A 288,358-nucleotide genomic window follows, 5' to 3' on the forward strand; every position below is an offset into this window, starting at 1 on the left:
CTACGGAGGGCATCTCGAACTTTAGGATTGTGGTGAGCTCTGGGGAGCAAATGGAATGGAAGGTAAGGTTCATTTGTCAGATTTTCATCCTTAAAAGGAGAGATTCAAGGCGTGGGGGGAAATGAGTGTCTCCCATCCAAGTGCTAGCTTCCCAGATCAGGTAGGATCAGGCGCATTCATGGCATGGTACAGACTAAGACTGAGTCTCGTAAAACAAATGAAAAGGTTTTACTTTATTGATACTAATATATATATATATATATGTTTTTTTTCACCAAATCTGTTTATCTTGGAATTTTAGAATCATTATTCTAAAGATCTCAGCTGCTTCAAATTCCTCAAGTCCTCAGTTAAGAAACAGGCCTTGGTAGGTGAATTGCCCAGGGTCGTGCTGAATTCTTGTTTAACAGGCCCTCTGTGGGGAGTATGGTCATGCTGGTAGGGTCAGTTATTTTGAACTGTGGAAACTTGAAAACTGATTCTCATAAAGATATGAGGGCTGTGGTATACATTCCAGAGACATACCAAGTTCTCTTTCAATTTTGTCAGTCTATAAATTAAAGAACATTGAGAGATTAGATGAGTAAGGAGAGAGAGGCGCATACATTCTGAGAATTCATAAAACCAGCTTTTTTACAAATAGTAAGCCATGTCCTTCTCGGGTTAATTTCCTTTATGCTGGGAGCAGGATTCTGAACCCATTTAGGTTTACAGTTGAAGCAATGTACATAATTTGTGTTTTCTTTTAAAAAATTTTTGCTCTTTGAAGCAGTTATAGAGATCATGCCAAGTTTATTGTCTGCTGATACCTAGATGATTTTAAAGGTATTAAAAGTTAAATACTAGTAGGATCTTAAGTACTCATCAAATAAGCAAAGGGTTTTTAAAATGCTTTGTAAACTGTAAATTAGGGTGAAGTGGTACTAATGTGAACCATACTGAATTCAGACTTACAGTGTATAAAATTTAATGATACCTTCCCTACCTACCTTAAGGGCTCCCCTAGTGGCTCAGATGGTAAAGCGTCTGTCTGCAATGCAGGAGACCCGGATTAGATCCCTGGGTTGGGAAGATCCCCTGGAGGAGGAAATGGCAGCCCACTCCAGTATTCTTGCCTGGAAAATCCCATGGACCGTGGAGCCTGGTAGGCTACCGTCCATGGGGTCGCAAAGAGTCGGACACGACTGAGTGACTTCACTTTCACTTCCCTACCTACATTCAGGGAGTTACTGGGAGAATCAAATGAGATAATAAACATTTTAAAAGGAAAAAAAAGAAGAAATCTTTTATAAATGTTAAAATACTATGTAAATGAGTTATAATAAAGTATTACCATCATTACTGTGATGACACTCATGGGGGCTAATTTTAATTGTGAAGGGAAAAGAAAGGAAAACATGCTTTCTTGGTTCCTGAGACCAGAGGTGAGCTGTGAGCTATGAATAAGGAAAAGTAATAAACACTCATTTAGCTTTTCCTTCGTCCACACGAGGTCACACGAGAGATGAAAGAAGAGCACAACACAGCTCATGCCATTTTCTCAACATTTACTGAACACCCACTGCGTGTTAGGTGTGGGGGTCAGACGGCTGAGAACTTACTGTATTAATCGTCCTCAGATTTGTCTAATGAGGTATTCTCCTTGTTTCTCACATGGAAACTGAAGCCCAGGGAAGTGAAGTAGCTTAAAATCAGATGGATCCAGAGCTAGCCTTCAAACCCGTTGTTTCTGGCTTCAAAACACATGCTTCCAAAAATCACCTACAATACAAGAAAGCTAGGATCCAAACAAGCAGTCTGGTGAAGGGAAGCAACAATAGAGGAGGTAAGTGAAAGAAGACACTGGTGTAGGGGGCGGGGGAGCAGTTCAGGGAGGCTTCTGGAACCAGGCAGGACGTTTAGGAGGCCCTGCAGGATAGCTGGAATTAAGAAGATGCAGAAGAATGAACGTTATCAGCAAGGGAAGGTGGTAACTATGGTTACCATTTACCAGGCTCCCTACCAGGTGGAGCCCAGCAGTGTGTCCTGGGGATGGGAACATGCACCAGGTGTGCTGCCTCTCTGGTCAGTTGATCCCAGGACAAGAAACGGGCATGGGTAGATGGGGAAGATGCTGAGGAAGCAGGAAGCAAAGGATTTTTCTCGTTTCCCTAAGGCCTGTACGGTAACACTCATTTGGTCAACATACCACATTGGAGAACCATGGGGATGGCAACCAACTTGTGTGTTTGCTTAAGTCTGTCATTTTGTTTTTATTTAATATTTTCTTCCAGTTTTATTGAGATATAATTGACATTTGTTGCTGTTCAGTCGCCAAGTCGTGTCCAATTCTTACGACTCCATGGACTATAGTTCACCAGGCTCCTCTGTTCGTGGGATTCTCCAGGCAAGAATACTGGACTGGGTTGCCATTTCCTGTTCCGGGGGATCTTCCCAACCCAGGGGTCAACCTGTGATTCTTGCGTCCCCTGCATTGGAGGCAGATTCTTTACTTCTGAGCCACTAGGGAAGCCCAGTGTACGGCATAGTGACTAACACATACTGTGAAATGATAACCACAATCAGTTTGTTTAATATCCATTGTATCATATAGATGCAACAAATATTGTTTCCTTGTGATGAGAACTTTTAGCATCTACGGTCTTAGCAACTTTCAAATATACCATACAGCAGTGTTAGCTATAGTCTGCACGCTGTACATTACGTCCTCAATATTTGTTCACCTTATAACAGGAAGCTTGTACCTTTTGAAAAATCCTTTATAAAGTAGCTGTTGATGTAAGGTGGAGAGGGGTTGGGGTTTTGAAACACGGAGGTAGAATTCAATAGACCTGGGTGCAGTGTAGAATTCAGTAAACCTCTTCCCTTAACACAATGCACTGTATATGCACTTACGCATTTTTATTATTTTTTAAATTTTCTTATTGTTGGCTGTGCTGAGTCTTTGTTGTTGCTCTCTAGTTGCAGCAGGCGGGAGCTACTCTTTGTTGGGGTGCACGGGCTTCTCACTGCGGTGGCTTCTCTTGTTGCAGAGCACAGGCTCTAGGCATACAGGCTTCATTAGCTGCAATACACAGGCTCAGTATTTGTGGCACACAGGCTTAGTTGCCCTGCAGCACGTGGGACTTCCTGGACCAGGGATCGAACCCATGTCCCCTGATTCTTAACCACCGGACCGCCAGAGAAGTGCACTTATGCATTCTTAAATTGTATGAGTGTATTGAACCTCAGTTACATCTGTCCTACCTTTGGGGTTATGAGTATAAAATAACCAATGTGAAAATACTTTGAAAAATGTGGACTGATGCAGATGATGGGTTTTATGTTTCAGCAGCACCAACATCATTCCTATTGTAAAGCTGAAATAAAGTTGAAAACAGGAAGTTTATCACAACATGTGCTCTAATATGGTTTTAAAGGCTTCCTGTCCCCCCGCCAAAGTTTATAAGACTTGTAAAATAGATGTCTGTATATTTCTCATTTCTTTCAGCAATGGTTTTTAAAGAGAACTAAATCATGTTCTGGTAGCCCAACTTTCCAAATAAAAGTGGTACTCTGAGCCAAGGGAAACCTCATTCTGGACATAAGGCACTGTGAGTGTTGTAACTGCTCAGTTTTCATGTTTTTCCTAAGACTAATGAAAGTGCAGATGGTAAGTTTCCCTGTGCTGTGCATCCTCTGCTGGTCGCCAGGGTCAGGAGGGTACGTGGGCTTCCAAGCAGGCAGATTCCTGCGCCCACCTCGTGCTGCGCTGCACCCCCCCGTCCAGCAGTGCTTTGGAACATGTGTGCCGCTGCACCCCGTCCCAGCAGTGCTTTGGAACATGCGCCCGCCTGCACCCCCCAGCAGTGCTTTGGAACATGCAGTGCTGCGCTGCCCCGGCCCAGCAGTGCTGTGGAACATGCGCCCGCCTGCGTGCTGCGCTGCACCCCCGCAGTGCTGTGGAACATGCGCCCGCGCTGCACCCCCGTCCAGCAGTGCTGTGGAACATGCGCCCGCCTCGTGCTGCGCTGCACCCCCCGTCCAGCAGTGCTGTGGAACATGCGCCCGCCTCGTGCTGCGCTGCACCCCCCGTCCAGCAGTGCTGTGGAACATGCGCCCGCCTCGTGCTGCGCTGCACCCCCCGTCCAGCAGTGCTGTGGAACATGCGCCGCCTGCACCCCGGCCCAGCAGTGCTTTGGAACATGCGCCCGCCTCGTGCTGCGCTGCACCCCCAGTCCAGCAGTGCTGTGGAACATGCGCCCGCCTCGTGCTGCGCTGCACCCCCCGTCCAGCAGTGCTGTGGAACATGCGCCGGCCTCGTGCTGCACTGCACCCCCCGTCCAGCAGTGCTGTGCAACACTGTAACTTGTATTCTGCCAGCCAGTTTTCTTTGCGTGTTTGATCTGTTGTTTTTGTTGTTTGTTTGCTTTTTCTACCAGCCAGTTTTGTCAGATTTCAATTCTTGTAGTGTGTATTGTTAGGAGAAGGCGGTGGCACCCCGCTCCAGTACTCTTGCCTGGAAAATCCCATGGATGGAGGAGCCTGGTGGGCTGCAGTCCATGGGGTCGCTGGGAGTTGGACAGGACTGAGCGACTTCACTTTCACTTTTCACTTTCATGCATTGGAGAAGGAAATGGCAACCCACTCCAGTGTTCTTGCCTGGAGAATCCCAGGGACGGGGGAGCCTGGTGGGCTGCCGTCTATGGGGTCGCACAGAGTCAGACACGACTGAAGCAACTTAGCAGCAGCAGCAGTGTGTATTGTTAAAACAGCCCATAGGTTTTTCCCGATCTAAACATCTGTTGAGATCCACTCCTCCTGTTAAGAGTCACTGTCCTGTAGAAAATAAGGCAGAAATGAGACAGTCTTCATCACTCAACCTTCTGAACACTGGCATGCCCCTCGACTTAGCACAAGATGCTTCGTTACCTAGGCCGGTGGTTTCACACATTTCTTATAAGGGAACATATCCTTTAAAAAAGAAATCTTGTAATATTGAAACATATACATTACCATATGTAAAAGAGATAGCCAGTGGGAATTTGCTGTATGCACTTGGAGCTCAAACCCAGTGCCCAGTCTCAGCCTAGAGAGGTGGGATGGTGAGGGAGGCGGGAGGGAGGTTTAAGAGGGAGGGACATAAAGTATGCTTGTGGCTGATTCATGTTGATGTATGGCAGAAACCAACACAATATTATAAAGCAATTATCCTTCAATTAAAAATAAAACAGACAAAGAAAGGAAACTTTCGGGGACTTCCCTGGTGGCCCAGCCGTTCGTTTCCACACTCCCACTGCCCCGGTATGTGTTCTACCCTTGGTCGGGGAGTTAAGATCCTGCATGCCACATGGCCAAAAACTAAATAAAATAGAAATCTTTCATCAAAACCCAACATAAGTCACACGCCTGTGAGCCTAATTGCTAGGCTGCTCCCGGAATCTAATCCCTGGAAGCATGGGAGGAGCCTGACTTGACTGCCACTAACATAAGGCCGCCTTCCTTACCCTCCTCATCTTTGGCCACTGGCCTCAATGAACTCTCCAGTCTAGCCATTCCTACCTAACCTTGTGTGCGTCTGCAGAGTCCTTCTGTGTCGCAGTTCTGTGCCTCTGCATACGTTATTCTACTGGGAATCTCCCCCACATTACGGAGTTTTTATTTTGATGACATTTAATTATCCTTGATCTGAACTTTTCCTAGAACCCTTCCCTGACATCCTTGTCTGGGCCTCCGGGCCATTCATTTGGCTCCTCCAGAGAAGTGACTTCACAATAATGGTTCACCTATTTGTCCGACTCACCCACGTGGCAGGTATGTTCTTTTCAAGGGCAGAAACATTGTTATTTAATATTCTGCTTCCTGTGTTAGGCAGGTGGTTGGTAAAGTGATGAATAATGTCTACTGGATGGGTGGATGTGCAGGAAGATGGACAGATAAAAGAAGGAATTTACCAACAGACCCGGTGAATGAAGTGTCCCAAGACCTCGAACCCAGCAGGGGAGCAGACAGAACAAAGAAGAGAATCCTCTTCAGAGGGCTGGCTGCCTTGGAATGTGCCTGTAAGTTAGGAGTGGACCTGCCGCCACTTCCCAGAATACAGTCATCACCCGGGTGGCCCTGGGGAACAGTCCAGCATGAGTCATATGCCCTCTCTCCCATATCTGGTGCCGTGTATTTATAGCTAATGCTGGTGGTTTGTCACTTGTTAAACAGCACAAGAAAAATGATTGCATGAAGGCCAAGCAAAAGACTAATGGAAATGGTTTTAATAATTAATTTTTAAAAGGCTTACGAATGACAATTCAGCTGGGAAGCTATCAAAACATTTAAGCTGAAATTTCAGCTGAAGGATGCTGCTCTTTGGATTGTTCTTCTGGGGTTAAATGGGGGTAATTTGAAGCTGGCAGAAAGAAGGCCAGTGACACATCATTTTGCTTGCCTTTTTTTTTTTTTTTTCCTCTTAAACAGCAAACCATATCCATGAAAGGAAGAATGTTTTACATTCGAGTGCTCAAGGATGAAGAGAGACTGTGAAACAAACTGGAAGCTGTGTTCAAAACAGTTTTCAAAATTACTCAGATGATATTTAAGCTTCACTGTCCTCTTAGCCTAATTGGCACATTACTTCCCCCAGCTAATTATCACAGAGCAAAAAGTCCTGGAGAGATTTTCTCCTTAAGTTTTCCCTTTCCGTATGGAATTCCATTAATGAACCCTTGATAAAAGGTTAACAAAATTAAATTCATAAATGCAGCAATTCCCTTCTTGGAAAGAAAGAATGGAACTTGCATTTATTGAGCATCTACAATATCCAAAATGCTCTTAACTTTTTCATGAGGTGTCTCAGGAAATCTTCACTATCACCCCAAAAAGAAGTACCGCTTAGGCAGTTTTCTCTCCCTGTGCCTGTGGCACCGATAGAACTGGACCAGGCCCGTGCATGCATGCTAAGTCACTCAGTCGTGTCTGATTCTTTGCGACCCCATGACTGTAGCCCCTCAGGCTCTTCTGTCCATGGGATTCTCCAGGCAAGAATCCTGGAGTGCCCTCCTCCAGGGGATCTTCCCAACCCAGGGATGGAACCCAAGTCTCTTGTGTCTCCTGCACTGGCAGGCAGAGTCTTTACCACTGCACCACCTGGGAAACCTATTATAGGGAGCGAAAGGAGTGCCCTAAACTGTTAATTGCCTCTCTCTACCTCTTCTTTCCTTCCTTTGGAGATGAGCAAAGCTGCACCCCTGATTACGCTCCCCCCCGCCCCCCATCACTAATCTATTCAGTGTCTAGATTGATGTTATAAAAAGCTGATAATTTACATTTGAATAGTATTCCAGGAATTTACAAAGAATCTGCAACATCTCATTTCATCCTCATTGTGCAACAGAGAAAATTAAATTTCAAATAAGTTTGCGACTTTGCTAAAGTCACATAGCTAATTAATAGCAGAGGACTTTAACTCAATCCAGAATTCCTGATGCCAGATACTCTTTCCACCACCTCCTTGAATGAGAACGTGTGTGAGTTTTTTTTCTAAGGATGAAGAAGATTGCACTCTCCAGAGCGCCACTTGTTTCTTCTTATCTTAAGAAAAACTTATCTTTCTAAGACATGAAATGTATTAGCCACATAACAAACCTCACTGACAAACCACTCCATATCCTGCTGTCATTATCTGGATGTGCAGACACTAACTCTCTGTCAAAAAATGTCAAAACATTCCAAAAATGGGCGTAGCAGAGAACATGCAAATGGTTAAACCATCATTATTTATTCCAAACAATATGAGGGCGGCCTCAGCAGAGAAGGCTCAGATTAGAAATCCGCCCACTGAAAGAGAGTCCAGCCCACTCCTCTGCCTGTGCCTTCTTACGTAACTGCTACAAAATCCACCAGCTAAACAAGCCCAGAAGATGTCAGAATAAAAGGGGGACGGTAGTGGTGGTATGGTCTCACCTTCACATTTTCCTTTAAAGATTTCTTCTTTTTTTCTTTTTTTTTTTTGCCATGGACCATTTTTAAGGTCTTTATTAAAGTTGTTACAATGTTGCTTCCATTTTTTGTTTTATTTTTTGTCCTCGAGGCATGTGGGAGGCATGTGGGACCTTAGTGCCCTGGCCAGGGTCAAACTCAGCCCTCTGCACTGGAAGCTTTTGATTTTGACCTAACTATAGCAAAGAAGGGGGGTACTGTTAATAAAGCCTAGGGGGTGATTTAGGGATTGCCATTTTTATTGGAAAGTATTTGTTAGTTATTTGCAATATTGGACTTGGAAGTAAACATGAGAAAATATTTGTTAACCATAATGCTTTATTCACATCATAGCTTTTGCAATTTTATTATGATGATAAAGACAAATGAGGGGAATCTAAAATCTCCCTTTCACTTCTCTTTGTTACTCTCAACATTGAAGATGCATGTTTTGATGTATTACTAGAATAGAGAAAAACAGTTCTTTATCCTGTCAAAGAGCTTTAACCATCATGGGCTCTGGGAGGAAGTAATGATAACAGAGGGATTTTCTTCTTCTGGTAATAGAATATTCAATGCTGCTGCTGCTGCTAAGTCGTTTCAGTTGTGTCTGACTCTGTGCGACCCCATAGACGGCAGCCCACCAGGCTCCCCCGTCCCTGGGATTCTCCAGGCAAGAACACTGGAGTGGGTTGCCATTTCCTTCTCCAATGATGAAAGTGAAAAGTGAAAGTGAAGTCGCTCAATCGTGTCTGACTCCTAGCGACCCCATGGACTGCAGCCTACCAGGCTCTTCCGTCCATGGGATTTTCCAGGCAAGAGCACTGGAGTAGGGTGCCATTGCCCTCTCCAAGAATATTCAATAATTTATACCAATCCTCCCACAGAAGACAACCAAAAATCCTGGACCAAATAATCTTTTAAGTCAAAGAAGAACTACTAATATAGTGAAGAATTGCCAGCAGCATCCATAAACAATTTTTTGGTTTTTTGGCCACACCTTGCCACATGGCATGCAGGATCTTAGGGAACCTGTACCCCCTGCAGTGCAGGCGCAGTGTCCTGACCACTAGACTGCCCAGGAATTCCCCACCAACATTTCTGTCTCAAGAGAATTTGCCAAACTAGGGAGGAAGCCAAGAGTCACAGCTTCACATTCTTGGCAGCTCAAGGAAGGTCAGAGTTGGAGTTCAGTGCTTAGGCTTCCACTGCCAGGGCCCAGGTTCTGTCCGTGGTCGGGGAACTAAGATCCTGAATGTTGTGCAGTGTAGCCAAATAAAGACATTTTCAGATGATAAAATCATACTTTATCACCAGTAAACCTGCACAAAAGAAATTCTAATGGTAATCCTTGAGCTGATCAAAGTTCAATGAGGCAGGAATGATTAAAGAGTAAAGAAAGTGATAAACGTGGAGTTAGAAATATTTAGAGAGAATTAAAATACACTCTAACACTAGCATACAGATGACAAAGCAGGTAAATTCAGTTCAGGTGCACTAAAGTGCTCGCATTGCCTGAGAAGAGAGTAAAGGTATCAACTCACATTAGACTCTGGTAAGTCAGCCGTGGATGTTTTGCTTTTGTTGTTTAGTCGTTAAGTCATAGCCAACTCTTTCAACCCCATGGACTGTAGCTCTCTAGGCTCCTTTGTCCATGGGATTGTCCAGGCAAGAATACTGGAATGGTTTGCCATTTCCTTCTCCAGGGGATCTTCCCAACCCAGGGATCAAACCCATGTCTCTGGCTTGGCAGGCAGGTTCTTTACTACCGAGCCACCAGGGAAGCCCATGTTTTGCTTTGTGAGACCGCTAAAAGAATCAAAATCTATTACTTTCACTAATAGTGAATCTGAAATAGAATGCCTGAAAAAGACAGAGCTCTAGAGGGTGGTGGGACAGAGGCAGGATAGGCAGTAAACACAGTAAGAGTGGATTAAATCTAAATATGTCATTAAGATTAAACGTAAATAAAGTAAATGCTCCAATTAAAATACAAGAATTGTGAAACTAAAAAGTCCAACTGCATGCTGTTTACAAGAGACACATGTACAACATATGAATACTAATAGATTGAAATAATGGAATTAAGTTACACCATGGTATCTATTATTACATAAAATAGAATTTAAGGCAAAAAGCATCACTAAGAAGGTCATTTATAATGGCAAAAGTTCACATCACCAGCAAAATACACTAATTCTAGCTTCTATTTAATATGACTTCAAAACACATGAAGCAAAAAATCAATACATCTACAAGGAGGAATATATAAATCCACAATCATCATGAGAGATTTTAACACAGTAAGCTCGAAGAGGGCAACCTTACCTACCAGGGGATGAGAAACGGTGGAAAAACACTCATCAAGTCACCCTCAGGTGACTGATTCTACATGAATCCTCAGTCCCCAGAAAAAGCGCCAGTTCCTCTCAGCAGTGATAGACTCAATAAAGCACCCTTTGAATCGGATTGTCCTCCTTCCTTGTCTTATTCTCCCCAGATCCCATTCTTTTTCCTTGAAATCATATTCCAAAATAAACTCTTGATTGCAAGTACTTTTCTCAACCTCGTTTCTTTGGTAACCCAGTTTAAAATACTTGGTACCACAAGCAGCTCTATAAACAGACATTCCAGGTGGATTCTAGAATTGGATCAATTGAACAGTGATAAGGATCCCATCTTTGTTGATAAGTGGGGTGATCTTAACCCCTGGTATGCCGCAGCATCACAGTTACTGAGATTTTCACCAGCAGTGAACTGGAATCATGAAGATGGAAGATGAAGCATCTTTTATGAGTCAAAACTCATTAAAAATAAATACATGGTCAGTGTTCATGACCAGGAATGTAGAACTGGCTGACTTTGGTTGCTGGTCTTTAGAAGACTTGTAAAAGGAAAGGAAACTGGCAGGCAACTATCAACCTCAAGGAATGCTGTGAAACTGGGAATGCTTCCCCGGCAGCTCAGAGATGGTCCCCTTCCTGCCCACAGCCGCAGGAAGATGGCTGAAATTCAGTCCCAGGGGTTAATTGTGAGCACAACACAGTTACCATGGAGAACAAACACAGCCTTAGCAATCTCTGGTGTCAGTGTCAGGACCCAGATAAGGAAACAGTAGACCTTCAGACACGGTATGGGGGTATTTGAATGGACAAACCTGAGAACCTTTAACCCCAGAAGCAGTGCTGTCCCTCTTCATAGAGGACAGTGGTCTTTCTTGCCTGCAGACCTTGCAATGACACCACCAAACGCAGGAGCCACACGAGATGGTGTTTGTCCTTAGATCTGCTTCTGTCTCCCTTATTTCCTCCAGATCAGCAGAATCGGGTCATGCACAGCTCGAGAAAGGCGACCCAACTCCTTCTCTAGGAAGAAATACAGTATAGACCCAAGGAACTGCAAGCTTTGGTTAATATACACTCATGTGAGCTGGGAGACCTCATGAATCGAGAAACTTCATGTTAGAATTGGTCTTAATGAAATGCTGAGAAATAGGACCTCTTTATATTTCAGTTTCTTCATCTGTCACATCTGCTTAATAGTGCCTGTCCAACCTACTTCATATGATTATTATAGTAAATGAAGATATTAATATCTGTAGTGAACTCTGCCAGGCACTGTATTAGACACATTACATACAGCATTTCATTAGGATATAATTGGATAAGTGTAAACACTTTGGGGGCTTCTCAAGTGGTGTTCGTGGTAAAGAACCCGCCTGCCAGTGTAGGAGACATAAGAAACATGAGTTCGATCTCTGGGTTGGGAAGATCCTTTGGAGGAAGGCATGGCAACCCACTCTAGTATTCATGACTGGAGAATCCCATGGACAGAGGAGCCTGGTGGGCAATAGTCCACCTGGTCACAAAGAGGCAGATACAACGTAAGTGACTCAGCACTCATGCAAAACACTTTTTAAATTCATAATCTTGTTTAGAAAACTTTTAAAGTTTTATTTGAGTTGCATGCCCTAGGAGAAACTCAATTCTAAGATTCATGAAACCTTAATGGGTAATAGTTAAAAGGAAAGAAGAAGAAAAGGAAGCTGATATTTCAAAAGTACAAATATATTAGAACATGGCTTTGGTAAGTTATTTTGTTTGGGGGAAGTTGGACCACCCAAAGAGTCTTTTTTTTTTTCCCTAACTTTTTGGCCATCCCCCAAGGCATATAGGATCTCAGTGCTCAGACCAGGGATTGAACACATGCCCCTGCATTAGAAACATGGAGTCTTACAACTGGACCTCCAGAGAAGTCCCCTGAAAGTCTTTTGAGGACGGCTTTATTCATTGATCTTGGGAAAAGCGGGGCGGGAACAGTTTTAATGCAGAAGCTCTGGATAAGCAGTTCAGTGTCCAGTGGCGCAATCAAAAGTCCTGTGTGATACTCGGTGGTATCTGGGTAAAGGCATGGCCTCCAAAACCAGACTGCCCGCATTTGAAACCCAGCTCTTGTGCTTAACCCACTGGGGAATGTATTTTAGTTCTTTCATCTGCAAAATGGTAGTATCTGTTGCATAGGATTGTTAGAAGATTAAATGGCTTAACTTACGACATGAATGGTGGCAATACTACAGGAGAACTGGAAAGCCTGCTTGCTTTGATGGAATTATGTATTAGTACACAGTATCTGGAATAGAGGAGATGCTTAAGATAAGGCACATATAAACTGGATAAATGAAATGCCCAGGTATCATGGCGGGAGGTACAATGCATGAAACACGATTGGCTGTGAGTTGAAAATGGTTAAGGCTTAGCAGTAGGTACACGGGGATTTGTTACACTGTTTTCTGTACTTTGGCATACCTTCAAAATTTTCTTTACGAAAAATGCTTTTAAAAAATAGCCTACGTTTTTTGTTTTCTGTCATCGTTGTATTTAACCATTTAGTGGTCTGGGAGGTTGAGAACTCCCAGATGTAATGGTAAAAATGTAATGTGATGTAATGGTGAAAAAAAAAAGTACTGTTCATCTCATATTCACATTTTAGAGAACATGTGATGATTAAAAATGTTGAGCTGAGTCACGTTAGAAATAGTTTGCTCGCCTTTCTGTTCTCAAGTTCTGGCTGAGTGCTAGCGCCTCTCAAAGTCCTTTCTTTCCTTCTTCTTGGGCCTGGAGCACCCAGAGTCTCCCGTGCAGCCAGGTATGCCATGTAACCGATGGAATGGAGGCAGAAAGGGTGTGTGCACTTCTCCGTATAGCCTGAGCACGGACACGCCTGCAACTCTTCTTCAAACACACAAACGAGGCAACACTCTCAGGAACATCAGAACAGCATATGGAGACACCTACGTCTCTGAGTGACCTCACAGAGCAGTTACCCTGCTAACTGACTGGCCAGACTGTTACTGGATAGAGAAATAAATCTCCCTTTTTTTGTAGCTACTGGATCTTTGTTATAACAACCTAGCCCTCACTCTAACTAATTCGCAAGAGTTTGAGGCTCAGGTATTAATAGGAGGAATTTCTTCCCGTTCAGGGTCACAGAAAGGAAGAAACCGAGTCAGAACTTGAGCCACTCTCCTAGGATATCCTCTGCACTGTACGCCTTCCGTCGCTTAGTTGATAAATGCACAGTATAACCCCTGCCAGAGTAATCTCACTCAAGTGGAATGTGTCTACACTTGTTTCTTTGGTGCGGGGCCCAGTTACTATTTCTTTGGCCACAGAGACCCAGTACTATCTTGAGGTTCCGTTTATACTATAAAATTAGTAATTCCAGGGTCTGAATGTTTGTGCTGTACTCCCCAAAATCTTATGTTGAAATCCTAACTGCCAAGCTGATGGTAACTGGAAGTGGGGCTTTGGAGAGTTGATTAGGATGCGAGAGCAGAGCCCTCACAAATGGAATCGATGCCCTTATAAAAGAGGCCAGGTGGTCAAGTGGATAAGACTCCACGCTTCTAATACAGGTGGCATGGGTTCAATCCCTGGTCAGGGAACTAAGATCCCACATGCCACGTGGCATGGCAAAGAACACCAACCAAAAAATTGCCAAAGAGGCACTTTCTGGCAGTCCAGTGGTTAGGACTCTGCACTTTTATTGCTGAGGGCCCAGGTTCAATCCCTGGTCAAGGAAGTAAGATACCGCAAGCCGCACAGTGCAGACAAAAAATTAAAAAATAAACAAGAAACATAAATGCACTGGTGGTGGTAAGGTAAGAATTGTTAAGTCTAAATGATGTAATTCACTTCTAATTTTTATCAAAGTACAAGATCTGAGACAGACCTAGATCTGAATCTAACTTCTCCTACTTAAAAGTTGTGTGACTGAGAGCAAGTTTCACAACCTGTCTGAGCCTCATTTTCCTCATTTGGGAAGGAGAGATAACTCCAGTCTCCAGTGAACTGGTGAATGGTTAACAACTGGTTCTCGGGGCAGAAAACAAAAAAATCCTGAGCTTAACGTTTGCTAATTTTCATGGCATAATTATTCCCACGATGGCTTATTTCAAGCTGCCAGTGTGATGCCCCTGAACACAGAGAGAGAAATAGATGGCCTGTGGAGTACAGTATTACACAGTATTCCCACCACACGGTAGATGTCATCACCTCTAGGCCTAGACGATGAACAGATTTCTCCCTGGTATCTGTAGCAGGATGTATGACTGGCCTGTGACCCAGCATTCTGGCAGGCTGTTCTCCAGAAGGGCCATCGCAACTTACCCACCTTCCCCTCGGTAGCCTGAGGGCTTCCAAGTTCCCCTCACAAGGTAGGTCAGTGCGGGATGAGTAAACTCAGGGCGGACCCTGCAACACCACACAGCAATCGAAACATCTGTCCTGGAACATGGAACCGTTGTATAAGCAGAGTGCTTAGTGATAAAAGGTAAAAGCAGGAGATCCGTAAAACAATACTGTTTATTTGAAAGTGAAAGTGTTTGTAGCTCAGTTGTGTCCAGCTCTTTGTAACCCCATGGACTGTAGCCCGCCAGGCTCCTCTGTCCATGGGATTTTCTTTGCAAGAATACTGGAGCAGGTTGCCATTTCCTACTCCACAGATCTTCCCGACCTGAGCTCAGTCTTCCTGATTGAGCCCTGGTCTCCTGCATTGCTCACAGATTCTTTACCATCTGAGCCACCAAGGAAGCCCAATGCATACAAAACAACAGACTTTCAAGAACATACAAATAAAGTGCATATAAAGGACTCCCCTGATGATCCAGTGGCTAAGACTCCATGATCCCAATGCAGGGGGGCTCTGGTTCAATCCCTGATCGGGGAGCTAGATCCTGCATGCCCCAGCGAAGATCTAGCACAGTCAAATAAACAGCTTTGGTTTTTTTTAGGGCATTACATGGGATCACATATCTACAGGCGTCTGGCATGGTACTTGCCACTTCATCTCTTCCCTCACCCTGGTCATAGCGAAAGCCATGCCGACTTTATGAGCCACGTTCAAGGCTATATTCTTATTGCCTTTAATGAGCTGTGTAAAGTTGTACCTTGAAATGATTCTTTGCCAGAAAAATACATGGATCCTGTGTTTACTACATCTCCACAGTACACCAATATTTTCTTAAAAAAAAAAATTTGTTTTATTTGTTTGGCCGCACGGGGGCTTATTTGTGGCTCCCAGGATCTTCGATCTTCATCGTGGCAGGTGGGATCCAGTTCCATGATCAGGGGTCTAACGGAAGCCGCGCTTGCTGCTCGATAGCCTGGAATCTTAGCCACTGCACCACCAGGGAAGCTCCGGCAACAGTTTCGGTCTAGGAACGACACACGGCGGTCGTCAAAGCATACAGCATCATGACCCGTTTGTCTGTCTGTGGCCGGTTTTCATTGTAACCGTTGCTGAGCCACAATCAATTTCAACCGTCTTATGTATATTACCCCACTTAACCTTCCCGGAAAGATTTGAAGCTTAGAGAAGGCACATGTTTTGCCCAAGAAGCGAGAACTAGCAAGAGCAGGGGCCACAGCTGTCTGGCAAACCCAGGAGTGACTGGGTCCCCTGCCAGGCAGAGCAAGAGAGGCCCAGGTGGTCTTTGGAGGTGAAGGTGGGACTGCTAACGGCACACCCACATTTGAAGACTGTCCCCTGCATCCTCTGTTCCAAGGCAGGAAGCAAAGATGGCAACAATGATCAACTGGTAAGTGTGAATTATTTGATAAATGAAGATAAATCTGGTAAAGACTTTGGAGGTTAAAAACAAAAACAAAACAACAAAAATCTTGCGTTTAGAATAACAGGGTTTAGAAAATTCAGCTTTTCTAATTTGCCCAAGATCACACAAAACTGTCCATAGAGCCAGGACAGGAAGCCTGATTTCGTAACTCTTAGACTGGGTGTGGTTTGACAGAATCAGATAGACGGGAACTCCAGGAAATCTGCCGGGTGATTGATTAGCTAGCTATAAAGCATAGACAAGCTGCTGGACATTCCCAAGGCGCTGTTCCGTCCGTCATAAAAGGGGCAGTACCTCATACACGCACATGATTTATACGGCTGTTGAAAGATCATTCATCCATCTTTGTATTCCTTCCGCAAGAGGCACCTTCTCTGCGCCAGGCACAAAGATGCACCTGTGAGTAAATCAAAACTCATGCATTTGTGGGGCTTACGTCCTAGTAAATGTATATTTGAGTAGCTAAATAAACGGGTATATCAATCAATGAGCACCATAAAAAAATACAAGAGCAAGGAGAATGGTGAAGAAGGCTAAGGAGGTCAGATATAAGATATAAGCAGAGAACTATGTGAAATGAAGGAGCAAGCCATTCCAGTGTCTGGAGGAAGAACATTCTTAGGACAAAGATCAGCAAGAAAAAAGCTCCAAGACAGCAATAAACTTGGCTTGTTCCCAGCCTCCTGTACGACCAAGGGTGACCTTGTAACCCGATCCTGACCAATGAGACCTGAAAACACATTCACTGAAGGATACCTGGAGCAAAGCTGCCTCTAGATTAAATAAGGGCCCTCTTTTCCACTCCATCTCTTTCGTCTTCCTGTCTTGAACATGGTTATGTGAGGACTCAACGGACAGAGCTGTGAAAAGCCATCTTGCAAACATGAGGCAGCAAGCAGCTTCTCTACTCTCCACTGAACAGAACCAAAAATTGGCTCCAGGAGCCTGAGGTGCTTAGAGCTCACTCCTAAACCAAGCACAGAGAGGGCAAGTAACTTCCCCAACATCACACAGCTAGTATGATGTAGAGCAGGGACTTGAATCCAATCCCAATTGGCTGCTTTTATTTTTTCCGCTGCCTCCTTTTCCTTACCTAGAGTCCTCCTCTCAACTCTCTACTCTTCCTACACTCTTCCTAGGCAGTCATATCCAGGACCATGCTGTCAACCATCTCTTCCAGGAGGGAATTCAAAATCTACATTGTTAGTCCCAGGCCCTCCAATAAGAGCCAGTCCTTCATCTGCAGATTTCTGGTCGATGGTCCCGTGGATGGGACCATGGATGCTCCTGTCTTACTCCTCCAGCTGACCACATTTCCTCCTCCAGCTCCCTCCAACTACGTGTCCTTCCCCTGACACAGTTCATTTTAGGTCCTGAAAGCTCAGTCTTCCCAGTCACCACGTGGGTGTTGAGACAGAACATGGGTTTTGAAATCAGACAGACTTGGGTTGGACTTGACCAGCGTTTGGCTGAAGAATCCTTGGGAGGGCTGGAGACATAGCTCTGGCTTGAGCTTCCAGGAGCAATAACCAAAGTCACAACTTTGCTGACCTGTCCTGCCCAGGGGACTGCCGGCTCCAGAGCCCCCCATGCCGCTTTCCTGAGGAAGGGGGAAGCAGCACAACCAGGAAGCAGCCACGGCAGCTCCAGCCCCACAGCCTGTCCGCTGAAATTCACTCTGCACAGCAGGGGCCTTCCCCTTCTCTCATCCTGAGCCCGTCTTCTCTTTCCATCAGATCAGTGGTACTCTGCAATAGCCATTGATTCCACTCTTTCTAGCTACCATTTTCCTCACGCTTCTCTAGCGCCAGGAGTATTACACCAAGAGGCTGTTCCCCGTCACTGGTACCCCATCCCAATTCACAACCAGCGACAGTTTTCCCAGCTTCTCCCTCCCTCCTTTCCTTACACATGTGTCTCCTGAAAACACTTTCCAACTTTCAGCGCTTAACTCCCCATCTCAGAGTCAGTCTAAGGCAGTTGGTACTAGAAGTGACCCTGGGAAGTCAAGTCTGAAATGGATTTTAATTACTCAGCCATAGGAAAGAATTAAATAATGCCATTTACAGCAACGGAGGTGGACACAGGGATGATCAGACTAAGTGGAGTGAGTCAGAGAAAGACAAATATCATACGCTATCACTCATGTGAGGACTCTAAAACAGTGATACCAAAGAACCTATTACAGATCAGAAATAGAGTCTATGGCCATACCACCCTTACGCGCCTGATCTCTGATCTCAGAAGAAATAGACTCACAAACATGGAAGACAAAGGGGTTATGGTTACCAAAGGGGAAACGAGGGAGTGGAAGGGAGGGATAAGTTAGGAGTTTGGGATTAGCAGATATAAACCTCTATGTGTAAAACAGGGCTTCCCAGGTGGCTCAGTGGTAAAGGTTCTGCCTGCCAGTACAGGAGACTCAGGAAATGATGGTTCAATCCCTGGGTCAGGAAGATGCCCTGGAGGAGAAAATGGCAACCTACTCCAGTCTCCTTGCTGGAAAGTCCCATGGAAAGGGATGTTTGGCAGGCTACAGCCCATGGGGTCACAAAGAGTTGAACACGACTGAGTGGATGAGCATGCACATATGTAGAATAGATAAACAACAAGGACTACTGTATAGCACAGGAAACTTTTCAATATCTTGTAGTAAACTATAACGGGAAAGGATCTGAAAAAATGTGTACATAACTGAATCACTTGGCTGTACAACAGAAATGAACACAACATTGTTCATTCGAAGTACAGTAAATCAACTGTACTTCAATTAAAAATAGAAACAAATTTTAAACATGGACCACTCGCTGGCCAGCTGGCAGTGAAGACCCTTCACTGGTGGTCGGGGAGGATGACAGCCCTGGGCATATCGCAGTGGAGTCGTGGTTTGAGGGAACCCATGACTGAGACATAGCTAGAAAGTGAAGCTTCCAGGGTTTGCAACTTGGTCCCTGTGACTCTGAAGTGAAGTGAAGTGAAGTCAAAGTCGCTCAGTCATATCCGACTCTTTGTGAGCCCATGGACTATACAGTCCATGGAATTCTCCAGGCCAGAATACTAGAGTGGGTAGCCGTTCCCTTCTCCAGGGGATCTTCCCAACCCTGGATCGAACCCAGGTCTCCCGCATTGCAGGTGGTTTCCTCTGAAGGCTGCTTCTGTTCCAGTGCCGTATACCAACTGTGTGACCCCGGCTTAATCACCCAACCCCTTTCCTCGCTCTGAGATTCTACAACTCTACTTCTGTTGTTTCTTAGTTGTTAAGTCATGGCCGACTCTTTGCGACCCCATGGACTGTAGCCTCCCAGGCTCCTCTGTCCATGGGGTTCTCCAGGCAAGAATACTGAAGTGGCTTGCTATTTCCTTCTCCAGGGGATGTTCTCAACCCGGGGATCGAACCTGCCTCTCATATCTCCTGCATTGCCAGGCAGGTTCTTTACCACTAACACCACCTGGGAAGCCGATGACCATAAAATTGAATCTATTTTCCCTTGATCCCAGTCATTCAGGAGATAAAGTCTGAACTGACTTTTGCCTGTCTCTCTCTCATTTCTCACACTCCTCAATTTTCCATTTCTCTCACTTTCACCCAAACAAAATATAGGTAGATTTTTAGGTGCAGAATACCTTATTTTGCCTCTTTTTTTCTGTACCATGCGGCATGTGAGATCTTAGTTCCCCATCCAGAGAGGGAACCCGTGCCCACTGCAGTGGGAGCACAGTCTTAACCACTGGGCTGCCAGATAGTATCCTTATAAGGAGAGAAACAAGAACTCTCCCCACTATCCCTGTGTCATGTGAGGACACAGGAGGAACATGGCCATGAGTAGATTATAGAGGGGACTCTTGGAGTGCAGACATGGCTGCTTCTTCGTCCAAAAGTAACTGCATGGGTGTTCACTTTACAATAGTTTATTCAACTCTACATGGACATTTCATGCTTTGTCTACACAATATGCTTTAAAGTTTAAACTGCTTTTTTAAAAAACTAGCCCCAAACCCCAGATATTTCTAAGATTAAGTGAAATACGATACTATAGTAAATATGGACAAACTTAACTAACCCAAACACACTAGGTACATTCATTATCAGAAATAAGCTTTGACCATTGTTATCCATCTTTCATTAATTCTTCATCAAGATGGTAGCCCAAGCAGCTTTCAACCAGCATCAGAGACCAGGGATGCTTCAGGCTAATTCATGTCTCCTTTGGTCTACTAAAAGCCCCTGGTGGCTCAGAGGTTAAAGCACCTGCCTGCAATGCAGCAGGCCTAAGTTCGATCCCTGGGTCTGGAAGATCCACTGGAGAAGGAAATGGCAACCCACTCCAGTATTCTTACCTGGAGAATCCCATGGACGGAGGAGCCTGGTGGGCTACAGTCCATGGGGTCGCAAAGAGTCAGACACTACTCAGTGACTTCACTTTCACTTTGGTCTACTAAGAACTTAATATAATGATGATGCCTTCATTATGATTAAAAAACAGAATTAGAAACAGAAAATTCGAGGTCCCCAGAGTCAGGAAAAGATTAAACTCAAAATAAGAAGAAATACAAGTGGCCTAGATTCCATCCCTGCCAACTGGAGACTGAATTACCTGTTTGGTTCTTCACAGTTACAAGTTCCATAAATTTATTTTAAAAGCATGGTGTGTGTGTGTGTGTGTGTGTGTATAAGAGCACACATATATATAAAAGCATGATATATTTAGCTGTCTTTTGGAGGTATGTGAGTTATAAATAATAGCAGTTGGAAAACTTTATAAAGACTTTGCCAATTTGGTGTTTTGGAGAGAAGTGTTGAATTTTTTAGAAAGTCTATTAGGAAAAAATATTCATATATACCAATCATTTAAACAAATGAAATTTCAGAAAATGAGCTTAAACAAGTTTCCAATCAGTCTAATGATGTTTAGAAAAGTGAAGAAGGTATACTCCAGGGCCAAATTATAATAGCATGGATTTCCCAAAAGCAGTCGACTATGAATGTTAGCAAATGGGCTGTGATCATTAGTAATGTTTATGAATCAGCACAGTTTTTCTAGGGACAGTTTTTCTCATTAATCTTACTTTATTTTTAAGAGCGTTACTAGATTCATGGATAAAGAGAATGTCACTGACATACCTCATCTCAATGTTCACAAGGCATCGATGATGGTTCAGTTAAGAAGTTAAAGTTTTTTTAAGGCTGTCAGATTAATAAAATCATCATGTCAACCTCTAAGAACTCAGTTCTTCAGCCTGTCCCTTATAAAACTTGATTAGCATCTGGATTGAGAGGAATAAATGTACTTATCAACTGTACAGGTGACCTAGAACAGGAAGAAGAGTTTACACCTTGCATTGCAGACTCACACGTAGAAGGGTTTAAACATGTTTCAAAAGAGGGCTCAAACTACTGAAAAACAGTAGAAAAAGTTCAGCCACACAAGGTCAGGTTTGAGATGATCTGACTTGACGTCAGTGTAGTTGGGAAAGACCCAGGGTTTTAGCCAAGTGTACTCTACAGTTGGAGGAGGGCATGGCAACCCACTCCAGAATTCTTGCCTGGAGAATCCCTATGGATAGAGGAGCCTGGTGGGTTACAGTCCATGGGGTCACAGAGAGTTGGACATGACTGAGTGACCAAGCACAGCACAGCACTTTATACATTTGAGCCAACAATATGATGAGGCCACTTGAAAAGCTAATATGATTTTAGGATGTATTGGGTTGGCTGAAAAGTTCATACAGGTTTTTCCCATGATGTTATCGAAAAACCCAGCTGCACATTTTGGCCAGCCCAATATCAACACAAGCATAGTGTCCACATCCAAGTGGGCAATGATCTCACAGTGTTCTAGACTCACTAGATAGAGCAGAGATGCTCTTCGTTTTGGAGCACCTCATTTTGAGAGGGAAATGATGAACCAAGCAGTGACCAGAGGACAGGTGGGATTAGGGACATTATAGAAATCAAGCCATGTGAGAAGACCTGGGGAGATTTCATCTTAGAAAGAACATGGAAGCGGTGACCAAGGTGAGAAAGAGACAACACCTCACAACTGGTAACCAGCAAGGGCTTTGGAGCCAGACAGACTTGCTATCAGTCATATCTTTCCATGCTTAATAGCTCTGCAACTTTGAGCAAGTTACTTAATCTCTCTGAGCTTTGGCTTTCTTATTTATAAAATGGGAAGAATAATGGAAATATAACCATCTCACTGAACGTTTTTGACAATTAAATAAAACAATGCTCTTATTGATAACCCTTGAGGAATTTCCTTCAGTGGAATGTTAGATCTCAAACCTGCAAGACAGAAAAATTTTTATCCCCTGATGAAATCTCCTTTGCCTAGGAAACACGTTTGCCTATGATAAATTTTTCTACAAAAATTGGGAGTACATGGCGCACTCATTATCCACATTAGGCAAAAGAAAGTTGTGATTTCAAGATATCATCAGCCCCCATTTTTGCCATTTCTGTCATGGAGACAGTAGTAAGGTTCACAGCCTTCTTTCACACTTATCTCAACCCTCTCCCTGCTGGAATATTTGTTCAGCTGTAGACTCGAGGCAGAATCTTTCTGCATCCATCTTCATGGCCAGGCAAGCTTGAGACTGCACAAACCCCTGCAGCAGAGTACAAGAGCAATGCGCATGACACCGGGTATGGCTTGGCATTGCATGGCGTGAGGAATTTAAACAGGGAGATGTGCTGGGCAGAATTTCAAGGTGGCTCTAGACTCTTGACCCCTGCTGTATATTCTTGCACAATCCACTTCCCCGGAGTGTGGGGTGGACCATGAATATGATAGATTTCATTCTGGTAGTTGAGTAAACTGAGGAAGAGGTTTTGTAGATACAGTGAAGGTCCCAAATCAGTTGACTCTGAGTTACTCCAAAGGATGTTTATCCTGAATGAGTCTGACCACATCAGGTGAACCCTTTAAAGACACCTGGGTCTTTCATAAAGAAGAGATTTAAAGCACTAAAGATTCTCCTGCTGGCTTTAAAATAATTTTTTGTCTTTGGCTGTGCTGGGTCTTAGCTGTGATATGCAGGGCCATCAGCTGTGGCATGCAAACTCTTAGTTACAGCCTGTGGGATCTAGTTCCCTGACAAGGGATGGAACCTGGCCCCCCTGCATTGGGAGTGCAGAGTCTTAGACACTGGACCACCAGGTCCCTCTCCTGCAGGTTTTGAAGAAGTAACCTGCCATATGGGCCAGCCTAGAGAGGGAGCAATGTAGCAAGGAACTGTAGGCCTTGAGAATGAAGTGAAATGAAAGTCGCTCAGTCGTGTCCAACTCTTTGCAACCCCATGGACTGTAGCCCACCAGGCTCCTCTGTTCATGGGATTCTCCAGGCAAAAATTCTGGAGTGGGTTACCATTTCCTTCTCCAGGGGATCTTCCCAACCTAGGGATCGAACCCAGGTCTTCTGCACTGGAGGCAGAGTCTACTGTCTGAGCCACCAGGGCCTCGGCCAATAGCCAGCAAGAAAAAGGGAATCTCAGCCAAACAGTCATGAGTAAAGAATTCTGCCAACACCAGTGAGCTTAGCATAAGACCCCCAAGTCTCAGATGGGACCCTAACCCAGATGACACCTTGATTGTAGCCTGGTGAAACCCTGACCTGAGAACCCACGGAACCCATGTCCAGACTTCTGACCCATGGAAGGTATGAAATAACATGTGTACAGCTTTAATTTTGTCTAAACTTGTGGTAATATGTTTTGCAAGAACTACATGCAATAGAAAATGTGTGCAAGAGTGAGAAACCCATTTGGCCCATCCCTGTCATTTTCTCTTTAGAGCCTGCATTCTCTGTGGCAACACAATAAAAAACCAATGCCCTTCTTTTTTAAATTATTTTGGGCTGCGCTGGGTCTTCACTGCTGCTCAGGCTTTCTCGAGTTGCAGTGTGCTGGCTTCTCATTGCAGTGGCTCCTCCTGTAGCAGAGCACGGGTTCTAGGCTCATGGGTTTCAGGAGTTGTGGCACGCAGACTCGGTAGTGGCAGCTTGTGAGCTCCAGAGCTCAGCCTCAGTAGCTGTGGTGCACAGGCCCATTTGCTCTATGGCATGTGGGATCTTCCTAAACCAGGGATTGAATCCATGGCTCAGGTGGATTCGTCACTACTGAGCTGCCAGGGAAGCACCCCCGCCACCACCCCCCCAACCCCGAAACCAATGTCCTTCTCAGCTCAGAAGAGAAAGTCTGAATTCTGGCAGGCCCAGGTGGAGATGTATCTCCCCAGGTGCCTGATGAGTAGAAAAAAGCTGGTTGTAAGTTCTACTGTCTTCACCATCCTGGGGAGGCCAAGAGAGAGAAGCAGGCTCTGAGGTCCAGTCCCACATCCCTGCCTATGAGTCTAGATATGAAATCTTCTGGGCCTTATGCTAAGAAGAGCAATCCAGGCTGGATATGGCTTTAGAAAGCATCTGCCTAGGGATGGTAACCAGATTCCAGTAAATGTTTCCATCACCAGGAAGAGTGTGAATGGTGAGAACAGAAGATGTGGGCAAGAATCTTGGAAAACACCTCCATTTAAGAAGCAGACAGAAAACAGCAGACTGGCAAAGTTGACTGGGGTGGAGCCGTACGCCTGAGATGGGGAAGGTGTGATGTCACAAAGCCAAGGAACAGAGGAGAGGAAAGAGCAGAGTCACCAACCACAGCGGAGAGGCAAGGTCGATGCAGATCTGGGAAGGGCTTATTCACTTTCAGGTCGATGAGGTTGCTGGAGCTCTTGACCAGAGCAGTTGCAGAGGAGCCCTGGGGCAGGGGCCAGAAGGAAGTGATTTGAGGGGTTCACTGGTGGTAGAGTGGATGGGAGTCCACCCGCCAGTGTAGGGGACATGAGTTCAATCCCTGGTCCGGGAAGATCCCACATGCCTCAGAGTCACTAAGCCAGTAAGCCCAGGCATCACGATGATTGAAGCCTGTGCTCCTAGAGCCCCCGCTCTGCAACAAGAGAAGCCAGCACGGCGAGAAGCCAGCGCACGGCTGGAGGAGAGCAGTCCCTGCTCTCCGCGACGAGAGAACGCCTGTTCACAACTACGAAGACCCAGCACAACCAAACAAAAAAATTTTTCCAATTAAAAAAGTTTAAAAATAGGTAAAAATAAATAAAGCTTAAATTAGGGACTTCCCTGGCAGTCCAGTGGTTAAGAATCCACCTTCCAATGCCGAGGACAGAGGTTTGATACCCGGTCAGGGAACTAAGATCCCACATGCAATTAAGCCCAGTGAGACTGCAAGCAGCTGAGAGAAGCCTGAGAGTGTCACAACTGATACTAGATGCAACTATATCATAGCTAAAATGTAAAAATATGAAAAAAGCTGAAATTACATTTAAAGAAAATGCAATTTGGGGGACTTCCCTGGTGGTGCAGTGGCTCAGACTCTATGTTCCCGAGGCAGGGGGCCCATGTTCCATCCCTGGGCAGGGAACTAGATCCCACAGGCCACAGCTAAGACCTGGGGTAGCCAAATTAATTAATTAAAAAAAAAAGAAATTAAAAAATACAATTCGGAGTAAAGATAGAGGATCGTTCTTTCAAGAACTTTGTGTGGCATGGGAAGAGACAGGAGTAGGAGGCTGGTGAGAGATTATGTGTCGAGGGGAAAGAACTTGGTTTGAATTCTTTGGGGAAGGAGTTGATATGGATGGGGGAGACCTTCCACCATGAAGGACTTTTGTTCCCTAAGCCCAGGTCTTCTACAATATCTGCAAGCTTTTTGAGATGATAGGGGAGAATTTGGGATTGGTAAAGAAATAGGTAGGCTTTCCATTGTTTCTAGAGAGCCACATTTCTGTTCTTGTAAAGACTTGATTTGTAAGACAGTAGAGTTGCTTTTAATTCCTCAGGAAAAAAAAAAAAAAAAAACCTGGGTGGCAACCTGAATGAAATCAAGGTGCTTACCCACTCATCCAACTACATTATGTGAAATTTGCTTCTTCGTATCAGAGAGGTCTTCAACTAAGAGGGAAATCAAAGGGAAAAAATCGAACGTATTTTTCTCTTATGTTTTTAGAAACTTCCTCGAGCACCTACCGTACGTACAGCCCTGACTCTGTTGGTGGCTGTGGTGAGGGAGCGGCAGAGAAAGGCTGTGCATCCAGTTTAATAATTTTCCAGCCTGTTCTCAGAAACATTTTCAAAGCTGTGCTCACCGGTTGGCTCTGGGAGATTAGGTGCTATCAGCCCTTGCCTCTGATGTCTGGTACTCAGTCTTCTAGACATTATGGGCTTCCCACATGGCTCAGTGGTAAAGAATCGCCTGTCAATGCAGGAGACACAGATTCAACCCCTGGGTCAGGAAGATCCCCTGGAGGAGGAAATGGCAACCCACTCCAGTATTTTGCCTGGAAAATCCCATGGACAGGGGAATCTGGCGGGCTACAGTCCACGGGGTTGCAGTCGGACGTGACCGAGCATGCACGCACACACACTTCTAGACATTGCTCCACTAATTGGCTCCTCCTGGAGCTGCTTGCTTGGCTGTGCCAAGGGTGATTACCAGGCTCGGCTGATGTGGCTCCCAGCCCTCCTGAGGGGCAGCATGTGAGCTGGAGCCCTTGGAAACCTGGGGGCCAGAGGGGGTCCTGCCAAAGGCCAGAGCACCCCATGGTTCCGGAAGCCTGAGGCTAAATTCCGTGTGAGGGGCCTTTGTGCTTTATTTCTTCTCTGGGTTGACCTATCCTGGGAAAGACTTGGGACAAAGCACCGTTGTTAGCTTGTAGACACAAGAAACAGAAACACCATGGTTAAGAAAGGAACCGGGCATTCTAAACTTGGGCTTCTCGATGAGCTGTAATAAAGGTTCATTTTGTCCAATTTCTTGATGCAGACTAAGGCTTACTCTCACTTCCTGTCATTGGACCCGTAACACATTGTTTGTGGACCTGCCCTGGATCAAAGACCAGGCTTTGGTCAATTTTTTCTTTTAATAAAGATGCTGAATCGGATGCCTTACTTGTGTCTCGAAATTAGGGGTGGTCAACTAGGCTTCCCTTCAGAGACCCAAGAACTCAGGTCAGAGGTTTCATTCCAGAGACTCTGTCTCCCCCTTCTTCCAGGTGGGTTTCCCAAGAAACAGGTTCCCAGACAAGGATTTGAGTGCTGGGGAACTATTGGTAAGTGACCGTAGAAAGTATTGTTAGGTTATTGGACAGTGAGGGGCTTCCCTGGTGGTCCAGTGGTTAAGACTCTGCCTACTAATGTAGGGGACACAGGTTTGATCCCTGGTCCGGGAGGCTCCCACATGCCATGAGGCAGCTAGGCCGGAGCATCAGAACTACTAATCCTGTGTTTTAGAGACTGTGCTCCTTAGCAAGAAACGCCACTGCAATGAGAAGCCATGCACAGCAAGGAAGAGCAGCCCTCATAGTTCCTCGCAATTAGAGAAAACCCTCGAGCAGCAACAAAGACCCATATATTTATTGTTATTATACACTTGTTAATGATAATAAATCAATAATTTATTAATTTATAAATAAACTATAAAATAAATAAATAAAAGAAAAATATTTTAAAAAAGGATATGTTGAAAAAGAGAGAGATTGGGAAAGTGAAATGATGCAAGGAAGGAGTCACTAACAGGCGACGTGATAAACAAGTCATCAAGGAGGCTTGTTCTGGGGAAAGTTCTGAAATCAGGGGACACGCACCTCAAAGTTGGCCTGCTCAGGGCACAAGGTTTGGTGCTGATGCAACACTGCCTTGCATAGGTTGAGAGCTGCTGGGGAAGGTGATTATCCCTCCTCACTTCCTGCCTGCAGGCTCCAGTGGGCAGAGAGAGCCTCCAGGCATGGATATGCGGGAGCTGTGGCTGGAACAGCGGGACAAGAGCAGGGAGTCAGCAGCCTCTGCTACACGTGCAGCCTCTATCCTCAGTCCCATCACACCTGCATCTTTCTTTTGCTCAGTGCCCATCACATTGTATGTAGTTACCTATTTCCTTGTTTCTTTCTTAACATCTAGGACAAAGAGTCGGACACCACTGAGCGACTGAACTGAACTGACTGAGGACCTACACTATGAGCTCCCTTAAGGCAGAGGCTGTTGCCTGATCTCTGAACCTCATTGTAGGGTGTGGTCTCTAGTACCCAGAGGATGAAGAATGCATGACTCTGACCCTCAAGAACTCCAGGGTGGGAATGCTCTTATCCCCGTTTTACAACTGAAGAAGCCCAGGCTCTGAGGGCTGTCTCCTGCACTTGATTATGTAGGTAACCAGTAGTGGACTCAGACCTCCCAGTTCCAAAATCAGATTCTTCTCCTCTAATTACAGCTATCTAGAAATTTTCATCTCCATTCCTTACCCCATCTGCACACACTGTTGACTTCCATCTGTACATACTTGATACCTTTTTTTGAAACTAGGCACGGCTTTCTTAACAGAAGAGAAGCTATTTTTGACCTAAGCCGTTTTGTGATGTAAGCCTGGCCACAAGGCTTGTGCTGGAATGGGTCTCAGTAATTAATGATCTGAAGGGAACAACAGAATGCAGGAACTAACCATTGTCACCGGGCCAGAGAAGTAACAATAGCAAAGATAAAGTATCAGTTGTGAAGACTCTCAGTCTGTCTCAGTAGTAAAGATCAGCCAGAATCGCTCAACCACCAGATCAACTGGAACCTAAGAGATGCTGATGTTGACTTTTTCTGACCCTCAAGAGTCCGGTCAACTAAAGCTCTGACTGTCAACCGCCCAAGCCCCTTTGCGAACATGCAGATACCCTTAGCTTAAAACTCCCCCGATGATTCAACTGTTTGGAGCTGCTGAATTGGGGGAGTTTTAAAGTCCCCTGTATTTTAAGTTCCCCTGTATTGTCCTTACTCGCTGCAAGTAGTAAACCATTCCTTATGCTATGCTTGGGCTCGGCTGTGTCTTTTAGCTCGACACCCAACAAGAAGTGAACCCAGTTTTGGGGTAACAAGAATATTCTTTCAAAAAATTTTTAAAGTATTTATTTATTGCTGGCTGCTCTGGGTCTTTGTTGCTGCACACGGGGTTTCTCTAGTTGGAGAGAGTGGAGGCTGCTCTCTGGTTGCAGAGCTCGAGCTCTAGGCACACGGGCTTAGTTGCCCCGTGGCATGTGGCATCTGGAGCAGGAGTCTAAGCCGTGTCCCCTGCACTGCAGGGAGGACTCTTAACCACTGGATCACCAGGGAAGCCCAATGAGAGTATTCTTTGTTTTTCTTTTCTTTCTTGTTTTTTTTTCTGGAAATTTTATTATGTGTTGTAAAACAATGACAATAAATATTTTATAAGATAATCAACATATTAATAAATCATCTTGTGACTCCTAAATTTTCCTATGTGAACCCATGTATCTTTTTTTCAGGGGGGGAGGCCTGAGGTTTTATACTTTTTTGAACTTTTTCTTCTGTATTGGGGTATAGATCAGATCAGATCAGTCGCTCAGTCGTGTCTGATTCTTTGCGACCCCATGAATCGCAGCACGCCAGGCCTCCCTGTCCATCACCAACTCCCGGAGTTCACTCAGACTCACGTCCTTCGAGTCAGTATTGTGATAGTTTCAGGTAAGCAGTGAAGGGACTAAGCCATATATGTATATGTATGGCCATCAAGAATATTCTGATAGATATTTACAAGTTGCAAACTTGGCTGGGATCTATGGAGTTGTCCATCCTGAGGCTGTGCAGAATGGCCCTTGATGGACTTCACAATCTACAGGAAAGGGTGGTGCCTTCAGTTGTGGCTCCCTCAAGCCCACCGAGAACTATCACCAGAGTCATACCCACCCTGTGTCTCCTGAAGGGGTTACTGGTTTCATCGACTCTTAGCAGGCTCAGCTGTGCCTGTCCCCTTGGCTGTTTTCCTCGAAGGGCTTCTGAGGCTTGCTTCTGAGCTTAGGCCCTGTGCCTGGTCCTACCACTGTGTCCATCCCTCTGCTGTCCTGCTGTTGCCAAGTTCAAGACTGCTCTGCTCACTGCACGACAGGCCAGGTAAGTCAGGAGACAAGGTGTTGAGGCGAAGAATGATGACTTTATCTGGAAAGTCGGCAGACTGAAAAGATGGCAGACTAATGTCTCAAAATAACCATCTTATCAGGGTCTGGATGCCAGTTTCTTTTATAGAACGAAAGTGGTGAGGAAGTCTATTAGTCTTTCAAGTTTCTCCTTGCAAGACTTAACTCCATAACTCTGCCCTGGCTTGGGGGTGGGAGTGTTTCTTCTTTCTTGAAGCCATTCCCAGGTGGACAGGGTCTGGATGTTTCCCTGAACAGAGGCACTTTGGTTTAACATTCAGGCAGAGGGTCAGGGTTCCCCCAGGCAGGCCATTCTGTATAGACAGTATCCTTTTAGTGAATACAAGCAACAGGAAGCAAGCATTAAAGTAAAAGGAACAGATCCAACATGGGGTCAGCTTTTGTTCTTCCCTGGAACCCTGCCACACTGGGCTTCTGCGAATTCCTCAACCAGTGTCTCAATGTCCCCACCCAGGGCCTTTGCACAGGCTGTTCCCTCTGTCTGGAATGCAATCCTCTTAAAAGTGAAAGTGTTCGCTGCTCAGTGGAGTCTGACTCTTTGCGACCCCATGGACTGTAGCCTGCCAGGTGCCTCTGTCCATGAAATTCTCCAGGCAAGATTACCAGAGTGGATTGTATTTCATTTCCTTCTCCAGGGGATCTTCCTGACCCAGGGATCAAACCCTGGTCTCCCAGCATTGCAGGCAGTTTCTGTCCTGTTGCTTCTGCCTAATTCCTTCCCCTCTTCCTTGTCTTCCTCTCCCTCCTCCCCCTCACTCATCAGCTCAGGTGTCTTCCTGAGGGAAGAACTCTTGCTCAGCCTCCCTGTCTCCCCCACCCCAAACACCCAAATGAGCTCCCGTACCCCTACCTGGAAATATTAATATATTACTTGCCTCTTAGCCATTATTCCAGGGTAAAAGCAGACACTCTTGGGCTTCCTTAGTGGTTTAGCGGTAAAGAGTCCGCTTTACACAGATTCCGTCTCTGGTCTGGGATGATCTCATGGGCTGTGGAGCAACTAAGCCCAGGCACCACAAATACTGAAGCCTGCGTGCCTAGAGCCCAGGCTCTGCAAGAGAAGCCACAGCAATGAGAGGCCTGAGCACCACAACTAGAGAGCAGTCCCCGCTCACTGAGACTAGAGAAAAACCCCGCGCAGCAACAAAGACCCTGCACAGCCATAAATAATTCTTTTTCTAAAATGGACCCGATTTATTGGCATCATTTGTGGGCAGGACAACTTCCTCTTTTAGGGTCTAAATTCCCTGAGAAGAAGGAACAGTGTCTGGGTTTCGCTCAGCACTTCATCTCCAGCAGAGCTGGTGCTCAGATATTTGAAATGCATGAATGGATTAATGATCAAATTAAAAGCTAATCCTCACCAGATCCTCCCAAGAGAACTATTATTAATCTCATTTTATAGATAAAGAGACAGAAACTCAGAAGGCTTGGGTTTGTCCAAGTCCAAATAGCTTTTCAGCATGACTGCTCAGCATTTGGATTGACAGCTGCCTGGTTTCAACACCTTGGGGACCTTGGGGAAGGAGGCTCGGTGGAGTCATCTGGGGAAATATGAGTTCTACCTGTTTATTTTCTTTGTCGATGCTCCTGAAATGATCCTATCTCTGTGTTGATGGGAAACTGAGATACAAGCAGCACTAGACAGGAGAAATGGAGACCGTGACAAACTGATGCTCAGCCTTGGACTGTCATGGGAATGAATGAAGTAGGGTGCCAGGCGTTTATGCTAACAGTTCTCCCAAGAGACCTGAAGAGCAACTCAATGCAGAGTGATTTCCTTGCACAAAAATTGGTGAAAGTTTGGAGACTTCCCTGGAGGTCCAGTGGTTAAGCTTTTGCCTTCAAGTACAGGAGGTGCTGGTCCCTGCATCCACCACCCATCACCTCTGGTGGATCAGCTGCCGCCTTCCCAGGCCCATTCTGACTGGAAACTAAAATGAACTAAACAGCCCCAGCCCTTCACTATTCCGCTCAGGTTTATCTCCACCTCCACTCCTGCCCGAGCTGCGCAGTCCCAACTTGCATACACAAAAACATGCCTGAAGGTAAGGGCTAAAAACCACCTGCCAGAAATGAGACTGTTTCCTTAACGATTCGTTACTTTGTAGACAAGATCTTTGACACTGCTTTGCCCCCAGAGTTTGTATCTGTTTAACTTTGTTTATTCCCAAGGACAGAACACAAAGAGCCCCAGCTTGAGTCTGAAGACTTGTCCCTATTTGTCTGCCTTTTTTTTTTTTAAGTACTTATTTAATTGATTTATTTGACTGCACCAGGTCTTATCTGCAGGACGTGGGACCTAGTTCCCTGATCAGGGATCGAACCTGGGCTCTCTGCATCAGGAGCATGGAGTCTTAGCCACTCAACCACCGGATAAGTCCCAACAAAATGCCGCTTTTGACCCGCTTACTATGGGTGTCTCTGCTTTCAGTGCCTCATTCCACTGATCTTCATGGAATAAAAATTACAGAAAGATCAATAGAACTATTGATCAAATAGTTCTAAAGATCAATAGAACTATTTTTAAATTTAAAAAGTTCTAACAGCAAAACTTTTTTTTGTCTTTTAAGTGATAACTTTTATTTAGTTGAGCTTCCCTCATAGCTCAGTTGGTAAAGAATCCGTCTACAATGCAGGAGACCACGGTTAGATTCCCGGGCCAGGAAGATCCACTGGAGAAAGGATAGGCTGGCTACCCACTGTAGTATTCTTGGGCTTCCCTTGTGGCTCAGCTGGTAAAGAATCTGCCTGCAATGTGGGAGACCTGGGTTCTATCGCTGGGTTGGGAAGAGCCCTTGGAGAAGGGAAAGGCTACCCACTCCAGTATTCTGGCCTGGAGAATTCCATGGACTGTAAAGTTCATGGGGTCGCAAAGAGTCGGACATGACTGAGTGACTTTCACTGATAGTTAATTATTTTTTATTTTGTGGCCTTACTCCCCAGCATATGGGATCTTAGTTCCTTGACCAAGGGTCAAACCCAAGAGCCCTGCATTAGAAGAACAGAGCCTTAACCTCTGGGCCATCAGGGAAGTCCCACAAGCATTGTCTTACAGGGGTACTCTTTGTGGGTACAACAGCTTGTGTTGGACGTTTCAAGGGACCTGGAGGCCAGCGAGGGCCAATCCAGCTCTCGGAGCGGTGGCAACGCCATCACTCTTAAATAATCACTTGAGTCCACCTGCAGCAAATTTAGTAGAACAAAGACGTCTACTCTGTTGAAATCGAGTTCAGATGGCAGACAGGGCAGCCTTGTCCTGCCCTGAAATGTTCATACGCAGTCCTTAAAACTTCTGATGTGTGAACGTGTCTGCTTTTGCACAAGAACAGCGGTCATGAGGATCATATATAACTCGTGAGAAAGGACCCATTAGTGCTGGAAAAAACATATAAGCAAAGGCACCTGCAGTAGGTGGCCAGGGTGTGGTCATTTTAAATTCTCAACCCACACCCCTCTTCTCTCCCTACCTGACCGGTTCCCATTTATTATGATTACTTTAAATTTGCTTGGCTATGCCACATGGCATGTGGATCCTGGTTCCCCCACCAGGGATTGAAACCACGCCCCTTGCATTGCAAGTGGAGTCTTTACCACTGGATTGCTAGGGAAGTCCTCTGTTCCCACTTTAATAACTGGGGCTCTGTGGGCATGGTCTTCTCTCAGCCCCATGACCCTGTTAATGAGCTTCAGTTCTAACATCTGGGGTCAACAGAGCCCTGGTCCTGGCTCCTCGGTCTGTGTCTCAACTGCCTGAGACTCCAACTTCCAACTAAAACTGGAGGCTGGACCTTATCCATCTCTGCCCACCGCCTTGGAGCCAGTGCCCCACCTCCTGAATGGTTATAAAGTGCATGAATCAGGGACAGACTTAGAGTTGGCACTCAATATCATTTGCCATTTTTTTACTTTTTAAAAATTCTGACTCATGTTCTATTTTGCATGACCCTGAAACCATGAAAAACATGTTTCACCCTCTTGGGATCATGAGGTCAGCTTTAACGGTAATGGCATGACATGTCATAGTCATTCATATGCATTTAATCTCTATTTCAGGCCTCATGAGGGGTTTATTGATCTTATTTTAGAGCAAATGAACAAAGCCCCACACTCTCAGGTTGCTGTGATCCCTCAGTATTTCATGTGCAGATTAGGGCACCAGAAGAAACCCCTTAATAAGTAAAAAGATAATAAAATATGAAAAACACACAAACACAAAAAAGTCAATGAGAACTCCTGTGATAATGGTTACACTAAATAGTCAAGCGTTGTTAAAGATCACAACTTTGGGACTTGCCTGGTGGCCGAGTGGTTAAGATTTTCCCTTCCAATGCAGCGGGGTACAAGTTTGATCGCTGGCTGGGGAGCTAAGATTCCACATGCCTTGGGCCCAGAAAATCAAAAACACAAAGCAGAAGCAATATTGTAAAAATTCAAAAAGACTTTAAAAATGGTCCATATCAGGGCTTCCCTGCTGGCTCAGGGGTAAAGAATCTGCCTGCCAATGCAGGAGATGTGGGTTTGATCCCTGGGTCAGGAAGATCCCACATACTGCAGAGCAACAAAGCCTCTGTGACCCAACTATTGAGCTGGTGTTCTAGAGCCTGGGAGCCGCAATTGCTGAAGCCCACCTGTGCCCTAAAGCCCTTGCTCTGCCGGAGAAGCCCGAGGACCACGACTAGAGAGGAGCCCCCAGTCGCCTCAGCTGGAGAAAAGCCTGTGCTCACAGTGAAGACCCTGCACAGCCAAAAACAAACAAATAAATAAAAACGTGATATATTAAATAAATGGCCCACATAAAAAAAATTCTTTTAAAAAATGAAAAAAGATCACAATATTTGCTTTATTTTGAATTTTAGTAACTTAAGTATTTTAGTAAATTAAGTGTTTTAGTCTTCCCTGTAGTCCGAACAGTAAAGAATCTACCTGCAATGCAGGAGACCAGTGTTCGATCCCTGGGTTGGGACAATACTCTGGAGAAGGAAATGGAAACCAACCCCAGTATTCTTGCCTGGAGAATCCGAGGGACAGAGGAGCCTGGGGGCTACAGGCCATCGGGTCGCAAAGAGTCAGACAGGACTGAGCGACTAACACTACTATTACCTATTTACTGGATTGGACATAGGATCAGCTACACCCTCTGTCCATTCAGTGCTCATCTCAAAGCTGCTTCTCCCTCTGCTTATGCTCTTGGGAGAAAGCATAGGTTTTTTTGGTTGTCCCTCCGGCAAGGGGTCTCAGAAACACTTTAAGGCTCGGATAAAAGCCGGGGAGCCTTTCCCTAGGAAAAGGAATGCCCCTACTGATGGAATCTTGTGTATAATTTCAGGATGTTCATGTCCCTGAAGCATGGACAAAGACTGCTCTGAAATCTTTCTAGCACCAACATTGGAAGATGACAAAGGAGTTGATATATGGAGAAGCACAAATTGGAGAGCCAACCCTCATAAATCATAGAAGAGGAACAGGTGACAAGCACGCATGTACCACGTGGCTTCACTTCTACCAGCCCGTGCCAGCACGGGACAAGCGGCCGGTGTGGCTCACCCGCCCCCTGGCGAGCTGCTGACACAGTGGGAAGGACAAGGCTACAGCCAGGGAGGCAGGAGCAGGCTGAGCTGATCTGATAAGAGGATTAAGTTTCGGCACCCCTCCCACCAGCCCTAATGCCCTCAGACTAAGCAGCTGCCCCAGCTCGGCTCTTTCTTGGATGGAAAATGTCTCTCTGCTGGGGCAGTTGCTGCGTGCCCACTTCCAGAGCCACCAGCCATTCCCGAACACACAGTGTTCTGTACACTTTTGCCCAGGCTGTGCTCTCTGTGGGCGATGCCCCGCCCTCCCGTCAAGTACAGGCTTGCTCTTCGAGGCCGGCTCAGGTTTCACCTCTGAGCAGTTGCCCTGGTTCCAGCTATGGGCTCAGCAGCTCTGTCCTGAACTCTCCTGGCCCCACGCCCACCCCGCTCTCCCTGCGCTCACTACCCCGTCCATGTGCAACTCCTCCTGCAGTTATTCTTTCATATGATTATCTTCCTGATCAATAGGATGAGTATCCTGAGGACCAGGACCAGCTTCCTACACAGCCACTGGCACTGAACAGTTACTTATAAACATGTCTGGCTAGGACTTCCCTGGTGATCCAGGGGTTAGGACTCTGAGCTTCCAGTCCCGAGTGCCGGGGTTCGATCCCTCATTGAGGAGCTGAGATCCTGCAAGCCTGGCTGTGTGGCCAAAAAAAATTCTTATAAGTTTCTGGGATACTACCACTGATAAATAAATGGCCAACTTATGAAAAGAAAGTGACCAGGGGCTTCCCTGGTGACTCAGTAGTAAAGAATTCGCCTGCAAATGCAGGAGACCTGCATTTGACCCCTGATCTGGGAAGATCCCACATGGCACGGAGCAACTAAACCTGTGTGCCACAATAAGAGAAGCCCCTGCAATGAGAAGCTTGCACACCACAGCTAGAGGGTAGCCCCTCTTCTCTGCAACCAGAGAAAAAGCCTGGGCAGCAACAAAGACCCAGAACAGCCAAAAATAAAACTATGTATACAAAAAGAAAACAACCAACATGATACAGGATACATGCAGGAGACAGACACCCTGGAGAAGCATCAAGTTCATGAAAGTTTCTTTCCTAAAAGTAAAGACTACTAATCACAAAGGTGTATAAGAGCAGCCTGAAGCAGAAGGAGCCGAGTGATACATGAGCAGCTCAAAGCGGACACAGGCAGTGCAGCTGACAGGCCAGAGGCTCAGAGCCTGGAGCCTGGACCCTTCCAGCATCTTTTCAGAAACCCTAAAGGGCCTCCTGGAGTAAGAAGGCCTTCTCCACGCTCTGCACCCTGTGAAAATTTTTGTGCAGGGATCTCGTTTTCCTAGTGCCTCTCACAGACCTTCTGTGTATCAGGCCTACAAGCTTTAGTTTTCTTTTAATTAAATCCCTGGGCCTTAACACTGAACTGAAAGGGTCTGGGAGGAGCGGTGTGGTAGGAGGACGAAGCTGGTCCAGCACATGAGCAGACCTGAACAGACGGGAAGGGACGCTCCATCAGCAGGAAACGGTCCTCAGAACAAGTCACATCAGAAACGGGTGATGCAAAGATGAACCGCCAGTGATGAGACACACACGGAAACAGAGGGGTCTGATGGGGGAGCTTCAGAGGGACAATCAAGAGCCGGAGCGCCAGGCTTCCCTGGTGGTCCAGTGGATGAGAATCTGTCTACCAATGCAGGAGACGTGGGTTCTATCCCTGGTCCTGGAAGATTCCACATGCCTCAGAGCAACTAAGCCCATGCACCTCAACCACTGAGCCTGGGAGTCTCAACTGCTGAAGCCGCTGCAGTAAGAAGCCTGCGCACCACAACTAGAGCGTCATCGCTGCTCACCGCAACTGGAGAAAATCCCTTGCAGCAACGAAGACCCAGTGCAGCCACAAACAAATAAGAGAGACGTAGCCCCACCTCCGCCTCTGAGCAATCCCCTCCAGCACTTCCGACACTGCCCTCTGCATCCTCAGTTCCCCTGGTCACTGGGCTAGTCCAGAGTCTGCACATATATTTACCTACAGAGCACTCTCTTAGAGTGCATCGTATACAGTTAAGCCCAACAGGTCCAGCAGATAAAGGAGAAGCGGCAGTGAGGGGCGCAGAGCCCTATCCCCCGCCCCAACTTTGTCTCCTCCCCAGACCTGATAGTGACAGCCCACCAGGCGCCCCGTCCCTGGGATTCTCCAGGCAAGACTACTGGAGTGGGTTGCCATTGCCTTCTCCTGTCCTAGTAGAGGGAGCCCCAAAGGAGAAGCTGTGCCTCTTCCATGGGATTGATTGTTGCTGGAGTCTGGCAGACCTAGGAATGCAGCAGGCTCTGTGTTCACAGACCAGGTTTTCCCAGGGAAGCCAGAAATCCAGATTTTTCCATGAATTCACCAAAGTTTTTTTTTTTTTTTAATTAGTAGACTATTTTCTAGAGCAGCTTTAGATTACAAAAAAAAAAAGCATGGAAAGTACAGGGAGTTCACATATACTCTCTACCTGACACTCACTCCAGTTTCTCGACTTATTAACATCCTGCATTGGTGTGGTACATTGGTTGCAACTGATGAATCAATATTGATGCATTAAGTGTTATACATTCTATGAATCTAAAAACTTTTGTATTTATTTATTTTTGGATGCACTGAGTCTTCATTGATTTTTTTTTTTTGGCGTGGACTTTCTCAGGTTTTCTTTAGTTTCAGCAAGCAGGGACTACTCTAGTTGTGGTGTCTGGACTTCTCATTGTGGTGGCTTCTCTTGCTGCAGAGCGTGGACTCAGTAGTTGTGGGACACGGCCCCAGTTGCCCCGTGGTATGTGGGATCTTCCCGGACCAGGGATAGAAGCCGACTCCCCTGCTTTGGCAGGCAGATTCTTATCCACTGCACCACAAGGGAAGTCCCAATTCTATGGGTTTTGACAAACGTACAGTGACATGTATCTGCCCACGCAGCATCAGACAGAATTTCTTCACCGCCCTCAAGCAGTGTTGGAGGCAGGGGATCGGGGAGACGGGGCGAGTCATCTCAGAAGTGGAAGCCATGAGATAGAAATGGCTCCTGAAGGAAGGACGGCTTCCAGTTGCCAGTTTGGTTTCTGGTTTCAGGTTCAAGCTCGCTCAGCTTGGGAGGAGCCCCTCCAAGGTCAGCGTGCCTGCCTCCTCCAGTATCCACCTTGTTCTCATGCCTTCCTCTTTCTCCCTCACTCCCACGCACTCTGCTTGCTTCGAGAGAGAAAGCACGGTGAAAATGCCAGGGGAGATCTGGTCTATGTACTCCCTCCCGGCTGTGACTGTGGCCAGGGTTTGCCCAGAAGCAGCCAGCATAGCCATCCCCTAATAGGCCTGGCTGCCCACAGTCAAAACCAGTGATAACGGGATAATATTTCTTAACATAGGGCTTACAGTTTACTTTTATGCTCATACAATGCTCGTATAAGGAGAACCATGTTTGCATTTAAACCCGAGGAGCAGTTGAAGAACAGGGGGTCAGAAATCAGACAGTCCAGGGCTCAGATGACATTTCTGGTGCCTCTAACTAGCTAAATAAAAACCCTCTCTGGGCCCCAGTGTTCTCCACTTCAAAAATGAGCCCAATAATTCCTTCTCTGAGAGTTATTAGGAAGATTGAATATTATAGGTGGCTTGCACACAGAAGTGTTCAATCCTTGTCTGCTCTTTACTGGGAGCTGGAGACCTGGATTTCAGTTCCAGCTTTGTTATCATCCAACTTTGTGACCAGGGATTAGTCATAAATCAGACATACAAGCCAACAGTTGCCCTGCTCCTATTTATTTTTAAACTTTTTATTGAAAACCTTTTTTTTTAAAATTAAAAATTGAAGTACAGTTGCTGTATATTATGAATCACAGGTATACAATATAGTGAGTCACTGTAAGTCACTATAAGCTTTTTAAAGCTTATACTCAATTTATAGTTAATTGTGAAATATTGGCTATATTCCCTGTGTTGTACAATATATCCTTGTGTGTGCTCAGTTGGTCAGTTGTGTCCAATTCTTTGCGATCCCACGGACAGAAGCCCACGATGCTCCTCTGTCCATGGAATTTTCCAAGCAAGAATTCTAGAGTGGGTTGCCATTTCCTCCTCCGGGATATCTTCCCGACCGAAGGATTGAACCTGTGTCTCTAGTGTCTCCTGCATTCACAGGCACTTTCTTTACCACTGTGCCACATGGGAATCCTTGTAGCTCAGTTTATACCTAATAGTTTGTATCTCTTACTTCCCTACTTCTATTTTGCCCTTCTCTCTCCCCAGTGGTAACCACTAGTTTCTTCTCTATTTCTATGAGTTTGCTTATTTGTTGTATTCACTAGTTTGTTGCATTTTTTAGATTCCACATGTAAGTGATATCATAAAGTATTTGTCTTTCTCTGACATATTTCACTTAGCATAATGCCCTCCAACTCAATCTACGTTGCTGCAAATGGCAAAACTTCCCTTCTTTTTATGACTGAGTAGTATTCCATTGTGTGTATTTGTGTGTGTGTATACATACGTACATATATATGTGTGTGTGTGTATTTATATACACACACAGATATATAAGTTCAGTTCAGTCACTCAATCATGTCTGACTCTTTGCAATCCCATGGACTGCAGCACTCCAGGCTTCCCTATCCATCACCAACTCCCAGAGCTTGCTCAAACTCATGTCCATTGAGTTGGTGATGCCATCCAACTATCTCATCCTCTGTCATCCCCCTTTCCTCCTGTCTTCAATCTTTTCAAGCATCAGGGTCTTTTCTAATGAGTCAGTTCTTCACATCAGGTGGCTAAAGTATTGGAGTTTCAGCTTCAGTATCAGTCCTTCCAATGAAAATATATATGTATGTATGTATGTGTGTATATATATATATATATATGCTCTTACCATCTGAGCCATCAGGGATAGTTAAATACACATATACCACATCTTTATCCGTTCATCTGTTGGTGGACACTTAGGTTGCTTCCATATCTTGGGTATTGTAAATAATGCTGCTGTAACAATTGTGATGCATGCATCTTTTCTAGTCAGGGAGAAATCTTTTTTTTTTTTAATTGAAAATATTTTTATGTACACGCAGAGAGTACATATCAGGGAGTTCCCTGGTGGTCTAGTGGTTGGGATTCAGCACTTTCACTGCCATGGGCCAGGTTTAATCCCTGGTTGGGGAACTGACATCCCACGAGCCTCCCCAGCATAGCCAAAAATAAAGAAAGTACATGAACATTGCACATAACTCTGCACATTGATGAATTTTGAAAAGCTGAAGACTCTACGTACTCAGAGCCCAGATGGGAAAAAGCATCCTGAGAGCCTCCTCATCCCCCCGTCCATAGGCTCTACCTGTAAGGGCACAGCTACCATCCTGACCTCCAACACCCTCCACAGTAGCTCTGCCTGTGCTTGGACCTCATAAAACTGGCATCACAAAGAACATGCTCTTGGGTCTGACCTATCTTGCCCAATACGATGTTTGTGAGATTCATCCATATTGTTGGATATGGCTGTGAATTGTCCATTTTTACTACTGTTTTGTAACATTGGCATTCTAGGGCTGGCGGCCCAAATTCAGCCTTCCATCTGGTTTCATAAAGTTTTTTTTTTTAAAGCACAGCCATGCCTGTACATGTCTAGGGCTGCCTTCTACACTGTACTACAGCGACAAGAGCTGAGAAGACCATATGGTCCACAAAGCTGGAGATGCTATCTGCCTCTTTACAAAAAGGTTTTTGACTTCTATATAGTATTCCATCATGTGAATATACTGAAATTCATTTGCTCATTTTACTGTTAATGGGCAGTTTTGTAGTTTCAAGTTGGGGCTCTTAAGAGTGATGTGCAAAGAACTTGTATGTCTTTTGGTGAAACAAGCAGGTGCATTTCTATTGTGTCTGTTCCTGGGGGTGAATGTGTTAGATTACAGGGCAGATGTAAGTTTATCCTTGTCAAAAGCCATCAACCAGTTTTCCAAAGTGGTTGTGCCATGACTTGTCCCACGAGCAGTATTTGAGAGCTCCAGCTGCTGCTCCATGTCCTGTCCCACTGGTATTCTCTGTCTTTAGCATTTTCCCCGCCCCTGTTTTGATTCTTCTCTTTATAAGTTATTTCTCAGTTTCATGGCTGGGCATTTACAGGGTTAAGAGCATTCACCACGTCTAGTGGCGACTGTTTCATCTTTGGACACTTTATTCTCTTTCTCCTTACTTTCTTGTTTTTGGCCATGCCATGCTGCATGCAGGATCTTAGTTCCCCGACCAGAAATTGAACCCATACAACCACTGAATCACCAGGGAAGTCCCTACACTTTGTTTTCTTAAGAAGCTCTTCTTCATAGAGTCTCCTTTTGGATATTAAAAATCAACACTCATGTCCCCACTGAATGTAGTCTTCTCCAGAGAGGAACACTAAACATCTCCAGCTTCTTAAAAGTGGCATGTAACACATGGTTTGCATGCTTTCACAATCCTGGTTGCCTGGTGAACAATAGGCTTAGCATCTCTGGGCCTCAGTTTACCCATCTGAAAATAAGGAGGTTTGATGTAAAGATCTTTAAAGTCATTTTAACCCCAACATTCTGTGTTAAGTTGGGAGCCCTCACAGAGATGCCTACATGCATGTCTGAACACGGAACTCCCGTCCCCAGATATTCCTGTTAATGTTTATCTGCTGACAGTAGAAAGTGGAGACATTTATTCATTCCATTTCTCTTCCTTCCGACAAATAGACGATAGTTTCTGAGAGCCAAGGATGTCCCAGGTGAGGCAGAAGGTGCTCAGGAAGGTAAGACTGATCTAGGTTTCTCCTGGTAGACACACAGCTTCAGCAGGAGGGCGAGGTGGACTGCGGACCTGGGGGACCCAGTATGGTCCACGGAATGCATTTTAAGACAGTAAGATGGTGGATTCATTTTGATATATGGCAAAACCAATACAATATTGTAAAGTTAAAAAAAAAAAAAGACAGTAAGAGTCCTGGGAAATGTCGGCTCTGATGAACGTCACTCGAGGCTGGAAGGTGACTGGGGGGAGGGAGGTGCTGATGGTTATCTGAGTCTGCTCCCTGGAGGAGGTGGCCTGAGGCACTGCTCCCTCTAGAGACCAGGGAATGCTGGTTTCACCCTCACTCTTCTCAGGATTCATTTTGTTTGCAGCAAATGACTCCCAGGCCAGACTGCTCTTGGCTTCCTCCCTAACATCAGCGTCAGTGGTGTGTAAGGACCAAAGAACCAGTCAGCAAGCCTGGATGGCAGGCCCCTCTGATATTCAAATTTTGCAGAGACCAGCATAATTTAACTGACCCAAACAGTGCCAAAATGTGAAGGCAGGGTGGAGAAAATGAAAATACGAATTAGGCTTTTAAGATATCAAATTCCATAGAGTCTCACAGGATCACTGCTTTGAATTTTTAAAAGAAAACCTAGCTGGTGTGTGTAAATTCATTTAAGGCCCACAATTTAAGCCCATGCAGTGGAGATAATCAGCCTTGTTTTCTGAACGGGGAAACTGAGACACTGTTTTAGAACTGGCCCAGGGCACCAGATTGTAAGGGTGAAGCCTAGTTGTCTTGCTTTACAGGCATTGCTCTTTATCACGATCCTTTAACAAGCACAGCGGCAGGGCTTCATGCTTGCAAGGAAACCTTCACTAGCATGTCAGGACTAGAGGCTTGACAGCTTGGCTAACTGGTGTTGGAGTGGTGAGTTGATGAAATCCCACTTAATCTAACTCTCCCCAGTTTTACTGATGGGCCCATGAACGGGGGTCTCAGGGTCACAGAGCTCAGTAGTGTCAATTATACCATCAATAATAGCGACATAAAAAAAAAAAAAAATCACTCCACCAGGCCAAGGAAGTTCCTGGAGGGAAGCTGGGTGCTGTCACTGGGAGAAGGCAGACCAGGAGAATGAACATTCACCGCAGACTGGGGGTAATTCGCCCAAGGCCACACAGGCAACAAATGGCAGAATCAACCCCGAAATCAAATCCATCTTATGTCGAAACTCAAGGTTAAAAATACATCCCTTGTTTATACCAAATCCTGAATGACCAAATCTTCTCTTCTATTCAGCCAAGCACATGGTCGGCTGGTTCTTTAGAAAATAAATTACTGGGTACCCTTCTTTAAAAAGTAATTAATTTGCTTTTCTGGTCTTAGCATGTGGCTTGTGGGATCTTATTTCCCCAACCAGGTATGAAACCCTGGACCCCTGGCATTGGAAACACAGAGTTCTAACCACTAGACTTCCAGGGAATTCCCCTGAGTACACGTTTATGACTTTTTCCCTGTGGGTTCATGATGGAATGAGCGGTCGTTGTTATTGTTGAGTCCCTTAGTCCTGTCGGAGGACTCTGTGACCCCATGGTCAGAGGAGCCCGACAGGGAAAATCCATGGGATTTTCCACAAAAGAATATTGGAGTGGGTTGTCATTTCCTTCTCCAGGAAGGAGTGGTAGATTATATTAATGGTTCCGTCTCTTCACTCTACCCTAAGGAGACACTCTTTGTCCTGGGAATTTCTCTTCTTTTACCAAAAAGGTGAGTACATTTTTCTTCTTGTTGATTCTGAGTTTGGTCATGTAACTTGCACTGGTCAGTGCGCTGGTAGAAGAGACTTGAAAAAGCACTTGACATTTCTACTTGCCCTTTTTGGTTCCTGCCATCCCATGAGCAGGGCATCCCTAGGCTACCTTGCTGTCCCAGAAGGAAGCTGGAAGCCACAGAAAGCAGAGACGCTGCAGTCCTTAGGTCAGCAGACTTCCCAGCCAACTTGCACACAAAGGTTCTCCCCAGTGTTCATCCCTTGATCCATCCTCCATCCCTCCAACCCTCTCCCTTCCTTCAATAACTGTTTACTGGGCCTCCGGGTTGGGTCTGGCACTCTTGTAGTGTCTGGCTGCTGCTGCTGCTGCTAAGTCTCGTCAGTCATGTCCGACTCTGTGCAACCCCACAGATGGCAGCCCACCACGCTCCTCTGTCCCTGGGATTCTCCAGGCAAGAACACTGGAGTGGGTTGCCATCGCCTTCTCTAGTCTCTGGCAGCCCTCCTGTTTTACCCTCCTTGCTGCTGGGATCCAAGGCCACTCCTCCCTTTTTAAAATTTAATTTTTTTTACATTGCCCAGTTACTACCCCTTGTGGTTGCTTTATAGAATATTTATTGCAGTTATAAATCTATTAACTTCTCCTCGGTAAACTATTTAAACACAGCTGATAAATTTAAAATTTTTTGAATCAAATTTCCTTAAACATTTATCCACTGAGTCAAATTGCCCTGTTTCACTATGAGTCTAACATAACTTCTGAATGTTTCAACCACCTTAACAACACAAAAGTTTTTACTGTACCAATACTTAAACTTATTTGTAAAAATCAGAACTATTGATTGGACCAATGTGTTAGCTTACAGAAGATACATTTTGTAGTTCTCCAGGACTGCAAGATCAGATACAAGATAGAAAGATTATCTCCTTCCCAGGAACATGGAAATCACAGCCTCTGGGTCAATGATTGATGGATTCTTAGTGGGAACATTGAATCCTTCCAGGTGACTCACATAGCAGCAGGTATTTGCTGGTTGGGATGCCCTCCGACCAGGTTTAACGGCTAAGTCAACAGGACTCACAAGTAAGTTCTTGCAATCTCCATGTCCATTGAATTTTGAGTACATGATGTTTTGCCTCAGTTTACAATTAACTTGATTATGCCTCATTAGCATTCATTATAATCAGCAGGACCATAGCGCAGCTTAATCCATCAACCATTCTGCAAGGACATCTGGCTAATTCATTAACTCACAGCACCAATTATGAACACTCCTTCTACCCGGTTATTTTGGAGGCTGCTGGTCTTGACCTGCCCTTCCTGGTTTTGGTATAGTTCTTACTCTTTCTGGAAATCTTTGACTTATAGTAAAGTTATCTGTTCTTTTCAACTTACATAGATACACTGTTTCCCAAACAGATATACCGAACTTCAAGTAAGAAACAAGAGTCCCATATATGCCAAACCTACCTACTTACTAAAATGCTGTTTCTATACTTTCTTTGAGTTATAACTAGCTTTGCCATTACATATAATATTAACTTTTCCTTTTTGATCGCTAAGGACTCATGGCTTTTCACAGACTCAACTTGTTCTTGTAAATCAGCAACTGTAGACCTAGTTACTCTTTGTTGTATCTAAGTTGTTACAACCTGCCCTGAGGACCTTCTTTCCTTTTCACCTGATTCCTTTGTCCTTTCAGCAATAGCTCAGCACTTTTGGCAGCAGCCCGGTTTTCTGGCAATAGTAAGATGTCTCAGGCCATGGCAATTTCTTTTTGCTCCCAGATGTGAACTTGGGTTCTCTGAAGGAGCCCTGGCTACTGCTAACGAAAAATGCTATTAAGATCACTACGTGTGTGCTGAGGGTACATGATGTGTGTGCTGGTGATGAGACGGCACCCTATGGCCGCTGAAAAGAATGAACGAGAAAAGACGTTGCTTCCTAAGGTCATAATTATGTTCTCAAATTGCTCAAATCATTTGAATATTACAACATCTTTTTATATACAATTTTAAATGGATTCTTCCCTACAACGTGTCTATTCAGATTTTTAACACTTCACTCAGACTGTGATTACCTCAATCTCTGATTTTTAGCACTGTGCCTCCAGGTCCATTATTTTGTGGCCCCTCTTACGTATCCTTTATCAAAATTTGCATTCAAGAAAACATAAAATTATGTATACAAATTATTCTGGCTTCATGTAAATGCATGTTTGCCATATAGCTATTAGATATAATTATAAAACTATTGACACAAATGTATTCAATTATGTTAATTTATTATTGCATAATGAAATGTCATTTCATGTAATACATTTCTGGCACAAATTCACTCCTGTGCCTGTCTTGAGAGGCTGAAGAGGCCACCAGACGGCAAGCTGGGAGGCTCACGCCCTCTAGGAACTGTCGCTGAAGCAGGATGCTATTATTTAGACAATTTAGAGCAATTTATATTTACTTCTATTAATGTGCCTTCACTAATTGAAGGCATTCTGGGACAGTACGCAAATGGAGAGTATAAAGATGTTTGCTGACTGAATACGTGCCAATCACTCAGCAGGGCCATGGGTGGACTCATCTCTCCATTTGCAAATCTGGTCCTGTAGAAAGGGACTGTCTCTTGGTCATTTCTGAATGACTGTGGCCAGTAATGATAGGGGCTTAGTGATTCTTCTTTGAACAGAGAAGAAGGAAAATACCATGAGAATAACAGAGAAAATCATAGCTGCCCAAATCATTAATTCAGGAATATCATTCACAATCCACTATTTTTTTAAAATTTGACTTTATTAATATTCTGAGGCAACTGGGTTTGAGACAAATTTTAAATTGCTTCACTTCCAAAATTCATTTTGGTCACAACATCCAGGAGTAACCCGTCGGTTAATCAATAACATTTAAATACTGTTGTTAGAAAGGCAACCCAGCACAAAACCAATACTGTCAGCAATCAGAACAACTCTAATTTCCTGACGGAAATCAATTCACAGCAAAATAGTGGTTATTGCAAATATTTATCCGTCTGAAAGGGAACACTCATCCGTGCAGCTTTTTGAGCAGTTCATTTGCAAATCAAAGACTGTGATGAGTTCCACTCAGCCATCTATCTTGAGACTTGGAAGCACTGTGGGAGGCGGTGGGTGTGTAGCAATAACCCTAGGATTGCCTTGAAGTGGCCCTTTTGGGGATGGGTGGGTAGTGTGGACATATCCCACATGCGATGTGGGGAAAGTACTGGGCATGGAGACCAGGTCTACACCTGGGTTGTCACTGACCTGCTGTATGAGGTCAGAAAGCCACCTAACCTCTCTGCACACTTTTCTCTTCTTGAAAAGAAGGATATTCTTATTTGTCCAATTTAGCCCTCCTATTGTTGTGAAAAGGAAGAGGTGGGGGGAGGGATACCTCTTAAGTTATATTTAATGGACTGGGTAAATTTGGGGTCTTATAATCTTGAGTCTCTATTTCCCAAGAACAGGGTTAAGGAGCAAGACAAGGTTTCCAATAAATCCAAGCATCATCCTCCAGCTCAATGATCTGTGCTGCTGTTCAGTCGCCGTGTCACAGCCAATTCTTCGAGACCCCATGGACTGCGGCACGCCAGGGAACTGTCCCTCACCATCTCCCAGAGTTGTGGGATGTTCGTGGGAGTTTTACTAACTATAAAACAAGTGCCAATGAGAACAAATGTGTTCACTGAGTAACAGTGCAGTAGGAGCTGGAAACAAAGATAAAAAAATCTGCGTGGCTTCTGTGCTCAAGAAGTTCATAGTCTAGATGCGTTGGGAGGGGGCTGTGTAAACAGATAAATGCAGTGGGCTTGGGATGGTGCAGGCCCGAAGTGTGAGCAGGAATGTGGGAACAGTCATGAGCTGAAAGAGAATTCCTTAAACTGAGCCGCAAAAGAGGGGAAGTTATTTCGGGCAAAGGCTTACAACAGGCAAAGATTAGTATTTCAGAAGAACCAGAAAAACAAATCAGTATTTCCCAAATTTTTCACTTCAAGTTCACTTTCACATTTATCTCTGTTACCACATAAAACCATTTTAAGTCGACTAATTTTAGAAAATGTAAACAAGTTGGATTTAAAAAGAAAACTTTACACGATTACTACCAAAAATTACATTATTTGCTATAAACAGAAGCAAACCTTTAAAATAAAAGCAACAGGAACTCATTAATTTAATAAATCACTGTCAGGCTGTTCCTAGTTTTGGTGGCCAAAGGGGTGACCAGGATGAAATCAGGATAAATTAATGTCAGACAGTTAATAAATCCTATGGAGAAAACAGAGTGACTTAGGAAGGTTCCTTTGGATGGGGTGGCCCGGCAGGGCCCGCTACAGTATGTCATTTGAGCAGATATCTGAAGAAAGTGGTAGACCGAAAAGGAAAAGGAGGTCATTACAACTCAAGCAGATGCTGTGGCTTGCAGAAACAAGGCTGCGAGCCAGATTCACGGAGAGGGGTAAGTGATGGGGTGGCGGGCTCACAGCCAGCCGACACTTTCTGCAAGATAGTCTAGAGCGTGGAGAGGCAGGCGCTCGGTCGAGGGGGTTCCAGCTGCTGAATTCTATCTGTAAGACTAAATCTAAGCTGAAGCTCCAATCCTTTGGCCACCTGATGCGAAGAACTGACTCACTGGAAAAGACCCTGATGCTGGGAAAGACTGAAGGCAGGAGAAGAAGGGGACAAGAGAGGATGAGATGGTTTGGATGGCATCGCCGACTCGATGGACAGGAGTTTCCGTAAACTCCGGGAGTTGGGGATGGACAGGGAGGTCTGACGCGCTGCAGTGCAGAGTCGGACACGACTGAGCGACTGAACTGAACTGATTCCTAGCGGAAAGCATCTGCAAACAGTGCAACCTTGGAAAGAGAGTGAGCGAGGCCGGCTGTGACCGCCCCGACTGACAATTTAGTAAATAAATGAAAGCCAAGAAAAGTCACGTCGCTGAGAACTGGGACAAGAAAGCGGAAACTCTCCTTCTTCGTCCAGCCCGGTGCGGTCCAAGGATGGGGCTGGCAGGCAGACGCCGGGTCCGGGCAGAGCAGGGTAGACTCGCGCTTCTGCAGTCCTCACTCCCGGCCTCCCGTGAGCCCCTTTCCGGGAGAGGCTCAAAACGCGGAGCCGGCAAATCCGCGGAACCGGATGGCTAAGCCGGGATATGGAGTCGGCGCACGCGCAGTGGCCCGACCGAGCCCGGCCGCTCTCGCCGCTGGGGGGGAGGGTCATCCGAGCCTGACGTCCGCGACGCCGACGTCAGCGCCCCGGGAAGAGGAGGGCGAAGACTCCATCCGCCATGTTGGATGCCGCAGATTCGCCATAACCGCGCCGGCTCTTTTCTTAAAAAAATAAAAATAAAAAGCGAAGCATCAGTGGGGCGCCCCGCCTTCTCGGTCGGCGCGGGAGGGGGCCCGGAAGAGCCCGACACTTTTTTTTCCCTCCGCGGCAGGGGCGTTGCCATGGAGACGCGGGCGGCAGGTGAGCCGGGCTGGGGGTTGGGGTGGGGATGGGTGGGGGTGGGGCGCAGCGCGGCGCGCGGGAAGCCGTTGCGAGCTCGGAGTCGGGAAGGAGCGCGCGGGCCGCTGGGCGGCGGAGGGATCTACGGCCCTGGGCGGAGAGCGGACGTAGCGGCGTCCTTCGACGGCACGTTCGGTCGCTAGCAGTATCCCGCCGCCTCGGGTTTTTATTGAGAAAAAAAGTAACGAGGATGCTAGCGGAAGAACGAGCGAGGGAAGGCAGTGCGCGCGCGCGTGCGCGGAGCCGTTTCAGGGCAACGGGTGGGGCTGGGGCGCGCGCCAGCGACCGAGCGCAGGCGTGCCGGCGGGCGGGATGTTCGAATCCCCGCGCCGCCCACTCTTTGGCCGCTCTGCCTCCTTCTTGCCTGCCCTCAGTTTCCTCCTCCGTGAATTGGGTAGCTCCTTCAGACCCACGTTCCTTAGGCAGGGTGTGTTGAAGGGACAAGGTTCCACCGAGCTGCTGAAGGAAAGTTTCTTTGTGTCCTGAAGAGGGAACCATAAACGCCAGAGATTATTAGCATTCTGGCTGCCGGTAACCCTGTAACATCCTGTGATAAACTAATTTATCCTCTACCTGCCGCCTAGCCCTGCGGGCCCCTTGGTCCTCACCCGTTAAAGTTAAGCTGAAATGCCACCTCCTCCAGGCAGCCGTCCGTCTCTGGCTTCCGGGCGGGGGGAGGCAGCCTTTCTGCCCTTGGACGCAAGAGCAGGATGGATCTTCTGAACACCTGGCCCGAGCCCCTTGACGCTGAGCTTGGGGCTCCTTCCTGCGTGATTAACAAGAAGCGTCTGCACTGGGGCACTGACCTCGCGCTTCCTGCCTCTCTGTTTCTACCAACAGTTCTAATTTGTATGTCTTTTACTGACGAGGAACAAAAGTTCAGAGAGGTCAACTTCATACAGTTTGGAAATGGCAGAACTGAGGCTTTAAAAATCAACTTCCTCCAGCTTGGGATGAAATCCAGACTTCGGGGTGCCTGCCCGGCTTGTACTTCTGGCTCCTGGAAGCTCAAGTGCCTGGCCTCCAGTGGGTGCTGTAGGGTACCTTTATCGAAGGGAAGAGTGAATATCTGGCTGCACTGACCACCTCCTGCCCCTTCCAGACTGGTTCCCTAGCAGAGCCCAGTGACTTAAGGAATAATTGATATAAGTTTGGTGTCATATGGTGACTCGGACTGGAAAGAATCTGCCTACAGTGCGGGAGACCCGGGTTCGATCCCTGAGTCGGGAAGATCCCCTGGAGAAGGGAATGGCAACCCACTCCAGTATTCTTGCCTGGAAAATCCCATGGATGGAGGAGCCTGGTGGGCTACAGTCCATGGGGTCCCTAATAGTTGGACATGACTAAGCAATTAACACCGAGTGTCATAGGGCATACCATCAACAATGGCCCCTCCAACATCAACTGCTGAGTCTATAACCATGTTGAAGCAGTTATACTGAGTGTCCCCCATACTGAGGGTTGCAGAAGGCATTTGAGCTTATGTATGGTATTTGGTGCCCAGACGCCAGGGGCACGTTTCATGGATTCTTCAGTTGAAGCATCTCTATATGCCAGGCAGGGATGAGTAAAGAGCCCTTGGACCCTTGGTTCTGCCCTCATACTATTGTGTCAGATTCCGACAAGGAGAGCCAGTACAGTAAAGTGTGTGTGTGTGTGTGTGTGTGTGTGATGATGAAGCAGACCCAGATCCCCAGGAGCTGTGAACTATGCCTGGCATGCTTTCTGACAATAATGATGTTACCGAATCCAAAACCCGTACTGCTTGCCACACGATGGGTCAATAAATCGAGAGATGAATCACTGGGGCAAGGAACAGTGAGTTTATTTGGAAAGCCAGCAGCTGGAGAAGATGATGGACCAGTGTCCCAAAGCACAGTTGTACCTGAGTTAGAATTCAGGCTTCTTTTATAATAAAAGGGGAGAGGGGGAGTGGTTGGTTGGTACAAACTTCTTGGTGTCTGAATCCTTAGTTCTTGTACCTGTGCTCCTAGGTCTGGTTACAATGTTCCTATAAACCTCCAAGACAAACATTATTCTCTGTTCTGCAAGTTTTTATCTGTATGAATGGAAAAGTGTTGTACTTTAAAGGTCAGAGCCTTGAGAAGGGGCCATTCTGTGTATTTCAGGCTGTAGGCAAGGGTTTCTTGACTGGTAGCAAAAACAATAGAATACAAAGGTTAAAGTAGAAGAAACAGATCAGATGTGGAGTCAGACTTGATCTTCCCTACTGAACTGTCTTTGGTGCTTCCCTTCTCCCAAGTATAGATACATGGCATGCACTGCCCACTTCTCTTCTGGAGTTTACCTAACAGTTTCTAAAAACAATCCTGGACATTGTTGTAGTTGCCTTGACTTTTCAGCTATAAGTGACACAGATCATGTTTTAGAATATATTGCTGTTAACTTGCCATCTCTAATTCCTGAAGAGAGTCTCCTGTTTCGCTTGGTTGTTGGATTACGGCAGGAGAGTCAGTACAATAAGTGATAAGGTGGAGTCGTGTTTGGCCTCTAAGGTGCAGCTTCTAGGTGGTGAGCCTGCCGTGATGGTCACCACCTTGAACTGGAGATCTGCCTGCTGCCACACTGCTCCCTTCTCAGTCCATTTACCTTGTAGAACAATGATTCCTGTGTTACCTTACAATTTACCCAACAACTTGTCAAAGACAGCTATCCTTCAGTAGAATTAAGTGTCTGCCTAAGGCAAGGGCAGTCAGGAATTAGATATATTAAAAAGACTCTCCCGTAATTGCATTTCCTTTTATAGACAGTTTCATGCAGGCTGCTTCTGCAAACCTCCCCTGCGAGAGGAGCCGGTTTAATTATGTAGAAGGGATTTAGCCTGGAGTTAAGTTTTCTTTTTGTTCTCAACTGTTTATCCTGTTAAACTTTCACTGTCTTTGCAGTTTCTCAAGGGCAGGTGTCAACTTTAAGGGCAGGAACAGCCTGGAGGGTGGAATGAACACGTGCTCTGGGGCCTGGGATCTGCTCTCACCAGATTCCTGCAGGAGATGCCCTGGGCCGGTGCCCTGGAGGCTGGTGGTCCTGCTCCTCATCCCTTTCACCCAGACCCAGTCTGTCTGCCCTGCAGCCTAATGCTTTGTCACCTGCTTGCTTCTTGAAAACATTTGTGATTGGAAAAGTGTGACAGATGTTGACTGATTTTTTTTTAAAGAAAAAAAAATCTGAGAGTGAAGCAAATAGTCATATTAAAAACTTATTACAGGTTTGAAGTTACAGTCTTTTTTTTTTTTTAAGTAGAGTCAACTTAAAAAAATTTATTTTCCTTTGTTTGACTGTGTTGGGTCTTAGTTGTGGCATGCGCGATTTTCAACCTTCCCTGTGGCACGTGGGCTCTTAGTTGTGACATGTGAGATCTAGTTCCCTGACCAGAGCTCCGACCTGGGCCTCTGCTGGGAGCACAGCTTATAAGCAGATTATAGCGGCTTCCCCAATAGCTCAGTTGGTAAAGAATCCACCTGCAATGCAGGAGACCCCGGTTTGATTCCTGGGTTGGCAAGATCTGCTGGAGAAGGGATAGGCTACTCACTCCAGTATTCTTGGGCTTCCATTGTGGCTCAGCTGGTAAAGAATCCACCTGTAGTGCGTGAGACCTGGGTTCGAGCCCTGGGATGGGAAGATCCCCTGGAGAAGGGGAAGGCTACCCACTCCAGTATCCTGACCTGGAGAATTCCGTGGACTGGGTCACAAAGAGTTGGACACGACTGAGCGACTTTCACAAGCAGATCATGCTTGGCATATTAATAGAAAAAAAAATGGGGTTACAGACTTTTCTGCTTCTAAATCATGTAACAAATGGAGCTGCGAATTGCTTAACTCTGGAATCCAGCACCTTTGTGCCCCCGCTGGGTCAGGACCAAGGCAGGATGGAACGGTGGGCACCAGCTTCAGAGGCAGCTGCTGGCCTTGTTGGAGTGTAGGGGTTGAGGGGACCAGATCAGTTATGGCATCTGGAGCCAAGGAACAGGGGGTTTTGGGAGTAGCATTCTGGAAAATGGGGGTCTTGGATGTCCTGGCAACTTGGAAGGGTTGGTAAGTCAGCCCCAGGACTCCCTGTAGGGCCCTGGCTGGCTTCCTTATTTCTGTTGAATGTTTTCTTCCCATCTCTGCCAGCAGGACTCTTCTTCAGGGGCCACCACCACTGCCTTGCCCTGTAGGGTCCACCCTCCCTCCCTCTCTCCTTCCCTCCCTTCTTTCTTCTAAGCGGCTTCCCTGGTTCACCCAGATGTTTGTGTGAAACTTTGTGCCGGGAAGCGAGAATGCAGAGTCAGATGTGACTCACTGACTCCTCTTGAGGGTCTCATGCAGTCCCAGGAGTGGAAAACGGATCCTTTGGGAGATGGTGCCAGACGTCATGATGGAACTAAGCCCCGAGAATTGAGGGTTTGAGGGGTGGGGTGCAGCTCCCCCTATCCCAGCCAGTCAACCTTGGTCCTTTTGTTGAAAAAATATGTGGGTACATTTCTGAGCCCTTAGGTCTATTCCATTGATCTGTTTATCCTCCATCCGCATGGCACTGTCTGAATTACTGTAGTTTTCTAGTCATTTTTGAGCTTATAAAGAATAAACAGGAGGGCGTTCTTTGGAGGGGCAGAAATGCAGGCAGGAGCGAGACCCGGTAACAGGCACTGTCGTGGTGCAGCGGTGGCCGTGGGAATGGGGGTTGGGGCAGGTTTAGAGACGTGAGGCAGAGGAAAGCCCCGTGGGACTAGGCTGATCGGGCTTTAACTTAGAGACCAGCTAGTCTTCGTCTGTGTTTGTTTTTAGGGGAAAGAGCAGTGATGAACCGAACTGGCACAGGGACACGAAACTTCGCAGGCTCCGTACACACGGCCAGGGTCCATCATTTCCAGGAGGGCCACACGGCCACACTTCCCCTCACTGGGCAGGAGTCAGGCTTGCACACACGGCCAGGGTCCATCATTTCCAGGAGGGCCACACGGCCACACTTCCCCTCACTGGGCAGGAGTCAGGCTTGCACACACGGCCAGGGTCCATCATTTCCAGGAGGGCCACACGGCCACACTTCCCGTCACCGGGCAGGAGTCAGAGGACCAGCGAAGTTGCGGGTTTGGGGGTCTGGGTTGGCCTGCGGCGGGCCCACCCTGAGCCGCCCCTTCTCCCCCAGCCCTGGATCTTGGGTGTTTCTCTAGGAAGCAGGAGCTGAGCCTTGGTTAACGATCTTCTCAGGGATTCTAAGGTGAACATTCTGGAAATGTTCTAGTCCTTCTGACAAAGGAAATGCAGCATTTCTGTTTACAAATAAATATGTTTGTTAGCCTCATTGATCTCTTTAGGCTTTTTTTTTTTTCTCTTTAAGCTTTTAACTGATTGTGAATTAAGTGATATTGATGGTTTTGGAGTTTATAATCTTTTAGAGGAGACAGAGGTTAAACAAACACACCACCAAATACATGATTACAAATTGGGGAAATTGCTTCAAAGTGGAGGGTGGTGGGGGAGTGGGCAAGAGAAAGTAACGGAGACCTAATTTGTATTGAAGGGGGTTTCAGAAAAGTCTCTCTGAGAAACTGAAGTTAAAGCTAAACCTAGGTTCTGGATTTTTTTTTTTTTTAAAGTTTGGTGATCAGAAAGCAGCCCTCTCCACTTTGCAGAATTTCTTTTATGATTAAAAAATTTTTTTATATTGGACTGTTGTTGATTTACAATATTGTGTTAGTTTTAGGTATACAGCAAAGTGATTTAGTTGTACATGTCTATTCTCTTTTAACTTCTTTTTCCACTTAGGTTATTACAGAATACTGAGCAGAGTTCCCTGTGCTATACAGTAGGTCCTTGTTTGATTATCTGTTTTAAACATAGGGTGTGTACATGTCAATCCCAAACTCCCAATTTATTCCCTTTTCCCTTTAGTAACCATAAGGCGGTTCTCTAGGTGTGTAAGTCTGTTTTGTAAATAAGTTCATGTGTATTCCTCACCCCCCCCCCCCGCCTGCATCGCTATCATATGATATTTGTCTTTTTCTGTCTGACTTACCTCACTTAGGTAAGTGATCATCTTCAGAATTTCAGGCAGCTCAGAACTAGCTCACGGCCGGAGTTCTCCTTTGCCCTCTGTTGCCGCCTAGGGGTCATGTGTGGGAAAGGCCCTGCTGCAGGAGCTCAGGAGACACCTTTGTCTACCCAGGTGGCAGCTGCCAATGCAGATGTCAGGCACGACTGAGGGACTGGGGTGCTGGGCCTACAGGGGAGGAGACCCAGGGGCCACTGGGTAGCCTGATCAGATGCAGTGGGAGGGACTGGTCTTGCCAGGGTCACCCGAGGCTGCACTAGCTGGAGCTGGATCAGGGAGAAGGACGGGCTGCCTGAACTTCAAAAGTTCCCTGCCTCGTAAACAGAGTGGTTGTAGTTGTTCAGTCGCTCAGTCGTGTCCGACTCTTTGCGACCCCATGGACTGTAGCACGCCAGGCTTCCCGATCCTTCATCAACTCCTGGAGTTTACTCAAACTCATGTCTATTGAGTTGGTGATGCCATCCAACCATCTCATCCTCTGTCGTCCCCTTCTCCTCCTGCCCTCAATCTTTCCCAGCATCAGGGTCTTTTCCAATGAGTCAGTTCTTCCCATCAGGTGGCCACAGTATTGGAGCTTCAGCTTCGGCATCAGTCCTTCCAATGAACATTCAGGGTTGATTTCCTTTAGGATAGACTGGTTGGATCTTCTTGCTGTCCAAGGGACTCTTAAGAGTCTTCTCCATCACCACAGTTTGAAGGCATCAGTTCTTTGGTGCTCAGCTTTCTTTATTGTCCAGCTCTCACATCCGTACATGACTACTGGAAAAACCATGGCTTTGACTAGATGGACTTTTGTTTGCAAAGTAATGTCTCTGCTTTTTAATATGCTTTTTGGTCATTGCTTTTCTTCTGAGGAGCAAGTGTCTTTTAATTTCATGGCTGCAGTCACCATATGCAGTGATTTTGGAGCCCAAGAAAATAAAGCCTGTCGCTGTTTCCATTGTGTCCCCATCTTTTTGCCGTGAAGTGATGGGACAGGAGACATTGAGGTAGCTGCTCAACTAATAAGGGGAGTGTAGGGCACTGGCGGGAAGACTGGACTCTATCTCTTCTAAAGCAGGAGTCTATGAATTTGGGCCACAAACAAAACCACAGTCACTTTAAATTGTTTTCATGAACAAAATAGAATTATTTACTTATGATTCTGGAGTTTGTATCTTACTCATTTTAAAATGTGCTTAGCATACATAGTATGTGGTACATCTTAGGCATTCATTAAATGTTGAATTGTATGACTAAGTTGAAAATTTCTTTTTTCCCCAGTATAAAACTGAATGACCCAGGGATGTGGAGAGTACACCTGATGCTTACTTCCTGTGTTAGTTACCAGGAAGAAGGAACCAGATGATTCTGGTGGCCTGGAGCTGGGTGGCTGGTGGGGTTTGGAAAATTCGTTTCCTTGTGGCGCTTGCTTAAATTTAAAGGTCTGCTCTGGAATTTGAACAGACTTTAGACACATCTGAGTATTAGAGGGCAGTTCTTTCTTCTGGAATTAATTGTTGAGTTCAAAATGCTTTTTAACTGAGATCAATCACAGGCTTTCATGATAAGTAGAGCAGGTATTTCAGATTCGCCATTGAATTTGTGTGTTTCCCACAGTTCCTGTCGGGCTGTTATTTTATCTCCTTTGATTATGACCTCAGGAGCCCAGAGCAGACAGCCAGCTTCTAGATGATAATAAATGAAGTGTCCCCGTCCTCAGCCTCTTTGTTTTTTTTTCACTGGAGGCTGGTTGCTTTACAGTGTTGCTGGTTTCTGCTGTGCAGCAGCGTGACTCAGGCGTAAGCGTACACGCCCATGCCGCCGCTCCAGGCCACCCCAGAGCGCCGGTCCCGCTCCCTGTGCTCTGCAGCAGCTCCTGCCCGCCGGCGGTTCCACTCCTGCTGGGGTCTGTGTCAGGGCTCCTTGGTCAGTTCATCCCGCCTCTCCTTCCCCTGCCACGTCCGTAACTGCCTGTTTCTCAACAGCGTGGACAGGAGTTCTGGTCGACATGGTCTAAGCTTCCTAATTCCTTGTCTCCATTTTCCTAAGTCTGTGGGTCCCCAAAGATTTTGGGGTGCTGGAGGCCCTCTCCCGTCCCACTGGCTGCCAGGGAGTGGGCGCTGCAAACCACATTTGTCTAATCTGCAGTGAAAAAACTGCCGGTGTCCTGGAGAGAACGTGAGACTAGATTTGTGTTCTAGTCCAGACTGTCACGTGCTTGTAAGTGGAAAATACACACCAGATTGTGAATATTTAGTACAGCAACCACAATAAAAAAAGAATGTTGAACTCTCTCATCCGTTTCTAATCTCATGGATTACAAGGGAAAGAGTAATATTTGGATATACTGGGGTAACAAAGCGTAGTATTAGAATTAATTTTCCTTGTTTCATTTTAATGCGGCTGCTTGAAAAATTTGAAATCACACCAGTGGTCCTGTTTCTGTGGACGGCGCCGGCCTGGCCGGGGGCGTTGGGCCTCTTGAGCCCTGGTGGTCTAAATGGCAGCCCTCGCAGAGCCGCACGTGAGTGTGTTTCTGCACGAGAGGCAGTGTCCGTGGGCAAGCGCTCACACTGGCCATCTGCACGTTGGGGAACGGTGTGCGTGCTGAGCCACGCCCCCTAGCGGGTGGCTGTGTGTGCAAGCCCGTCTCCCCTGCCTGTCCCTGTCCTGGGCACCTGTGTCGCGTGGAGCAGCCCTGTGCCCGGTATTGCCTCCGCGCGATTGACCCCTGCCCCCACCGTCCTCGTGAGGTCAGCAGGGCGGCTGCAGTGGTCTCCGTGGGTTTCCAGCCACGGACGTGTGGGTTCGTCAGGGGAGAGGCCCCTCCAGACGCGTAGAAGTAGCCACGGTGGGGTCTGAGCCCGAAGCCTCCATCCCGAGGCCCAGTGCTGAAGCCAGCGCCAGGCGGCCCATCACCTTCCAAAGTTAAGACTGATGGTGCCCCTCCCACCACACACAAAGGAACCCAAATAAACTAAAACAACGAAACCCCTAGACCAGAAACTCAGAGGCCTGGTGGCGGCGGCCATGGGCATTGCTAAAACAGGAGAGCACTTTGCACATCTTGTTTATCCCGTGGAAATGACCCCGGCGATGTGGTGGTCAGCCTGGGAGTTCTGGGGCCACCTTGGTGACTTGCGTAAGGGAAGTGGTGATGTCAGGGGTCCCCGTGGGGGCTCCCACCTCCTTGGAGCCTCCCCCACATCTGCTGGGGCGGGCATAGCGCTGCCACTTAGAGAACTGGGTGATGGGGATGTGGTTCCTGTTTACATCAAATTATTTATGGTGCTTTCCCACGGAAAGGGCCCCAGGGCTGCTCTTCAGCTCTGATTATGGTAAATATGAGTAGACTCTATTGCCCAGGGCTCTCACTTTGAGAGTGCTTAAAAATAACTTAAAAAAAAATTATGCCAAGTTTCAACGTGGAAGAAATGCGTATGCATAAAATTATAATGCCACTGTTTGGCCCAGGCTTAATTATAGCTGATACTGAGCATTTCTCATTTTATTTCGTTAATCCAGTTTCAACAAAGGAACACCCAGGGGCTTTCTCCTTTGCATCTAATAGAAATGTTAACTTTGTGGGGCTATGGAAGTTGGCGTGCTCATCAGCATTTCATGAGCTGAATGGTAATAATACCACAAATGAGGGCATGCATTTATTGGAACTTCCGCCCACTGAGTCTCAGAGCTGGGGGCCGGGTATCTTGGAGGTGGAGGTGGCAAGCGGGAGGGCAGGTGCCTTTTGGGCCCCTCCGGGCGTGGGAGCAGCGGGCGCTGGCTGGGGCTGCTGGCACACCCTGGGTTCCGTCCAGGCGGCTCTGTCCGTCTGTCTGTAAATTAGCCTCTGGGTGAGGCTCAGAGAGCAGGTTCCGTTCTAAGCCATTCGAAGGCCACTTCTCACTGGGGCCTCGAGAGGCTCACAGACTTAGGCAGACTCCTCCGCCACCATGGAGGCGGGGCGCAGGGGACCCAGGTCCTGACTCAGGTGGGCGCCCTTCCTGCTGCTTTGTTTGCAGCGGTGCCTCCAGAGGGGTCGGTCAGCGAGCTGGGAGCGCCCTGCCGATCCAGCAGACGCCCAGCAGGTGTGGGCGTGGAGGCCCAGGAGGCCGGGTCCGCGTGCCTGGGCGCAGGGCTGCGGGGCGGGTTCACGGCCGGATCTGGGCTTCTCAGCCCACTGTGTGCTCACCGCTGTTGGTGACCTCGGAGTCCCCTCGAAGTGGGGAGAGCCGCCCCTCCCTCACTGGATTAATGTGAAAATGAAGTGGGTGGCGGACCAAGGATGGCATCTGGTGGAGTTAAGACTCAGGGAATGTTCACTGTATTTTCATGAGGGTCTGCCTGCCCCGTCTTGGGAGTGGCTTCATCCCAGGAATGGGGGTGTAGTGCTCAGACTGGTCACCAGAGGGTGCTGCTGGCGCGTGTATGATGTGCACTCTGGCCTGAAGGCCCGGGTTTACTCTGTGTGCTGGTAACCTTTTTTTTGCCAAGGAAAGCTGGTCCGCTGTATGTGGTGGTTCTCTGTTCCCTGCTTCAGACCTGCTGCCAAGCTGTGTGGAGGCATGTTTATTAAATGTGTGTTCTGGTGGGTTGGTGGCCCTGCATCTGGCATTCTCATTTCCTGAAGGGAGTTGCTGTTGTAAATTGCATAAAATAAACACACAGAGAGTAAAGTTCCCTTTTTGGTGTAGCTCCTCTTAGTTGTGATTAATTGTTAGAAATATCTCTGTAGCCACAAAGCTGGGTATAGGGTGGGGCCCAAGGCTTCTTGTGTTCTTCACATGGTCCTACTGGTTCCGACCTGTGTTTCTACCTGATTTTTTTAAGTTCCTTATACGTGGACCGAGTAGTTTTGAAAACATATAGGCCTGAACTTGATCTGCCGGGGCAGGTTACAGCTGCTTCATCTGTAACATGGGAGAGTAATACCTTTGTGGCCAGCTCCTTAGGGCCGCTGTGTACAGCTGTGCAGGTTGCACACTGCACAAGAGCAGCATGTCTAAGGGCATCATCTCACGCCATGGATTTGTGTATTCATTATGACAGTTTTCTGCAAGTGGTAGAAAAGTATCTTGTTCTCACAAAATCAATATGTTATGACCACTTTCTGATAGGGGGAGCTAATGTCTTTAGGAAATGGCACCCTTTTTCCTTTCTCACAGAGGTGCCTTGCAGGCTGGCAGCCACCCTGCTCGTCAGGGTGAGAGGTGACAGGGAATGTGGCCCTCAGGGAAGGTTTGCCGCTTCCCTTGAAAGCAGAGTTTGAAGTGCTGTCATGGAGGTGAGCCCAGAGGCAGGGCCCCTAGGCAAGTGTGTGTGTTGGGGGTGCCAAGTAGGGACACGGGGCCTTCCAGGGGAAGAGCAGGGGTTGTTGGGAGTCCAGCCTCCCAGGCTCTTAGCCCATGCTGCGTCTCCATCAGAACCTGGGAATGTCTCTGTGTTTCACTATTGAAAGACTCACATTTTAACATCTCTAACATCTGGAGGTGTCTTACAGTTGATGTGATAAGACTCCTGCATGCCTTAATTTATTTGGTAGCATTTTAATCTTCTTTTAGTCATATTGTAAAGTATCCATGCATCTGAAGATAGATGCTGTCTAAGATTTGAGGAAATAGGATAATGAAACCCATTTCATGGGAGTGTCGTGCAGATTAGACACGCCTGGCCTGAGCCTTGCGTGCTGCCAGCTCATGGTGGGGGTGTGATTGATTTAAACTTCCGACTCTTCTCCTGCTTCCTCTTTGAATTCCTTTATTTTGGTTACAGCGAGTTCTCAGAAAGTGCGATGGTGATGATGATGTTATATTAAGCATATCCACAGCTCGTTAAAAGTTGTGCGAAACAGACTAAATGGAAGGAAAGTATTTTGATCAAGCCCGGGCCCCCTTTCCTGAAGATAAAGGGAAAGAGTATTTTCGATTGCAGTAAGCTGCACAGTGTGAGGGTTTACTCCCGCCTTGGGTGTAACAGCAGTCTGGCTGCGTGTTACTAAAGTGTTTCCACTCCTGTTGGGATGCTGCCAGCCTGTAAGAGTTTAATAACTTAAGGGCAAGTGAACAACAGGAAGACAAAACCTAACTCCAAAGGAATCTGCCATCCGACTTTTTTCATGAGGTCGGCAGTTTAATAGGATCTTAGCTTAGTCTGTTGAACTCTATTTAAAGTTGATCAATCCAAGTAAAAGACGGTTAAAAAGCAGAGGATGGCATACTAATCGAGGAGAGGAAGGAAGAGAGCTTTGTTTTTACACTATAGTTTTTAAATAGAGAAATCTCATGGTCTGGTAATGAGCATTCTGTCTCCTTATGGTCATCAATAAATATTTGGGCTGTTTGTAGTCATCAGCTCACCTGACATTTATCGAGCACCTACTGTGTTCCTAGCGGCAGCCAGGCTGAGAGGAGGATGGCTAATGTTGGGTCTGGCGGGGCTCCGGCGGCAGGTGGTGTGGGGGGTGGTGTGGGGGGTCCTGGGGCCGATCCCCTTCTCCTCCCGGAGGTGGGCAGGGGCCTGGACTGAGCCCTGCTGCCCCCCGGGAGCTGCCTCACTCCAGCCCTGTGGGACGCAGAGACCTCTCAGATGTGGGGCCGCTGCTAATGCCGCTTCTGTTAGACAACATCCTTTGAGTTTATGCTCAGGGTCCCTGTCTGTGACACGCGATGTCCCCTCTCACTTCTCTGTGGGGAGCCCAGCACTGGGGGGTGGAGGGAGGGAAGAGGCCTCAGGGTGCTGGGAGCCCTGGGGGGACTTTGGGGACGTGTAAGTGGGGTGCCCCTGCCTCTTTCCCTCCCAGACTCACAGCAGAAGCTCCGTGCTCCGGCATGCCATCCTTCCCAGGGGCTGGTCAGCTGTTGTCTCTACCCCGCACGCTTCTGTGTTATCCGACTGTTCGACAGCTTCGCCCTGTGGCTCCTGTAATAATTAATAACAGTGATTTTAAACGGGGGTGCCGAGGGCCGGGAGACCTGGAACACCTGCATCCTGCTCTGCTCTTCCCATCCCAACAGGAGATGCCCTTACATAGGACAACAGCAAAATTCTCCTTGACCGTGGGCTGGGCTGGATGTGCTGGGAGCTGGCCAGAGCCCGAAACTTCAGCTCAAGGCTGGACTAACCTTCGCTGGTTTCCTCGGGGGCCCGAGATGTGGGGAGGGGTTCCTCAGGAGCAAGCCAGCTCCAGCCGCCTGATTCCAAAGGGGCTGCCTGATTGTAAAGGCGGGGGCGGGGGGCCCAGCCAGCCCACACCTGTGACCCATCAGCGCCCAGGGGCGCTCCCCAGGGTCCCAGCCACCCTCCCTGGACTGCAGGCCCGTCCAGGTCGTGGCCTTCCTCTGGGAGGAGTGGACAGAGGCACTCGCTCACTTGTCTCTGGTCCCCCAGGCAGGGTGAGCAAGTGGGGGTCAGAGGTCACAGGCAGGACCCAGCTCTTCCTGGCTGGGAGTGTTTGCAAATCAGGGTTCAGAAATGAGGACTTGTTGATGTGGTTATTTTAAGATTTTCCATTTTAACAGTACAGAGTAGCTGGTTACAAACTGGCAAAAAAAAAATCACAGAAATTGAGTGCTCAAGCTCCAGACTTCTGTGACTTTGCTTGTGCTGAACATGCCGTTTCCCTCCCGAGTCCTTTTGATAAGGATGAGTGCACAGTAATTGAACCTAAAAATGCAGCCAAATTATAGCATCTTCATCAGAATTAGATGACAACATAATTATGCTTGTATTTCAGGGTATAAGACCTTTTTTTTTTCCCTCTATGCGTCTACTATGAAAAAATGAGAAGAGCAGCTTTGTTGTTATTTGGGTAGATGAACAGTTCTTCACGTCTGGGGGCCGCAGCCCGACGTGCCCGTTCCCCGTGTTTCCGCGTCTTGTCTGCGCTGTGGTTTGAGCATGTCCTTGCAGGGTGCACGGCCTCCTTCCGAGTCAGAGGCCTGGGGCATGTTACAGACGCCATTCTAGCGGGGACACTGCGGATGGGGCGGCACTCATGACAGCAGAGACGAGCTCATCCACCTGCACGGCTCTGGGGGCCATGTGGTCCAGCCGGCTGTTGTGTAGCCGTGCTCCCATCAGTGCTGACCCAGGAGACCGAGTGGTCCCATCAGTGCTGACCCGGGAGGCCGTGTGGTTCCACCGACTGTTGTGTAGCTGTGCTCCCATCAGTGCTGACCCTGTTGTGTAGCCGTGTTCTCATCAGTGTTGACCCTGTTGTGTCGCTGTCTTCCCATCAGTGCTGACCCCGGGAGGCCATGTGGTACATTGTAGAGCTTGGGGCTGCTGCTGCTGCTGCTGCTGCTAAGTTGCTTCAGTCGTGTCCGACTCTGTACGACCCCATAGATGGCAGCTCACCAGGCTCCTCCGTCCCTGGGATTCTCTAGGCAAGAACACTGGAGTGGGTTGCCATTTCCTTCTCCAATGCATGAAAGTGAAAAGTGAAAGTGGAGTCTCTCAGTCGTGTCTGACTCTTTGCGACCCCATGGACTGAAGCCTACCAGGCTCCTCCGTCCATGGATTTTCCAGGCAAGAGTGCTGGAGTGGGGTGCCATCGCCTTCTCTAGGTCAGGCTGGGTGCCCCCTGAGGCCAGCCTTTCTGAGCCCCAGGCCTGTACCTGTAGCTGAGAGCTCAGGGAGCACGCGAGGTCATGTTGTGGGCAGGTCCTGGAGCCAGTCTGGTGCCCTTGGGCGCCCCAGGGCCCTTCCCAGGTCCGCTTTCAAGATCCTTTCAGTGCCTCCTCCGGGAAGCCTTCCTAGCACTTTAGCCCAGGATCTCTGCCTTCCCTCTGCCCAGCGTGTCTGCTGTTTACAGCAGCGTCTTGGCTCAGATGTCCCTTGAACAGCTACCCCGGGCAGGCTGGAGGAGGCAGCCTTGGACAGGAGGCTGCCCTGCCTGAGCCACTCAGCGCTCATCACTTGTTGCCACAACCTGAATGCTGTGTGTACCCGTCACCTCGCTTCTCAACCTTCCTGATTTTTAAACTCATGTAAACAGGAGATTCAAGAGACTCGGGTTCTGTCCCTGGGTCGGGAAGATCCCCTGGAGGAGGAAATGGCAACCCACTCCAGTATTCTTGCCTGGAGAATCCCACGGACAGAGGAGCCTGGTGGGCTGTAGTCCATGGGGATCGCAAACAGCTGGACATGACTGAGAATGCACACATAGACTCATTGTAGGAAATCCAGAAGTGACTATAAGAAAAGAGTCCAGCAGGCAGGATCCTTTCTGCCTGGCCATCTGTTCTTCCGTCCATCACCCGTAAATCTGTCTCTCCCTTAGGAACAAAGTCATGCACCTGTCGAGCTGTGGTGCGTCCCACTCTGTAGAAGTGAATGTTCATCCTGAGCATTTTCTGTGTCGTCCAGGATTCTTCCCCCTTTGGTTCTCAGCGGCTTGTGGGACTGCTCTGGGGGACGTGTCCTGGCATGCCCGCTGTGGAGCACGCAGATGGTTTCTGGGACTTGTCATCCTGAATGACCTCTGTGTTGAGCATCTCTGCGCAGAGTCCTTGTTTGCATTTTGGACGATTATGAAGCCAGATATCAAGAAGTAGGACCACTGCTCAGAAGTCATGAGCGAGCGTCTTCGGGGCTCTTGGCCCCTTGGTTGGTGGCAGGCGTGTCTCTGTCAGCATTCAGGGCCCGGGTCCTGCAGGGGGGTGCCAGGCCGGCCTCCCGACGCCGCGGCTTCCCTGGCCTCAGCGCAGGTGTGGGCTGCCTCCCCACCTCTGTCTCCATTCCATGCTGCAGCCTCTCCTCTGTGACAGTCGTCCTGGGTCGGGTATCCTTGTCTTTGCCAGCATCCTGGGGACTCCAGACCCAGCACTGGACCCATGGTGGGCATTTGGGAAGTGTGCCGAATGACACAGATGGCCATGGCCAGGAGGCATCCCGGGCCGCCCAGGCCTTCGGGCTGTGGGGGATCCTGGGCAGTGGGTTAGTTAACAGGCGGTGCCATCGCTTGGTCACGCGCAGATGCACAAGGAGTCTTATCTGTGTGGTCTCCAGACAGTGCTTGGTGTGCCTGGGGACTAAGGGGCCCTCACAGGAGCCCTGTGGTCCCCCAAAGTGCTGCTGTTACCTGTCTTAGAATTCCCTTTTCTCCTGAAAGCATAGCAGGAATCAAGAGTAAGTCCAGGCTACTTGGGTAATAGTTGCAGTGAAAACTCTATGATGCGGTTGTTCTGGGCGGGTCTGTCTCCCCAGTGGGCTGGTGGCTCGTCTGTGGAGGACCCCACGCCCAGTTCATCTGAGTTCCGGACGCCTGACGTGGGGGCCACCCTGTGGCCACTGCTCCACAGACGCTGAAATGACCAAGAAAGCACTTGGTATGTGGTTTGGGGATTATGTTCCTCTCTGGAGTGATTTTCACTTCAGACTTGGTTGACTACAGGGAAAAGTGTTTTAGCTTTAACTTGGAGGCAGCTCAGCTCACGGTCTGCAGCCAGAGTTCATGTCAGCAGGCGGCAGAGTCCAGGCTTTGACCTGGGCAGGTTGCTTCTTCTCACAGCCTCAGTGTCCTCAGCTGTGGAATAGGGATGACAACCCCCTTTGCCTAAATCGTAGGGGTCATTGTGGGGTCAGCAAGACACTCAGTGAAAATGACATGGCCTCTTATGATGAAAGGCATCTATCACTGAAATCTCTTCTTGTTTTGGAAGCATTTCGGGTTCCTTAGGAACGAAGCATTTCTTGGAAAAAATAAAATATCGATTGGTGGTGTTCACGAGAGACTTTCATTGATGAAGCAATGTTCTGCTTTGTTAAATTTCCATTTCGTGTGTTATTTGGTGAAGAATTCTTGTAGGTCATTACCCTGCCTGCTTATTGGTGGAAAAGCCCTTTCTTTGAAGGCAAGAGAGGGACTTGGTTTCTGGGACCCAGGCGCCTCCTGGGCACCACCCTCACTGTGGCAGCGCCGTGCCAGCCCACTGCCTCGTGAAATTCAAAGAAAGAATTTTCTGGCAGCCGGGGCTACATAAAGCAAGCAGTGAGCTGCCTGGCCAGACGCAGCCTGTGGGAGGCTGGCCATCGCTCAGATGAGCAGCCTTCAGTATTTTTTCTTTGGCAGTTGGACGCAACCACTGTTTTTTGTGAAGATGAAATGACATATTTTGCTTTTGTTTCTTTTCCTTACAGAAAACCCAGCCATCTTCATGTGTAAATGTTGTAACCTTTTCTCACCAAGTCAGTCGGAACTCCTCTCCCACGTTTCTGAGAAGCACGCAGAGGAAGGGGTTAATGCGGATGAAATCATCATTCCCCTCAGGCCTCTGAGTACCCCTGAGCCCACCAACCCAGGCAAACCCGGAGATGGTAAGGGGGCTGGGGTGCTGGGCGAGGGTGCCTGTAGGTGGCAGTGCTGCTCATTTGCTTTCAAATACTTTGCTTCTAGGGCTTCCCTGGTGGACTAGTGATAAAGAACCCGCCTGCCAATGCAGGAGACGAGGGTTTGATCCCTGGGTTGGGAAGATCCCCTGGAGAAGGAAATGGCAACCCACTCGAGTAGTCTTGCCTGGACAGTGCCATGGACAGAGGAGCCTGGCGGGCTGCCGTCCATGGGGTCGCAAAAGAGTTGTGCACACTGGAGTGACAACAGGAACAAGAACAACAGCTTTGATGCTGTTTCTGTCTGGCAGGTGTAGGGCCTCAGAGGAATCCAAGTTTCCAACCAGAAGCCACAATAATTTCCATTTGTAGATCTTCTCAAATAGGATTGTGTCTCTGAATTCCCTGTACCCAGTCTTTATAGGTGCTGCTCCAGTGTCTGGTCGGTATATGGAGGGATGAATGAATGACTGAATGAAAGGAGTCAACACCATCCCAACAGGGCAAAAAGCACAAGCTTGTTGTCAGAGAAGTGTGGGTTTAACCCAGTTCCAGCACCGGCTCCTGTATTACCTGAAGCAGGTGATGTTTTCTCTGAGCCTCACCCTGCTCACCTGAAAAATTAAAACAGACCAGCCTGTTTCAAGGGGGGGCTGTGAGGATGAGGTCAGAGATAGGGCATAGCACCACGGGTGATGCCTGGTACAGGGAGGACAAAAGGGAACCATTACGATAACATACGTCATGAGTGAATAAGTATAGATAATCTTAGAAACACGTGGATGGCCCATGTGTACCTGGAGCAAGGATTCCCGTCGCAGAATCCTTCAGGTTCACAGTCCGTGTCGGACGTGAAATACACTGGTTTCCAGTGTCCAGACACCTCCCACTGAATGGCATCAGAGGCAGCAGGTGGCTGGATTGGAAGAACCATCCAGGCACTGTAATTAGGTCCCTGCAGACAAAGAAAATGTATAGTCTGGGAGGAACAGCTGCAGGCCAGAGTCAGAAAAAGCCCCCACAAAACTCTTTTTCCGTGATGAGAGAGGATGGCCAGTCCCCTGTGCCTAAGCTCAGTCTGTGGCAGTAGACTTCTCATCGCAGGATTCATTAGTTACAGTAATAATCCAATTGCTCTTTCCTGGGAATATTCAGGCTGGCATCTCGGAACGGGCTGGCTTATTGATCATCCGTCTGACACCGTTAACAAGGAGAGACTCTAGACACAAAGTGTTTTGGTTAATGAGTCCCTCTGGCCATTCCCAGGGTGCTCAGAGAAGCTTGCCTGACAGAGGATTGAGTTGTCGGGAAGTTAGGAGAAGTTCTATTTAACTCTTAGTGGCATGAGGAGAAACTGAGAGAAGCCAGCGTCTGAAACTCCTAATGGCAAGTGAGGAGGGCCAGGAGGTGTCTGCATCGCCGTCACTGATCTGGGTGGTGTGTCTGGGGCGTTCCTCCTCCCCTCCCGCCAGCTCTGGAGACAGGGCTGACCTCTACCCGCCAGAGGAAGCTGGAGTGAGGGGGCGGGTTACACATGATTGCTTTGGGGAGGAAGAGCATGGGGGTGGGGGAAGGTCTGTGTCAGACACTGAGCATCTGCCCCTTGACCTGATGAAAGGATGGGCAGACAATCCGAGTAGACCTAATGGCCATCAGGTATGTAAAAAAGTGTTCAACATCACTAATCACTGGGGAAATGCAAGTCAACACCACTGTGAGCTGTCACCCACCTCCCGGTTGTGAGAATGGCTGTCATGAAAATGAAAAGAGGTAACAAGTGTCGATGAGGGTGTGGAGAACAGGGACCCCTCCTGCCCTATTGGTGGGAATGTGAATAGGCGCAGTCATTGTGGAAGGCAGTAGGGCAGGTCCTTAAACAATTAAAAATTGCACCACCACGTGATCCGGAGATCCCACTGCTGGGCCTGTGTTCAAAGGAAACAAAGTCAGGATCTTAAAGAGATAGCCCCGTCCCATGCCCACTGCAGTGTTAAATCTCCGCTTATCTTTGGTTTCACTTCCCATGCTTTCTCTTACTCTTGGTCAACTGTAGTCTAGAAATCGTAAATGGGAAAATTCCAGAAATAAAAATCACACATCAGTTTTAAATTGCACGCTCTTCTGAGTAGTGTGATGGGTGCTTTCCTTCCTGAGGCCCCAACCTGCTGACATGACATCATCCTGAGGTCCCCACCCACTGACATGACATCATCTTGAGGTCCCCACCCACTGACATGACATCATCCTGAGGTCCCCACCCACTGACATGACGTCATCCTGAGGTCCCCACCCACTGACGTGACATCATCCTGAGGCCCCACCCACTGACATGACATCATCACGAGGTCCCCACCCACTGACATGACACCATTTGAGGGTCCCACCCACCAATGTGACATCATCCTGAGGTCCCCACCCACTGACAATGGCATCATCATGAGGCCCCACCTACCGACATGACATCATCTGATCCTGACATCCACCCAGGATCACCTGGAGCAGGTGACCCTCCCTCTGACACATGGTCAGAAGGTTATAGCAGCCTCACACTCCATCACAGTGCCTACACCATTCACTTAGGCATTTCTCATCTCACATCATAAGAAGAAGGGTGAAGTGGGACTCCTAAGGCAGTCCAGTGATTAAGACACCATGCTTCCACTGTTGGGGGCGCAGGTTCAATCCCTGGCTGGGGAACTAAGATCGTGTATCCTGCAAGCCAGGCGGTGTAGCCAAAAAGAAAAAAAAAGGAAGGGTGAATATAGTAAGATGATGGCAAGAGTGAATGTTGACATTCTAGGAATCAGCGAGCTCAAATGGACTGGAATGGGTGAATTTAACTCAGATGACCATTATATCTACTACTGTAGGCAGGAATCCCTCAGAAGAAATGAAGTAGCCATCATGGTCAACAAAAGAGCCCTTAATGCAGTACTTGGATGCAATCTCAAAAACGACAGAATGATCTCTGTTTGTTTCCAAGGCAAACCATTCAATATCACAGTAATCCAAGTCTATGCCCCAACCAGTAACACTGAAGAAGCTGAAGGTGAATGGTTCTATGAAGACCTATAAGACCTTTTAGAACTAATACCCAAAAAAGATGTCCTTTTCATTATAGGGGACTGGCATGCAAAAGTAGGAAGTCAAGAAACACCTGGGATAACAGGCAAATTTGGCCTTGGAATACGGAATGAAGCAGGGCAAAGACTAATAGAGTTTTGCCAAGAAAATGCATTGATCTTAGCAAACACCCTCTTCCAACAACACAAGAGAATACTCTACACATGGACATCACCAGATGGTCAACACCAAAATCAGATTGATTAAGTTCTTTGCAGCCAAAGATGGAGAAGCTCTATACAGTCAACAAAAACAAGACCGGGAGCTGACTGTGGCTCAGATCATGAACTCCTTATTACCAAATTCAGACTTAAATTGAAGAAAGTAGGGAAAACCACTAGACCATTCAGGTATGACCTAAATAAAATCCCTTGTGATTAAACAGTGGAAGTGAGAAATAGATTTAAGGGCCTAGATCTGATAGATAGAGTGCCTGATGAACTATGGAATGAGGTTTGTGACATTGTACAGGAGACAGGGATCAAGACCATCCCTATGGAAAAGAAATGCAAAAAAGCAAAATGGCTGTCTGGGGAGGCCTTACAAATAGCTGTGAAAAGAAGAGAAGTGAAAAGCAAAGGAGAAAAGGAAAGATATAAGCATCTGAATGCAGAGTTCCAAAGAATAGCAAGAAGAGATAAGAAAGCCTTCTTCAGCGATCAGTGCAAAGAAATAGAGGAAAACAACAGAATGGGAAAGACTAGAGATCTCTTCAAGAAAGTTAGAGATACTAAGGGAACATTTCATGCAAAGATGGGCTCGATAAAGGACAGAAATGGTATGGACCTAACAGAAGCAGAAGATATTAAGAAGAGATGGCAAGAATACACAGAAGAACTGTACAAAAAAGATCTTCATGACCCAGATAATCACGATGGTATGATCACTGACCTAGAGCCAGACATCCTGGAATGTGAAGTCAAGTGGGCCTTAGAAAGCATCACTATGAACAAAGCTAGTGGAGGTGATGGAATTCCAGTTGGGCTATTTCAAATCCTGAAAGATGAAGCTGTGAAAGTGCTACACTCAATATGCCAGCAAATTTGGAAAACTCAGCAGTGGCCACAGGACTGGAAAAGGTCGGTTTTCATTCCAATCCCAAAGAAAGGCAATGCCAAAGAATGCTCAAACTACCGCACAATTGCACTCATCTTACATGCTAGTAAAGTAATGCTCAAAATTCTCCAAGCCAGGCTTCAGCAATACGTGAACCGTGAACTTCCAGATGTTCAAGCTGGTTTTAGAAAAGGCAGAGGAACCAGAGATCAAATTGCCAACATCCGCTGGATCATGGAAAAAGCAAGAGAGTTCCAGAAAAACATCTATTTCTGCTTTATTGACTATGCCAAAACCTTTGACTGTGTGGATCACAATAATCTGTGGAACATTCTGAAAGAGATGGGAATACCAGACCACCTGACCTGCCTCTTGAGAAATCTGTATGCAGGTCAGGAAGCAACAGTTAGAACTGGACACGGAACAACAGACTGGTTCCAAATAGGAAAAGGAGTACGCCAAGGCTGTATATTGTCACCCTGCTTATTTAACTTATATGCAGAGTACATCATGAGAAATGCTGGACTGGAAGAAGCACAAGCTGGAATCAAGATTCCCGGGAGGAATATCAATAAGCTCAGATATGCAGATGACACCACCCTTATGGCAGAAAGTGAAGAGGAACTCAAAAGCCTCTTGATGAAAGTGAAAGTGGAGAGTGAAAAAGTTGGCTTAAAGCTCAGCATTCAGAAAATGAAGATCATGGCATCCAGTCCCATCACTTCATGGGAAATAGATGGGGAAACAGTGGAAACAGTGGCAGACTTTATTTTTTTGCGTTCCAAAATCACTACAGATGGTGACTGCAGCCATGAAATTAGAAGACGCTTACTCCTTGGAAGGAAAGTTATGACCAACCTAGATAGCATATTGAAAAGCTGAGACATTACTTTGCCAACAAAGGTCCGTCTAGTCAAGGCTATGGTTTTTCCTGTGGTCATGTATGGATGTGAGAGTTGGACTGTGAAGAAGGCTGAGCACCTAAGAATTGATGCTTTTAAACTGTGGTGTTGGAGAAGACTCTTGAGAGTCCCTTGGACTGCAAGGAGATCCAACCAGTCCATTCTGAAGGAGATCAGCCCTGGGATTTCTTTGGAAGGACTGATGCTAAAGCTGAAACTCCAGTACTTTGGCCACCTCATGTGAAGAGTTGACTCATTGGAGAAGAGTCTGATGCTGGGAGGGATTGGGGGCAGGAGGAAAAGGGGACAACAGAGGATGAGATGGCTGGATGGCATCACTGACTCGATGGACCTGAGTCTCCGTGAACTCCGGGAGTTGGTGATGGACAGGGAGGCATGGTGTGCTGCGATTCATGGGATCGCAAGGAGTCGGACACGACTGAGCGACTGAACTGAACTGAACTGAACTGAAGATGTTTTGAGAGAGACTACATTTACATTTATTATATTATTATAATTGCTCATCACCCTCAAGATGATGTCATGTCAGTGGGTGGGGACCTCAGGATGATGTCATGTCGGTGGGTGGGGGCCTCAGGAAGGAATTTTATTATTAGTTATTATTAGTGTCTCACTGTCTGATAAATTTAACTGTTTCTTTGATATGTATGTATAGGCAGAAACATAGTACTTACAGGGTTCACTACATTATAGGGTACTTACAGGGTTCAAACCACAGTTTGTGGTTTCCGGCTCCCACTGGGGCTCTTGGAAAGTGTCCCCTGTGGATAAGGAGAGACCTCTGTGTTCATAGTAGGCGAGGTACGAAAACAGCCTCAGTGTTCATCGGCAGATGACCGGATGCAGAAAATAAGATGCACACGTGCCCGTGCACACGCAGTCGGGACGATTATGCAGCTGTGGGAAAGGACGCCTTGCCATTTGCTGTGTGGATGAAAGTGGGGGATGGTGTCCCAAGTGAAACAAGCCAGGCACGGACAGATCCTGTACGACCTCACTTATCCGTGGAGTCGACAGCAGCCTCATCCATGGACCAGGCGGTAGCGCAGTGGTTGCCTGGGGGTGGGGGAGATGGGGGGCTGCTGGTCAAAGTGCACGAGCTTTCCTGTTGGATCTAGGGATCTGACAGCCAGCGCGGCGGGTCTAGCTGACAGCACTGAATTGTGCACTTGAGGTTTGCTGAGAGAGCAGATCTTAACTGTTCTCGCCCGCATGCACAGAACGGTCTCTGGAAGGTGGTAGTTGTGTGCATGGGCTTGATGTGGTGAGCACATCACAGTGTATACGAATATTAAACCATCTCATACACCTTAAAAACCCACACTGTACAACCTAAATATGTACAGTTTTTGTTTGACAGTGATGCCTCAATAAATCTGGGGGGGGGGAGAAATCTGCCTGATGTCAGGGCTCAAAGCTCAGCCCCCCGCCCTGTGCCCCCAGGTCTGGGAGTGAGCAAGGCTCCCTCATCCTGACCCGTCAGGAGCCCTGCCTTCACCATGGCCACCTCCCTGCTGAGCGGTTGAGGGGCCTCAGCTTCCCAAAGAGTGTAGCTTCACGGGCAGATGGAACCATGGCTTTAGTCAAGGACTTAAAATGTGTGTGTCCCTGCCTCAACGTCTATAAACTCAGAAAAACAGATAATCTCTTTTTGTAAAATTCCTGTGGCAGATGGTTGTCATACAGATTAACATGCAAAGAACTCAGAAAGGCTGTTAAGAAAGCTCTTCATTCTATTTTTATTCAACTTTGCTTATTAAGAGTTCTCCTCCTCCTAGGGACTTCCCTGGCCATCCAGTGGTTAAGATTGCTTGTTCCCAACATGGGGGACCCGGGTTCAATCTTTGGTCGGGGAACTAAGATCCCACATGCTGTGCAGCCACATTAAAAGGTTTTTCCTCCTCCTGAAATGAAATGTGAGAAAGAGATATATTAATTTGAATTTTTCATTTCATTTCTAAACAATAAAGGAATAAGTCATAATAAAGCAGGTGGGCTGAAGTCCATAGGGTCCCTAAGAGTCGGAGACGACTGAGCGACTTCACTTTCACTTTTCACTTTCATGCATTGGAGAAGAAGGCAACCCACTCCAGTGTTCTTGCCTGGAGAATCCCAGGGACGGGGGAGCCTGGTGGGCTGCCGTCTATGGGGTCGCACAGAGTCGGACACGACTGAAGCAACTTAGCAGCAGCAGCAGCAGCAGAATCCACATGGATATATGCATGTCAGTGTTGGAAGGTACACGTGTTCTGACTTTTACACCTTCCCTCCTCACCAATGTTTGTGAGAGGTGTCCCTATGGGCCGTCCTGAATGCCTCCCTCCTCCTGGGAATGCGTGCCCTGGCCTAGGTGGGGTGGGAGGCCCTCCTCGGGGCTCCTACAGCCCCCGGGCCCCCCCACGCCTCAGTCTGTCTTTCCTGTCCTGTGCTTGCAGGGCGCATCGGAGAGGGGCCTTGGGCTGCCCCAGGTCCTGCGCGGGCCCTGACACGGCACTGATGGGAGGAAGCAGTCGCCTGTGTTGTGGGTTATTTTCCTCCCAATCCCAGGCCCTGCGTGGGCCCCGACACGGCACTGATGGGAAGACGCAGTCGCCTGTGTTGTGGGTTATTTTCCTCCCAATCCCAGGCCCTGCGCGGGCCCCGACACGGCACTGATGGGAGGAAGCAGCCGCCTGTGTTGTGGGTTATTTTCCTCCCAATCCCAGGCCCTGCGCGGGCCCCGACACGGCACTGATGGGAGGAAACAGTCGCCTGTGTTGTGGGTTATTTTCCTCCCAGCAGCCTTGCTGCTCGTCTGTCTCACGGAGCGTGCGTTCCGTTGCGCCTGTCACCCCTCATTCAGGAAGCTCTAGTGGCTAGCCTTCATCCAAACCTCTCCGACCTGGAAACCCTTCTGACCGGCACGAGCCCCCTTACATTCTCTGTGGCGTCGCGGGTGGCGTGAGGGCTGCGTTGGGGCCCGTTCCTCCTCCTCCTCTGGTACTTCAGGCCCCCAAGAGCCGTGAAGATTCTCTAGACCCCAGACCTTTCTCCTTAGAGCCGCACAGGAACCCATTCCCGTAAAGCTCCCCTGCACTCCTGCAAGCACACCCCGGGGCTTTTCCTGGGCCCTGAACCCACCATGTGGGTAAAGCTGTCAAAGCAATCACGCCGTTATACTTTTATTTTCAATTAAAGAAGTAATAACACTTTGCTGGAAAAATGTTAAAACAATATACAGTGAGGAAGGTACATCTCCTTAACCATCCCTCCGAGATCCTAGAAATACTAAAACTGAATCCAGCCTCTGAACCCCGACATGGAACTAAATCTCAGGGACAGAGTTTTGGGTGGAGTAAGAAAGAGCAGCTTTATTGCATTGCCAGGCAAAGGGGACACAGCAGGCTAGTACACTGAGCATTCAGTGTCTTGACCTTAAAGGCGTGTTGAGTTCTGTAGCAGTGGTTCAAAAAGGACGTGAGCAGCTCGTGGACATTCTTTTGACTGGTTGGTGGATGGCATCCATTGCCGAGGTCCAGCCCCGGCTGATCCAGGGTATTCGAAGGGGAGATGTCGGCGACTATTTACATATTCATCAAAGATATAAAGAGTAATAGAATGAGGATAGCTCAGTAGGAAAATTCAGTGGAGAAAAGAGGCTGAGTAGCTTGGTTTACGTGGGAAATCAATATAACCTGTGATACCAGGTTAGCTCTGACCACGGAGGCCGCAGGCGCCCTCTCGAATAGCGGAAGGTACCCCACCTTAGACCATAGCCGTTGTATAACCAAAAACTACCCTTCTCGAGTGGGTTTTAGAAGCCCAGGCAAATAAATGGTCGCAGAGGACCTCTGTGCTCCAGATGGAGACTCAGCTGGAAATTGAGGAGAAAAATGATGTGGAGAGACCAAACTTTGGCAAGCAAGGCCCGTAGCTTTATTTTCAACAGGGGCTTTTATACCCTAAGTTACACATAGAAGATAATAGGGGATGCAGAGTCAGCAGTCTTTGATCCTTATCAAAAACCAGGGTTTCTTTCCTGCAAATTTATTGTATACAAATGGTTTAGGTGATTTACATCATCTTCTGGCCAGAAGGCCTATTAACATTTTATGATTCTTGACAAAGACTTATTTTCTCTAAGAGTAATTATTTTAAGGTTTGGCGCCATCTTCCGAAGATGTTAGATAAAATTGTATTCCTATAGGGCGGATGTGTAATGGGTTTACAACAAAGGAAAGAATTTATTACCTTAAGGGTCTAAAGTTGCTAACACCAAGGCCACTACTTATTTTTTCTACATACCAACTATATTAATTAATACACATTCAAGGATACAATACAGGGGATGTGAAAACTTGGCAACAAGCATTGGCTCATCAATGAAATCCTTTACTAGTTTTATTCTGACAGTTTCTAACTCTCTGAGAGGCTCCAAGCTATTTGAATATCTTAAGCTTCCCGTGCCTCTCGAGACTGGGAGACTGTAAACAATCATATGCATAGCTGTAGGAGTCCGGGTAAACTTGTCAGGCGAGTTAGAGAGCTATCTGGGGTTTGGATTTAAACACTCCTAATTGCCCAGGAAATTTATTAATTGGAGCTGTAAGTTAACTCTTTGACAGAGAGAGCGAGATGGTGGTGGGGGACAGCCCCCAGTAAAGTCAGAGGTGAGAGCACAAAGCAATAAAGTAGGCAGACTCTGGTTTTGAGGGTAGATGCTCGAGAATATCCAGGGGGACTCCTGAGGCTCGATCCTGCCTTTGCGTATGCCGAGCCTCCTTCCTCATGACCTTTGTCATGCGTGGAATGCCTCACCGGCTCCCGGCAGTCCATGTCATCACGCTTATGACTCCAGCCCGCCTGGGGTCCGCAGTGCTTGTGGGCAGCGTACCATTCATTCTTCTCACCTGGTAGGAATGTTAGTGTCTGCAAAACAGCTCAGAGACGCTGCTGTGGCGCTGTGCACCCCTTGAATGGGAGCCAGGAGCCTGCAGGAAGGCGGCACTGTCGCTTCTTTTGACTGTTCCTCCCTAGTCTGTGCACCTCCTTCCTTCCCTGATTAGCAGATAGCTGTCTGAACCTGCCTGATGGAACTCAGGGAAGGTCATGGAACGAAGCCCATTTCCTATAATGAAGAAGAGAGGAAGACAGAAAGACGTTTGTGCCCAGAAGCCCCACAGGTCCTGCTCAGTTTCAGTATCACTGCTAACAATTAAGTGTGTTCCTAGACATTTCTATATGCATATGTAAGCAGATAAACTCTCTGTTGTCTTGTTATTTAGCAACACAACTGTCAGCACTGTATGAATAGCCTGCCACTTCACTACCAACACGTCTCCAAATTCTTTTTATTGTCTGTATTTCATTCTATGGGTAATTCTTAATTTATATAACCTTTTTTTTTTCCTGATGATATATATCTTCTCCCCAGCTTTGTGTCATTATAAACAAGGTCACAGATAAGGTTTACATAAAATCCATCATTTTAAAGTATATAATTCAGTGGTTATTAGTATATTTACACTGTAATGCAACCATCACAGCCACCCAAGAAACCCTGTACCCATTAAGAAGTTGCTCCCATGGTTTGCCGTTTCCTTCTCCAGGGGATCTTCCTGACCCAGAGATCAGACCCATATCTCCTGCTTTGATGGGTATATGCTCTACCACTGAGTCACCTAGGAAGCCCCACCAGGGGCTGGGGTAGGGGCCAATGGAGAATGACCATTAGTAAATACGGGTTTTCTTTGGTGGATGATGAAAATATTCTAAAACCAGACAGTGGTGGTAGTTGGACAACTCTGCAAATGTATAAAAATCACTGAATTGGACACTTTTAAATTTAAGGATGAATTTTATGGTAGGTGGTACCTACCAAATTTTATGGTATGAATTTTACATCTCTGTAAAGGTACTATTACCAAAAAAAAAGTCACTCTCAGTTTTCCTTTCTTCTATACCTTGGCAACCATTAATGAACTTTTTTTCTCTTTGGTTTTGCTTTTTTTATAATTTTATATGAATGGAGTCATATCATATGTAGTCGTTTGTGCCTGGCTTCTTTCATTGAGCATGTTTCCAGGTGGTAGTCTGTATCAGTACTTCATTTTTTTTTTTTTTTAAATGGCTGAATAACCTTTCATTGTATGGATTGGCCACATTTTTTCAGCTCATTGATTTGTTGACAAACACTTGGGTTATTTCTTCTTTCTGACGATCATGAGTCATGCTTCTGTAAACACTTTGTAGGAGCATTTGTGTAGACGGAGAAGTATTTGTGTAGAAGCATTTGTATAGATACAGATTTTTCTTAAGTCTGTACCTCAGAGTGAAATTGTTGGATCATAGGCTAGTTCTGTGTTTCACTTTTTGAGAAGAGGACTGCAAAACTGTTTTCCAACCAGATGAAGCCCTGGACCCATTCCTGTTGTCTGTTCCTGTTAATATATGAGGGGTTCGATTTCTCCGCAGCGTCCCCAGCACTTGTTAGTTTTCCTGTGTTTGATGCTAGCCATCCTTGTGGGTCTGGGCTACTATCACATGGTGGTTCTGATTTGCATTTTCTTGATAATTAATGATAGTGAGCACTTAGGTCTTTGGGGTATATGTTTCATTTCTGTATTCTATTTCATTGTTTCACTCCCGTCTTTGTAATTTCTGTTCTCCGCTTGCGTTGCATCTAGTTTGCTTCTAGTTTTTCAGTTGGCAGAGTAGGCTACTGATCTCCTTTCTTCTTTATTTAACATTTACAGCTTTAAATTGGCCTCTAAGCACTGCTTTTGCTGCATCTCATTAGTTTTGGTCTGTTGCGTTTTTCTGCTTTTCCATCTCAATGAATTTTCTAATTTCCCTTATGATTTCTTTTTTGACTCATTATTTATTTAGGAGTGCCATTTAATTTCCATTTACTTCTGAATTCCCCAAATTTCGTTCTGCTCTTTATTTCTTTTTCTAAAAATTATTTATTTATTTATTTATTTAGGGCTGCCCTGGGTCTTCACTGCTGCACGCAGGGGCTGCTCTCTAGCTGCGGTACTCGGGCTTCTCAGTGTGGTGGCTTCTCTTATTGCAGAGCACAGGCTCTAGGGTGCACGGCCTTCCGTAGTTCCGGTGCATGGGCTTAGTTGCCCTGCGACATGTAGAATCTTCCCGGACCAGGGATCAAACCTGTGTCCCCTGCACTGGCAGGCAGACTCCCAACCACTGGACCACCAGGGAATCTTTTTCTGTATTTCTAATTTCAGTCCTTATAAACTTATGAGAATTGACTTATGGCCAATCCTTGTGGTCTAACCTGGAGAATGTTCCTTGTGCACTTGAGAAGAACTTGTATCCTGTTCTTGATGGGTAGGCATGTCGTATATGTATGTGTTAGGTTTTGTTGGTTTATAGTATCGTCATGTCTTCTATTTCCTTGCTGGTGCCCAGATTTTATAATTGAGGAACATGTGTTTCAGAGAGTAGAGGAGTTAAAACAGCATATTCAAGGTCATCTGGTTCAAGGGTCCCCAACCTCAGAGTCTGATGCCTGATGATCTGAGGTGAGGCTGATGTAATAGCAATAGAAATAAAGTGCATGATAAATGTAATGAGCTTGAATCATCCCCAGACCATTCCCCTTCTCCCCTATGGACCCTAGTTTGTGGAAAAATTGTTTTCTGCAAAACCACTCCCTTGTGCCAAAAAGGTTGGGAACTGCTGCTCTAGTAAGTTGGAGAGTGAGATCTGGGTACGCACGCTTGCATGTTTGTTGGGCTGCACCGCACAGACCTGCAAGCCCTGTACTCACCCAGCTTCCAGATCCAAGAAAGAGCCTAGAGTCAGCAATAGAGGCGTTGGTGGTTTAATGGATGGGGGTTTACACGTCTGAAGCAGGGCCCTGGAGCGACACGTCCCTGTGTGTGGCGGACAGCGGGCAGGACTTGGGGGCAGTCTTCACTTCTGAGGGGAAGGGAGATGTCCAGTAGTAGGGCAGTTGACGTCGGTGGACTCATTAGTTGCTGCGGAAACTGGTAGAGGGGCACGCCCCTCACCGCTCCACTAAAAAGCTCTCATTAGCTGGGGTGGGTATAGATGAGGGTCACTCACATCAGGAGGGCGTAGATGAAGCCGCCCTCTTGGGCAGGGGATGGACAGAGAGCAAGGGAGCAGCCACCTGGAGAGGCCTGGCCATGCACTGCCCCACTCCGCACCCCGAGCGACCCTCACAGTCCTGGCAGTCCGTCTTCTGCCATATTCCTGGGGTCAGGTATGCTGGGGGCACTGCACCCAGACACCACAAACCCAGTGCAGACAGCTGCAGCCAGGGCGTCGAGAGGAAGGCGTCTAGTATGCTAAGGACAGCCCTTTGTCATGGTGTGGGCAGATTCTGGAGCCGGGTGCTTACAAGGTCAATGGCTGCCACGCCCTGGCCGTTATAGGGAAAGTCCAGCCACCCCTGGTTGTCTCACACCCCCAGAGCCACCCCCTCGGGGAGGGGAGGCCCAGTTTTAATGGAAGCATTCTGGTGGCCTCGCCAGGAGTCAGCAGTCAGAGGACAGGCTGCCAGCCCGTGTTGTGTTGGGTGCCATTAGAGGTGACCCCTTAGGTCTTTCCAAACAGAAAACAATTAATCCCATTTCACTCCAGACAGCCCAGCCCGGGGAACTCACAGGCGGTCAGCCATATGGTGACCCTTACCAACGGGGTCCTTCTGACGTACTGGCCCGTGGGACAGGAAGGTGGAGGGTCTTTCCGCACCATGGCCATAGTCTCCACTTTGGCACAGTAGCTGGTTGACTTTTCATGGGAGCCCAAAGGAGGCGGATGGTTGTGTCTCACTGGAGACGCAGCAGTTAGACTCATTTCACAGGGAGGCGGGATGCTGCTCTGTCCTTAGACTTCCTCCCTCAGACTAGGGACGAAATGTAAGATACCCGATAAGTACAGCACAGGGGAGAGTGTGACCATTAAGCCAACACAAGCAGTGACCCCAGCTGAGGCAATACCACCTGTAACTTTTGAACCCACCTGCCTACACAGGAGACCTAAGAGACGCAGGTTTGATCCCTGGGTTGGGAAGATCCCTTGGAGGGGGAAGTGGTTACCCACTCTAGTATTCTTGACTGGAGAACCCCATGGACAGAGGAGCCTGGTGGGTTATGGTCCATAGTGTTGCAAAGAGTTGAATATGACTGAAGCGACTTAGCACACAGTTTGCAGTATAGTTCAGAAAACCCTGAAGTAATATAAGAACACGTCTAAAACCCTGTATACAACGGCCACCAATTTTTACCTTGGATATCTGAACTATGCTGCTTCATTTTGGCTTTCAAATGCATTTCCCTTCCTCAGTGGCCAAAGTGAGTGTGCAGTATGTGTCTGAAAGGCCACAAAGCAGGCTGCTCTGGTCCGTGAAGACGAAGTTAAACCGTATATACGCCAGAATGACTTCCTCATGCCTCAGTACATGCAAATTTTCCATTGTTTCCCCTTTTGATCGTAGATCTTCCAGTAGAAAGCACTGATGATCAAAAATATTTGTCCTGTGATGCTGGGGTGCTAGCTCCCACCCCTGGTTCAGATCAGGTCTCCTGGGTCTAGGCCTCCTTTATATTCACCTGGTCATTCATGCTGGGGAAAAGCTAACTAGGTGTCGCGAGCAGGCTCAGAGGCATGTTATTGGGGAGACACTTCTTTATAGGCTCTACGTCGTATCCTTATACCCAACTGTCACTGTGCATGTGCCTTTAGCAGCAGACTTGAAGCAGCAGTGTTACACGTCGTGAGCAGTCATACCCTGTGACAATTTCACTAGATAATTTTCTCTCCATCCCCAGGTGGCTCAGCGGTAAAGAATCCGCCTGCCAATGCAGGAGACGTGGCTTCGATCCCTGGGTCGGGAAGATCCCCTGGAGTAGGAAATGTCAGCCCACTCCAGCACTTCTGCCTGGGGAGTCCCATGGACAGAGAAGCCTGGGGGACTACAGTCCAGGGGGTCACAAAGAGTCGGACACGACTGAGCGACTAAACAAAACAGCATCATGGCAAAAGCACGGCTAACACAGTAACTTTCACAAATACAGACCTCAGCTAGCAAAATTAGAATTCAGTGTCCACTGAAATATAACACTGTTCTGTCGAAAATGATCCTCGTCTCCACCAAGCACAGCCAATTAAAACCAATCCATTTGCAAAATAAATCTGGTCAGTTGCCCACATAGGCTCCTCCAAACTGATTGAGGGGGGAACGAAATCCTCAAGAGTTCTTATTCCCAAGACATGGTTATTGCTAGAGTTTATCTAAAAGCTCTTTTTTTCTCTTTTACTTTTAGAGATCACAAAAGGCTAACATTCCAGAGAGTCCAGGTAGATAATTTTCATTTCGAAGGCACAATACCAGTCCCTCCTAGAAAGCTGCCTTGGGTGCTGTGTGCTCAGTCCATTTCCTCCTAGAAAGCTGCCTTGGGTGCTGTGTGCTCAGTCACATCAGCCCCTTTGCGACCAGGGATCAGGAAGTGAACCCACATCTCCTGCATTGGCAGGCAGATTCTTTACCACTGGGCCACCTGGGAAGCCCAGAATGCTGTTGATAGCTTAACCAACGACAAAAGGCTCACTGTGATACAAGAGCAGAACTGTGAAGAGGCCACTGTTCTCCAGAGCACTTGGCAGCCCCCATTCAGCAAGATCAACCTCCCTGGGATTTCCCTGTAACTTCGGAGTGCCGCACCCCCGCTCCCTGCCCCCCACCATGTTAACGGACAGGCCCCCAGACTTTCCATATCCCATCCTATATTTCCTGACATCTTGACATCTCAGTGCTCACAGGAGTCTCCTCAGTCTCCTGGCCACTCCGCTGATGGTTGGGCTGCACCTGCTTGACCCAAGCACAAGCGCAAGACCCAAGGAAGAGCCTGGTGTCAGCAACAGAGACATCGGTGGCTTAACGGATGGGGGGCTCACACACAGAAGCCGAGTCCTGGAGCAACACCCCACCACGTGCAGCGGACGGTGGGCCGGGCATGGGGGCGGCCTGTGCTCCCCAGGGGCAGGGGGTGTTGTCAGTAGCAGGGGAATCAGCGTCAGGTGGGCTCATTAGTTACCAGGGAAACCAGTTAGAGGCACGCCCCTCACCACCCCTTGGATGAGCTATCATTAGCTGAGGCCTGGGGCAAGTACTGGGCTGGCCCAGAAGTTCACTGTTACGGAAAAGCCTGGATGAACTTTTTGGCCAGCCCAATACAAACAAGGGTCACTCCTGTTGGGAGGGTGTAGACGCAGCAGCCTGGTTGGGCAGGGGATGGACAGGGAGCAGGGGAACAGCCATCCTGAGAGGCCTGACCGCGGTGTTCCTGTGGCGCTCGGGGCATAATCAGGTTCTTACCACTAAACTTCTTTTAGAAGTTATTTTCCTTCATTTACTAATTTACTTTTGACTTAAATTCTTCTTGCATACATTTTCTGTGTGTGTGTGTGTGTATGAGAGAGAGAGAGTATATACTGAAAAGTTAGTTGCCTGTGTAATTTAAAAAAGTATTTCTTAAGATTCTAATTAGATTTAGACTATTAACATGAGAACATTTCTTCAAAAGTCTTTAATTAAGAGCCCCGAGTCCTTCCTTCTCTCTTTGTCCAAGCCCATAAAATTTGAGACTTCCAGAATCTCAGTTTCCTCTCTAATGATTTTCATTCAGGTTTAACCTTCACAATTCATTTTAAGTTGAAAGATGCTGGAAACGGTTTAATTAAACCTCTAACTGTGTAGTAATTGATTTATGATTTTGGCCTCCCTTTATAACATGAAGCTTCCTAAGTCCTCTGGTTTATTTTATAGCCTTTTAATCTCTTTTGCTCATGTTGGAAGTGGTCTGCAAAAGAACTTTTCATTTTTTTCTCCCTTCTTCCTAATCAAATCTCTGGCTCTGCTCCAAGAAAAAAATTCCCTAATGGACCAAGTTTATTCTTCCTCTTCTGTGTTTGTATGAGTATATAAAAGAATGTGTGCGTGTGAATGTGTGGTTGTATCTGTGAGTGTGTGTGGCGGTGAGTGTGTGTGTGATGGGTGAGTGTGTGTGTGCGTGATGGGTGAGTGTGTGTATGATGGGTTGAGTGTGTATGTGTGATGGTTGACTATGTGTGTGATGGGTTGCATGTGTATGTGATGAGTATGTGTGTATGTGATGGATGAGTGTGGGTCTGATGGGAGTGTGTGTGTGTCATGGGTGAGTGTGTGTGATGAGATGTATGTATATGATGGATGGGTGTGTGTGATAGGTGAGTGTGGGTCTGATTGAAGTGTGTGAATGTGGGTCTGATGAGAGTGTATGTGTGATGGGTAGGTGTGTGTGAATTTGTGTGTGTGTGTGTGATGGGTGTGTGTGATGGGTGAGTGTGTGTGATGGGTGCCAGGTCTAATGGGAGTGCTGTGAGATGGGTGAGTGTGTGTGATGGGTGAGTGTGTATGTGATGGGTGGGTGCAGGTCTGAAGGGAGTGTGTGTGTAATGGGTGAGTGTGTGAGATGGGGAATGTGTGTGATGGGTGAGTGTGTATGTGATGGGTAGGTGCAGGTCTGATGGGAGTGTGTGTGTGATGAGAGTGTGTGTGTGTGATGGGTGAGTACAGATCTAATGGGAGTGTTGTGAGATGAATGAGTGTGTGTGATGGGTGAGTGTGTATGTGATGGGTGGGTGCAGATCTGATGGGAGTGTGTGTAATGGGTGAGTGTATGTGATGAGTGTGTGTGTGTGAGATGGGTGAATGTGTATGTGATGGGTAGGTACAAGTCTGATGGGAGTGTGTGTAATGAGTGTGTGTGTGTGTGAGAGGTGGGTGAGTGTGTGTGATGGGTCAGTGTGTGTGTGATGGGTGGGAGCAGGTCTGATGGGAGTGTGTGTATGATGGGAGTGTGTGTGTGTGATGGGTGAGTACGGGTCTGATGGGAGTGTGTGTATGACGGGTGAGTGTGTGTGATGGGTGAGTACAGGTCTGATGCGAGTGTTGTGAGATGGGTGAGTATGTGTGATGGGTGAGTGTGTATGATGGGTGGCAGCAGGTCTGATGGGAGTGTGTGTGTAATGGGTGAGTGTGTGTGTGTGAGATGGGTGAGTGTGTGTGATGGGTCAGTGTGTATGTGATGGATGGGAGCAGGTCTGATGGGAGTGTGTGTGTGATGGGTGAGTACAGGTCTGATGGGAGTGTGTGTGTGATGAGTGACTGTGTGTGTGATGGGTGAGTACAGGTCTGATGCGAGTGTTGTGAGATGGGTGAGTGTGTGAGATGGGTGAGTGTGTGTGATGGGTGAGTGTGTATGTGATGGGTGGGAGCAGGTCTGATGGGAGTGTGTGTGTGACGGGTGAGTGTGTGTGATGGGTGAGTACAGGTCTGATGCGAGTGTTGTGAGTTGGGTGAGTGTGTGTGTGCACGCTTGTTCATCCTGGTGGAGGTGGGGACGCTGGGCTTACCCTGGGAGGGATTTGCGTGGGTCTCCTGAGAGCTGGGTTCCGGTTCTCCCGTCACTCCCCCTTTCGGATGTTTAACAGGACCTCATCTCGCTTTCCTCTCTTCCTCCCCCCACCCCCATTTCTTGATCTGTCCCATAACTGCCTCTGCTGTATCCCTGGGCGCTGGCACCGTTCACTGTCTCTTTGCTGCTGCCTGGGCTCCTGGGGACTGCGCGTCAGAGAGGCTGACTGTCAGGCCTGGCAGAGTTAATGCTCCACAATTTTCCTAAATTCTTGAACTGGTGTGACTATAGATGGAGCTACAGAGCAGGAGCTGGAGGCCTGGCTTTATCCTTGTTTTTAGGCAGAGCGGAATTTGTACTCCCTAGTTCTGTACTGGCCTTTTCGGTGTGTGAGATGTTTTAAAATGAAGAAATCGAGGAGAAAGTGCCTTAATGAACAAGAATGTGTGTACGTTGAGAAATCGCACGATCTCACAGTGGACAGGCTGGGAGGGTAATAGTGTCTTCAGAGACGGCCCAAGTCAGCATATTCATGATTGGAACCAGAGTAAGGAACCCTTGCCGTTTATCCTTCACTTCTTAAGTGCTCTGCTTGGCATTTTAATGGGCTGCTTTTTATTTAATAGTGACTTTTTATAAAATAGCGGTTTCGTGTTTATTTTTTGTGTTAGGCACTGAGTCTGGGGGGTCAGTTTCTTCCCTGGTGGTCTGGTGGCTAAGACTCCACACTCCCAATGCAGGGGGCCTTGGGTTCAATCCCTGGTCAGGGAACTAGATTCCGCATGCCGCAACTAAAGATTCCACGTGCTTCAGCTAAGACCTGGCACAGCCAAATAAATAAAATAAAGTCAAGTATTAAAATAAAAGGTATACAGTCTTTATTAAAAAGAGAGAGGAGCTGAGGCTGGTGGATTTGAACCAGGTTGGCTTAACTCCCGGCCACTGTTCTCAGCAGTGCGGGTCTTGGTTTCATTCCCGCGTCCAGAATGGACCCAAGGGCCATGTGGCTCAGCAGAAAAACCCGGGCTGGGAAGAAGGAACCCGTGTCCCAGCCTTGCCCAGTTCAGTGGCAAGTTCTGGAAAACGTGCCAAGTCCCTCGAAACTTTGGGTCCTTGATTTCTTCTCCCATTGAGAAGTTACATTTGCTGCATCTATCTCAAGGTTTTTATGAAGATAAAATGAGATAATAGCTGGGAAAGTGCCTCACAGACTTGAGTGATGTACAAATAAAGGGCTTATGTTATTAGATTTTTGATAATGTCGAGATTTTTTTTTCATAGTGCTCACGTTGTCTTTTGATTAAATTTAAACAATGCCAGCTGGTTCTCTCTGTCCCTTGCTAGTTCGGGCCTTGGACCTGCAAGGGTGATTTTCTGACCGTGAGGAAGTTATCCCCAGACTGGATCTGAGATGGACTCGAGGTGCACCATGGCTCACCTCTTCCTTTCTGCTGGAAACTTGGGACATAGGAAATGACTTGTTTTCTAACTGCTTCCTTTCCTGTTAGGAAATGACTTTGTTCAGTAGCTCAGTTGTATCCAACTCTTTTCAACCCCACGGACTGCAGCACACCAGGCTTCCCTGTCTGTTGCGGTCCTTTAATGGACTGGAACCTGGTGGTCCGGAGTCGACGATAAGAAAGTGAGAGAGAGAGAGAGGGAGAGAGAGGGAGGCAGAGAGAGAGCTTTGTCCGCGCGCCGCCGTCCGGCCCGGGACTCTGCCACTTAAATTTAAAAAAAAAAAAAAAGTGAGAGAGAGAGAGAAAGAAAGACATGGGGACCCAAGCTCTGATAGAGCAAGGGTACTTTATTAGCAGAAGTGTAGACTTATATATCTTTAGTAAGATGATTACTCAGCTATTACACAGGATGAAATTTTATTGATAGCCACAATATGGATAGTCTAATACATACAAGGTCGCTGACACTGAAAAGAGTCACTGCATGTCTCATCTTATGACCTCAGTCCTGAGAACTGCATGCAGCTCTACTTGTTCTTGGAATAGGAACTGATAAGGAACAGAGAATCCTTGAGAGATAGAAAACAGCACGCAGGAATCCTCCTGTTAAATGCTCCCTGACACCCGTCTCACTATCTCCTAGAGTTTGCTGAAACTCACATCCATTGAGTTGATTGTGGTCCCTAACCATCTCATACTCTGCCTTCCCCTTCTCCTCCTGCCTTCAGTCTTTCCCAGCATCAGGGTCTTTTCCAGTGAGTCAGTTCTTCGCATCAGGTGGGCAAAGTATTGGAGCTTCAACTTCAGCATCAGTCCTTCCAGTGAATATTCAGGGTTGATTTCCTTTAGAATGGGACTCTCATCCAAGGGACTCTCAAGAGTCTTCTCTAACACCACAGTTCAAAAGCATCAATTCTTCGGTGCTCAGCCTTCTTTATGGTCCAACGCTCACATCCGTACATGACTACTGGAAAAACCATAGTTTTGACAATGTGCATTTCTTGTATGGAGTGTGCACTGTGCCTCCAGCACTGCCCCAGATCCTGTGGGACTTGAAGCTGAAAAGGCAGCTCACACCTCAGGGTGTGTGATCGATGGGGGGGGAAGGGAAGCACAGTCAGGAAACGGTGTGGGAGAGTTTGTACATGCGTGTGCCTCACGCGGCAACTGGGGGATGAACCATCTCACAGAGGACGTACTGGGATTTGAACGGGGCCTGAAGTGTTAGGGTTTGCAACAGGATTTGGATTCTGATCAGGATGCAAGAGGGGGAGCAGTACAGGGAAGTAAAAAGAAACAGGCGCCATCTCCACATATTTAGGGAGGCCTTGGACGTGGCCCCGAGTGAGTGGGTGGTGGGGGGAGAGAGGGAGCAAGCGCAGTGCTGTGTGTGTGTTTGCACACGCACTTGTGTGCATGTGCAGGGTTGAACTATGTGCTGAGGGGCCTGAAAAGCCACGTCTGAGAGTCATGGGGCAAACTGCTCAAGGACCATGGAAAGTTCTATCGCAAGGGGGCAGCAGTGAGACAAGGGATGGCGGGCGGCTGAGATGGTGGGCGGGGGTCTGGGTGCACCGCGAGGGGGTTTACCAGGCAGACATCTTTAGGACAAAGTCCACAGAGTTCGGTGGCACCTGAGTGCAGGGCTTCAGGGAGGAGGACGAGGAACCGACGCTTCCTCCTTTGAGATGCCATCACAGTGTGTGCTGGTAGAGGTGCCAGGGTCTTCCTTGCCCAGTTCCAGGATTCTCCACTGGAGAATTTGTACTACGTGGGTAGCTGATGGCAGCAGCTCGTTTTCGGTGCTTAAATTTTCCAAGTTCATTTATGAAAATTTCATTTTTAGCTGGCTAATTGGTCTTGAGGATCTGAATTATGGATGTGGTCAGATGTGAGATTCGCTTTGTCACCATCATGTTAGAGGTTTCCCAAAGCTTTCGGGGTCGATTTTATGTTTACTCCTTGACAGCAGATTGCACCCTGCTAGTTGAGTTCATTCACCAAGATTTGCGGGGTGCCTGCTGGGTGGGACACCGGATCAGTGCTGGGGGATGCAGACCACTCTCGGGTCTGGTTGGCCGGGCTGCGGTACCACTGCACTGGGAGGGGGTGGCACCCATGGGTGGTGTGGCTGCAAGTGCTCTGCACAGCTCCATGGAGCAGACTCTGGGTACCCTGCAGCGATGAGTGCTGAACCTGAAGCTGAGACAGAGAAGCTCCCGCAAGTCTTCTACATCTGCTCAAGATTGCTGATGCCGGTGGTACAGTGGATAGGAATCTGCCTGCCATTGCAGGGGACACAGGTTCGATCCCTGATCTGGGAAGATCCCACATGGCATGGAACAAGTAAAGCCCATGAGCCATGAGCCCTGAGCCCGAGCTCCAGAGATGTGAGCTGCAGCTCCTGAAGCCAGCGTGCCTAGAGCCTGTGCTCTGCAACGAGAGAAGCCACCACCACGAGAGGCCTGTGCAGCCCAACACTGGCCTCAACCGGAGAAAACTGCAGCAATGAGGACCCAGCACAACCAGGAAACAGGGTTGCGGGCACCTTGCAAATCTGGGGTTCCCAGGGCCTCCCACACTTTTTCAGTTAGGTGCAAATTTGGGGGACCCAAAGGACTCCCTCAGGTTCACTAGTCTTCTAGAATGACTCACAGAACTCAGGAAAGCTCTGTACTTGGAAGGCAGTTCTAAACAAAAAGGGTGCAGGTCAGAGCAGGCCAAAGGCGGTGATGCCAGCATGCGGTTGGGGGCCCGGGGGTTCCAGACACGGGGCCTTCGGTCCTCCTCCACCCCCCATGGTGTCCTGGATGCCGCTGTCTTCTTGCAGCTACGTTACACAACAGGACTTAGGAGTGTTTCCAGCCAGGGACACTCACGCAAGTCCTTGGTGTCCAGAGTTTTTATGGAGTTTGACGATGCCCACCTGTGTGACTGGCCCCCCGTCTCCAGCTCCCCCAGGAGGTCAAACTGTGTTCAGAGGTCAGATCTGACCTCACCTGTCACAGAGCCCCAAAAACAAACCCCCGTGTAGACAGTCCCGCAGCCATGCCCCCAGGTACACGGGCACTGTGGTCAGCCTGGGCCTTCCTGGGGCCTGGGGCCACCCATGTGGCCAAGGCCAGAGGCCGGACCTCTGCACGGATGAAGCCCCCTCTCCACTGCACAGCTGCATCCTCAGGACACGTCAGAGGAGGACCTCTGTCTGCAGGGCAGGGCGTGGGGCAGTAAGCTGTCCTGTAACACATTTCCCGAGCTCGGCGGATGTGACATGCAGTGGGCGGTTTACAGCCTCTCCACTCATTCTGCTCCTCCAGCTATTAACTGCTGCTTCAGTGAGCTGCTGTTGTAAAGAATAATCAGGAGGAGAGTTTTAATGGCTCTGAGGTGAGCGGTTTGTCCTTACTTTGCACGTTTCTCTCTTCACCTCCCTCCCCAGCCTCCCATACACAGTGGCTGGGCCTCCTGTCCCTACAGCTGTCATTCTCCTGCTAAGATCTCGGGGCCGACAGGGGAGCCTGTTCCCCAACAAGCCCAGCGAGATGGAGGCAAGCAGTGACGGTGTATCAGTTGGCTGCCCCGGCCATGGAAGGCTCTGGCTTGGAGCTCTAGGTCAAGGAGGACCTGCCTTGGCCCTGCAGCTCAGTGGAAACCCTGCTCCTGCAAGAGCTCCCCTGTCTCAGTCCCCGTCTCTTGAGTTCCTGGGGACCCCACGTCTGAGCAGGCGCCTCCATCAGAGCCCACATTGTCTCTCTGCACTTCCCCTGCAGAGCCTTCCTGCCCTCCTCTCCTGCCCCTGTGGCTTTTCTGTCTGATTTGGGAGCCCAGGTGACCCCCTTAAAGGGTCCTCACAGTGACAGCAGGGGGCACTGTGGGTGATGCTTTCCTGGGCACAGCCACAGGGAGAGCAGGAGGGACCCTGAACACATCATAATTGCATAGATGACCATTCCCCCAAGATGGTGCTAGAACCTAGGACCCTTCCTCTGCCCTGATGTTCAGATGCAAAGACGGCTGGCTGCTGATATGCCATGCCTTAGCCAGACAGATGGCTCTCCAGCGATGGCAGGGCAGCCAGGCTGTGCCGGTCAGGGCACCCCTCAAATTGCATCACCTAAGACAGCACTCCACCTGCCTACAACGGCAGGAGGCCCCCTCAGCCCGTTCACCCGTCTTAATTCCCACCTTCCTTTGGAGATGAATGCCTTAAAAATGAATGCTAATTAAGAAGAGATAAGAGGTGAAAAATGATTTGAAACTTGCTCCAAAGCAGCTCTGATGATGACATTTAAATCCTCTGGCCTCCAGGAAACTTGAAAAATATTGTCTCTAGCCCTATAATCTTTGGCTTTAGATTGCAATTATTTTTGTCTCTTTTCCATCAGAACAATTTGGATCTAATAATCATGATGGCTTAAGTAGTCGGAATAGTTGTATAACTCATTAAGAGCGTGAAAAGCTAAGCAGCCTTTGAGAACCCTTTGCAGAGACAGTCCTTAGCAAGTTTCTGAGAACTAGTTTTCAGTGGAAATGGTGGTTTCTAAGGAGCCTGGTTTGTGAACTGGAGCTAACAGTCACAGCTTAAAACCCTCCCCACTTTATGGAAGAGGCACAGTGCACAGGTTCTGATAAATTAATATTCGTAAATCACATGATTACAGAATTGACTGTGTAATAGCGCAGAGATGTTAGCACTAAGTGATTGTCTGCAGCTGCTCATTTCTGGAACTCCTTCAAGCTTTCCTTTTTTTAATAAAATGTGGGAAGCAAAAGTGTTATTTTCTCAGTCCTGTTCGACTCTTGGCGACCCCATGGACTGTAGCCGGGCCAGGCATCCCCGTCCATGGAATTCTCCAGGCAAGAATGCTGGGGTGGTGGGTAGCCATCCCCTTCTCCAGGGGATTTTCCCACTTTGGGGGTGGAACCTAGGCCTCCTGCACTGCAGGTGGATTCTGTACCATGTGAGCTCCCCGTGGAAACAGACATATTTCCACGCTTGGAAACCGAGCTCATGGCCCACCCTGTCGCCTTCTGTGACCCCACGGTGCCCTCTGGTTTCCTCCGCAGAGTTTTCAGTCATGAAGAGGAAGAGAGGCAGGCCCAAGGGGTCCACGAAGAAGCCCAGCCCCGAAGAGGAGCTGGCGGAGCGCAGCGCCCTGCCAGGCGCGGATGGCGTGCGGGCCCCCGAGGAAGGGAGCAGCCTGGAGTGCAGCAAGTGCTGCCGCAAGTTCTCCAACCCGCGCCAGCTCCGCAAGCACATCTGCATCATCGTGCTGAACCTGGGCGAGGCGGAGGGGGACGCAGGTAAGAGCGCACCCCGGCAGGGGGCGCCCACGGCTCGCACCCCCTCTTTTTAAACCAGCTGTCTCATTTGAACTGGTTTTTTTTAAGATTTTAAAAATAATTTTATTTACTCCTTTATTTATGGCCGTGCTGGGTCTGCATTGCTGCGCAGGCTTTTCTCTAGCTGTGGAGAGCAGGGGCCACTCTCTAGTTGGGGTACAGGGGGTGCTTCTCATTGCGGTGGGGGGCTTCTCTTGTTCCGGAGCCGTGTTGTCGGGCCCAGTGAGCAGAAAGGCTGAGGTTAGAATGCTTGAGCCCGTTTGAGTGACCTTGACGGCCTCCACTGTGGCTGGCGCTCTTGAAGAACATACAGGATACCAGGTGCTGCCTTCAGGTAAGAGCTTGGCAAGGCTTCGGCTCTAAAGCAGCTTCTAAGAGAGGCTGATGAGAGTGTGCGCGTGAGCGGGAAAGTCTTCCAGACACCTGTCTAGGAGGAGTGAAACAGCAAGGGCCTCTGCTGTGGGCTCTGTTGTCCTTGTTTGATTCTTGCAACCAGTTTCGAAGTTTTCAAAATATGTCTAAGAATGTAGAAAGTTCTTACTATTTTGTGCCAGGCTAAGTACTTTACCCCTAGAGTAGGAAATGGCAACCCACTCCAGTATTCTTGCCTGGAGAATCTCATGGACAGAGGAGCCTGGCAGGCTGCTGTCCATGGAGTCGCAAAGAGTAGGACACTCCTGAGCGACTGAGCACATGCGCACATCACATGGGCTCTGGTTCAGGATGTGGGCTTTGGACTTTGGCTGCCTGGATTTGAATCGCAGCTCCAGTACTTAGTAACTTTATTCTCCTTTAGTTTCCTCCTCTGTAAAATGGGAATAAAAACAACACTAGCTAATTTGGTTGCTTGGAGGATTCAGTGAGACAGGACTTTCTGCAGTGCTTAGAAGAGCACCTGCCGTTTCAAAGCTCCCCGTATGTGTTAGCAGTCACTGTCCTTCATAGCCCTGTGGACACAGTGCTGCTGCTGTCCTTCCTGTGTCACAGGCAAGAGCATTTAGACACTAAGAAGTGAAGCGGTTTATCCAGGGTCTTTTAGTTAGAAAGGGATCCTCCTGGCCTTTGAACCCAGACTGTCTGACTCTGAACCCCAGTTCTTCAGTCCCAGAAACACCTCCCAACAGTGAAGCAAGGCCCTTGGTTTATAAAATCCTAGCACGTTAATGCTGGGAAAGATTGAAGGCGTGAGGAGAAGGGGACAACAGAGGATGAGATATTTGGATGACATCACCAACTCGATGGACATGAGTTTGAGCAAGCTCCGGGAGTTGGTGATGGACAGGGAGGCCTGGTGTGCTGCAGTCCATGGGGTTGCAAAGAGTGAGCGACTGAACTGAACTAAACTGAGCACATTATTGAGGGAATGCACTACCTAATGGGTCCCCCAGGTGGCGCTAGGGGTAAAGAAGTCTGCCAAGGCAGGAGAATTGGGTTTGATCCCTGGATCAGGAGGATCTCCTGGAGGAAGGCATGGCAACCCACTCTAGTATTCTTGCCTGGAGAATCCCGTGGATAGAGGAGCCTGGCGGGCTACAGTCCATGGGGTCGCAGAGAGTCGGAAACGACTGAAGCGACTTAGCATGCTCACACTCACCATCTAAGATTCATCAGACATTGAGTTGGTGGCCAAGGCTCATTGCCAACACCTGTGCCAGTTGTAGAACCCATAAAGTGCTCTTGCCTTTAAAGAACTGCTCTCAGGGTGACCACATGAACTCTTACTAGGCTGCAGGGGCTGTTGCAAATAACAGACAAGGATTCAGGCGAGATGAGGCAGTGGGGTGGCAGCCGTCCTAAGACAGAGTATGAGTGCCCGCCGTGTGGGAAGTGGAGGCGGGGAGCCCTGTGGTTTTCGGGGAAGCAGTGTCTTGCTTCAGAGCCTCAGGTGCTTTGGCAGACACACAGAAATTCAGCAGTGAGATGGCCCGGGGAGGGAGGGGCAGGAGCTCACGGCACTGTACCTGAGGCGCCGGTCCCCAGCGCGCTTGTTCCTGCTGGACGTGGTTGTGGAGGGGCTCCCCGTCCTGTCACCTCACCAAGCTGTCCCCCGTGGCCCTCTGAGTGTGTCTCACGCTCACACACATGCACCCCGCCCCCGCGTTTCCTGCACTGACCCTTGGTGGTCGTCACGGCATAGTCAGAGGGGCCAGCTCTAGCCCCTGTTGAGAATCTGTTCTGATTTGGAGCCTCCCCATGGCTGGCTTATCCTGTCAGCCCCCTCTGGGAGACCCCTGGGCTTTCTGCACGGCCGTGGTTAGAGATCGGGGAATTTCCCTCTTTGGTTACGCCGGACATTCCGGCTCCCTCCTCCCAGGCCTAGGATTAACTGAGAGGCTCAGTCCTGTCCATGGGGGTCCCCTCCTCCCTGCCCCCCAGGCTATGCTGCCCTGGGGTTTCTTCCTGAGACCCACTCTGGTGTCTCCCCTACACAGCAGAGTGCAGGCTCTTCACCTGGGTGTTCACAGGTTTTGCAGAAAGTGTCTTTCCTGCAGCTCTGTGGCATCATTTTTCCATGCAATATGATAAGTTTCCTGTTGTTCGTGCCAACCGTGGTGCGTCTAATGAAAGTTAGGTTGTTTCCTTGTTTTTTTTTTTTTGCTGTTATAAATATTACTTGAATAAATATTCCCTTATGTACATGTGTGCATTTGTATATGTGTATATGTGTGTATGTTATTTTTATAGGGTAAATTCCTGAAAGTGTATTACATTTCTGGGCCAGAAAGTGTATTACATTTTGCCAGTTTCCCTCCTAGAAAGCACAGGCCAGTTGAGGTTCCAAGTGTCCAAAAGTACCAATTGGGTGTTGTCATTTGTTTCCTTTTTTAATACCTGTAATGATATAAAAAATACTAAGAAGAAAGTAAAAATAGTGCACAATTTTACTGCCTAGGTATAATTTCTATTACACTGTATATAAGAGTGAAGAGAGACCTACATTCTATGTATATTCACATACATTTTTCAGTAATTGAGGTCATACATAATGTTCTGTGTTCTTTTTTCATGCAGTTAATGGAGCGGATAAATTTTTCATGTCAGGTATTTTTTCTTCAACACGCTGTTTGTAGCACTTTCTGTGTTACAGACATTGTTCTCAGTACTTGCACACTCTTCTCTCATTTCCTTCTCACAGCGGCACTGAGGACACTATTATCATGCCCACTTTATAGACAGGAAACTGAGGCAGAGCCGTCGGGAGTCTGCCAACATCGCACAGCCCATAAAGGCCGGAGCTGTACTCTGAACTCACACGGTCTGGCTGTAGGGTCTGTGCTTTTGATTGCGATGCTCTGCTTTCTGATGAAAGAGTCAGTAAATGGAGATTTTCGTTATTTTTAAAGGCCGCACAGCATTTCACTGTGTGTGTGAGCCTTAAGTTTTCCTTCATCGGTCTCCAGTTGATCGACATTGAATACTGTTTAAAATTTTTCTCCCTGATTAAAAAACAGAAAACAAAAAAAACTACTCAGGTGTATAATCTTGAGCCTACCATTTTATTCTATTATTATTATATTTTGTACTTGTGCCTTTGTTACCTTAGGTAAATATCTAGTAATGTAATTCCCAGACTAATAGAGCATCTTTTAGGTCACATATCATATGATTCCATGTATATTCAGAACAGATAAATCCATAGAGACAGAGGACAGTTGGTAATTACCAGGGGTCGGAGGAGAGGGGAGGATGGGGAGAAACTGTTTAATGAGTTTTATTTTGAATGATAGGAAAGGTTTTGTATCTAGATAAAGGTGGTGGTTTCATAGCATTATGGATTCTGTAAATGCCACTGGGCTGTTCGTTCTGAAATGGTTAATCTTATGTGCTGTGAATTTTATCTGCCTGGTCACTAGTGGACGATGTTGTTGCAGATATTCAGGTTTTTGTCTTATGTGTAATTTGGGGCATTCCTTGCTCATGCTCTTTACTGACTACACTTTTGGATTGCCAGATACTCTGAAGATATTTTCCAGCTTTATCATTTGTCTTTTCATGTGCAGAATTGCTTTTTCTTTCCTTTTGCATTTTACTGAAGTTTTAAATATCAGCATTTGTCACTACTGTGAAATTTCATGCCCTTCTTATCGTAGCTTAGGACACTTATCTATATACCCCAAATAATAAAAAGCAACCTTCTATATATTCCTCTGTTATTTGTATGGTTTCATTCTTTATCTGTATTTTTGATCCCTCTGGAAATTGTATTTTTGTGAAAGTTGTGAAGTAAGGCAGTCAATACATATTTGATCAGTAAATACGGGCAAAGGAATGTTCTTCATTAAATGCAGTTTGCAGATAAACTGTTTCAAATCATAGGGTCCACAGAGAATAAGGGTCTGATTCCAAGTCAACCCTTGAAAAAGTAAAAACCTTCATATTTTGAAAACAATTAGTGGGATAACAGGGAGTTGCAAAGATGGTACAGAGAGGTCTCAGACCCTTTACCCTGCTCTCCCCCGTGGTGATGTTTTGCGGAGCCGTTGCACGGTGTCAGGGTCAGGAACCCTGACAGTGAGATACTGTGTGCGTAGTTCATCACTCATCACCGTTCATCACGCGTGTAGGGTTGTGTAGCCACCACAGCAGTCAGGAAGCAGGACTGCCCGTCACCATGAGGGCTCCCCGTGATCCACTTCACAGTCACCCTCCCCACAGCCACTGATCTCCGACCCAGTGATTTTGTCATGTCGAGAATGTTACATCAGCCAAGTCACACTATGTGTGATCTTTTAAGATTGGTTTAGAAACCCCCTTTTCAAACCTGTTTCATAACTTTATACTTGGGGAAGTTGACGTGCAGGGAGACGGTTCTCTGAGAGTCGCACAGCTCCCTGGAGGTGGGCTGGGCACCAGCCGTGACTCCCTGCTGCTGCCCTGCAGACGGCTCAGCTCTACCGTGTTCGCGCCTTAAAACCAGTCTTCTTTCTTCTTTGTGGATGTTGATTTTGTTCATTTCAATGTACCACTCTCAGCTTTTTCTCTAACCTCATGCGAAAGGCAAGTTCCACCCTGTGCAGTCCCCACCTTTATTTTCTATTCTGTAATTAATTAGGCAGTCTCTTCAGCAGCGGCAGACAGGCATCTTCCTTCCTAATGTGATTATCAGCTTCCTCCAGTGCTAAGCTGCGTAGAAAGTGGCCTCCTAGTCCATTGATTTGAATGACCTAAGTGGACTCTAACAAATACCAAATGGAAAGGTGGAAGCTCCCGGTGTTTCTCCCTTTCTGGCCACTGCTGAAGCCTCTAAAATATGCAGAAATGACCTAACGCCCGGCCGCCTAGTGGCTGACATACCCATGGTGATTGCTCCACGTTCCTCAGTTTGCCAAACACAATATTACAATTTAGAAAATTCTTGCATAATTGTTTTAATACATGCTCGGTAAAGAGCAGTTTAGTGACATTTCAAACAGTTGACCTTGACTCTTTGGCTTGTTAAAGCAATTAGAAGAAAACAAAATAAGCTTTTTCCCTACACTGAACCATAGCAAGTTAAAATAACAATTTTGTTATGTATTCAACATTTATTTACTTCATTCTGCATCTGAATAGTAAAAGAAACCAGGCAAAGAAATTTTTTTTTTTTTTTTTTTGCCTAATGCCATTATGTGGAACAGCTGGTGTTTTTGAAAAACGTTTTACAGCCTACAGAAATCAATGTGTCAAGTTTATAAAAGTGACTTCTGAACCTTTCTAAGCTTGTTATTTCTGGGGTCATTTTATGCAAGGAGAGCTGCAAAAATTTGCTTTATGCTTGTTAAATCCTCCCTAAAGAAGACAAGGCATTTATTCTAAGATCTTACCTAAGATGCACCTGCAATCTTTGTGAGGATTTCACACAACAGTATTTCAGGTGTCTTCTACTATCTTTGTGTTAGCAAAAGTGCTGACTTGATCAGTAGCTGCGTAGGCTGAAAACTGCTTTTCAAGAGTCAGGTTTGGAAGTCTGCAGGTGGAAAGGCAGAGTGGTGTCAGTCCTCTGAGTGTGCCCTTTTCTCCATGGAAAGATGTGGAATGGAATGATCTGTTTCCTCTCGCTGCTTTGCGAACCCTCGCTTCACCTCTGCTCATCAGGGAAACGCAGAGTGCAGCGGCCTCCGGCTGTACGTGGTCCGAGGCGTGCTTGGGAATGTGGGACTTGGGGACAGTTAGCGTCACCTTTCTGTGGCAGCCCCGCCCCCCCCCCCCACCTCCGCTTGCCCCACTTTGCTCCCGTCTCTCCAGCTGCCCTGTGAGGTCGAGTTCTGCTGTTAAGCCCTTCAGTATGGCGGGTGCTGCTGGTGTGTTCCAGGTTACATCCTTCAACCAGCCTCCCCCATTGCAGTGGGCTCACAGATCTGGCTTTCCTTCTCATTCTGCTGCAGACCCCCAGGAGGCTCTGCTCACCCAGGGATCAGGCGGGAGAACGGCCACTGCCCTGAGCTTGTCTGGTCACTGGGCGGCGGGGAGGAGGGCCCGAGGCTTACAGTCGGCCCAGAAGTGGCCTCTGTCATTCCTACCCACGCAGTTCATTGGCCAGAACTGGCCTCACGGTCCCACCGAACTTCAAGGGGTCGTGGAGTGCGACCCTCTCTGTGCCTGGGGTGGGCCAGGACTGGACATGTTGGGTGGCTGCACTAGTGGCAACTGCATGACTCCTGCCATTTCTGTGGATTCGCCCACAGCTGTGGTCTGGGGACCGGCATGTGTCCTCCTTGCCCCAACCCTGTCCTGAGCTCAAAGCCTGCGTCTCGGTCTGGGGTCCCAGAGGCTCCGTATAAATGTCCTCCCCCATCCCCGCACACAGCCTCTGTCCTGGTGACTGGCCACCCCATCCAGGTGTCTCATCCAGAAGTTTCTCCCTCACCTGTCATGTCCAGCCACTTGCTGGACTTTGCCCGCTAAATGTTACTTTGATTCTGCTCTGCATCTCCACTGCCATTCTTGTGGGTCAGGTAACTGTCACAGGCAGACCTCAGATACAGGCGAAAAGAATGGCAGCAGGAACCTGAGATGTGAGGACCAGGGTAGAAAGAAGAAAGAAGTGCCCACAGAGTCAGAAGCTGAGCGGGAGCCCGTGTGACGGCTGGACAGTCAGCAGCAACGAGCCTGGGGCCTCCACCATGTCACCTGACCTGCTCTGTGCACTTCCCTCCTTCGCTGGCGCTGAATCTGAGTCCTTGGAGCTAGAATCTGAGTCCTCCTGGAGTCCTCCTCCTGCTCACCCCCAGCCTGCTGGCTGCCTCGGCCCGGTGCCCTGCTTCCCACGACTCTGGTGCCCGCGGTCTCCTCTCTGGCCATCCTCCCTGCCCCTGGTCTGGCCTTCTCATCTCTCCTGTGGAATCTCTGCACGGTGGACTGGCCACTCCACTTCTGGACTTGCTTCCCATAAGCCCACCTTTCACAGAATGACGTCACACGCAATGGTGACATGCACATGCCTGCTGAGCCTTCTCTCCCCCTTGTGGAGAGATCACCCCCTTATCATGGGACACTGTCTGCTTTCTAACCCCTACTTGTCCCATGGAGCCATCTCTTCTCAAAAAAACTACCCTCCACCCTCTAAGGCAGCCCCCCCAGCTCCGTCTCATCCTTGAGACTGGCACGGTGCCCCAGTGCAGGCAGCCTTGGTAAGCTTTCCCTGAAGAAAATCAACTGCACGTGACCATTATCTCTGTAATAGCTTCTGAGACTTGGAATAAAATTCAGATACGTGATACCGGGCTCTGTCGTCAGAGTTGCCTAGGGAAGGAATGGAGTGTGAGATCCATAGCCTTGAGCCCCGGGAGCCCTGACAGGCCCTGCGTGAGCTGACTGGGTGTGGAGCAGGCTGCGAAGTCTGGCAGGCATTTGTTTACCCGCTTCCAGGATTCTAGAGGCAAGCGGGTCCAGAGCTTCCCGTAGGTCCGTGGAATCCCAGGCCCAGGTCCGCGGGGCCCCGGTGGTGATGCCGCCTCGTCTTCCCCTGAGCACACCAGTGTCAGCTATCATCAGGGCGCTGAGTGTCCACTCTCACCCCCATGCTGGGAGCCGGGGTGGGGCTGTCCCCTCCTCGTTAGATGAAGAAACAGGTTCTGCCAGATGGAGGAAGCTGCCTGAGGGCCAGCTCGTAATTACACGAACCCTGGTCCCTTTGATTTCCGAGCTCCAGTTTCTGTCACTGGCATCCAGCCATCTTCCAATCGAGAGTCACCTGAATTAAACCCCAGGCCCTTTGGTCACTGAGTGTCCCGACGTGAGACCTGGGACACGGAGCTGGCCCTGTGCGCCTGTGCTGTCTGCCGCAGACTTGCGTGACTCTTGGGGAACCAGAGGGCACTGATGACCCTTTTTCATGGAGGGGAGTGGGGACCAGGAGAGAAGAAAAACTACCTAAATTCCCAAGCAGGACTTTCAGTTGGGACTTTTATTTTTAAATATTTTTGGCCATGCCATGTGGGATCTCAGTTCCCCAACCAGGGGTCGAACCCACGCCCCCTGCATTGGAAGCTTGGAATCTGAACCACTGGATCGCCAGGGAAGTCCTACACTGGGACTCTGAGAGGAGGCCCTTCCTGTCCAGCGTCTTGGAGGCCGGCTGGGGGCTGGGCGGGAGGCAGCCCCATTGCATAGTGCTGTCAGCGGTTCTGGGGCTGCCTGCATCCCGCCTGGAGGGACATGATGGGGTGGGGGGGGTGGAGGGCTGGAGCCGGTGACACAGCAGGCCTTTGCTCCAAGTGACGGCTCTTCAGACGAGTGGCAGAGATGCGTTATGACCCCCGTCTTGAAAAGGAGTCTCTTTGACCATCACAGCCTGACTGCTGAGAAGTGCTGCAGGGAAGGGCCTGCGGCCCAGGGCCCAGCAGCCTTTAAAGCTGGACTCGCTGCCGCGACTGGTGCTTCCCAGCTGCCGAGGAGCCGGCTGGAGCTGAGGGCTCAGGAGGTCCCCGTGGAGGCCAGCTCTCTCCTCTGTTTCCCCCTTACGGGCCTGTGCTGTGGCGGCTGGGCCCTAAGCCAGACTTTGGGGATCAAAGCGAGTAAGATGAGTCTGTTCCCTGGAGCAGCTGAGCCTGGGGGGACGAGGACCAAATAGATACAGGATGATGTGGGGGTCAGCCCGGTGCAGGGGGTGCACGGCGGGACCACACTGTGATGGGAACATCCTGGAGGGCTCCCTGGATACAGGGCCGTGAATGCCGCGTCCAGGGCTGCCGTGGGGTCAGGGGCGGGACAGCATTTCCCTCGTGATGGTTCCTGTGAAAGCCTGCAGGTGCTGAGGGATTGGGTGAGGAAGGCGGGCTGGTTCACTGCGGTGGGTGTGTGGCGAGAACAGGGTCAGGAGGAGGCGGGCTGCCAGGTGCTCTGCATGTGCTCACACGTCGTGGACCCCTCTGTGGGGACACAGTGCTCAGAGCCGGTGCTCACCTGGCCTCCCCTTGGATCCAGAGAGACAGGAAGACACAAGAAAGCCCGAGGGCAAGACGGAAGGCAAGAGGGATGCATATTCAGCAGATTTGATAGAATAATCATGGGCTAATAAGTTCCTTAAACTGCTGCATTAGCAGCCTGGAATGAATCGGTGGCAGAGTCCCAGAGTATAATCCCTTATCAGTCTGCTGTTCTGACAACTGTTCTGGGCTTTTTTTTTTTTATTAATGTGGCTGATAACACTTGACTCTTTGGGGAGTTCTGAGATTTAATTAGTTCTGGGGCAATTTGGAACAGGTACTTTAGAATATTAGCGCTGTTGTTAATTATAAATGAGTGCGCATGAACTAATTTCTACAAATGTATGACTGCCCGTACCGTTAACTCTTCATCGGCCCACTACCAGGTCAGCTTGCCTTGCCTGGATGCTATTACGTGTCGGGGACCCTGAGAGGTTCCCAGAGGGAGTTAGAGGGTGAACACAGACACAGATCACCCCCCACCTGCTGAGAGTGTGGGGTTTGGCAAGTGGAGTAACATCCCTCCGAGAGAAGCTCCTCTAGGACAGGAGGGGGTGCTGAGTGAGGAGCAGGGGCATTCTGAGATCAAAGGAGCTTAGTTGAGAGCTTTGTATCAGATAAGCTTCATTTTCTTAGTAAAGTCAGACAGGCTCATCCAAGTTAAGGGAGGGTGTGTGTGTGTGTGTGTGTGTGTGTGTGTGTGTGTGTGCACGCTTCTGTTCCACCCCAGCCCCTCGTGATCACCCACTTGTGCCCTCACCCACAAAAGGCCCACCTGCAGACCCTCACCCAGGTGGATAACACCTCCTTGGAACCCTACATCCTACCAAACTCACTGTGTGACCAGAACTAACTCATTCACTCTCCCCCAAACCTCCCTCCCTCCCAGCTGCTGGTGACTCCACTGGCCAAACCCTGTGGGAAGCCAGGAGCAGTGGAGCCCCCGTGGGACCCATTACAGGTTAGCCTCCAGGAGCTGGTGGAGGAAGATGAGGGTCGGCCTGGAGGGACAAGCGGGAACTTTGTGGAACATGGGGACCGTGGATTTTTTGCTCATTACCCTTCAGATGGGGCCCATGCCCGGTCTCTGCTCCTGAAGCTGCGCCGCCTCCGTCTGAAATCTGGACACCTCCCTGCATGCGAGGACCCTGGGCACTGTCATAAGAGTGGGGTCTCTGCAGCATCCTGGGAACTGCTGGGAACTCCTGCTTCCATGCTGCGGCGTCAGCAGTTTTTAAACGCCATCTTCTCAAAAGGAGATGAAATATAAAGAATTAGGTCAATGTGCTGGGGTTGAAGAGCAATGATGCACAAATGTCAAGAAATTGAACGTTGTCTTTCCCGAACGTCAGCGACTCCATGGAACATGCTGGCTAGGAGTGCAGCCCTCCCTGCGCCTCTCCTGTTCACACAGACCCAACAGAACCTCCCGGAAGCTGTGGTCCCAGCCCAGCCCCGAGCCACACAAGTGTGTCTTCAGGCATGACGTCACCACCCGAGACGTGCCACCGGGGGAGCGACAGCATGACTCCCCACGTGACAGAGGGCTCTGCGACCTTCCCAGGCCTGAGCCTCACAACCACTCACTTTGTGGATTCGGATCCTGGGTTCAGAGAGTTCCGAGCTGGTCCAGCTGGAAGGCAGAGGCTGGAGTGTAGCTCATACACCCCACAACTCTACGCCGTGGCTCAGAGTGGTGACTGCGCTGCAGGTGGTATCAGACACTGTCCCTCCTACGTCCTCATCCACTCCTTTTAAAGCTGTTTCCAGGGCTCTTGGAGGCACCTGTGGCTGAGGATTGGAGGGCTGGGAGTACCGGTGGTGGTTGGCGGGGTGGCTGGTCTGGACCCCACCCACTGTAACCAGAGAAAGGGGAAAGAAGGAAAGAAAGAAAGAAAGAAACAGAAGTCGCTCAGTCGTGTCCGACTCTTTGTGACCCCATGGACTGTAGCCCACCAGGCTCCTCTGTCCATGGGATTTTCCAGGCAAGAGTACTGGAGTGGGGTGCCATTTCCTTCTCCAGGGGATCTTCCCTACCCAGGGATGGAACCCGGGTCTCCTGCATCGTAGACAGACGCTTTACCATCTGAGCCACCAGGGAAGACCCAATCTACTTTAACCAGAGAAGCCACGCCTTTTTATTAGGTATATTGAAATTGCTTAAAGAACTCACTCAGAATGTCCTGCTGCTAAAAAAAAAAAAAAAAAATGTTGAAAAGCACATCCTGGTGCAGCGAGGGTCATGACTGGATTCGTCGGTGACGCGGCGCGGTGTGAAGTTTGACAGAAGAGGGCGCTTCACCCAAGCACCTTGTGTTCTGAAAAGCACCCTCGTTAGAGCCTTTTGACTGTGCTGGGTCTTCATTGCTGCAAGGGCTTTTCTCTAGTTGCAGCAAGTGGAGGCCACTCTCTGGTTGCAGTGCATGGACTTTTCATCACCGGGGCTTCTCTAGTGGCAGAGCACAGGCTCCAGAGCACAGGCTCAGGAGTTGTGGCGCACGAGTTTAGCTGCTGTGAGGCACGTGGGATCTTCGGGGATCAGGGATTGAACCCGTGTCTCCTGCCCTGGCAGGCGGATTCTTTACCACTGAGCCACCAGGGAGGCCCAAGCAGTTCTCTTTTAAAAAAAAAGAAATCAGACTTGTTTATCTTCCAAATGCTTGTGCTCTTTCACTGGGCACAGGTACAATGAGAAATGTTTAAATTACCTTCTGATACATTATGTAATCGACTTACTATGTTTTAGCTGTATTGTCTGTCTTTTCCCACCAGCACATAAACTCCAGGAGGCAGGGGTCTCTTGTCTTGTGCCCTGCACTGTCCCAAATGCTTAGAACAGGGCCTGGCATTCTGCACGTATCTTTTTAATGACCTGTGGCCAGTAAAGAACAAATACATTCTGCAGTGCTGGGGTAATTTCCAAGTAAATATTTCTTTCTTTGTTGTGGAAATGATGTTTTGTTTGAAGATGGACCTTGAGAAAAATTGGAAATAGGAGAACAAAGGGAAAAAAAAAGCTTGCAAAGAGAATGTTTTATTAAGTACGAGAGGATCATTGTTGAACTTGGTGATAGAGAAATTCTGTTTCAGAAGAGCCGTACTTGACATGAGTACTTCATCAGATGGAGGAAAGGGTCATCACGAGCAAACAGGCAGAGGAACTGGAGAGGTGGGTGTGGAGTCAGGCCCAAGGTGGACCTGGCGTTTCTGCGCCACACGCAGGAGGCGTCCTACAGATACAAGTGAGCGTGGCCACAGAGCCTGCGGGTTAACTTGTCTCGGGTTCCAGCAGGGTCGGGTCTCCCTGACCCTCCACCCTCTTTCTCCTGCAGCTCCACTACCCTGTCGGAAGGGTCTCAGAATTGAGAGATGCAGGGCTTGTCTGATTGGACGCCCCACCCCGCCCGCTGCCGTGTGGTTCACTTTTTCCCAGGGCATCATGATTGCTGTGTGAAGCCCCTCGAAACCCTCCTGAGAAATGCGTCTCTGAAGCCACCCTTCCCTCGTTGGGATGGCTTGGCTTGTGTGCGTGCTCAGTCACTTCAGTTGTGTCCCACCCTTTGTGACCCCATGGACTGTAGCCCGCCAGGCTCCTCTGTCCGTGGGGATTCTCCAGGCAAGAATACTGGAGTGTGTTGCCATGCCCTCCTCCGGGGGATCTTCCCGACCCAGGGATCGAACCCGGGTCTCCTGCGTCTGCTGCACCGTGGGTGGATTCTTTATCTACTGAGCCACCTGGGAGGCCTGGGTGGCTCCAACTGCTAGACGTTTCTTCCTCTGGCAAAGTCTGTTGCTGATCTCTACCCATCGGTCTATTGCTTCATGAACAGAGCAGGTCTGTGTTGTAAAGTTAGGTCCTCAGGCTCAGTAAAAAGAAGACACAGCCCCAAGCTCCCAGAGGTCACAGCGTGGATGAGGCCTCGCGACAGATGACAGCAGAGCAGTGTGGGGAGTCCCCCTGTTGATACGTTGACACCGTGGCGTGTGTGTGTCCTGTGATCCGGCCCTGACTGGGGCTGGGGCTGTGCTGTGTCCCCACCGTCCCCCCAGCCAGCCTCACTCACTCACGCTCCTGTGTGGTCTCCACCGGCATTGGAGTTCACCCCCCACCCCGCTCATCAAAGGACGGCTCCCCGCGTCCTGTGGGCATTCGAGGCCCTGGATTTCACTCCCTCCCCTGGTTCTGTTCCTCCCTGCCGGCTTCTTCAAGTTTGCCCCACAGGGTACCCAGCTAAGCGTTCTTCCTCGTCTTCACGCCCCTTCCTTAGCACCGAGCCCACCACTGCTACCCACACCACCGTCTCCTGTGCCCTCCGCCCCCCACACCTCCTCTGCCCCTGTTCCTGCAGCCCCGACCACAGCTTCACAAATGCTTGCTGTTTACACTGGCTGAAGGGCTGCCCGCCCAGAGTGGCTTGTCTGACCCCTCGGGTAGAATCTTCTGTCCCTCCCCTCGGTCATCCGAGACCCCTTCTTGCTTCAGTGGGCGCACAGCAGACTGCCCTGTCCGTCTCTCCCACCAGACGGCAGGGCTTTCGAGGGTGGGCTCTGGGTCTGTGCCCCGTCAGCCTTGGCGTCCACCACGCCTGGCACACGGAAGGCACCTAGAAACTGGATGCTGAGCATGTGAATGCCTTCTTCTTAGGCTGTCTAAAGAAGACCACCGTGTCTTCCCCGCAGTGTTGTTGGCTGATGACTCTGAGGTCCAGTGGGCTTCCTGAGAGCAAGGTGAGGGCCTGTGCCTGCTGTGTCCACAGCGGGCCCTCAGTGCCCACGTGGGGGCCTGTGCCGGGGGAATGGTGTTTACTGAGTCAAAGGCGAGACCGAGGAAGCGGAGTGACCCCGAAGTGACACAGTGTCCACTTCTCTGGGGACCAGCGTTCTTTTATAACTGGATTTCTTGGTTGCGCTGGGCCTTCGTTGCTTGTGCCCTTTCTCTAGTTGTGGAGAACGGGGCTACTCTTCAGCTGCAGTGCGCGGCTTCTCACAGGTTCCAGGTGTGCAGGCTCAGGTATGGTGCACGGGCTTAGTTGCCCCGAGGCCTGTGGAATCTTCCCCGGCCAGGGATGGAACCTGTGCCTCCTGCACTGGGCAGGCAGATTCCTATCCACTGAGCCCCCGGGAAGTCCAGGGACCAGTGTTTCTACCACACAGGTGTATCCCCTTTACTGTCAGCCCATAAAAAGGGTTCCGCGCGCTCCCCGACTCCATCACTGGTATAAAAAGGGTATTTTATACATCCTGGTATTTGCTCCTTAGGTAACGAATCTGACCTTGAACTGGAGAAGAAGTATAAGGAAGACGATCGAGAAAAGGCCCCAAAGAGGCCGCGGGCGCAGAGAGCGGAGAAAATCCAGAAGGTCTGCTCGGGAAAGGAGGCCCCGAAGATGTCTGGGGCCAAGAAGCCCATTATCAGCGTGGTGTTAACGGCACACGAGGCGATTCCAGGTGCGCATGGCGGTGGGAGGGGGTGGCAGGAACGTCTGGTGGGGGTTGTGATCACTGCGGGGCTCTCCGTGGAGTTACCTGGTGACCTGGGGCTGTGGCTGATCATCCGTGGCCCTGGGCCATGGTGGATCACTGTGTCCAGAGGTCAGGGTGCGAGGGCTGCTCCCACTGCCGCTGCCCACAGCCTGTGCGGCCGTGACCTGTGTTCGCATGTGAGCGGCTGCTAAAAGGAGCAGTGGGCCTGGAGAGCGGTTCTTTCCTTGGGGCCCCCCAGGTCCCCCAAGACCCTCTCCGGGATGTCTTTGCTCCTTCTTCCTGCCCGGGCTGGAGTATAAGACTACTCACAGCAGAGGGTGCCAAAACCCTCCCCATAACTTCTTTGAAATTCTTTTTTTTTTTGCATTTTTTTAGTAGGTTCATTATTTATTTTATAATACTAGAGATTTCTATCTCCTTTTCTTTTCACATAAAATAGCCAGTGGATATATTACCCCCTTTTAAAAAGGCCTCTTCCAGGAAAAGATACCTTAGACAAAGAACAGTTTAGGATAGTAGATGCTAAAGTATAATAATGTTTCCGCCCCCGCCGTGTGTTTGGGGTGACAGCTGTCAGATAAAATTTTAAAAAATCAAGTTTAGGATTTTGAGGTCAGCTAGAGCCTGGCATCGGAGAAGGCAATGGCACCCCACTCCAGTACTCTTGCCTGGAAAATCCCATGGATGGAGGAGCCTGGTAGGCTGCAGTCCATGGGGTCGCTGAGGATCGGACACGACTGAGCGACTTCACTTTCACTTTTCACTTTCATGCATTGGAGAGGGAAATGGCAACCCACTCCAGTCTTCTTGCCTGGAGAATTCCAGGGATGGCAGTGAGCTGCCGTCTGTGGCGTCACACAGAGTTGGACACGACTGAAACAACTTAGCAGCAGCAGCAGAGCAGCAGCAGAGCCTGCAGTGCTGCAGTCCCTGGGGTCGCAAAGAGTAGGCCACAACTGAGCAACTGAACTGAACTGAGAGCCTTTTAAAGCATCTGTTCTCAATGCTAATGGTAACTGACTATGCAAAATGAAAACGCTAAATAAATACCTCTTTATATTATATACATAAAATATTTATATTTTATATCCCGTAACGTGTCACAGAAAACCCCGAACGAGCTTTTTGGCCAACCCAGTACTTCACTGTAGGGTGAGGTGCTTAGTAGAGAAAAAAGCCACATAAGATTATGCGACATGAAGTGGTTTCACCGTCCTTTAGACAAGTGTTATTCGGGGAAATGAAAACCCCAGGAGAGAGGTTCCTGTGTTAGCCATCTTGAGAGAAAGTTTCTATAATGATTTCTTAAAAAAGGATGGTAGTGTTTGAGATTTCTGTAAGTGGAGGGTGAAAAATATAATGAATTTGCTTTACTATTCATGTGCACACACACTTCTATGAACCGTCTTTGATGGTTTCACATCGTAGACTTGAACAAGTAAAGGTGACCTCTGAGTTTTCCGCTTCAGACCGTTCACTTCACAGGGTGGACGCAGGGGCCCGGAGGGTGGGAGGCTGACGTCCTGTTTGGGACCTGACCCCGGACAGTGGAGATTACTGCCCACCGTTGAGTCCACTGCTGCTTTCTGTCTTGAAGCTGTTTGATGTTTACTCAGAGTTTAACACATGAGGAGCTGTATGAAATCTTGCAGGGAGGCATATATGTATATGTGTATCTGTCTTGTGTTTTGGTTTTTCAATAAAGAAAATAGAAAGTTGCACAGTCTCGTCCGACTCTTTGTGATCCCATGGACTGTAGCCTGCCTGGTTCCTGTGTCCATGGGATTCTGTAGACAAGAATACTGGAGTGGGTTGCCATTTCCTTCACCAGGAGATCTTCCCGACTCAGGGAGCGAACCCAGGTCTCCTGCACTGCAGGCAGATTCTTTACCAACTAAGCCACTAGGGAAGCCCTTTTAATAAAGAGATCAAGTGAACATGTATCTCACAAGAAGGTTTTGATAGATTATTGGATAACTCCCAAACACACACACACACACACACACACACACACCCCAACACACACACAAGTTAGATGTGTGAGCTGAAGGAGCACTAGCCCCTGCACGGGTGCCACGCAGTGAAGAAACACGCTTCCCAGGCTGTGCTCCCTGCACTGGGGCGGGGGTGGGAATCAGGGACCTCGAGGTGCCTCTTTCTTTCTCACCGAGTTGTGCCTCTCTCTCAGGCGCTACCAAGATTGTTCCAGTGGAGGCCGGGCCCCCGGAAACAGGAGCCACAGACCCCGAGGCCACAGCAGCTGACCTGGCACCCCGGAGAGGGTACCAGGAGTACGCCATCCAGCAGACAGCCTACGAGCAGCCCATGAAGTCCAGCAGGTAAAGCACCTTCTGTTGTGTGTGACCCCAGCCCCCACCTCAGAGGGTGGGAGAGTAGAATGTGCACTTACCAGGACTCTGCTGGCTAAGCTATAGGTAAGGCGTTCTGGTTTCTTGACTTGAACCTAAGAACCAGCCCCTCCATGATGGCCTCGTGGTGTGCTGGCTGAGCCCAAGCAGCCTCTGTGGGATGCGAGGCAGACCAGCCGGCTTGGGAAACTCAGCGCCAGTTGGCTTAATGAAGGTGGAGCATTTTACTCAAGGCAAACGTATGCTTCACCTGAATAAAAAGTGGTGTGAACAAGGCCTTACTTAGTAAGCCTACTGGTTTTCATAGCTGCACAATTTATAATGGAAAAGGAGATCTTTATTTCCCCCTTAGTTTCGTAAGTAACACAAGCGTCCTGTAGAAACTTCCAGAGTCTTTATAACGCACAGCTGCTGTAACCATCTCGCCTCTTCTGGTTGAGGTTACCTCTACAGACAGCTTGGTTCACAGGCCACCATAATTTTTTCACAATGCTTCCCTGGTGGCTCAGAGGGTAAAGCATCTGCCTACAATGTGGGAGACCCGGTTTGATCCCTGGGTTGGAAAGATCCCCTGGAGAAGGAAATGGCAACCCACTCCAGTACTCTTGCCTGGAAAATTCCATGGACCGAGAAACCTGGTGGGCTACAGTCCATGGGGTCGCAAAGAGTCAGACGTGACTGAACGACTTCACTTCACTTACTTTTTGTTACTTTTTTCCTAACACAAAACACCAAAGGCACTGTTATCAACCTATTTTTTTTTAAACTTACCATGTTTAACTTTTCCTTTTCAGAAAATAATGTTTTTAAAGTGCGTTTGCTGTTGTGTGGATTCTCTAGTTTACCAGAGTCAGTTTTTGCTTGGCAGGCAATGCTGTGCTCAAGGCTTTGGTCCCTCCTCCTTTCAGGACTTCTTCAGGACTTCTTCTGGGATGAATTGCTAGAATTGACATTGCTGTCTTTTTTTGAAAAAGATATTTATTTGACTGCAGCTGGTCTTAGTTGCTACATGTGGGATCTAGTTACCTGACCAGGGATCAAACCCCGGCCCCCTGCATTCTAAGATAACCACCTGAAGTCTTAGCCACTGGATCACTGGGAAGGTCCCTGAAATTGCTGTCTTAAAGGATATGAGTGTTAAGACTTTAACCTATGTTGAAAACTGCCCTCCAGACACACTGGGTGAACTGATGCCTGACCCCTACACCTTCCCTGTGGTCACAGTCTTGGCCATGGTACGTACCTGCTGACGTGGATCAGCAAACTCCCATTGCCCGAGCTCTGCACACATTTTCCAGGTTGAGAGGAAAGACAAAGAAGATGCCAGACAGGGGGTTCCCTGTTTCCTGAAAAGGGGAAAGAAGGCATTCTGGATGAGAGTGTGAGACTTAGTGCCAGTCCTGGGTTGGTTCTAGAACCTTCTGCGTGTGCTCAGTCGCTTCAGTTGTGTTTGACTCTCTGTGACCCCATGGCCTGTAGCACTCCTCTGTCTATGGGATTCTTCAGGCAAGAATACTGGTGAGGGTTGCCATGCGCTTCTCCAGGGGATTGTCCCAACCCAGGGATCAAACTGGCGTCTCCTGCATGGGCAGGCGGATTCGTGACCACTGAGCCTCCTGGGAAGCCCCTAGATCCTTCTACTGGACTTCAGTTCAACAGCTCAGACACCTGCTATGTTCCAGGCACTGTGGGGGTGGGGCAGGGAGGAAGATTAGGACAGACTGGAGGCTTCTGCTCTGCTGGGACTGGACACAAGTGATTTTGCCTCTGAGCCTCTCAGCACCATACATGAGACTGTCTAATAGAACCTGACTCAGTTTAGTGGTGGGATTAAATGATCACATCTTTGCAAAGTGGTCTTGTTAAATTATAACGTTGTGTTATCTGGGGTGTCTTATTAATTTCTAGCCTCAGTCCTCTCTTCTTGCAAATGTGAGCAACTGAATGTATCAGTGAAGTTGTAAAAATATGGACTCCTGTGGCAAAACTGAGATACAATTAATTTTGAAGACCACCCTTGTCTCAACACAGCTTGATTTGTAGACTCTTCATAATATTTCAAAAGTCTGTTGGGGAGAGTTTCAAAACTCCATGCTTATCTGGTTACAGGTAAATGTACTCAATATTTAATCAGTAGATGGAGGCTGTATTCCTGTTGTCAAGCATTCTATTAATATTTTATAATCTAAATTATAAAATAGTTATGAAAGAGGCTTTTTATATGACGAAAGTCAGGAAAACTGTAAGGAAAAAAAATCATTCGTAACCTCACTCCCCTAAGATAACCACCGTTAATATTTTTAATGTATTTCCTTTCAGTCTTTTTTCAGCCCATATATTTTATAAAACTGAGTTTATAATATTTTATATGCAATTTTGTATCCTGCTTTTAATACTTACCCACATTATACTTACTTTCCTTTGTTACTCAAATTATTCGCAAACTGTGCCTTGTAGTGACATGCGGTAATATCATGAGGCTATCCTGTGACCCCTACTCAGCTCTCCACACTGTAGCCAGTGCACTTTTTATAAAAATGCCCATTTGGTTGTAGCTTTTAAGGCTTCACATTGTTGTTAGGAGAACTAAGCCTATAAGGCCACGTCTCCCTCTGGTTCTCTGTGCTCCAGCATCTGCTCCAGCCATCTGGGTCCTTTTAAAAATTTTTTTATTTATTTTTAATCGAAGGATAATTGCTTTAGAATATTGCTTTGGTTTCTGCCATACACCCACATAGGACTTCCCTGTAGCTCAAACGGTAAAGAAACTGCCTGCAATGTAGGAAACCTGGGTTCAATCCCTGGGTCAGGAAGATCCTCTGGAGAAGGGAATGGCAACCCACTCCAGTATTCTTGCTTGGAGAATCACACAGACAGAGAAGACTGGAGGGCTACAGTTCGTGGGGTGGCAGAGTTGGACACGACTGAGCGACTAACACTTACTTATACATCAACGTGAATTAGTCATAGGTATACATATGTCCCCTCCCTCTTGCACACCCCTCCCACCTCCCACACTTTCCCACCCCTCTAGGTTGTTACAGGGCCCTGGTTTGAGCTCCCTGAGTCATACAGCAAATTCCACTGACCATCTGTTTTACATATAATAGTGGATACGCGTCCATGCCACTCTCTCTATTCCTCTCACCCTCTCCTTCCTCCCCACCACTTGTGTCTGAAAGTCTGTTCCTGGGTCTTTTTTTTTTTGAAGCTGCATCATGTGGCATTTGAGATCTTAGTTTCCCAGCCTGTGATGGAACCCTTGCCTCCTGCAGTGGACGCCCGGAGTCTTAACCACTGTACCTCCAGGATGCTTTGTTTCCCTGACCTCTCCCGACCTCTTCCTCTTTCTGGATGCCACCCTTCCGCCTCCCATACCCGGACTTGGTTAATTCCTGTTTATACTTCAGCTGCCTGCTCAAATGTCCCATCTCAGGGCGGCCTGCCCTGTCCCCTGGACAGCTCGGTCCTCCTTGGCCTGGGCTCCCAGAGCATCCAGTCTTTCTCCACCACAGCAGGGAGCTGGTCCTGTTTGCTCATTTGTATGGTTATCAGACTGGCCAGTGCTTCCTCTAGAAGGTGGGCTCCGAGAGAGCGTGGCGCATGTTTGTTTTTGTCCCCATTGTGTCCCCAGTGCCTGTGACACTTTTTCAAATGAATGAAAGAATGAGTGAAAAAAATGTGCAAATTAGTTCCCTATGTTGGAGCCTTCAAGCAGCTTTCCAGTCCTAACTATTGTGAAAAATGGCACAGTGAGCACCTTCACTCGCATTTTGTATTCTTTCTGTTGATAGATTCCTAGCAGATAGAGTCCAGTGGATAATTGGATCAAGGGGTCTGATCTTTTAAAACTCTGCTTGAATGCTTGCAAGCAGTGTGTGAGAGTGCCTCTTGAACTGAATAAGGGGACATTTGGGGTGAGATAATGTGATAGGAATCACACGACATCACAGCTCAGCGAGTCAACCCACAGACGCAGGCTCACACTTGGGAGCCCAGCACGGGTGGCCTGGCCACTTCTTCTGACTCATCCCCCTTGGTGAGGGCCAGCACTGAGGGCCTGACCAGGCATCCGTGTAATAATCGAAAGAAATCAGAGCCAGAGATTCTCCTAAGACGATTTAGACCTTGCATTTAGAGAAGGAAATGCCCGTGATTTGTTTATTTAATTAACACTATGAACCCAGAGTTTCTTCCACTAAGTAAAATGATCACCTTCTGGATATCTCTGTCATTTGAGAAATATCCAGATTTGCTTCCTTAAATTTGCCTTGGGTTTAGCATGCAGGCATAGTACCTACTTTCAGATCTGAATGTCTCAATTACAGCAGGAGACTGGTACCCTCTGGTGTTTACAGGCTGCAGTCTGTTTAAATATTTTCTGTTTAAAACATAGAGGAACCTGTGTTGGTCAAACATAGTCGTATGGTTAGTTCCATAAATAGACTTGACAGTTACAATGCCAGTTTTCTAAGTTGCTGCAGTCCTGTCCTACTCTTTGCGACCCTATATGTAGCCCCCCAGGCTCCTCTGTCCATGGGATTCTCCAGGCAAGAACACTGGAGGGGGTTGCCAGTGCCCTCCTCCAGGGGATTTTCCCAACCCAAGGATCCAACCTGTGTCACCTGCACTGGCAGACGGGTTCTTTACCACTGAGCCACCAGGGAAGCCATACAGTTAACCGTGGGTACAGCTTAATGGTGTCTGATTAACAGGACTAAATGATCGTTGGTGTTTCTGAGGATCTGCCTGGAGAACCTGGGCAGAGTCCTGAGGCAGCAGTTTGGAGGAGACAAAGCCTCACCCACCCCCTGGGCTCACCAGTCAACTCCTGTCCCTGGTACAAGGCGCAGCCCTTTGGTGACCATCATTTGTGGATTGCAGACCGTCCAGCCTTGCTTGTTGATGAATGAATGCCTCCCCCATCCTCAGCCACAGTGTCCGCTAGCTCACCTTTAAGCCTTGGGTGTTTTGGCACCTAGAAGGAAGGTGGGTGGGAGGCATGGGGAAGGTGCAGGGTCTCCACCCATAACCGTGCTGCCCTCTGTTCCCAGGCTCGGGCCCACCCAGCTCAAGATCTTCACCTGTGAGTACTGCAACAAGGTCTTCAAGTTCAAGCACTCACTGCAGGCCCACCTGCGGATCCACACCAAGGAGAAGCCCTACAAGTGCTCCCAGTGCAGCTACGCCAGCGCCATCAAGGCCAACCTCAACGTGCACCTGCGCAAGCACACGGGCGAGAAGTTCGCGTGCGACTGCTGCTCCTTCACCTGCCTGAGCAAGGGCCACCTCAAGGTGCACGTGGAGCGCGTGCACAAGAAGATCAAGCAGCACTGCCGCTTCTGCAAGAAGAAGTACTCGGACGTCAAGAACCTCATCAAGCATATCCGCGACGCGCACGACCCGCAGGATAAGCCGGTGCAGGAGGCCCTGGATGAGCTGTGCCTGATGACGAGGGAGGGCAAACGGCAGCTGCTCTACGACTGCCACATCTGTGAGCGCAAGTTCAAGAACGAGCTGGACCGCGACCGCCACATGCTGGTCCACGGTGATAAGTGGCCCTTCGCCTGCGAGCTCTGTGGCCATGGCGCCACCAAGTACCAGGCGCTGGAGCTGCACGTCCGGAAGCACCCGTTCGTGTACGTGTGCGCCCTGTGCCCCAAGAAGTTCGTCAGCTCCATCCGCCTGCGTGCGCACATCAAGGAGGCTCACGGGGCCGCCCAGGAGACTCTCGTCTTCACCAGCTCCATCAACCAAAGCTTCTGCCTCCTGGAGCCCGGCGGGGACATCCAGCAGGAGGCCCTGGGTGGGCAGCTGCAACTGGCAGAAGAGGAGTTCGTGTTCCAGGGGGTAAACGTGCCCAAGGAGGCAGCCAGCCCCGGACAGGCACGGCCCGCAGTGGAGCCCAGGGCCCCTGCGGAGGTGCCCGCCTCGCTGGTGCGCTTGGCCGCTGCCCAGCCCAATGGCACCGCCCCGGCCCCTCCACCCCGTGAGCTGGCAGCCTCCGCCATGTCCCCGGACCTCCGTCCGCACGCGGGGCTTTCCAGTGAGTTCTTGATGAAGAGCGATCCCCCCACAGCTGAGGCTCCCGCTGCTACTCCCGAGAAGACCGGTGACACCCAGCAGGGAGGCGCTGCCCCGATTCAGGGCCAGGACGTGGCACCTCTGCTGTCCAAGGCCAAAGGCATGGAAGCAAACTCCGAGGCTCCGGGCGCCAAGAGCCCTCCAGCCGAGGGGCAGAAAGTGGCAGCCTTCTCATGCGATGGCCCAGATCCCAGCAGAGGCCTCAGGTCCAACCCAGCTCAGGCCTCAGACCCTCCCCCGGGAGCTGGTGGGAGGGAGGCGGCCCTGTGCCAGCCTGCCTCTTGCACACCCGCCCCCGAGCACCGGGCCGGTCTCACTGCCTTCATGAAGATCCTGGACAGTTTGCAGAAGAGGCGGATGAACACCGGCCTGTGTGAGAGGATCCGGAAGGTGTACGGGGACCTGGAGTGTGAATACTGTGGTAAGGGGTGGGGCCGGGCACGAGGCTGGGGGGCTGTCTTCCCCGCAGCCCATCCGGCCACCTGGCTGCGGGTCCACCTCCTGTTTGAGTTGAGCTCGTGTCTCTTTGCAAAGAACACCTTCTAAGTGAGCTCGCCGTCCTGGGTAGATAGCAATGGCACCACCATGGTGCAGTAGCCTGTGAAGTCTGTGAAGGCAGCTAGGATGCTGGGACAGCCAAACCCGCTGGCTTGGCCAGGCCTGCGAGGCGGAGGTTTATCCTATGGCCCCCGCCTGAGCTTTAGCCAAGAGGTAACTTTCTTCTGTCGCATGAGAAGTTTAAAAGTCTAGCTTTAGTAAGTTGTGGCCGTTGCCTAGGTGGGCAGAGAGATGTTAACGGGAGTGACTGCAGCTCTTTGTAGGGAGACGCTGAGTGCATCCCTCGCAGCTCGCGGTGGAAGCCTGGCCTTGGGGTCTCCTGAGAGCGGGCAGGACCCATGGGAGATGGCCCAGGTGCCCGCGGAGCTTAGAGCCTGGTGATGTCACCCATGTGCGTAAACATACGTGGTACCATAACTGGTCCTCGGTAAGCGCTCCTTTACTCCTCCCAGCACTGATGTCATGCAGAAGGAGTAGCAGCACCCTTAATTTTTGCCACCTGCCACCTTTGAAAAGTCATTTCCAGACAGAGATGTGGTGCAAAGTGTGAAGGGTGACCCGGACAAGCACGAGAGGGAAAGGAAGATAGTTCTTAAAAAAATAAAATAATACTAATACTAATTAAAAAAAAGATCAAATTCAGGATAAAAGAAACTTCCTTGTTCTCATGTGAAAATATTTTTTTAGGCAAACTTTTTTGGTACCAAGTGCATTTTGACATGCATGTCCGCACCCACACCCGGGAACATCTGTATTATTGCTCCCAGTGTCACTATTCTTCCATCACCAAAAACTGCCTTAAACGCCATGTAATTCAGAAACACAGTAACATCTTGCTGAAGTGTCCCACTGACGGCTGTGACTACTCGACTCCAGATAAATATAAGCTGCAGGCACATCTTAAAGTCCACACTGAGCTGGTAAGTAGCCCGCCCTAGTGGCAGCCCCATCTCCCCTGGGTGCTCCCCGCTTGCTCTCGGCGATGTGCACGGAGGTGCCCCTGCTCCTTCGGGAGCCCGGTGTGTGAGCATCCACCCCAGAGAACGGAGAGGCCCTTCTCACGACACAGGCCCTTCATGCTAACAGAGGCCTTCCTTCACCCCAGGGCTCTTCTCACAGGGAGAGCCTCGCGTCTGTTGGGAAGATGATCCCATTGAAAACATTGGCTTCCTCTGCAGATTTTTCAGCATCAGAGAAAGCCTATAGAAGAAAGATCTACAGAACAGAAATAAAGCAAAGGTTTCTTAAATCAGGGGTCCCCCTCCCCCCACGCCCCCAGGCCATGGACCTGTAGCAGTCCATGGCCTGTTAGGAACTGGGCTGTACAGCAGGAGGCGAGAGGCGGGCCAGGGAGCCAAGCTTCATCTGTGCTTCCAGCCACTCCCCCTCGCTCACATGACCGCCTGAGCTCCACCTCCTGTCAGAGTAGCGGTGGCATAGTAAACATGATATGCTTGGATCATCCCGAGACCATCCCCTCCTCAGCTCCTGTCCGTGGAAACTTTGTTTTCCATGAAACCCATCCCTGGTCCCCAAATGGTTGGGGAACCGCTCTCTTAAATGACGGTTTAAAGGACCGTTAATAACAGGGCCAATAATACTAATAGCCACCACTAAAAACTGTTGAGAGGTTAAGTTAGATGATGCCTGCCGAGCGCTAGACACACTGTTTGAGTCATAGTAAGAGCGCAGTCAACATTGAAGATCACTGATGATATTATCGCGTTATTCCTTGGAGACCCTGCGAAAGAATGTCTGTAAAGCATTTTTTTAAAAGTGATATGTTAATTCAAGGTGCTGTTAAATAGTCTCATGGTGGTAAAAGTTGTCTGATTCTCCGGTGGGTGATCCTGTGACACAGTGAGTGAGTGTTTATTTTGCCATATGCTCCTCTACCCTGAGAGCGTGATTCGAGACTCTTCAAGTGGTAAAGGAAGCGCACCTGTCCCAGGCGTGCTTCTGCTCTGACCGCGTTCCTTTCTCTGTGCAGAACAAGGCTTCAGAAGCTTGATCTGACACCTCCGTTTCCTGGCCTGAAATCACTAACACTCGGGAAGTGCATTACCAAGGGAAAGTCAGGGTATTTTGGGTTTAGTGGGTATAAAGAGCACATGCTTTGAGGTTGGATAACTGGATTCAGATATTGTCTCCAGTAATCACACAGGCTGTATGACACTGGACAAATTGCTTGTCCTCTCTGAGACTCAGTAGCCTTCTGTGAAATATGTATTAAAAAGCATATTGACTCTTTATACACACAGTATATGCACAGACATACCCACACATGCATTGTGCACACCCACTCACGTGTGCACACGTGTATCACACACACCTCTATATGCAAAATATACATGTACACATACGTATGTCTTTGTATCCGTACGTAGGTCTCTTGGATTATCGGGCCGTTAAATGGATCGCTCTGAATAAAGAACTTGGCTCAGTGCTTGTACAGGCACTTCCCTGTAGCTGCTTCCCTCCATCTCCTCCCTCCCATCAGTGATCAGGCAGCATGACTCAGAGTCAAGGATGTATTGCCATCAAGGAAACATGGGGGCCTGGTCAAGGAAGTTAGTCAATGACATTTCTGAACCCATTGTTTTTTTAACAGCACTGGGCAAATGCTGTGAAAGGGAAACTTGAGAAAACCAAGTTTGGTTCTAGCATGTTAATGTTCAGACCCCATAGCCACCTCTGTGATCTTGGGCAAATTGCTTAGCATCACTGACCCTCAGTATTCTCCTCTGTAAAATGGAGGTATGGTACTTTCTTTGACTTCTCAGGATAGTGAAGATTAAGCTAGAAAATAAATGTGGAACACCCAGGTCAGTGTTTTTTCAGCCCCCAGGTCATGATCCATTAGAGGATTGTGAAGTTAGTTCAGTGGATTACAACTCAGTTCAGATCAATCATGTCCATCTCTTTGTGACCCCACGGACTACAGCATGCCAGGCTTCTCTGTCCATCACCAACTCCGGAGCTTGTTCAAACTCATGTCCATTGTGTCGGTGATACCATCCAACCATCTCATCCTTTGTTGTCCCCTTCTCGGCCCGCCTTCAATCTTTCCCAGCATCAGGTCTTTTCAAATGAGTCAGTTCTTCGCACCAGGTGGCCAAAGTATTGGAGCTTCAGCTTCAGCATCAGTCCTTCCAATGAACATTCAGGATTCATTTCCTTTAGGATGGACTGGTTTGATCTTGCAGTCCAAGGGACTCTCAAGAGTCTTCTCCAACACCACAGTTCAAAAACATCAATTCTTTGGCGCTCAGCTTTCTTTATAGTCTAACTTTTATACCCATACATGATCACTGGAAAAACCATAGCTTTGACTAGACAGATCATTGTTGGCAAAGTAACATCTCTGCTTTTTAATATGCTGTCTAGGTTGGTCATAGCTTTTCTTCCAAGGAGTAAGCGTCTTTTAATTTCATGGCTGCAGTCACCATCTGCAGTGATTTTGGAGCCCCCCAAAATGTCACTGTTTCCATCATTTCCCCATCTATTTGCCATGAAGTGATGGGACTGGATGCCACAATCTTAGTTTTTTGAATGTAGTGTATCTTAAAAATGAAATAGAATGAAGTAGAATTTAATCAGCACTCTTTACCCATAACAAGGTAATAGGTATTGTTTTCTGAGACCTTTAGTTCCATGTTTCAGTGTGTTTATATGCCATTGTGTGTGCACGTATGTTCTTGGTGGTAATGTCAAAAGGGTGACCTCCTTTGTAGGTCCCATTAGATGAGTTTGCAAGTCATTAACCCCATGATGTAATTTATGACATTCTGAATCAGCAATACTCAGGGGTAATTGTTATGAATGATATTCCTGGCTCATACCTCCACCATAATTTGTGAGGGGGACCTGGGAACCTATTTTTAAATCAGGTTCATCCCGACACAGACATGTGAAGTAGCAGGAAGTCAAGCTTCCAGTGGATAGTCAGGATATATCAGTCTCTTCCCCTTTGTTCTTCCTGGCTTGTGTGCCTTCACAGGAGCCCTTGCAGGCACCCGATGTTCAGGGCACCATGACTGTTACAAGCCTTCACCTGGGAGGAGCGGACTCATTCTGGTCTTGCATCCTGACTCCTTCACTTGTAAGTGGTGTGGTCTCACTATCTAACGTCTCTGACCCCTTGTCTGTAAAAGTGGAGTGACAGTCCCGGCCTCCAGGGTTTCCATGGGGACATTTGTGAGGGACCCAGCACAAGTCCAGGCATGGGGGGCAGTCTACACTAGCTCTTCCTTCTTGTTACTGGTGGTAGCAGGAGAAGCCATAGTAACAGTGGTGGTGCTACTGCTTCCATCCAGGGCATAGTGGCTTTTCAGCAAACATTGAAAATCAGTGCCTGTCTTGGAGAAGTGCCTAGTCTGTACTTGTCCTTATTTATTATTATTTTTTAATATACATTTATTTATTTTAATTGGAGGATAATTACTTTACAACATTGTATTGGTTTTGCCATACATTGACATGAATCTGCCATGGGTATACATGTGTTCCCCATCCTGAACCCCCCTCCCACCTCCCTCCCCATCCCATCCCTCTGGGTCATCCCAGTGCACCAGCCCCGAGCATCCTGTATCATGAATCGAACCTGGACTGGCGATTCATTCCACATATGATAACGTACATGTTTCAATGCTCTTCTCCCAAATCATCCCACCCTTGCCCTTTCCCACAGAGTCCAAAAGACCGTCCTATACATCTATGTCTCTTTTGCTGTCTTGCATACAGGGTTATCATTACCACCTTTCTAAATTCCATATATATGCGTTATTATACTGTATTGTTATTTTTATTTCTGACTTACTTCACTCTGTATAATAGGCTCCAGTTTCATTCACCTCATTAGAACTGATTCAAATGTATTGTTTTTAATGGCTGGGTAATACTCCATTGTGTATATGTACCACAGCTTTCTTATCCATTTGTCTGGTGATGGACATCTAGGTTGCTTCCGTGTCCTGGCTACTATAAACAGTGCTGTAATGAACATTGGGGTACACGTGTCTTTCAGTTCTGGTTTCCTTGGTGTGTATGCCCAGCAGGGGGATTGCTGGGTCATATGGCAGTTCTATTTCCAGTTTTTTAAGGAATCTCCACACTGTTTTCCATAGTGGCTGTACTAGTTTGCATTCCCACCAATAGTGTAAGAGGGTTCCTTTTCTCCCTCTCCAGCATTTATTGCTTGCAGACTTTTGGATAGCAGCCATTCTAACTGGCGTGAAATGGTACCTCACTGTGGTTTTGATTTGCATTTCTCTGGTAATGAGTGATGTTGAGCATCTTTTCATGTGTTTGTTAGCTATCTATATGTCTTCTTTGGAGAAATGTCTGTTTAGTTCTTTGGCCCATTTTTGGATTGGGTTGTTTATTTTTCTGGAATTGAGCTGCAGGAGTTGCTTGTATATTTTTGAGATTAATTCTTTGTCAGTTGCTTCATTTGCTATTTTCTCCCATTCTGAAGGCTGTCTTTTCACCTTGCTTATAGTTTCCTTTGTTGCGCAGAAGCTTTTAATTTTAATTAGGTCCCATTTGTTTATTTTTGCTTTTATTTCCGATGTTCTGGGAGGTGGGTCATGAGGATCCTGCTGTGATTTATGTCGGAGAGTGTTTTGCCTATGTTTTCCTCTAGTAGTTTTATAGTTTCTGGTCTTACGTTTAGATTATTAATCCATTTTGAGTTTATTTTTGTGTATGGTGTTAGAAAGTGTTCTAGTTTCATTGTTTTACAAGTGGTTGGCCAGTTTTCGCAGCACCACTTGTTAAAGAGATTGTCTTTTCTCCATTGTATATTCTTGCCTCGTTTGTCAAAGAAAAGGTGTCCATAGGTGCATGGGTTTATCTCTGGGCTTTCTATTTTGTTCCATTGATCTATATTTCTGTCTTTGTGCCAGTACCATACTGTCTTGATGACTGTGGCTTTGTAGTAGAGCCTGAAGTCAGGCAGGTTGATTCCTCCAGTTCCATTCTTCTTTCTCAAGATTGCTTTGGCTATTCGAGTTTTTTTGTATTTCCATACAAATTGTGAAATTATTTGTTCTAGGTCTGTGAAAAATACTGTTGATAGCTTGATAGGGATTGCATTGAATCTATAGATTGCTTTGGGTAGTATACTCATTTTCACTATGTTGATTCTTCGGATCCATGAACATGGTATATTTCTCCATCTATTAGTGTCCTCTGATTTCTTTCACCAGTGTTTTATAGTTTTCTATATATAGGTCTTTTGTTTCTTTAGGTGGATATATTCCAAGTATTTTATTCTCTTTGTTGCAATGGTGAATGGAATTGTTTCCTTATTTTCTCATTATTAGTGTATAGGAATGCAAGGGATTTCTGTGTGTTGATTTTATATCCTGAAACTTTACTATATTCATTGATTAGCTCTGGTAATTTTCTGGTGGAGTCTTTAGGGTTTTCTATGTAGAGGATCATGTCATCTGCAAATAGTGAGAATTTTACTTCTTTTCCAATTTGGATTCCTTTTACTTCTTTTTCTGCTCTAATTGCTGTGGCCAAAATTTCCAAAACTATGTTGAATAGTAGTGGTGAGAGTGGGCACCCTTGTCTTGCTCCTGACTTTAGGGGACATGCTTTCAGTTTTTCACCATTGAGGATAATGTTTGCTGTGGGTTTGTCATATATAGCTTTTATTATGTTGAGGTATGTTTCTTCTGTTCCTGCCTTCTGGAGGGTTTTTATCATAAATGGATGTTGAATTTTGTCAAAGGCTTTCTCTGCATCTATTGAGATAATCATATGGCTTTTATTTTTCAATTTGTTTATGTGCTGCATTACATTGATTGATTTGTGGATATTGAAGAATCCTTGCATCCCTGGGATAAAGTCCATATGGTCATGATGTATGATCTTTTTAATGTGTTGTTGGATTCTGATTGCTAGAATTTTGTTAAGGATTTTTGCATCTATGTTCATCAGTGATATTGGCCTGTAGTTTTCTTTTTTTGTGGCATATTTGTCAGGTTTTGGTAGTAGGGTGATGGTGGCCTCATAGAATGAGTTTGGAAATTTACCTTCCTCTGCAATTTTCTGGAAGAGTTTGAGTAGGGTAGGTGTTAGCTCTTCTCTGAATTTTTGGTAGAATTCAGCTGTGAAGCCATCTGATCCTGGGCTTTTGTTTGCTGGAAGATTTCTGATCACAGTTTCAATTTCTGTGCTTGTGATGGGTCTGTTAAGATTTTCTATTTCTTTCTGATTCAGTTTTGGAAAGTTGTACTTTTCTAAGAATTTGTCCATTTCTTCCAAGTTGTCCATTTTATTGGCATATAATTGCTGATAGTAGTCTCTTATGATCCTTTGTATTTCTTTGTTGTCTGTTGTGATCTCTCCATTTTCATTTCTAATTTTATTGATTTAATTTTTCTCCCTTTATTTCTTGATGAGTCTGGCTAATGGTTTGTCAATTTTATTTATCTTCTCAAAGAACCAGCTTTTGGCTTTGTTGATTTTTGCTATGGTCTCTTTTGTTTCTTTTGCATTTATTTCTGCCCTAATTTTTAAGATTTCTTTCCTTCTACTAACCCTGGGGTTCTTCATATCTTCCTTTTCTAATTGCTTTAGGTGTAGAGTTAGGTTATTTATTTGACTTTTTTCTTGTTTCTTGAGGTATGCCTGTATTGCTATGAACTTTCCCCTTAGCACTGCTTTTACAGTATCCCACAGGTTTTGGGTTGTTGTGTTTTCATTTTCACTCGTTTCTATGCATATTTTGATTTCTTTTTTGATTTCTTCTGTGATTTGTTGGTTATTCGGCAGCGTGTTTTTCAGCCTCCGTATGTTGGAATTTTTAATAGTTTTTCTTCTGTAATTGAGAAAATCTTACTGCATTGTGGTCAGAGAAGATGCCTGGAATGATTTGAAGTTTTTTGAATTTACCAAAGCTAGATTTATGGCCCAGGATGTGATCTATCCTGGAGGAGGTTCCGTGTGCGCTTGAGAAAAATGTGAAATGCATTGTTTTGGGGTGAAATGTCCTATAGATATCAGTTAGGTCTAACTGGTCTATTGTATCGTTTAAAGTTTATGTTTCCTTGTTAATTTTCTGTTTAGTTGATCTATCCATAGGTATGAGTGGGGTATTAAAGTCTCCCACTATTATTGTGTTATTGTTAATTTCCCCTTTCATACTTGTTAGCATTTGTCTTCCATATTGCGGTGCTCCTATGTTGGGTGCATATATATTTATAATTGTTATATCTTCTTCTTAGATTGATCCTTTGATCATTATGTAGTGTCCTTCTTTGTCTCTTTTCACAGCCTTTGTTTTAAAGTCTATTTTATCTTATATGAGTATTGCTACTCCTGCTTTCTTTTGGTCTCTATTTGCATGGAATATCTTTTTCCAGCCCTTCACTTTCAGTCTGTATGTGTCTCTTGTTTCAGGGTGGGTCTCTTATAGACAACATATGTAGGGGTCTTGTTTTTGTGTCCATTCAGCCAGTCTTTGTCTTTTGGTTGGGGCATTCAACCCATTTACATTTAAGGTAATTATTAATAAGTATGGTCCGTTGCCATTTACTTTATTGTTTTGGGTTCAAGTTTATACACTCTTACTGTGTTTCCTGTCTAGAGAATATCCTTTAGCATTTGTTGGAGAGCTGGTTTGGTGGTGCTGAATTCTCTCAGCTTTTGCTTGTCTATAAAGCTTTTGATTTCTCCTTCATATTTGAATGAGATCCTTGCTAGGTACAGTAATCTGGGCTGTAGGTTATTTTCTTTGATCACTTTAAGTATGTCTTGCCATTCCCTTCTGGCCTGAAGAGTTTCTATTGAAAGATCAGGTGTTTTCCTTATGGGAATCCCCTTGCGTGTTATTTGTTGCTTTTCCCTTGTTGCTTTTAATATTTTCTCTTTGTGTTTGATCTTTGTTAATTTGATTAATATGTGTCTTGGGGTGTTTCGTCTTGGGTTTATCCTGTTTGGGACTCTCTGGGTTTCTTGCACTTGGGTGATTATTTCCTTCCCCATTTTAGGCAAGTTTTCAACTATTATCTCCTCAAGTATTTTCTCATGGTCTTTCTTTTTGTCTTCTTCTTCTGGGACTCCTATGATTCGAATGTTGGGGCATTTAACATTGTCCCAGAGGTCTCTGAGATTGTCCTCATTTCTCTTAATTAATTTTTCTTTTTTCCTCTCTGTTTCATTTATTTCTACCATTCTATCTTCTACCTCACTTATCCTGTCTTCTGCCTCCGTTATTCTACTGTTCGTTCCCTCCAGAGTGTTTTTGATCTCATTTATTGTATTATTCATTATATATTGACTCTTTTTTATTTCTTTTAGGTCCTTGTTAAACCTGTCTTGCATCTTCTCAATCCTTGTCTCCAGGTTATTTATCTGTAACTCCATTTTTGTTTTCAAGATTTTGGATCATTTTCACTATCATTATTTGGAATTCTTTATCAGGTAGGTTCCCTATTTCTTCCTCTTTGTTTGGTTTGGTGGGCATTTATCCTGTTCCTTTACCTGCTGGGTATTCCTCTGTCTTTTCATCTTGTTTATATTGCTGTGTTTGGGGTGGCCTTTCCATATTCTGGCACTTTGTGGAGTTCTCTTTATTGTGGAGTTTCCTCACTGTGGGTGGGGTTGTACGGGTGGCTTGTCAAGGTTTCCTGTTTAGGGAAGCTTGTGTCGGTGTTCTGGTGGGTGGACCTGGATTTCTTCTCCCTGGAGTGCAATGAAGTGTCCAGTAATGAGTTATGAGATGTCAGTGGGTTTGGAGTGACTTTGGGCAGCCTGTATATTGAAGCTCAGGGCTGTGTTCCTGTGTTGCTGGAGAATTTGCATGGTATGTCTTGCTCTGGAACTTGTTGGCCCTTGGGTGGTGCTTGGTTTCAGTGTAGGTATGGAGGCGTTTGATGAGCTCCTGTCGATTAATGTTCCCTGGAGTCAGGAGTTCTCTGGTGTTCTCAGGATTTGGACTTAAGCCTCCTGCCTCTGGTTTTCAGTCTTATTTTTACAGTAGCCTCAAGACTTCTCCATCTATACAGCACCGATGATAAAACATCTAGGTTAAAGATGAAAAGTTTCTCCACAGTGAGGGACACCCAGAGAGGTTCACAGAGTTACATGGAGAAGAGAAGAGGGAGGAGGGAGATAGAGGTGACCAGGAGGAGAAGAGAGGGAATCAAAAGGGGAGAGTGCAAGCTAGCCAGTAATCACTTCCTTATGTGCTCTCCACAGTCTGGACCGCTCAGAGATGTTCATGGAGTTACACAGAGAAGAGAAGAGGGAGGAAGGTGACAGAGGTGGCCAGGAGGATAAAAGGGGGAATCCAAAGGAGAGAGACAGATCCAGACAGTAATCAGTTCCCTAAGTGTTCTCCACTGTCTGGAACACACAGAGATTCACAGAGTTGGGTAGAGAAGAGAAAGGGGAGGGAGGAGATGGAGGCAACCTGGTGGAGAAAAAGGAGAGTCCAAAGGGGGAGAGAGCATCAAGCCAGTAATCTTGCTCCCAAGTAAAAATGGGTACTGAAGATTGAGTTCTTAAAGGTACAAAATTGGTAACAAATACCCAAAAGCAGAGATTAAAAATCTAGAGTAGAGGCTGGATTCTCAAAAATACAATATTAAAGAAAAAAACAAAGTCACAAAATTATAAAATATATACATATATGAAGTTTGCTTTAAAAAATAGGGTCTTTTTTTGCAAAGTAATAGTAAGTTATAAAAATGAAAATTAAAGGAGTAATAGAGGACTTAAAAATTAAAAAGTTTTTTTTTAATTTAAAAAATGATAATAGTAAAAATATATCTAGGACTTTCTCACGTGTTGTTGTGGACAGTGTGGGGTCAATTCATTTTCGGATAGTTCCTTGTTCCGACTTATATTTCTCAAGATCTATAGGCCTCTTCCTATGTAGTCAGTACTAACTACAGGGTTTTAATCTATTGCACCTGTCACTTCCAAGGCAGTTCCCTTTGGTTTAGCTTCTGTTTGCTGGTCTCGTCAGTGTCTAATTTCCGCCCTGACACAAGGGGGCGGTGGTGGACACTTTTTTAGGCTCACTTGTTCAGTCGTGCTGTGGGGAGGGAGGGATGCTGCACACAAATAACACTGGCGTGTGCTCCCAGTGTCTCAACTACACTGGGCCTGCCCCCACTCACGGCGTGTGTGGCCTCCCTGCCCACACTGTTCAGGCTGTAGGTTGCTCTGCCGGGAATTGTCTGAGTCCGGCCCTGGGTTGTATGCGCTTCCCAGGTCTAAGCCACTCAGGCTCAGGCACTCGGGTAGTCCTCAGAGGTGCAGACTCTGTTGGGCCTGCGTTTTTGTGCCCTTCCCAGGTCCGAGCAGCTCAGGTGACCAGGTGCTTGCCGAGCGCTGTTGCTGCGACTTATCGCCTCCCGCGTCCCTGCCGCTCGGTTTTCTGGGTGTACAATGGGTGCACCTTCTCAGGTGTGCCGTGTGTCTCTCCTGGGGAGCTGATCTCTGGCTGCGACCCTCCCGGTGGATGTCGCCCGTCCAGAATCCCGAGAAGTCTTGGTTAGCCACGAAGCCTGCTTGTAGTTTGGTAGATGATGCCTCTCTGGGGCCGCGATTGCCCTCTTCCGGCTTTGGCTGCTCTCGCCCGCCTGTCTCCAGAGGGGATGGGCGGGTCCAAAGCCGGCTAGCTCTGTTCAGTCCTTTGTTCTGTGAGCAGGCCTGGAGGTGTCTTAGGTTAGAGCTTTACATGGGGTAGCTATCCCACAGTCTGGTTTGCTATCCCAAGAGAGTTCACTCAGATTGCCCTCAGGCCTTACTCTAAGCAATGCAGCCTGTGCCTCCCTGCCCAGCCCCGGCTTGCTAGTGGTGGATGCGGGCATCTTTGCTGCTTCTCTGCTGGAAGTTACCGTTGGGCACTTACCTGTGGGGTTTAATTATTTATTTTTCCTCCCGGTTATGTTGCCCTCTGAGGTTCCAAGGCTCGCCGCGAACTCGCCAGTGAGAGTGTTTCCTGGTGTTTGGAATCTTCTGTCTTTTTTAAGACTCCCTTCCTGGGACGGAGCTCTGTCCTTACCTCTTTTGTCTCTCTTTTTATCTTTTATATTTTTTCCTACTTCCTTTTGAAGACAATGGGCTGCTTTTCTGGGTGCCTGATGTCCTCTGCCAGCATTCAGATGTTGTTTTGTGGAATTTACTCAGAGTTCAAATGTTCTTTTGATAAATTTGTGGGGGAGAAAGTGGTCTCCCTGTCCTATTCCTCCGCCATCTTAGGACCGCTCCCCCTGTACTTGTCTTTAAAGATACATATATAAAACTTCACCTGTTGCTTTCTGGAAGTAGACTAAAATAATATATTGCCAACAATGCACAGAGAAGTAGAGGGAGCTACTTTTTTTTTTTTTTTTTTTTGTGAAGTAGAGGAAAATGTTATTGAACTAAAGCAATTGCACACAAGTCTTTTTCCTTTCCAATGGCTGAGAGTGTATATGGTCTTTTAGTCTGTTATCACAAACCATCTGTTTCTGTGCCACCCTGTTTGGAGATTTGTCCACTAGGGACCTCAGACTGCAGAGTTTTCTGTGTATAAAGCAACTGCTGATAAGCAAGCCCGAGGACTGGAAGTGAGGGTCATGGCCTGACTAAGTGGACAGGAAGAGCCTGGAAATTGAAATCCAGGCTGGAACACGTTTCTGGCTCTTTCCTAACTTGTTAACTTAGCCACAATGTTGTGTCAGTTTTCTGGTCTTTGTCATACTTTCTCCATTTGTTTTTCAGTTGCTCAGTTGTATCTGATTCTTTGTGACCCCTTGGGCTATAGCACACCAGGCTTCCCTGTCCTTCAGTCTCTCCTGGAGTTTGCTCACACTCATGTCTGTTGAGTCAATGATGCCATCCAACCATCCCATCCTCTGTTGCTCCTGCCCTCAGTCTTTCCCAGCATCAGGATCTTTTCCAGTGAGACCACTCTTTGCATCAGGTGGCCAAAGTATTAGAACTTCAGCTTTAGCATCAGTCCTGCCAATGAATATTCAGGGTTGATTTCCTTTAGGATTGACTGGTGTAATCTTCTTGCTGTCCAGGGGACTCTCAAGAGTCTTCTCCAGCACCACAGTTCAAAAGCATGAATTCTTCGGTGTTCAGCCTTCTTTATGGTCCAACTGTCACATCCATACATACATACATGACTACTGAACATGGCTGTTTTCTCCTTGTCCCGTGATAGTTTGTGGCCTCTGTGTGCTCGCAGCTCCCATGAGCCCTGTGAGGGCAGGGTCAGAGTCTCCCAGCTCTGTGCCCAGCACTATGCCTGAGCCAACACTGGCCTCAGAAGGGTAGAGGAAAGGTTGAGTCCGTTGAGGTCAGCATCTGCTAAAACCATGGGCTTTTTATTCCTGAGAAATTGTTCTGAGTGGAATCTCCCACTTTATTTTTTTTTATCTTGTTGTCAGATACTTTATAGATGTGCTTATGTGATAGGTAATACACTCGGTGGCCGAGTGGAAGGCAGGTTTGATATTTTCCACCCACCACTAGTTTCAGACTTGAGAATAGCCCATTTGCTTTGGGGGTCGAGGCGCAGGCCAGGGCGGGGTTCACTCATCGCTGTGAGCTGGGCTGGGAGCTTCACCCCCAGAGCTGCCCCCCTAGCACCTGTCCCCTATCCCCGCACCGCATGGCCACTGTCTCCCTTCTTTCAAAGAGCCCTGTAGTGCTTTGAAGGCATTTCCATCGGAGCAAACAAACTCCGGGGGCTGGGCTCTCGTACTGTCATTACGGCGTGGAGCCCTCGCTGTCCTCTGCAAAGAACTCTTTTAACCACTCTTCTTTTCAAGTTTCCTGTGTCAGTTTGGGTTTTCATCTCTGGTTGGGAACTGAGGTTTTGAAAAAGAAATAAATGAGTCCTTAGAGTGCACCCTTCTCCCAGCACCTTTCCCACTGCCTACGTCCTTCTGACAGTCTTCAAAGGCATCAGGAAATGAGGGGCCCTGATAAGCTCTAAGATAAATTGCTTTCAGACTATCAGAGATTAAAAGGAAAAATCAAAGAGCAAGGGCTCAGGGGAGATCACTGTAAACTCCTTCAAAGTCCTTCTGAATGCCTCCATCAGCTCTGATGATGCCCAAGCAGTAGTGGGTGGTGACAGCCCCCCGCAGAATGTGTGTGGCGTGTGCCCAGGGCGTCTTTCAGAAGGGCACGTGAGCACGAGTTCTTCTGCAAGCGCTAGGAGTGATGGCGTGACCTAGAAGGTCAAGGGCATTGGAGGGCAGTGACAAGCCTGGAGCCTGTGATGTAGCCTGGGCGGGAGTCCATGGCATTAGCTGAGCAGAAAGCTAGGACTGTTTGATGGGAGCTGCCTGGACCCCTTAGGCATCTGAGCATGGCAGGCCTTGCTTGGAACCCAGATGCTTGGTGGGAAGTGCGTCCAGACTGGTTGTTCAGAAAGTCTTCCATTTCATTTTTGGTTTTGAATATCAAGTACACGTTTCTTGGGCTTCCCAGGTGGCCCCTGCCAGTGCAGGAAATGCAGGTTCAATCCTGGGTTTGGGAAGATTGCCTGGCAACCCACTCCAGTACTCTAGCCTTGGAAATTACGTGGACAGAGGAGCCTGGCGGGCTACAGTCCATGGGGTTGCAAAGAGTTGGAAATGACTTAGCGACTGAGCAAGAGAACAGCACGCTTTTCCTAAGTGTGCTTCAGGAACCCCAGCCTCAGGAGACACTCTGCAGTAGTAGCAATCCATAAAGGAATTTAGAGGAATGGTCACTCAGAGGCCCCTTTGGGGATTCCCAGTGTGCCTTAGCCCGTAAGAAGGTCTGTTAGCTGAGTCTGAGTTGCATCACCAGCAAAACAAAAACCACAGCAACAAAGTCTTTCAGATTTATTGGGCTCTCATTTTCACAGGCTAAGCTCTGTGCTCAGCACATAGTGTGTGTTTTCTTTTGATAAACCTTTTTAGAGCAGTTTGAAATGCATTGCAAAGCTAAACAGAAAGTAACAGATTTCCCCATATACCCCCTGTCCCCCCATGCACAACTCCCCTCCTTTTGACACCCTGTATCTTAGTGCTGCCTTTACTACAGGTGATGAACCTGCATTGACACCTGGAGTAACACCCAGAGTCCGTAGTTTACGTTAAGACCTGGTCTGGGTGCTGCACATTTTTGGGGTTTGGACAAATGTGGAATGATGCATATACCTCATGAGAGTATCATGCAGGGAAGTTTCACGCCCCTAAAACTCCTCCCTGCTCCTCCTCCTCACCCCTCTCTCCCTCTGCCCCCTGGCTACCACAGATCCCTTTACTGTCTCTATCATTCTACCATTTTCAGAATGTCTTCTAGTTGGAATCATGTAATATGTAGCCTTTTCACATTGGCCTTTTTTTTTTCTCGTCATTATGCATTTAAGTTTCTTATACCTCTTTTCAAGGCTTGAGCTCATTTTTTTCTTAGAGCTGAATAACAGTCCGTTGTTGAGATGTACCACCATCTGTCCATTCACATACCAGAGAACATCTTGGTTGCTTCTCAGTTTTGGCGGTTATGAATCAAGCTGCTTCATCCGTGTGTAGGTTTTTGTGTGGACGTGAGTTTTCAGCTCATTAGGGTAAAAAGCAAGGAGTGCAATCGTTGAATCTTACGGTAAGAGTGTTTTAGTTTTGAGAGAAACCGCCGAACTGTCTTCCGGAACGGCTGTCTCACTTTGCATCCCGTTTGGAATTAGCGAGAGTTCCCACGGCTCCGCGTCCTCGCCGGCGCTTAGCGTTGTCCATGCTGTAGATTTGAACCATTCTGTAGGTGTGCAATGGTGTCTTGTTTTGAGTTGGATTTCTCTGATGACATAGGATATGGAACGTCTTTGCACATGCTTACTCGGCATTTGTATATCCTCTTGGTGGGGTGTCTGTTGAGGTCTTTGGCCTGTTTTACCAGATGTGTCCTTTGAAACTATTTTCTCTCAGTCTGTGGCTTGTTCTTTCATTCTCTGGACAGTGTCTTTCCCTGTCTATCAATTCTTTTTCTTTTTTCATGGGTAACGCCTTCAGCGTTGGCTCTGAAGTCATTGCCGCACTCCAGGCCATCCAGAGTTTCTTCTGTGTCTGCTAGGAGTTTTATAGTTTTGCATTTTGCTTCTAAATCTGTGATCCAATGTGAGTTAATATTTGTGAAAAGGTGTCAAGTTTTTGTCCAGGTTCACTTTCTTCTTTTTGCACATGGCTGTCCCATTTCAGCATCATGCTGAGATAACTGTCTTTGATCCATTGTGTAGCATTTGCTCATGTGTCAAAGATCAATTGACTGTATTTAAGAGAGTTTATTTCTGGACTCTGTTCTGTACCATTTGATCTATTTGACTTTCATTTCACCAATATCACATGCTCTTCGTCACTGCAGCTTTATAGTCTGTTTGGAGGTTGAGTAATGTCAGTCCTCCAACTTTGTTCTTATCCTCTACCATTTTGTGTAGGCCTCATATCTTTTGCATCTCCTTATAAACTTCATAATCAGTTTATCAATACCCAAAAAATACCTTGCTGAGATTTTGATTGAAATTACATTGAATCTACCCATCAGATTGGGAAGAACTGTGGTCCAGACAACATTGAATCTTCCTATCCTTGAACATGGAATCGCTCTCCATTTATTTAGTGCTTTGATTCCTTTCATCAGTTTTGAAGTTTTCCTCATATAGATCTTGTACATATTTTGTTAGATTTATTTATACCTATTCATTGTAAATAATGGTATTTATTTGTGCCATTTCATTTTTTGTGTGCTAATGTAAATAGTTCTGTGTTTTTAATTTCGAATTTCACTTGTTCATTGCTAGCATATAAAAAAGCAACTGACTTGTATATTAGACTTATACCTATAATTTGCCACAACTGCTTATTAGCTCCAGGAGTATCTTTGTGTATTCCTTCAGAATTTCTTCTTAGATGATCATGTCATCTGCAGACAAAGACAGCTTTAATTTCTTCTTTCTCAATCTCCATATCTTTTATTTCCTTTTCTTGTCTTACTGCATTAGCTAAGATTTCAGGTATGATGTTAAAAAGCAGTGCTGGGAGGGGACATCCTTGTCGTGTTTCTAATCTTAGTGGGAAAGTTTCTGGTTTCTCACCATTAAGTATAATGTTAGCTATAGGTTGTTTGTGGATTTTCTTTATTGACTTGAGGAAGTTCCTCTCTATTCCTGGCTTATTGAAATTGCTTATCATGAGTAGGTATTTGATTTTGCCAAATGAATTTTCTGCCTCTATTGATGTTATCATGTGACTTTTATTTCCTAACCTGTTGATGTGATGGATTATATTAATTAATTTTAGAATGCTGAATCAAATGAGATAAATCTGTCTTGGTTGTGATTTATAGTTCTTTTAAAACATTTTGGGTTTTATGTGCTAATATTTTGTTGAGGATATTTGCATCTGTGTTCTCAAGAGATACTGGTTTGTCATTTTCTTTTCTTGAACTGGGCTTGGGTATTTTCTTTCTCCCATAAAGACATGGCATTCTCCCTCTTTCAGGTCTCCGTCCAAATTTCCCCTTCTCCTAAAAACACCAGTCATACTGGATGAGGGCCTGCAATCTCATCTTAACTAATTACATCTATAATGACCACATTTCCAAATAAGGTCACATTGAGATACTGCGGGTTAGGAGTTCAACATGTGAATTTGTAGGGGACAAAATTTGACACATAATGTCCACTCTCTGAAAAGTTTTTCTGTGAAATGGCATTAAAGTGACCATTAAAGTGAGAGGAAATGTGGATGAGCTGTACAGCGTACTCACTCACCAAAGCTCCTCCCTAACTGAGGATGTGGCTCCGCAGGCAGGCGGGTGATGGCAGTGCAGAGTGAGTGCCTTCCCTGCAGCCCAGACGGGACATGGCCTGGGAGTGGTCAGGGCCTGAGGTGGGCACCCGTATGCTCCAGTTCCAACACCAGCTCTTCCTCAGAGTCCTGGGGCTCGTCACCCTTGGCCTTGGTTTCTAAATCTGTAACAAGTAATAACGTGTGTCCTTCAAGAGTGGTTGTGAGTCTCAATAAAATAACTCACATGCACAAGCGTCTTGAGCACTGGAGGGAGAAATGCACGTCGGGTCCTGGAGATCATTGTACAGCATGGTGTCTGTAACCGACAGCACGTATGGTACACCTACAATCTGCTAGAGGGCAGACCTTATACTAAGCGTTCTTATCGCACACGTGATAATCTTGATAAAGGAGGGAACTTTGGGAGATGGAAATGTTAACGACCTTGATGGTCTTAGACCCTGAGGCTGAGCTCTGCTCTCCGCTGGCCCAGCCGCATCCACAGGACTGTCGTTTCTAAGGCCAGTCCCTCCCTCCTGAAAGGGAGGCGAGGCCGCTGCCCTGCTACCCTCGAGTCCCTGGGCCGTGCAGGGCCAGCCGTGGGCACTGGGAAAGGTGTCCGTGTGTCTCGCTTTGGTGTTGGTGGTGGTATTTTTCCACAGACCCTGAGTTTAAATGAGACAGTCCATTGATTATGCTCTCTTTCTGTTAAGGACAAAAGGAGTTATTCTTGTCCTGTGTGTGAAAAGTCTTTTTCAGAAGATCGATTGATAAAGTCACATATCAAGACCAACCATCCCGGTAAGGTTATGCATCTCAGAGTGGGAGACCGATTTTAAAAATGCTTATGTTTATTTTAAGATACAGCGTTGTATAGCAGCTATGTTAAATGAAACTAAAAGAGGGATGAAGATATGAGTCCATTCAAGGGGAGGAGTTATCTTTACTTAAAACTCAGGTGTTTATATAACGATTTGCTTTATTTTATCATTTTATGTAGTTTTCAAAGGCATCTGGCCCCAGTCTTGTGGCTCTCCTCCCCTTTTTAAAACTGTGCTGCCTTCCCAGGTGGCGCTAGTGGTAAAGAACCTGCCTGCCAGTGCAGGAGACTTAAGAGACATAAGAGATATTCGATCCCTGGGTCAGGAAGATCCCCTGGAGAAGGAAATGGCAACCCACCCCAGTATTCTTGCCTGGAGAATCCCATGGACAGAGGAGCCTGGCGGGCCACAGTCCATCGGTTCGCAAAAGAGTCAGACATGACTGAGCGACTCAACAACAGCAACAGCCAGTTGACACAAGACTTTCTTTGTTGCAGTTGGGTTGCTTGAAAGAAGTTGTCATGCTGCCTGAGTTCCTTGTGTTCCACAGGACACCCCCACCCCAGGACACTGATTCGCTGGGGAAGCGCAGTCTTTTCCCCATATTTCCCGTATTCTGCTTTTGTCCAGCTATTGCCTTGTCATACTGCTCTCTACTGCTCACATTTTGTGTCAACAGGAGTCTAGGTCTGAGAGACTTGCTTAGATTCTGGTATAAAATAGCTTTTTAGGCAAAATTTCTCTCCCATGACCCCACAAGGCACAACTTAACTTGCTGCCTCAGAGCTGCCAGGATTGACTAGGGTGGGGGGTGTCCAGGCTGTGTCACAAGGCCCACTTACCTCTCACTGGAACCACAGTTCTTTGGCTGCTTCTGGTTGTCATCTGCTTTTCTTCTAGAGGTTTCCATGAGCACCATCTCCGAGGTTCTCGGGAGGAGGGTCCAGCTGAAAGGGCTCATTGGCAAGAGAGCCATGAAGTGCCCATACTGTGATTTCTATTTCATGAAGAATGGCTCAGACCTTCAGCGTCACATCTGGGCTCATGAAGGTGCGTGTCCCTCCATCAGAACGGAGCTTGTGTGTGGTTTTAGAGCTGCCTGTGGGAGTTCTTGGGGCTTCCCTGGTGGCTCAGTTGGTAAAGAATCCGCCTGCAGTGTGGGAGACCCGGGTTCGATCCATGGGTTGGGAAGATTCCCCTGGAGAAGGAAATGGTAATCCACTCCAATATTCTTGCCTGGGAAATCTCATGGACAGAGGAGCATGGTGGGCTACAGTCCCATGGGGTCACAAAGAGTTGGACACCGTTAAGTAGTGACTAACACTTTCACTTGGGGTTCTTTAGGAGGAAGCCATGTTCACACCCCCTGCAGCTAGAGTTCTGTTTACCTACTGAAAAAATGTGTCTGTCAGCCAGCTGAGACCAGTGATTTCAGCTGTGCATGGCTCAGTCTCAGTGAGCAGAGATGTGCAGTCCTCATGGCCTGCTGGGAGCTATAGTTGAGCAAGTCACCACGATTTCTGTGCGGAAAGTGAGCTTCAGGAGAGCAGGGACCAATGCGCCAGCCTGGTCGTGGCGGTGACCCTGGTGGTCTCCCTGATGCCCTGTGTGTGGGGGCGTTGAGGAGGTGCTGGGGTGCTGGACGAAGGAATGCCCTGAGGACATCAGACTCTCTGATTCCCACGGGCAGGTGAGAGCTGGGTGGGGACCGAGCAGGGGAGAAGGGAGGCAGCCCCTGCCTCAGGGTGCTCGCCTGTGCAGAGAGGCGTGGGCCGTGCACGGGCACTCGGGGCAGCTGATGGTCGGGGTGCCATCAGAGACAGTGGGGCTGTGCTTCTCCCCCTGGGAGGGCACGTGGCCTTCCCAGCAAAGAGGCTTGGAGCCCTGAGGCTGGGGCTGGCCGTCCTGTGAGTTGGGAACCCACAGTGCTGCAGTCAGGAAAGCAGGACAGCTCCCCAGGGGGACGGATGAAGTATTTTCTACAATCTGTGATCAAATAAACGGTTCAGTAAAGAGGGCAGGACACGGCAGAAGGAGCTGAGACCAAAGCCAAGGTTGGGAGATACTTTTTCGTGGGCCCTGGCCAATAGTTGGGGAATGGAGGAGGACTAGCCCAATGGTAAGGATGCCTCGGCAGTGGAGCCGTCAGCCCTGCAGCAGCGACGAGCGTCGTAAAGCTCCGCTTGCCTTATGAGCTGAAACACACTCTCACGTGTGGGCCTGCACGCCCGGGCCTGGTGACTTTTGCCAAGGCCCTCGGTTAACGCTTGTCAGTGTAACTCAGTTCAGTGGAATGAACGGCCGCTGCTGCCCGTGCTTAGCGTCTGTGCCCTTGGAGATCACAGACCGTGGGGAGGGGCTGTAAGGCACTCACTGTCATGTGTGGTGGACGGTACAGCAGTCATGACAGGGGATTCGGGGGCACCGATTAGGAGGCGAGGAGGAGTTCTGCTGCAGGCAGAGGTGGAAGGGCATTGTGGTTGGAAGGAATAGCGTGGGTCAGAGAGAGGCCTGGGGGAGCGTTCGCCGTGTGCACTGCTTTATTCACAGTGGACAAGGGGAGGTGTGTGTGTAGACATGTATGTGTATACATTCCTTCAGATACACACACACACGTATACATCTGTTTATCTCTTTTTTCTCCTCTGATAGGCGTGAAGCCCTTCAAGTGTTCCTTGTGTGAGTACGCAACTCGTAGCAAGAGCAACCTCAAGGCTCACATGAATCGTCACAGCACTGAGAAGACCCACCTGTGTGACATGTGTGGCAAGAAGTTCAAGTCCAAAGGGACGCTGAAAAGCCACAAGCTCCTTCACACCGCCGACGGTGAGTGAGTGACTCCACAGCGAGCTTTTCCCCCTAGGACTGTGGTTTGAGGCGGACCTCCCAAGTCCGCCTACGCCATGGTTGTGTGTGGAGCAGGGAGGAGCCAGGGTCCGGAATTTCTCTTCTGAAGGAGGGCAGAGTGACCTTGTCTGCTTCCTCAGTGCCCCGGGCTCTGTGCTGACCCCACCTGTGCTTGCTGGACACTTACTGCACGTGTGTGTGTGTGTGTGTGTGTAAGCACGTGCATGCATTTGTGGGGGGTGGGCGTGGAGGGGACTCTGCCCCAGGGAATAAGGCATCCTCAGAAGACCTTGATCTGGAAGTTTCAGTCCTGTTCAACCCTCTCTCCGCACCCAAGCCTGATGACCTTGAGGAGCTGCCCTGACTATACCTGGTGTGTGTCCCAGTCACCAGGAAAGTCATCTGGCAAGGAGCCAGAGAGACAGAGAAAGGCAGAATTGCACAGTTGTTTTAGGAAGACATGCAGCTATATGGTAAAAGACCTATCACATTTAAAATTCTCCTTTAAACTGCAGTCTTATGAGGGTCTTCTCAATATTCCATGTAATGAGATTAATAAACTATACCAACGAAATGTTATTTTAACACAATTACATACAAAAATCGGAGTCTGCTGTAAAAACTGAAGTGGTTTCAACAGAGATTTTTATTTCAGTGCACAGAGGAGGATCCTGCCGGTCTGCTCTGCCTTTAATTTGAGGTGGTTCTGGGGTCTGTCGTGTGTACTGCCAGTGAGCCCGAGGGGCTCAGGGAGAAGCTGAGGGCTTAGCCCGGGATCCGTCGGGACTTAGGATCAGGTTTGCCTTGGGCTGCACCAAAGCCAGAGCCCTGCTGTTCATTCAGACTTAAGCAGTGTGCTGTAAATTAATAAATCCGTAATCAAAATAATTAAAAATACAATGAGAGTAAAGCCGTCGTATCCTGAGTAATGGAAGCGTTAAGTCGTGTGATTATTCATGAATTCTCACACCTCCGCCAGCAATAAGCCTCTCTGATGTTTCTTGACAGGGTAAGCATATTATTCCCTGAAGTCCAGTGATGCCCCAGTTACGAGACGCAGCTTCCCCCAGAGCCAGGGAGGTCTGGCGTGTCCCTGGGCCATTGGGGTGGGATCTGGAGGGCCAGGAGGGGCACCGTGGCCTCCTCCTGGCCCCGAGCTCTGCGCTCGGCCCTGAAGGGCGTTGAGACAATGGCACTCACATCTGATTGGGCATCGTGGACAGGCTGTCGGGTCTTGGGGGCATGAGATCAGCGTGAGCACCCATGTCCCAGCCAGCATCCTCGGGACACTCAGCCCGTCCCTCCTGTCTCCCCACCCGCTTCCCCGAGTTTGTCGGCAAGGGGGAGAATTTAGATGGACAGAGATGTTTTTCTCATTTAGTTGTTGTTTCTTTGGGTAAGCTGCTGCTGCTGCTGCTAAGTCACTTCAGTCGTATCCGACTTTATGTGACCCCATAGACGGCAGCCCACCAGGCTCCCCTGTCCCTGGGATTCTCCAGGCAAGAACATTGGAGTGGGTTGCCATTTCCTTCTCCAATGCATGAAAGTGAAAAGTGAAAGTGAAGTCGCTCAGTTATGTCCGACTCTCAGCGACCCCATGGACTGCAGCCTTCCAGGCTCCTCCATCCATGGGATTTTCCAGGCAGGAGTACTGGAGTGGGGTGCCATTGCCTTGTCCGTTGGGTAAGCTAGGGAGCCTCATGAGCTGTTTGGCAACTTCTGAAACAGGCTTTGAATCCTCGGGGAAGTGTGCTTATATAGGGCCTGGCTACCTTGATGAGGCTCCCAGCCTGTAGCCGTAGGGTTCCCGCTTTACTCAGAGCCACGCGTGCCTTTAGAGCTGGCCTGAAATGATTCGGTTTTCAGTGTAGTTGCAGCAGTGATAATTCCTTAGATTGCTCCACAGAGAAGCTACGTTGGAGCAGACAGCTGGAGAGGCATCAGTCTTGCCCGCTTCCACCTGGTACAGTGACCTGGGTCCACTGACCTCTCTGCGCCTTGGTTTCCTCCTAGGGAAGTGGGGATAGTTGTGCCTCCCTGTCTACTGGATGTGAGGGTGAGCTGCAGGCGATGCCCTGCTCCTTGCCCAGGCCTTCTTGTAGCCCCTTGACTCAGTCTCCTTCCTGGTGCCTCCTCAGCTCCGATCTCCATGCTGAGGACTCTTCTGTCCGCAGCTGCCCCCTCAGTGGTCCTGTCTGCTGCATGGCCTTACACACAATTTTTGCTGCGCTGGGTCTGTTCCTGTTCAAGCACTTTCTCTAATTGTACCGACTGGGAGCTACTCTCCAGTTCCAACTCACAGGCTCTCGAGCTGGGGCTCAAGGGTTGTGGAGCTCAGGCTTAGTTGCTCCTTGACAGTTGGGATCTTCCTGGACCAGGGATCAAACCCATGTCCCTTGCACTGGCAGGCGGGTTCTTATCCATTGTACCAGCAGGGAAGTCCTTGGGTCTCTTTTAATTAAGTAAAAAGGAACTGAGTAATTATCTTTTCCTTTACCTGCTTGTGGATCTTAATTTTTCACGTGTATTGGCTTCTTTAAACTGATCAAGCCTTATTTATTCATTCCTATTTCCCAAAGGAACTCATTACTGTGCCTTAGAAGTGATAGGCTGGAATGGGTGACAGTTTTAGTTAAAAAGATTTGCCAGTCGACATGTACAAAGAGAAATATTGATCTATAAAGGGCCCGATTAAACCCTTTGCATGTATGCCAACAGGTACAAGGATTTAATGCAGAAATCGTGCTGGTAACACATCTCCTCACTTTTGACTTTAAAGAGGGTCTAGACACATGTTGCGTGGTCTAGAGGTTTGAACATGATTCTGCTCACCCAGAACAGATGGGAAAGGTTCAGTGGTGTAGTGCCTTTGTGTTATGTAATCAAACAGGAATTCTCTAATCATGAAATGAAAAGCTCTTTGAAGTTCAGTGCTAATTCCTTTGGGTCCCCTTCTTCCCCCAATCCAACCTTCCCTCTTACACTGGAGATGAAGAAGTTTCCTGGTAAAATCTGCAAGGAGGAATTACCCAAGCTTCAAACACTCTCGTGTGTGTAGTAATTGGACAAGTGGAGAGTTGAATATGGAAATGAGGTCTGAGCGGAGGATGTACCACTTTTCCCCTTGCTTCTTCAATTTATAATAAGAGATCCCATGGCTCCACATTGAAATATTCTAGGAGATTTAAGTCCGGAGTTTTTTCAAGGTCCTGTTTCCTCTGAAAAACACAATCATTCTAGGGTAAAGTACCCCTACTTATCTGTGTCCTCTTTACTTAAAAAAACATGCGTTCTAGAACCAAGAAGTTAAAAGAAGATGGTACTTGAGCAGCCATTTGGGTAATCTTAGCAAGTCCACTGACGAGGCTGCGGTGAGCCTGGTCTCTCCGAAGCGTCCTTCTCCTGCTCTTCCTGCCTTCCTGCTGGAGAGAAGGTCAAGGGTCATGGGTAGGAGTGGGACAACAACAGGAACACAGTGGGTTTTTTCTGTGACTTATCTTCACGGGCTGGGTCCTGGTGATGGGCAGGAGAGGGGAGGGCTGACTCCAGGATCCAGGACACCCACTTCTCTGGGCACCCTGCCTGGGGCCACCTGAAGCTCTTTTTCTGAGGTTTTTATGAACCATAAGAGTAACTGAACTCATACTCTAAAATGAACACACAGGTTTAACTGTTGAGTTAGGCTTGGTTACCTACAGTCTCACCTGGTCAGAGGAGTCTCAGCTGCAAATACCTGGCACAGTGTCTCGAATTTAATCCAGGTCTGGTGCCACGTCCTTCCCTGGTCTTTTATAGCGCTCTGCCTTCTGTTTCTCTCCCTGTCTAATGCTGATCCATTCCTCCTGGTATCAGAACCGATGTACTAATTACAGAGAATCATCTGTCCCTCGCTACGATTGCTTCAAGTTCAGCTGCTAAAGTGCAGAGACTTCTTAAACAGTCTTTTTATTGCTGTAGCTATTTCTGTTCTGAGTTGCCATTGCACAAATTACTGCAGATGCCAGAACTGGGAAGATGCGTTTCGCTTTGCAAAATGCCTGCTGCATGATGCCTGCCTGCGATGCCTCCCGCAGGGTGCATTTCTCACTGGAGGCAGCCGACCCGTGAGTGCCAGGCTGTGTGGAGAGGCAGTGCAGCAGAGTGGGTGAGACCTTGGGTCTCTGGGGTAGTCCTGGGAAGGAACCACTTCCTGCCTGCGTGCCCTTGAGCAGGTGCCTCGTCATCCCTGTTTGTAACTTGGTGTCGATGACGATTCCTACGCGTGCGGGTGCGTTCATTTCCCGCGGCTGCCGTAACAGACCGCCACACATGTAGTGGCTTCAAACAACAGGTTTACTATGTGACAGCTTTGGAGGTCAGAAGTCTTAAAATTGAGGGGTAAGCAGGACTGCCTTTCTTCTGGAGACCCCCTGGGAGAAACTGTTCCTTTAAGCTCTCTGGCCTCTAGGGGCTGCCTGCATCCTTTGGTTTGTGAGCCCCTCCTTCATGTCAGCCAGCACATAGCTCTCAGTCCCTCTCTCCCTGTGCTTCTGTCGTCAAGCCTCCTCTCTGAGTCTGACTCCCCCACCGATAAGGACACTTGCAGTTTCACTGGTCCCACCTGTATAATCCAGGATCATCCCCTAACTCAAGATTTTTAACTTGATCCCATCTACAAAATCCCTTCTGCGTATAAGGTGACTTAACAGTGCAGGAGATGCAGGTTTGATCCCTGGGTCGGGAAGATCCACTGGAGGAGGGCATGGCAATCCACTCCAGTATTCTTGCCTGGGAAATCCCATGGACAGAGGAGCATGGCTGGCTACAGTCCACGGGGTCGCAAAAGTGTCAGACAGAGCTTAGTAACTAAGCAGCACTTTTGGGGGGAGGGCACGATTGCCTTAGCACAGTGGGGTTGTGGGGAGATTAACTGGGCCCCCACACACTGAGTGTGTCTGCTCATTCTCAGCACTGGGCGTGTGTGCCTGCTCTCTTAGTGATCAGTATTCCCATGTACCCCGCCACCTCAGCACAGGGTGGGCTTCAGCACAGGGTGCACCTCGACACAGGGGGCACCTTGATGCAGGTGCAAATAGATGTTGGTGGTGATTAATCTGGATCACCTGTATCATTTAGGAAAGATCAAATTCCTTTCTCTCAAATATTCCTTCACTAGGAAGGGACAGCGCAATAGTTAATATTTGAAGAGTATCAGTTTTGAAAAGGGTAAATGCAGTTTTCTGAAAAATTTGCTTATGCAAAATACCACCTTTTTCAGTAAGACTGGATAAACAGTCATAGAAAGGCATTTTCGCTTTTATGCCTCCTGGTATTTTTACAGTTTATACAGATTTTTTTTTCCTCTAAGTATTTTAGTGCTTCTTCAAGTTTAAGGTACACACGAAGCTTGATTTGGCAGGAATTGCTTAACTTAGCAGATATTTCAAACATGCTGCCTTAAAGCGTGTTTTCTATCTCTGCTTTGTGTTCTGATGGAATCCAAATGCCAGAAGACAAGGGGACAGTTTTATTTTCTTCTGACAGTTTAAGGTTTTTCTGCCATTCCATTCGTCCCTGGTTTTATATAGAGCTCTATTTAAAGTAACTAAGCAGCTGGAGCCATCCTCGGGGAATCTCATCAAGCCAGATGAGGGTGTAGTAAGAAACAAAGGAAGACAGCAGGTGTGTGTTTCTTTTCCTTTTTTTTAAAGAATTTTTTTCCCTTTTTATTGAAATACAGTTCACATATAATGTTGTATTAGCTTAAGGTGTACAACATAATGGTTTGATATACATATATATTATGAAATGACTGCCACAGTAAGTTTATTTAACATCCATCACCTAGTTATTTGGGGGCAGTGTATGGTTTTCTTTTTTCCCTCTCATTGTTACAACTGACGTTGTGGGGAACTTTTTCTTGCATATAAACCTGTCCTTCTTTGGAATTAATTTCCTAGGACGTATTTCCAGGAGCAGGAGGGCTGTTCCACTTTGGTTGTTTTAATCATGCACCACACTTCCAGCTTACTTTTCAAAAAATGACATCAGAAACTTAGCAGTGTTCCCGCTGAACTCTTTCGTTTTTAGCATCGCATCTTATTAAACATCTTCAGTTTCTTAGTTCAGTGGATATCAAATATTATCATTTCATTATACTTTTTAGTGTTTTGATGACTCATGATATCAATCAGGTGAATTAGAAGCGGGGTCCCCAACCCCTGGGCTGGGGACTGGTACCTCCTGTCAGATCATTAGATTAGAAATTAGGTTAGAAATAAAGTGCACGATGGATGTAGCGTGCTTGAATCATCCCAAAACCATCCCCCCATCCCCAATCTGTGGAAAATCTGTCTTCCACGGAATCAGTCCCTGGTGCCAAAAAGGTTGGGGACTGCTGAATCAGAGGATTTGATGGATTAAATCAGTAACGTGCATGAGGAATCTGTAACGTTGACTGGTTCCTGGCACTGTGTGTAAACTTCTTTGCGGTCATTGAACTTCTTTTGATTAATTAAATTGGATTTGTTCCTCTCTTGAGTGCGTTGTTTTTTCATGCCCTTTCTTCCGTGTTTGCTTTGAGAAGTTTTGGTGTTTTTTATTCTTGTACTCATGGATTCATTCAACAGCTGTATTTGCTGGGCCTCTTTTGGTTGCTGTTGACAGAAGCTCACTTGAGGTCACTGAAACAGAAAAGGGACATTTATTGTATCCTGCAGAGGCTGTCCCTTGGACTGCAAGGAGATGAAACCAGTCCATCCTAAAGGAAATCAGTCCTGAATATTCATTGGAAGGACTGATGCTGAAGATGACGCTCCAATAGTTTGGCTACCTGATGTGAAGAACTGACTCATAGAAAAGACCTTGATGCTGGAAAAGATTGAAGGCAGGAGGAGAAGGGAATGACAGAGGATGAGATGGTTGGATGGCATCACCGACTGGATGGACATGAGTTTGAGTAAACTCTGGGAGTTGGTGATGGACAGGGAGGCCTGGTGTGCTGTAGTCCTGGGGTCACAGAGAGTTGGACACGACTGAGCAACTGAACTGAACTGCAGAGACTTAGACGTGTGTGTGTGTGTGTGTGTGTGTATGTGTGTTTTAAGATTTCTTTTTTTTTTTTTTTTTGATGTGGGCCATTTCTATAGTCTTTATTGAATTTATTACAGTACTGCTTCTTCTGTTTTATGGTTTGGTTTTGGGGCACATGGGGTCTTAGCTCCCTGGCTGGGGGTCAACCCTGCACCCCTGCATTGGAAGGCAAGGTCCTAGCTGCTGGCCCATGGGGAAGTCCTGGGGCCCTGGTGTTTGGGTTTCTCCTCCTCAGGACTGTTGTTGCCGCCTCTTCCTGTGTCTGGGCCCCGTCACCCTTCAGTCTTAGCTTGCTAGTCACTTCCCCAAGGAGGCCTTCCCTGACGGCCCGGCCCCACGGCCCGGCCCCACCCTGGCCCCCTCTTCCCCCACCCTGCCTTGCTGTGCGCTCCCTCCCCCGCCTACTGTGACCGGTCGTGGTCCCTTATCTTCTGGTGCACGCCGGCCGTGAGCCCCAGAGGGGCACGGGCTCCCCTCATCTCCTGTCTGTGCTCCGGGTGCACACCTGGCCTCGCACCGTGCCCCCTCCCCGCCGTGGCCCCTCAGGGAGAGCTCGTGGGGTGGAGGTCTTCATCCCTCAACCTTCGCTCCTCTCGGCCTCCTTGTCCTGATGCTCTCTCTCTGTCTCCCTTTCCAGTTGGTTTGTTCACTTGTTTCATCCACAGAGTGGACGTCTAATGACTGACATCTCCTGAGTTACATGCTTCAGATCCCCACAGTTCAGGTTCCTAGCTCCATCGGGTCACTGTCCACTGTGGTCCCATCATCTGCAGCTGCGGGTGGGGGGCATGACGGGCGGGGGGAAGGGGGTGTGGGGATGGAGAGTGGGGGAGGGGCGGGGGGGATGGCGGGCGGGGGGAGGGGGAGGGCACGTGGCTGAGCAGCCTCCTGCTGGGACGCTCCTGTCACCAGCACTGCCGGCACAAGGGCATAGGATGCAACGTCCACTCTCCTGTTCCCAAAGTCCAGCCACCTTGCGAGGGCACCACAGGGACCAGGGACCAGCCAGAGACGACTCCATGAGCCACCGCCCCCCCCTCAGGTAATTAGGCATTTTGGATACAGCAACAGGGAATGCCAGCAGCAACCAGAGAGAAAACACAGATTCCCCCACCGTCATGACGCTGAGTGAGAAACAAGACAAATCCATAAGACTGGGGTGCGGGGCCTGGGAGGGGGCAGTATTTTACAGCTGCGTTATGAAGATACCTCAAATACTGAGAAATGCAAATATGAATATGAGGTGGTTTAATTTCAATGTGAAAATGTCACAAAATGAGGGATGTCAAAAAAGAGGAATCTTTTCTTTTTCCTCTCCAATGTAGGTCACATTGTGTTCATTTTTTTTTTAACTTTTTATTTTACATTGGAGTATAAAGCCTTTGACTGTGTGGATCACAATAAACTGTGGAACATTCTGAAAGAGATGGGAATACCAGACCACCTGACCTGCCTCTTGAGAAACCTATATGCAGGTCAGGAAGCAACAGTTAGAACTGGACATGGAACAACAGACTGCTTCCAAATAGGAAAAGGAGTACATCAAGGCTGTATATTGTTACCCTGCTTATTTAACTTATATGCAGAGTACATCATGAGAAACGCTGGGCTGGAAGAAGCACAAGCTGGAATCAAGATTCCCGGGAGAAATATCAATAACCTCAGATATGCAGATGACACCACCCTTATGGCAGAAAGTGAAGAGGAACTAAAAAGCCTCTTGATGAAAGAGGAGAGTGAAAAAGTTGGCTTAAAGCTCAACATTCAGAAAATGAAGATCATGGTATCTGGTCCCATCACTTCATGGGAAATAGATGGGGAAACAGTGGAAACAGTGGAAACAGTGTCAGACTTTATTTTTTGGGGCTCCAAAAAAACTGCAGATGGTGACTGCAGCCATGAAATTAAAAGACAATTACTCCTTGGAAGAAAAGTTATGACCAACCTAGATAGCATATTCAAAAGCAGAGACATTACTTTGCCAACAAAGGTCCATCTAGTCAAGGCTATGGTTTTTCCAGTGGTCATGTATGGATGTGAGAGCTGGACTGTGAAGAAAGCTGAGCACCGAAGAATTGATGCTTTTGAACTGTGGTGTTGGTGAAGACTCTTGAGAGTCCCTTGGACTGCAAGGAGATCCAACCAGTCCATTCTAGGGGAGATCAGCCCTGGGTGTTCTTTGGAAGGACTGATGCTAAAGCTGAAACTCCAGTACTTTGGCCACCTCAGGCGAAGAGTTGACTCATTGGAAAAGACTCTGATGCTGGGAGGGATTGAGGGCAGGAGGAGAAGGGGATGACAGAGGATGAGATGGCTGGATGGCATCACTGACTCGATGGACGTGAGTCTGAGTGAACTCTGGGTGTTGGTGATGGACAGGGAGGCCTGGCATGCTGCGATTCATGGGGTCACAAGAGTCGGCCACCACTGAGCGACTGAACTGAACTGAACTGATAGCTGATTAACAGTGTTACGTTAGTTTCCAGTGTACAGTAGAGTGACTCAGTTATACATATACACGTATCTATCCTTTTTCAAATTCTTTCACCATTTAGGTTATTATATAACAGTGAGCAGAGTTCCCTGTGCTATACAGTAGGTCCTTGTTGGTTATCCATTTTAAATATAGGCATGTCTACGTGGATTCTTATGTAGCTGTGACCCAGGGCTTTGGGGTGCACATCTAGGCTCTACTACCAGCTACTTCACAACCTGACAAGTTGCTCAGCTTCTTGTTCCTGGTTCCTCTTTTGTAAGAGGGATGTCCTACCTGTGTCCCGGGCTCTGGGGGGCTGGTTGAGATCAGACAGATCAAGTCCTGGCACAGCTGTTGACAGCCAGCAGCTCAGTACTCAGAGCTTGCCAAGCATGTTGTGTGAAAAATGAAGTTTTTTTTAAAAAAGCCCCACCTCCTTTTTCCTTTGTCATCATTTCTTTCTCTTCCCGGGCTGCTCTGGGACTCACACTGACACAGCCATTTGCTGTGCGTCGCCCAGCCCTTTGAGGTCACACTAACCTCAAGTAAATTCTGTGTTTCTAGCCAGCTCTCCTGTGATACCCAGGAGTATCTCAATGGAAAGCAATTTGATAGTCTCAAATCATTGTTTTTTTGCGTTTAGTCATGTGTCTATATTGCATTATTTTAATTAGGCAGCAAAAGATTCTGTCCAGTGCTCTCCCAGGCCTGTTTGGTGGGGGCGTCAGCGGTTGCTGGAAACATTTGTCATATTTATTGCCCGAACTCTGTGCCTCATAAGGGATGCTCTTAGGAGCTGCCTTCTCTCCTTGTCTCTTGCTGAGTCGTGGGAATATATCCATAAAAGGCTGACTCTGGCTCTCCAACGAGGTGATTCCATTTATTCATTTCAGGCACTAATCATTTTTAGCACTTTGTCTCTTACTCTTTGGTCCAGATGTATTAGTAATGAGTGAAAATATTTATCAATGTGGAGAGTGGTTTTATCAGCTTTCCTCCCCACACTGTGCCGGTGGGGAACCCAGACACCATTCTGCTCAGGCTGCCTGGCACAATAATGATTTTCTGGGTGAGTCACACGCCAGCAGGGAAGTATGATTGTCTGAGTTTAGATAGGAGATGTACAGCAATAGATGGCCTTCTGTTGAAAAAAGATGATACTGTGTTCAAGAAAAGGTGTTAATTGCTCTCTTGTTATTATTCAGTTGGTAAGGCATACCAACTCTTTGCCACTCCTTGGACTGCAGCACGCCAGGTTTTCTTGTCTTTTCACCATCTCTTGCAGTTTGCTCAAACTCATGTCTATAGAGGCGGTGATGCCATCCAACCATCTCATCCTCTGTTGTCCCCTTCTCCTCATGCCTTCATTCTTTCCCAGCATCAGAGTCTTTTCTCTTCCCATCAGGTGGCCAAAGTATTGGAGCTTCAGCTTCAGCATCAGTCATTCCCGTGAATACTCAGGGGTGGTTCCCTTTAGGATTGATGGACCTCTGTCAGCACAATGTTATCTCTGCTTTTTAATATGCTGTCTAGGTTTGTCATAGCTTTTCTTCTAAGGAAATTGCTCTCCAATTATGACTGATTTGCCTTAAGCATGAAAAGGTTTTCCTCAAGCTTTGGACTTGCAGAATTAGTAGAATCTAGAGCTTGGGGGTCATTCACCTGGAATGACAGGTATAGTTGCCATATTTCTGTTATTTCTATATTTCTGTATTGCTGTTAACTGTTTTTCTGTATTTCTGTTAACTGTTTCCCTTTTGCTGCTCCTATTGAAAGTATTATTCATGTGAGTTGTCCAGAATTTCCTTTTTGTTTCTTGCCCAGCTCAGTTTGGTAAAATGCACAGGCTAGTTTCAGTGTGTGCCACGCATTCAGGCACTAGGAGTGCCAGAATGAGTAAGACACGGTTCCTGCCTGTAGGTGGCTGATGGCAGGTGGCGACGATGCCACAGAGCCGGGGCATTGACAGAGTGTGTGGAATGCTGGCTCCTCGCCTGCTTGTGCCAGAGGTGTTGATCAGCTTGAGTTTTGTGTTAAAGTGGAGAATGACCAGATGCCAGGAGACAGCGCATCCCAGGCACGTAAAGTGTTAGCAGAGGCTCAGGGGTCTTAGACGGCAAAGGCAAAACAGGAGGTCAGAGAGAGGAGTCAGGAGGGGAGAGTCAGTTCTGGTTCTGGGAACCTTCTGTGCCCCAGCCCTGGAACCTCAGCTTTGACCTGTTGTTGGAGTCGTTGGAGGGCTCGGCAGGAAGGTCTGTGGGCGTTTCTGTGTTAGATCAGAATGGAGGATGGGGCTTCAGGATGGATGGATGGATGGTGGAGGCGGGGAGAGGGTGGGTGATGGATGCGGGGGTTACCTGAAGACAAGGAAACTGGTTCAGAAGGCTTTTACCACTGTCCGGAAAGCAAATGATTGGGGTCTAAAACCAGTATGGAGGTTTTAGAAACAAAGGGAAATAGAAACATATTAGGAGTTGAAATCAGGTGCTAAAAAAATGAGGGGAGTGCAGCTGGGGTCGTGGTGACGTTGAGGCAGGCTGCCAGGTCTCTAACTTGGGTGATGAGGTGAGTGATCCCCTACAAAGGTCGGAAGTGGAACCCATTTCATGGGTGAGACAGTGAGTCTGGATTAGAACAAGTGTGAGTGGAAGATAGATTTTGATATCAAAGTTTTACAAAAGAAGGAGAACGGGAGTGTGGCTGGGGGACTCGGATTCAATGTGTAAAGGGTGGAGATGGAAGACAGTGTCTCCAGTATGCAGAGAGGGAACAGAGAGGCACGGAGGGACAGGAGGAGCATGGAGTCAGAGGCGCAGAGGGCTCCCTAAGCACGGCCCAGCGCAGAGCCACGTGCAGCGGAACCTGTGGAAAATAAGGGCTGAAATCTGCCTTCGGCTTGGTTGGTTGGCATCGTTGGTCACTGGTCACCTTGGTGAGACAGGTTTTAGGGTGAGCTGGTGCCATCTCCAGAGGGTGGGTTCAAGAGCGAGTAGGAAGGGAGCATGGAGGCTGCGGGGGGACAGCTTTTTCAGCCAGCTTGTCGCGAAAGGAGAGGTGAGCGCGTCGCCAGAAGGGGCTGGTGTTCCTGTGGTACCATGTTCAGTGACCGTGGTGCTTGTCCCTGAGTAAAGCTCAGCGGCCGTTAGGAGTTCATGACGAGCGATGCTGCCATGAGAAGTAGGTCACCTTTATATTTGGTTGCATGTTGCTGTTTTTGCAGGTTGTTTTATTTTTCCTCATTGGGAGGTAAAAATGTAGCCTGTCTCATGTATCTGTCGATTTAATACATGGGCTTGTTTATCACACTGCTGAATGTTTACAAATTTCTGAAACGTTAATCCTCTGTAAAGGCTGGTATGTCACATTTCTCTGTCGTTTTCTCTCTCTCGAAATCTGCCTTTTATCTCCCCCTCGAATCTGCCTTTTACCTGCATTGTTGCTTAGTCGCTCAGTTGTGTCTGACTCTTTGTGACCCGCATGGAGTGTAGCCCACCAGGCTCCTCTGTCCATGGAATTTTCCCAGCAAGAATCCTGGAGTGGGTTGCCGTTTCCTTCTCCAGAGGACCTGCCTGACCCAGGGATCGATCCTGTATTTCCTGTGTCTCCTGCATGAGCAGGCAGATTCTTTACCACTGAGCCACCTGGGAAGCTCCCTGCCGGAGTTGGGAATTCCCAAACACAGATCTCTTCTCTGGCTGAAGGGCATTCTGCAGCTCCTCCCAGCTCTCGGGCTGGGGTCCCGGCTCCTAGGGAGACCCTGCGGCCCCTGGCGTCTGACCCCCACTTCTCCCCCCGCCGAGGCCGAGCCTGCTGCCTCGTGCTTCCCTGCCGGTTCCCCCTGAGGTCCTGGGCCCCACCCGCCGATGGCCCGGGGTGTCCCAGGGCCTTCATTCCCACCCCAGGCACACGCAGGGGCTGTAGCCTGAGCCCGCTCACCTCCTTCTCCTTCTCTTCAGGCAAGCAGTTCAAGTGCACGGTGTGTGACTACACGGCCGCCCAGAAGCCACAGCTGCTACGGCACATGGAACAGCACGCCTCCTTCAAGGTAAGGGCGCCCGGCCGGCGGAGCGGACCTCCGGGTCGGAAGTGCGCCGCTTCTCAAAATGAAGACAGGGAGAGCCTCCTTCCCCTCCCCTTCCGGGCTGAGCCAGCCCGCTCCTCGTGCAAGTGTGGCACTTCTCTGTACTTCGGGAACCAAGTCCTGGAAGAGCGTTGCGAGGATGCAGACTGGAGAAGAGGCTTACTCTTGCTGCAGTAAGATGTATAGAACAGGCTTTTGGACTTGTGGGATTAGGAGAGGGTGGCATGATTTGAGAGAATAGCGTTGAAACTTATACATTGCCATATGTAAAGTAGGTAGCCAGTGTGAGTTTGATGCATGACGCAGGGCGTCCAGAGCCAGTGCTCTGTGATAGCCTGGAGGGACCGTCACAATATTGGAATTATCCTCCATTTAAAATGAATAAATAGATTTAAAAATGTGTGTATCTTAGAAAAACCTGGCGTGATTTAGAGCAAAGAGTATTTTTTTAAGGACAAGTGTGTGCACTGTCAGATCCTGGATTGCCCTGATGTAGCAGGTGTGATGATGCTGGGCTGGCAGGCGCTGGTGAGAGAGTTGGAGACACCCTCACATGCCTGGCATGGCACCAGCCTGCAGCAGGGACTCTGGAGACCCTGGCTCTCCTGATCTCTGCTTATTCTCGTAGTACCTCCAGTTGACATTTCTTCCACATAGATGGTAATTCCCCGGGACCATGGCTTATGGTGGTTACTGGCAGCAAGAGCTCTGGTCCCGTGAATTTGTTTCATAAAAAGTACTGCTCAGCACTTGGCAACTTGACCCTTAAAATCAGTGCTGCTATTGCTGGCATGCACATTTGGAGACGGGAACACTATGCTCTGAGATGTTTGTTGAAATCTGTCCACCTCTAAGTCCCGGTAGAACGTGAAAGGGACTGTAGACGGCCACACTTGGAGGTTGCATTTATTGAGCATCTCCTGTGAGCCCGCGTTGTGCCAGCAACTTCACCCACCTCACTCTGATTCCACACAGTAGGCATCATTGCCCAGATTTGACATCTGAACAGCCTGCATCTCTGACAAGTGACCCCCGTGAGTCTTGACTCGATGCCCAGATCCACAGACTTCAGTCGCTGTTATAATCTCGGCCAGCCTGTGTCATCACCCCTTCCGAGGTGACACTCCCTGTCGACGAGCTTATCTGATGCTCAGAACAGCCTTGGGGTGAAGTCACAGGAAGCCCATGATCCCTCCTCTTGTCGTTAAGAAGCCAGGTGGCTTGGGGTGGGAACTGTCCAGGAGGTGAGAGAGCCGGAACTGGGGCTTGGCCTCGGGGTCCCAGGCCTGGGCATCCCTCACCAAATCTCAGCCCTTTGCTGTTGGCAGAGAGGGGCCAGTTGGGGCATCTGAGGCTGCCATGCCTGTCGATTCTGTAGCTGCTTTAGCATCTGTATTGAACACGGGTTTCTTAGGTGGGACCCACACGTCACCCAGCGGGAGTGTGAAACGTCTCAATCGGGATGTTCTGTGTTTGCATACATTGTATGTAGTGAAAGCTCAGGGCTTTATGTCCATTCCACATCTCTTAGACGTGTTTCTTTGAGGAAGGACTCCGGATTTCCCTAGACGGGTGCAGTGACAGGACTAGAGGATGCACGTCAGGGCGACTTTCACTTCACAGATGAGAGACGTGGACCCGGGGAGGCTGATTTCTGGCCTTGCTGTTCCAGAGTCGGAGCTAGACTTCTAATCTGTTCCTCCGTCTCAGTGGGGAGCATCTTCCCTTCCTAACCAGACATAGCTGAAAGGTTCTCTGCCTTGAAATCCTTGTGGATTTGTTCCTCAGAGTTTTACATCTCTGGTTTGTGTGCAGAAGAAGTGCATTTGGGGATGGTTTAATTGCAGGCGTGTGTGGTCTCCATCACACAGCTGCGCTGGGGGGCTTTGGGAGCCCGACTAAGCTGGAGCCCAAGTCATGGCCGGTTTCCCTTGGGCTCCCTGTGGATAAGGCATAACCCCCAGCTGAGTGGTGCCCCTGCTGGGGATGAGGTTCAGTCTTAGTGAGAACCAGTGAGTCAGTCCTGGGCTCCTCCCTTCCTTCAGGTCTGGGTGCTCTTCTTGTAAACACGTGTGTAAATCATGCTTCTCAATTGCCTGGGGCCAGCGAGCCAAAATGAAGCTGATGCCTGCCAGCTGCCCTCATCCCAACAGTAATTGTCCTTTTCCTTTCCTCTTGGCCCATTAGTTTTCCATTACGTTGTTACAGATTACCTCCACCTTCGTAACTTTAACAGCACAAGTTCATTGTCTTAGGGTCTCCTTGGTTCAGAATCCCAGCATGGGCCACCCTGGGCCAGCGTCTGCGTGACGTGCTCTTCCTTCCTTGCTCTCTGGCTCCTGCAGGCTGTCCGAAGGCTCGTGGCCCCTTCGCCTGTCTTCAGAGCCAGTGGCCATCCTCATCCTTGTCCTCCTCTGATTCTCTCCTGCCCCCTCTTCCAGCTCTGTGGACCCTTGTGACTGCAGTGCGTGCACTTAGATAACCCCGGACAGTATTATCTTAGAGTCAGAGGATCAGTAACCTTGGTTCTACCGGAGTCTTCATTCCTTTTTGCCTTATACATGAGGTTCCAGAGATTAGGACATGGCTGTCTTTGTGCTTAGTCACTCAGTTGTGTCCGACTCTTTGGGACCCCATGGACCGTAGCTTGCCAGGCTCCTCTGTCCATGGCATTCTCCAGGCAAGAATACTGGAGTGGGTAGCCATCCCCTTCTCCAGAGGATCTTCCCAACCCAGGGATGGAACCCGGGTCTCCTGCCTAGCAAGCAGTCATCTTCAGGGAGGGTGTTATTCTGCCCCTGAATTCCCCTCCTATTTTTCCTTCCTCTCACATCTACTCTGTGGTAGAAAAATTTTCATGCATGCCAATAAAACATAGCATGCATCTCCTGCTTTCCCTTTTCCTACCCTCAGTAAGCGTGATGAAGAACTCAAGCCTTGGTGTTTTCCCATCCCAGGATGAGACTTCCAGTCTTGGGGCAGCATTGCTCATCCGTTGCAGTGGGCTTGCTAGAGGAAACCAGTTTGCCTCTCTAGACCTGGATGTGTGACTTTCAATATATAATTTCTATCAGGAAACACGGTAATAAGGGCAGACTCCTGTATCACCTTTTAAAATTACATGATATAATTTATGTATTTTTTAATAATGAAATGAAAATATGTTCACTAAATAAGATTTGGAAAATGCTTTCTGCTCCTTTTCCCTGGAGGAATCTTTGGTGATATTTTTAGACACAATCGAGGTCACACCGTAAAAGAGTATTTTATTTTTTTGATGGGGATTAGCATGTTGGCTTTATCAGTGATAAAGCTCTATTGGAGAACGTGGCTTAGACAAGTGGCCCGATGGTTTGCTAAGAATACCCCACTCCTGAGTTTGAGTAATCTCAACAGCTAAAGGCTAGACTGGGGCACCTACATGCTTTAGGCATTGTACATATTGCCTTGCCTTTTTAGTGGAAAAGCTTTTTTATTTTTGGCCGCGTTGGTGCTTCGTGGGCCTTCTCTAGTTGTGGTATGGGAGCTTCTCACTGGGGTAGCTTCTCTTGTGTGGACACAGGCTCGGTAGCTCGGGCTGCGTAGTTGTGGCGCGTGGGCTTAGTAGCCCTGCAGGGTGTGGAGTCTTAATGGAGCATCAGGGATCGAACCCGTGTTCCCTTTCTTGGCAGGTGGATTCCTAAGCACTGTACCATCGGTCCAGTATGGCCTTTTTTTTTTTTAATTGTCATTTCATAGGCCTTTCCTCATTACATGAAAATTCACTTATTAACTACTTTTAATGGCTGCGTAAGGATGAGACTCATAGTTTTAATTAACCATTCCCTTCATAACTGCACAGTTTGGTCATTCCCAGTTCTTGCTGTTTTAAGTAGCCCTCTAGTGGTCATCATCCCCAAAGCATTTCTGGTTCAGTTCAGTCGCTCAGTCATGTCCGACTCTTTGTGACCCTATGGACTGCAGCACGCCAGGCCTCCCTGTCCATCACCAACTCCCAGAGTTCACTCAAACTCATGCCCATTGAGTCAGTGATGCCATCCAGCCATCTCATCCTCTGTCTTCCCCTTCTCCTCCTGCCTTCAATCTTTCCCAGCATCAAGGTCTTTTCCAATGAGTCAGTTCTTACATCAGGTGGCTAAAGTATTGGAGTTTCAGCTTCAGCAACAATCCTTCCAATGAATATTCAGGACTGATTTCCTTTAGGATGGACTGGTTGGATCTCTTTACAGTCCAAGGGCCTCTCAAGAGTCTTCTCCAACACCACAGTTCAAAAGCATCAATTCTTTGGCACTCAGCTTTCTTTATAGTCCAACTCTCACATCCATACATGACTACTGGAAAAACCATAGCCTTGACTAGATGGACCTTTGTTGGCAAACTAATGTCTCTGCTTTTCCATGTCACCCTAAATTGCATGGACTGTGAAACACCAGGTGAAGCCTGCCAGACCACTGAGGATCCACACACAGTGAAGGTGCTGTGTGTGCTTCTTGAAGCTGTAAGTAAAGTGCACTCCCTAGGGTGGAGCTGACACCTAACCTTAAAGATATGCCAGGGAAGATGCTCGGGCGAGGGGAGCCAGTGCTGAGCGGGGAGTCTCTGAACAGTCACAGGCTTGTTCTCGCGTCCCGGCAGCTCTCTGCTTCTTACACGTAAACAAGCCACACACTGTGCTGTAGGCAGCGTGATCAACAGGCACACTCATTTGTGGGGTTTTCTCCGTTAGGCTCAGAGGAACCCGTGACTCTGCCGATAGAAATGTCCTCAGTCGTAGGGCTGGTGGACACCATGCCAGTGTCCCTGCACTTTAATAGAAAAGAGTAACTTTACTTAAAGACATTTTTAAATAATTTTAGTCTGATCATAGTTTCAACTTATGTTTGCAAATCACTCATTCTAAGTATTTTCCGGGCGTTAGGTTTTCCTTGTATGTACTTTTAAGACGGTGGTGTTATTTTACTATTGTTGTTATTTATGGCCTTGGAGTTAGGCAGACAAGGATCAAAATCTGGATGCCACTGCTTACTAACTAGGTTACCTTCTGGGATTCTGATCCTTCGCCTTTTTGGGCCACTGTCTCCTTATTTGGAAATTGTGAATGAACAATGATACCATTATTTCAAGGGCTGGTTTAAGAAGGAGGGGTTGATTTGAGGGAGCAGATTAGAAGGAAAGTGCCCCCAGAGCTTGGGGCAGACTCAGACCATTAGCCCTGTGCAGGCCACCCTGAGGGAAGAGGTGCTGGGAGGACCTCAGACTTGCTGTCTTAGTAACAAGGTCTCGGGTGGAGCAGCTCTGGCCTCGGCCACCTTTCCCATCAGACTAGTTCTTCTCTTTCAGTAAGCCTGGAGGCCAGCCCAGCATCCTCGACTCCACTGCAGCCCCGTGTGCCTCTGACGCAGGCACTCCACAAGTTCAAGCTGCCAGCCACTGTGCTGGGTTCCGAACTGTGAAGGAAAGGTCCTGTCTGGGTGTGCATATAAAGTGCGCTCCTGTGCATGGCGTAGAGCTGGTCTTGTTAGTGCCTGTGTGTGTGTATCCGCATGCCTGTACACAGCCCTCTGACACTCACTGCTCTTTGACGGCAGTACTCAGTCCATTTGCATTTAACGTAAGTTTTGACGCGTCTCACTGGGTAGTTAACGTTGATGTTCTCCGTCATGTCCGTTCTTCGATCCTCTCGTCTTCTCTTCTGGCTTCTTTCGGGTGAATTAGGCATTTTCCAGTATTCCATTTTATCTCGTCTATTGACTTTTTCCTCTGAGAGTAGAAATTTTCTTTTTCAGGTAAACTTTTTAGGACAGATGTAGAATTACAGAAAAATTGTTAGAGTAATACAGAGAGTTTCCATATTCCACATACCCAGTTTCTCCTATTGTTAGCATCTGACGTTTATATAATACATTTGCTGCATGAGCTGCATGTCATTATTAGCTAAAGTCCATATTTTATTCAGATTTCCCTAGATTCTACCTGATGTCCTTTTTCTGTTCCAGGAGCCTATTAGGATACTGTATTACGTTTAGTCATATAAACTAAACTAGTCATATAAACTAGCCTACGTCTAGGCTGCTTTTGGACAGGACGGTGTCTCAGACTTTCCCCAGTTTTTTGATGGCCTTGGCAGTTTTGAGGAGTACTAGTCAGACACGACTGAAGCGACTTAGCAGCAGCAGCAGCAGCAGTGAATAGTATTCAGTCGTGTCTGACTCTTTGCACTCCCATGGACTATTCAGTCCGTGGAATTCTCCAGGCCAGAATACTGGAGTGGGTAGCCTTTCCCTTCTCCCAGGGATCTTCTCAACTCAGAGATCAAACCCAGGTCTCCCGCATTGCTGGCAGATTTTTTACCAGCTGAGCCACAAGGGAAGCCCAAGAATACTGGAGGGTAGCCTATCCCTTCTCCAACAGATCTTCCCGACACAGGAATCGAACTGGGGTCTCCTGTATTGCAGGCGGATTCTTTACCAGTTGAGCTACCAGGGAAGCCCCTTAGAGTACTGGTGAGGTATTTTATAGCATATTCCTCAGCTAGGATTTGTTTACTTTTTAGATATAACTTTTTTGTAAATTTAGTTTTTTGTTGTTTTTTTCTTTTTTAGTCACTGCTGTAGACATTACACTATGCATATTCTAACATATTCTACACTATGTATTCTAACACGTTCTAACTAACTGCAGATAAGCTATTTCATAAACAATGGAAAAACTATGAATCATAATTCATATTACTCCCCTTCTACCCTTTGGGTTCTTATTGTCACATATATCATTTCCCTTTGTGTTCTAAACTCCTCAATGTAGTAGTATTTTTTTCTTTAAAGAGCATTTAAAAATACATATGAAAAATAATCTTAAAAATTTCTTTTTCGCTTACTTACTTAGCCTTTCTGGTGTTCTTTATCTTTTCCTGCAAGCCTAGCTTCCATGTGATAAATTCTCCTTCAATTTGGAGAACTTCTTTTAGCATTTGTTATATGCTGGTTTGCTGGAGTTTAATTACTTTAGCTTGTGTCTGTTTGGAAATTCTTTTTCTTCATTTCTAGAGGACTATGTTGATGACTGTAGATTTCTAGGGGACGTCACTCGGTATTGTTCCATTACATTTTGTCTTTCATTATTTTTGAGCCATATCATTTCCTCTTATATATAATGGCTTTTCCCCCCTCTGACTGATTTAAGATTTTCTCTTTGTTTTTTCATTGTATTAATGTCATTAAGCTTAGGTGTGGTTTCCTAGTGTTTACCTTCCTGACATTTTAAATCTGTTGGTTGATATCATGTGTGAGGTTTTGGCCATTCTCAGCCGTGATCTCTTTAAATACTGCTTCTGCCTCATTTGTCTTCTCTTTTTTCCCTGTAGGGCTGTAACCTCCTGTATTGAACTGTTTGATTCTCATAGCATTCAGATGATTTCTGTCTTTCTCTCTCTAATTCTTTGTTCTCTTTGTGTTTCAGTTTATGTGATTGTATTAATCTTTAAGTTTACTTATTCTTTCTCTGATATGTCAGTTCTACTGTTTAGATGTTCAAATGAATTATTCATTTCCGGGTTTCTTTGATTTATAGCACTTACATTTAGTTCTTTTTCCTCTGCTAAAACGTACATATCATTTGTTCACACATGTTTTCCTTTAGAGTCTTGAACATTTTTATCATCATTATTTAAATATTTCTGTCTAGTAATTTCAATATCTGAGCAATCTGTGCCTTGGTTTCTATTGACTTTTTTCCTTGAATTGAGTTACATTTTCTTCTTTGCACATCTCATAATATTTACTTGGATGCTTGATGTTACGTGTGGAAGAACAGTAGAGACTGATGGCTGTGGAAAAGTAGATCCCTCTCTGCATCAGGCCATTGCAGTGGGGACCACACAGAGGATAGCAGGCCTGATGCTGTCCTTTCAAAGGTGTGATTGCGAGTGTGGCCCTTGGTTGGTGCGTGGTTGCTGGGATGGTGCTGTGTCCCTGTGGCTTTCTGCTCCCTGGGCAGCTCTTTCCCATCTCTGCCCAGCCTTAGAAGAGCATGCAGTGCACCTGCTGAAGGCTCTATGCATTGGATGAGGGTGGTGGGCTTCCTCTCCCCTGTCCTGTGTCAGCCCTGGAGTCCTTGCTGCCTTTTCTGTGCACCCAACATGTGCCAGGGCAGGGGTTGGGGTGAAGCCAGGCCTGCGTCTGACGCCAGGCTCACGAGTCTGGGGAGAGCCATCTGTGTGTAAGAAGCAAGTACATTATCTGCTGCGAGACAGTTATGCACTAAGCTCTGTGGGAACCCAGAAGAGCAGCTAACTGTTCCAACTCTGTCATTTTTTAGAAGCTATGTTGTAATTGAGTTAATAGAGTATTATGTTATCATGTAAAACCTATAGCTATTGAAACCTATAGCAACCGAAAAGTTATAGTTGACTGATGTCCACAAATCAAAGGGAATTAGTGTAATCCCTTGTTGTATTTCTGACAATGAACTTGGTCCCAGAGGCGTTCGTTCACAATGTGTCTATGGGAGGCTGAGTCAAGGTATACATATAGAAGATACCAGACAGCTGAGCTCATGGGATGGGTAAGGGGCTTAGATGCTAAACTGAGCAGAGGGGCTATTTGGACGAAGTCAACCAGGATGTGGTTGTGTAACTAAATCACTCCCAGCTTCCAGTCTAAGCTTGGTAAACAAGGGAGTGCAAGTACAGAAATGATCTCAAGGAAGCAGAGTGTTGAGAACCTCACATTCGTAAACAATTCAAGTTAATCCTCAGTCTGAGATCCTCAGTATCCCCCAGCACGCTGAGTCACCTGGTGTTGCTTGTAGCAAGCATCGTGGCTTTATTTCTGCTATGACATCTGTTACCCAGGAGATGGTTTCGTGCTTCCACCAGAAACTCCGGCCACAGGGAGGTCATGGCCCCGTGGCTAATACTCCATGCTCCCAATGCAGGTGGCCTGGGTTCGACCCCTGGTCGGGAAACTAGACTCCACATGGTGCAACTAAGGCGTGGTGCCGCCAGATAAATAAATATAAAAAAATAAGCTTCCACCACAGTGTTGAATGTTTAAGTATCTTGTGTCAGAATAAAAAAGACAGATGCACTGATCCCTTTTATAATAGCCATCTGCTGGGCATTACAACAGGTGTGTCAGTATTTACTTTATTTTGCCTTCAAAGATGCTATGATGTAGGTATTAATCTTCCCGTTTTACAGATGAGGAAACAGGCCCAGAGCCCTGTTAAGTAATATACTCAAATAACAGTTGGTGAGTAGTGGAGCTGGGATGTTGAGCTGTATCTTCGTAGACAAAGCTACCCTCGTCCCCCACCCTCTACTTTCTTCACTCTCAAGCCAAGTGGAGGGGCATTTTGACACCCTTGACCTCTTTACCCCTCACTGCTTTGATTGTGTAAGCCTGCAGTTAGATGTTTATCCATCAAAACTCAAACAAAATCTTTATGTAAAATGCTGACTGAGTGTAAACTTAGCAGCCGTAGCACTTCCCAAGTTCAGTGGAAATTACTGAACCATGGTACAAAGAGAGTAAGAAGTCAAGTGGAGGGTTGTTGTTAGTAGTGTTTATTTTGCTTTTCAGTTCTTAATTTCCACAAAAGCAAAGAATCTGAGATTGTTTCCCTTTTTTCCTTTAAGTGTGTGTGTATGTGTGTGGAGGAGGAAGGGTCATGGTGGGAAGCAGAGGGTCAGAGGGGGCCATTTATTTGCTTTGAACTGAAACATCTCTGCTCAAAACCTGTTACACCATCTTCAGCTTCCTTGTATTTTAGATTTTTAAAAACACTTTGGGGGGGATAAAAAAAGGAAATTGGATTGTTTTATGTTAAATTAAAATCCTGTCTGTCTAATAGTATGCAGTATATTCTCGGGAAATATGGCATTTTGACAGCATAAGTGATTACCAAAAAAAATCAATAATTGGAGAACGCTGAAGAGTCTTCTAAGCTCTTGCATGGAAAGCAATTAGCATGGATTGATTTACTGTTATTTATTGTGATGAGATAATTGCCTCAATGTAAAGCCATTTTGGACCCTGTGGTACCCCATGGCTTTAAAACATTTATTCTTTTAAATTGTTTAATTTGTCTCAGGCCTGATTTTACAGCAGAGGTGGCTTTGTGCTTGGTGAATTATGTGAAGACCTGGCTTTTTCCTCTCTGGATCCTTGGTCCCAGGCTTGGTTTTGTTTCCCTGTTGTGGTTGGCCCAGGAATGAAGTCCCAGCCTTGTGCTCTCAGGATCACAGTTCTCAAAAGACAGGGCCAAAAAAAAAAAAAAAAAAAAATCACAGTTCTCTTCTCTTCTGTGTAGATGGGCAGCTTTGACCGAGGGCTCAGGCTGCAGAGCATGGTGTGGCTGGTGGGACAAGGACAAGGGGGTGGTGGCTCTCGTTCATATCGGCAGCATCCCCTCAAAGGCTTTGGCACAAACCTCTTTTTTTTTTTTTTAATGAAAAAAGTGTTTTTGGCTGTAGCATATGAGATGTAGTTCCCCCACCAGGGATTGAACCCTCCTGCAGTGGAAGCACAGAGTCTTAACCGCTGCCGTGCGTGCGTGCTAAGTTGCTTCAGTCATGTCTGACTCTTTGCAACCCTATGGACTGTGGCCCACCAGGCTGCAGTCCTCTGTCCACGGCGTTCTCCAGGCAAGAAGACTGGAGTGGGTTGCTGTGCCCTCCTCCGGGGTTCTTCCGACCCAGAGATCGAACCCACATCTCTTACGTCTCCTGCACCGGCAGGCGGGCTCTTTACCACTAGTGCCACCTGGGAAGCCCAACCTCTGGGCCGTCGGAATTTCGGGCACAAAGCTCTTTAAGGGTTGACCATCAGGAGCATGAGTCCATGGATGTCCACTTGTCCCCAGCCCTCCTTGGGATGCAGGTCCTTTCCTTTCTGGAGTGTATCTCTTTGCTTCGGCCTCTGTGTCCCTTTTTCCCTTGTCTGTCTCCTGTGGCCATCTGTGCATCCTTAGGCTCTTCGTGTGTGTGTCGGGTTGGGGGTTAGTGTACCAGTCCCTGTGCTTGGTTCTGCATGTGTGTAGTTCACATCTGTCTCTGAACTCAGGCTGAGGAGGAGGCAAGGAAGCCAAGATTCTGGATACAAATGCTCTCTAGGAATGTCCCTTCTTAGCATCACCACACTTCTTACGATTTACAGTCTCGGTCCTTTTCCCCATGACTATGCATGCTTTTCTTTTTGAGCGGCTCACTCCCCCGACTGGTGCAGACATACTCTTTGGCGATTGACCTGGCCAGCGTGTGTTTCTCTTGCTGGGTGAGGGGCCTGCACGTGGCTCTGCTGAAAGGGAGCAGGCTGTGGGGACGTGCTCTGAAAATTTGTGAAGCATTACAGTCTTCTAGTTCGGGACCTCATCCTGAACATCTGCCAAGGGCCAGGCTTGTAATTTTTTCCATGATGTCTGATGGTACCTGGCAGATGGTGTGGTTCCTTGTTTATGTTAGAATGTTTCGTCTGTGAGGCACTTTGTTCTAGATTTTGTTCTAGACTCAGCACAGAGGCAACACTTAATTATCATTTGTGGAGTGAGCAAATGAGTAAATGAATCTATTCTATAGAACTGCCGTGACAAAGGCTGATCACGGAAGCCATCCAGGTGGAGGCGCGCTTCTGGGCTCCTAGCCAGGCTTGTAGGCACAAGTAGGCATGGAGTTCAGCGGCCCGTCCTTGCTGGGCCCTCCCTGCTCTTCACTCTGCCCTCAGTTCCCTGCATGGCCTTGAACCCTCAGTACTTCCTTCCCTCGTAGCAGTGAGGGGCGGTGAGGTTAAAGTGAGAAAAAGCGCATGTAACCAAGCATGCTCCCAAGGTCCTGGGGTCTCTAGATTGACCCAGCGCTGTTGACCCCCAGCCGTGAGCCAGACGTGGCATGAGTCAGAAGGCCCCACGTGGCCCGGCAGGAGCTGTTCTCAGCAAAGCGCAGATTTAATGTCTAGAAGCGTGGTGTTGTTTCACGGCAGGCACAGTAAGCCCTGCTTCATCGTTGTGTTTCTTTCAGAAGTGTCTCAGTGGGGATTCCCATCAAAGGGAATGTGTGCAATCTTTTTCTGGTGCGTTCCTTGGAAACCGGTGGAAATATAGGCATGGGGGACTTCGGTGTGGCAGTGTTGCCTACCGTCTGACCCTCAGTTTTGGAGGTGGCGGGCAGCTCCATGGGCCATGCAGATGGGGGGCTGTGCAGTGAAAGGTCCCCATGGTGGGGGGCGCGGGGATAGCGAGGGTAGGGAAGCAAAGTGAGCAGTTTGTTTTACCAGAACTTTCCAGGCTGGAAATACTCCTATGAAAACAGCACTATCTTACTGGTTCTGTAACTGGAAACAGAAAGTCATTTGCAAAACTGAAGATACATAATAATAGGGAAAGCTGCAGAAATCATCTGTTTAATCCATCCCCCAGGGGAGATTGTTGCCAATGCGGGGCTTGTCTGCACGCCTTGCGGTCCACGCGTGAGTGGCTGAGGGCCCCCAGCCCAGCCCAGCCCAGCTTCATGCTCCTCAGCCTGACTTGGTGCTGGCTTGCATTTTAGAAAATTGGTGTCCCCTTCAGACATTCATGAAAAAAAAAATTCATCTTCCTGCCGGGTTTCTTTGCTGCAGATTTGCTGCTGTAAATCTTAAAGGTGTCCTACAACCCAAGCCCCAGGGCAGCACTCACATAATCCAGGACCTCTCTCCACCGTGTAACTTGACTCAGGTTTGGTGATGCTACTGTGATAGTTCATATTTCCTCCGGACCTGTCACCAGGTCTTTTAGAGCGAGCTCCCAACTGCAGTCTACTTTTCGGACGTTTTCAGACATGACGAAGGGCAGGTGTGTGAGAACCTTGGTCTAGTGTCGGCATAATTTCCATGACACTGGTGAAAGAAAATAAAGGTAAAAATTGCTTTATCTGTCAGGGTATAAATGCCATTGCTGCTTTGCTGTTATTAATATTAATCATGCCGCTCATTGGGTGCTATGCCATTTAAGGCATTTTATCTAAGTTACGTGTAATCATCAAAACCCTTGTGAAGAGAGTTTTTTTGGCCATATATTATCCCATTTGATCACCCATTTCTTTTTTTTTTTTTTTTTCCAATGGAATGCTATGGATTTATTTCACGTTTTCAAGGCTATTTATAACATGGAAATAACATGGAAAACAACATAATATTAAGTGAAACATTGTAAGTAAAACTGTACTGAATGCTTCTCCCAGTAACATCATGTTACGCTGAAGGATATACAACTCAAACAACTGGACAACTGCAACTCAACAGGATATACAAACTGGAATTCCATCACCTCCACTAGCTTTGTTCGGAGCTTAGTTGCTTTGTCCTGTTTGAGTTGTTGTTGTCCAGTTGAAGGATATACAACTCAAACAACTGAGCTTAGTTGCTCATGGTTTTTTTTTTTTTAAAGTGTAACCTTGACTAGGTGTCTTATTATTGTTTATCCTGTAAGATTAGTCTATCAATTAAAGTTTGATAATTAAAAAAAAAAAAAAATCTCACCCATTTCTTTTTTACTTCTCTTGTTGTGAGATAGAATGTATATCCAGAATGTCAGATATACATACGAGTATGTGAGGGCATGAATAATTGTGATGTGAACACTCATGTCCCACTGCCCAGAGATGGACCGTTGCCTGTCCTCAGACCTCCTTCATGGGCCCACCCCCTTCTCTACCCGAGTTGTGACTGTTAACCTGAAAATTACTTTCTGGTTTTCTTAGTGGTTCTACCATTGGCGTATACATCCCTACGCAGACTAATGTAGCAAAACTGTATGCTTTTGAACTTTATAGTATCCATATATCTGGATATGGATATGTATCTATTTATGGATTTACATATATATGGATTTATATATATATAAGGGCTTCCCTGGTGGCTCAGACGGTAAAGAATCCACCTGCAATGCGGGAGACCAGGGTTCGATTCCTGGGTTGAGAGGATCCCCCGGAGGAGGGCACGGCAACCCACTCCGGTATTCTTGCCTGGAGAATCCATGGACAGAGGAGCCGGGGGGGCTACAGTCCATGGGATCGCAGAGTGGGACATGACTAAGTGACTGAGCACACAAACATACATATGTAAATCCTCATCTAGATATATATCTATATCTAGATATATGGATTTATATGTGGAATTTATTTTATTCTTTGTTCTGAACTTGGCTTCTTTACTGAATGGTGTGTTGGTGAGACTGCATGTCATCCTCCTCCATCCATTTTTTTCTTCTTTTAAACACTAATTATTTATGTATTTGGCTGCACTGGGGTCTTAGCTGTGGTATGCAGTATCTGACCAGGAATCACACACCCAGGCTCCCTGCACTGGGGGCTTGGCACTTAGCCACTAGACCACCAGGGAAGTCCCCGTCCGTGCTCCCCAGTGTGAAATAGCGTGTGCTGGGCAGCCCTCGCGGGAGTGTTCATCCGCTCAGTTCACCCCTGCAGTTGTCGGGGAGCAGCGGGGCTCTCTCTATTGTGTCATCGTCACCAGCTCTGCTGCTCTGCGCTGTCTGTGCACGTGTCCTGGTGTGCCCGTCCACGAGAGCCTCCGGGGTGGATGCCCCTGGCGAGTGCTTGGCAGGGCCGTAGGCATGTCTTCAGCTTTACAAGGTGAAGCCCAACCACTCTCCATGGTGGTTGTGCCAGGTTATGCCAGCAGCAGGGGTGCCCGGCCCAGATCCTCTGCTGCTCCGTGTCGGGGTGGGAGGTGGGGCGGGGGAACGTGCAGGATGGCCAGCCTGCTGGGCTGGCCTCTCCGTGTGGCTTTATTTTCATTTTCATGATGGTTAATGGAATTGGGCCCCTTTCCATAAATTTTTCTGGCCATTTGGATTTATTTCTCTTTCCTTTTTTTTTTTTTTAATACTGTTCAAATATTTCCCCATTTTTTCTATTGAGTGGTTTTGCTTTCTTGTTTATTTTCAGGAATCCTCCATGTATCTGGGGTGGGGATCACTTTTTGGGTTACATATTATAAATACAGTCTCTCATGCTGTGGCTTCCCCACCCCACCCCCCCACATAATGTCTTTTAAAGTTGATACATTTAATGCCATTTTAAGAAACATTTCATCCAGAGTTTTAATTTTACTTGTGGTTTTTCTATTCCACTCTCTCATTTTAGACCTCTAGATCTCATTTTCACCATGGCAGCAGCTGGATGCGTGGTTCCTTGCCTCCAGTCTTGTTCCTTTCAAATAATCCTCCCTCCGTTCATTTCCAGAGTGAAAACTCTTCTGAAGTTGGCATGTCACCCCCTGCCTGATACCCACCGGGAACCCCATCCCGAGTCAGTTTCCTAACGCAGCGCGTCCCCCTGTGACCTGGCTGCCTTCCACCCTCTTCCCAGCCCCACCCACCCCCGCCTGGTCCCAGCCCTCCAGGAATAGCCTGTATTCCTCCTGGCTTACCTTGGCAGTCCTTGTTTGTCCAAGTTGACAGTTAGACGTGGGCTGCCTTATGTCCGGGAAATGCACGCAAACTAACCATGCCCTCCCAGGGAAGACAGGTGGGAAGTCAGATCATCTGGTTGCGGGCTAGACCAGGGGCCCAAAATCCAGCGCAGACACATGGGAGGGCAGGGAGATTGTGAAGCTTTGGGCAAATTCCCTAACCCTTCTGCGTTTCAGTATTTTTTATCTGTGAAATGGGAATAGCAGTTGTACCTACTGCAGGAGGTTGTTGTGAGATTTGCAGGAATTAATCCATGCAAGACTTAGAACTCTCTGGCATATGGTAGCTGTCAGTAAAGGCGAGCTAAAACAGTCATAAATTCTGTCCGGTCACGCTACTTCACAAATGCACTGTAACACCATGTTGTAGGCATGACGGCAGCTTCCTGCCTTGTTTTTGATCCACTTTCTTTTCTGTCGTTTAGTCTCACATGCACTACAGGGCTGCAGCCTGCATATATTTTCCTCATAACTCTTAGCTGGATGCTGGCCTGAAAGATCTCAATAAATAACTTTCCTTTGAGATGTAGCGTCATTTGCTATCTGCAAGTATCTGACTTAGGAAACAAGTGTTGTGATTTAGTTTGCCTAGATAGCATTTAATCTTTGCAGTTGATACTTAAGTCCAAAGACTCGTGTGCATTCAGGGAATCAGAAGTCTCTCATTTGTCACCATGTCTCCAGGTGAGAACAAGGTCTGACTCATAGCAGGATGTCAGTAAATACAATATATGCTTCATAAATGGAGTCCCAAGAGGTGCCCTGTTCATGATGCAGTCAGACCCTATGCCTGGCAGTGGTTATGGGGCATTACCTAGGCTCCACTTGACCTCTGTCTCCTGCCCTGCAGTGACTACCCCAGCAGAAGTCCTTGCTGAAATGTGGCAACATCCCACAAGTTCAAGCTTGTTCTGCATGAAAAGCCCAGATGCGGCTCAGCCATAACATTTAGGGAGAGAGGGTCCCAAGAAGATGTTAGGTAGTGATTAAATTCCTGTAAAAGGTAATGATGGTACCAGGGAATGGAATAGATGGAAAGGTTTGTCCCCCTAAACCTCAGAGCTGTTCAGTAGTGCAGGGGGCCAGGGGGCTGACCTCCATGCCTGTAACAAAGGCTGAGATCACAGACATCAGAGACAAAAGAAGGCTGTCTCATCGCGGAGGGAGGTTTGGTCACAGCCAGTCTTTGAAAGTGTCCCTTCTGGCTTTAAGAGTTGAAGATTTTGTAGAAATCAGTAGCTCAGAAACTTGAGTTCTCTTTTGAACTCACCTGTCCATTTTTTGACCTATCTACTCAAACGATTTGGGAGTTCTTTTCATTAGCATTTCCACCAAGGAACAGGCGTGGGGAAGTACATGGAGTTGAAACTCTTATGAGGCAGTTTATCTGCTTTGCTCTAAGAAGGATGGAATTGACTCTTGAGCCTGAAGTTAGGTTCGTAGGACCATTTCTCATTTTAATTGCCCCTTCGTGCCTCTGTGCCCACTGACCACCCAGCACTGGCAGGAGAGCATTTTTTGGTTTTTTTAAAATTTCTGTGCAGATGCTAATGTTCCAAAACTAATTTCATAGAACTCACTTATATTGAGATAGGCAAGTACGTCAGAATTAATGGTAAGGGGAGCTACTTGAATAGCATTCACTTGAAAAAAAAAAGTGATAGATTCCTGTGTTGGATTTTTTGTGATTTTCTTCTTGAACAAGAAATATAAACTCTGGGGTGACAACAGAGAAAGATATGAAAGCAGCCTCGTTTAGCAGAGTCGCCTCCTGCTCTGGGGACTTCTGCCCAGTCACTCGGGGGGTTCCCTGCAGAGGCAGGACTCAGCCACCCCAGGTTTGTGTCTTTTCCTGGAGCATTTCCCGAGGGATGGTCTGCTCCTCGCAGGCCTTGGGGGTCGTGGAGGAGGAGTGGGGTATGTGTGTGCGGGGCCTCTTCCTTCCCGTGGAGGCTGATGACACAGGGGCTGGCCTGGCCCTAACCCTCCTCCTTGTCCCCCCAGCCTTTCCGCTGCGCCCACTGCCATTACTCATGCAACATCTCGGGCTCCCTGAAGCGGCACTACAACCGGAAGCACCCCAACGAGGAGTACAGCAACGTGGGCACCGGGGAGCTGGCGGCCGACGCGCTCATCCAGCAAGGTAGGCGAGCGGCTGCGCCCCTGTGCCTGGCCAGGCCCCCTGGGGCAGCTCTGCGACCTCCCTCAGCACGACCCGCACATTCCTGGTCATCACTGTTCGCTTCCTCCTCTTCCCTGTGAGTTGTCAGTGTTACTTGCGGCTAGGACCATATTACAGCAACCTTAATGGAAACCTTAGGGCTTCCCCAGTGGCTCAGATGGTAAAGAATCTGCCTGCATTGTGGGAGACCTGGTTTCAATCCCTGGGTCAGGAAGATCCCCTGGAGAAGGGAATGGCAACCCACTCCAATATTCTTGTCTGGAGAATTCCATGGACAGAGGAGCCTGGCGGGCTATAGTCCACGGGATCGCAGAGTCAGACACAACTGAGCAGCTAACACTTTCACTTTTGATGAAAATCTTAAACAAAAAAAGTGATCACTTATCCACACATTTTACCAACCCTTCCCATAACATTCATTTATCGGTACAGTCATCCCTCAGTATCGGCAGGGGATCAGTTCCAGGACCCTCATGGGTCCCACAGTCTGAGGATGCTCAAGTCACTTGTGTAAAATGGCAGAGAACAGTTGGTGTCTGCATTTTCAGCCCACATAGGATGTGGAACCTGGGGTTTCAAAGGGTCAACTGTATGGCCGTCTGTCCTTAGTCCATGCACACATTTTGAACAAATGAAAGTTCATGGCTAACTTTCTTTACTTAACGTTGATTAACACACACAGTTTGTTTTCCTTTTTTACACTGTCTTCCTACTTTAACTTCTAAGGGCCTTTTGCAATACAGCATGAAGCGGGAGCACCCCACTTTATTTATTTTAAATATTTATTTACTTTGCCTTTTTGGCTGCGTTGCCTCTCAGTTGTAGCACACAGGCTCAGTAGTTGGGCACACGGGCTTAGCTGCCCCGAGTCATGTACGATCTTAGTACAATCAGGGATGGAACCCCTGTCCCCTGCATTGGAAGGTAGAGTCTTAACCACCAGACCACCAGGAAAGTCCCACCCTACTATATTTAACCATGCTCCTGTTGTTGAACATTCTAGGGTTTCTAGATTTTTCTCTTCTTCCAATTATGAATAGCACTATATTAAGCACATTATGGGTGGGGTTCTTTATCCAAAAATATTTGAGTACTCAAATTACATATTCCTCCTGAAAAGAAGAAACGATTTAGAACATTTAAACTAGAGATTGAGTGAAAACTCTAGTATCTTTGAAAAGTTTGGGGGTTTTTCAATACATGGTCACATTTCCATTTGCAAGGGTTTAGCTCACATGCTGTTGCTACCTAGAAACGCTGTTGTATTTTCATCTGTGCTCCGGTAATTCAGCTGAAAAGTGATTGCAGAGTGTAGTGTGTCAGTGGTTGCTCTTCTCTGGATCCTGTGACTCTTTGAAGCTGAAGACCATTTTAGAAACCTATCCCGTCCCCGCTTCCCTGGCCCTGGTGCGTGAAGCTCCACTTGCTGTAACCACCATGAATGGCGTCCTAATGTGAAACAAATGAATTGACTGTATCCTTCAGCACTTCCGGTGACAGGGCTGACCTCTGGAAATAGACGAGCAGCAGAAAACTCTCGGATAATTTTAAGTCATCCAACTGGGATAATGGGAGCATGTGCCTGGTGTTGGTATTAAAGGCAGTTTCTAGGAGTTGGAGGGCAGGCCAGTGCGTTGCCATTTGGGCCGGTTACCTACCCTCCACTGGCGGCCCCGAACCTCACGTGGAGCTCACAGCCACCATCACACAGGATTGCGGGAGGATGAAACGAGAACACTTGAGTGTCGGGCACTCAGTACATTTGCATTCCTTTCTTTTGTATTTTTTTTCTCTAAAACTATGCTAAGGCTTCTAGAGCTGGTGTATCATTTTTGAGGACCCTGCTGTCCAGGAATCACAGAAGAGAGGGTGGATTGCCTTCAGAAGTTCAGTTGTCACTCAGTCATGTCTGACTCTTTTTGACCCCATGGACTGCAGCATGCCAGGCTTCTCTGTCCATCACCAGCTCCCAGAGCTTACTCAAACTCATGTCCATCCGGTCGGTGATGCCATCCAACCATCTCATCCTCTGTCCTCCCCTTTTCCTGGGTTGCCTTTGAGTCACAATAAATAATTGGAGTACAGGGCTAGTGACTCATTTCAACATCCTTCACACTCTTAGGCTGGACTGGTGGGAAATAGACATTTACTTGGTCATGGGAACAGGTGTGGAGATCTGATTGATGCCTCTGTCATAGTTCCCTGCTTCCAGACTTTCATCACTACCTTGCACAAAACGTGCTGAGGTCAAGTTGCTTCATGCCCTACAATTTCTTCATGCCCTAAGTTAACTTTCTAACTTGCTCTATAAGCAGTTGGCATTCCCTGACAGGGTCTGGGTTTTCTAATTTTGAAGGGCTATTTTTGGCCTTCATGTGTGTGTTTATGTATTTTTGCTGTGCCCCCATCAAGAGACTCTCCTGGAAGGAAGCAACGGAATGTGTTTTGGCTCATAGGAGACACCGTGCCTCTGTGTCTTGGCAGGAGAACTGTCTCTGAAATCCGAGAGCTGGTTGAGGATTAGTGCAGCTCAGAGCCCTCAAGAGCACACAGCTCTCGCTGACCTTAGGTCTGAGGGAGAGAAGGAGAGAGGAAGAAGATGGGGCTGAATAAAAAGAATCATAATGCTGAGTTGTTTGGGATCACTCACTGGGACTTTTCTCATTTTCTTTTCATTAATTTCATGTAATTCTCCCCATCCTTGTTTGGTTTTATTTTCCTCTTCTACCAACCCCTTAAAAATTATCTTCCTGGGACTTTATAATTTCTTGTTTTGAGATAGAGGAATAGGTCTTAAAATGACATAATAAAAAAACCACATATATATCTATGACCAATTCATATTGCTGTATGGAAGAAACATATCGTAAAGTAATTATCCTCCGAATAAATAAATTAAAAAGTATTTCTAAAATTAAAAAATCATACATGTAGTTTTCTCAAAATGATGTTGCAGTCTCCTGAAACCAAGTGCAGGACTCCTTGTCCGTCCGCTGTGTTGAAACAGTGACACACGGGAGCCGTCGATGGCTGAGAAGGATGGTTCTGCCCCAGGCTCAGGGGTTTGGGGAGGGGGTCCGAGCACTTTTGTAGAGGAGGCGGGGAGAGGACCTAAAAGGCTGAGGTTTCCGCTCCCGGGCAGGTTTCTCAGGGAAGGGACTGTGGTGTTTTTCCTGCAGTTTGGGTCCTTTTCCGTGAACCCTGGAGTGGAGGCTGCTGGGGTGTCCGCCTGTCGTGTTCTGGAAATGTTCACCAGCTGGCTTTCCTGGGGCAGGGGACGGGGCGCTGATACGTAGCATTTTCCAGTTTCTGTGCTGCGAATATTTCCACTGGGGCCAATTTCAAGCTTTCCATGTGACGTCGCTGAGTTGGGCAGGGATGTGCCCAGCCAGCTACTGAGCTGGTTCCCTCTGGCTCCAGCACACGTCTGGTCCTGGGGGCGCAGGCTGCGTGCCAGCCGTGTGCCACCCACGTGCCAGCCATGCCTCAGCCGGAGGCACTTGGACTCCAGTGCTTTTCTGGCAGTTAGACTTGTACTGAATGCTGTATAAATGCTTTATCCGCTGCTTGTGTTTTATCTACTTCTGATATTTTGAAAGCAGATCAATCTCTTGTTTATTCCTCTCTGTCAGTCACTTGTTCATTAATATGGATTTGAGGTGTTTTCCCACAAAATATACATTTTCTTGTTGTATCACTTCAGTGGGCCTGCCCCTTTCCTCCTCTGAAAAAGCCTGATGAAGCCAGCTCAGGAGCTGGTTCACTAAAACTAGAGGTTGTGAGAGGCATCAGATGCTCGGTGCTTAGCGTCACAAGCTCTCAGCTTGTTCCCGGAGCTCATGGCCTGGCAACGATGGGCTGGTCCTTTTCCAGGGACCTCATGGCCCTCCTTCAAGTCGCCCCAGGATACTAGCACAAGTCTAGGGTCGGGTGCACAGCCCTGGAGCCCGCTGTGATCCCTGTGGCCCCTGGACCAGTTACTCAGCTTCTCCGAGCATCAGTTTGCAAAGATGAGATCTTATTCTCAAAGATCCCAGACCGTGCCTGATGTCACAGTGCCTGATAAATGGCTCACATTCCCTATCGTGTTTATTCCATCGCCTTCTTCACAGTGTATCTTAAGCTCATCGTGTTCCCCATGCTGTGCGAGGCACTGGGATGTGGTGGCATTTGTTGTCATTCTGGGTTGGGGATGAAGCCTGGGCAGCTCTTCCGTGTTCTGATCATCTAACAGAAAGTATCTGCTCCTTTAACAGGCCCCACGTTGCTATAGGAGAGAAGTTCACTGCTTCTCTCAGGTGGTGAACCTTATCTCAGGTCACTCATTTAAGGAGTCATTGAGCAGCGGGGTAGATAAATGAGATAAGAAAAGATATGAGGAAGAGGGCCAGAGAAGGCTTAGTTTGTGGCATCTGCTGAAATCTTTGTGTTGTTTTGAACAGTTATATTAAGATTGTAAACATGTATATCCATACCTTTGATGTACATTCATGTCTTAGTTTTTTCACACCAGATTTGGGGAAAATAGTGTAGAAAAAAATCCGGAAACTGTCAGCCAACCCAGGGGTCGAACCCAGGTCTCCTGCATTGCAGGCGGATTCTTTACCAGCTGACCCACAAGGAAAGCCCAAGAATACTGGAGTGGGTAGCCTATCGCTTCTCCAGGGGATCTTCCCAACCCAGGAATCAAACTGGAGTCTCCTGCATTGCAGGTGGATTCTTTACCAACTGAGCTATCAGGGAAACCCTTCCACACTAGATTCGGGAAAATTGTATAGAAAAAAATCCAGAAACTGTCAGCCAACCTAGAGTCCTTTATTTGAATTTTGAACATTTTTATTCTGAAATTGTTTTTATTAGGGCCCAGATCCCATACATTAGTGGAAGATGCTTCCAGTGACGTGATGCTGTGCTGTTGGTTGTTATTTTCCATGTCACCTTATCTCTCATGAGGTTGGCATCATCTTTCCCATTTTAAAATGAGGAGGTACAGAGAGGAGAAAGGACTGGACATCAGCCACACAGTGAACAGGTGATCAGGCCAGACCCGGGTCCTGATTCAGAATGTGGCTTCTCACCACGGATGGGCTACATCCCCTGACGTGAGTCCCAACTGTGCACTTGTTGAGGAGGAAGGAAGGAAGAAGAGGAGGAAGAGGGGGAGGTGTGGTCCTGTTGGGGACTGGTTTGCATTTGCTGGTGGCCACACAAGGTCTCACAAGGACGTGTTGAAAGGTTACACACGCGGGAGCTGTCTGCTTTCTCCTGCTTCTTTGCCTCCAGGTCTGACTGCTAACCTGACCAAGGCTGACTCTAGGGCCTCTCTTTCTCTTTCCAGCCCTTCCCCAGTTGTCCAGAGGATCTCAAGATTTTGAGAAGTGTGTGGGAGGACCAGAAGGGATGAGGGAGACCTTGATTAAGCTCTGACTCAGCCTGACCCAGGGTCAAAGGCACTTTGTTTTCCCTCTGCAGTGTTTCCCCGAGTCCGATTTCGTGTTTCACATGTCAATAAAATAAAAGTTCTCTGTGTCCACTTTCCGTTGATAATTAAGCTGCCTTTGGTCCAGTTACCCTTGAATGTCTGTGTTAGTTTCTTATTGCTGCTGTAACAAGTGACCACATGGTTGGTGGTAGTTTAAAACAGCACAGATTTATTATTTTGCCATTCTGAAGGTAAGGAGTCCAAGCTGGTCTCACTGGCTCAAGTCAGGTTTGCTGACAAGTCTGTATTCCTTCTGGAATCTCAAGATCAGGATGTTTTCTCTTTCCAGCTTCTGGAGGCTGTTTGCAGTCCTTGGCTCTGCCCCCTCCTCCATCTCCAAAGCTGGCAGTCTCTTTGTTAGGTGATGGCACTGGGGTCTGCTGTCCTGCCCGCTCTTAGAAGGATCCTTGTGATAACATTAGGCCCGTCCAGATGGTGCAGGATAATAGCCCCATCTCCAGCCCCTTACCTGATCCTTTCTGCCACCTGAGGTTTTATTTTCACATGTTCCAGGGTTTAGGATGTGAATATCTCTGGGGAGCCTGTTATTCTGCTGACCCCACACTGTCTTTTTTTTTTTTTTTTTTCTGCTTTTTATTTTGTACTGGAGTATAGCAGATGACACCACCCTTATGGCAGAACATGAAGAGGAACTAAAAAGCCTCTTGATGAAAGTGAAAGTGGAGAGTGAAAAAGTTGGCTTAAAGCTCAACATTCAGAAAACAAAGATCATGGCATCCGGCCCCATCACTTCATGGGAAATAGATGGGGAAACAGTGGAAACAGTGTCAGACTTTATTTTTTGGGGCTCTAAAATCACTGCAGTTGGTGACTGCAGCCATGAAATTAAAAGACGCTTACTCCTTGGAAGAAAAGTTATGACCAACCTAGATAGCATATTGAAAAGCAGAGACATTACTTTGCTGACAAAGGTCTGTCTAGTCAAGGCTATGTTTTTTCCTGTGGTCATGTATGGATGTGAGAGTTGGACTGTGAAGAAGGCTGAGCGCCGAAGAATTGATGCTTTTGAACTGTGGTGTTGGAGAAGACTCTTGAGAGTCCCTTGGACTGCAAGGAGATCCAACCAGTCCATTCTGAAGGAGATCAGTCCTGGGATTTCTTTGAAACGAATGATGCTAAAGCTGAAACTCCAGTACTTTGGCCACCTCATGCGAAGAGTTGACTCATTGGAAAAGACCCTGATGCTGGGAGGGATTGGGGGCAGGAGGAGAAGGGGATGACAGAGGATGAGATGGCTGGATGGCATCACCGACTCGATGGACGTGAGTCTGAGTGAACTCCGGGAGTTGGTGATGGACAGGGAGGCCTGGTGTGCTGCAGTTCATGGGGGGCAAAGAGTCGGACACGACTGAGCGACTGATATGAACTGAACTGAACTGATAGCTGATTAACAGTGTTGTGGTAGTTTCAGGTGAACAGCGAAGGGACTCGGCCATACATATATGTGTATCTATTCTCTCCTAATCTCCCCTCCCATCCAGGCTGCCACGTGACACTGAGCAGAGAGTTCCCTGTGCTATATAACAGGTCCCTATTGGTTATCCATGTTAAATACAGCAGTGTGTCCATGACCATGCCAGACTCCCTAGTGGTCCCTCCCCTTGGCAACCATAAGTTTGTTTTCTAAGTCTATGAGTCTGTTTCTGTTTTGTAAGTTCGTTTGCATCATTTCCTTTTAGATTCCACATATCAAGGATGTCATAAGATATTTCTCCTCCTCTGACTTAATACACCGCCTTTTATAAGGATATAAGCTTTAGCATTTTTGCCTTCATAGGAAAAACAAAAAACCAAGACCCAAGAATTCAAGGAAGTGGTTCTGAGTCATGTGAGCCAAGTGACAAATGCAGATCTCCTGACTGTCCAACCGAGTATCCATGCCATTCTGGGAGTTATATTATTGAAAATGAAATTGAATTTTCAATAACGTCAGCCGCTGCAAAGGAGTGAAAATAGTTTACTTGAAATTCCTCTGGAATAGATTGAATTTCGAAAAGAACAAAAGATGCCATGATGGAGTTTCCAAATTGCTCCTGAAATTCTGTCCTTTGGCTTGGTTCGTCTTTCCTTATGAGGAGGATTGCAACTTGCAGGGAGGGGGGGTTGTGGTTTTTATGGGGTGCACTTAATATCAGGGCTGCAAGGAAACTCACTAGGTCTCCCCGTGACCTTTGCCAAGTGTTGCCTAAGCATTTAATGAATTGAAATGGAAATTAATTTTTCTCGGCTTTGATGTCAATTACCTGGCATAGTTACACCTTCCGTCTAGATTACACATTTCCATTTGTTGTTCTTTAATTAAAGCCACCGTGATAAAGGTGGGAGTTTTAATTAGTGTGGGGGCATTCTCATATTAATTTTAATTTAAGCATGATATCAGGATGTTTTTTCTCCCTAAATTAGTTTCCATTAAAGAACAGCCCAGAAGGAATTCTTAATTTCATTTTAAAGCCTAAATTTAACCTTCGGTAGTTTGTTTGTGTTCATTGCCACAGATTAAGTCTTTATAGAAGCAACGTCAGCTTAACCCAGAGACAAGGTAGTGGTTCTCCTGCCTTGGAGGGTTTTAAAAGATGATTGTAAGAAAATGCATCATTTTAGATGATGAACAAGCAATAACAAAGAAGAACTAAGTTTAATTATCCTCCAGGCAAGAAAGAACAAGCTCATTTGATTTTGCCTAAAAAAGTGCAGTGTGTTTGAGTTTCGGAAAAACAACTGTCTGAGCTGCCTTTTCTGTAGAATGTTCTAGAAGTTCAGGATTTGGTAACTGTTGCCGGTCTCTGTGGGCTTCCCAGGTGACGTTAGTGGTAAAGAACCCGCCTGCCAAGGCAGAAGACAAAAGAGACACAGGTTTGTTTTGACCCCTGGGTTTGGGAAGATCCCCTGGAGGAGGACACGGCAATATTCTTGCATGGAGGATCCCATGGACAGAGGAGCCTGGCAGGCTGTGGTCCATAGTGTCACAAAGAGTTGGACACAGCGGAGCAACTGAGCACTCGCACGCATGCACGGTCTGTGCTGGCTCTGCCCGCTGTCTCTGTTGTACCTGCTGTGCTGCTCTGTGCTCGCCCAGCGTGGAAAGGCCAAGGTTCAAGGGATTGTGCCGTCAGCCACCTGGGTTAGCTTCCATTCCCACTAATTCCTGTTCTGGGTATGAAGGGAAGCCGGTGGAGGGGCTTACACCTATGAGAGATGTGATTTCAGCTGAGTTTTTAAGACCAGCCGTTGTGCCGGGTGGAGAGCAGACCCACCGTGGCTGTGGGAGACCAGTTAGAGGCCTTCTGTTCCCATCTCACTGCCCTGGCCCCTCGGGTGCAGGCCTGATGCTGCTAGCGCTTGGCCCGACTCTGGCCTGTTCAACGTCCGGTAGATTAGAGGCCTGATGTGGGGCTTCTCTGGTGCTTCAGATGATAAAGAACCCATGTGCCAACGTAGGAAATGTGGGTTCGATCCCTGCGTTGGGAAGATCCCCTGGAGGAGGAAATGGCAACCACTCCAGTATTCTTGCCTGGAGAATCCCATGGACGGAGGAGCCTGATCGGCTACAGTCCATGGGGTTGCAAAGAGTTGGATGCACCTGAGCAGAACACACAGCACTGCTGGGGCTGCAGCTGGCCTCCCGGGGGACGAGTCTGCTTCTGAAAGCACTCCTGCTCAGTCGCTTCCCTGTACTAACACTTAGGTTAAACTGACACCGCATTCATTGTAAACCAACTGTGCTTCAGATGAACAAACAAACAAATGATTTTTGTCCAGCTCCAAATTTAGTTACTGCTTCTGATAAAATTTTAGATAGTCTTTGTATGACTCTCAGTTTTTTCTTTTTAATTCTAGAGTTTTATATTCTCTTAATTAAAACATGCAGGTACTTCCTGGAACATTTGTCAAATTTAATCAGTTAAATAAATAGTGACATTTCAGGATGTGACCAGCTTTTTCATTTGTCCTTTACAGGGATATTCAAGCGGGGATTTATATCCCTGGCTTCACTTCTGACATGAAGGAGGCTGAGCATCTGGCCCTCTGTCTTAGTGTTTCGGGACAAAAGAGATTGAGAAGCGCAACCGTTGTCCTTCAGTTACTTTTCGCTTTCTAAATTATTTGTTATTTTCAAATAAAAATGTGAAAAAATGATTTAAGCCACTGTATCCACTCAGCCAAAGGAATATTACTCATCTTGACTCTCTGTCACCTAAAATATTAAATGTGTATTAGATTCTCTGCAAATTCTGATTCAATAAATGAAAAGACATGCATTAAGTTTTAAAATCTCTGCCCGGAAAAACATATTGAACTGCTGCTATTCTGTTTACTAGTAGAGTAAGCTTGGATTGAAAGTAAATACTGGAGATGAACGCATCTCTTAGGTTTGAGGCATGTGGACGGAAGGCTGTGAGCGCGTTCTTACCTGTGTCTGTGCTTCCAGGTGGTTTGAAGTGTCCAGTGTGCAGCTTCGTCTATGGCACCAAATGGGAGTTCAACAGGCACCTGAAGAACAAGCATGGCCTGAAGTTGGTGGAGAGCGAAGGAGACCCCAAGTGGGAGGTACTTTTGAAAGCTTGGTCTTGGTCGTGACTTTCCTCAGCACAGACAACAAACCAGGCAAGCCCGGTGCCGTTCCTTGGAGCAATGGGTTTTCTGGTGGGAAACTTGGACGTCTTTTCGAACCCCGTCTCCCGTCTGATGGGGGTGTACTGGATGAGGTCCAGGCCACGCATGTGACTTCTTACGCTGAGTTGTGTTGCGCCTGGTTTGTGAATGAATGTCTGCATTGGGCTCACTGATACCTTTACTTCTGTTATCTTGAATCCAGAGTTTCAGAAACTGCATCTGGAAGAACAATGCTTGACAGTATATATTGTTAGTCCCCGCCCCGAGAACAGAGAAGGGCCCCGCCTGCTGATTTTAGATCCTCGTCTCCCTCAGCTGAAGGCAGGCGCTCCTACCTGTCACCTTTGTTTCCAGTCAGATGTTGGAGCCAGTTTCCTGGCTGGATTCTATAAAAGCCAGTAGCTGTATTTTGTAAGCCAGTAGCTATTTCTCTTTTCAGGTACCAGGGGTCACTGCCAAATTGCGGTTTACCTGAGGCGGAGTTTCTCAAACTCAGTGCTGCTGAGATTATGATCTGGACAGTTCTTTGTTGCAGAGGGCTACGCTCCGCATTTTAGTGTTTAGGAGCGTCGTTGACCTCTGCCCATGAGGATCCACCAGCACAGCCAGTTGTGAAAACCAGACAGAAAGCACAGACACTGCCAGGTTCCCCAGGAGTCACAATGGCCCTCAGTTGAGGACCACTTCCTGAGGAGTTTCTGTCATATCAGAGTATCCAGTGGGTTTACTGCAGTTAAGAGTAAGGGCTCAGAAACAAATCCAATGACAATGTGGGGGTTGTTTCAGAAAGCAAGGGAAGGGTTGTCCAGTGGGAGGGAATGTGTTAATCTGTTAACATAACCCATCATAGTATCAGAACTAGGGAGAAAACTGAAAGGATCATCTTCATGGATGGAGAAAAGGCATTTGACAAAATTCCACATCCACTGATTAAAAACAGTCAATAAAGCAGAATTTGATGCGTACATCTTTAAGACAAAAAACAAAATATATGTGTTTCAGATCAAGAGCCAACATCTTGAGTTTCTTATTAGATTTGGGAACAAGATGAGGATGCCCTAGGGGCTCCGGTCTTTTAACATCATGGGAGGCCTCAGCTGGCATGTTGGACAAGGTAGAGTAAATAGAGATGTAAGAATCAGAAAAGAAATAAAGTATCTCTGTAGATACAGGATTATGTTTTTGAAAATCTAAGAATGAATGAAAATCTACTACACATGATAAGCAGCAGATTAAAACATCAATATACAATAATCAATGGCTTTTATAGAGAGAGAACCTAGAACAAAATAGCAGAGATTTAAATGTGAAAAAAGAGATATTTTACAAATACCAGAAGAAAACATAAGTGAATCTATTTGTAAATTGAGAATGTGGAGAACTTCCTAACTATAACTCAAAATCCAGATTCAATTAGGAAAATGATTGAAAACAAATTAACCACATGAAAAACATTTTAAAAATCTTATGTAAAAGAACTCATAGAGGGGCAAATGACACACAAAAAAAGTATTTTCAGTCATATCATAGAAAAAAGGTGAATATCTTAATGTTGTAAAAGGCTTCTTCTAGCAATACTGGTGAAAAAGATCAACAGCCCAAAATGCAAGAGATAAGAAAGGTTCAAAGAAAAAGAAATGCAAATGACCTTGGCTGTCTGAAAGCGTGATCAGCCTCACATGTAATAAATGTAATTAAAACTAGACAGAGATAGAATTTCTTACCTATTCAACTGGCAAGAATCCACCAGTTTGACATCATCTCTGCTGGAGAGGCTGAGTAAATAGGCATTCTCATACATTGCTGGTGGGAGTGTAAAACAGTGTGACCTTTATGAAGGGGAATCTAGCAATATCTACTGAAATTACATATGTGCTTCTTTTTCCATTAACTAAACAATCCCACCGTTAGAAAACTGTCCCAAGGTTATACTGACAAAAATGAGGGAAGGTGTCTACACAAGGCTGTTTATTACAACTCTGTTAATGTAGTATGTGAAGAGAGACTGTGTGTGCGTATACACCAATAGACTGATGCAGAAATAGCTCCAAATATATGTGTATACATGGTTAGTATACATGCATGTAGACTTCCCTGGTGGCTCAGACGGTAAAGCTTCTGCCTATAATGTGGAAGACCTGGATTCGGTCCCTGGGTCAAGAAGATCCTCTGGAGAAGGAAATGGCAACCCACTCCAGTATTCTTGCCTGAAAAATCCCATGGCCAGAGGAGCCTGGTGGGCTATAGTCCGTAGGGTTGCAGAGTCGGACACAACTGAGTGACTAAACTTTAAACTTTATACATGCATGTATTTCTTAGCTTTTTGTGCTAAGAGGACCTAGAAACAGTGACCCCAACTGGCAATGAGCGCACCTAGTCTCCAGGTCTTGGTTTCTAACAGGATTCTCCAAGAAGAGGAACCAGGGTCCCTTGGAAAAAGTGGTTGACTTCAGGGCAGAGGCAGAAATTACGGAAGGTGATCCTGGAGCATTTTGCAGTGCTGGAAAGTAACACCAATTTGCTCCACAAAAGTAAGAGAAGTGTGTCAAAATGGCACAGGAGACAACCCGGAGAGTTCCTAGCCATTCTTTCTCCAGGGCTTCTTCCCAACCCAGGAATCAAACCCAGGTCTCCCGCATTGCAGGCAGATTCTTTACCAGCTGAGCCACTAGGGAAGCCCAAGAATACTGGAGTGGGTAGCCTATCGCTTCTCCAGGGGATCTTCCTGACCCAGGAATTGAACTGGGGTCTGCTGCATTGCAGGCAGTTTCTTTACCAGCTGAATGACCAGGAAATCCCCTAGAGAGTTCCTAATGGCCCCAAACTGGAACAATTTGAGTAACAAAGTAAATCATGATAGTATTGGACTAAAAAATCACTCAAAGCATAGAGTAAATATCTCTGCATCCATACTGATAAATGATTGAATAAATAGTAGAGAAGGAACAGTTCTTACTACAGAATAATTCTGATCAATAGATCTAGAAAGTGGGGGAAATAGAAAATTACCATTAGAACACCACAGTAATAATTACAGTAGCCAAGGTCCATTGATGAATGCCGGAATTAGTCTACAGAAGTTTTGAGGAGAAATAGAGTATTGATGTAACCTCAAAATATCTCCCCCTAAATAATCATGAATTTACAGGGAAAAGTAGTAACATCACAGTTCAGACACCTGGCCAACACCACCTTAGCCACCCGACCGAGGTCAGAATTCTCGGTAGTAAGACAGAGTGACATCATGTACCGCGCCCCGCCCCCCTGCCCCTGGCGTGATGCAATCAGAAGGGCCGTCATCACACCATTTGGATTCATGTGATGGTTTCTTGTGATTAGGTAGGGGCCGAGGATTGTTGGAAGATTATTGATGGCCCTTCTGATTTTATATAACAATAAAAACAAAACTGAACTTTAAAAAAGCAAGCCCTGAAAATTAAGAGTAGAATGAAATCAAGGATCTAAACTATATGTCAAAGCAATGGCAGAACTACATAGAGAAGAAATATTTTAAGAGATTTTAAGATGGAAATTGGATTGTTCCTCCCCAGTGGAATAGAACCTAAGGGCTAAAGGAACTGGCAAAAAAACATACTGTTCTCAGTTATTCCACCAGCAGCGGTTGGTATTGTTACTCTAAGGCTGTTGTTAGTATTTGCAGAGTGGAGTGAAGCACATCAAATGTGTTTAAATCCATGAGTTTATAATAATCCTGGGAGAAAACTCCTTAGTTACCTGTGCAGAGTAATAGTGAATCAACTCTATTTTGATAAATAAAATTGTTACTTTGGTAAGGCTCAGAGTCTAACAATTATTCTACCTCATCGAAACAAACTGTATCTCAGAATAACCGAATGTTGGAGGAGAGAGATTTCTTTGTGTAGAAGTATTCCAGCCAACAAGTGAAGGTTTTCATGACTTCTGTTTTACAACCCTCCACTGGCATCGTGGGTCTAGCCATGACCGTCAGTCTCCTGCCAACACAGCAAAAACAGGGACGCTCAGTCACGGAGTGTCTCCTGATGGAGGTACACGGTGTTACCGTGGGGTCCTTCTGCCTCCTGATCGCCTGATTTAAGCTTCCACGTCTGACTGTCAGTGAACACACTCAGTGGTTCCCTGGTGGTGCAGACAGCAGAATCCAGGCTGTTGGAAACTCTGACGGCAAGCGACCACTTTTCACAATGAAACCATAAGCAGAGGAGAAAGAGTGGAAGGAGAGCCTATAAATGCAAGTCTTATGAGACTTTTATCAGGCGGTTCTAATACATGGATTTCAATAACTTAAGTACGACTTGTGGGATTAAGTTGTGAAAAAATGAGTTGGGGAAATTAGAACAGCGCTTAGGGATGTGAAGTCATTCAGGAATCACTGTTAAGTGTTCTGAGTGTGATGGCGGTGTTGTAGTTCTGGTTTGAAAGAGTTTTATCTTTCAGAGGTGCATTCTGAAATATTTAAATCGATGTGACGTCTGCATTTGCTTCAAAATCAAAGGGCCGTTGTGTGGAGCGTGGAGGGGGCATCAGCAAAAGCGGACTGGCCGTGAGGTGGTGACTGCTGAAGTGGTGCTGTGAGCATGGAGGCTCGCTTCTCCGTCTTGTGTGTGTTTGACATTTTCTATAAGAAAATTTAAGGAATGTGGACTTCAAAAGACTTCCTTGCAATTTCCTGGCTCTTCCTGTAAACAGTTTGACCTTGAGCCATTGCTTGTCGAACCTCTGTGACCGCTGTGTTCTAATGTCTATGGTGAGGCTCCTGCCACTCAAGAGGTCAAAAGGATTGAGAGACAGGATGTATGAAATGCCAGGGTTACTGTCTAGTCCCCAGCAGGTCCTCTGTGCGGCGGCGATGGTGTCAGCAACATCACCATCTATGGAAATCCTCTGGTGCTTCGAGTCCATACTTGCAGGGCTTTGCTCTCTGTTAACAAATAGACATGGAATGCTGGTTCCTGATGTAAACAGCATCTCTTCTGGCCAGCTGGTGCTTCTGTTCGTGCAGTCATGCCCCTCTCCTCTGAAGACCTGGCTTCTTACAGATCTTGACACCTTCAGCAGAGCTGTGACTCTACAAATACAGTTGACACAAAGTCACCTACTAGACTCCAGAAGTACGACAGTTGAGCAGCCAAGACACTGGCCAGGGGTGGTCCCCGAGTGATGACAGGCTGCCTGTACTAGCCATCACGCTGTTGCCAGGCTCCCTGGAGTGCCCTGCAAAGCACTGCCTTCCCACAGATGGTTATTACAGAGAGTACCCCAAAGCCGGGGAGCCATGCCACGCCCTTCCTGTTCATCACAGGCTGAGATCCAATTCGTGTTGGCCACAATGTTGCCTAATGGTACTTATAAGGAAGCATGCTTCTTTTTGTTCATTTATGCGTTCATCAGATACTCATTGGGTGTCTACTAAATGTCAGGCTGGAAATGAACTAAATGAACTTGACCACTTGGCTGTAAAAGAATAATCACATTCTATTCTGAGCCTTTGTGAATAGCTGATAAGTGCTTACAGAGTATGATAACTTTGGCTCCTATAAATTGTGTGTAAAATCTCCTTTTCGTTCTTCTTTATTGGTGACATTCATGCTTGCCTGCCTTCCAGTGCTAGGAAGAGATGATTATGAATATCTAGTTCGTGTGAAACGTCCACCTCTCCTCTCCTTATCGGTGTGAGATTTCTGTAAATGTCCCTTTAGCTTCTTCTTCTCTCATGGGGTCCTGATTCTGCACAGGTGTATCTTCTCTGGTCAGTTGGATTTGTCATACCCATCCTGTAAAAATAAAATGAGCCACAGACTGCACGAGTAGCTGAGATCTCCTGAGATCTTGCTGTGTGCCGGGACCCATGCTCTAAGCTGGCCAGAGGCTGTGGTGACTGGTCCTCTCCTCCCGTCTACCGCCACCACGCTGTGCCTCCCTCTTGACCTCATGGCGGGAGGCCCCAGGCACAGGGGATCAGAGCAGTGTTGGTGGCAGTGGGAGGAGCAGAGCACACATGAGGGTCTCTCTGTGCGTGTCTCATCACTCATTGTGAACAACATCCTCTATTCCCTGCGGCAAGAACCTGTCACCAGAGGCTTTCCTCCAAAGCTGGTTTTAAGGCCTCGGCACTTGGCACAGAGAAGTTTCCTCTTTGGGAGATGGGTTTTTATCGGAGCACTGGTTTCTCAGGGGTGCCAGGCAAATGAGCTGCTGCAGACACATTGCTGGTGTGTGTTTGTTTTGTTTGAATCCATTATCCCGGGGCTTCTGGGGATCTTCTAGGGGCTCTTCTAGGCGGTCCCATCAGTGATTCTGTGTTTTTGTTTAGCCAGCAACAGAAGCTCCCGAGGAGCCTTCCACCCAGTACCTGCACATCGCAGAAGCTGAAGAGGACGTTCAGGGCACACAGGCTGCCGTGGCCGCCCTTCAGGACCTGAGATACACCTCAGAGAGTGGTGAGAGCGCCCCCCGCCTCCCCGACACCTTAGAGCTGGTCTTTGGCAGGCTGAATGAATGAATGAACTTGTGAATGAGTGATGTCCGTCACTCGATCTCCTTCAGCTGCATTGTGCTCTCAGGAGCGCTCTAGCTCTCTGACAACTAGAGATCTCTTGCAGAGTCTTCTAGAACAGAGCTGCAGGTGAAGTGGTGCCTCCAAACGGTGTTGCCGGATGTCCACGCATATCGTCACGTCTCTCCCTTCCAAGTGCTAACCAGGCCCACCCTGCTTAGCTTCTGAGATCAGACGAGATTGGGCCCGTTCATGGTGGTATGGCCGTAGACTCATCACGTCTCTGAGCAGCGTGTGGGAAGACGGGTCTTATAGTCCTCACTTCACAAGAGGCAGGAGACTTCCTCCTTGTAAATGGTTGGCTGAGGCTCACCCACTTCTTGGGTGTTGGAGCTGGTCTTGGAATCTAGGTCTCCTAACTTTTTGTTGGAGTGCCATCCCTGTTCCAGGCTCCCTCAGAGTCATCTGTTCTGGGGGTTTGTTCCAGGGTCTACAGGAGGCAGACGGGGGGCGTGGCTGAGACCGGGGGCAGTCTGCTGGCCTTCCTAACGGCCCCTTATGGACCTGTGGGCCCAGGACTGTCTGCTGTCCAGTTCTTCTGAAAAGCCCCAAGTCAGGATCTTCATGTCAGATGTCATCAATGTCAAATGTTAGATCAATTCAAAAAACAAACCACTGTGCCAGCCTAGTGGCAACTGGGGCATTGGGCTGAGAACACTTTTTCTTAATGCTCTTTAAAAAACAGGAACAGAAGACAAGTTAATATAAGGTGCCTCAGTGCTCTGTGTATGGCGGGACAGAGATCAGGCAGGCGGGATTAGAGGAAGCGCGGTGAAGTCAGATGGTGACAGAAGATGGGAACTCACCATTTCACCCAGCTCTTAGTCCCTAAGCCCCAGGTGGTAAGAAGGATGCACAGAATGTCCTGTGAGCCGCTGTCTTTGGGGAAGATCCGAGGCCGGTGCCGTGCACACTGCCCAGTGAGCTGGGGTGACCCGGGAGAAACCCCGCAGCCTGTGAGAGCGGCAGGCCCTGTGGATGGGGCGTCCGGGCCCCACCATCAGCGCGGTTCCCAGAGCTGACGCTGTGTCTGCTCGTGTTTCCTTCCCGCACATGCAGTGACTTCAGCGAGTGCTCACGCCGGGCCGGGCCAGCTGGAGTCCCCCACGCACACACTCCCTCGCTCCCACACTCCCTCTCTCCTTTGACAGGTTCTCTGTGTCCCCTCCTGACTGTTAGGAAACGATGCAGCTCAGCAGCTGGGCCTCCACTCTGGGTCCTGGCCTCCCTGCACTGCGTCTCCGGCCACCTCAGAGCTGTGCCCGCCTGGGCCAGACTCTCCACGTCTCAGCACAAACTGAATCTGCTCCTCCCCCGCCCAGCACTTTTCCTAGCAACGGCATCTTCATCCTCAGGGTTCAGGCTGTGTGTCACCTCCCGGGAGCCCACCGGACTGTCCTGCGGAGCTCCCTAGTCGCCCCCCTCATATGAAACTGACCAGGGGCTGGAAACAGTGGCTTACCGTCTGTCCCGGTCACCTGCGAGCCCCGGAAGGAGAAGCGGGGAGGCAGCAGTAGGTCTTTGTCTGAGTTCCTACTGGGAACCGTGTTCCTGTGACACTTGGGACTTGATAAATGGTCATTAACAAAGGAAATGGATGAAGAATTAAAAGCTTGCTTCTGTGCATTTTTTTAAGGGTCAATGTTTTGTTTAGTGTTTGGCTGTTTAGAATGGTTGGCTTCAAGGCACGCCCTCCCCCCCCTCCTCCAGGAGTGTGTGTGTGTGTCTGTTTGTGTGTGAGGTGTGTGCAGGGGATGCTAGGCCTGTGCATGGTGAGCAGGTGCCCATGTCATTGCTTCAGTCATAGGCCATGTCCTACCCTCCGTGTAGAACACAGTGAATGCCCTTCTCTCATCTCTTAATGATTCACGTTGGAACGAGGCCCGCAGAAAGCTGTCCAGGAGGATGTAGACATTGGAGGAGACTTCGTACTATTATGCTAACCTGGAGACCAGGCAGTAATTTCCCTCCTGGTGAATTAACGATCGGGGTCAGAGTGGCTTGTTCAGGAGAGTCACAGATGGCCAAGCATATGGCGAAAGCAGGCAGGGTGTGCTCAGTAGCTGTCCTGATGATGTCGATTCCAGGCTTCTGAGATGAGTAAAAGAAAACCCTGATTTAGAAGTCTAAAGACCACCAACTTGACGACTGGGACGTCCTCGCGTGTCCTGCCCGTATCCTGTGTAACTTACCTGGCTCACGCTCACTGGCGCCTCCCACCGTGCTGCAGGGAAACCAGCTCTGCGGTGTGCTTCCCAGGAGTTCCGTTCTGAGAGGCAGCCCTGTGTCCACAAGTTTGCATTCAGAACATCCAGGCTTGAGCCCTGCCCTGTGACGTAGCCGATCCGACGGCCCAAGGCGGGTCTCTTCGATTTTTTGTGGTGAAGTGATTAATTTATAAAGTGGGGATATACCACCACAGTGTCATCTCCTCACAGGTTGTGTGGAGTTTGGAGATGTTCTTACAGGGAGTGTGTTGTGAGCTGTGATGTACCACACACTTTGTTTCTGTGGTCACAGTGAGTGCTTACTGAGAACGCGTGCATCCTTGGAGAAGGCACCACCCAACCATGGCCTCTAGGAAGGCTGCTTCTGCGTTCAGTGACCTTCACCGCCCTTGGACTTAACCATCTCCTGTTTGTTTCTTCCTGCTCAGGTGACCGACTTGACCCCACGGCCGTCAACATCCTCCAGCAGATCATCGAGCTGGGCACCGAGACCCACGATGCCACGGCTGTTGCCTCAGTGGTCGCCATGGCACCGGGGACTGTGACCGTCGTGAAGCAGGTAGGACCCGCCCCTTGTCCTTAAATACCGTCTCCCCACACTGCCACACAGCCTCTGCCCCCTGCCCACTTTGGTTTTCAGGGCTGTGACCTACCCGAGGGGGAATTTGGAGTGAAACTGACCTGGGTCTCATACATTCTCTTACTCTTTTTTTTTTTTAAGTTATTTATTCATTCATTTTTGGCTGTGCTGGGTCTTCGTTGCTGTGGCGTGCTTTCTCTAGTCGCAGCGAATGGGAGCTACTCTCTCTCGTTTCGGTGTGAGGGCTTCTCACTGAGACGGAGTCTTTGTTGTGGAGCACGGGCTCTAGAGCACACAGGCTCAGTAGATGCAACTCGCGGGCTTAGTTGCCCTGCGGCACGTGGGATCTTCCCGGACCAGGGGTTGAACCCGTGTCCCCAGCACTGGCAAGCTGATCCTTAACCCCCTGGACCACCAGGGAAGTCCTGTTTTCTTCCTCTTATTACGGGGTTGATTGTATCTGCAAGAGCTCCATATGTTAGGGCCAAGATACTGAGGTAGCTGCATCACCCCTTCCAGAATGAAGTTCTGGAAACTTCATTCCTTTCCTTTCAATGAAAGGAATCCCCGAGTGACACGAGTGTGATGTGGACCCATCTGGACACATCTGTGGTCAAAAGCAGCCTCGGGGCCTAAGACACGATGTCAGTGGAGCAAGGGGCCATAGGGACCGCCAGAGGAGCCAGGAGGGCTTCCAGGGCCTGGCCTTTTAAATACTGAACATCACCTGATGCAGTCAGCACAGAGGATGGCTGAACTAAACGGATGGGAGAGGATGGCCACCGTGCGAGTAGAGGTTACTCCACTTATTGATGGTTGTTACACTGTTTGGCTTGTTTCCTCTCCTGCTAACCTCAGAGGAGACTTCACCATCTGTTAGGATGTGGTGTGCGTCATGATCAGGTCAGCCTGTTTGTCTGTCCATACCTCTCTCTCTACTGCCTCTGGCTTCACTGTACAAGACTTGTAAGCTGGCTTAGGCAAATGCTTAAGAAAACCAACACAGCAAGCACGTCGGAACCAGGGCAGACCCACGGTGTGGTTTAAAATCAAAGTTCAAGTTCGTGGAGAAAGTTGAATGGCAGACTGTAGCATTTTACACGTTATCCATTGTTTTAGCGATTCACTCAGGAAGTGTTTAGTAAGTGCCTGCAGTGTTCTCATTGCTGGCTTTCCAGGAGAGAGCCGACGTTTGCCATCAAAGTGGTTACTCCGGTGGGAAAAAGATCAATAAGACAGAGAGATTGTCACACGGTGAACAAGGGCAGTGGAGAAAAGTAAAATCAGAAAGGGGGAGGGCCGGGGGCTGAGGGAGCGGGGGTGGGGGAGCGGCTGAGGGAGCCGGGGAGGGACGGGGGCTGAGGGAGTGGGGCTGGGGGCTGTTTCATGAAGGGTTGTTGGGACAGGGCTCTGATGTTTGCCCCGAGACCTGGGAGAGGTAGGCTTCACTAGAACAATCCAAGTTCTGCTGTACACGTGGTACCAAGTTTGATAACAACAAGAAGGAAGCATGAAACAGTTAACAGTAGAAGAAGTAAGGTTTTCTTGGCAAATAACAAATAATTTCTTAATGCAGCTCTCTTCTCCCTGAGCGATGTGTTGTTTGTGACTTGCCTTCGATGACTTGGTGGACTTCCCAGTGCTGCCCCCCTGACTGCCCCCCCCGCCTCCCCACAACCCCCTCGCCGCCCAGGGCCAGGCCACAGCACAAACAGGGAGTTCAGGCTATGGAGCTCCCAGCAGAATTAGTGCATGTGGCTTCAGCTCTGGATTTCCGGCTCCTCAGACAAGACTTAGTGCGTCTAGATGGTCGTTTGAATACTCCACGTGTTTGTACTCCTCCGTTAGCATGCTGTCTCTCAGTGAGACCCCGGGCAGAGGTCAGACAGGACAGCAGGAGTCTGATGTTTCAGGCTGCAGGGGCCGCGTGTTCTGCATCGTTGGGAGCAGATTCATAACGCCTCTAGGCCAAATGCTCTCTCAGCTTTTCTTTGTATTTGTTAGATTGCAGTCCTCAGTATGTCTGGTAATCTCTTCTGAAACTCTTCGTCTGTATTGTGGCATGTGACATCCCTAGCTAGACCTGGCCACTTCGGGAAGGGCATCAGGGGACCTTTGGCTGTTGTGGGCATGCCAGATCCTTTGGAGAACTGCAGGAGGCGCCACCACTGTGACTCACGACTTCCTTCTAGGAACAGGATGGATTTGCTGCTCCCTGGAGACATGATTTATTGCGCGTCACAGGCGGAGTGGTGATACGCGAGGTTGCGGGTGGAGGAGATAGCTTAGCTGTGTTCCGAGGCATTAGGGTGACAGCATGACGAGGGATAAGGCCGATAAGCCTCCGCTGCAGCCCTGTAAAGAGGGATAATGTGTTCGCAGTGGTGGAAAACAGGATGTGAGTCCTGTCTGCCTGGCTGGCACCTGGCACATCAAGGGCTAACTGGGGGTGTCCCTGGTGGCCCAGACGGTAAAGAATCTGCCTGCAATGCAGGAGACCTGGATTCACTCCCTGGGTGGGGAAGATCCCCTGGAGAAGGGAATGGCTACCCACTCCAGTATTGTGGCCTGGAGAATTCCGTAGACAGAGGAGCCTGGTGGGGATGTGAGTCCTGTTCGCCTGGCTGGCACCTGGAGCTCTAAGGCTGTTGATAAATGATGGATGGGAGAATGGATGGATGGACAGATGGGCAGGGAGGCCTCAGACTGCCCCTGCAATGCCTACAGGAATGCTAAAGGAATGACCTCTCTATTCAGTTGTCTTATTTAAGCTTAAATATAGCTGTTTTTAAAAATTTATTTGGCCACGCCAGTTCCTTATTTGCATTAACGCAGGATCTTTAGTTGCAGCTTGCAGGCAGGATCTAGTTTCTTGACCAGGGATCAAACCCGGGCCCCCTGCATTGGGTGTATGGTGTCTTAGCCACTGGACCACTGGGGATGTCCCAGTATAGCTGTTTTTATTACAAAAATCAGTTTCTTTTTAACTAAATTCTGGTTTCGGATTTTCCAGTAGAGAAATCATATCTGTTTAGCGAGTGTGCTTAGGCCACTCAGATGTGGACTCTGGGGCACCTGCTGGGAACCCGTGATGTTCCCCTCACCCTGGATTTAGGACTGCCTGATTTGATCTCCTTGCTGTCTAAGGTACTCTTAACAATGGTCCATATAATCAAAGCTTGCTTTTCCCAGAGTCATGTACAGATGTGAGAGTTGGAGGCTGAGCACTGAAGAATTGATGCTTTCAAACTGTGGTGCTAGAGAAGACTCTTGAGAGTCCCTTGGACAGCAAGTCAATCCGAAAGGAAATCAACCCTGAATATTCATTGGAAGGACTGATGCTGAAGCTGAAGCTTTAATACTTTGGCCACCCGATGGGAAGTACCAACTCACTGGAAAAAAACCCTGATGCTGGGAAAGATTGACGGCAGGAGGAAGAGGAGGCGACAGAGGATGAGATGGTTGGATGGCATCACCTACTCAATGGACACGCGTTTGAGCAAGCTCCAGGAGATAGTGAGGGATAGGGAAGCCTGGCGTGCTGCAGTCCATGGGGTCACAGTATCTTATGGCGTCGTGATAATCCAGTGTCTTCTGAGATAATTCGAGTGCTGTCTGCTGCGGAGGTTACCCCTAAACAGTAGGCGGCAGAGCTGGGCACCCCTTGGCCCAATCGAGCTGACACACAGTGTTAACCTTCACACGTGTCCACGTGGCACGTTTCAAAGTATGAGGACCTCTTTGTTAACCCAGGCTACTGTTTACTGAGATACTCCATTGTCATAGAGACGACTTTGAGTCACAGACTTCAGGGCGAGGTGGCAGCCTTGAGACACCCTTGTTTCTAATCACAGGGACATTTCCCCTCAAGGTTCCAGAACGAGAGCCACCTTGCAGGGCCTTGAAAGAGTCATGGTTGAGGAGGGGCCACCCTGAGGGGTCCTCCACTTTCATCCCCAGCTCAAGAGTGAGCAGGTGGTTCTCCTTGTTCCTCCCCTGTGGAGTGAGGGGCTCAGTAGCGACTGTGGTTTGCAGACTCTCTGTGGACAGGCCTGTGTCTCTGTCCCCGCTCCTGCGTCTCTGCAGCACTTCCTAGAATTGCCACTCTCCTGCTTTTGTTTCCCCCTACGTGCTGGAGGCTAAGACTGCCCCAGACCTGCAGGCACTCACCCATTTCCCCATGTAGACCCTCAGCCTGGCATAGCCCAGAATGATGCTGCCGCCATCCTGTTCAAAATTCCAAGTGGTCTTCCCACTTGCTTTTACTTCTGATTAAAAACATAGGCAAAAATCAAACCTCAAAGCAGAAGTTCCAGCTTTGTCAAAAGCACCCCACCTCTCGAGGGTGCTTTTCGGCACCCCCTGTCACCTCCGGGCAGGTTCCCTGTGGTGGCTGGCGCTGGAAGCCGAGGTCAGTACGTGCCAGCCTGGAGGAGCGGAACCTGCCCAGCCTCCCTTGCGGGCTCAGCAGGCAGCCCGAGAGGCAGTTTCCGCAGCAGGTCTCGCTGGAAGGGGTACGTTGGTTGGCAGCCAACACTGGAACTGCTGTCTGTTATTTGTGGTTCGTTATTTCAGTGAGGAAGTGCTGTCCGCTCCTGTGGCCAGCCGTGTATATCAGTTGCCTGTTTTCAGGGAAAGTAGGGTCCAGCCTGTCCTGTTTTTCGTGTAAGGCCCTGAGTCACGTGGTCCCCGGAACCTCTTTCATGCTGTCCGTCAGTATGGGGGCATCTGGTGGGGAGAAGCCACTCTTCAGAGAGGACTCCTCAAGTGCGGCCTCTGAGAGGAGGGCCTTGCTGCTGTGGTCCGTCCTCCAGGGGAGCCCAGGATGGGCCTCCTGACCCGCTGGGGGCAGATGTTGAGCATCCTCATAAGATTTGTGGCAAAATAATGGGGGGAGGGACCTGGAAGGTGATTTGTGTGAGGGAACAAAAGCTATTTTCATTACTACTTAAAAACAGTCACTCCATCCCCTGAATGTGATCTCTTAACTCTCAGCGAGAGAGCTGACGGAAGAATCACGTCTGCGCAAGATGCTCTTGTAAACTGTGGAAATCACAGGCGATACTGGCCGCCTGCATTGCAGTAAAGGGGGACTGAGTTGAGGTCTCCCCCTCGTCCTGCCCGCAGACACGGCTGGGTGGAGACACCCTGTTCTCTTACCGCTTTAAGCTCCAATAATCTGGGAATTAATGAGTGTCCTTTCCTCATTCCTGCAGAGGCTCTGTTGGACTCACACCATACACAGACCTCTCCTCGACTCCCCCGAACTCATGGAAATAACAGGAGAGCCACCCCTTCTTTTCTCTCCATTCACATCTCTCCGCAGAACCTGCTCTGTCTTCAGATCACTTGCGTGTGAGTGCGGGAGACGTCATAATCGCAGATTTTTATTCTTTTCCTCATCGCCAAACCCTGGCACCTTCAGTTGACTATCTGTTCTATTTCCCCAATACAGTGGCTTCACCACCGCTGCGGTTCATCCAAGGATTCTGTCCTGGAACAGGGAGACTGTATATAGTGTGGGAAGAGCTGATGGCAGCTGCAGCCTTGCCCCTCTGGGAGTACTGCTAGCGTCTCTGTGTGTCTTCGTCGTGTGATGGGGATGCCCACACCCTCCCACACACGCTGACTCTGCGGGGTGATGGCAGTCGCGATGGATTCGTGCCTTGGGAAGGCCCCTGTCGGGAAGCCGCCTGCCTTTCGTGGATGGTCAGATTCGATGTAGACTGCAGGACTGAGGCATCAGCGTCCCCTGTGCTTGCTGACCCTTGGATGATCTCATTCTGGGTTCTCTGTTAGCGGTAGAAGCGATGCCTGCCATCCAAATAGACATCTACCTTTTATCTTCTGATTCCCAGTTCTTCTGATTGGTGTATAAATGGGGACGTCTCACCGACTACTTTCTCTGTTTCTCCCTCTTCTCATGGCCCTTCCCATGAGAGTCAGTTCTCACCTGCATGTTTTGATTGGTGAAGTCTGGCTCCTACCTAAAGAACTTTGTGGCAGAATTTATTTGATCCTGGGGCTCTGCCAACTTGAATTACATCAAGCGTCTAATTACACAGACAGGTAGCCTCTTCAAATATTTGCCCACTTCACATTCCTTGTGGAGTGCCTGCTGCTGAGCTGGGTGGTGACCTTCAGCATATAGATCCAGACGGTTCGCTCGGGGGCTTGGCTGTGGGTTACCCTCCCGGTCACCCCATGCCAGCTGCTGTCCTTGCTGAGCCTGCCTTAGTTCTCCCTCGGCCATTTCAATCTTTGTCTTTGTCTCAAATACAACTTTCCCTCAAGTGATTTCTACTTCTGGTATGATGTCTGAGGCTGATATGCACAAGTGCTTCCTTTCACGGCTCTTTTGCGACTTGCTAAGCCCTCCTGTTCCGTGGCAGTGACTGAAAATTCCATCTCTTTGTGAAATTTTAAAAGTAAAAGTAAGTTCCATTGTATATCCATGATCATATGGGAAATTGTCTGAAAAAAACAGAATAAAAGTTTTTCTCTACTCCATCCTGACACTCTTTTTCACGTAAGACGTTGTTAGCTGACCTGAAGGTGTCCGTCATTGAACCCTGCTTCTTTTACCCTTTTCCCTAAGACCCGATTTCCCCTTGTGCCTCAGAAGCTGCAGATCGGTTGGTGCAGTTTGCAGAATCCCACTTTATTTGAGTGTTAATACTCTTGTGTTTGAGGCTTCCCTGATGGCTCAGTGGTAAAGAACCCCCCTGACGATGCAGGAGATGCGGGTATGATCCCTGGGTCGGAAAGATCCCCTGGAGAAGAAAACAGTGACCCACTCCTGTATTCTTGCCTGGGAAATCCCACAGACAGAGGAGCGTGGTGAGCTATGGGCCGTGGGGTTGGGTCACAATGAGTCGACCATGACTTAGCAACTTAACAACAACCCAACTCTCGTGTTTATTACTGTTTGCTCGGGTGCCCGTTTCCTGATCCGTGTCCTTGGCCAGGGTAGCTGGGTTTTAGCTGCCTCCTCCCGTCCCTGTAGCGTCCCCTTGCTGGCTGAGATCTCTAGGTCTGCTGCAGGTTTGGGGCAAAGGCAGGGCTCTAGATGGGAGGAACCAGAGCTGCAATCCCCATCTGAAGGGGGTCTGTTCCAGCCTCAGGCTCAGCCCAGGGCAGTGCAGCTGCAGGCTGGTTCTTGCTCGTCACTCCCACATGGGCAGGAGCGCCCATCTTAGCCCAGGAGCTCCCCCTGCCTCCTGTCCATCTAGTAAATGCAGCTCTCCACTCCTGCTCCTGGGAGTCTGTCTTCCCTCCTCGGCCTCTCTCACCCCCACATCTGATCCATCAGCAAGTCCTTCCCTGCTGTGGGCACTCCCTTCATAAGGTACCTTGAATATTTCCTCTGTCCCCAGGCTGCTGCCCCCATCAAGCCCTGACTACGCAGAATGTGGTCCCAGGGCCAGCAGCATCAGCATCAGGGAGATTGTTAGAAATGCAGACTGTCTGGGCCCCCTCAGACCTGCCGAATCAGACTCCACATTGCACCGTCGTCCCCTCCTTGGGCTGCTCGTGAGTGTCGTGGAGCCCAGGGAGCTCCGCCCTCAGCTGTCAGCTTCCCTTCCTGGTCACAGACCTGGCTCTTCACCAGGCTGAGTACTTTGTCTTCTGTGGCCCTAAATTCAAGTTTTCTGACAGATTGATCTTTTCAAAATGTGAATCAGAGCCCGGCATCCCTGGGGGACCAGACTCCGGACGCCGAGCTGGGTGGGCTGGGGTGCCCGTGCTGGGGCAGCCTTGATTTCCAGTTGCTGTGGATGCCTTGCCCAGGGAGCCTCAAGCCCTGAAGACAGAGCCCCTCCCTGAATGAGCAGTGCACAGGGGGACTCCTGAGAAGCCCATTTTAGGGGTCATCCCAGGCCAGGTCACAGTGGGTGGAGAAGGACGCAGCCAGTAGTGCAGTAAGCAGCTGAAAGGGAGCCAGACTGGCTGCACTTGACCCTTAATAGTGTGTGGCCTGGGGCAAAGCCCTTCTCCTTTCGGAAATTCTGTTGTTTCATCTGTAAAGTGGGAAAATAATAGAACCTACCCTGTGGGGCTGATGTGTGGGTTATGTATAATTATGCAAATGAAGCAGCTGTCGGGGTGCCTGGCTCTGGTTGAGTCTAATCTTAGCTCCTGTCATAGGAGTGACATAGCTCCTTAACTCTAATCTGAGCTCCTATAAGTCAGCCATAACTCTTTTTGCTTCCGGAAGCTTCTGTGCAGCAGGCAGGTTCCGATGCAGCTGTCCAGGCCCCGTGCTCAGCAGTACGAGTCCCAGCGTGGATGAAATGCCTCCTGCTATGTAGGAGAGTCTGTTGCCTGGTCCAGGTAGATGGTTGCATCGTGTTCACGGCTAGAGACAATGTGACCCTGTCTGTCCCACGTGCCGTGGTTGTGACATTCAGGGTCACCCCCCCTGGAGAGTGGAGAAGGGAATGGCAACCCACTCCAGTGTTCTTGCCTGGAGAATCCCATGGATAGAGGAGCCTGGCAGGCTGCAGTCCATGGGGTTGCAAAGAGTCAGACACGATTGAGCGATGAACACTCACACATCCCTGGAAAGGCCCTGGAGGAGGCTGATACGGAAAATCTGGTGCCAAGCAGCATCATGGGACCTCCTGCCCAAAGTAGCAGGGAGTTGGGTGGGGGGCTCTGAGCCAGAAGGGGCGCCTGACTTCAGCACAGGGCAGGAGAGACCCCAGGTGGGCGATCTCCCTACTCAGAGAAGTACAGGAAGGAAAGGAGTTGTGGCCAGATGAGCAGGAGGCAGTGTCCACGTGGGGTTCCCACCCAGGGTCTGGGGCTGCTCATGTCAGCGCACATGGTGGGCATCAACCTCGGAGTTGCACTGGCCTCAGAGTAAGACCCTCACAGTCCCTGACTCTTCTTAGACCTACTTTGTTACCAACGAACTACCTGGGTGAGTTTGAAGAGTGATTGAAGTGGTTTATGTTTTGTTGTCATTAACCGTCTTTAAACAGGATACTCTGACAAACCTAGACATCATATTAGACCAGCGGAGGCATCACTTGCCGGCAGAGATTCATCTTGTCAAAGCTATGGTTTCTCCAGAAGTCATGTACAGATATGAGAGTTGGACCATAAAGAAGACCAAGTGGCAAACAGTTGATGGCTTTCTAATTGTGGTGCTAGAGGAGACATTTGAGAGTCCCTTGGATTGCAAGATGAAATCAGTTAATCCTAAAGGAAATCAACCCTTCATATTTATTGGAAGGACTGATGTTGAAGCGGAAGCTCCAATACTTTGGCTACCTGATGCCAAGAGCCAACTTACTGGAAAAGACCCTGATGCTGAGAAAGATTGAAGACAGGAGGAGAAGGGGGCAACACAGGATGAGATGGTTGGATGGCATCACCCATACAATGGACATGAGTTTGAGCAAACTCCGGGAGATAGCGAAGGACAGGGAAGCCTGGTGTGCTGTAGTCCGTGGGGTCTCAGAGTCAGACACGACTTAGCGACTGAACAACAACAAACAGAACTCGGATGTGCTCCGTCGCTGGGAGTTTAGTCTGTCTCCCTTGGGCAGGGGTGGCGGCTCTGAAGGTCCTGGGGGGAACAGGGTGTGCACTTCCAGCTCCATGTTCTTGTCCCCAGGGTCTCCTGGAGGCTGCCCATCACCTGTGTGAAAGGACACGGAGAAAAACTTCTAGAGGAAATAGATTGTTGGCTCTCACGGAGCAGAGTCTCCATCGCTGAGGCGAGAAGCCAGTGCCACCTCCCCGGCGCAGCACGGAGAGGGGCCCTGGGGATGGCAGAGGGAGGGGAGGAGTCCATCGGGCCAGGTCTCCATGGAGCGCCCACCCATCAGGTCCGGGGACTGGTGAACATCAGGTGGGCAGAGGTCTTTTGTCCTGAGCCACACGCAGAGGGAAATGCCCCCCAAATGCAGTGGAGGGGGCTTCAGTGAGCACAGTATTGGAACCCCTGACTGACCCAAGAGTGGTCCACCTTTGGACGGGCTTCCAGGCAGGGGGAGGGAGGCTTCCAGGAGAAGCACATTCCCCCCGCCACTCCCCTCCACCAGGGGCCGGGTGCCTGCCAGCGATGCAGAGCCCAGGCATGCGTGGCATTGAGTGGAAATTAACGTATGTGTGCTGACAGGTCGCCAAAGGGCAGGATCCTGCACAGCAAACTTGTCTAAATATCAGAAGATACTCAGAGGCGGTTAGAAGCCACTGCCTGCCCCCTCCTTCCCTGTCGCTGGGAAGATGCTCTGTTTGGGTTCCATTTAAAAACATCTCCTGCGGCAAACATTAGGCTCATTCACATCAGGCCTGCTGGAAGCTCCGTGCTGCATGCACATTGTCCGGAGGAGGGTGTGCTAATCAAGACCCAGGGGTGGGGCGGGGGGGTGTGCGGGGAGAGGTGACAGTGGTGGGGACGCTGCCCCGGAGGGGCCGACCTGCCAGCAATCGTGAGCACTTCATGCCGCTTCACTCTCCCTGTGCTAGGCACTGGGTCCCCGCTGTTTCTTAATTCTCGAGTGAGGCCATGCCACCCTTCCCGCTGTACCACTGTTCACAGCAGGATTCTGTTTTCCTGAGCCACCTGGTTTCCTGAGATCACACCAGTCTGCACTCAGATGCCTGAGAAACACAATGGGTCCTGGCCACGCACTCCCTTTTTGCTGCCCGGGCCTCTGCCTCTAACCCGGCTGCCTGCCCAGTCTGTCTGGCCAACGTGCAAGCCTTCCCACGCTCATCCTGTGACGAGCTCGAGGTCTCTCTTCCCGTTTCCGGGCAAAGAGACCCACCCGTTCCCCTCAGGCCAGTCCCCACCTGGCCCCTGACCAAGGCCACTCTGTGCAGGGGGCTCCCCAGTGCCCTGGTGTCTCAGCGCCAGGGGGCCCAGTGTCGCCAGATGGAGCCCTCAGCGTCTCCGAGAGCAAGGATGCATTAGCGGGGACTGTTTTTATCGGGCGGTCAGTCTTTACAGCCCGGACTTTGCACTGTTATGGGGTGTGTGTTTTCAGAAAAGAAGAAAGTTTCTGCTGTCTCATTGCAGCCAAGAGCAAAATACGGTGGAGGGGAGGGACGTCTCATGAATGCAGGCATGCGTCACAGGCCTCCTTCCTTCCCGGGGTGATTCATGCTCTTTTTTTAAAGGCTTTAAATTTTCTTTGATCTCTGGAATGGTTTCTCCCTGTCTGTGAATATCTTTTGCTATCTTTTGATATTTCCACAAATTTCTTGCACATAGTATTCACCTCCTCTTTTTTTTTTTTGGTCCCCTAGATGTGTATATATTTTTAGAGTTGGGAATTTATGATGCTTTTTTATAAACCACATTTGTTCATACCTTTTCTTTCCTCTGTAAATTCAGGATCATATTTACCATTTCCCTTTGGTTCTGATTCAGGCAGCGCCACACCTAACCTAGGGTTGTTACAGTAAACATGCTTGCTTATTAACCTTGGAAAATGGGTCTGCAGTCTCCTATTGAGAATGCTGGAGAAAGCTCTTGCTTGGCTATAATTTAAGCAGTGAGTGAAACCCTAATTGCTGCAAAAAATAAGACAGCTTCCCTAGAGCTTCAACACACCCAGGGGAGCATTTCACCTAAAGGAACTGACCTCAAGGTTCTTTTTCATTGTTTTCTGGTTTGTAGTGTTTGGATTTTTGTCTGCAGCCCTCTAATTCTCACTGTACCCTAGAGTCTGAGAATTTCTGCAGTGCAAGGGACCTGAGAGGATGTTTGCATTCTTTCGATTCCTGGAAACCCTCCAGTGTTCAAGACCGGGGTCATCTCCTGCAGGAAACCACTGCTGACCACCACCTGCTCCCCACCCACCCAGCTCCACCCCACCCTAGGGGTCCAGGAGAAGTGTCCTCTCCAACCCCTCCACTGAACTGGCAACCATTTTGTGTCTAGAAAGTGGGGGACCCACGGTTCTGTCTCCAGCCTTTAGCAGAGTGTCTGACAATTAACTCTCAGCGAGAATGTTTGAAATACAGGGGGCTGCGTGTATGACAGATAAGAGCCAGACACTTGTCCAATGGCTTATTCAGTAAACGGTTCAGTATTCAGAGGTGTCCAGACAGAGCTCACTGCTCTGTCTTGCAGAGCAGGTGCTAATGGAACTCGTCCCTGTTGCAGCCAAGGCCGCACCTTTGCTGCCCTGCAGCCCATTGCAGGCACCCGCCCTTCAGATCTGCTCCTGATTTTAAAACTTGTTTTCATACCTCTTCTGGTTTCTCAGTCTCCCTGGACCCGGGTAACCTTTGTCTGCCCACCCACTGGCCACCATCATCAGGCGATGCTCCGAGGGGCCTGAGTGCATGTGGGGATCCTGGCGAGCAGCGTTTTATGCTGCAAGGTCCCTTCAGAACCAGACCTCGTCTTCCTGAGGAAATCAGCCTCCACCCGGTAGCTGCATCCACCTCCTGCAGGGTCCGCTGCATTCACTCTGCATGGTGACTCCCATTCCTGCTGCTTCAGGGGACACGTGGCCTTGGGACCTCTTTCATCTTCTTGGGGCACAGGCTGAGGGGGCATGTGGCCTTGGGACCTCTTCTGTTGTCATCTTCTCTTGGGGTGCAGGCCAAGTGCCTGATGGACTGCTCTGGAGAGGTCAGCTTTTCCACAGCTGTCCACGTGCCCGCCCTGTGCCCAGCACAGCGCTGATGACTGTCCTGTGCATCTGAGGGAGAATGGTTTTCTCAGCCAAGATACCTTGTGGCGTTTGAAAGAAGCAATTCTGCATATTCCTTTTTCCTTTTTCTTTTTCCTCTCTTACTTTTTGCTTCATTTCCCCCAATTATTAAAGGACTATGTTATTTGAAAAAAAAAAAAATTAGGTAACAGAACAAAGACAAGAAGGGCCCTTGGTTGCAAAGCATGTAAACGACCGTGGAGAATGCAGATCCCCCTCGAATGCAGTCGTGGGGCCAGACGCTGACTGTTCATGAGGCCCTGGCCAGACCCTTCCTCATGCCAGGCCACATAGTAGGTGCTGGAATCAAGTAGCCAAAACACGGCCCGGGTCCCTGCCTTCTCGAAGCTCCTGATGAAGAATAGATAGATGAGCAGGTGACGTGGTCTCCAGGGGCGACAGTGCACTGAAGGAACAAGGGCAGGAGATGCGGGGGTGTGTCTGAGGCCGCTGCTTCTGCTGGGGGTGGGAGTTGTCTGGGAAGCCCTGTTGGACACGGTGACACTGAGGCAGGAGCTTGAGTGAGAGAGGGGCTCCAAGCAGGGCAGTCACGTTTCGGGGAGGGCCCAGGCGGCTGGCAGGGTACTGGGCGCAGGGCGGCAGCTCCGGGCACACAGGCTCCGGCTGGGCAGGGACACCCGTGGGGACACGCAGTACGGCACGTAGGGTTACGTGCTGCCCTCTTTTCATTTATTTGCTCAAACGCCCTTTTGTCACTTATGGCCGAGTTTGTATGGCAGGTGGGGGTGCTAAGCATCTGGGTCTTAGAGACGGGACCCCCTCCATATCTTTCAGAGGCAGGGCAGAGGTGTGGACTGGGGCGCAGGCCAACCCCATTCATTTCCCAGATGCCCCTTAGCTGCTGTATCTCTGTGGGGAGGGTGGGGTCTTGGCGGAAAACTCCAGGAGAGAAGAGCCCTGCGGAGCGCTGGGCTCTGTTCGTGATCTGCTGTAGACAGCTCTAGTGCTGAAGACCCCGCCTGCCAGTGCGGGAGACATAAGAGACCCTGGTTCGATCCCTGGGTCAGGAAGATCCCCTGGAGGAGGGCATGGCAAGCCACTCCAGTATTCTTGCCTGGAGTGGGCTACAGTCTATAGGGTTGCAAAGAGTCGGACACAACTGAAGCGACTTAGCATACCACACACACAGGGAAGAAAACTAGATTCTGGAACACTCAAGGTGGGCAGAGCTGCAGAACTCAGAGCCTGATTTAGTGAATAATTTGCACACTCCTGTGGGTTAAGGTTTTCCATTAAGCTCTCTGTGCTGCTAATAATTTAGCTGGAAGATGTGTTAGATACAGCACTTGGGGAAAATGGAGTACCTATCTCGGGGGATAATGACACCGTGAAGGCAGATTATTTCTACCGTGGAGAACAATTGTAAGCCTGTGCTAATAGATTAAACTGCTAGAGCGATCATTCTGAACAAAGAAAATGGTCGAGAGCTATACAGTCAGCCCTAAACTGATTAGGACGGGTAGAGAGTCATAATTTAACCCTACTGATCAATGACACATCATTTCTTTAGTCGCTGCCACACAGCACCAGCCAGGGAAGGTCCCGGACTTGAGGTCACCTGGATTAACATCCAGATCTGAGCTACCTTCCAGCCCACTGACCTTACATGAGTCACTGGGCACTAGAGGTTTCCCTGAGATGCCCAGGCCACAAGACGCCGTGTGCAAGTGATGGGCCTGGGGTGAGGAGAGTGTCCACTGGGTGCCACGGGGGCAGAGAAGGAAGTCTGTGGTTGGCAGAAACATAAAACATAGAAGCAGAGTGTGAGTCCTGGCAGAGGTGGTGTGCCCGAGGGTGGGGGAGGGGCTCAGCACCCCCTCTGTGATGTAGCCCTCCATGCCCCCCAGTTCCCGTTTCCGCAGCCTCACGCGAAGCTGGGCATTTGCACACTCAAGCTCATGAGAACGTGAACTCGGGCCAGTACCAGCCGGCGACCGAACCCTGGGCATCATAGTTACTCTTTGAATGCCCCTCCCGTGACACGTGTGCCGGCCAGGAGGGTTACCCTTCACAGGATTTCCATGGCTGCACATTCACTTTCGTCTCCATCACTCTTCCTGGTGAAGTAAGCCCAGAGGATTACATTTGGAAATTTCATTTTGCTCTCAGAATTGGCAGTGCGTGAACCGAACTGGTGATCCTATCTGGAAGGTGGGGACCCTGCCCAGTGAGTTTGGTGACTGGCGGGGCGGTGAGCACATACCTGCTCTTCGCTGCCTCCCCTCTGCCCGCCATGCCTTCTCCCACCATCTGCAGACACCACTGCCTTCCATGAAGTGGCCCCAGCCCTCATGGGACAGAGTTATTTTCCCTTGTTTCAAGCCCGGAGGCCTCATCTTGGTCTCTGCCCTTCTTCCTGCCCCTGGGTCATCCTGGGCCGGCTCCTGGGACCCCGCCCTGCCATCCTGGGAACAGGCACTGCAGGCTCTGTTCATCCGAGGCCTGGGCCCGGAGGGACCTCCTTGTCTGCGCAGCGGGGTCAGCCCCAATCAGCATTCAGGTGTTAGAGTTGTTCAGAAGGACAGTGAAGTCCGCTGTTGGTGACTTCGTCCTTGTTCTGGGCTTCACCTCTGATGGCAGTCGCTGTATATGAATCATGCTGTCACACCAGGAGTGCGTCTCAAAGCTCGTGTATTGGTGGATCTCGCCCATTTTATCATGATTGTTGGCATCTGTTTACCTGAACTCGATGGGCTTGATTTGCCCGCGTGAGGTCCTGGGACCCCAGCGTAAATCCTGCGTGCCCCCCAACTCCTTACTTTGATGTGGAATTGACCGGCAGTTCAGAGAAAAGCATTTGTCCAGTATTCCCTCCTCCCTTTCCCACCCGTCTGTCAGGTTCCCTCTTTCAAAGTGAAGTAAATCAATATTTACTTCTAAAGTCTTGGTTCACAGTACATTTTTCCATTTCATGAAATTGAAACAAACAGTAAAAGAAGGGGGGATGAAAGGCCTCCATCTACTGTAGAAAGACAGCTCAGGCCAAATGTGCTAATACTTCCCACTCAGGGTATCTCTCTAGCTTCTGGAAAGTTCTGTGCAAGTTGGAGGTTCCTTCCAATCAGTAACTGTGTGACGCCCACCCCAGACGGGCCTCCTCCATTTTTGTCTCTGAATTAAACCTGACCACGCTCCCCCCAACACAGCCCTTCCTGCTAGCAGGGAATGGCTCAGGCCCAGGGCCGAGGGAGGCCCCTGGAAGCCTGAACGTGGGTCCCAGAGATGGTGTGGGTCATGTTTACAGGGGGTGGGCAGGGAGGAAAGTGTAAGCCAGGCTTCAGCCAGTGGGGAGTCCGAAAGTATTTCATGAGTGGAAGCTCTCAGAGGCCACCTGAGCAAGCCCACTGCTCCGGATCTCTCCTGGGGGTCCTGGGAGTCCTTGCTCCTTCTGTCCCCGCTCTGCCTGAAGCCCACCCCCATGCCTCCCCTGGAGGCTGCCCTGGCGCTCTGTCAGAGCACCGCCCTGTCCTGTGTCTGCCCCCCTACACTGGCTTTCCCCCATGTGCTCCCCGAGCATCCATCACTCACTGGCACCCAGCGGAGCACCCTTCCACAGACACTGGCTGCTTGCCCTGGGCCCACACCTGCCCCGCCCGCCTGTATCTGGGGAGAGCTGTGCCATGGTAGTGACAGCCTGGCCCTCAGAGAGCTCAGTCCACTGGGACTCTGATGAAACGAGGACGGTCTTGTTGAATGAATGAATGAGTGAGTAACTGACATGCCTCAGTACCGTAGGGAAACATTGTTAGTACCTGAATGAGGGCCTGGAAGGCATGGCAATATTAAGCACCCTCTCTGCTTACAAAAGCGTCTTCAGTTCTCCGAGCCGTTCTCTGAAGTGGGCATTCTAATCTCTGTTTCACAGATGAGACAGCGAGGGTCATGGGGGAAAGTGGCCTTTCCAGGCTCACAGCCCGCAGCGAGGGAGATGCTGTGTACGCCCCACCAAGTGCAGGACAGAGAGGCTCTTCCTGCCTCGCCTTCACAGCCCCAGGGCAAGGCAAGCCACCCTGACGTCTGCTCTGTGTCCGAGGCGGTCATTCCCCAGCTCGGCAAGTCCGGGCCCGTCACTTTCCTCCTCGGCTGGTTTTCTGTCAGTCACTTTTGCAACTCTTAGGGTCTCAACACTTTCTAATTTTTGCCTATGTTATCTGTATTATTTCTCTTCTCAAGATCAATAGCAGTTGTAAAACAGACCAGAACAGAGTCAGGGCATTAGCACCTTGTCTGGAATCGGCCTGCTCCGTAGCCAGTCGATGGGATTCCTCTGGTCCCGGCTGGACTGGAATTGGGGCCCGCCTTGTGACCTCTCTCTCTCCCTCCCGCAGGTCACAGACGAGGAGCCCAGCTCCAACCACACGGTCATGATCCAGGAGACCCTCCAGCAGGCCTCCGTCGAGCTGGCCGAGCAGCATCACCTGGTGGTGTCGTCCGACGACGTGGAGGGCATCGAGACGGTCACCGTCTACACTCAGGGCGGGGAGGCCTCGGAGTTCATCGTCTACGTGCAGGAGGCCGTGCAGCCAGTGGAGGAGCAGGCCTCGGGGCCGCCCGCCCCCGAGCTCTAGGGACTCGGGGTGTGCCACAGAGCCATGAGGCAGGGCTGCACCCGGGAAGGCCCCAGACCGGTGCTCCGCATGCGCTCGTGTCTACCCTCCCGGCTCCAGTGGCCACGCGGGGCCCTCCTGGTCCTCCTCTGGGTGGGTAAGGCCATCGGTTGGCATCACCAGCAATACGGGAGCCCCCCTCTCCCCTCCCCGCAGCACAGACACACACACACCCTCCCCCACTTCACCCGCTTCCAGGAGGACTTTCGCATCAACTTCCCCAAACAGGGCCCTCCCTGGGCAGCCCCTTTGCGTCAAGATTCAAACAGAGACCACCCCTCCCCACCCCAGTCCTCATCAGCACCTTCTCTGAATCATGGCCCCAACGCCTGTCCCCCGACCCCGTGTAGGTTCCCCGTCTTTATCTGGGACTGCCCTGCAGCCCGGTGACCGAAAGACAGCCGCCAGAGGAGGTGACCTTAGCGTTTCTGAATCACTTAGCAGAGAAAAGAGGGGAGGGATGGGCCTGCAGAGTCCCGCCCTCCTGGAGCCTCCGAAGCACTTACTATCATGTGACGTGAGCGTGATTTGATGACCCAGTCCCATCCCAGGTGGAGGGGTCTCAGCTTCCTCTCTTAGAATTCTTTTGCTTTTCTAATAAATGCACTTTTTCCTATTTGCCACCTGCTCTAAGGAGGTGGGGTGGATAGAATCAAAGCATTCCTCTACCAGAGTCCTTCTCCTCCTTTAGGTTGGCGGATTTATGTCCGCCCCCACCACCTCCCACCCCCTGTGAGACCCCAGGCCCCAGAACTCGGTGGTGACGTCGTTCTCCCTCTAAAGCGTGCGCCTTGTTTTGGGGTCACTCTGAGAGGCCAGTAGTCTTCCCTTCCTCTTCCTGGCACCTCACTTTGGTTTGCTGCAGCCTAGAGGAGGCAGCAGCCGCTCCCCGCTTCAGGAGGGGCAGTAAACCCACCGTCAGGCCTTCCCGACGCTCCTAAGTCTGACCTTTTCATCCAGGGGCTCTTGGTAAAGCCCACACCTTCTGCGCCTCTGCTGTGTGACAGCTTTGTGGGGGTGTCAAGGCAAGTACCGCCACCCCCCCATCCAGCCCTGGGGTCTCCTGATGGCGTCACTCACTGTCCAGCTCACTGAGGTCAAGATTTTTTTTTTTTTTTATCAAATGAAGTTTTATTTAATTTATAGTGATTCTAACCAATTATTTGAATAAACCATCCTTTTGAGGTGTAAATTGCCAAACTGTTCTTCATGGCTTTAGACTTTCACATTTCTAAACAATGAAATAATGGAAATAATGACATAGGAGGACTCACAAAACTGTTCACACGAAACAAAGTCCTTGACGCTATTTGGGTACTAAAAACAGCCAAAGGTTTCCGTTCAGTAACAAAGAAAAAAGCTTGAGAATCGTTTTTAATCCTACAATGGCTGGTTCTCTTTTGTGGCCAAGGAGGACATTATTGACCCATTTTCAGTGAAGAATGGGCCCTCCCTGGGGGATCAGTGGTAAAGAATCCACCTACAAATGCAGGAGATGAAGGTTTGATCCCTGGATCGGGAAGATCCCTGGAAGAAGGAAATGGCAACCACTCCAGTATTCTTGCCTGGAAAATCCCGCAGTCCGTGGGGTCGAGAGTTGGACAGGACTTAGCGGCTAAACACCACCACCACTAAAGAATGAGCTTTGAGTCATTCTCTAGTAAGGATGGTGAGCTTTTACCAATCTTGGTAGAAGTGAATGGTACAACCAAATGATGGATTTTTTCCCCTCAATATTTAGAAGCCTGTGTGTTTGTTTGTTTCTTGCTGTATGATTGACCTACAACACTATGTTAATTCTAGGTACATGGCATAGTCATTGGATGTTTTTATACATTACAAAATGATCACCACAGTTAGTCTAGTATGCTAGACGATCATACACGTGACGATAAGACTCAGAGGCAGTGAGATTCACCGAGAGAGTACATGAGGTGCTTGGCACAGTGTCGAGCAGAGAAATGCCCAGGAAGGAGGCTGTGACCTCCCAGTGTGGCCGTGGATGCACAGCAGCATTAGTTGCTCTGAGTTTTGAGGGTTTTTTAAATTTCCTGTTATCTTAGATTGTTGACCCCAAGGAATTCTCCAGGCCAGAATACTGGAGTGGGTAGCCTTTCCCTTCTCCAGGGGATCTTCTCAACCCAGGGATCGAAGCCAGGTCTCTTGCATTGCAGGCAGATTCTTTACCAGCTGAGCCACCAGAGAAGCCTGAGTTTTGAGTTGTCTGAGGAGATGGTGACTTATTTTATAACTATATCTACAGGGCCAATTTAGCAAATTAGTTTTTCTTGTAGTAAGTATTTAAAATACATGATCTGTTGTCACTGATGATGTTCCCTGTATCCTTTGGTTCCATCCTTCAAGGCTGAAAAGACTGTTTGATTCCAACTCCATCACCCCACCTCACCCCTTTTAAAATTTCAGAATGAACTGTCCATCTCACCCGTAGATGAAGTCCAGGTCCATGCCCATCTCCCCCCAGTGGCAACAGTTTTAGGTCATAGCAGAAGGTCTTTGGGAATCAATTAAGTGGAGTATTACTTTGGAAGAGGAAAAATAACAAAAAACAAAAGCAGAAACGTGTTCTGAAGGGAGGACTTAATTTACCATACATCACAAAATTTTCTAAGTAAATTATTTTCCAGTCAACTTGGCCCTTCTCTTAGCCGTGACGGGGACATGTTTGGGTTTGATTTTAAAAATTCTAATCTATCACTACTGTCACTATTCCTGCTGCAATTTAAGGCTTTGGTGGTTTGTGGTGGATAACAGTTGTTACACTTCCTGCAGGCTAAGAAGGCAGTGACGGCTCGGTGTACTAAACTGTCACGAAACAGACGAAGGAAGGCAGGTCAGTGTCGACAGAAGGCAAGTCAGGTTGGAGTCATCTGCGGCGTTTTCGCACTGCCCCTCTCCTTGGTCCTTCCACGTTGCACCTCTTTTAGGGCCACCCATCCCAGAACCAGGCCAGTGGGTGATGGGAGCCGCCCCACCCTCGGGGGGGCCCTCGGGTGACAGTCCAGGAGAAACTGACGAGGGAACCAGCAGTGGCAGAACCGCCTGTGGTGAGTTCTTAGGTCACATACATCCCTCCCAGCTACCTGAAGGAAATGAGCCTCGAAAGAAGCTTCTGGAGGGCGGGATGCTCACTGTGCCTCTTTGGTCACAACAGATTGACTGTAATCATCAGTAGATTCGGCCCAGGATGCGGGGTCTCTGCAAACCTATCACCTGGCAGCCTGTGAAGTGTGGATACACCTTTAAACCTTGGCTATGTCTGAGGTCAGACTCCTGGGTTGAAGCTGGGGGTTCACCACTTACAAGCTGGTCCATCACACATTCTCTCTGAGCCTTAGTTTTTCTATCTCTAAAATGGAGATCACAAGAGCACCTTCCTCACTAAGTCATTGTGAGGCTTAGAAAAGGTGATGCCTGTTCATCTCCTAATGCAGCACAAGCTTCCAAGCTGGGTTAATTATTACCATCCCCACAATTATTGGAGCTTCCCTTGTGGCTCAGCTGGTAAAGAATCCGCCTACAATGTGGGAGACCTGGGTTTGATCCCTGGGTTGGGAAGATCCCCCGGAGAAGGGAAAGGCTACCCACTCCAATATTCTGGCCTTGAGAATTCCATGGACCATACAGTCCATGGGGTCACAAAGAGCTGGACAGGACTGAACAGCTTTCACTTTCCACGATTATTGTCATCGTCTTCTCTCATAACCGTGTTGAATGTGTGAATGAATGATTGAGTGGCTGGAGGGTGGGTTACCACCAGAGGAGCCCCAGAGCCTGGGAGAGGCCACAGCTGACTCCCTGGTTTATGATAATCAGAAAGGACAGAGCAGGGCTTCCCTGGTGGCTCAGTGCTAAAAGAATCAGCCTGCCAATGCAGGAGATACAGGCTTGATTCCTGGGTCAGAAAAATCCCTGGAGAAGGAAATGGCAATCCATTCCAGTACTCTTGCCTGGAAAACCCCATGGGCAAAGAAGCCTGGTGGGCTACAGTCCATGGGGTCATAAAGAGACATGACTGAGCACGCACACACACGCACACACACACACACACACACACACACACACACACGAGCTTCATGGGTACTAAGCTAAGAGCCTTGATCCAATTTAGCTGCCTTGGTTTTCAGAATAAAATACACAAGACACTGAAGTCAGGTCTGGCCAGCATCACACAGTCAGGCGTCTGCATACCCAAAGTTTAGTGGGGCAGGAGGTCAGAAGATGCTCAACAAATACTTCTTGACTGTTACTTTTCTCCCCAGTAATCGTATGAGGGGAAAGAGGCCAGGAGGACGTTGCCCTGGCTGCTGGTGGCCCGTGGGGATTTGAACACAGGCACGACCAGCTCCAAAGCCCTTTGTATCCAGCCCTCCTCCACCCTCGTGTAGTCTGCGTGCGTGTCACTTGGGCCAAAGCCTGTGGAATCTCTTTGTAACCTGCAAGCTCCAGTCAGAGGGGAATGAAAACTGAGCCAGAGCAGGTTTTTAACTCAGAGAGGTGGGGCTGTGGGATCAACACCAGCAGGGGGAGCCAGGAGCTTCCAGGATGACAAGCCCCTGAGCCGGGCTGGGTGCCTGGCAGGTACACAGTGGGTTCAGAGGATCAGGACAGCCCCCAGAGAGCAGAAGGGGGTCATGACTTTCTCTGCTGCTGTCTCCAGTTCACCTGAAAGCCTGGGGCAGAGGGAAGAAAAAGACTTGGGACTTGCGGGAACCTGTGTCTGTGCGTGGGCTCTGCTAGCTGGGTGCCGTGGGACACAACCCTTTCTATTTCTGAGCCCCAGTATCTTCATCTGAAAAGCGGGATACTGAAGTTGTGTTGGTCACTCTTCTGTGGCTGGATGTGAGGTTTGGTACCTGCTTAGCGGGGCTTCTCACAGAGAAGGTGATGGCACCCCACTCCAGTACTCTTGCCTGGAAAATCCCATGGACAGAGGAGCCTGGTAGGCTACAGTCCATGGGGTCGCTAAGAGTCAGACACGACTGAGCGACTTCATTTTCACTTTTCACTTTCATGCATTGGAGAAGGAAATGGCAACCCACTCCAGTGTTCTTGCCTGGAGAATCCCAGGGACGGGGGAGCCTGGTGGGCTGCCGTCTATAGGGTCGCACAGAGTCGGACACGACTGAAGCGACTTAACAGCAGCAGCAGCAGTAACGGGGCTTCCCAGGTGGTGCTAGTGGTGAAGAGCCATCTGCCAATGCAGGAGATGTAAGAACTCCAGCCTGGATTCAGTGCCTGGGTTGGGAAGATCCTCTGGAGGAGGACACGGCAACCCACTCCATTATCCTTGCCTGGAGAGTCCCATGGATAGAGGAGCCTGGAGGGCTACAGTCCGTGGGGTCACAAAGAGTCGGACATGACTGAAGCAACTTGGCAAGCATGCCCTCACCTGCTCAGTGCCTCACCCGACTCGGAGCGGGTACTGCATCATTCCAGCCTCCGCATCACCTTAGCCCAGCCCGACAGGATGCATGGAGCTCTGCGTAGGGAGCCAGGAGCCCTGGGCCTTTCTCCATCTCTGAGTGGCCTCGGAGGTCTCTTCCACTGTCTGAGCATCCATTCCCTACCACCGGGCACAGGGTTGGGGCTGGAGGACCGCTGAGGACATCGCCCCATGTGGAGGAGCTGGTGCCAGGGGGATGTGGAGCAAGGCTCTGTCCTTGGCTCACAGCTCTGTGGTCTCTGGGGTCCCTCAGCCCCCCTGAGGTTCTGTGAGCTCCTCTGCATGGGGACGTTCTCACCCACCCGTGGGGTCAGCGAGAGAGTTCCCTGTGGCAGCGTTCTAAAAGCCGGCCTCTGGTTTCCTTGGCATGCAGCCTGCACCCCATGTACTGTAGCTATTGTTACTCTGATTTCTCAGGGAAGGTATTTTGATTCCTCCAGCCCTTGGAGGCTTCTTGATGAGATCACAGACTCTCACCTGGGGTTTAATATTTTAGGCCTTGTGGGCCACCTAGTCTCTGTGGCAAACTATTCACCTCTGCCCATGACATCCGAAAGCAGCTGTAGATGGTATGGTAACTGTGTACAAATGTGTGTGTTCCAATAAAGCTTTATTGGCAAAAACAGGTGGCGGGGCCAGATGGGCCCCACAGGCTTCTGTTAACTGACCCCTGTCCTAGGTGCCTGGGTCGATGGGGCCAGATTCTTAGGAACTGCAAAGGCATTTGTCTCAGTGTTGATTTCCAGCAACCAAACACTTTTGCACTCGAATTTAACTTTGATGGGTACCATGCCATTTTAAAGAGGAATAAACTGGAGTCGCTGGTTGAAGATTCCAGCCCTTCATGGAGTGGATGGAGGGGAGATGGAGGGGATGGGTTTGTCATGATCTGAGTCTGCCACTCGTTCTTGTGACCCTGAGGATACCCCTCTTCTCCCTGGGCCTCGATTTCCTGCTCTGTTATTGGGTAGGGGGTGGGGGTGGAATGGGGAATGGGATGGGGGTGGGAGACGGGGTGTGGAGTTGGGGGGCATCTGAGTCATTGTGTTGGCTGCTTTCTGTTCTGATAGTGAAGCAACTCTAGAGGCTCCTGATTCTTTTACTGCTGCTCCGAGGAAAATGAGACATTCTTGTAAGAGGGAAGATCCTTTAATTAAATTGCTGGGAAATTAGAAGGATTGAGTGATTGAGAACAGAGGGTGATGCTGAGGTCAAGGCGCTCTCTGCGGATTAATTAAGACGCTGCTCTGCTCCCCGCTGTCCAAGACAGCAGACCCTGGAGCCTGGACCCCGAGGAACACTGAGCAGACCCTTCACTGGGGGGACTCTTGGCTCTGCCCAGAGGCCACTCCCCCTTGGCACCCCTTCCCTCCTCCCACTCCCTGCTGCCTTCCTGCTACTAACAGGGATGGGCCCAGGGTGAGCCCATCTTAATTAAGTTGGATGATCTTCCTTGGGCTTACAAAATCAATGAATGCTTTTTGCCTCAGCCAGGGTTTTAGGTTCAGTTTGATCTGGCCGTGCCTCCCAGAGAAGCTGGGAAAATGTCCTCCCTAAATACAGGTTCTCTGTTGTTAATCCCGTGCTACATTGATCTGACCTGGTCCCCCAACTTCTAACTGATCCACCCCACCCCCAGCCCGTATCAGACAGGGATGTGAATTTTGACCCGGGCTTCAGATTCCCGTTGAACCAGAAGTGTGTTCTTTGTTGGGCTTCCCTGGTGGCTTAGCAGTAAAGAATTCGCCTGCCAGTGCAGGAGACGTGGGTTCAATCCCTGGTCCGGGAAGATCCCCTGGAGGAGAAAATGACAACCCACTCCAGTATGTTGCCTCTAGAATCCCAAAGACAGAGAAGCCTGGTGGGCTACAGTCCACGGAGTCACAAAGAGTCGGTAACAACAAGCGTTGTTTGTGGCCCAGCGTTGTCCCCACCCTCCGAGGCCTTTCTCATCCTGCTGGCTTTTCCTGCCTCTGGTCTCCTGATGGCGCCTGGCCCGTGTCACTGCCAGCACCCCGTCAGGTCAGCACGGAGAGCCTGTGTCTTTTCCTCCCTTGGACGTGCACTTGGCCTCTGCAGCCAAGACACACCGTCAGCTTCCCTGGGTGTGGAGGGAAATAGTCTGCTTAGTGCTTCCCCATGGAGTCGCACACGTGCACTCCAACTTTGTGTGTTTGTTACTTTTGTGCAAGCCCTGGAGACCCACGTTTGCACCACCACACCACACACCCACCTCATATCACATACATCACACAGATACACACACACACACACACACACACACACACACACACCCTATCTCCGAAGCTCCCACCCACACGACACAGCAAGGGAAGCCCTGCTTCTTCCCCAAGGAACGTCTCCTCACATCCGCTGACTTGTTAATTGACTCTGGCCGCAGGCCTGTTTGACATCTTCCCCTGTGCCTAGGCACCAAATGAAGATAGATTCCAGGAAGCTTTGAAAATGTCTGTGGTGCAGAAGCCTCGGATTCACAGGCTTTGAAGATTAGAACGAACTTTAATTCTCCTGTCCCTACCCTGGCTCTTGAATTATTTTAAAAATATTTCTCTGAAAATGCTCTGCACCCTGTGATTTTAAAGCAGGTCAAGGCCCTCATGAGAGCTGTCACTCACTCAGCTTGGAGTGCTCACCGGAGAACCACCCGCAGTTCCCTGGCCCCACCTCACTGGTCCTGATAACAGCCCTAACACAGTGGCCGAGGTGTTCTTATGACCCCATTTTAAAGAAGAGAAAGAAGAGGCTGAGGATTGGCCCCAGATGAGAGGAGTCTGTGGGGCCAAGGATATGAATCCAGGCCTCCCGGTCCCAGACTCCATGTTCGTAAACCTCGTGCAATTATGCCTCCTATAAATGGCAGGGAATTTGGAAAAGTACAGAAAAGGACAGAGAAGAAAATACAAATTCTAGAGAACAAAACTGTTTATCTTTTATGGATTTATTTTCAATGTATCTATGTAAGCATAAACATATATTTTGTTTTATAAAAAAGTTTATAGAATCTATATTATTCCCATAAAATCACTGCTTTTCAAAGACTTAAAACCAAGGGAGGACTCGGGGAAGGAACGGCAGAAGGTGCTTTGTGACTCAGTGAAAGAGTTGAGCCAGGAGAGGCTCACAGCCTTGTCCCAGGACCAAGGGAGAGGAAGCCATAATTCTCTTAAGGGAGAAGAGAAGTGGCCCAGAGTCGTGGGGCCCAGGTGTGAGCCTCGCTCGCTGCCTGCCAGCTCTTGGGGCCAAGACCCTGCAGGGTTAACCCCACCCATGCTAGTTTGAGATGCCGAGACACCCGTCTGTGAACTGGGGACTCAGCAGAGGCCAGTCATGAAGAATGGCCTAGGGTCCTCAGGGAAGGGCCTGGCCAAGCCATGTGCACAGTAGGCCCTTAGCACGGGAAGGCCCATTTGGTCATCTTGTCCACCTAGCCCTGGGGACAAGCAGAAGCAGCAACACCCAGGGCAGAGCTCGTCTGGTGCCCGGGGCCTCCCGGGAGTGAGCTGTGGGCAGCAGACCGCACCTCCTCCAGGTGTAGTGGACGGCATAGGTTCTGTCGGGAGGAGAGGCGTCTATTTGCCCCACATCCAGCCCATCAGCCCACTCATTACTCTCCCTGTAGAAGTGTTACTGAGTCAAGCTCGCTCTGGTTTAGAGAATGAACTTACGGTTGCAGAGGCGGCAGGAGCGGGGTGTGGGGAGTGGGTGGGAAGAGGGAAGGGATAGTTAGGGAGTTTGGGATGGACACGTATGGACATGTACCCACTGCTCTATTTGAAATGGATAACCAACAAGAACCTACTGTGCAGCACAAGGAACTCTGCTCAATGTTCTGTGGCTGCCTAGATGGGAGGGAAGTTTAGGGGAGAGTGGATACACGAATGTACGGCTGAGTCCCTTTGCTACTTACCTGAAATTGTCACAACATTGTTAATTGGCTATATCCCAGTACAAAATACAAAATAATAAAAAAAAAAGATTGTTCTGCTCACCAAACGACGACCGATAGGTTGGAGTGCATGTGAGACTCCATGGGGAACACACTCAGTAGACAAGTAGAAAGACAAGTGTATCGGGCAAGGAAAGCCAACAGGTGGTCAAGATGGTAGATTACGGTCTCTGAATAACAATCTTATTGGGGTCTGTATGCCAGTTTCTTTTACAGAACAGAGAGGGGAGGAAGTAAAGTAAAAAGGCCATTGATCTTGCAAATATCTCCTGGAATGGCCTTGGGGAGGGGATGTGTTAACTTTCAGGTGGAGGGGCAGGGCTCCCCGTGGCAGGCTCTTACGAATAGAAGGTGTCCTTTTAGTGAACAAAGCAACAGAACAACTGGAAGCAAAGGTTAAAGGAACAGGTTTTTCCCTGTAAGAGTAGCACCCAGAGGCTGTCCCCAGGCACCATTCCCAGCTACCTGCTGGGTCTCAGCGCCACCTGGCCTGGTCCTGCTCCCCACTGGCTCACCTCCTTTTCCTGCTGTTGCTCTTCACGGTCGTTTTCAGCCCAGCAGCCAGAGGGGCCCGTGAAGATATGATTAGGGTGCACAATTCCTTCTGGTCTACCACGGCCCCTCCATCCGTGGGGCCGAGTCCCTGCTCAGGCCATGACCTCCCGGCACCTCCTCCTCCTTCCAGCCTCCCAGCTCCCTGCTGCCCCTCCTGTGACCCCACCAGGCTTGTTTGCCTGACGTTCAGTAAACCAAACACAGAGACACCAGGGTCTGCAACAGAGAAAAGGTGTATTCTTGAGGCGGCCAAGCCAGGAGATTCAAGAACAAATCTCAAACCCGTTTCCCTGAAGGTGAGGGGCTGGGATATTTAGGGATAATGAAGAAGGGTGGTCTGAGGCTTGGGGAGCTTGGGGGAGGGAGACTGGAGGTGAGGAAATGTCTTCATTCTGCGCCAGTGCAGCTAAGCTACGTCCTTCTTGGTGGGACACGTGGTCAGAAAATGGCAGTGTGAGCATTGCTTTCTTTTAACCATTTTTAAAAATGTGTGTTGGTTTCAGGGGAAGAATTGAAGACTCTTGTATCAGAGATAGCATCCATAAAGGGAGTGAAGGGGTCTTGTGATGCATTTGTCACCCTCCCCCAACTCAGTGCTAACATCTGTACCTGCATCTCTGTCGGCATCCACATCTCTATGTTGTGATTATTGCCCCTCTCCTCCCCTCACACTAGAACCCAAGCTCCAGGGGCTGCACTTTGCTCTCTGCTTCACCTCCCCAGTGCCTGGTGCACAGTGCCTGGCATATTGTAAGGGTTCCATAGTTATTGAATAAAAACATGAATACCCTCAGGAGGTAAATGGGGAAAGAAAAGCAGCACCAAGAAATGATGGTGTGAAGTGTGGGGTCCGGTGAGTGGTGCTCGCCGTCTCTGGGTCTCCAGATTCCCAGGGCGTCTGCAGTGACCCTGCTTTATGGTCTTGGTTTGATTTATTGTGGGCTGCATTGACCTGTAAGCCCCCCTGACATGGGATGAGATGAGAGGGGCTGTGGCTGCACCAGCTGGGGGTGGGCGGCTGAGTCACAGCTGTCCTCCCCACCACGGGGACTGCGTGGTCACCACCATGAGAACATGTGGGGCCACTTTGAGGAGTGGAGTGGAGAAGGGACGGGAGGCGTCCTGAAGCTCTTCTCAGGCAAGAATGGAAACGGCTGTCTGGGGATGTGCCAGGACAAACTGCACCAAAAATTAGGGTTGGGGGGCAGGAGGAGGGAAATAACACAGACTTCATCACCCCCTTTGAAACCTGCCCAGTGGCCTGAAGACATTGCAAAAGCTGGTCCCAGGGCTGGATGTCCAGGCCCACATGGGGTCATCTGCTGCTCTGGGGCAGAGGCCAGTGGGAGTTAAGCTGCCACCCGGGGACCTGTCCAGCTGGCCTGCATCCTCCGAGGGGCAGGGGTGAGGCTGAGGACATGGGGAGGAGGATAAATCGCCACATTGTAGCCCGTGTGATTTGGGGTGGTTGGAAGGAAACGCTTGACGCAGGATGTCAGCATTTGTCACGGGCGTGTCAGGCACGGCATGATACAGCAGGCCGGCGCTTCTGGTCCCAGGCAGAGAGAGGGACGGCGGTCCCCCAAAGGGGTCGGTGGCAGGGAGCAGGTGCTGACGGCTGGGGGAGGGCGCTGATGACAGCGCTGACTCTCGTCATCTTGCTGCGGCATGAATTATTAATGGTCGGCTGTAACACACACAGAGCTGAGAATCAATTTGCCACCATTCAGCTCCTGGACTGTTCTGTGCTCTGATGATGAAAGTGCCTTTTGATCAGGAGACAGGAGTGGCCCCGAGATGCCTGCCCTTGCACCTTAACATTTGCCAAAGACGACCTGAGCCCAGCCTGCGTGGGCTCTTCTCCTTCCTTGGTACTCTCCTGTCAGTAGTTGGCCCTCTCCCCACCTTCTTTGATTTTCCTCTTTTTTTTTTTTTTCCCAGCCGTTCTCTCTGCCTAACAGAAGGGCTTTGCCCCCTCCCCACGTGACCTTGGCTGCCTTGGCTGCCTTGGGGCTGACTCCTTCCAAAGCCTGAGTCCCAGCACCTGTACCCACTGTTTCGGTACCAGGAACTGGATTTCCAACTTTAGTCTCTCTTGATGCATCATCAGGGAATGAGAAAAAAGAAAAAGAGTGTCTCTTCCAGCACAGGCATCAAGAAGCGTAGGGAGCTGCAGACTGTTTTGGAGGTAGGGGTGCTCCGTGGGTAAAGGGAGTGCAGGTACCCTCATCTCTGAAAAACAGCTGTCCTGTGGAGGATGCTGGCATAGGGGCGGTTCACCCCAAACCAATTCATTTGGGACCAATCAGTGGAAAGCCATTTTGCCAAATAAGCAGGTAGCCTGATAACAAATGCCTAAGGATACAAACCAAAATACCACTTTCTAAATAAAGATTGATTATAGGAAAACTGAAGGGAACGATCCTTTTCAAAAATTATAAAAGGGGGATAAAAAATAATAGGACATCTAAATAGAAGGAAAAAGACCCTACGCGGGGACGGATTTTAGGTGAAATGATCATTTGGTAGGGCAACAACGTGTGCTTTCCCCAGGAGCTTTCCCTGGGCTCGTAGAACATAAACCTGATCCACCAAGCAGAGTGTGTCTTGATGCTTGCTGCCTCTCAGTCTTCAGAGGACTCAGCCCAGAGGCAGCCCGGACGTGGGAATCCGAGGACAGTGTCCGCGGGCTGTGAGGCTGGGCTGCGTGGCCTCCACACGGGCAGCCTGGGCGGTGTTTGCTGTAGCCCAGGAAGCCTGGCAGCCTGGATCGCTCTCCTGGAGTAGGAATGGATCGCGTTCTTCAACGCAGCTGGTGTCTGTCTACTTTCTGTCCCCTCCCCCACCTCTGAGTGGCCTCCTGCCCTCTCACCTCTCACCTGGGTGCCCACCCAGCCCTAACATCCTTCCTCCAGGCCCGACCCCTCCCATCAGGTCTCCAGTGTTGCCCCCAGAGCACCCTGCAAACAGAGTCATCTCACCTCCCTGCTCGAGGCCATTCCCTGGCTTCCCAGGAGGTTTTCAGTCAAATGTGAACTTCATCCACTGGCCTGCGGGGTCCTCTCTTACCTCTTTCCCACTTGCTCACCAGTCTCCTGCCACTTTATTTATTTTTTAAAAAATTTTTATTGGAGTGTAGTTGCCTTACAATGTTGTGTCAGTTTCTGCTATGTAGCAAAGTGGATCAGCTCTATGTCTCCATATGCCCCCTATTTTGTGGATTTCCTTCACATTTAGATCACCGCAGAGCAAGGAGTAGAGCTCCCTATGCATATAGTAGGTTCTCACTAGTTATCTGTTTTGTACACAGCAGTGTATGTATGTCAATCCCAATCTCCCAGTTCATCCCACCCCCATCTCCCTTCCCTGCTTAGTGTCCACTTTGGCCTCCTTTCTGTTTCTGGAACATTCCAAGCTTTCCCATGTCTCTGTAATTCTCTTTGCCCGGAACAACCTTCCTCCTCTTCCTCTTTGCAAGCCTACCTCATTCTCAGTCTTTGGGGCTCAGCTCATGTGCCCTCCTCAGAGAGGCCTGCCCTGCCCGTCCCATCTGAATAGCCTCTGCCCTCAGCCCAGGTCACACCATTCACATCAGTCCGTCCCCTTTCCTCACAGCACAGATCGCACCTGAGGTCATCTCAGTCGCTGACCACCTGTGTCCCCCACCGTCAGGTGGGCTCCAGAGAGCAGGGACTAGGTCTAGTCCACCTCTGTGTCCATCCACAGCCCCTGGCCCCCAGAGCAGCACAACAAACTTTCAGTTGACGTTTGATGAATGAATGAGTGAGTGAATCCTTTAGCACCTAGCAAGGTGAGGCAGAGCGCTGCCCTGGTGGCTCAGATGGGAAAGGATCTGCCTGCAGTGCAGGAGACCTGGGTTCAGTCCCTTTTGGGGAGATCCCCTGGAGAAAGGATTGGCCACCCACTCCAGTGTTCATGCCTGGAGAATCCCACGGACAGAGGAGCCTGGTGGGCTCAAAGAGTCGGAGACGACTGAGCAGCTAACACACAAGGTGAGGCAGACGGCACTCCCATTGCTGAGCTGAGGTTAGACCAGGGACCGGGCACCTTGGCTCTGTCTACATACCTGCCCAGAGCCAGACCCAGGGATATGGCAGGAGCTTCCTCAAACCTCTCCCACAGAAGTCCTCAGCACATTAGCGCTCTTAGTAGAAAAAGAAAAGGTATTTATGTGCAAAGCCACTTATCTCTGTAGCTCCTCGAGATAAATCCTTTAATTTACGGGTGAGCTGACACCCTCCAAGAGCCAGAATCAATGTGCGTCACCGTAAATCCAAGCCAGGCGTCTGCACTGACTCACCCCTGCCGATGGAGGCCTTTGCTTCTGCACTGGGCCTGGCTGGTGCGCAGATGGTTGGGGCAGAGCCTGGGGGAGGGCTCCTTGAAGCCTCCTGGGGGACGCCTGACCCTGTGTCCCCGGCTATGGTCCTCCCCCACCAGATGCTATCGTGGCTCCAGGGCCACGCCACTAAGTCCTTCCTGTTTGTTGGGCGGCCTTCCCCTCCTCCCAGCCAGCTCAGGTGCTCCCTGCCCTTGGAAGTCTTGCCGGGCACATCCACTTGGAATTCACTTCCTTTTGTGTTGCCCTGGGGGTGTGCCTGGGCGGTGGCACTTTGCCAACCAACTTCTAATGATAACAAGGCGTGCGCTTTCCTCTTCTACAAGATGGGAGCGCTGGGATCAGGGCCTCCTCCCTCCCCGCTTTCCTACCCACTGGCCCGGGGCCCAGATTGTATCTCATTAGTTCACTGAGCATCTGCTGTGTGCCACTCACTGTGCTTTGGGTCCAGGGCAAATAAGGCACAGCCCCAGGCTGGGGGCGCTCACAGTCTAACCAGGAAGCACATGGGAGATTAGACATCACAGTGCAGGAGAAGCAGGGAAACACAGGGCAGGCGTCTGCGTCGGGTGGAGAGGTTGGGGCCCCGAGGAGGGTCTGGCTGTGCTGAGATCTGACAGTGGGAAGGAGTAGCCGACTGAGCAAGGCGGGGAGACCACCCCGGGTGCCACTTGGTGCCTTTGCTTGGCAGGTGCAGAGAGTCACGCAGGCGCCCTATGAAGATGGAAATGCGGGAGGGATGGGTGAGGATGAGGAACACAGGGAGTCTCTCTGACCCTCTGGCCCAAGGTGACTGGGTAACAACTGCATTGGCCACGACTTTGTTGCTTGTAGGAATCAGGGCTACACCATCTTCCAATACACCCATGAAAGAATTCAACATCACCGCAAAACACCACACCCAGCACCTTCAGGGTTTTATACATACCAGTTTGTGGCAGCATCAGTTCAGTCCTGGAGCCCTGGCATAATTCTTACTAGAAGCCCCTCCCACTCTCACAAGTACTCCGTTTTGCATGATAACTTACGTGATCATATGTTCTTGTTATTGCTGTTTAGTTACTAAGTCGTGTCTGATTCCTTGAATCCCTATGAACTGTAGCCCACCAGGCTCCTCTGTCCATGGGATTTCCCAGCAAGAATACTGGAGTGGATTGCCATTTTATCCTCCAGGGGATCTTCCCAGACCAGGGATCGAACATGTGTCTCCTGCATTGGCAGGCAGATTCTTTACTGCTAAGCCACCAGAGAAGCCCATGTGGTCATATATTGATATCTTAATACACTGGGACATTTTCCTTATGAGAATATGTCTTCTAGTCTTAGAAATATTCCCTGCTAGAATATTTCTAGGCTCCAAACTGCAACGTTCCTTTATTGCCTCTTGCAACTTTTTTCCCTTAAAATCTGTGAACTCAGACATTCCTAAAGGTGTTAGAATTGTGGCAACTTGTTATGGGAGGGAGATGATTTCTCAGCCTGGTTCTGAGCAAAAGCATTCCATCCTCCCAGGTCCTTTGACCTTCGGACTCTCAGGACTGGCCCATAGACATTTCTTGCAGCCCCCATGTGGACTACAGTCAATAAGCCATTGATTAGAACCATGTTACAGCTGTTCAGTTCAGCCCCTGAGATCCCAACATTTGTTCTTCAATTTAATTCAGTAACATTGATCGAGCAAACACTAGATGATTTCCAACTTGGAGGTTTTTTTGCTAATTTGAATTTAAGCTGTCACGATAGGAAGAGCTGTGGTTCTGTGAACTCGTTGTATCACACATCTTTTGCTGAAAGTTTGCTTCTAGTAATCGTGGAGTCATTTGCACTGGGCCAGCACTCCTAGAAACAACAACAGTACACTCTGGACAGAATATTTTTTAAAAGCACTATGTGGAGGCCCTTTTGTTGTTCATTCCGTAAGTCATGACCCCATAGACTGCGGCATGCCAGGTTCCTGTCCTTCACTATCTCCTGGAGTTTATTCAAATTCACATCCATTGAATCAGTGATGCTGTCTAAGCATTTCATCCTGTCTCCCCCTTCTCCTGCCCTTAATCTTTCCCAGCATCAGGGTCTTTTCCAATGAGTTGGGTCTTCACATCAGGTGGCCAAAGTATTGAAGCTTTGGTTTTAGCATCCGTCCTTCCAATGAATATTCAGAGTTAATTTCCTTTAGGATTGACTGGTTTGATCGTCTTACAGTCCAAGAGACTCTCAAGAGTCTTCTCCAGCACCACAATGTGAAGGCCCTGTGACAAAAAAAAGGTAGCAATGATTCCTAAAGAAGGAATCATCTCTGACTGAATTTCCCACTTTGCAGCTTTGCACCTGAGAGCAGGTAACGTAAACACTCCCACTATCATGGATTTCAAGCTGCTGATAGGATGCCATTGAACTCAGAGTCGGGAAGAGACGCTTAGAAGCATCACTAACAGATTTTCCACCAGACACTAGATGCAAATTATCTTAAGAGCATAGATATGGTGAACCGTAGCCACATAATTAACAAGTGGTGAAGTTTTATAATTTTTTATCTTTGCTGTTAATATCATTATGTTTATATAATTTATTTTCCATGAAGGCTAGATTTAACAATCAACTTGCAAACTTCCTGAAAATTTAGTCATTGGCTCTTGCAAGCCCATGTGAGCTGGCTCTGGTGTACCACTGTGGCTTCTTTCCTTTTTCTCCCTGCTATTAGGAAGTCTAAGGACAATGAATTTATAGGATAAATTTACCAGTTTTCCTCATAGTTGTATACCTAGTACTTGGCATGACACCTGGCCCAGAAAACGCCCTCAGTAATGTTTGTAGAACAGATAAAGTCTTGGGCTTTTTCTTTTTAGAACCTGTGATTCTAACGGGCGAGCCTCTGCGGCCACCACTACTACGCGGGAAAAGGCAATGGAGGTAGAAGTCAAGGCTGCCTGAAATTGGCCCCCAGCTCTGCCACCGACTAGCTGTGTGACTTTCCACAAGTTAGTCACCTTCCTCTGCTTCTATTTCCCTTTTGTAAAAAAGGCAAAATAGCAGTAGTTCCCTCGTAGGGGTTGATCATGACACATGAACAAGTGACTGTTATAAGTGCTGGGAATTGGTGGCTAGCAGATCCTATGTGGGTATTCGCTGTCATTAATAGCTGTATCATTTACTGGGCATCTGTTGTGTGCCGGATACTCTGCTGGGGGCTTTCCATGCTTTCTTTGTATTGTTTTTGTTTGGGGGGCCGTGCCGGTCTTTGTTGCTGTGCCACGGCTTCTCTAGTTGCAGCGTCCAGCCTAGGTTGCCTTGAAGCATATGGGCTCAGACCCACCTACCTTATATTAGAAGGAGAATTCTTAACCACTGGACCACGAGGAAAGTCCCTCTCTGTAGTTTCTTAAGACAAGATGAGGTAATTGAGGTCCAGGATGACTTCATGACGTCATTAATGGGGAGCTGCAAACAGGACACCCGCTGTTGGCCCCAAAGTGCAGGCTCACCTGTGAGGTCAGGAATCCGTGAGCCTTGATTACTGTGTTCCCTGCACATCATTCAAAATTACTGTTATTGCTCTGGACACTTTACTTACATTTATCAACTTGTTTCCAGAGTCCTTTGTTTTGCTTTCTTTAGGGTTTCGGGTGTGCGTGCGTGCACACGCATGTGTGTATGTGACATTTAAGTGGAATTTAAAAATGTTGACATTTCATCAATGCTCAACTGTCTCCCAGTTTCAGTGCTCACATTCCTTACTTTTTCCTTTCTCCTTTTTTCTCCTTCTTCTCAGGCCCGCCCCCAATCTGTGGGGCACTTGTCCTTCAGGTGCCCGGCTTTAGTCACTCTGCCCTGGAGTTCCCTAAGACTGTGCAAGCTGTGCTTTATCACCACTGTTTATAGGTCTGTCTCCTCCATAGACTGGTGATAATAATAAAAACAACGCAGTTATTATTGTGAATAGCTGACATTGTTTGGGTGCCTTCTACAGGTTAGGCCCTGGGCTAGTTGCTGTACATAGAATCTCATTTAATCTTCATAGCAACCCTGCCTGAGATGCGATTATCCTCCCCAACTTTACAGCTGAGGAAAATGAAAGCCAGGAAGGTTGAAGACATTGTCAAAGGTCGCACAGCAAGGGCGTGGTGGGGAAGGAGTCGAATGAGCTCTGATTCACAAACATACATTATCTAGCAATTGCATGTATAATTGTACAGAGCTCTTGGACAACCCTAGTAGATGGATACAGTTGCATGGACAATTACTGCTGCCTTATTTCATAGGTGGAGCCCAGTGATTTGTTTAAATTTACCAAAGAGCATATAGGGAAGTTGGAATCTGAACCCAGGTATGTCTGCACCAGACACTCAAGAATCTTCAGAGCTTCAGCTCAGAGACAGTCTGCTCTTCCGGAGAGTGCCTCTGCCTCTGAAAGCTGGGCGGGCTACCTGGGGAGAGGGGAGGCACCTTACACAAATACCCCAATTAACACGAGGACGCATCATTTTTGTCAGTGTTAAAGGTCTTTGAGCTGTTCATTCACTGAGCTGAATTGGAGTGAAGAAATCAATGTGATTTCAGTCTGTTTGGTTCCTGTCTGTCTGGATCTGTCTGTATATTTCCCCAGGATCTCCTTGGCTGTGCAGTGCAGCACCTTTTGCGTTATAGACCTGTCTAGGTAGGGCAGTATTTTCGATAACTTGAAAAGTCACTTTGAACACATGGTCCCCAGCAGATGGTTTTATTGTTCAGTCGCTAAGTGGTGTCCAGCTCTTTGGCAACCCCGTGGACAGTAGCCCAGCAGTCTCCTCTGTCCATAGGATTTCCTAGGCAAGACTAGTGGAGTGGGTTACCGTTTTCTTCTCCAGGGGATCTTCCCAGATCAGGGATTGAACCTGTGTCTCCTGCATTAGCAGGCGGCTTCTTTACTGCTGAGCCACCAGGGAAGCTCCACTAACGGATGGGCAGGGGACTGTTGTGGCTTGAGGTCCTACAAATTGTCTGACACGTTGCATATGGAATCAGCTTTCCATCCCTCAAGGTTTAGGCAAGCTTTTCTCCAACCTCCCGCCAAATGCATGAACTTTGGAAATCTGGGAGTCTATGACTTCTGGTAGTGGGGGCTTCCTCACATGGGTGATGAGCCTAATAATTCCCGTTTCCCTAATTTTGTAAGTTAGAACATGGTGATCCAATGAGGAAACTGTTTTGAAATCTGCATTCCGGAAGCAACGTACTCTTCAGCCCTTATGCACTGATGTTCCTTAGGTACCCAATCGTTTTCACTAATTACACAGAAGGTTTTTCAAAGTCTTCTGAATGACATCCCCGAGGTAGTAAAATCATACATTCTGTTGTAAATCAACTCGAGGAGCATTCACTGAACATGTGGTGTGTCCCAGACACACTTGTGTGATCCGTGTTCCTTAAGACAAAATTTAGTGAACGGCCTGCGGAGCATTAAGTGGGGATTCAATGTGAAGAAATTGAATTGTTAGCTGTGTGTATCTGTTAATCCTGTACTCTTAATCTCCCCCCCCATTTCGGTAACCATAAGTTTGTTTTCTATTTCTGTGACTCTGTTTCTCTTTTAGATTCATCTGTGTTATTTTTTCGATTCCACATTCAAATGATATTGTATAGTATTTGTCCTTGTCTGACTTAATTCACTAAATTCGATAATCTCCAGGTCCGTCCACGTTGCTGCAAATCTTCTTATCCCTGTTTTACAGACAAGGAAACTGAGGCTCAGAGAGGCTGAACACCTTGCCATCGTCCCTCACTTAGAAACCAAGCTGGGACTGCAGCCCAGCTTCTTCCAACCCTGGGCCCGTGGCTCGTCCTATGTCACACCCACTGGTTTAGCCAAATAACTTCGGCCTCTTCACAGGACACTGAAGTTGTCTCAATGCAAAATGCGTGTGCTTGCACGGAGCACCGAGAGCGACTGCCTGGACCTCAGGGTGTGGAATCTCGTGCCCAGGTCTGTGTTATCACCCCTGCCTCCCAGATGCACCTCAGACCCAGGACAGACCACAGAGACCTGCTCTGTTCGCTCATTCTGATTGGAAGACACAGATAATGGGATCCTGCTTGACTCCCCTTTTATTAAAATGCTAAGACCAGGACCTGTTCCTGATGCTCCTACGGTCCCAGCCCACCATCTGAGTGCACACTCTCTTGACAAGACCAAGAGACATTTAAATCTTGCCTTTGAAAGTTTACCTGCAGGCTTGGAGGAATCCATTTTTTGTTTGTCTTTTGATTAACTTATTCATTAATTCATTTGACACATATGTCTTGGGGCCCTGTACTTGTGATGGTGGAGACAGAGATGGAGCAAACATTTGTTGTTAGTATTTTGTCACTAAGTTGTGTCTGACTCTTTTAGGACCCGCAGGGACTGTAGCCCATCAGGCTCCTCTTTCCATGGTATTTTCCAGGCAAGAATACTAGAGTGGGTTGTCATTTCCTTCTCCAGGGGATCTTCCCAGCTGCAAATCTCCACCGTTGGCAAGAGGATTCTTAGCCACTGAGCCATCAGGGATGCCTGAAGCAAGCCTTACTATTGTCCTTTTCCTGGTCAGGTTTACAAGTCCTCGGACAGAGGATGATTCTATGCCATACCAACTGCCCATTCACTAGGGTCCCTTTAACTCTCCGTGGGCCTTGAAAATGACTGTTCCATGCTGGAGCCATCCTAACCACTGGTACAATTTCCCCTGGCATGGTCCTGCCACCCCCTGCCCTCTCCCAACTCTCCATGTACACAGGAAAGGTCCCAGCATACCTCAGGCTCTGGTCACTTTGCTCAAGACAGAACCCAAGGTCAGAGGACATCTTCGAGATGGAGAGGGGGGAACTCAGTCCTTTGCCTGTATATCAGAGCCCTTTGTGTTAAGCACAAAAAAAGGACACATGGGTGAAATTCTGGGTTGATCGTGTGTCCCTAAATAGCTGCTATAATAGCATTGTGCTGTGATTATTGAAAGCTTGAGTTAGCAATTGATTTCGGGCTGAGAGATCAATGGAAAAAGAGATTGCAGTGCAGGATTACGAAGAAGCAATCCGTGACTGCTCGCTCAAGCTGGCCTCTACCACAGCCTTGTCACCTTATTGTAATTGTCCATCTGCTTGTCTGTCTGTCAGTGTGAAATCCTGGAGGTTAGAGGCCATGGCTTACTCCTCATGAACAGCAGCTGGCTTAGGGTAGGTGCTTGATCGATGCTCACAGCAGGCCCTAGTTTATGATGAAGAAACAGAGGCATAGAGCAGTTATATTACTTGGCCGTAACCGAATAGGGTGACAGAATGGGGATCTGAACCCAAGTCACGGTCACTGCAGAGTGTCCATCTGGAAGAGTTAGAGAGAGTCCATGCATGCACGTGGGGCTTCAGCTGTGTCACTGTGCTCTCATCAGCTCCAAGGACCAGCTTTACTCCATGGTCTGGGTCGCCCTGGTGCCCTCTGCTATTGGAGTTATTTATTCTCTGTTCTGGCCTGATGCTACTAGGCGTCATCACCCCAACACATGACTATGGACAAGATCCTTACAAGCTCTGCCTCAGTCCTCATGTATTTCCATTTCTCTGACCACTGATTTTCTTTGTGTGTGTGCCCAACTGCTCAGTCATGTCCAACTCTTTGCTGACACAAGTAGCCTGCCAGGCTCCTCTGTCCGTGGGATTTTTTTTCCAGGCAAGAATACTGGAGTGGGTTGCCAGTTTTCTTCTCCAGGGGATCTTCCTGACCCAGGGATTGAACCTGTGTCTCTTGCATCATCTCCATTGGCAGGATTCTTTACTACTGAGCCACCTGGGAAGCCCTAATAAGAAATCTGTTATGGTTTTCTGCTCATTACCAGGTCTTAGAGGGAAGAACAGAAGCATGAAGGCATGGATGTGGGGTAGTTGACTTGCTTCCTTCATAAGTTCAGTAACTTGTTTTTGTATGCAACCCACTATAATTCAAATTCAAGTTTAAGGAGGTAAATATTTTTGAGTATTTTGAGGAAATTCCCCAAGATCTCATAGCCAGGGCTTGGATAAGATGGCTCTTGAAGCCAGCAGTCTCTTGCTTTGGAGTTGGGAGTCTTAATACCAGGCTTTCCTCTTTCTCAAAGTTTCTAGAGAAAGAAGAGAGCACAAACCCTAAGGAATACAAATCACCTTTGCATTAAATATCTCAACAACGGGGTCAAGAAGACAGTGAAGAAATAATTTCAAAATATTATGAAAAAAAGAACTTATAGTGTGGAATTAGCTAAACTATATTTAAAAAGGTTAGATACATTGCATGAAGAAATACATATAGTAAGGGAGAAACAATCTTGGTTGCAATCCATTAATCTTTTAAAATACTGTCTCTGCTAAATGTTGGGAGAACTGAGTCTCTGACAACCATTTTTTTCCCCCGAAAGCCTAATTGACTTCTTGGGAAGAAGGACAGAAAATATATAGTAGTTGAGTTGGGCTTGAACTTTTACCCTCTCTGATAAACCAGGGCCAGGGACCCAAGAGCAAGGCTGTCAATAATGTTAGGTAAACCCAGACACTCCCTTTCTGCATAGGTTGGTGGATGGAGACAAATTTGAGGGAAGGAACACAGATACATTAATTTTATGATGCAATTTCCAGGCTGTAAAATGGACAGAGTGGATGCTCTAGAAAGCCCCAGAGATAATTATAAAGTCAATGATTGAGTTTCATTTCCACTTAGCATAAATACATTTTAACTGGACGTGTGCTGATCAACCTTGGTATCATGCTCTGCAACGTCAGTGTTTGCATTAAAAGGCTGTCATTAAAAAGTCATCCAAGGGCAAGTTCCCTTATTCTAATGTCCCCCAAAGGCCCACCATCATAGATGGTAACATGCCATTTAAAAATCAGATGGAATTGCTTACTAGGGTCCTTAATTTTTATGGATAACAAAACAGACTCAGAGGACATGAACATGAATGATTTTTTCCCCATAGTCATCCCAATAGAAAAGGACAGTCAACACCGGACACACATGTACTCCGTTATTCCCTGTGTACTCACTGAGTGTCTATTTGTCAGACACTTTCCTGGGTCCTGGTGTACAGCAATGAACAAGAGAGACATGGTCTCTGTCATCAAAGAGTTTACATTCTAGAAAGGAAACAGTGACTCAAGGTGCAAACCAACAAATCCTCAAAATAATTAAGATGATTAAAGATATAAAGCCAACAAAAGAGGGAGATAGATGGTAGAAGGGTCAGACTACTTTAGACCAAAGAGACAGGATAGGCTTTTTGAAAAGATGCTAATTTGAGATGAGATTTAGTCATTTGAAAATGTGGTTTGAGGGGAAAAAAGGAAGCTGACAGGTTCCAGCTTGGTTAAGTTACAATGGAAAGAAAGCAAATGTTCGTAAAACAGTGAGGGGACAAGATGAAGTGAGAGAGATGCGCTTGGGATGGATTGCTGTAAAATATTTGGATTTTTACTCTGGAGGCAATGGAAGCTAAATAATGTCATAATCTGATTTACATTTTCCAGAAAGATCACTCTTGGTTGCTGTGTGGAGACTAAACTATAAAGGGGCAACAGAGGAGGCTTCAGGCGTAAAGTAGAGGGCAGTTTGGCCAGCAGCAAAGACCCTGTTTCTGGCTAATCCCTGAAATTCTCCTCAATGCAACTACCCCACGATGGAATGAGATTCCAGTCAGGTCGTTTTCCCTCCACTGCCCCGGGTTTCAACCATCTTTCACGGTACTGGAAGAAATGTACAAAGCCAAACATGTTGATTTTAATGTTTATTCAAACAAAGAAAATGTTACTCTTGGTCTTGCTAAGAGCTAGGCATTCTGCCGAGAGTGGAGATAAAGAGATGAGAGACTTGGTCCCTGCTGCTGAATGTGGTCGGGGAGACACTCATGTTAACAGTCAGAAAACTATGTGCACAGAAGGAGGATCTGCAACATGGCAGGAGGCTGTCCTGGAACAGCCAGCTGCACTGGCATGGAACCTCAGTGGGAGACATAAGACCTGTGTTTGAGTCTGGGAAGTGCTTTTATTATTATTTTTTTAATGTTTATTTACTTATTTAATGTTTTTGACCGCAATGGGTTTTTGTTGCTATATGCAAGCTTTTTCTAGTTGCAGCGATTGGGAGCTACCCTTCATTGTGGTGTGTGGGCTTCTCTGCTACAAGACAGCATGGGTTCTAGGTGCCCCGGCTCAGTTGCTCTGCTCTGAGTTTGACCTGGAGTCAAACCTGTGTTGCCTGCCTTGGCAGTCAGGATTTTCAAAACCACTGCACCACCAGGGAAGTCCCATGAGAGGTGCAGTTGAGCTGAGTACCGACCAAGGAGGGAAGGGGTCTTTAAGCACAAGGATCAACATTTGCTATTCAGGTAGATAATAGGCAGAAAGGAGAGTTTAAATAATTTGCAGTCATTCCGTTTGGCTGGAGTGCAATGTGAGGATGTCCAGAGGGAGTGTCAGGAAAGGTAGTGTAAAGAGTTCAACTGTGGGGTAGGTGAGAGTCCAGTCTTCCTTCATCTGAAAGACTGCTGTGAATCCCTGTGTACCATCTAGGTGTCTTTCGGGGATGCCTTAGTTAGGACTCTTAGTTTTCAGAAAAGAGACTCACTTAGACTAGATTAACCAAATGGGAATATTTGTCTTTAAGTTTTAGGGATACTTGATGGATTCCCAAGGGAGGAAAGGATATAGCTAGGCCTCTGGTATGAGCTTGTAGAACTATAAGAAATCTGAAAGATTTTCTATCTTTCATCTTTGCTTCTTTCTGTGTATTTATTTGGGGCTTCCCTGGTGGCTCAGAGGGTAAAGTGTCTGCCTGCAATGCAGGAGACCTGGGTTTGATCCTTGGGCCAGGAAGATCCCCTGGAGAAGGAAATGGCAACCCAGTCCAGTACTCTTGCCTGGAAAATCCCATGGACAGAGAAGCCTGGTAGATTACAGTCCATGGGATCGCAAAGAGTGGGACATGACTGAGGGCATATTTATTTGAGTAATTCTCACTGCAGTCTGAATTACTTGCTTCTCAGTCCTCAAGACCACAAAAAATTTCTAGTTTTTGTCTCCTTTGTTCAAGACACAGAGTGAAACAAAAATAGCAGATTAAGATCCAAATTCCCAGGAAAGGAATTATCATTAAAGGAATTATCATTAGCCCATTTAGAGTAAAGTATTCAGTACAATAATTTGCTTCCAGGAAGGTCAGGCCAGGTGGTAAAACATGGCTTCTGGGATCCAGCCTTGTATTCATGTGGCTCATGAGATAATTTGTATAAAATTTTCAGCAATATGCTTGGTATGTGGAAATTGTCCTAAGGATGCTCATTTGAATGAGTTAGGAGGTGTGGGCAGGGGTCAGTACAGAAAGTTGTGTTTAAGGCTATTTCTCTTTGATGGTGTCAAATGATGCAAAGCCTACTGTCTGGTACAGAATAGGGGATCAATAGGCGGTATATGCTGCTATAATTGTGCCAAGTTGCTTGGATTATGTTTTTGCCCTCTACTATCCTGTTAGTTTCTGAGTTACTGAAACTTTCATTCTAACCTGCATTCTCAGGACCTCGGACAGCTCCAGAGATACAGAATTGTAAATGTCGTCAGTCGGAGGTTAGAGTTTCCAACCCAAGTGAATTGCCATGTTCTCCCACTTCCTTTGTCCCCCCTAAGCTTGGACTTACTTGAGTCTTAGAGTCAGGACCACTCAAGCCTGAGTCCACTGTGCTCCTGAACGCCTTCTTTATCCTTCCTCTCAGCAATCATGTTAACAACATCCCAGCATGCCTTGCAGTGTCTGAATTATCTCATTGCAGAAACACAGTTGCCAACTAGCACATTTGCTGCTTTAATTAGACTAGTTTTGACAAGCTCCAAAACTTTGTTTTTGATTGTTATCTTTGGGATGATTTAAAGCACCATAAAGTTGTGTAATTGTTGTGGGCAGGTCACATATCCACCAACATCCATCTGGTTCTTCAGAAAACTAACTATCCCAAGCTTGGAACAGAGCATGAAAAGCAGATAATAAAAAAAGATGTTGCCATAGGTTAATGCTTTTTCTCATGTCGAACACTTTTTTCCCCCCTTAGGTCTTGTGTTTCTGGCAATATAGCTAAGTCACCATTTTGACCTTCTGTTCATCTTTGACAAATAAAAAGTAATTAGCATGCTAGTATTTTGGGGTTTTTGCTTTCAGTGAAGGTGAATATGTTTGCATGGTACCTGAGAGTTTACCAAGAAAAATTCATGTAAATTATCTCATTTAACATAAGCCTAGGAAGCAAGGCGCAGTGGTTATTATTGGTGGCATTTTACAGATAAGAAACCTAAGCTTAGTTAGGTGAAAGGTATAGAACAAGATAACCCCAGTTTAATGAAATGAGTATTTGCTGAATTTCCACTGTATTGCCATGGACACTGAGATGATACCAAATATATACAAAATATTACTTGGGGCTTCTCTTGTGTATCCCTTTTTCTTGCAACCGTGCATTCCCTCTCCGCCCTCGTGTTTATTGAATTTTTTTTTTTTTTTTTTACTATTTATTTATATTTATTTATTTGGCTTTGCTGGGTCTTAGTTGTAGCATGCAAGATGTTTGCTGCTGCATCTGGGATCTTTGTTGGGGCATGTGGGATCTAGTTCCCAGATCAGGGATTGAACCCAGGCAACCTGCACTGGGGTCTCAGGAGTCTCAGCTCCTGGACCACCAGGGAAATCCCTTTATTGAGTTTCAATCACTGGTTAGTCTATATCTATAGAGCATCTCCTTGTATTTCTTAATATTGAGACAACCTGGAGGTTTCAGCTCCCAGGAGGCAAAGTCTGGGATCTGTAAGGTCGGTTCTCCTCTTAGATATCTGTAAATTTATAATTTCATGGTTGTTGGGCTCCATTTCTACCAAGAGCACTGAAAAGAGCCCTATTCTCTCTGTAATTTCTCTTTCCCCAGAATTATTTGATGTAGCCTTTAGGATCTACTCTTCCTTACTTGTATAGATGAATAAAAAACATCATCTACCTGGGAATGTTCATTGTGGACTATTTAACAAAAGAGAAATAAGCTTAAGGGGTTGGTGAAGGCTTAGGCCACCCTGACTACTACATTGACCGTGGGTGAGCTGCTTCTCTCAGCTTCTGGATCATCCAAAGCCAACCACATAGTCTTGAATAATAAATGGTTGCTTGTGACAATTATCTAAAATCTGTTCAGGACTCTTCTCTTTTAATGAATCTGCTATTTACTGCATTCTCTCCTTTCCTATTTCTTTTACAAGGCCTTTACTCCTCAATTTCCCTTCTTGGAACTAACCTCTGAAATTCATTCTCCTGGGAAATATTCCAGTGAGTACAGATACATTGGGATCATTATTTTCCTTCTTTGCTATCAAGTGTGAAACTTTGTCATCCTTCTCCATCCCAAGCACTCAGCACAGCACTGATTCACATGGTCCCCCAGCTGAGTCTTCTGAGTTCCAGCAAGAGCACCACAGGAAGGAAACGGGACTCCCTTCAAGTTTGTGGTTTATGACCAGTCATGACATTATGCTTCCCAGGTAACGCTAGTGGTAAAGAACTCACCTGCTAAGGCAGGAGACATAAGAGACGTGGTTTCAATCCCTGGGTCGAAGATCCCTTAGAGATCTCCTGGAGAGGGAATGGCAACCCAGTCCAGTGTTCCTGCCTAGAGAATCCCATGGACAGAGGAGCCTGGAGGGTTACTTCATTGCAAAAGCATTAACCTATGACAATAGTCCATAGAGCTTCAGAGTGTGGACACGACTGAAGCGACAGCATGCACAGGACACTGGACAGGGGGGCGTATTTCAAGTAAAACAGAGGAGATGAAAATTAAGTACTTCCCCCTTGGCCTCCCCCCTTTCTTGTCTGTCCAATGCTCCTGCTACACCCACTGCCTCTGGGCTCGTCCTCATGGAGTCCCTGTGCAATGTCTCACCTTTTCCTCACCGCCACCTGTGACCTGTTCATGCCTCAGCATCTCCATGAAATGACAACTCTTCTGCATGGTGCAGTGTGGCCTTTCCTTGCTCTGTGTGGTCAGAACATTGACAAGTATTGCTTGATCGATGTTTTGGGTCTAGATCCCTGGAAACCATGTCTGAAAAGTTCTCCTGAAGGCAATTGATTGAGGGGTTGCTCAAAAGTGTGTGTGTGCTCAGTTACTCAGCTGTGTCTGACTCTTTGTAACCCCATGGACTGTAGCCTGCCAGGCTCCTTTGTCTATGGGATTTTTCAAGCAAAAGTACTGGAATGGGTTGCTATTTCCTCCTCTAGGGGATCTTTCCGACCTCAAAAGAGGGACCCACAAGGTAGCAAGGTCAGCACGATGGGTCAATGAAAGGAGTGAGACAAAGAAAACTGGGTTTCATGAACTCATAGAAACAGAGACTACAATGGCAGTACAGGGTCCCAGGTGGGGGGAAGCGTACATGTTGGTCAGAGTTATAAGATGAACAGGTTCTGGGAATCTAAGGTATATAACATGGTGGTTATAGTTATAATACTGTGTTATATACCGGAAAGTTGCAAGAGAGCAGATCTTGAATAATCTCACCACAAAAAAGGAATGGTAATTATGTGACATAATGGAGGTGTTAGGTAACCCTACAGTGGTAAGCATTTTGCAACATATAGGTGTATCAAATCAACATTTTGTATACCTTAAACTTATACAATGTTACATGTCAATTACACCTCAGTAAGGATTGGGGGAAGAAACCAAAACTAGGCAATCAGAGAAAGCCTGGCCTCAGCCTGGTCCCAGGGAGCCCAGGAGGGTGAATTGCACACAATAGTTGTCTTGCCCAAAGGAAAGGTGGCTTAGATCAAATTAGACGTTGTCTAGATGCTCCTCCCTGCTGTGGGGCAGGTGTAACCTCTAGGCAGATCTAACCTCTAGACAGCAGAGAGATGTGCTGTCATGGGTAAGCCAAGGGCAAATCTTCAGAGGAGGTGCAGAACTGAGCCCTGAGCAGCCAACCCCGCCAAGTGCGGATGAATGCGCCCACTCGGTAACAGATCTGGGCAGGACACCCACATCATCTGCTATAAATAATCAATGAGGTCTCTGTTAATTTTATCAAACATCTGATGGATCTGTGTTACATCCCAGGCACTATTCTAGGCAGTTTGGAATCATAGATGATGGAGTCGTGCTTGTGTGGAAATTTCCTGAAGGCAGACTGGCAAAGGCACACAGAGTGAGACAGGACCCAGGCTCTACAACTGGAGACCTTGGGGAGCTTGTTCGTATGAACAAGAGAGAACTGGCATTATTGACACTGGGGACCAGAGAGGGCTGGCACGTGCATGCCTGCTCAGTCGTGTCTGACTCTGCAACCCTGTGAACTGTAGCCCGCCAGACTCCTCTGTCCATGGGATTCTCCAGGCAAGAATACTGGAGTGGGTTGCCATTTTCCTCCTCCAGGGGATCTTCCCGATGCAGGGATCGAACCCTTGCCTCCTACATCTTCTGCGGGTTCTTTACCACTGCACCACCTGGAAAGCCCCATATCAGCAAAAGGTAAAGTGAAGCCATCAAAGCTTTTGAATTACTATTCCCTAGCTCCTCTGTTAAGTCTGAGCAAGGACAGGCTTGTTGCTGAGCTGGTTGAGGATTAACCTAAATGGTTCCAGTTGGGGAGAGGTGCTGTTCAGGGCACAGAGAGTGCAGTGATTATATCAGACAGGATGTTAATCAAAGCACTTTATGGATAAGAGGAAAATTTAGTGGCCTTTGCAGAAGCCAGGAGTGGATCTCACCTGAGTCAGGCAGGATTGGGGCCCAATGGGTATGCACTCACCTCCTCATGCTCCATCACTCGGCTCTGTCTCCCTCTGTGTTCTCCTTATTCTTATACAGCTTCTATCCCTGTACCGGCTTCCAGAAACTCCAGATTACATTCTAGCAAGTTCTCAATCCCAGAGATGAGAGAGAGACCGGTTCTCAGTAGTTCCAGCAAACTTTACAGGATTGACTTCACTGGGTAGATTTTGTCGAAGGAGGTCATGGAGAAGGTGTGACCACCGGTTGACCTGAGAACCAGACCTGGAGAGTTGGAGGCTCCTCACCCCTCCCCTGCCCTTGGACTGTATGCTTTGCCCACTGTTCTCACGACCTTGAGAGACCATCTGGATGGTATATGTGGCTGAACACTGTTAAGGCCTCTCTGTACATCTTTAAGAATCCCGTGGGTGGGTGCGGACATCTACTCATTTTGCAGCCCGAGACAGTTCTGGTCTTAAGTCAGTCCCCTTGCTTATTAAACCTGCCACCAGTGACCTAGACCATCTGCCTCTTGCCTCAGCCTTTTTGCCCTACATGTACTGGGGGCTCATTTGTGAACTAACAGGATTTGAGTCATGTGAACCAAACATAAATAATCACCATGGTGAGGGATGGAGCTTACTGATTCCTCTGGCTGGTAGACTGCACCCCACCCTACACATTGAACCTGTTCAGGTCAACCCTGAGTGAACCACATGGTCTGAGAGGGGTAAGGGGAAAGGAAAACTTCTTTCAAATGAGAGGAAAGGTTTTTTCATTAGAAGAGATATGCAAAGAAGGCGGCATCATCAGATAAGTTTCACTGCAACTCTCTTCCCCCAGATTTTCACTTTCCTGTCTTGGACCAAACGCACAGCCAACTACAGAGCCTTGAGCTCATTGCCACTGGCAAGCTCAGAACAAGGCGGATTTGACAAGTCATATTTAATGCTGGGCTTGTAAAGAAGGTCCTCATTTTCATCTGACAGTTTTTATGATGGAAGTCAAGCTCACTAGTTTATAATTGACAGGAATTTTATTCATTTTGGAGAAGTTACAGCAGCTGGTGGCCTGCAGTTTGCAATCTATACAGACATTTCTGTTAACCTTGCAGAGCCGGAGAACTCAGCGTCCGCATTTTGTTACTGGTCTTGTCAATTTCTAGACAGGTGACTTCACCCCAATCTCTTCGGGCAGTTTCTCTCCTTAAATTCAAGATTTATTTCCCTGGACAAGGCCAGTGCCAGAGGCTTGAATATTATTGTTTGCTGACTTGTGTAACTTCTGGGAAAATGATTTTCTTGCTGTGATGTGAAATTGACTTTTCGTCTTTGGTGACCAACCACTCCAGCTCACCTTCCCTGGTTTGGAGGGGCACAGATCTATTGAGGGCATATATGTGAGCTTTGAGAATCAGATTGCTTGCTTGTGAAGAACTGGAGAGTAATGATTATCTCTGAGATGGCTTTGAAAGAAGTGTTCTAAAAGACATTCCTAATACTTTATCATCAAAAAAAACAATAGTTGCAGTTTAAAGACTTTAGGTTTTTGACTCACAGTACTGGGGGTGGGATCTCCTTTCTGCTCCTGAATATTTCATTGTTTCTCTGTAATAGCACCCTACAAACCCTCCTAGAAATATCTCTGTGCGGTACTTTCTATTCTATATCATGAACCTCATTGCACTCACTCATTTAGCTATGAATTCAGTGGGCATCTTAATTTTAAGCTTGGGTAAAAGTCACCTAGGGCTTCCCTGGTGGCTCAGCAGTTAAGAATCTGCGTGTAATGTAGGAGACGTGGGAAGACGCGGATTCAGTCCCTGGGTCAGGAAGATCCCCTGGAGGAGGAAATGGCAACCCACTCCAGTATTCTTGCTGGAGAATCCCATGGACAGAGGAGCCTGGCAGGCTACAGTCCGTGGGGTTGCAAAAGAATAAGACAGGAGTGGGTGACTAAGCAACAACAAAAGTCACGTGGCTGGTGGAATGGTTTGGGGTGGTGTCTTGGGCTTGGAGTGAAGTGGGGGTCAGGATACAGAGCCTGGGGAGAGAAGGATTGGAAGCCAAGCATGCAGGATGTCTGTGGTGAGAAGGATGGACAGATCTCCTTCCTGTCCTGCAAGGATAGTTTTAAAGCTTCTAAAAAATGAAGTGACACCCGTGAACCCAGGCTGATATTTCATGCATGTGAGTCAATCTTCTGGGATAAGGTTGGAGGAAGTTGGCAGCCCGAGTACCTGCTCTGCAACCCCCTTGGCTAAATTTATTTTCTGTCTCCATAGAAATCTTCAATTTTTATACTTTTTAGCCTAGTGGTAGTAAATTCAGCATCAAGAACATTTATTTGCAGGCGTGCCTGGGTTCGCTGACTTTGCAAGATGGGAAAAAAATAATGGGATGCTGTCGCTCTGTTTCTATTTGCCACGCTGTTATTTTTATTTCCAAATGTGAATATAGACCCCACCTTGTCACCCTTTGTCCCCTCATTTTTGTGCATTTCCCACTTTTTCTTCTTGGGGCTCCCTCCTCTGAGTTTAGCCAGGCTCCCTAGGCCATATGCATAATATGCATTTCACATCCTCTCAATCTGTTAAGGTATTTTTCGTGTGCATTTTACAGCAGATCCTGATTGTAAATTGGTTGTAGAAACTTCATTGGCTTCCTGTCTGTGACATTCCTGATGGATGGTCCCTATTTATACCAAGCAGGATGGCGTGTGCAGAGTTACACAGCTCCATGCCACGCTTAATGGATTGGAAGGAGGGAGGCAGCAGCCCCACTGAGAAGAGAATCATCTGCTTCCTTTGTGTTCAGGAGTCAGAAAAGGCCAGGGATGGAGCTCAGGCTGTGAGAGGCCCAGGAGGCTGAGTCAAGTCCTGGCACTTCCGTAAAATGGGTTCCGCGAGAGCTCAGCCCTGGAAAGGACCCCAGGCGATAAATGCAGGGTGAAGGGCATGGCCGCTGGGGTGCGTCGGCAGACGTGGACCCCCGCCCTGGTCATTTGCTGGTATGTGTGTGTTACTGTCCTCCTATCAAAGGACGGGGGTGTCCTGTTTTGGGGGGACGTTTTGTGATTTTGGCAGGACAGCCCACCTCTCCACCTTTGTCCAACTGGGAGAGAAATCTTGGAAAAATAAAAGAATGTTGGACCTATGCCTTAAAAAAAAATTAATTTATTTTAATTGGAGGCTAATTACTTTACAATATTGTAGTGGTTTTTGCCATACATTGACATAAATCAGCCACAGGTGTACATGTGTTCCCCATCCTGAACCCCCCTCCCATCTCCCTCCCCATCCCATCCCTCAGGGTCATCCCAGTGCACCGGCCCTGAGCACCCTGTCTCATGCATTGAACCTGGACTGGTGATCCGTTTCACATATGATAATATACATGTTTCAATACCATTCTCTCAAATCCCACCCTCACCTTCTTCCACAGAGTCCAAAAGTCTGTTTTTTACATCTTTGTCTCTTTCATTGTCTTGCACATAGGGTCATCATTACCATCTTTCTAAATTCCATGCTGCTGCTGCTAAGTCGCTTCAGTCATGTCTGACTCTGTGCGACCCCATAGACGTCAACCCACCAGGTTCCCCCATCCCTGGGATTCTCCAGGCAAGAACACTGGAGTGGGTTGCCAGTTCCTTCCCCAATGCGTGAAAGTGAAAAGTGAGAGTGAAGTCGCACAGTCATGTCCGACTCTTTGTGACCCCGTGGACTGCAGCCTACCAGGCTCCTCCGTCCCTGGGATTTTCTAGGCAAGAGTACTGGAGTGGGGTGCCATTGCCTTCTCCGTTCTAAATTCCATATATATGCATTCCTATACTGTATTGGTGTTTTTCTTTTTGGCTTACTTTACTGTGTATAATAGGCTCCAGTTTCATCCACCTCATTAGAACTGATTGAAATGTATTCTTTTTAATGGCTGAGTAATACTCCATTGTGTATATGTACCACTGCTTTCTTATCCATTTGTCTGCTGATGGACATCTAGGTTGCTTCCATGTCCTGGCTATTATAAACAGTGCTGTGATGAACACTGGGGTACACGTGTCTCTTTCAATTCTGGTTTCCTCAGTGTGTATGCTCACCAGGGGGATTGTTGGGACCCATGCCTTTTGTTGTCAAATTGATGGCCTAGGATTGGGGGCAGGAGTGAAAATTTTCTTTCTTTTGTTAAAGATCAAAACTATGTTAGTGAGAGGAAGGCAAAACTCTGTTGTAACCTGGTGAGAGTTCCATCAGGAAGTTCATTTTTATGTTTGAGGGATTTATGGTTTATTTAGGATAAGTGATGTATCTGATATGAATCCTTCTGTAGCAATCAAGACAAGACAAGACACTTGAATGGCTTAAGAACACAGGGGACAATATTGTAAAGTAATTAGCCTCCAATTAAAATAAATTAATTAATTAAAAAAAAAAAGAACAAAGGGGATTCCCTGGCTTGCAGAAGAGAAAACTCTAGGAGGACTCAGATTAAAGTGTGGCTTGATTCAGAGACCTGAACCGTCAGTGGAGCCCAGCTTTCCCCTCACTGTCTCTCAGGCCCCCTTTCTCTCCACTCAGCAGGTTCTTTCCTCATGGCCCCCTTTCCTCCCCCAGTTCTCCTCATTGAGAAAGAAAGGAATTCTCTTCATCTGTCACTGTGGGGCAGGAGGAGATTTTGGCTCCTCCAAGGAAAGAGTAGGGTGGACTTTCCTGAGTTCCCTTAGTTTGTGATTCTTGTTCAGTCGTCAAGTCTCTTTGCGACCGCATGGACAGCAGCACACCAGGCTTCCCTGTGCCTCACTGCCTCCTGGAGTTTTGAGTCGGTGTTGCCGGCCAACCATCTCATCCTCTGTTACCCTCTTCTCCTCCTGCCCTCACTCTTTCCCAGCATCAGGGTCTTTTCTAACGAGCTGGCTTTCAGATCAGGTGGCCAGAGTAGTGAGCTTCAGCTTCTGCATCAGTCCTTCCAGTGAGTCATCAGGGTTGATTTCCTTTAAGATTGACTGGTTGGATCTCCTTGCTGTCTTTAGGAGGACATAAACTATATACAGCAAAAGAAAAAAAGACTGTCACGCAACCTTCAGGAGATCTAGCACTCTGTGGGTCAAGCACAACTGATCATAGAGAAACAACTCAACAGAACCAGTGTTGGCTCCATAAGCTCATGGGCTGAGGTCTGTCTTGTCTCTGAGCAATAGGCAAGTCCTTAAATTTCATGTTCTGTTCTTAAAATAATCACAATCTTGACATCCCTAAATGGCTTTCTGTGTATCAAACTGGCCTTTCTGTTGCTATCCTTCTAATGATGACTGGGAGCCGTCTCTCGGGGGTGGCTGTGTGACGGAGGAAGATCCCAGGCCTCTGTTGACTCAGTGGCAGTTGGCGGTGGGTGTGCAGGGAGGAGGTGCTACCTTTCCTGCCCTTCTCCTGCTTTAGCTGGGGAAGCAGAGATGATCCTACATCTCCAATCCTAGTTTTCTTTTTTGTTTTGTTGTTGTTTTCTCTCTTTATTTTTTATTTTTTAAATTATGAATGCATGATACCACATTTACAGGAGATTATCGAAGATTCAGAACAAAGTTACATGTAGTTCTACTATATTTTTTAAAGTAGATAAATTTAGTTTTAGTTGGAGTTTAAACTCTCAAGCTCTTGAAAATTAATAGAATGAATATAAAAAAGAAGGATTTAATAGACCTAAAAAGCACCATGAACCAATTCAACATAATTAAGATTTGTACAATTTTCACACAACAGTAGGATACAAATTCTATTTAAGTTTCCATAGATTTATAAACTAGGAGACCCTGGAACAGATCCAGGGACATAATACAAGGTGTAAAATTTTCATGGTCTAAAGGTATTGAAATCTTGGAGAGTCTGTTCTTTTATCACTGGAATTATGCTAGAAATCAATATCAAAATGTATTTGAAAATAAGCCACATATTTTCAAGTGCAATGTGACATTTGCCAAGAGAAATCTTTGACTCTGAAAGCCTCAATAAAGTTAGAAGACTGAGGAAACAGAGGGTGTCCAATCCTAGTTTTATTCAACCCAGGTGTCAGGGGGAACCACCACGTCTACAGATGGCTGAGTTCCTAGAATCTCTTCTCCTGGACCAGTCTCCTCCCCAGCCTCCTCACTCATCAGACCACGCTTCCTCTATCTCCTCCTTCTCTGGGGGTCGGTTTGATTCCAGTCCTACACTGTGAGTGGGGAGACTCACCGCTCCATCACAAGGCCTTGATTTACAATGGTGGGGCATGAAAGTTGATCCAGTGCTCTTTGGTATCCCTCATTTTCATATAAGTTTTATATCAAAGTATAATATACATACAGAAAAGTACACAAACCATGTGCATGAAAGTGAAAGTGAATGTGAAGTCGCTCAGTCGTGTCCGACTCTTTGCGACCCCATGGACTGTAGCCTACCAGGCTCCTCTGTCCATGGGATTTTCCAGGCAAGAGTACTGGAGTGGATTGCCATTTCCTTCTCCAGGGGATCTTCCCAACCCAGGGATTGAACTCAGGTCTCCTGCATTGTAGACAGACGCTTTACCATCTGAGCCACCAGGGAAGTTCTAACCATGTGCATAGCTTGGTGGATTTTCACAAACGAAACTTTTACTGGTGCCCCAAAGTTACCCGTTGTCCCCATTCATTGTCAAATATCTTTGCTGGTTTTTGACTTTATGCAAAGGAAATCATTTGTCATCTCCTCTCTTGTGTTTATCTTCCTTGGCTCAATATGTTTGTGAGCTACATCCATGTTTTTGCATGTAGCAATGGTTCATTTTCATCAGTGCACCATTTACTACTACAAGACTATGTCACAATTTGGGTTTTCCTGGTGGCTTAGTGGTAAAGAATCAACCTGCCAAGGCAGGAGGTACAGGAGATATGGATTTGATCCTCGGGTTGGGAAGATCCTCTGGAGGAGGACATGACAACCCACTCCAGTATTCTTGCCTGGGAAATCCCATGGACAGAGGAGCCTGGAGGGCTACAGTACATGGGGTCACAAAAGAGTCAGATATGACTTAGGGACTCAACAACAACGAAATATCACCATTTATTTGGTTGTTGTTGGATATTTTTGTCCAGTGTTGGGCTACTGTGAATTATGTTGCTTTGAACATGTTCTATGACATGTCTTTTGATGCATGGATGTGTTTATTTTTGTTGGATACATACCTCAGTATGGAATTTTTAGGTCTTAGGGTGCACATTTGCTTTGGTAAGTACTCCCAAGCAGTTTTCCAGAGTGATTGTAATATTACAATATTACATAAGTGTCATAATGTAAACCCAGGTCAGCAGCCATGTGAGAGTTTCGGCTGCTCTACATACTCATTATTTTAAAAAAAGCTCTTCTGATATGTGTGTAGCTGTGTCTTACTGTGACTTTAATTTTGCATTTCTTTGTGACTGAAGGTGTGGAGGAGCCTTTCGTGTGTTTATTGTTTGATATTCTCTCTGTGAAGCACTTATTCACTTCTCTTAACCATATTTTATTGGGTTACCTGTTTTTTTCTTATTGATTTGGAGGAGTGTTCAGGAATCTTGGCTACGAGCCCTTTGTTGGGTACATGTACTGCAAATATCTTATTCAATGGTGCCTTTGATTTTTTTAAAGTTTTAAATCTTAAAAATGTTCAGTTTATTCATCTTTTAACCATCTTAGTGGTTACATCTTTGTGTATGTGTGTTTTGTTTAAGAAGCTTTTCTTCCTCCAAGGACATATTTATATTTTCCTGTATTATCAGCTAGTTTATTATCTTTCACATTTAGATCTATAATTCATCTGGAATTGATTTTTGTTTATGGTGTGAGGTAAGGATATTATTGTATGCATATAAAGAAATATTTATACATCTATGATTTGCATTGTTATCTGTAGAAAGTAAACATTTGAAAAGATCCATAATTTACAGTGTGAATTAAAACTGATGAGTCAATAAACAAAGTGTAGTACATCCAGAAGTGGAATGTTACTCTGCAATGAAAAAGAATGAAGTGCTGATACATGCTGTACCATGGGTAAACCTTGAAAACACTATGCTAAGTGAAAGAAGCTAGTGACAGAAGATCACATATTCTATGATCCCATTAATATAAGCGCCAAGAAAAGGCAAATGCGTAGATAGATCCTCACTGACACGTACGTTTCCCGTGATATTTGTTAACAGGAAGTAGTGGCATTTAAAATGATATATATATATATATTAATATTATGATTTTATTTTTTATTTAAAGAAAAATATCTTTTGCAGGTGTTTTAAAAATGGAGTGTTGCTACGTAAGCTGAGTCAAGTCATCTATATTAATATGTCTTTCTCATTCTTCTCAAAGTTTAGACACTTTTAAGACATCAGTCATGGGCTAAAATGTGTCTAAACTTTGAGAACAAAGAGGAAGACATATTAATATAGATGAACTTACTGCAATGCAGGAGATGTGGGTTCTATCACTAGACTGGGAATATCCCTTGGAGGAGGAAATGGCCACCCTCTCTAGTATTCTGTCTTGGAAAATTCCATGGACAGCGGAGGTTGGTGGGCTATAATCCATAGGGTCGCAAAGAGTTAGACACGACTGAGTGACTGAGCACACTCAGACATCAGTCATTCTGCATGTACTTCACTATTAAATGATATGCACTGATTTTCATGGATTCTGCGTTATTATGGTGATGATGACCTGGAGTTAGAGAGACTTGATATGCTGGGCAAAGATGACATTTGTGTTTTAGATCAGCCTAAGCTCTGGAGCTACACTGGGAGATGCCAATAGCCTTGCTCTCAAGACATTGGTCATCATCCTGCGTCAATAAAGTTGCTTAAGGTTTTATGATTCAGGTTTTTGTCTGTGTTATATTACACCACACCACAAAGACCACAGCCTATAAAAAGATGACAATCAGATATCAGTTGTATATCTGTATACATATTGAACCTGTTCCTGTGTGTATGTGTGTATATAAAACGTATGTTTCACTTCCGTCTCTATATTTCTGGTATTGTCTAGGTTATTCATCTGAGAAGGCAATGGCACCCCACTCCAGTACTCTTGCCTGGAAAATCCCATGGACAGAGGAGCCTAGTAGGCTGCAGTCCATGGGGTTGCGAAGAGTCGGACACGACTGAGTGACTTCACTTTCACTCCTCACTTTCCTGCATTGGAGAAGGAAATGGCAACCCACTCCAGTGTTCTTGCCTGGAGAATCCCAGGGACGGGGAGCCTGGCGGGCTGCCGTCTATGGGGTTGCACAGAGTTGGACACAACTGAAGCGACTTAGCAGCAGCAGCAGCAGGAGCAGGTTATTCACAATCTGCTTGAATAATTTTATAATTGGAGAAATGGACAATTTTCATTTTGGAGGAAAAGCAGTTATTTATAGTATCGATTCTGCAGGAATCAATATAGGATGAGACAAGAGGACGTTATATCTAATGTACACATTATTTTTTTGTTTTAAAGCACTTTTCTATGCTTTTATTTTTTTGGATACTTATGGGGTAGGCATGGAAGAAATCATTATCACATTTTATGAATGGAGAGAGTGAGGCAGAGAGAGTCAGTATCTTATTGACCTGCCCGCCAAAGTACATGACTTAAGAGACACGGGTTTGATCCCTGAGTCTGGAAGAACGAAATGGCAACTCAGTATTCTTGCCTGGAGAATCCCATGGACATAGGATCCTGGAGAGCTATGGTCCATAGGGTTGCAAGGAGTCAGACACGACCAATGCGACTCCACACACACACACACACACACACGGAGGAAGAGAAGAGCTGCCAGGTTAAGGGCAGTTCTGGGAAGGGGTCTGATGGTGGGGATGGTGCAGGTGGGAGCTGTGATAAGAGGAGAGACTTGGAAAAGGGAGTCGATAAGGCAGGCTTCTGACAGCATTGCCAGAGACTAGCCCTGGCTGGCTCCTTTCTTTTTGGTTGACCTACATTTGTAATTTTTACAGGATTTTCACCAATGTAAAAATTTTACGGGATTTTTACTAATGTAAAATTTTTAGTAAAATTAGTAAAAATTTTTACTAATGTAATTAACCCTAATTAATAATGTAATTTACTAAAGTAATTTTACTAATTACTAGTGTAATTAGTAATGTTTACTAATTATGTGGTCTTTGGAAATTCACAGTACTTCCTGAGCTTCAGTTTCTTCACCTGTAAATTGGAAAAGATGCTTCACGTGCTGTCACGAAGATCAAGTGGAATAATGAACAACCAAATGCTCTCTACATGAAAGGATCGTGCCTTTGTATGATTTTATTTATTTATTTTTTTTAAAATTTTAGTTATTTTGGTTATTTCTTTGGCTGCCTTGGACATTAGTTCGCTGCGTGCTAACTTTGATTTGTGGCATGTGGGATCTAGTTCCCTGACTAGGGATCGAACGCTGACCTCCTGCTTTGGGAGCTCGGGCTCTTAGCCACCGGACCACCAGGGAAGTCCCTACAGGATTTTAATATGCAGCCAGTCACATGACCTCTCTTTTCATCATTACTTGAGTTTTTGTTTTATATTTTGTGGTTTATTTTGTTTAATACCCTCTGGGTTCTCCCATTTCTCACATGGGAAAAGATGGTCAGGCTCAGCCGTGATCCAGAGAGCTGGGTTTTGTGGTTTTGAGATGTTTCTTTTATATCGGGTGACCTTCCTTACAATTTTGTCACTTTCAAAAAAAAAGAAATGAAAACACCAAGCAGTCCTCTCCACCTGAACACTGGCGCTTCTCCAGGGCTCCTGTCTCCTTTGGTGGAAATGAGCTTTCTGAGTGTTGGACCAAGATTTCCCTGGGGACTCCCAGGGCTACTTGAGCTGAATGATGCTTATGACCCTGAAACTGTTAAGCAGCATTTGGGTGGGGACTGGCTCACAGCCAGGCTCGGACGGTAGAGGGTATTTATCCTCAGTCCTTTCTACCTCCCTTACTGTGCCCTGCCTGAACTCCGAGAGTATTCTTGTCATTGTAACTGTCACCCGCCTCTGAATGTCATCATCCTCTGGGAACCCAGGATCCTGGGGTTCAAGAAACCCCCAGAAATACCTGAGCTGAGTTTTAGGGGGATGTTTCCCAAAGTGAATTCTATAGCACATGGTTCTGTGATATGCTCCCTGGTAGAGTGGTCCTGTTGTTGTATTAGTTGCTCAGTCGTGTCTGACTCTTCAAGACTCCATGGAATTCTCCAGGCAAGCACACTGGAGTGGGTAGCCATTCCCTTCTCCAGGGATCTTCCCAAACACAGGGACTGAACCTAGGTCTCTGGCATTGCAGGTGGATTCTTTACAGTCTGAGGAACCAGAGAAGGTCCTAGAGTCAAATTTTGTAGTCTCTGCTTATGATGGTCTCTTTTGGAAATTCTTAATGCATAGCTTTTCAAGGGCTCTGAGAATTCCCTGCTTTTTATCCTGATGCCTTTCTTTTTGAAATATTCAGTTCAGTTCAGTTCAGTTCAGTCAACTGTGTCCTGGTCTTTGCAGCTCCATTGGAGTGCAGCATGCTAGGTTTCCCTGTCCATCACCGACTCCAGGAGCCTGCTCAAACTCATGTCCATTGAATCGGTGATGCCATCCAACCATCTCATCCTCTGTCATCCCCTCTTCTCCCATCGTCAATCTTTCCCAGCATCAAGGTATTTTCAAATGAGTCAGTTCTTCCCATCAGGTGGCCAAAATATTGGAGTGTCAGCTTCAGCATCAGTCCTTCCAATGAATATTCAGGACTGATTTCCTTTAGGATTGACTGGTTTGATTTCCTTGCAGTCTAAGGGATTCTCAAGAATCTTCTCCAACACCACAGTTCAAAAGGACCAATTTTTCAGTGCTCAGCTTTCCTTATGATTCAAGTCTCACATCTATATCTATATTCAAGTCTCACATCTGACAACAGGAAAAACCACAGCTTTGACTAGACAGACCTTTGTTGGCAAATTAATGTCTCTGCTTTTTAGTATGCTTTCTAGGTTGGTCATAGCTTTTCTTCCGAGGTGCAAGCATCTTTTAATTTCATGGCTGCAGTCACCATCTGCAGTGATTTTGGAGCCCAAGAAAAAAGTCTGTCGCTGTTTCCATTGTTTCCCCATCTATTTGCCATGAAGTGATGGGACCAGATGCCATGATCATTTTTTGAATGTTGAGTTTTAAGCCAGCTTTTTCACTCTTTTCTTTCACTTTCAACAAGAAGCTCCTCAGTTTCTCTTCACTTTCTACCATAAGGGTGGTGTCATATGCATATCTGAGCTTATTGATATTTTTCCCGGCAATCTTGATTCCAGTTTGTGCTTCATCCAGCCCAGCATTTCCCATGATGTACTGTGCATAGAAGTTAAATAAGCAGGGTGACAATATACAGCCTTGACATACTCTTTCCCAACTTGGAACAAGTCCATTGTTCCATGTCTGATTCTAACTGTTGATTCTTGGTCTACATACGTATTTCTCAGGAGGCAGTTAATGTGGTCTGGTATTCCCATCTCTTTCAGAATGTTCCACAGTTTATTGTGATCCACACAGTCAAAGGCTTTGGAGTAGTCAATGAAGCAGAAGTAGATGTTTTTCTGGAACTCTCTTGCTGTTTAGATGATACAATAGATGTTGGCAATTTGATTTCTGGTTCCTCTGCCTTTTCAAAATCCAGCTTGAACATCTGGAAGTTCACCGTTCATGTATTGCTGAAGCCTGGCTTGGAGAATTTTAAGCATCACTTTACTAGCGTGAGATGAGTGCAACTGTGTGGTAGTTTGATCATTCTTTGGCATTGCCTTTCTTTGGGATTGGAATGAAAACTGACCTTTTCTAGTCCTGTGGCCACTGCTGAGTTTTCCAAATTTGCTGGGATATTGAGTGCAGCACTTTCACAGCATCATCTTTTAGGATTTGAAATAGCTCAGCTGGAATTCCATTACTTCCACTAACTTTGTTATTAGTGACTAAGGCCCACTTGACTTTGCACTCCAGGATGTCCAGCTCTAGGTGAGTGATCACACCATCATGGTTATCTGGATTATTAAGATCTTTTTGAATAGTTCTCCCATGTATTTTGGCCACCTCTTCTCAATATCTTCTGCTTCTGTTGGGTCCATACCATTTCTGTCCTTTATTGAGCCCATCTTTGCATGAAATGTTCCCTTGGTATCTCTAATTTTCTTGAAGAGATCTCTAGTCTTTCCCATTCTATTGTTTTCCTCTATGTCTTTGCATTGATCACTGAGGAAGGCTTTCTTTTCTCTCCTTGCTATTCTTGGAAATCTGCCTTCAGATAGGTATAGCTTTCCTTTTCTCCTTTGCATTTCACTTCTCTTCTTTTCACAGCTATTTGTAAGGCCTCCCCAGACAGCCATTTTGCCTTTTTGCATTTCTTTTTCTTGGGGATGGTCTTGATCCCTGCCTCCTGTACAGTGTCATGAGACTCTGTCCATAGTTCTTCAGGCACTTTGTCTATCAGATCTAATCCCTTAAATCTATTTGTCACCTCCACTGTATAATCTTAAGGGATTTGATTTAGGTCATATCTGAATGGTCTAGTGGTTTTCCCTACTTTCTTCAATTTAAGTCTGAATTTTGCAATGAGGAGTTCATGATCTGAGCCACAGTCAGCTCCAGTCTTGTTTTTGCTGACTGTGTAGAGCTTCTCCATCTTTGACTGCAAAGAATATAATCAATCTGATTTTGGTATTGACTATCTGGTGATGTCCATGTGTAGAGTCATCTGTTGTGTTGCTGGAAGAGGGCATTTGCTATAATCAGTGGATTCAAAATATTATGATTGCTTGTTGTACCCCATGTCCGAGGTAAGGAGTGGTGGCTGGGCTTTGCTGGAGCAGCTGTGAAGAGATACCTCACATCCAAGGTAAGAGAAACCCAAGTAAGATAGTAGACATTGAGAGAGGGCATCAGAGGACAGACAGACTGAAACCACAATCACAGACAGCTAGCCAATCTGATCACATGGACCACAGCCTTGTCTAACTCAATGAAATTAAGCCATGCCATGTGGGGCCACCCAAGATGGACGGGTCATGGTGGAGAGATCTGACAGTCCACTGGAGAAGGGAATGGCAAACCACTTCAGTATTCTTGCCTTGACAACCCCATGAACAGTATGAAAAGGCAAAAAGATAGGACACTGAAAGATGAGCTCCCCAGGTCGGTAGGTGCCCAATATGCTACTGGAGATCAGTGGAGAAATAACTTCAGAAAGAATGAAGGGATGGAGCCAAAGCAAAAACAATACCCAGTTGTGAATGGGACTGGTGACAGAAGCAAGGTTCAATGCTCTGTAAAGAGCAACATGGCATAGGAACCTGGAAGGTTAGATCCAAGAATCAAGGCAAATTGGAAGTGGTCAAACAGGGGATGACAGAGTGAACCTTGACATTCTAGGAATCAGCAAACTAAAATGGACTGGAATGGGTGAATTTAACTCAGATGACCATTATATCTACTACTGTGGGCAGAAATCCCTTAGAAGAAATGGAGTAGCCATCATAGACAACAAAACAGTCCAAAATGCAGTACTTGGATGCAATCTCAAAAACAACAGAATGATCTCTGTTCGTTTCCAAGGCAAACCATTCAATATCACAGTAATCCAAGTCTATGCTCCGACAAGTAATGCTGAAGAAGCTGAAGTTGAACAGTCCTTTGAAGACCTACAAAACCTTCTAGAACTAACACCCAAAAAATATGTCCTTTTCATTGTAGGGGACTGGAATGCAAAAGTAGGAAGTCAAGAAACACCTAGAGTAACAGGCAGATTTGGCCTTGGAGTACAGAATGAAGCAGGGCAAAGGCTAATAGAGTTCTGCCCAGAGAATGCACTGGTCATAGCAAACACCCTCTTCCAACAACACAAGAGAAGACTTTACACATGGACATCACCAGATGGTTGACACCAAAATCAGATTGATTATATTCTTTGCAGCCAAAGATGGAGAGGCTCTATACAGTCAGCAAAAACAAGACCGGGAGCTGATTGTGGCTCAGATCATGAACTCCTTATTGCCAAATTCAGACTGAAATTGAAGAAAGTGGAGAAAACCACTAGACCATTCAAGTATGACCTAAATCAAATCCCTTAAGATTATACAGTGGAGTGACAAATAGATTTAAGGGATTAGATCTGATAGACAAAATGCCTGATGAACTATGGACAGAGGTTTGTGATATTGTACAGGAGACAGGGATCAAGACCATCCAAAGAAAAACAAATGCAAAAAGGTGAAATGGCTGTCTGGGGAGGCCTTACAAATAGCTGTGAAAAGAAGAGAAGTGAAAGGCAAAGGAGAAAAGGAAAGATATACCCAGTTGAATGCAGAATTCCAAAGAATAGCAAGGAGAGATAAGAAAGCCTTCCTCAGTGATCAATGCAAAGACATAGAGGAAAACAATAGAATGGGAAAGACTAGAGATCTCTTCAAGAAAATTAGAGATACCAAGGGAACATTTCATGCAAAGATGGGCTCGATAAAGGACAGAAATGGTATGGACCTAACAGAAGCAGAAGACACTGAGAAGAGGTGGCAAGAATACACAGAAGAACTGTACAAAAAATATCTTCACGACCCAGATAATCATGATGGTATGATCACTCACCTAGAGCCAGACATCCTGGAATGTGAAGGCAAGTGGGCCTTAGGAAGCATCACTACGAACAAAGCTAGTGGAGGTGATGGAATTCCAGTTGAGCTATTTCAAATCCTAAAAGATGATGCTGTGAAAGTGCTGCACTCAATATCCCAGCAAATTTGGAAAACTCAGTAGTGGCCACAGGACTGGAAAAGGTCAGTTTTCATTCCAATCCCAAAGAAAGGCAATGCCAAAGAATGCTCAAACTACCGCACAGTTGCACTCATCTCACGCTAGTAAAGTGATGCTTAAAATTCTCCAAGCCAGGCTTCAGTAATATGTGAACCATGAACTTTCAGATGTTCAAGCTGGATTTCAAAAAGGCAGAGGAACCAGAGATCAAATTGCCAACATCTGCTGGATCATGGAAAAAGCAAGAGAGTTCCAGAAAAACATCTATTTCTGCTTTATTGACTATGCCAAAGCCTTTGACTGTGTGGATCACAATAAACTGTGGAACATTCTGAAAGAGATGGGAATACCAGACCACCTGATCTGCCTCTTGAGAAATTTGTATGCAAGTCAGGAAGCAACAGTTAGAACTGGACGTGGAACAACAGACTGGTTCCAAATAGGGAAAGGAGTTCGTCAAAGCTGTATATTGTCACCCTGCTTATTTAACTTATATGCAGAGTACATCATGGGAAATGCTGGGCTGGAAGAAGCACAAACTGGAATCAAGATTGTCAGGAGAAATATCAATAAGCTCAGATATGCAGATGACACCACCCTTATGGCAGAAAGTGAAGAAGAACTAAGGATCCTCTTGATGAAAGTGAAAAAGGAGAGTGAAAAAGTTGGCTTAAAGCTCAACATTCAGAAAACTAAGATCATGGCACCCAGTCCCATCTCTTCATGGCAAATAGATGGGGAAACAGTGGAAACAGTGGCTGACTTTATTTTTCTGGGCTCCAAAATCACTGCAGATGGTGATTGCAGCCATGAAATGAAGAGACACTTACTCCTTGGAAGGAAAGTTATGACCAACCTAGACAGCATATTAGAAAGCAGAGACATTACTTTGCCAACAAAGGTCTGTCTAGTCAAAGCTATGGTTTTTCCAGTGGTCACGTATGGATGTGAGAGGTGGAGTATAAAGAAAGCTGAGTGCAGAAGAACTGATACTTTTGAACTCTGGAGTTCAACAGTTGTGTTGGAGAAGACTCTTGAGAGTCCCTTGGACTGAAAGGAGATCCAACCAGTCCATCCTAAAGGAGATCAATCCTGGGTGTTCATTGGAAGGAATGATGTTGAAGCCGAAACTCCAATACTTTTGCCAGCTGATGCAAAGAACTGACTCATTTGATGCTGGGAAAGATTGAGGGTAGGAGGAGAAGGGGACAAAAGAAGATGAGATGGTTGGATGGCATCACCAACTCAATGGACATAGGTCTGGGTGGACTCCGGGAGTTGGTGTTGGACAGGGAGGCCTGGTGTGCTGTGGTTCATGGGGTCACAGAGTTGGACAGGACTGAGTGACTAAATTGAATTTGAATAGTTGTAGGAAGGCGAGTCTGATACCAGTTGGGCCATCATACCTGGAAGTTCAGAGGTGATAATTTAAGTACCTGTTTTGCCACCGTATGCCATGTATCGCATTTTCAAATGGTAATGGCATTTCTTTTGCTTTCAAACTTAAGCTCAGAAAGAAAATCTCAAGTTCCCATCTCTAACCATTTGTTTGATTCTAAATTCCATATCAGCAAGAATTAATGCAAGAGATAGAAATCAGCTTAAATATTTTAAGCAGAAATGCATTTGGTGTAAGGATTTCAGTACTAACAAAATCATTGGAAGGAATTACTGCCAAATCAGCATAGAATAGATTAACGAGGGGTGCTTCTATTTTTGAGGCTGTCAAGGAAGCTTTTCTAGATTAAAAGAGTCCTACTATCATATCTAATGCTTATTGGAAGATAGAGAGTTGGACAATAGACTCTGAAATGCTACTGCAGAAAATCTTTGAATTTCCATAGCCTTTCTTACCAGCAAAAGCAGCTTGAGAAAAGGAAGATAGATTGGCTCAGCTTGTTTACTCCTTTCAAATCCCACTCAAAAGCATCTAATTGGTGGAATCTCATTTGTTTCCAGAACTTGGTTTCAAGGGAGTCTGTGAAATGTGGATTTTGGCTTTCTAGTCTCCCCTAGAAGGATGTAGGGAAGGAGTTTGAGCCAGTCCAGAATATCCCATACATACTTTTCTCTCTGTTTAGGATTGCCTCTTCATCCTTTGGATTTCCCAGGTGGCACAGTGGTAAAGAATCTACCTACCAGTGCCAGAAATGCAGGAGACTCTGGTTTGATCCCTGGGTCAGGAAGATCCCCTGGAGGAGGAAATGGTCACTTGCTCCAGCATTTTTGCCTGGGAAATCCCATGGACAGAAGAGCCTGGTGGGCTACATGGGGTTGCAGAGAGTCAGACATGACCAAGCAACTGAGCACATACTTCATCCTTTAAGATGGATGCTAAGTACTACCTCCTTCTTCAAGTTCATTTGTTAATCTCCTGTTGTGTAGCTCATATATCCATTGCAATGTTTTTCAAAATGGTTTTATAATTTCTTTCTCTTTTTCCCTCTAGACAGAAAAAAAAAACCCAAACCAAAACAAAACTCAGGAGTGAGGGTCACCTGTAAGTCACTGACTGAGGGTTAGGAACTGGCTTTTTCATTCTTTATTATTATTACTTTATGGCTGCACCTTGCAGCTTCTGAGATCTTATTTCCCCAACCAGGGATCAAACTCTTTCCCTCAGCAGTGAAAGTTCTAGACTGCCAGGAATTCCTGGCTTATCCATTCTTAACACTAATGTCTAGTCCAATGGCTGGCATATTATGCTGGGTGCATGCTTACTGACTGATTTAACATGTTCTAATAAAAGAATAATGGCCATTCCACACTTTCAGGTCACATGGCATAGGAAGATAGACCTGTGGGGGCAATGACCTTGATTAGAGGCTAATATCTCTCTCACCTTATATTCATATTCTTTCTATGTGAGCCACTGGTGAAGACTGAAACCCCCCCACACATCTGGCTCTTCTGGAACCAGGAAAAGAGACAAATGATGCTTTGACTTAATCCTGCAAGATTTAAAGAAAGTAATTCATCACGATGGTTTGTGTCTGCGACTGTAATCTTGGATCCAGTGGGACCAATCTGGGCCCTGGATCCAGGTTTTCAGAAGGGATATAATAAGTCACTTGCCACCTGAATACTTCTGGTCTATGAACTGGAAAAGAGCACGCTCCCTGGAGGGTGATACATGCAGACACCAGGCAAATGGCTTCCCTTGCAGTGGCTGGAATGGATGATCTGCCTCTTGTAGGCAAACACTCCTGTCCCCAGAGGAGCCCTTCCCACTCCCTGGTCCCTCATTAGATGCAGCCCATTAGTAGCACTGACCCAAATTCTGCCTCCTGGAGTTTGGCAGTGGGGCTCAAGCTTGTTTCCGGCTTAGCCCAGCTCGTTGGGATTTTGCTGGTCCTGCATGTGATGGGGAAGCTTGTGTTTATGTGTGCACTTTGCAAGTCCAGCATCCTCTATCCATTCTACTTCTGCCTGCCACAGAATCTTAGCACTGAGACTCTGGAGAACCTGGGAGGGTAGGAGGGTTGGGTGGGGTGCTAGAGAATAGACTCCTGCCCAGCTGCTTTTCTGATGTCATCCATCGGCAGTCACATCATCACTCAGCCAGGACAGCACAGCTGCCTAACCTGCCTGCAGTTGATCTGACATATAAGAGCAGTTATTTGTCACTAAGTCTTTTTCGGTTGCTCTTTTTGCAGCATCATTGTGGTAACAGGTAACTGCTGCTCCAACAATCCTCCCATTAATAATGCTCATTTACTGGGACTTCCCTGGTGGCCCAGAAGTTAAGACTTCGCCTTCCAATGCATGGGGTACTGGTTCCCTAGTTGGGAAGCTAAGATCCCACATGCCCCATGGCCAAAAAACCAGAACATGAAACAGAAGCAATATTGTAACAGATTCAATAAAGACTTTAAAAATGGTTCCCATCAAAAAAAAAAACCTTAAAAAAAGAAATTAACACCACGTTGTAAATCAACTATACTTGAATAAGAAAAAATAATATTGATTGAGCAAATTTTTATTGAGCACTTCCTTCATGCTGGGTACTTCCCAGGTCCTCCGGTCAGTGATGGGGCCCTGGGTTATGAAAAGCTGTGCTCATATACTTAGATGTTACTACTTCCTACTCTAAAGGATGTGTTAGGATTCAGGTTTATTTATAATCATGCTTTTGTTTTTGTGTGTTACGGTGTAAAGGAGAGGGGATTTGGTGCAAATCTGTCCCTGAAAGAATGCTCAGTTCTGGGGTCCAAGTCTAAATGAAATCCCTGGACCCAGACTATTTAGGCTCTGAATCAGGCTACTGCCCACCATACCATCCCCATCCCAGCTCAGGAGGTGTGGATTGGGTGAGCTATGTTTGTTTCTAACAGCAACTGAAACCATGTGAGCAAATATATGAAGAAATATGGTTGAACTCCAAATATGCAGTACAGAGATGTTCTGTAGGAGTTTAGGAAAAGGAATGATTAATAGGCAATAATTCTTAGGAAAAGCCTTCATGAAAAAGATAGGGCTTAACTTCATTGGTAATCTTGACGATCTTCATTATATTTACATTTTATAGTGATTTATAGATTACATTGGATGGCATCACAGACTCAATGACTCATCACAGACTTGAGTTTGAGCAAACTCTGGACAGGGAAGCCTGGTGTGCTGCAGTCCATGGGGTTGCGGAGAGTCGGACATGACTTAGCAACTGAACAACAATAATAGCTTACTTTATCTTAAGGTTATTAATACTGCTACTGCTTCTGTAATTGCTTGGATTTCTACCATGTACTAGGCATCATAAACAATTTGTATACAAATTTTTCTAATTTGATACTCACAAAAACTCTTGCAATCATAGGCAAGTAATCTTTGTATTTCCAATTATGGATGATGACACTAAAGCTGAGAAAGGTTAAGTGACTTACCCAAGGTCATACAGAGAACAAGAGCAGAATCAAGATCCAGTCCAAGTCTGCCTATTTCCACACCATGGCACTGGGCTGCTTCTAGAAGTATTTTCTTGGTCCTTGATATCATATCAAGCACCTGTGAGAAAGACAATTGATATACAATTTTTCATCCTCATTTTATAAGTCAAAAAGCCAGGTTTCAGGAAAGCTACAAGTTTTCCCCAAGGCCAATTAACTAGTTGGTAGCACGGACCATTCAATCTGATTTTCTGAATATACTTCATTTTGGTTCAGTTTTTAAGATTGAAGGGGCTAGAATATGAACTCAGTAATTCCTTTCAGCCCCTTTGGGTGATACAGGGGGAGGAGGAGAGACTCCCGAAGGGGAGCCGTTGTTTGATCGTGATTTCATCGCTTGAATCTGAGTGTGGAGATGGCTGGCCCAATATTTTCAATCATCTGTATCAAAACAAAGCTGAGCAGCCCTTTCTTGCTGCCGTGGGTGAGTGAAGCAAATGGCAGGAAGAACAGTTTTGTGCTCTGGGGCTTCGACTTTGGAGAGAACGCATCCGGGCTCTGCCCTGCTGCTGCGGGGCGTTCAGAAGCTCAAGGCTGGGCTCTGGGCTTCTTTCCCACGCTCCTCATGTGGCCTGCTCCCTCCAGTCTGTTCCTCCGTCAGGTGCAATCGGCACCTTCCAACATCTTGATCTCTTCCTCTGCCTGAGATGTGAACCAGGACACGCACCTCCACACATGGTGCAATTAAATCTGGATAGACCCTTAACACGTGACTGGACAGCTGAGATTGGGAAAGCTGACTTTTCTCTTAAAGGACAGAACCTGAGTTTCCCTTTCTTGTCTAAAAAGATATTTTTTCTTGGATTCTAAAAGTAAAAGGAATTTTGTAGGTTATGTACTCCAGGATCCTTACAGTGGTTACTTCTTTCATTTATGTTGTTTTTAATTTACTTATTCAGCAAATATGTATATACATATACACACACACATAATATTTATAATATGTAAGTATAGATAGATAGAGAAAGAGTCACTGTCACCTGGCAGATACAATGCCAGGCACAGGGCTGGCATGATGGACAAAATAGGTGAGGCTTAATTTATACCCGTAGCCTCAGTGGTAAAGAATCTGCCTGGGATGCAGGAGATGCAGGGAACACGGGTTCAGCCCTTGCGTTGGGAAGATCCCCTGGGGAAGGAAAAGGCAACCCACTCCAGTATTCTTGTGTAGAAAATTCCATGGACAGAGGGGCCTGGCGGGCTACAGTCCATGGGGTCGCAAAGAGTCTAAATACAACTGAGCACAAACACATGTGGTCAATTTAGTGAGAGAAATACGTGTTAAATGAATTAGCAAATAATTTTTTACTTTAGTATAATAAATCTATAAAAAGAAAAATATAAACACCTAACAGGGCTGTGAGACTGAAGCTGGAAGACCTCCCTGAGCAGGTGAGTGTTCTCCAAGTTGAGATGAGAAGGCCGGGTAGGAGGCTGGAGGACAAGGGAGCTGGGGGAGGAAGGAGACAACTCAGCTGAAGGGATCCAGTTGTGTGAAGGGTATAAGGTGGAGAGAGGTGGAGTTTTCCACATTAAAGAGACGTGAGCGGACCAGTGGGGCCAGAGTGTGGTGAGGAGGGGACAGGGGGAAAGGCGGAAGGTCAGACTGGACCCTGGGTGCCTGGACATCCATCTCCTGCCTCTGCCCTAAGTAGCTGGGTTCCTGTCTGGTCCCTCTCCGAGCACTGCAGAAGCAAACATGTTGAATGATATCTGGAGAACAGATCATGAGAACAAACGCTCACCCTCTTCATTAAAAAGCAAAGTGAAAGTGAAGTCGCTCAGTCGTGTCTGACTCTTTGCAACCCTATGGACCATAATCTACCAGGCTCCTCTGTCCATGGGGTTTTCCAGGCAAGAGTTCTGGAGTGGGTTGCCATTTTCTTCTCCAGGGGATCTTCCCCACCCAGGGATAGAATCCGGGTCTCCTGAACTGCAGGCAGACTCTACTGTCTGAGCTATCAGGGGAGCCCACAGCTAGAGAAGAGCCTATCAAAGCAAAGCATAGACTTAGCATAGCCATAAATAAATAAATAAACTATTAAAAAAAATCTCCCACATTGCAGGCAGACGCTTTACCGTCTGAGCCACCAGGGAAGCTCATTAAAGAGCAAAATCCCCCTCAAATAAAATCTCCCAGTTCCTGCAGCTGCTTTTCTTGGCTCCTGGGGGCTCTGGCTGGTGCTCAGGAGAGAAGTCACTGCATCTGGGCTGGCCCCCCCCAACTCCTTGCCCGACCCCACCCAGCCCCCAACCTGGGCAATGCACGTGGACAGCTGGAGGCATGGGCTTTCATCCCATTCTGCTCCATTTCACCCTGAAATGCATTCGCTCCGCCCCTGAAGTGCTCTGATCCTGCTCGGGCTGTTGAGAGATGCTCAGAGAGGGAGTGGAAGGAGGTGGAAGAGCCCACAGTATGTGGGATTCCCACGGAATTTTCTCCCCGTTTTGAGATCTTGCATTTTCCCCACTTTTCCAGGGATGGCATGCTGTAGGTGTTAAGAGTACAGGTCGTGGACACTGGACGCGGGGTACAAGTCCTGACTTTGACATGTGATTGATGTGTAACCTTGCAGGGCGCTCACCCTCTCTGAGCCTGATTTTCTGATCTGTAATATGGGGGACACTGCTTTTATCATCTGGTTGTCATCAAGGTTAAAATATTGAATTTATACAAAGTCTGTAGAACAGAGGCTGACACGTAGGAAGCACATTATTTTTTAACAATGTATTATAGAATCTTATAAGGATTTTCTGTACAGGAACCACATGGTTAACTCTGCACATGAGAAAGATTCCTGCTGAAAAGGAGACAGAGAAGATGCTGAGTGGGGCTTGAAATCCAGAGCATGGACTCTACGCCCCGGGCTCCGTGTCCTGGGCGGGGTGGAGGCCACGCTCGCTTTCAGTGGGAAGTCAGGGTTAATTTAGCTAAAAATAAATGGGCTGGACTTGAATTTCTTCATTCTTCAAGTCCATTTGGCAGGACCCTTGAGAGCTGGACCCGAGCACTTCCGGGAGCCTGAGACCAGTGCTTGACAGAGAAAGAGGCAGAAACGGGCTTATCTCGGGGCTGGACCGCCTCCTGTGCGCTGACGTGACTCCTCCCCTCACACTGATGCTCAGCCAGGGTCGGGAGGATTAGAGACGATAAGTTCGGCCCATCATCAGCGCGCCCCGTGTCCAGAAATGCAGGGGTGGGGCTGTTCCCAATCAGCCCTGAGGACCCCTTTACCTTCCTCACAATGGCTATTTCAAAACCTCCTCAAGGGTCTTCTGGTGTTAAGACCCCATCTCCCACCTGTGCTTTAAGAAATGTCTGCGTCCACTTCAAAGGCATCCGTAGGAGGCATGAACAAGTCTTTTCCTGGAGCCTGAGCAGTGAAGTTAAGGAGGGCCTGCCAGATCCCGGGTGACGGACACACCCTTGTGTTTTTCTTTTTTAAATAAATCTATTTCTATTTGTGATGTGTGGTTTCCTCTGAAGAATGAGATCAAGGACTGAGACCCTTTTTGCATCAGTCCAGGAGCAGTCTCAGAGAAGGCAATGGCACCCCACTCCAGTACTCTTGCCTGGAAAATCCCATGGACGGAGGAGCCTGGTAGGCTGCAGTCCATGGGGTTGCTAAGGGTCGGACACGACTGAGCGACTTCACTTTCATTTTCACTTTTCAGTTTCATGCATTGGAGAAGGAAATGCCAACCCACTCCAGTGTCCTTGCCTGGAGAATCCCAGGGACGGCGGAGCCTGGTGGGCTGCCATCTATGGGGTTGCACAGAGTTGGACACGACTGAAGCGACTTAGCAGCAGCAGCAGCAGCAGCAGGAGCAATCTACTAGAGGCCACAACCTCCAGTTCTAAAAATTTGTCTGTGCTGTGCTCAGTCACACAGGTGTGTCTGACTTTTTTCGACCCTGTGGACTGTACCCCACCAGGCTCCTCTCTCCATGGGGATTCTCTAGGCAAGAATACTGGAGTGGTTACCATGCCCTCCAGGGGATCTTCCCAACCCAGGGGTTGAACCCAGGTCTCCCACATTGCAGGTGGATTCTTTACCATCTGAGCCACCAGGGAAGCCCCCCAAATTGGCACTTGACCCCAAAACAGTCAGTCAGTTCATTATAACCTCCTGGAAACCCCACCTTGTTCGAGGTGACTGGTGATATGATGGGCCATTCCAGGGAAAGTCTGCCTTGTTTCTAAACCCACTAGGACTAAGAAGCTATTTCTTTCTCTAGTGCTAATGTAGCAGGGAAGATACTGGACTGAAGCTATCAGAGGTGACTCTGAAGGAAAATTTTGCCTAGGAATAAAGTCAATATGGAGGAAACAGAGGTGAGAAATGGAGACAGGTGTATTGGAGAAGACTCTTGAGAGTCCCTTGGACTGCAAGGAGATCCAACCAGTCCATCCTAAAGGAAATCAATCCTGAATATTCATTGGAAGGACTGATGTTGAAGCTGAAACTCCAGTACTTTGGCCATTTGATGCAAAGAGCTGACTCACTGGAAAAGACCCTGATGCTGGGAAAGATTGAAGGCAGGAGGAGAAGGGGACGACAGAGGATGAGATGGTTGGATGGCATCACAGGCTCAATGGACATGAGTCTGAGTAAACTCTGGGAGTTGGTGATGGACAGGGAGGCCTGGCGTGCTGCAGTCCATGGGGTCGCAAAGAGTTGGACATGACTGAGGACTGAACTAAACTGAACTGAGTGCAGACTGAGCAAGATCCTTGATGGCTGCCCATGCATTTGGCCCTAGGGCTACCATGTTGTATTAACCATATCTGCAACTCTCCGTGGGTCAGGCTCTATTTGGCTGTCACTCCAGCCTTATGATGCTTGCACTCACCTGGCATGTGAGGGTCACACACAGCACCTGGACTCTGTTGTTCTAAATCCCACATCCCCATTGCTATCACTGAGCCCAGTTCCGTAATGGCATCTCCCATTCAGCCCTGCCTCACCAAGCTTCTCAGTGACGATGGTGTCCATTCACTAGCACGTTTCTTGGGGAAATAGCTGATCCTCTGGCTCTTCCCATGGAAGGGAGTTCTCCAGGGGGATTTACAGCTTTCCATAGCCTATCCGCTTGAGCACGTCTGCTTTTTTTAGCTGTTTAATCCCTTCTTCCACTGTCTCCCAAAGAAATCTAGTGCATCTGTCTCATGTATTGGGAGACATCTTTTCTTTTCACGTTCCCAGGAGTCATCAGCAGCATCTTTTAGGGCCTGACCTCATGTCACTCCTATGTCACAAGAGAGCTTCAGAATCAATACACTCACTTGTATCCAGCTTTAGGTTCTGACTCCTTGGAACATAAAGAAGGCTGAGCACTGAAGAATTGATGCTTTTGAAATGTGGTATTGGAGAAGATGCTTGAGAATCCCTTGGACTGCAAGGAGATCAAACCAGTCAATCCTAAAGGAAATCAACCCCGAATATTCATTGGAAGGACTGATGCTGAATCTCCAATACTTTGGCCATCTGATGTGAAGAGTTGACTCGTTGGAAAAGACCCTGATGCTGGGAAAGATTAAAGGCAAAAGGAGAAGGGGGCAGCAGAGGATGGGATGGTTAGGTAGCATCACCAACTCAATGAACATGAATTTGAGCAAACTCCAGGAGATAGAGGGCAGAGGAGCCTGGCGGGCTGCAGTCCACAGGGTGTCAAAGAGTTTGGGACACGACTTAGTGACTGAACAATGAACCATATCCAGCACCCTCAGAATGCAGGCCCACGTAGACTCCCCTGGCTCTCGCTGGAAAAGAGCATACTGACAAGGTTAGGTTGCTCCTGGAGTCTAGTTCTTTTTGGTCCCTTATCGGGTGAGTTTTGTAGTGACTTTGCCTTAACTTAAATATATTGACCTACTGGCCCGGAGGGAAGATGGGGCCAGATCCTGAAGGGGCTGACTGCTTCCTCGGAGGCAGGAGGACCTCGCATTGCCCTAGCTCTAAACAGGGAGTGAGGGGAAGCTGGGGCTTCCCACGTGGCGCTAGTGGTAAAGAAACTGCGTGCCAGTGCAGGAGACATAAGAAACCCCAGGTTTGATCCCTAGGTTGGGAAGATCCCCTGGAGGAGGGCATGGCAGCCCACTCCAGTATTCTTGCCTGGAGAATCCCCATGGACAGAGAAGCCTGGTAGGCTACAGTCCATGGGGTCGCGGAGTCAGACACGACTGAAGCGACTGAGCACACATGCACGCATCCAGATATTGTCCTTCTGTGCATCGGCGGCTCACTGCTTGGCAGTCAAGCCTCCTGTCCTCGGTCCCTGTCACAGCAGACCTTGCTTGGTTGCAAGCACAACCATATTTAGAACTTGACCACTCTCTGTACTTGACCCTGGGCCGTGGCGCTCAGCTCTCTCTGTGCTTTTACTCCGGGAGAGGAGTGCCTGTTTATATGCTACTGAGGAAGCCTTCTGGCTTTCACGTTTCCTTTTAATTGGTGTTTAATTACTCTCAGCTGTTCATTATTTTTTTTCCCCAGTGCATCCATCAGAATGTAGTAACAGCACTCGATTCTCCTGTCCTTACAGTCACTGTTACCCTCATATTTCTCAAATGTCTGATACATCACACTAATTAATGTAAATTCTTCCTTCAGAATCCTGTCCCAGTTCAAAATTACTGAAAGTTGTATAATTGCATTGCTGCCATGCCAGAGGCTGTGTGTCACCTCCCACCAGTGATGGAGCCTCATTGCCAACTGGGCGGAGGGTGTCTAGCTCCAAATTCCCATATTAGTATCTGCTTTCTTAGACTACTGCAAGCACCAAATATTACAAGTTGGGTTTCCTGGGACCTAGACACTGAGTTGGAGGTTAGCATGCAGGAGTTTTTCTGGGGAATACTCTTGGGACCAAAAGCTATGGAAGGGAAAGGGATGAAAGGAATGGTCAGTGGGAGAATTTGAGCTGTGAATTGGTCCCTGTGGAGCTTGGCCAACCCCATGGAGAGCTCAGAGGCCTAAATGGCTTTTTAAATTGTCCTGAATCAAGGCAAGCGCCTTGGCCTTTGTACCCTGAGTGTGGACTGTTCAGTGATGTGGCTCACCTGGGAAAATCAGGCCAGATGTTGGGTGGAGGTCACTCTTCTTCAGCCGAAACAATCCTGATGTGGGTATTTAAAGCTACATTTAAGATAATTAAAATTAAATTAGAAATTCCATTCCTCAGTTGCACTTGCCACATTTCAAGTGCTCAACAGTCAGATGTATCTTGTGGTTTCCATGTTGAACCCCACAGAGAGAGGACATTTGCATTGTATGGACAGTTCTGTTGGACAAGCCTGGTTATCAAAAATATGTTTGAGGGGGCTTTACTGGTGGCTCAGGGGTAAAGAATGTGCTTCCCAATGCAGGAGACACAGGTTTGAGCCCTGGGTTTGGAAGATCCCACATGCCATGGAGCAACTAAGCCCATGTGCCACAGTGATTGAGCCTGTGCTCTAGAGCCTGGGAGCCCCAACTATTGAAGTCTGCATGCCAAAGAGCCTATCCTCTGCAGCTACAGAAGCCACCACGATGAGAAGCCCACGCACGGCAACCAGAGAGTAGCCCTGGCTCACCACAACTAGAGAAAAGTCCGTGCAGCCAAGAGACCCAGCACAGCCGAAGATAAAAGGTAAATATATAAATAAATAAATTTATAAAAAAGATTTGAGTATTTGTGAAAAGTGTTCTGTTTCACATGTTTGCCATCTCTCATGGATTCATCCTTTAGGAATTCCCACTGAAAACCTGTGTTGTTTAACCAAGGAAATGTCTCTCCTCAATCCTGATCTCCAGGTTTTGTTCCTCCAGCTCACAAGCCTCTTGGAGGCTCTAGGTTCAAAGCAGAGGGGAAAAAAGTGGCATGAAATAATTTTAGCTTACATTGCTGTGCTTTCCTTTTCTTTGGATGCTTGGTCCTGATGCTCTCAAGGACCGAGTAATTTTCCAATATTTTAAATAGGTTTTTTTTTTGGAAAAATTTATTCTGATTGTGCTTTATTCTTGGCAGGAGTGTTGATCTGTAAAGAACTAGCTTGTTGTTGCCTGAATTTGCTAGCTCTTGCCTGCTTTTTGAATGTGTGTCCCGTTTGGCTACCATGACACCCTTCACCTCTTTTCTCCCACCTTGCTCGGTTCCATCTCTGTCTCCTTTGTTGGCTTCCATTACTTGCAGTTCTTGGCCCTCTCTTTTTTTTTAATTGGAGTATAATTGCTTTACAATGTTGTTTTAGTTTCTTCTGTCTAAAAACATAAACCAGCTATCAGTTCAGTTCAGTTCAGTCACTCAGTCGTGTCCAACTCTTTGCGACCCCATGAATCGCAGCACGCCAGGCCTCTCTGTCCATCACCAACTCCCGAAGTTCACTCAGACTCACGTCCATCGAGTCAGTGATGCCATCCAGCCATCTCATCCTCTGTTGTTCCCTTCTCCTCCTGCCCCTAATCCCTCCCAGCATCAGAGTCTTTTCCAATAAGTCAACTCTTCGCATGAGGTGGCCAAAGTACTAGAGTTTCAGCTTTAGCATCATTCCTTCCAAAGGAATCCCAGGACTGATCTCCTTCAGAATGGACTGGTTGGATCTCCTTGCAGTCCAAGGGACTCTCAAGAGTCTTCTCCAACATCACAGTTCAAAAGCATCAATTCTTTGGTGCTCAGTTTTCTTCACAGTCCAACTCTCACATCCGTACATGACTACTGGAAAAACCATAGCCTTATGTATGCATATATCCTCTCCCTCTTGGGCCTCTCTCCTGCCACAACCCCATCCTTTACGTCATCACAGAACACCAAGCTGAGCTCCCTGCGCTTTACAGCAGCTTCCCATGAGCCATTTCTTTTACATATGGTTGTATATATACATCAGTGCTAGGCATATATACGTCTATTGTCCCACCCTCTCCTTCCCACCCTGTGTTCACTTTTTATCCTTTAAATTCTCTCAAGTTAAAAATCACGTAATCCCAGGAGTTTACCACCTGTCTTATGAAAGGCCCCCCAGCGTCTGTATTTTGACCACACCAAGTCAGGTCCTGCTGTGTGTTCCCATGGCATCCCATAATCTCCCCATGACAACATTCACCATGTATTAGTTACGAATAAGCAGTAAGAGACTTGGCACTACAGCACAGAATTTCGGATTAGAGCTGTTTAAAGTAGGTCAGGATTTAACTAGGGACTCAGTCATGACTGGTGCTACTGAGATTCAAGAAACTCTTGACAGGAGGGTTGGAACTTCGTGGGGCTGACCCTCTGAGAGTTCTGGATTATTTATAAAACACATTCGAGCAATGACTGAAGTGGTTCTGCAGTGAAGTGCAATGTCTTCAGCAAGGAAACGTTATTACTTGTAATCCCACATGCACCAGCTGTGAGAGGCTATTTATACTCTCAGTTTTCTGCCTGCCTCTGTACTACTTATGGCCTGGTTGATTTCCTTACTCCTGGGGATCTCATGAGGACAAGCTTAGAAATATTGCCTTGGCAGAATGTGACTCAAGTGCTTTGTGAAAGTTTAAGGTTGGGCTCAGTTAATAATTGTCTGTATAGTCAAAGCTATGATCTTTCCAGTAGTCATGTGCAGATGTGAGAGTTGGACCATAAAGAAGGCTGAGCATCAGAGAGTTGATGCTTTCAAATGGTGGTCCTGGAGAAGATTCTTGAGAGTCCCTTGACAGCAAGAAGATCAAATCAGTCAATCCTAAAGGAAATCAACGCTGAATATTCATTGGAAGGACTGATGCTGAAGCTCTAATACTTTGGCCACTTGATGTGAAGAGCTGATTCATTGGGAAAAAAACCTGATGCTGGGAAAGATCTAGGGAAGGAGGAGAAGGGTGAGACAGAGGATGAGATGGTTGGATGGCATGTAGCATCATCAGCTCAATGGACATGAGTTTGAGCAAACTCTAGGAGGTAGTCAAGGACAGGGGAGACTGGCATTCTGCAGTCCTGGAAGTCTGGCATGCTGGGGTCACAAAGAGTTGGACATGACTTATTGACTGAACAACAAGAACAGTAATTGTCTGAAAGGCATTGTGGAGTTCTGGAAAGAGAAGTGGATTAAGAGGCAAGAGGTCTTGGCTGTGTCACTGAAAGCCCAGGTGAGCTTGTTCTTGTTTTCCATGTTTGTATCATTAACTGACTTCTCAACTCCTTATCCAGCAGACTAAGCCAGTGTAAGGTAGAGAGGAAAGGTATGGCCTTTGCAAAATCCAGCATCTTATTCACTAGTGAAAGGGTGGAGGCCTGCTTTCTTGGTGGGAGAGTCTGAAAAGTCACAGTGCAGAGGAAGGGGTAGATGGAGGGAGACTTAGACCTTTTTTTACAGTCCATCGAGGAGGGCAGGGGATGTATGGTCAGATGAGAAGGTTACATTTGAGTGTATGTAAGGTGTGATGGAGGAGCTACACCTGCAAAGCTGAGGCAGTATCATGCATAACATCTCTGATAAATAAGAGAAGATAGAGGTGGGTGGGTGGGTGGGGTAGAAATAGAGGGAGTAGAGAGGGTAGAAGTAAGTGAAGAGGTCACAGAAGTGGGACTTTCTAAGAGAAGACCTTGTAGGACACAGAAGAGATCTGGGTTGAGATGAGCAGCCATGGACGGCTTTGCACAGAAGTATAAGGTGATTGGGGGCTTCCCTGGTGGCTCAGTGGTAAAGAATCTGCCTGCCAATGCAGGAGACATGGGTTTGACCCCTAGGTCGGGAAGATCCCCTGGAGGAAGGCATGGCAACCCACTCTAGTATTCTTGCCTGGAGAATTCCATGGACAGAGAAGCCTGGTGGGTTATAGTCCACGGGGTTGCAAAGAGTTGGACACGACTAAAGCGACTGAGCATGCAGGCATGCATAAGATGACTGGAAGAGAAAAGTGAAAATGTTAGTTGGAAGTCTGCTAGTCTTCTGTGTCCATGGAATTCTCCAGGCAAGAATACAGGAGTGAATTGCTGTTTCCTCCTCCAGGAAAGATAATTGGACTTCCTTTTAATTCACTCTGCCCACTGAGTTAACAGCAAATTTTAAGGCAGCCAGGGTAAAGCAGGGAGATGTGTGTTAAAAGACTGTTGTGATTGCCCAAGATGGTAGCTGGCTCTTGACATGGTGGTAATATTGACAAGTGGTGGGTCTCTGGATATACATTGAAAAGATAGCAGCATCTGCCAACAGTGGATGTGGGGACAAAAAAACGTTCAGGAGAGGCCAAAGCCTTTTTGTCTGGAACAAGTGGAGGAAGCAGGGAGTCTTAACTGCTGGGCTGCCAGAGAAGTGCCCGGAAGGAGGTTTAGAGTGCCCTTTTGGGTTGACCGTTTCTTAAGTAACTTAAGTATACCTTCCAGGTACATTTTGCGATGGCCTTCTCTGGGCCCCATCAGCACTTTTATCTAGTTCAATTGACTATAAGTAATAAGGATTTATTCCTGGACTCTGAATGGTCTGTCCTTGATCTATCCTTACGCCAGTACCATGCCGTCTTTATAACTAGCTTTATAGCAAGTTTCCAGAATGGGAAGGGAAAGTTCTCCAACTTTGGTCTTTGTCAAAATTTCTTTGGTTGTTCTGGTGTTTTTTTGTTGTTGTTGTTGCTTTCTTCTGGTGTTTTGTTGTTGTTGTTTTGACTCCTGATTGGTCAGGATCATCCTGGAAGTCCAGCAGCAGTATCCACACTACAGTGACCATGGTTCTGAATGCCAACCAATCTCTAAATACTCCTCTTTGGGAAAGCCTCTGTGACTCTTTGCGACCCTGTGTACTATAAAATCCATGGAATTCTCCAGGCCAGAATACTGGAGTGGATAGCCTATCCCTTCTCCAGGGGATCTTCCCAACCCCTGGAGAAGATCCCAGAGGTTCTTCTCTGGGATCCCCTGATCTTGGAGAGAAGACGTGGGGTGAAGACTTGGGCATTGTCTCCTGCATTGCAGGTGTATTCTTTACCAGCTGAGCTACAAGGGAAGCTCAAGAATACTGGAATGGGTAGCCTATCCCTTCTCCAGGGGATCTTCCCAACCCAGGGATCGAACCCAGGTCTCCCACATTGCAGGTGGATTCTTTACCAGCTGAGCCACAGGGGAAGCCCAAGAATACTGGAGTAGGTAGCCTATCCCTTCTCCAGCGGATCTTCCCAACCCAGGAATCGAACCAGGATCAGGATCCTGCATTGCAGGCAGATTCTTTACCAACTGAGCTATCAGGGAAGCCCTCTGATCTCTAATGCCTTCAAAAATAATGCTCTTTGCTTTGTTCAGAGAGTCTGTGATTTGCAAGTATAGCTTTCTTCTGCCTAGAAAGGAATAAACCCAGCATCTTTGTCCCAGCTACTGTGAGTGACAGTCTCTTCCTTCACAACTGGAGGCACTCTGATGGTGGTGGTTTTGATCTTGGGTGGCCTCAGCCTGAAATAGCTTGAAATGGGGCTTGGGTTTCCAGGCAGAGATTGAGCCTGGGTCCTGGCGGTGAGAGCACCAGATCCTAGCCACTAGACCAGTGGTTAGAGACAAGGACTTTGGCTCCTCAGCTTTGCAGAAAAGAATTTCCACAAAGATGAAAAGTAGCGAAGCAAGTCAAGTATTTATTGGGAGGAAAAAGAGTACAGTCTGTGTTAATAGACACACACTCAAAGAGAGACACAGACAAGACACGCACAGACTCAAAGAGAGAGTTTTGTTGAGTCTCACTCCCATGGCAGTTTGAATTACTTTTATGGGGCATCTCTTCCAGGTTTCCTTTGGCCAGTCATTTTTACCTGCCTGGTTCACAATCCGTATTTGGTGTATATCAGGATCCTTCCCAGGTGGTGCAAATGGTAAAGAACCTGCCTGCCAATGCAGGAGACCTGAGAGACATGGGTTCGATCCCTGGGTCAGAAGATCCCCTGGAGGAGAGCATGGCAACCCACTCCAGTATTCTTGCCTGGAGAATCCCATGGACAGAGGAGCCTGGTGGGCTACAGAACACAGGGTCATGAAGAGTCAGATACACCTGATGCACACCCATCTCTTTCCAAGATGGATTCTACCAAGAAGACCTGTGAGTACAGCATCCCTTGACATCACTTCCCTTTTGACCTCCAAGGAGGCTTTCTACGCATGTGTGGTTGGGGAGGTCTCCTGACTTTTGCGTGTGTGCTAAGTCACTTCAGTTGTGTCCGACTCTTGACCACCTGTGAACTGTAGCCCTCCAGGCTCCTCTGTCCATGGGATTCCCCAGGCAAGAATACTGGAGTGAGTTGCCATTTCCTGCTCCATGGGGTCTCCTGACTTGGAGGATGAGAAATATGTGGTCTGCACAGGGCCCAGCCTCCTCCTTTTAGTTGTCCTGCTATTCTTGTCTTGGAGTTTCAGTCGTCAGGGAGTGAATCCCATATCACTTTCCCCTGTGGGGGGTCCATGTACCTCCTGCCTCAGTTTGAACCTTCCTTTAATGGATGTACTCCTTGAGTCACTTTTGTTCCAACCTAATTATCCTCCACCTTCTCTGGGGAAGTGAGTCATCTCAACAGTGATCTGAGCTCGAAAGGGTTTTATTGAGGTTTCCTTGCTGAATTTACTATGCAATCCTTGGATCTGTGAGATCCAAGAAATAAAAATTCTTGTTTAGGAGGTAAAGCTTTTTTTTCGTATTCTCCCACTACTGCTTTTATTTTTCCCTCGCTTTACATACGTTCACTTTTCATTTTTCTATTTATGCATCATCTTGGCCTGTGTGTTTTTGCATTGTCCTTAATTGTCTGGTATACGCTGAATGGTACAAGGACGTGCTTCATAAGTTACAGATGAAGGCATAAGCTCATTAATCCTGTGGTCCATTCTAGCCCTGCTGATTAATGGTTATGAAGCTGAATCCAGTCTTTGTACCCTGACACCGAATTAAATCTTTGAGACAGAGTTTTGGGTGAAATAGAAAAGAATAGCTTTATTCCTTTGCCAGGCAAAGGTGGCCACAGCAGGCAAATGCCTTCAGAGCTGTGTGTCCCAACCTGGGGGGTTTGTGAGGAGTTTTATAGTCCAAGGGGGCGAGGTTGCTGATAAGGGTTGGGTGTGTGCAGCGCCCACTTTCCTTCAATTCAGAGGTCCTCTGTCATCAGGTGATGATGAACAAACTGTGACCTTTTCTGCAAGGAGCATTGCTTCTTATCAAGCAGTTACCATTTCCCGTTTGGTGGGGCTTTTAGTTCTGCATACGCGTGCTCAGTTGTGTCTGACTCTTTGTGACCCCACAGACTGTAGCCTGCCAGGCTCTTTTTGTCCACGAGATTTTTCAGGCAAGAATACTGGAGTGGGTTGCCATCTCCTCCTCCAGTGAATCTTCCCGATCCAGGGATCGAACTCCCATCTCCTGCACTGCAAGTGGGTTCTTTACCAGGAGCGCCACCTGGGATGCAGATACCAATACACGTGATACACATGTGCATATATGACGTCTTTTCATAATTAAGTAAACGAGATTTGGGGGATATCATTATAAAAATTAGACAGGTGAATGAGACCAGGGATTGAACTGGCATCTCGTTCGTCTCCTGCATTGCAGGCAGATTCTTTACCCGTTGAGCCATCAGGATGAAATGGATCTTGCTGCATCTTTTTAGACCTAGACTGATTTGTTGCTGAGGGAGTAGAGAGCATCTGGGGGTTGCCTAGAAAACTTGCTGAAAACGTGTCACAGGGTGCCTCTTTCTGTGAAGATGTCCGTCCCCTTATCACTTTGCAGGTGGTTGCAGGGGCCCTGGCTGCTGGAAAGGGGTCATTCTGCCCTGAAAGCTTCCCTCTGAATGATGTGTCACAAGCCATCTCTCCCCCCTGAGCCCTGACTTCACGGCTTCAAAATGCAGCCCCCCACTGTGCCCTGCCCTTGAATATACTCTCCTGGCTCTTGTTATGGAGAATGGGAGTCATCTGCTAGCATCAGAAAAGAGAATTCAGTCAGTGGAGCTTGATAATAAATGCCTAGGTTACTTCTGCTGAACTCTATTAGAGGCTGCATCCGTCCTGCTGTGCTGGGAGCACTTGGCGGGGCCAGACCGTGAATGTCTCTCTGGCCTAATGCCTCTCCAGGATGCGTGTGTGCGTGTGCCTACTTGCCACCTCACTGTTATATGAAGACGTCCCCTTAGACAAGGTAGTAGAATCAGCAGGTGACACTTGGGGATGGGGCCTCAGTTTCTAGGCAGAATTCAAATAGTTAGTGGGAAGTTGCTGTATAGCACAGGGAGCTCAGCTTGGTGCTCCGTGTTGACCTAGAGGGTCACAGGGATGGGCGGAGGGTGGGAGGTTCAAGAAGGAGGGGATATGTGTATACACACAGCAGACTCATGCCGTTGTACAGCAGAAACTAACACACCATTGTGAAGTCATTATACTTTGGTAAAAAGTAAACTGTTGTGTACATCGTCTTGAAAAGTAAAGTTCTTTTTATCAAGTCTTAGGAAAGCAATATAATAGAGTGGTGAAGAGCAAGGATGGTGAAGTCAGACTGGGTGTGAATTCTAGTTTCATCCTTTACTGGCTGAATGATTTGGGGTAACCACTTAATCTCTGTAAGTCTCAAAGCCCGCTTTTGTGAAATGGTAGTGTCGACTTACAATGATGTGGTGAGAGCCTCGTAAGCTGGTGAAGTCCTTGCTTAGCCCAGTGCCCAACACACCCAAAGCACTCAGTAAGCGTTGGTTCTTCCTGTTATTGTTGATGATGAGCCCTCCCACACTCTGCCCTGCAAGATAGATGGACAGCACAACTCCAGGGGACGCCATCGCATTGAACCCAATGTCGTCAATAAGGATAGTGCTGTGGAGTTGTGCAAGAGGCCGCTGGTTCCTGCTCACCGCCAGCCCAGCCTTTTCACTCTGATGCATTCTCGGGAATGTGCTCCAGAATCGTGTGGAGTCCCCACAGTGCCCTGGGTTTGCAAATCTGCCTCCATTCAGAGCCTTGTCTCAGCCATAGCCCTGCTCTCTGCTGCCCCTGCTGGTCTTTTACTGCCACCTGCACTGGGCACCTTCTTGATTAATTAGCTGGGACTGCACTGGTGATCTTGCCAATTCAGTCTCCGGAGTCAGGGCCCTAAGCGAAAAGCGTAGGAACCCAAAGGACGTGAAGAAAAGGTTTCTCTAATTCTGTAGCAAACGTGACATTTATATGTCACTTTGATCTGACCAATTATAGCTTCATACTAGAACCCCTAAGTGACAGAGTAGACAGTGCCTTTCAATTTTCCACGTGGAAGACAAGAGATTCTAGCTTCAGAAAATAGTTTCTTATATTGACCTATATATGCCAAAGACATGAAGTCCAAGTTGTCTCATCGATGGGATCTAAGAATGCCACGAGGGAAATAGTGTTGCGAGGGTTCTTTTTCCTTTTAGCTTTTTAAAATTAAACTTTTTATTTTATATTGGAGTGTAGCTGATGAACACTGTTGTGATAGCTTCAGGTGGACAGCCAAAGGACTCAGCCATGCATATACATGTCTCCATTCTCCCAGTCTCCCCTCCCATCCAGGTTCTTAAGAAGGCATGTGTCTATCTGTTCCTCCAGGTCATCAACAGTCGTTCCCGAACCAAAGCAGATGAGCAAAAATTGGGGTTTGGAACCACAGGATGCTGGATTCCCTACAGAATTTGCTTTTTCTGTGTGTGCTTTGGTTTGATGTCATCAGTATGTGGGGTTTGGGAAAAAATGAGGACCAGCCACAGATCACTTGCCATTGGGTCCACTGTAAGCATATGATGAGGAGGCCCTTCATCACCACGTGGGCTCATCTTTCTGAGGATCTGGGAGGACATGCCTCTGTGTCTCAGTGCCAAGTATGAATGGCCCTCAGTCCTGATTGCTTTTACCTGATGATAAGCTTATCATGGACTTCTGTGGACCAGGAACTAGGCTACATCATGTGTGTATGACAGTAAGTACAGACAGACTTTGTCCTCCATGAAGCCTTTGGTCTATGAGAATACAGACACTAAATAGTTAATTACAGATATCGTAACAAATAAAGAATATCACATTTTGACTCGGCTTCCAGGAAATTCAAAGCTAAATTTAGAGTGAGTGTGTAAGTCATTAGTGACTGCATATTTAGCTATAATCATGGTTCCATTTCATATTGCCATTCTGTTTTTGCTTCTTTTTATTTTTCAATTAAGCTGTCTTAAATTTTTCCTGGAACAAAGCAAGTTAGGTATTTAAAAGTGAATGCATACACAGAAACTCAGTGAAAGCCATTCATAGAGAGAGGTTCAAATTCTGCCTGATTTTTGTCCCTTTGGATGGATAAATGAGGGTAGGATACACTATTTCTTCTGCTGAAAGGCAGATGGTGTGAATCTTATGCTTCAGCCAGTGCTGTTGGGTAGTGGCTGGATACTACTCTGGGAGAGAGAACATGTCTGTCCTGTTATCACTAATCACTCAGAACCAAGTACATGCTTGGTCTCTATTAGCTGCTCCATCAATACTGTATTTGTTGAATATTTAGTGCAGCAAGAGTGTTATGTAGGACATTATAATTTAAAAAGTACCTTCTTATCTGTCTCTGCTTTGATTCTATCAGTAGCCCCTGTGAGGTCTGTATTGGTGTAATGCTAGCTGCTGTATCATAGGGACCCCCAAACATATAGTGGCTTAGATACAATAGAAGCTTATTTCTTGTTTGTAAGTATCAGTGCCATGTGGACGCTCCTGGCTGGTAGTTGGCTTTGTCATGTGGAGACTTAAGACCCAGACTCTACCATCCCCTAGGGCCTCAAGATCATCTGCATCAAGCTTGTGGGAAACTAAAAGTGTGAAGACACTTCCTTTAAGCTCTGATCCGGGCATGAACACGCTGCTTCTGCTCCTGCTCTTTTGGGGAGAATTAGTCTCATGATTACACATACATGTGAGGAGAGGCTGGAAAATGAGGGGACAAAATGAACAGTTGCTTTCCAGCAATAGCTCTGCACTGCAGAAGAGTAGGTAAATTATAGTGCATAAGGAATGTCTGAGTAAGTCTAGAAATCCCCAGAGAGGGAGGTGGTTTTCTTATCTTATACCAAAGTGAGAACTAGCAGGGGTTTTATTCTGACACTATACACAACAAGTCAAGGCCAGAATACATAGAGTTGTCTTGTCCCTAGTCACGGAGATCACACCCTATTGTTTATGCAAAAGTCTAAAGAAAATTGATGAGGCTTCCGAGGTGGCTCAGCAGTAAAGCATCTCCCTGTAATGCAGGAGAATGTGCATTATTGAATGTGGGTTCAATTCCTGGGTCAGGAAGAGCCCCTGAGAAGGAAATGGCAACCCACTCCAGTGTTCTTGCCTGGGAAATCCCCATGGACAGAGGAGCCTGGTGGGCTACAGTCCATGGAGTCGCAGAGAGTCAGGCATGACTGAGCGACTATACAGCAAAAAAAAAAAAAAAAAAACGGTGTTGTGGCCTAAAAACGCACGTTCAACTCATTTTTCTGTTTAAGGCAGAATTCCTGGATGTTTTGATTCTCTTCACCTTGGTGTAGAAGATGAAACACCCAATTCAGCTTTCAAGACCATATGCGTGTGTGTGTGCTAAGTCGCTTCAGTCGTGTCTGACTCTGCGACCCCATAGACTGTAGCCCGCCAGGCTCCTCTGTCCATGGGATTCTCCAGGCAAGAATACTGAGTGGGTTGCCATTTCCTCCTCCAGGCAAGACTATATGCTGCTGCTGCCTCTGCTAAGTCGCTTCAGTCGTGTCCGACTTTGTGCGACCCCATAGATGGCAGCCCACCAGGCTCCCCCGTCCCTGGGATTCTCCAGGCAAGAACACTGGAGTGGGTTGCCATTTCCTTCTCCAATGCATGAAAGTGAAAAGTGAAAGTGAAGTCGCTCAGTCGTGTCCGACTCTTAGCTACCCCATGGACTGCAGCCTGGCTCCTCTGTCCATGGGATTTTCCAGGCAAGAGTATTGGAGTGGGGTGCCATCGCCTTCTCCAGGCAAGACTATATGATCCACCCCTAAATACTGGTCAAGCTTTAGTTCTCATTGAGTCCATTCATGCGTCTGAATGCATCAGGTACTTTTCTGCTGTTTTTCTCTATGGATTTCCTCTGCTTGAATTGCCTGCGTCTTCCTCCCCTTCTTCATCTATTGAAATCCTGCACACACATCACTGTCCATCCCAAATGCTACCTTTCCCAAGAAGGCTACTCTGACTTTCCAAGTCAGAAAATCGTTTCCTCTCCTTGTTACTCACCTAGGACTTTGCATAGTGTTCTACTGCTCTGTTACCACTCATAGGATGTGAACGTCATGGGGGCAAGGGACTGTCTTATTAGATGGCCCTTCATACACACTATCTGCTTCCCATTTAGGCTGATTGCGCTGGGCTTTGCTCCATTTGAGATGGTCCAGCTCTGCTCTGTCCTTGTTGGGGCATAGATTGATCAGGTCTCACTGATGGATGGATGGATCTAGTGGATCAGCTGCTTGTCTACATGGACCTTTCCTTCCCATTCATGAGAGGATTTGATGTAATTGTGGGCGAGTGCAGACCCTGTTCTAGCTCGGTGCTCCTGGAACTTTATTGTGCTTACGAATCACAGGGTGATTTGTTAAAATGCAGACTCTGATATAGGAGACTCCAGGATGGGACCCACGATCATGCATTTCTAACAAGCTCCCAGGTGATGCCCAGGACATGTTGTGTTGACAGAATCTTATGTTTTGTCAAGACTTTGCTTCAAAATAATTCAAAAGCTACTCTTTGAATGTGACCCAATCTTTTACTTTTGTGACCATTTGAAATCCCAGTTGCATTATTAGAGATGTACACATCTGGTTAAAAAGAGGAAAATTCAGCCCAGCTGGTTTTGCCCTGCTTATCCGTCTGCAGGGCTCACATAGTAGACTGGCAACAATAACAGTGGTTGTAATAATGGGCAGGGTTGACTAATTACTTGTTCCGTAGCTGGCACATTACATATGTTTACTCTCACAGTCCCAACAGCAACCCTCTTGGTTACGAATCCCATTTTCCATAATGGGGAATTGAAGCTTGAGAAAGTTTCTAAGGAACATATAGTAAGTGTCAGAGCTGGGATTTAAATCCATCCATGTCTGATTTCAAAGAACTGAGGGCTTACAACTACTCTCTCCTACCCTGGTCATTCCATCTTTTCTGCAGATGTTTGATTTATTTCGTTTCATACGGTCTCTCCCTCACGTGCACAAGCGTACACACACACAGTGTCACACACACTCATGTGCCCCACCCCCACAACACACAGTCTCAGACAGGTGCTTGCATGCTCTCTCCAGATGCTTGGTGTCAAGGTGGAATAAATATCTGGATAAATAATTCTTCTTTGCCAGATGCCATGCATCTTTCCCTCCCTCCCTGGATGTTTTGATTACAAACTGTGATCCTCTTGGATGGCTCCCTGCAGAGTTTATAGACCTTCCTCACCTTCTCTCATCAAGATTCAGAAACCCATTGGTCATGTTATCCGGAGTTAATTGCCTCATGGCGTGTTTTGCTCCTGCTTGAACATCTCCAAGCATTAAATCACTCCTGGAGTTCCTATTTCATCAGGGATGTTTTCTACCTGGGTTGGTGTCATTCAACATTAAATCATCTCTCCTCTGGAGTAAAGGTTAGTTTTCTCACAATTTAATTTATAGTCCCAAGTAGAAAAGAAGAAAGCACCATGGGGGCTTGCACTACTTGCCTTGCTAATAATCTTCAGGCAGTTATGATTTTAAATTAAGATGCTGATGACAATAAAAATTAAACAAAATAATGTGAGTATTAATAATAAAGTGAAAGTCGCTCAGTCATATCCGACTCTTTGGAATTCTACAGGCCAGAATACTGGAGTGGGTAGCCCTTCCCTTCCCCAGGAGATCTTCCCAACCCAGGGATCGATCCCAAGTCTCCCACATTGCAGGCGGATTCTTTACCAGCTGAGCCACAGGGGAAGCCCAAGAATACTGGAGTGGGTAACCTATCCCTTCTCCAGCGGATCTTCCTGACCCAGGAATTGAGCCGGGGTCTCCTGCACTGCAGGCAGATTCTTTAATAATAAAAACCACAGTAAACTCCTTACACTTTGGTGTATATAGTAATCATTGACAATGCTCTGTTTTATTAATTGTCTAGAGAATTTACTAGATTGTCTAGTAAATTAGAATTTACTAATTGTCCAGAGAAGTTACTAGACAGATATTAAACAGAAAGATGCACAGATGCGAATCTTGAAGCGCTTCAACCTTTAGGTTAGCCTGTTCGGTCTCCACGCCAGATGTGATAAAGCACCACGTTTGGAGGTGACTCATTGCAGAAGCCTGGGTCTGAATTCAAGGTCTATCACTGACTGGCAGGGACAGCTTGGGGATGACATTGTATCTCCCTAAACTCAACTTTCTCATCTCTAAAGGGGGGAAACTGCATAAAATAGATGTAAGATAGAAATACAAAAGATACAGAACACAGTGGCAATAAAAAATGGCAGCCAGTCTGATGGGCAGGTGTCAATCAGACACTCCATCCTCTGCAGCGGATAAGGTGTAACATCGCTTCTCCACTAAACTTAACTCCAACATGTGGGGGAATTTCAGCCTCCCCACAGCGTCTGCTCTGTAGGGTTTCCATGGTTAATACTGTCTCGGGGTGAGTATCTGAATGATTATCTGTCCTTGCAAACCACAGTCTTTGAAATGAGATGTTTGAGTCCTACAGAATTGTTGTCAGTCATCCTTCCTGGGGCCGGGTGAGCATTAGTGAATGTGTGAGCCTGGGAGCGGCCGCATTTAGCACACACACTCCTCCTTCAGGGACCCTCGTCTGCTTCTGAGCGTCGTCTTGTTCTCCGATCACTCTCTCTGCTCCTGATGAATCATTCTACTTGCTTGTTTCCTCAGTGTGCCCAGCCATTTGGTGCCCCATGTAGTTGTTCACACCTGGCAAGCCTGTCTCTCTCTCCCCAGCCCTCTCTGCCGTCTGAAGCTCTGCTCAGCTCCTGACACTCAAATCTGGTATCTTCTCTGTGAAGTTCCTCCTTAGATCTTTCTTTCTAAATGACCCCATTTCCCTTTTGTCATTTCCTTTGCTCTTGGAGGAAATAGCTTAGATACTGAAATTACTGTAGGATCTGGATAATATGCATTGACACAGACTGGAGGATCTACAGTATACAGCTGGGTAGGAGGAAATTTATTGATATGAGGGCATTCTCCTGTGATTCAAGATTTAATGTCCTGGCAAAGACACCTTGGAGCCAATTCTAATCTGTTGGGATGACTTCCTGAGTCTTGGAAACAGTGCTGCCTTAATGAGATGGAGATGTCTTCGCAGAAAAATGAGGAGCAAGTCTGAAGGCTCAGAGAGATGGGAAGGATAGATTGAATTTATTATGTGAAACCAGAGTATACTACTTGATTATGTTCCCTGGGAGGGTAGGCAGGAAACGCCTTGGGTTTAGCCAATAGAGATACACTGCTGGTGGATGGGGCATGGATTCTGAAAAGCTGTATGGCATTTATGAGCCAGGTTTGACAGCAGAAGGTGCCCTTGAGATGGACACGATGAGGTCTAACTAGTAGGAGCCAGGTGTCCACGCTTAACTCCCAGAATCAGGAAGACATCATTACTACTGTATAAGGGGACAGCAAGGCCAGAGGGACCACCAGATGACGTGGACTTACAGGATCGATAGCATGGTTCAGTAGATCACAGTGATCTATCATTCAGAGATAAGCAGGTGGCCAACGAAGGTGTAGCTTGACTTGTGTAACTGGAAGATAATCCAGAGCTGGTGAAGAGAGGGCTGAAGCTGGCCATTCCCAGGTGGCACCAGTGGTAAAGAATCCTACTGCCAATGCAGAAGACGCAAGAGCTGCAGATTCGATCCCTGGGTTGGGAAGATCCCTTGGAGGAGGAAATGGCAACCCACTCCAGTATTCTTGTCCATAATTCCACAGACAGAGGAGCCTGGTGGACTACAGTCCATGGGGTCTCAAAGAGTCAGACACAACCGAACAATTGGGTACATACATAGTGCATGTAACAATGATGTCGCGTGACTCGTATAAATGGAAGAAAATCAGGAGCTGGTGGAGACAGGGCTGAGCTAGCCATCACCATGGACAACTTGTGCTCTGTCACCCAGTTTCTAGATCTGAGGCTGTGCTCAAACACAGAATCCCATGTTTAAAGGGGAAACTGAGTCCCCTCATGGAAGAGATCTGCAAAACAGCAGCAAGCAAACACGGTAGCAACACCTCCAGAAGATCCCCCCAAACTTGTGACCATTGGCTGAAGGAACCATCTTCTGCGGGAAGGGTTCAGCATCATCTTTTCAGTTCCTTGCCGTCACTGACCGAGGGGGAGGAACACTTGGGCCTGGTTAGCGTATGGGTCAGCACAGTAGATGAATGTGTGAGCTGTACTGCAGCCCCACCCGTGGGATCCCTGAATGACAAGGACAATGGAAGGGTGCAGAGCAGTGGCCAAACACCTGGTCGTTTAGGTTGGGTGGAGGGAAGGGAGAGCTAAGCTAGGAAGTATAATATGCTCCGACTCAGGGCCAGTGCTCAGGACTGGACGGAAACCTGGGGAAGAGACTGATGGCTGGACTTCAGTATGGTCAAGGTGCGAGGGTCTTTAATGCCCACCTGAGGGTGTCCACAACAGAGAAGGAACTTCGGAACATCAGGGTGGATGGAAAGACTTTCCCAGCAAAGCCAGTGTTCATCAGCTGCTCCAGTTCACTCATCACCATATAATACAGCACATTTTATTTACTATCTGTCTTGTATATAGGAGACAGGCTTCCCAGGTGGCTCACTGGCAAAGAATCTGCCTGGGTCAGGAATATCCATCTCTGGGTTAGGAAGATCCCCTGGAGTAGGAAATGGCAACCCACTTCAGTATTCTTGCCTAGAAAATTCCATGGACAGAGGAGCCTGGCAGGTTACAGTCCACGAGGTCGAAAAGTCAGACATGACTTAGGGACTAAAACAGCAACAGTATATAGGAAATGCGGGTCAGACGTTAATGTTTGTTTTGTTCTCCACTGTAATCCTAACCACCTAGAACAGGCCTGGGCACATGGCAGGTGTCAATAACGTTCAATAAATATTTGCCCGAGGACTGAATATATTGTGTATGAATCACTTTTGACACAGCTGATTTTTTTCTGATAAGAATTCTGTTCTTTCCCTTGTACAGCTTAGAAATGGCCGCTCTTGTCCTCATCACTGTCTGATCACTTAAAGGAACATAGGAAATGGGTCTGATATTTTTTTTTCTTATAGTAGCTTCCTAGAAGTACACTTATCAGAAAATGAATTCTTTTAAAGCTTAAGCTTTATTTTACTAAATTTATTTCGAAAATGGCTATGTGCTTACCTGGCTATTAGGATTTTTAAGAACTTGTTACATACTGCTGAGGTGCTTCCATACGGATCTGACTGCCACCAGAATTTCTAATTCATCACTTCTTCCCCTGGCAGCACTAATTTGCAAGTATTTTCCAGTTGGATAGGTGGAAAAATGCCCCCATATTTTGTTATTATTCATAAAATTGAACATTCATTAGCTATTTGATTTTCTTCTGTCTGTTAATATTATTTATTCATTTTCTAATTAAGGATTCATCCATTTTAATGAACTCGTTACATAAAAATGTTAGACTAGTGTGAAGAAGTTATTGGGTGCATTTTGTTCGGTTTCATTGCTGTCTTTTGCATTTTGTAGGTGTTTTCTTTTCTGCAGGTGTTTGTTTATATTGTAAGGTAGCACACTCTGGTGTTCTAATTTGTGGCTTTCTTCTGCTGTTTTTATGCTGAGAAGGTCTATCCTCTTCTGTAGAGCAGTAAATACTCTATGTTTGTGCCCAGCTTCTTTATACATACAGATCATTAATCTTCACAGGATTTATTTTGCCGTATAGTGGTGAGAATCTAAATTTGATGTATTTTTTAAGCAAAAGCCGTTTTTTACACTATGTCCTGAATAATCTATTCCTCTCTATTTATTTGCTGTTCTTCCCTTATCATATATTAATTCTTATTTATATGAAGTTCTGTTTCTGATCTATGTGTTCCGTTTCACTGAAACTGTTGTCTAACTCAGAGTCAGTTATATGCTAATCGACTTTAAAATGATGGCTTTATTGAGATATAATTCACGTGGCATAAAATTCAACCTTTAAAAATGTATAATGCAGTGGTTTTGTTGTGCAGCCGTCACCACTGTCTAGTTTGGGAGCACGTTTATCACTCCCCAAGAGAAACCCTGTACTCACTCGCAGCTCCGCCTCAGTCTCCCCCTCCCTCCAGCCCCTGGAACCACTGTGCTTCCACTTTCTCTATAGGTTTGCCTTTTCTGGACATCGTCTATAAATTAAGTCATATATTACAGCATGTGTCTTTTTGTGTCTGGTTTACTTCCCATAATATCATGTTTCAAAGTTCATCCATACTGTGGCATGTATCAGTGTCCATTCCTTTTCACGACGCACTAATAATCCTTTGTGGATATACCACTTTTGCTTATCATGTGGGTTGTTTCCATCTTTTGGCTGTTATGAATACTGCTGCTCTGCCATTAGTGAAAAGGTTTTTGTGTAGACACATGTTTTCTTTTCTCTTTCATATATAACTAGGAATAAAATTGCTGGTTAACAATATACATAGATTCTTGAGGAACTGCCAAAGCCTTTTCCCAAGTGGCTGAACCATTTTATATTTCTATCAGCAATGTATGAGGGCTAGTTGAAAATCTTCTATTCTTCTATGCAGCATTTTTAACTTTTAAAAATATTTATGTATGCATTTGGCTGCTTCTGGTCTTAGGTGCGGCACACGGGATCTTTGTTGCGTCAGGCGGGGTCTTTGCTTGCGGCGCACGGATTCTCTAGTTGTGACGCTCGGGCTTGGTAGTTGCCGCATGCAGGCTTAGCTGCTCCGTGGCGTGTAGGATCTTAGCTCCCTGACCAGGGACTGAACCTACGTCCCCCGCATGGCAAGGCAGATTCTTAACTACTGGGCCACCAGGGAAGTCCCTATGTAGCATGTTTTTTAATTTTAAGTTTTCCTGAAATTAATTTTCTAATTCCTTAATATTTATTTTAATGTATCATTATGTTCTTGCTATTTTTTTCAAATGAAAGTGTTTTCTTAGCTTACTATTTAAAATAAAGTGTTCAAAATTATGATTTTACCTGTGTCTCATTTTTAATACGTTACAATTTCTCTCATCCCTTCTAACAAGATGGTGTCTCACTTTTAATATTTAAAACACTTGTAATTATCTTTTATTTTCTGTGTTTTATATTCAAGAGGTGGTAGTGGTGGTGTACGAAGTTGTTAAATGATTTAAAAAAATGATTAATTGGAAAAAAAGGGTCTATAAAGCATTTAGAACAGTAAGGACAGACACACAGTAGGGACGTCTTCAATGACATGACATTTTTTTTTTTGAAATTCAATTTATTGCTATTTTTCTGTTTATTTTTAACTTAAAATTTTTTTATTTTGCATTTTTTTGATAGAGATTTTTAAAATACACTTTATTTTTAAAAATTTTTATTGGCATATAGTTGATTTAAAACACTGTGAGTTTCTACTACACAGAAATGTGATTCAGTTATACACACGCCTCCACTGTTTTTAGATTCTTTCCCACGTAGGTCATTACAGAGAACAGTAGACTCTATTTTTCTCTTTCCCCCACACCTCTGTCCCTGGCATTCCTCTTTCCTTCTTCCAGATTCTTTGTGAATAAAGACAACCTGAAATTTGTAGTTTCTGTTGATCTTGTAATTAATAAGGTGCAAAGCCGTATCTCCGAGTGTTCCCCGCGTTCTTGTTCCCTGGAACGCAGAGCGCCCTGTGGCTCTAGACTCTGGAGGCTTTTCTTCTTCCGCTCCCCCTGCTGCCCCTCCTCTGCCTCCATGTCCACTGTTGTTATTGCTTCTTCCTTTGTTTTTCCTTCTAGAATTAGCACCACTCATGCTTAAGGACTTTTTCTTACGTATCAAACTTCCATTATGTTCATTTTATTCCTTTTCCTGTCTATTCTGAGACGAAATCTATAGCTTGTTCTCTCCATTGTTTTTCTAGCAGTGTTATTTCTATTTTACCCCCTTGTAATATTGATTTTAACTATTCTTGTATTTTTAGCCTTAGCAGTATTTCCTGCTAGGAGTCACTGACCTTTTCATCTTTTGTTGAAAGATGAAACATCTAGTGTTCCTCTTTATGCTTCCTTGTTTTTCTTTTTAAAGAGTGTTGTCTTTTGCGTATTATTGATGAAACCAAGCCAATGTCTTTCAGTTAGCTTTTATTACATTAAAAAAATAAACACCACAGAACTTGATGACTTACAACAAAATGTTGAATATTTCTCACTCTTCTGCAGGTTAGTTGGGTGATTTTTCTGCTCCGGCTGGCTCGGCTGGGTATGGATGTCTGTGATTACCTCACTCAGCTATCTGGCAGTTGGCAGGCAGGCTGGTATAGAAGGCATTGACTGAGACACGTGCTCTTCCGTCCTCCGGTTGGTAGCCCAGGCCCCTGCACGCGGCAGCCCCAAGGTTCCTCCGAGCAGTGGGGGAAGACCAGCATGAAGGCACAAATAACTTTTCAGTCTTGGTCTGCATCATATTTGCTAAGGTCTCAGTGAAAGTGAAGTCCCAGACTAGCCCAGAGTTTCACACGGAAGAGCACTACCAAAGGACTAGGAGTGAGGGTACAGCACAGCATGTGGTCACGTTTACACACTCCACGGATTTAGTGTTTTCTTTAATTTCTTATAGTAAGTCACCTTTACAGACTTGCATTGTTGTTATTGTTTAGTTGCTATATCGTGTCTGACTCTTTTGTGACCCAGGAACTGTAGCCCACCAGTCTCCTCTGTCCATGGGATTCTCCAGGCAAGAATACTGGAGTGGGTTTCCATTTCCTTCTCCAGGGGATCTTCCCGACCGAGGAATCGAACTCCTGTCTCCTGCATTGTGGGTGGATCCTTACCGCTGAGCCAACAGGGGGACCAAGGATATGGTATTACAAATACCCTGGTTGATTCTGACGTAGGTGGGACATATCAGAGCACAGCGTGGGAGATGCCGGGGCACAGGAAGCTCAGGGACCTGGAATCAGACGGCCGGGTCCCAGTCTGGGCTCTGTCACTTACTAGTTACCCACGAGTGCTCAGTCTCTTCAGTCCTATCCAACTCTTTGTGACCCCGTGGGCTGGGGGCCCACCAGGCTCCTCTGTCCATGGGATTCTCCAGGCAAGAATACTGGTGTGGGTTGTCATGCTCTCCTCCAGGGGATCTTCCCCACCCAGGGATGGAACCCCAGTCTCTGGTGTCTCCTGCATTGGCAAGTAGGTTCTTTACCACTAGCGTCCTCTGGGAATCCCATCTACTAGTTACAGAACCCATTATATAATTGGCTTCTGATATCTAATATGTGCCCAAGAAATATTTATTGAGTCAGTGAGCCGACATCTATCTCCTTATCTTTAATATCAAGATTAAGAATCCAAACACCTGTCATAAATGCTGTGAGTGTTAAATTAAGTAGGGCATAAAATGTACCTGGACATATATTGTGGCTCAAAACAGGTAACACCTCTGAGGCAAGTGGATTTCATAGGTATTCTATTGTGTTTGGAGCAGTAAACGTTAGAGGGTTTCTGACGTTAATCAGAGTCAAAGAAGCTGTCGTTAGCCCTTTTCCTTTTGAGATGGTCAAAGGTGGCCTTTGTTACACAGACACATCAATAGTGTTTATTATAGCCTTGATCCACAATGAGACATCACAATTAAGCCTTGGAAACCACCCTCTGCAAAATAACATAAGTTGTTCACCGTGAAAATTATTCTTGGTAAAGATGAGTGTGGAGATTACATCATACTGCTCCCACTGTGGGTTCTATTTATTACTTTTAGGGCAGGGTTTTTATGTCTCTGGAAAAATGTCATATATTTAATAAACTAAGATTTATAGAATAACTGATAAGGCAATAAAAAGACTTCCACTATTAACAGTCACATACCTTCTGGAAATATGAGCAAATTCCTGTTGGCTATGTTTGTTAGCTGCCCAGTCATGTCTGACTCGTTGCCGCCCCATGGACTGTAGCCCACCAGATTCCTCTGTCCATGGGATTTCCCAGGCAAGAACACTGGAGTGGGCTGCCATTTCCTTCGCCCTTCCCGACCCAGGGATCAAACCCTGGCCTCCCGCATTGCAGGCAGATTCATAATTTAAGATAAAATTTTTACAACTGGCAATTAGAAAATATACAAAAGCATAAGTAAAGTATATCACCTTGAGCTTTTCAGAATGAGGATATTCTAAAAACGTATACATATTTAAGAATGTTGATGCAAAAAGTCTCTACTGGAGGCTCTCAGTGTTGTGGAAAAACAGATTCATATACGAAGAGTCTGCTTTATTTGTGAGTATCCATTCCTTCTTTATTCATGATCCAGACTTTCCTGTTTAGACGTAATCATCTGACAGGAGATTCGGAAGCGAATTTATAGATCGCAGAACCCAACAAACGCCTCTGTTGCCCAGCCACTGCTCCTGGCAGACACTGCTAATCCAATTCATGTCTCTTTCCAGTTGAGTCTGTTTCATCATGAAAATCTCAACACAGGACTCCTGGAAACTATCATGGATTAATTAAAGTTGGAATGTAAAAGAAGATGTTTGGCTCACCCTTATTTAGATTAGAGTAGGTTACCAGTCAGTCCTATGGAAATCGACCCTGAATATTCAGTGGAAGGACTGATGCTGAAGATCCAATACGTTGGCCACCTGATGTGAAGAGCCCACTCATTGGAAAAGACCCTGATGCTGGGAAAGATTGAGGGCGGGAGGAGAAGGGGGCGACAGAGGAGGAGATGGTTGGATGGCATCACCGACTCAATGGACATGAATTTGAACAAACTCTGGCAGATAGAGAAGGACAGAGAACCCTGGCGTGCTGCAGTTCATGGGGTCACAAGAATAGGATGTGGCTTAGCGACTGAACAAAAACAACGCGCAGGTTTTAATGGCAGAACTGGATTTCAGTTCTAGGTCTTGATCTTGCCACTGTGGGCAGCTCTCCTAAGCACATGGACATTGAAGAGCATGGACCAGTGACAAGAAACTGACCAGGAAGAATCCTTTCACTGCATCCCCATCATTGGCTCTTTATCCATTCTGCCATTGACTTCTAGCAATTCACTTCATATTCCTGGGCCAGTAAAGATTCATGCCCATGAAGTTAGGGATAGTTATGTATCTCCAAGTGCTTATATGAGCATCAAAGGAGGTAATAGATGTCACTGCATCTTTCAGATTTTAAGCATAGCTGAGTTTCCACTGTTACAACAAAATACAGCCTCCTAGAATCTCAAAAGGGAGCTGCTTTCTCCCAGGTATCTGAGGAATCATCCTTTTCAGAGCCAAGTGTTTTCTTTTAAATATTTCAGATGGATGTTTTCCTGTGATGAGTTGCATCTGATCGTTTAAGCATAATAGAATAAACATAATTTGATCTTCTGGATGACTCACTGGCATTATGACAATTACCTTTTCTAAGACAGTTCCCAGGGACTTACTGAGGCATGCTGGAATGTGGGTCTCTCCACGGACTAGCTTTGAGTGTCTGTGGCTTTTGTGACTTCTTGTGTCCTCTCTTAATGGATTTTTTCCACGTTCTATTCCTAACTGGCATTTCTCTTCCTTCCCATCAGTCTCTAGGAATGTCTCTCCTTAGTTACTTTTTTTTACCTTGCTATGAATCATCTAAAGAGATAATCAAGTTTCTGTACAAATCACATCGTAGTCAGTGATACCAACATTGACATTTTTGGGGTGCCCACCATGTCATGTCTCTTTTTCAATGAGACAGGTCAAAATCCTCAAGTCATCCTGACTTCATTCTTTATCTCGCATTACATGATCAATTCTTTTGGCTCTACTCTCAAAATATACCCAGAACCTGACCTCTTCTAAGCACTCCCACAACGGCTCCCTGGTCCAAGCCATCACCACCCCTGGCCTTGCTGCCTACCTGGCCTCCATCCTTCTGGGCCTGCTCCCTTCAGTCTGTTCTCAACACAGCAGCCAGGGATCAATAAGATATAAGTCGGTTCCCATTACCCCCTGCTCCAGTGCCCATAGCATCCCCCCTTTCACTGAGAGCACAAGTCAAGGACATCAGCATGGACTTGGACTTGGATGGTCTGCCCTCGTTCCCTCTCTCTCCTCCTCTCCTTGGTCCACTGAGCATCAGCCTTATTTGACTCTCTTTTGTACTTCACACTTACTCAGCTCATTCAAGTCTCGGGGTATTTGCACCTGCTGTGCCCTCTGGAGGACTATGCCCCAGGTCTCCACATGGCTCTCTCTCTTGTTCTTTAGGGCTATGTTCAGAGTCCCGCCTTGACTAGCCCAGTTAAGTCTTAGTTCCCCTGAATACTCCCTGTCAACCTTTCTTGCAGTATTTTTCTCCATAGCATCTACCATCTCGCATGCAATATTTTAATCATTTGTGTTGTTCTTTGCCTCTCTTCCTTTACTGTGGTTGTTGTTCGGTTGCTCAGTTATGTCTCCTTGCAACCCCATCGACTACAGCTTGCCAGGCTTCCCTGTCCTTCACTATCTCTTGGAGTTTGTTCAAATTCATGTCCATTGAGTCAGTGATGCTATCTCACCATCTCATCCTCTGCTGCCCCCTTCTTCTT

At 47.4% G+C, this 288,358-nt stretch overlaps 1 protein-coding gene and 1 long non-coding RNA gene across 3 annotated transcripts; one reads left to right on the forward strand and one right to left on the reverse strand.

The window, feature by feature from the left end:
* Nucleotides 1–49,379: 49,379 nt before the first annotated feature.
* On the reverse strand, nt 49,380–50,479 carry LOC138990729 (uncharacterized). The gene is made up of 3 exons (XR_011466826.1): nt 50,303–50,479; nt 50,059–50,176; nt 49,380–49,516 (listed from the first exon to the last, which is right to left on the reverse strand). It is a non-coding gene; the product is annotated as an uncharacterized lncRNA (long non-coding RNA).
* On the forward strand, nt 49,481–207,938 carry ZFAT (zinc finger and AT-hook domain containing). Of its 2 annotated transcripts, XM_070382748.1 has the most exons (17): nt 49,481–49,655; nt 66,871–67,047; nt 92,116–92,352; nt 107,058–107,246; nt 109,471–109,621; nt 114,706–116,156; nt 116,981–117,213; nt 120,294–120,395; nt 134,787–134,874; nt 135,795–135,944; nt 137,547–137,720; nt 151,245–151,333; nt 168,838–168,976; nt 178,948–179,066; nt 185,446–185,572; nt 188,345–188,475; nt 205,529–207,938. In XM_070382748.1, the coding sequence occupies exons 1-17, from the start codon at nt 49,481–49,483 to the stop codon at nt 205,766–205,768; spliced, it is 3,972 nt and encodes a 1,323-aa protein (XP_070238849.1). In that variant the 3' UTR covers nt 205,769–207,938. The 2 variants fall into 2 exon arrangements, with proteins under 2 accessions (XP_070238849.1, XP_070238850.1); XM_070382749.1 differs by lacking the exon at nt 120,294–120,395 and having other exon boundaries at nt 205,529–207,023.
* Nucleotides 207,939–288,358: the final 80,420 nt, after the last annotated feature.

The sequence above is a fragment of the Bos mutus genome, chromosome 14, assembly GCF_027580195.1.
Source record: "Bos mutus isolate GX-2022 chromosome 14, NWIPB_WYAK_1.1, whole genome shotgun sequence".
Taxonomy (NCBI): Eukaryota; Metazoa; Chordata; class Mammalia; order Artiodactyla; family Bovidae; genus Bos; species Bos mutus.

Bases quoted from the DNA above. Each gene is read 5' to 3' on its own strand.
- ZFAT (XM_070382748.1), top strand. From the start codon at position 49,481: ATGCCGCAGATTCGCCATAACCGCGCCGGCTCTTTTCTTAAAAAAATA. The intron at 134,875-135,794 runs GTAAGGTTATGC...CTTTTCTTCTAG, and splicing joins TATCAAGACCAACCATCCCG to AGGTTTCCATGAGCACCATC. The intron at 179,067-185,445 runs GTACTTTTGAAA...GTTTTTGTTTAG, and splicing joins AAGGAGACCCCAAGTGGGAG to CCAGCAACAGAAGCTCCCGA.